The 275372-nt window shown below is 41.0% G+C and overlaps 2 protein-coding genes across 8 annotated transcripts; both read left to right on the top strand.

Moving 5' to 3' along the window:
• The first annotated feature begins 43362 nt into the window (after nt 1-43362).
• On the top strand, nt 43363-178546 carry inpp5b (inositol polyphosphate-5-phosphatase B). 5 transcript variants are annotated; one of them, XM_052036676.1, is made up of 24 exons: nt 43365-44236; nt 47709-47778; nt 49707-49804; nt 54988-55011; nt 59282-59392; nt 79855-80025; nt 115241-115331; nt 116264-116332; nt 127630-127788; nt 129756-129857; nt 133035-133149; nt 134636-134752; nt 143878-144065; nt 146717-146828; nt 147943-148052; nt 152186-152321; nt 154317-154427; nt 158412-158577; nt 160229-160464; nt 167352-167468; nt 167613-167697; nt 169924-170051; nt 172144-172255; nt 173139-178546. In XM_052036676.1, exons 3-24 carry the CDS (start codon nt 49714-49716, stop codon nt 173258-173260), a joined length of 2673 nt encoding a protein of 890 aa, XP_051892636.1. In that variant the 5' UTR covers nt 43365-44236; nt 47709-47778; nt 49707-49713; the 3' UTR covers nt 173261-178546. The 5 variants fall into 5 exon arrangements, with proteins under 5 accessions (XP_051892635.1, XP_051892636.1, XP_051892633.1 ...); XM_052036673.1 differs by having other exon boundaries at nt 43365-44237; nt 47700-47778; XM_052036674.1 differs by having other exon boundaries at nt 43366-44237; nt 47700-47778; nt 127633-127788.
• A 22713-nt stretch (nt 178547-201259) lies between these two features.
• Nucleotides 201260-253125, top strand: mtf1 (metal-regulatory transcription factor 1). 3 transcript variants are annotated; one of them, XM_052036681.1, is made up of 12 exons: nt 201403-201460; nt 205629-206114; nt 219281-219519; nt 237553-237684; nt 238790-238863; nt 241243-241376; nt 242280-242357; nt 243840-243942; nt 246438-246991; nt 249997-250060; nt 251129-251496; nt 252302-253125. In XM_052036681.1, exons 2-12 carry the CDS (start codon nt 205665-205667, stop codon nt 252314-252316), a joined length of 2211 nt encoding a protein of 736 aa, XP_051892641.1. In that variant the 5' UTR covers nt 201403-201460; nt 205629-205664; the 3' UTR covers nt 252317-253125. The 3 variants fall into 3 exon arrangements, with proteins under 3 accessions (XP_051892639.1, XP_051892641.1, XP_051892640.1); XM_052036679.1 differs by lacking the exon at nt 252302-253125 and having other exon boundaries at nt 201260-201460; nt 251129-252240; XM_052036680.1 differs by lacking the exon at nt 252302-253125 and having other exon boundaries at nt 250003-250060; nt 251129-252240.
• The last annotated feature ends 22247 nt before the right edge of the window (nt 253126-275372 follow it).

Here is a 275372-nt window from a genome sequence, read left to right as displayed (position 1 = left end):
ATGGATTAGAACACAGCACAGGAACAGGCCCTTTGGCTCATGATGTCTGCGCCAAACACGATGCTGGAGTAAACTAAATCTCTTCTACCTGTACATAATCCATATGCCCCCATTCCCTACATATTCATGTGGCTATCTAAAAGCCTCTTAAACGCTACTATCGTACCTTCTTCCACCACTAACCCCGGCAGCCCATTCCAGACACCCACCACTCACTCTGTGTTTCAAAAACTTGCCCCACGTCCTTCTTTTTACCTTGCTAGTTTTTTATGGATTGATTTCCATTGAATACTGTTTTGAATCAATACGTGTTTGGCGTCTCTGGACATGTTTTTCAGAGTTGTTAAGTCTACAGTGAGTGATGTGGCATAAATTGATAGTTTATCTTGAATTCAAGGCTTTGTTGCTCCCAGCCCATTTGCAGGTCTAAACTTGGTACACCCCCATTGGTCAAAATGCCTCTATTCTGCTTTCACAGCCCTCTCTGCCATTTATATTTGAGACTTCACAACATCTGGGCAACCAGCGATCCTGCAAGCCACATGGGTCCTGATTCTGATGCCCAGTTCACGATGGGTACATCGCCATCAACCCACCATACGTGCATAGAACAAATGCCACGCTGATTCATCCTGGCCCCACCACCATCATCTGATAAAACGGAGCAATGGTTTGCTCAAGCAATGATTCCCCCTATCTGTACTGCTCTGGGGAAGCCCTGCAGTACTCAGCAGAGTTAGTTCATTATATGCTGCTTTTAGTCACACAGCCACTTAATCATGTCGGCTCAGCCATTGCCACCAATGGTACAAGACCAACTGAAGAGAAGAAAGCAGAGGAGGAGGAATAGAAAGCAGAGGAGGAGGAAGAGAGGGATGAAGGGACTATCTAATGCAGTCACATCAGGACTGATTGTGCATGATTAACACACCAGACCATGCTACCAATTAACACTACCTCAACTGCCCTGATAACAATTCCAATTTACCATCTCTCATTCTCTGTGAATTACACTGACAGCTTGGCCGCAACACCACATGTAAAAATCAAACCGAAATCCGTACTTTTAACCAAATTCGTGCATCGACTAGCACTTAAATATCCTCGAATAACACTTGGGCAGTGTCCGTGCCTGTCTTAGAGAAACAGAGTACAAAAGCAAGGAAGTAATGGTGAACCACTATTTCACACCCCTCCGGCCATAATTGGAACATAGCGTCTAGTTCTAGAAATAATTTCAGGACTTCCATTATGTGGATAGACTGAAGAATCTGGGACACAAGAGACCGCAGATGCTGGAATCTGAAGCAAAGGACTCAGCACCCTCCCCTCACCTGGTTCTATCTGCCCATCACTCACATACCTATCTATCTGGGTTTCTTCCCCCTTGGTTCACCTTTCCTATCCCCTCCCCCACCTGGTTCTATCTGCCCATCATCCCCCCCCATCTGATTCCACCTATCGCCTTCCAGCCTCTGTCTCACCCCTCTCTCTCATCTCTTTATCTTCCCTCTTCCTCCCCTTCCCTCTACACTCTCCTGATGCAGACTCTCATAGAACATAGAACACTACAGCACAGTACAGGTCCTTCGGCCAACAAAGTTGTGCCAACATTTTATCCTGCTTTAATATCTATCTAACCCTTCCCTCCCATATAGCCCTCCATTTCTCTATCATTCATGTGTCTATCTAAGAGTCTCTTAAATGTCCCTAATGTATCTGCCCCCACAACCTCTGCCAGCAGTGCGTTCCATGCACCCACCACTCTCTGTGTAAAAAACTTACCCCTGACATCCCCCTTCTACCTTCGTTCAATCACCTTAAAATTATGTCCCCTCATGTTAGCCATTGTCGTCCTGGGAAAAAGTCTCTGGCTGTCCACTCGATCTATGCCTCTTATCATCTTGTACACCTCTATCAACCCAAATTTTTCCGTGGATTGTCACCCTGTTGTGGTGGAGAAGCTTGTGTGGTCCTGAGATCCCAAAAGCAATGCCGTCTGGAGCTATGCTCCTGGTAGGGTCACCCATGGTGGTAAAGTCGATGGTGAGGTCCCTGACAAAGAACAATCCAACCAAGACCTCAGCGGTGGAACAGGCGGACGAAGTTATTTCCAACTCAATGGCTGTGAAGGCGGATGAAGGCTGCAAACAAATCCATCAGCTCCAATCATCGTGGTTTCCATGCCATTGGAATCAGTTGGTTGATTTGTGAAGCATCGTGTGCTTTTTGTAGTGCAACATCAAGTACACGTTAAACAAATACACGCGCGGGCGTCTTCGCTCTGTGGGCTTAATTTTCAGAGCCAAGATTGGACTCATAAACCACTTGAGAGCCCATAAATAGATCAACAGAATGAAGACCATCATCCTCGACCTCAAGGGATAGCCACGACAATGACAACCCAAAGCGTCGACCATCCCTTTGCCTCCAGATGCTGCTTGACCCGCTGAGTTCTTCCAGCAGTTTATCATTTACTGAAGAAGCTGGGATTGTTCTCCTTGGAAGAGAAGAGTTGGGAGATATTTAAATTCATGAATATACCTCAAATGAGGTGCCAGTCTGGTGAAGCTGCAACACCAGATAATGTGTTTGCTAAACAGCAAAGCCATTATGCAATAGACAAAGCTAAGAGATCTCACCACCAACAGACCAGGTTAAAGCCCTGCAGTCCTGCCATATCTAATTATGAATGCTGGAGGGCAACTAAAACTAAAACTTTTATAGGGGATTCCAAGAACATTCCCATCCCTAATAATGGTGGGACACAACATGTGAGTGCTGAAGAGAGACTGGTGCATTTGCAGCCATCTTCAGCCAGAAGTGTGGAGTGGATGATCCATCTCAGCTTCCTTCTGAGATCCCCACTATCAGTCTCCAGCCAAGTCGATTTACTCCACATGATGTCAAGAGATGGCTGAGATCACTGGATACAGCAAGCCCTTGGGACCAGACAACATCTCGGCTGTAGAAGTAAGACCTGTGTTCCAGAAGTAGCTGTACTGCAGCCTCAAGCTGTTCTAGTACTGTTACACCACTGGCATCTCCTCAGTGACGTGGAAAATTACCCAGGTATGTCCTGTGGAGGACATGAAGCAGGACAAATCCAATCTGGATGATTACTGCCCCATTAGAGTACTCCCAATTTTTAACAAAGTGATGTCCACTGTCATTGACATGCCATCGATGGTACTCAATCAACAACGCCCAGTTTGGGTTTTGCCGGAACCACTCAGCTCCAGACCTTATCCTAGTCCAAATAGAGGTGAATTGAGAGTGCAGCATTTGACTAGGTGTGGTATAAAGGAATCCTGTAAAACTGAAGGGGAAAACACTCCACTGGCTTGGGGTCACAGTTCTTAGAAGGGATGATACTTCTGGCCGTCAGCCCCGGGACATCACTGCAGAATTCCTCAGGGTTCTCAGGGTTCCTCAGGGCAGTTCTGGGCCCATCCTTCTTCAGTTGCTTCATCAATGACCTCCTTCCATTGTAAGAAGTGGGATGTGCATTGATGATTGCACTACGTCCAATTCCCAATGCAACTGTTCAGCAAATAAAACAGTCCATGCCTTCATGCAACAAGACTTATGGACTGATAAGTGGCAAGAAATATTCATGCCACAGAAGTGCAAGTCAACGTCCTTCTCCATTAAGAGAGAATCCAGCATGATATTTCATGGCATTACTGTCACTGAGTTCCTCACCATCCATATCCTGGGGGTCATTACTGACCAAAACACAGCTGGAGCAGCCGGATGAATATTGCGGCTTCAAGAGCAGGTCAGAGGCTGGGAATCCTGCAGTGAGTGACTCACCTCCTGACAACGCAATGCCTTTCCATCACCCACAAGGCACAAGTCAGAGCATAGTGAAATACTCTCCACCTGCCTGGAGAAGTGCACTCCAACAATGCAACACCATCCAGGACAAAGCAGCCCATTTGACTGGCAACTCAACCCCCAGCCAGCACCCTAAAAGTTCCTTCTCAACACCAGCTGGCATACAGTAGCTGCAGTGCGTAACACTTACAAAATGCACTTCAGTTACAGATTTAGGCTGCATCGCCAGCACCTCCAAAACCTTTGATTTCCACTATCACAAAGGACAAGGGGTGCAAGTGCAGAGGAATGCAATCACTGCAAAGTATGCACCATTCCTGCAGGCACTAGTGAAGCGGTTAGCATAACGCTTTACAGCGCCAGCGACCCGGGTTCAATTCCGGCTGCTGTCTGTAAGGAGTTTGTACATTCTCCCCGTGTCTGCATGGGTTTCCTCCAGGTGCTCCGGTTTCCTCCCACATTCCAAAGACGTGCAGGTTAGGAAGTTGTGGGCATGCTATGTTGGCGCCGGAAGCATGGCGACACTTGCGGGCTGCCCCCAGAACACTCTACGCAAAAGATGCATTTCACTGTGTGTTTCAATGTGCATGTGACTAATAAAGTTAAATATTAAAAAAAATTTCTGAAATGGAAACGTATCAGCGGCCCTTCATCATCGCTGGGTCTAAATCCTGGAACTCCCTATCCACTCTGGGACCGCACAGTGACGCAGTTACTAGAGCTGCTGCCTCATAGCTCCAGGAAACCAAGTTCAATCCCCACCTCTGGTGACGTCCGTGTGGAGTTTGCAGGTTCTCTCTGTGACTGCGTAGGTTCCCTCCGGGTGCTTCACTTTCCTCCAACGTCCCAAAGTCGTGTAGGTTGGTATGTTGATTGGCCCACTATAATTCTCCTTAGTGAGGATGTGAACAGTTAGAACCTGATCAGGATTTGTGCAGAGAATGAAAAATGGCACTGGCGTAGGTGGGTGCTTGATGGTCGGCACAGACTCAGTGGGCCGAAAGGCCTGTTTCTTTGCTATATGACCCTTTAACATTGTGGGAGTGTCTCGGCCAGAATGGCTGCAGCAGTTCAAAAAGGCAGGCCACCACCATCTGCTCAAGGAAACCGGGGATGCACAATAACTGCTGGCTTTGGCCAGATCCTGAAGATGAATAAATAAGGAAAAAATTCAGTGGCATATTGTTGTTTGTCAAAGGGCAATGCAGATTGTTTGCAAAGCTCTGGAATGGGATGATCAGGTCAGTGTTGCTGGCGTTCACATGACTGTGCTGAATGCCCTGGCATGTTTTCCCGATGTACTGTTTAGCTGACATGTTCTGGCTGCTGTAATCAGGAGGTGACTCATTTCTCCAGGAACCTTCCCTCATTTTCCTGGCTCCCTCAGCAGTCAGATTTAGCCTTTCGCTGCAAACATAAATTGTATTTTCCACACATTTTCAGGCCTCAGCCAATGTCTTTTTTGATATTAGTATAAACACAGCACTTAAGATGAAGGTTGGCTTCCAGGAAACCATCGAGTGAGCTGAGTCCGCATTTTTATGTTGTTTGCCTTTCTCCTTTCGCAATTACCGTGGCACACATTTCACCAACTGCTAGAAACCCTCCCATGGAGAATGGCTTGCATTTATTCTGCCGTTTCCACGGTCTGTGGTCATTACAGTCAATTAAGTACATTCAAAGGCAGTCACAATTGTAACGTAGGGCACACCGTAGCCAATTTGTACACAGCAAACTCCCACAAACAGTAAAGTGATAATAACTTCAGTTGACGTTGGTTTAGTACTGACAGCAGACCTGGGTGAACAACCCTGCTGTTTTCTGAAATAACCTCCTGGGGTCTAGAACATCTACAGAGGTGGTGCTCTGATATAATTCTTTGCACAATGATATCTCCAGCAGTTGTTCCACACCAGGAAGCATGACAAAGAGGAATAATCCTTAAGAAACTCATGGCCCCTCATTTTAGTCACCTCTCCCCCGGGGTCATATTTCCCACCCTCTTGCCTCTGACCGACACGATTAAGATTGAAAAGTGGTTTTTTTGGGACAACGCAGTGCAGTTCCTGTAACCAGTAACAAGAAGGGACTACTGGCTAGTCCTTCCCTCGCAGCAGATGCACATCAATCAATTTTAAAATGACAACTGTGCTATTAATACACAGGGGAGAAAGAACATGTTCACAAACAGTTTGTGTGTTGGGAGGCTGCTAACTCAGGGAAACACACATCTGCACTGTGTCATGGTTAGGTTGCAGCTTTCCACTGAGGAGTCATTACAACTTTGGGATAGGTGACAAGTAGTGTGAAAATACTGGGACCATTATATTCCTCTCCAAGTGCCTTATGTGTGAAGAGTTAAATACACAGGATGATTAAACTGTATCTAGGGGCGGGTGTGTGGTTAATCATACAGGGTGACTGTATTGTCCTCAGGTTTGGATACACTTGGGGAGCATATCGTGATGGAGTGTGAGGTTAAACACACAGGACGGATATATCATACACAGGATGGAGTGTGGGATTAGATACACAGGGTAAGTGTACAGTTTCCCAATGAATCTGCTGAAACTTCAAGAGGACATGGACAAGTGGTGGACTCGGCAAACATGTTCGGTGAAACCTAACACCGATGTGTGGGTAAATGTAAAGGCATTTGGATCTCACTGCCTGAAAGGATGGAGGAGACGAAACCTGAGCATGTTTAAATAGAACCTGAATGAACAGCTTCGGGACAAGGACTGAGTTCTAGCCTGTGGGAACAGCTAAATTTGCTCTTCTCTTTGTCCCCAACGGACATGAGACGAATGCCCCCCTTTGTTCTTGTCTTAACTCAGGATTCAGTGGGTTGCATTGGGTGTCCAAAGTTGTGAGATTTGAAACCTGCTGTGCAATTCGCATCCCGGCTTCACATCCGGAGCAGGGGCAGGGTTATCTTTCCCATTCTGCTTGTGGGCACCGATGCCATGCTGGAGGTTCAGCTTAATAATGGAGACACAAGCGACTGCAGATGCTGGAACCTGGAGCAACAGACAATCCGCTGGAGGAAATCAGTCCCGATGCAGGGTTTCGATCTGTAACATCGACCATTCCTTCCCCTCCACCTCTCCCCACAGATGCTGCTCAACCCACCGAGTTCCTCCAGCAGATTGTTTGTTGCTTCAGCTTAATAATAACTGAATGAGATGCCAGCAGCAATAGTTGACCAGGAAGTCAGGACTTAAAGAGATGGGAATCTCCAAGATTTCTTGTTCTTGCATTGGCCTCAGGGCTTTCTTTTTGATCTCTTAGGGTTTTTTTTCTGTATCCTCAGACATGTTTTCTGTAAGTCAGAGTGTTTACTGAACGAGTTCTTGGCTGCAACACAAATGTTTGAGAAAATAGGCTTGAGGGAGCAGTTAGTTTTATCTTGTCTGTTATTTTATATGAATGAGGCTCACCCTTTGCCAAGTCGAGTGGATCATAGGTGTCTTCCAACCTCTACTTAGGAAACCCACTGAAGGAAGATGGTGCCCAATGGAATGGCTTGGCTTAGTTTGTCACCGCAGTGCAAATATACAAGTTGCATCATCTTATCAGGTCGACAGATTTTCTCCATTAAGCTAGTGATTCATATTTTGAGTTCCATCCACCCTCCTCCCAAAGGTGCTGCCTTTCTTAGTGAGCATCATGGTTACGAATCTCAGCATTGTCCACCTTCGGTATACTTGAATTTACCCAATGCTCTGCAGCCGTTCTCACTACCAGCACCATCCTGATACCCATCACCACTTGTGCTCACTGACCTACATTACAGTGTGGCCATCCTTGAATTAAAGGTCTAAGCACAGTCTCCTAATGCATCCATGGCCAAGGATTTCACTGTTTCTCCTAATCATCTTTTCATACAATTTGGTGCCAAACTTTATCTGATAAAAACTGCAAAGAAAATGTCCCACATCTTACCATGCTAAAGGCATCATAATAATGTGATTTGTTGACGGGGGCAGTCGCATCAGGTCCTCACATACTAGCACAGCCATCACTGGACAACCATCTTCATGGTCTGTGCTTCAAGAAGTATCACCAAGGATGCCTGCCACCGTGGCCATTCCCTTTTCTGTCTTCTGCCTTTTGAGAGAAGATACAGGAGCTTGAAAGCCCAGGTGTCCAGACTCAAAAACAACTTCTTCCCCACTGCTGTCAGACTTCTGAACCAATCACCTCTTTCACATCCCCTCCCGGTGGTGCTGCCATGTTCTCAAACTCTTAACTCCACCTCTCTTGATCATTCTGTTATTGTCACTCGAGCACTTATTTTTCCACTACCTCAGACGCCACTACAACCTTTGCACCATCCTGCTGTCTTGCACTTGTCGTTGTGTTTATTGCTGTATTTATTATTACCGTGTATACTGTTACTCTGTGAGCTTCAAGCGAGCAAGGAATCTTATTGCCCTTTGGTGTATATGACAATAAACTAATCCATCTAATCTATCTTTCAGGAGCAGGATCCAAGACTGAGCTCCCTGAAGGGTTTCAGTCATCCTACTGCAGACACAATCTCCTGCAGCAGCAACTGAACATTCAGTCACAGTGCTGCAGACGAATTTTCAACGACAAGTAAACATTTAACAGGAAAGGGAGATCCCACAGTACCCTGCCCCCACCCACACACAGAGGGAAAACATTAGAAATATGTCATCACCGCCTCTGTTAAAGCACTCGTTTCACACCAGCCACACTCCCCAGTGTAGGTGTTCTCTTTAGACAGTGACTCACCCTGCAAATTAGCTCCGAAAGCTATGTACAACCACTGAAAAAGAAAGGAGACCCAACAATATGCAAGAGGGGAGGGAGGGGGAATAGAGGAGATGCTGGAGGTTCCTGTTGATGCCTGTCTCCTGGCTGCCTTTACCTGCTCAGGGCTGTTGGATGGTTGCTCCGGAGGAGGAGGAGGAGGAGGTTGTAGATGGCCCTGAAGGCTGAGGGCAAGTAGCTGTGCTGAGGAGGCACGGTTTCAGATTGCACCATACACCGACGGCCCCCGGACTAGTTGGTTGACACCAGCTAAGAAGATGCTGTCACTGTGTCAATGGTGGGAGCAGAAGTCCTGTCACCCTGACAGAGGGCAACTGAGTCTCGCTCTGAGGATCCACTGACCATCCCCTCCTCCCTCATCACTCAACCAGAGGATGGCCTCGAAATCCCGATTGCTGTGATATCCTTGAAACTCTTTGCAACAGTTCAGTCCTGCACCAGGCATACAGCTTGGGTGGCAGAGTCAGTGCTCCCACTCCGATACCCCCACCTTGGGCAGCTTCTTCCAGGAATCATTTATGGGTCCATGGCTGTTGACACAGAACTAGTCATATTCCCATGCCCTAGAGGATGGGCTCCCAGTTCTCCACTGAATCCAACTGGACCTTCCCTATGCACTTGATTATTTTATGCAGGCATTCAGGCAACTGGGCAAAAGCTCAGTATCTCCAGCTCTGCAAGATAATCGGTAATTGGTTTATTATTGTCACATGTACTGAGATACAGTGAAAAGCTTTTGTTTACGTGCCATCCATACAGATCATTCCAAACGCAAGTCCACTGAGGTAGTACGGAAGGAAAGCCAATAATAGAATGCAGAATATAGTGTTCCAGTTACAGAGAAAGTGCAGTGCAGGCAGACAATAAGGTGCAAGGGCCACAATGAGGTAGATTGAGAGATCAAGAGTCCGTCTTTATCGTACAAGAGGTCCGTTCAAGAGCCTTATAACAGTGGGATAGAAGCTGTCCTTGAGACTGGTCATATGTGCTTTCAAGCTCTTGTATCTTCTGCCCAATGGGAGAGGAGGGAAGCGAGAATGCCTGGAGTGGGTGGGGTCTTTGATTATGCTGGCTGCTTTCCCAAGGCAGTGGGAAGTCTAGACAGAGTCAATGGAGGGCAGGCTAGCTTTTGTGATAGACTGCCCCACGTTTACAACTCCCTGCAACTTCTTGCAGTCTTGGGCAGAGCAGTTGCCATACCAAACTGTGATGCATCCAGATAGGATGCTTTCCGTGGTATATCTGTAAAAATTGGTGAGGGTCATCAGGGACACACTGAATTTCCTTCGCCTTCTGAGGAATTAGAGGAGCTGGTGTGCTTTCTTGGCCATAGTACCAAGACAAGTTATTGGTGATATTTGCACCTAGGAACTTGAAGCTCTCAAACCTCTCCACCTCATTACAGTTTTGATTTGAGTCCTTCAGAACATAACTGATGTTGACCACTCACTTTGAGCCACTGGTGCATAAGAAGACCTTTCCCTGACCTGGCTGCATTCTACGCACCTGGAGTTACAGATCCCACCTCCAACTTGCCCTCCAAAGTCTGTTAAGTGGCTGGATCTGAGCTGGTAAAGTGCCATCAGCTGCAGACACACTGTTTAATGCGAATTGAATTGGCAGTGACTGCTGGCATTCCAGTATGCCTTTGCTGTCTGTGCCTGGCCAGGTGGAATGTCTTGGGTTGGTAAATGAGAAGGGCAGATGACTCTTTGATCAGACATAGAGTCATAGAGAAATTAAAGCACAGAAACAGGCCCTTCAGCCCACTGAATCCGTGCCAACCATCCAATTACCCATTTATAGTAACCCTACATTAATTCCATATTATGGCCCCCAATCCTCAACGATTCCTACCACTCATCGACACATTAGGGACAATTTACAGGCCAATTAATCTCCCAATCTGCATGTCTTTAGGATGTGGGAGTAAACCAGAGCAGCAGAGGAAATCCATGCCGTCACAGGGAGAACTCCGAACCCGGGTCTCTGGTGCTGTGAGGCAGTGGGTCTACCAGCTGTGCCCCGATGCCACCCACATGTGAGAGCATTGAACCTCTTGCAGAACTGGGACCTGGTCCTTGGGGCTAATATTCTGAGCGTTGATTCCTCTGGCCACTTCACCCCAATGGGGCATCAGTTTCCTGACATCCGCAGTTTGCAGTACCTCCCCCTGTGTATCCACCTCTTCCAGGATCTTCCCCAGTGTCTGTGTAATGAGTTCCCTCTCCTGTGCCGCTGCTGTCAAAGGTGTTGTCACAGAATCATACAGCACAGAAACAGGCTCCTTGGCCCACTGAGTCCAATGTGGCCATCGAGCACCCATTTCTACACTAATCCTGCACTAATCCCATTTTATTGTCCCTACATTGCTTTCAACTCTCCCTTTCACCACCCACCAACACACTAGGGGAAAGATACAGCAGCCAATTAACCCACCAATCCCGCACGTCTTTGGGATGTGGGAGGAAACCGGAACACTGAGAGAGCATGCAAACTCCACACAGACAGCACCGGAGGTCAGGATTGAACCCAGGTCACTGGAGCTGGGAGGCAGCGGCTGTACAAGCTGTGTCACAAGCTCCTCAAGCTGCAATGTAATTTCCTGCAACGGCCAGGTTTAGTAGTCAGCTCTCCTTTTGAAAATAAAGACAATCTCCAGGTTACGTAAGGGTTCCGTTCCTGAGAACGGTTTGTAAACTGATTTGTCCATCAGTTGGGAACGAACAATTTCTCAGCAGGGGCAAACAAGTGAGTGACAGATGTAACAAAGAAAGCTCACTCGTTTATAGCCAGTCGCCACAGATTCATTCATGTCAAGAGGACTTGAATCTAAAGGCTTTATAGGGCATTTATAAAGGTGTTGTGGCTTTATAAGGCATTGGTCAGACCACATTTGGAGTATTGTGAGCAGTTTTGGGCCCCATATCTAAGGAAGGATGTGCTGGCATTGGAGAGGGTCCAGAGGAGGTTTACGAGAATGATCCCAGGAAGGATAGGGTTAACATATGAGGAACGTTTGATGGCTCTGGGCTAGTACTCACTGGAGTTTAGAAGGATGAGGGGGGATCTCATTGAAAACTACCGAATATTGCAAGGCCTGGATAGAGTGGATGTGGAGATGATGTTTCCAGTAGTGGGAGAGTCCAGGGTCAGAGGGCACAGCCTCAGAATAGAAGGACGGCCCTTTAGAACTGAGATGAGGAGGAATTTCTTTAGCCAGAGGGTAGTGAATCTGTGGAATTCACTGCCACAGACAGCTGTGGAGGCCAAATCATTGGGTACATTTAAAGTGGAGGTTGATAGGTTCTTGATTAGTTAGGGGGTCAAAGGTTACAGGGAGAAGGCAGGAGAATGGGGTTGAGAGGGAAAAATAAATCAGCCATGATCGAATGGTGGAGCAGACTTGATGGGCCGAATGGCCTAATTCTGCTCCTGTGTCTTCTGGTCTTATATGGTCATAAAAGAGCCAGAATGCCAGCAGAGGCAATGAATTTCCAGTAAGACATTTCTTTTTAACCAAGCCATTGTTTAAACACTTGGATGCTTGTCCATGCAGAGATCTTCAGCATAATTTATTCAATGTTATTTTAAACTTTGAAGACTCTATGACAAACATCCACGATCAAGTACAATTGACAGGTTTATGTGCACAAAGATGTTGCTTGTTTGTACCTATTTATAGCTCAATGGGAGAATCTGCGTAAAGTCGGATTTCAGGAAGTCAGATCTTCTGTAAGCTGGGGACCACCTGTACCGGAAGAAGATTAACTAGTACTGGTCATCTTTGGTTGGTGCGGGAGGCCCCTAATGTGTCCAATGCTTATCAACATCACTTTATAAAGCAACAGGATTTTTCCCCAAGTGCACAAGCCCTTGTATGAGGTGTGGGTGACAGAATCATGCATATGTGACACGAGTCCCACACATAGCACCCTTTTTGCACATGTCTTTGTGGGTTGCTGACTTTCTATCTGAATGTGTAATGCAGGCATACTGGTGAAGAATTTGCTGTATTAGCAATAAAGCAAATTAAATCTCATGCTTCAATGGAACTGCTTAATTTACACAGTGCCTCACATTCGTGTTGGACCCTTGTTAAAAACTATTTTTTGGATTTACATCAACATTGTTCCCAATGTCACTGATAATCTTGAGTTGTCTCCTTACTGGTGCGGTGAACTTTTTGCAAATCCATTCTTATCTGTAAAGTGCCTTAGGTTGCCCTTGTCTGCAGGCTTCATAATTTGCTTTATGCATTGGGACAGCTAATGAACCCACACAAGGATATTTCTGTACTGGCTCTGTACGAGAGGAGCCAGGGGCTGCACAAACAAACGTTCCTTGCTGAGGTGTCTGAGCCCAGAGTGCCTGGCACACTGCCCTGTGTACTCCCATATTATCCTAGTGACATGGGAGCACTCTGATCTCTTGGTCAATATTTATTGCTTAGGTCATGCTTACAAGAAACAACATTAAATGGATATTTAGGTCATTATGTGTGGGCGCTTGTTGCATGCAAATTGGATGTCACATTTCCTATTTACAATACCAGCAACTCTTCAACATGACTTTGTGAGGGGGAAATCCTGTCCCACAAATTTGATTACAATTTTTAAGGAGGGAAAAAAGATCGATGAAGGCAGGGCAGCAGACATCTTCTATATGGACTTCAGTAAGGCATTTGACAAGGTCCCGCATGGTAGGCTGGTCCAGAAGATTAAAGCACATGGGATCCAAGACAAGCTGGCTAATTGGATCCAACATTGGCTTGGTGATAGGAGGCAGAGGGTAGAGGTGGGAAGACGCTTTTCTCAGTGGAAGTCTGTGACCAGTGGGGTACTGCAGAGATCGCCCCTTGTTGTTTGTAATAGATATTAATGACATAGATGTGAGTGCAGAAGATATGATTGGCAAGTTTGTGGATGATACAAAAGTTGGTGGGATTGTGAATAGTCAGGAAGTTTGTCTAAGTCTACAGCAGGGTGCAGAGCAGATGAAAAGTTGGGCAGAGTGTTGGCAGAAGGAATTTAATCTTGACAAGTGCAAGGCAATGCATTTTGGGAAGTTCAACAGGGGTAGGACTTAAACAGTAAATCCTAGGATGCTAAGGAATGCTGATGAACAGACAAACCTTAGGGTTCAAGTCAATAAAATGACTTATGTATGGCATGATCTGTCTGGACAGCATGCAAATCAAAAGCGCTTCACTTGGTACGTGTGACAACAATCAACCAATTCCAGTGTCTTCCACAAAGTTACTAATCAGCCCACCTACATTCTGATCCAAATCATTAATATACAAGACAAACAACAGTGGTCTCAGCACTGATCCCTGCGGCACACCACTGATCACAGGCTTCTAATCTGAAAGGCAACCCTCCCCAACCACCCTCTGTCTCCTTCCACCAAGCCAATTTTGTATCCAGTTGGGTAGCTGACCCTGGATCCCATGTGATCTAAACTTCTGGACCAGTCTCCCATGCATGACCTTGCCAAAGGCCTTGCTTACATCTATGTAGACAACATCTATCGCCCTGCCCTCATCAATCCTCTTGGTCACCTCTTCAAAAAGCTCAATCAAATTCATGAGACACAATTTCCCACATACAAAGCTGTGCTGACTATCCCTAATCAGCCCTTGCCTTTCCAAATGTTGGTAAATCCTGTCTCCCCTCCAGTAACTTTCCCACCTCATCGACCCCAGCTTGTCCTTGCAGCCCTTCTTAAAATAAAGGCACAACGTTAGCCACCCTCCAGTTTTCCGGTAACTCACTAGTGGCTAAGGAACATAAAATCTCTCTGCCACAGCCCCTGCAGTTTCTTTCCTTGGATCCCACAGCATCCTAGATACAATCTGTAGGCCTCGCCCCTGCAGAGTGAGCGTCTGGCTGTCGTCCAGCAGCTCCCACTGCAGCTGATGGTGTCCCAGCCGATCGTTCTGGCCGGTGACTTCGACTGCATCATCGACGTGGCTCGACGATCCGACAGTGCCGACAGCAGACTGGACAGCACCTCCAGACTGCTGATGGAGATGGTAGAAGATGCCAAGTTGTGCAATGCCTTCAGCATCCCTGCACATGGGGCACAGCAGCAAGTCCCCTGGTCGAGACCAGACAGCTCAGCCCAGTCCCGGGTAGACTTCCTCTTCGTGTCCAAGGCAGTCACGGTCAGACCCACCGACATCACGCCGGTGTTCCTGTCTGACCACTGCCTCCTTCGGGCTGAGTGTCACCTACAGGAAGACCAGGCAGGGGGACGTGGGAGTCGAAAGTCATGCTGCTGACCCCGGAGAGCATTGAGGAACTAAAGAGGGATTACACAGGTTGCAGAACCGTGAAGCCCACTTTTGACTCACTGAAGCACTGGTGGGAAGCAAATAAAGAGAACATCAAGAGGTTTTTCATCCTCAAAGGTGTTTAGAAAGTGAGACGAAGTCAGAGGGAATTGCGCCAACTTCAGATGAACTTGCAGAACCTGCTCCTTCTGCTGTCGAGGGCGGTGGATGTGAGGGAGGAAGTCTGTGAGGTGAAGAGCCAACAAGCTTCGCTCTTTGCCTCAGAATCTTCCGAGATCATCTTCCGATCCAGAGTCTGCTTTGTGGAGCAGGATGAGAGGTGCTTGTGTTAATTCTTCCAAAAGGTTCACAAGGGAGCTCTGTGATCCACAGTCTTAAGGAAGAGGACGGCTCTGTAACATCCGCAGAGCTGAACATACTGAGGGCCTGCAGATCCTTCTAGGTCAGTCTGTGTGACAGAAGGGTTACAGACGGCACAGCCTTCCAGAACTTCCTGTCCTCTATCACAGAGGTTTTAGACAACACCAAGTGGGAGAGTCGGGATCAGCCACTGTCCCTGGAGGACCTGACTGGGACTGTCCATTCCCTTGGCTCAAATAAAACTCCCAGAAGCGATGGCTTACCAGCACAGTTGTACTCAGCTCTGTGGGACTGGATGGGCCCGGACCTGCTCGAAGTGTACAGCATTGTGCTTCTGGCTGGCAGCACGTCAGGCTTCACGAGGAAGGGCATCATCACCCTCATCTACAAGCAGAAGAGGAGAGGGAGGACATCAGGAAGTAGAGACCCATCTCACTGTTGAATGTGGATGACAAGATCCTATCCAAGGTCATCTCCAACTGGGTCAAGTCTGCTCTGAGACAAGTGATCCACCCAGACCAGACCTGTGCTGGACCCCAGTTATGAATATTGTTGTAACCAAGGTACTGTATCCTATATGGCCCATCGGACCTGCAGCTCCTGGTAGGAAAGTCTCTGGCAGCTTTGCACTGCTCAGGAATATCATGGCCTACGAGTGAATAGCAGGAGAAGGCCTTGGACCAGGAGAAGGCCTTTGGCAGGATATCGCACACATACATGATAGAGGTGCTCTCCAAAATGGGCTTTGGGAAGGGAATTGGGAATTGGATCCAACTGCTGTACATGGACATCCATAGCACAGTCCAAATCAATGGGTGGGAAATAGCTTCCCCATCAAGTCTGAAGTCAGGCAGGGTTGACCACTCTCCCCTTTGCTGAATCAATCAGGAAAAATGTGGGCATAAGAGGGGAGACGATGCCATGAGGATACCTGTTTCGGAGGGGCCAAGGTGTATAACAGCAATCGGCTGGAGCGGACAGACAAGATTAAACAAAAACTGAGGCTGATGGAGCCGCAATCTTCCTCGAGGGCGGGCAAGAACCTGGTCATCGAGTGCGAGATGTTCTTGATGCTAATCCCAGATCATTCACACTCCGTGTGGCCCAGGTGCAGTGGTTCTACCTGTCCTTGGTGTTGTGAAGGATGGGTCTGGTCTCATTGCCACGTAAGGTTCCATTCAACTGGACTTCGCTGCATTACCTGTCCTTCATAGAAAAGCACCTTTGACCACAAGTCCACCAGGCAGTGGTCAGCAGGTTACGTCCTGCAGGACCTACGGGAGAAGGACACGATGGATCCTGTGGGGTGTGACTGGTGGTAGGATCGTGGGACCATCTTGGGGACTCCGAGTTCCTGCTAACTTCACTGCCGAGCGCAAGTGACCCAAGTTTGAGATTTGGCGCCATCAAGTGGTTAGACCAGATTTATTAATCAGAAGGACAAATAAGAAATGAAGAGTCTAAATATATACAAAGTGCTGGAGGAAGTCAGCAGGTCGGGCAATATCTATGGAGGGAAATGAACAGTTGATGTTTTGGGTCAAGAACCTTCATCTCGACCATCATTTTCATCTTCATGAAGATCATCTTCAGTCAAGATGAAAGCATCATGAGCAGTGGTGGGTCAGTGAAATTGGGTTTTCTTCCTGCTATGTGTAGAATATGTGGATTATGTGACCAAGAGGAAAGAGCTGGAGGTGGACCCTGAGCAGAGTCCAGATACAACAGTGAAGGGATGTGGAGAGGATTGGTTAGATGGTGATCTAGCTCAGCATGATGTGCAGACATTATCAGGAAAAAATGTAAGAACTCAACAAATCAAAGAACCATTAGGGACAGAAGAAGGATATTAGGGATATTTAGATATTGAAGAGATAAGATAAAGAATGTGCAATTGAAAAATCCCAGGTTATTTGTAAATAAAGAGCAGTGCTCCCTTCGTGTGGTCTCATCGATCATCCATGGTCAGCTTCAGTACCGAGTTTGCAGAACATTGGTCCCACTGTCGTGTCCCAGCGAGGACATAGGGACGGCATGTGTTCAAGACAACCTCCATTTCTCTTTAAAGCTGCTTGGTTGTAAATCCTTCTGAAAACTGACCCTTCTAACACTTAGTCAAATGGAATGCAGTTTGGATTCTTAAAACACCTGCATTATGAAATATGTGTGGGGCAGGAGTACCAAGCAAAGCTCCAATTGCAGTGTCCCAATGCACTCATTAGATTCCATTTGTTCATCAACCGTATTAGAGTAAAGTATTTACAAGGTGAATGCACTCAGTCTTTTTCGCAGGGCTGGAGGAATCAAGAACTAGACGGGATAGGTTTAAGGTGAAAGGGGAAAGATTTATTAGGATCTTCAGGGCCAACTTCTTTTACACAGAGAGTGGTACGTATATGGAATGTACTGGCAGAGGAAGCAGTTGAGGCAAGTACAATAACAACTTTAAAAAAAAAGTTAGACAGGTACAAGGATAGGAAAGTTTTAGAAGGTTAGGGGACAAACACGGGCAAATGGGACTAGCTTGGATGGGCATCTTGGTTTGCATGGAAAAGTTGGGCCGAAGGGCCTGTTTCTGTGCTGTATGACTTTATGCCTCTATACACAGTGTCAAGATCACTCTACGTTGTTGCATAAAGGACTCAAATGTGAGTGAATGCATGAGTTAGATGCAGAGGATAACTTGCTTGGTTCTACTTTTGATAGAAACTTAATGCAGAACTCCCTCTCTCTGTATCAAGCAAGTGCTCCTAGGTAAGGTACGGCAGAAATTAGGTTCACTCCAAAGCTGCCGGCACACTGCTCCATCAATAACATCAGGCCAACAAAGACAATAAAATGGAAACCAACTTTATAGTTTGGAAATGGCTGAAATTTCCACATGGATTGACCACTATTCATCTTTAAGCACAAGTACAGGCAGTCCCCAGGTTATGCGAGTGTTCCATTCATGGACTGTCTGTAAGCTGATTTCTCTGCAAGTCAGAATATTGGATCACTCGACATACACTTGCTGTTCATTTCATTAAATAATCACCCTAACACCACACATAATTAAACAAATGGAATATATAGGATATCCAGTCATTAATGAATAACATGAAACATTTTATTATTATTATCACTAGTTTGAAAAATGCTTTAAAAATGTGGGGGGGAATTTGCATAAAATCGGATTTCAGTAAGTCAGGTCATTCGTAACCCGGGGAGCCCCTGTATTTCCACTACATTCTAATGCCTGCAACTCATTCCCTACTCAACTTCCTGAGCTGAAGATCCAGACACTAATTGCAGATGTGGTTCATGGGACCTCTCTGGTTTCTACCGGCTCCCACAGGTTGCAGATACACCTACCTTGCTATCATGATCAACTCAGGTTTGATATGTTCATATGTTTATTTATTTCATACAAAAATTACATTTTAATTTATTAGTTTTATCTATTAAAGGTTCATCCATTTCTATTACTTTTATCTACCTTTCGGCTTTTTATAAGCTCTAAATAAAACACAGTCGTTCACACTAAGTACTAACAAGATTAAATTTAAATAGTTACTGCCTGAAACAAGCCCAATGCACCACAAGCACTGAAGAAATTGTGCTGTTCCTCCTCCTCTGCACTGAAGTCCCACATTGCCCAAGTTTCTGATTTTGCACTTTGTTCACACTGCACACCATTTAGACTGCAATCTGCAATCACTCTAGTTAAACAATTTAATCCTCTTGATGAGACAGAGTTTATCTCAGTAATGTTGCCATTCACTTTCTGCAGTATACAGTTTGCTCTTACGTGGGAAAAAGCTTGTCACTGTGACATGTGCTGGAAACTCTTGTACACCATTTGCACATCATGTGCATGACGGACTTGCTCCAATTGTCTTGTGTTTTCTGTGTGTGGCAGACCAAAATCCCAGCTAGCTTCACTGTTGTGCCAGAAATTAGATGTTTGTTTTGAATGATGGTTTTAACCTCCACTTTCCTCTATGTCATTTCAACTTTGTATCCCTCAAGGGTCCATAAAAGTTTCCAGAAGGGTATGCAATGTGATGGAAGAATCATTAAGCCTCTTTGGCCAGGGAAGTATGGATTATCTTTTATGAGAGTGACCTTTCTTTTTGTCACTGTGTCATAATGAACATCTTGGGAAGTAACACTGGTGACTAGTAACAGTTAAATAGGTGCAAATGTTAGAGCGACGATCTGCTGGAGGAATTCAGCTGGTCCTGATGCAGGGTCTCGACCCGAAACATCGACAGTTCCTTTCTCACCCCACAGCTGCTGCTCGACCCACTGAGTTCCTCCAACAGATTGTTTGTTGCTCCAGGTTCCAGCATCTGCAGTCTCTTATGTCGCAAATGATCGAGTTCCAGTGATTGCATATGTTGTGGAAATCAGCTGTGTTTCCTGCTTTTCGGAAAGAATGCATGCAACCTGGACAGGTGATTGATGCTCTGCCATTGTATACAGCCAAGGTACGAATCAGTCCCCGAACCCTGGGGAAAACTGCTCAATACCTTCATGCTGTTCCTTAAACAGCCATTCAACACAGTTCATTTCTGTCCCTCAGCCAATTTTATATTCATGTTGCTGCTGCCACTTTTATCCTATGACAGTGCCTGGAGACCATGCATGTTTCATTTGCAGAATAATGTTCCCACCAATGAGCTTCTATCATCAGTGAATTTCTGTAAGCTAGCCTTAAGTATCGATCCTCCATATTATTTATTCCTGGCATATTCGGTAGCATAGTGGTTAGCACAATGTTTTACAGCACCAGCAACCCGGGCTCAAATCCAGCCGCTGTCCATGGGGGTTTCCTCCGGGTGCTTCGGTTTCCTCCCACATTCCAAACACGTACGGGTTGGGAAGTTGCGGGCGTGCTATGTTGGCGCCGGAAGTGTGGCGACACTTGCGGGCTGCCCCCAAAATCACTACGCAAAAGATGTATTTCACTGTGTGTTTCAATGTACATGTGACTAATAAAGATCTTTTATCTTATCAATAACTCTAGCTATTGATAACACCAAATGATAGAGACCCTTGCATTTATGCAGCGAATGTCACAAATTCAAAATCTCCCAAAATACAGTGAAGTATTTTAAAATGTCATCATTGTTGTGGTGGAGAGAATGTAGCAGCCAATTCTACACAGCAAAGTCCACCTCAGCTGTTTCGATAGTGTAGATTATATGCACATCTAACTGATTGGAGATTCAGACCCATAATCTTTTCACTGCTGCCACTGAGACAAGGTTGACGCAGACTGAAAAGATAGTTTATTTTTAAACCATAACCCACAGTTCTACATCCTTCCACAAGAGGAATCATCCTCTCTTTGCCAAGACCCATCAGGATTTTATGTTTCAATCATCCCCTCTCTCTCTCTGCTAAATTCCAGCGATTACAAGCAACCTGTCCAACATTTCCTTATAAGACAGCACACCCATTCCACGTATCGGTCTAGTAAACTTTCCCTGAACTGTTTCCAATATATGTTCATCTTTCTTTAAATAAGGAGGCCAGTACTGTACATAGTACTACAGATGTGATCTCAGCAATGCCCTAACTGAAGCATACCTCCCTATCTGCAGTCAATTCTCCCACAATAAATGATAACGTTGTTGGCTTTCCTAATGATTTACTGTATCTGCAAACTAACCTTGTGTGAATGATGTCACTGCAGTTTCTCACTATTCAAATAATATCCTTCTCTTTATATCTCATGCCAAAATGAACTATTTCACATTTTCCCATAGTATACTCCATTTCCCAGATTTGTATGCAATTTTATTGCCACTAAAGAAAAAAATAAAAATTAAATAGTTCATTCCCATCATTTACCGGGTGTAAAACGACCTTTGTTTTCTGCAAAGGTGCAGACCACTCTGGTTCTAATGTGTTGACGCATCAAATGATAGTCTTGAGACAGCAAATGCTACCACGAATCCAAGCTGTAGGAGTCTTGTCCACAACAAACTGACAAAGATCCTGATCTTCTCTTCACAATTTTCCCAGGAAGATCAAGCAGAAGAAGTGATGAAGGTTTTGACGGACTCTAAAGAAAAATTGATGTTAATGATGTTTGTTTATCTGTTTTAGCCACACAGTTCAGGGAACTAAAAGTGGTGTCATAGAGTGGCGTCATGGTGTATTATTAGAGTCATAGAGCCATACAACAAGAAAATAGGCCATTCAGCCCACTGAGTCTGTGCCGACCATCATTTACACTAAATCTACACTAATTGAATTTTATTCTCGTCACATTGTCAGCACCTCCCTCCAGATTCCACCACATACCTACACAAGCGGCAATTTACAGTGGCAAATTAACCTACCAAACAACATGCCTTTGGGATGTGGGAGGAAACCGGAGCACCCAGAGAAAACCCGTACAGTCTCAGGGAAAATGTGCAAACTCCACAGACAGCACCAGAGGTCAGGATTGAACCCAGGTCAATGGAGCTGTGAGGCAGCAGCTTTACTGTGCTGCCCCTCTTAATTTGGCCAAACACAAGAGGTGGTTTATCTGTAACTTTAATTGGTGTCAAGTCCAAATTCTCTGACAATATCGTTGATGGAGTCAATGTTGAAGATTTGAAAAAACTTGCAAATCTTGTTGGGTTAGGATCAGAATATTCAAAGACCCCTCCCACCCCAAACATTCTCTCTCCTCCCCCCTTCCACTGGGCAGAAGATACAAAAGCTTGAAAATGTGCACCACCAGTCACAAAGACAGCTTCTGCCCTGCTGTGATAAGACTCTTGAACGGACCTCTTGTACGTAAAGATGAACTCTTGATCTCACAATCTACCTCGTCGTGGCCCTTGCACCTTATTGTTTCTTTATAACTGTAACATTATATTCTGCATTTTTTTTATCGCATTTCCCCTTGTACTATGTTTTGAAACGATCTATATGGATGGCATGTAAAACAGTTTTCCACTATGTCTTTGTACATGCGACAATAATAAACCAATTACCAATTACTAGAATGAGAGTTTGTCGAAAACACCAGCTGATGATTTGGACTCATTTCTCATGCTTTTGAAAGATAAAGCAGGATATATCTGAAAATATTTTGACAAAAATGAAAGTTAGCATTATGAAGCAAAGGTTATCTCCATGATATATAGATCTGATTGCTGGAACATGAAACAGAGGTGATCAATGATACTGACAGTAGAGACATGTCAGTTGAGAGGAACATTGGGAAGAAACAGGATGCAAAGAAGTAAAGAATGTGGCACAGGCAAGAAATGAACAATTCTATGGAAGATCCAAGGAAGAAAACTCCAATGATCTGGGCAGTTGCAAGAATGGAACTAGTTAGGATTATTTTCTTGCCTCTCTGCAGAAAGATACATGGAATAAGAAGCTAAATTTAACTGAGGAAGTTCTGCATAGGTGGAGAAATTGTGAGAATGGAATAGAGTCCTTCAGGAAGTGATGTGGGAGAATGTATAACGAAGGTACCCATGTGAGTTGGAAGGCATGTAACAGAGTGCCTGGCCCAAAAATTGCAGATAGAAAAAGCAGAAGGGAAGAGGGAAAGATGGTGCAAATGACGAGATGGAAAGTAAAACATAAGCAGATGAAATGGAGGAGCAGGAAATGGCCATTTAACCTTTCAGGACGATTTTGTCATTCATTGATTGTGGCTCCTATGCTTCCTCAGTTCCATCTACCGCAATCACCTCACAACCCTTGATTCCCTTAGGTCTGATAAAACTTTTGATCTCATTTTGAATATACCCAAAGACTCATCAGAAACATCCTCCCAGCTCTTACCATGTCAAGTCCCTTAATAATTTTATATATTCCAAAAGATTACTGGTCATTGTTAAGCAGAGCTTTGATAAGAGAGGAAAGTCGAATCAACACCACCAAGATTACAGCATTGGCAATGGTTTCCATTCAAATTATTTCAATTGCTGCTCTGTGGTGCCAGTTAGCAGAGTAGGATGTCAGCAATGCGGTGTCACTGGTAACTGTGATCCCACGTAACAAAAACAAGAGATTGGAGACCCAGCAACACTCGGAGAACCATTCTAAGGAAATTCCCAAAGCTGCAAAAAACACAAGGACCATTCCCACACTTGGAAAGATGAGAAGTAGCCACCACAGGTTCCAAGAATCCAATAATCTAAGTCTGCTTGCACATCACAACTACTTCATCCTGCATTAGGTAACAGAATAGTTTACCATCAAGACACCACGAGGTACTGCAAGTGGTCTTCAGAAATTCCTTCACGTCTGTCATTCCTTGTTTGTGCTCCACTAAAGCTCAGCCTGTACTTGGCTCATGCAACTGTCTTTACGTTGATATAGGAGCACAACTTCTCATGTCAATGTCAGTTCACTCACATTTTTCTTGCAAACATTTCAAAGAAGTCAGCTTAAAATACCACAACCCAATGTGGTCACAATGTCATCCTCATCCAGTTAGTGAAGTAATGCGGCATTACTCGGGAGAAAATCTTCCCTCTGAAGTGTGTTGGTTGCAATGTAAAGTACAGTTATAATTGGCAAGACTCTGGGAAGACTGAAAACTGAGGGGAGTCAGCATAAAAAGACAGAAATGTGGAAGGAAATACAAGTTTGCAAGATGCTCGATGTAGAAATAAGGAAGTGCTCCCAGCCACAAAGGGAAGTCTGAAGTTCAACAGTAACTGGTTGAGGTTCACCTTAGGGTTTGCTCACTATAAAATTCAGAACCAATGTGAATAAACATACAACATAAATGAGCTATGTGCTTGCCAGAAACACAGCCTCATTGCTGCATTTGAAGCTGTACATTGCATTGAGCACAAGAACACAAGAAAATAGGAGCAGGGGTACGTCATCAGCCCCTTCAAGTCTACCCCTTCATTTAGTAGCTGAGCTATGTTGGCTTCAACTCCTCTTCTGTGCCATTTCTCCATTCCTCAACCCAGCAAATATTTATCTACCTCCACTTCAAATACGTCTAACAATCCAGCTTCCACCTCCTGTTGGGGCAGAGAATTCCAGAGATTCAAGCTCTGCAGGAAGAAATTTCTATGTACAGTACTTCAGGTTTAAATGACCAACCCCTCATCTTGTAGTTATGTTCCCTTGTTTGATACTATCTTACTAGTGAAAATATCCCAACATCTTCCCTATCAAGCCCCTTCAGGATTTTATATGTTTGAATAAGGTCACCCCTCATTATCTTAAGCTCCAATGAATACAGGCCCAAACTATTTACTCTCTCTTGGTAGGACCACCCTTTTATTCCAGGAATTCACCAGGTGAATGTCCTTTGTCTCCAATTTTACTATATCTTTCTTCAGGTAAGGAGACCAAGACTGTACACAGTATTCCAGGTGTGGTCTCACCAACACCCTGAACAATTGCAACAAAAGCTCACTTGTTTAAACTCCAAACCCTTTGCAAAGAAGGTTAAAATGCCATTTGCCTTCTTAACTGCTCGTTGGACCAGCCTGCTAACTTTTTGTGAATCATGCACTAGAATATCTAGATCCCTTTGAACTTCACTTATTTGCAGTCTCTCTCCATTTAACAATCTGCCTTTTGAGTTCTCTTACTGGAGTCTATGCCCTCACATTTGCCCACATTAAACTCCATTTGCCAATCTATTGCCCACTTACTCAATCTATCATAAAATCCCATTGCAGAATCACAGTATCCTACACAACATGCCCTTCTACCTATCTTTGTATCATCGGCAAATTTGGAAATCTTACATACTATTCCTTTCTCCAGGTCATTAGTGTAAATAGTAATCAATTGGTCGTCAACAACTGATCCCTGTGCTCCTCCGCTAGTTACCTCCTCCCAATCTGAAAAGGACTCATTTATTCCAACTCTGTTTTCTACGTGACAGCCAGTTTTCACTCCATTCTAACATACTTCCTCTGATACCATGGGCTCTTAATTTATGCACCAACCTCCCATGTGGCATCTTGTCAAATGCATTTTGGAAACCTAAATACGCTACATCTACAGGTTCCCCTCTATCTACTCTCCCTGTTACATCCTCAAAGAAATTGAGCAGATTTCTCAAACACGATTTACCTTTCATAAAACCATGTTGACTAGGTTTAATAAATTCAGCTTTCCAAATGATCAGCTATTTTCTCTTTGCTCATTGGCTCTAGCACCTTGCCAACAGCTGTTAAACTAACAGGCCTGTAGTTCCCTACCTTCTGCCTTTCTCCTTTTCTTTTTTTTAAACAAAGGAGTCGCACTGGCTGTTTTCCAATCTCCTGGTACCAGCCCTTCCCCCCCCCCCCCCCCCCCCGGGAGTTTAGCAAGTTGTGGAAAATTTCATCCAATGGGTCCACTACCTTTGCAGCCATTTCCTTTAAAACCCTAAAGTGCAGACCATTGGGTCCTGGCAATGTGTCTGCTTTTATCCCCCAGAGTTTCTCCACTACTTACTACTTTATCCTCTGTAATAGGGATTTTTGTAAGTTCTACCATGTGATTTGAAATTAGCCCATCTAATATCTCAGGGATATTAGCAATGTCTTCCACAGTGAAGAATGATGCAAAAAATTGATTCAACGTATCTGCTATTTCTTTGCATCTGTTATTAATTCACTAGCCTCATTCCTTAAAGGCCTCGTATTTACCTTAGCTGCCCTCTTCCTGTTTATATATCCATGGAAATATTTACCGTTTGTTTTTATACTACATGAAACTTTTCAGTCAAAATTAATTCTCTCCCTTCTTATGAGCTTTTTGGTCTTCAGCTTCCCTGCCCTCTGGTCTACCCCTACTCCTGCCACTTTGTATGCTCTAATTTTCAATTTAACATTATCTTTTACCTCCTTTCTTAAGGATTGTGGCTCTTTCCCATGGAATCCCTCTTTTCAATTGGGATAAACTCTTGCTGAGCCTTGTAGACCAGCTGTTTGTATATCTGCCTCTCTTCATTGACTGACCTATCTCTTAGCATGTTTACCCAGTCCACCTGAGACAACTCCCCCCTCATACCATTATAACTTCCCCTATTTAAATTGAAGCCACTAACTTCGGACCTGTGCTGTTCATCCTCAAACTCCATCTGGAATTCTATCATGTTGTGGTCACTACCCCCTGAGGGAATCTTTAGCCACAAGATCCCTTATTAATCCTTCCTCATTACATACAACTAAATTTTAAAAAGCCCGTTCCCGGAGAGGTTCCACAATGTACTGCTCTAAAAAGCAATCCCTGACGCATTCCACAAATTTTCCTTCTACACTGTCCCTACCAGTTTGGTTCATCCAAACCAGAAGTTTTCAACCTGTGGTCCGCGGACCCCTGGGGGTCCGTGGCGGGTTGCCAGGGGGTCCATGAGCAAGCCAAGAAAAAAATGGAAAAGCAACCTGTTACAAAGACGTAGCTTACTTGCTTGCTCCAGTTTTGCATTATTCAGAAAATCAGCCATATCTATTCTATCTGTTATAGGCGACAATCTTAGAGACTTAGACGGTGTTCCCTTCTGGTAAGCTGCCGCTTAATATTCGATTTGTGCAGTCAGAGTGATCAATAGTGTTCACTACTCACTACTATTCTGTTGTGCACTGTCGTGTTAGCGAGACTGAGTGACGTTGTTGGTGTGCCTTAATAATATTGCTTACTTACTGTGCATTTACGCCACAGTGACGTCACTGTTAAACGAAAAGTGCGCAAGCGTGTAAATTTTAGATTAGTTTTGATAATTTTGTTTATCAGTAATAGTAATTAAACTGTCCAGCGTGTATTGCTGAGTGTGGAGAAATTTCTGAAGAGAAAAGCTGACCAGAAACCAGAAGATTCTGATGATGAAGGGGCTAAGGGTGACCAAAAGAGAAAACAACGCAAGTACGATCCAGAATACATTTCACGTGGCTTCATCGCAGTGGGGACAAATGTGGACCAAATGCAGACTGTGTTGTGTGTTTGCAAACACTGTCCAACGATGCAATGAAACCAACGAAACTGAAATGCTATTTAACAACAGTGCATCCAGATATTGCCAGGAAGCCGAAGGAATACTTTGAGTGGCAAAAAGAGCTGTACCTCAAGCAGAAAGGCAAAATAACAGCCTGTGCCACTGTAAATGAGAAGGCTCTTCGTGCATCATGTTTGGTAGCATTACGAATAGCACGTTCCAGAAAGCCTCACACAATTGGAGAAGAGTTTATACTGCCTGCAGCAGTAGATATGTGCGAAGTTGTACTGGGAAAAGAATCCAGTCAAAAACTGAAAGCCATTCCACTGTCTGATAACACAGTAAGCAGAAGAATTGGCGATATGGCGGGAGATATACAGAGCCAGCTGATAGCACGTCTTCAGCAAGTCAGATTTGCGATTCAGCTCGATGAAAGTACTGATGTTGCCAGTGCTGCGCAGTTGTTGGTTTATGTTCGATATTGCTGGAAAGGAGAGGCTTTGGAAGACTTTTTGTTTTGCAAGGCGCTCCCAGGGCATACAACTGGTGAAGAACTTTCCATATGCTTGACACTTTTTTTGTACAATCGGCATCGGCGTGGACACAATGTATTGGAGTATGCACGGATGGTGCTGCCGCAGTGACGGGACAGAAGTCGGGTCTAGTCGCACAAGTGAAAGAAGTAGCTCCACATGTAGCAGCGACCCACTGCATGATTCACCATGAGGCTTTGGCTGCAAAGGAAATGGATGAAAATCTTGTGAATGTGTTTTCCATGTGTATTAACATCGTTAACTTTATCAAAGCCAGGCCGCTCAATCATCATTAGTTTGAAAACATATGCCGTGAAATGGAAGCCAAGCATAAACATTTGTTGCTACATACAGAAGTCAGATGGCTGTCATGAGGACGCGTTGTGTAGCGTGTATATGAATTACGAGACGAACTGCTCATTTTTCTAAATGAGCATAACGGATCATTGGCACAGTTCTTGACGGATGAGACGTGGGTTGCCAGATTAGCTTATCTTGCAGATATTTTCAACATTTTGAACAGCTTAAATCTATCATTGCAAAGACCTGGCTCAAATGTTCTGAAAACGCATGACAAAATCAATGCCTTCCAGAAAAAACTCCGTATCTGGAAAGGAAGATGCGAGCAAGGCCTCTACGATATGTTTCTGTTGCTGGCTGACTTTCTGACAGTGAATGAAACTAAGACAGATTCCATTGCACCATTTTGAACCATATTCAACAGCTGTCACATTATTTCCATGAGTATCTTGGCGACGATGACACGAGCATGTTTGATTGGATTCGAAATCCGTTTGAATGCATGCTTACTGATTTAACTGGAGGTGAACAAGAAGAATTGGCTGAACTGTCATCTGACAGGACTTTGCGCTTGCAGTTCAACCGAATGTCACTGTTGTTGTTCTGGATAGAATGTTCCCAGGAGTATCCACTGCTGTCCGGCAAAGCCATCAATGTTCTGTTACCATTTGCAACCACTTACTTGTGCAAAATAGCATTTTCTGCAGTCACTGCCATGAAAACCAAATACAGATCAAGACTGAATATTGAGGATGACATACGCGCATGTTTGCCGCACATACCACCACATTTGGACAAACTCTGCAGTGCAAAACAGGTACAACCTTCACATTGAACTGAACACTGAAAGCCAAATGCAGTGCACTAATTTGGAAGAAGTGCAGGTGAATGGTTGCCTTACCTGGAAAGACTGTTTGGGTCTCAGGATAACAGAAAGGGAAGTGGTGAAAGGACAGGTGTTGCATCTCTTGCAGTTGCATGGGTTCCATATGACAGGGAGTAGGTGGGGGGAGGGGGGGAGTGGGGGAGATCCAGAAATGGAAGAGAAGAGCAAGAGATGGACCATGTGAAGGTAAGACCATCTTCTAAAAGACAGCTAAAGATAAGTAATAAATACTGGCCTTGCCAGTTATGACAACATTCTGTAAATAAAACATTCTTGTGAAAATTTGGTGCAATTGGCTTTATTCAAGGCATTGTAAAGGCAAATTGTTGTAATGAGAGATTGCTAAAGCACAGAAGGGGGCCCTCCAGTCATCATGTTTGTGCTGGTTCTCTGCAAGATTGGCCAATTAACCCAGCTCTTTCCTCTTAATCAGTGATCCAGACCTTGAAGTTCCACTGTGCATGAAACCACACCAGTTGTACCAAAGCCGTGAAAGATTCTCCTGCATATAATGTATTCATGAAGTGTGCAGCAGATTCATGAATCACAGGTTAGCAACAAATTCTTAATGCAACTACATCTGGAAGAGAGGCTGTTGCAAAATGATGGTTTAATTACAATACAATTCTGATCCAATCAATATGTTTGAGAAAATTGTTTTATTAGGCAATTAGTAAAAAGGAGAAAACAGTTTGCCCAATTAATGTAAACACAGCTCTCACATCCATACTGCTAGCAGAGACCCCTGGTGACAGCAAATGTAAAAGTCGTCAATAGCTCTTGATACCGCTCAATACCACAGTTCAAAGGGGAAATCTACTCAATTGATCCAAGAAACAAACAGTTCTCAAACAAAACAGTGTTCTCACATTCCTTCTACTGTTCTTGACTCCTGGCAACAGCGAATGTAAAAGTACTTTCTCTGTTTATGGCCCTTACCACCACTCAAAATCCCAATCCAAAGGTCCGCTCCATCAATGAAAAATCTTCTTTTATGCATGATCAAACAACTTCCTGTCATGTGACAGGCCAATGGTGTCACATAACTAATCTCTATAGCAAACCATTTAATTTGGTTAACAATTTAACCATTACCTCACCAGTGTTTTATAACAATGTTAGTTGCACAAAGTGTTAATAAACTAAGTAAGGTGTATAATATCACTGTTTTAAAATGATCACAAAGTTATTGCCATTTTCATCATCATACCACAGAGGTGTAGTCTAGGATTTTGCTTTGTTACTGAGCATGGTCCCTGAACCTTTCTTGAACTTGCTGAGCCCATGTAATTAAAATTACTTTTTCTCATATGCTTTTCTCATGGAAGAGCATGAAGAGTCTACATCAGAGTCAGGAGTTCCCCTCATTACTCCCAGAACATGTCAACATTGTTAGTAGAAATCAGAGGCACGTGTATCAGCAAGTCATAATTCTGAGATAGAGAAGCCCACACTGGGTAGGATGCAAGAGTTAGACACAGGAAAGAGGAGACAGTGCCCTTTGTGAGCATAATGTCAAACTGGGTGGAAGTTAGGTGCAGTTATTGCCCATGCACTATTGCCTCAGGATGCAGGGTCTGGTTACAAAAGGAGGTAATCTTAAATGCATAAGAATCATTGCGAGCTTCTTGAACCACCAGGAATTAGGGTGCAGGGTCTGAATTTGAGTGCACTATTTTGACTTGCCAAGCTGTTAACAGATAGCTGTCCTCAGTATATCTGATATCTGCAGCTGAAAAGTTAGGAACACAGCAGTGTAGATAAAATAAAGAATCTTTTCAGGAATATTCAAACTGCTACTGTAGAGTCAAAGTCCAGAGCCATCTGTTAGTGTATTGTAAAGTGATTAGTGGTCATTATGACGTAAAGATTTTGAAACATCACGCAATGTCAACTGTTTGCGGCTTTATGGATCAGTGAATCCTTGAGAATTTGGCCTCAGATGGTGCCATACATCTAGCAAGTGATGGGATGCCTAGATTATAACATTCCTTGTGAATAACTGGCAGTGAATAATTCTAAAAAAACATCTTAGACCAAATATCCTGCCACAGGTACAGCAACTTCCAGGACAGTGTTGTAGGTTCTAGACCACCTGAATCTTCCACAGATAGGAACTTTCCACTTAACCAATAAGCATATTTACTTCATTCATTTGGGCTGCCCACATGTTTTATTCATACAGAAGGCATAAATTGAAAGGAACACAATATACCATGCGACATAATTTTATTCCAATAAAAGAGTTGAACTTCCATGGTTCTTTAATGTAACTATTATTCTACAACTTAGGCACCTACACCAACAGCGTTAAGAGACAAGGGCAAAAGGTAGGTGCAAAGGCTTGTGGAACAACACCTCATCTTCTGCCTGGGCACATTACAGCCTTCTAGACTCAATATTGAATCCTCCAACTTTCTGTCTGTATCAGAAATGGCCTTTTCCGCCTGTCGTAACTTTAGCCCTGTTTTTCTCTTTCTGTTTGTGTGGACTAGCCTGCTGGCCAGTTCTCACAGCCTTGGTATTAGCGACACATAACTCAGGCAAAGAATCAGAATGGGCTTCCAAGTGCCACATTACCTCATCTGATCACATCCTATCAGAGACATTCCCTATGTTCTCCCTCCCTGACTTTCTCTGCTACTGAAAACCAGCTTGTTTTCTCTCTATTCCAGTTCTGACCAAAGGTGTACGATACAAATTGTCAAGTGTTTCTCCTTCCATAGATGCTACTTGACCTGACGCTAAACATTTCCAGTATTTTCTGATTTTAAAACATATGTGCCAGTTTGCTGCACTACAAGTTGTTTTCCTGGATTACTCTGTCTCATTGATTGTTCACAGAAAATAAGCTTTCATTTCTGTTATGCAAAATGCAAATGTGGAAAAATGGACCAATTACTACATGGGGATACTCTGTGTTGCTCTTCATCACTGAAGCTGATTTAATGGCCCAGAACACCCTATCAGTAAAAAAAATTGTCAACGTTAACTGCTGATCTATAGAATCAGCCTCTTTTGCATACTCTGGCGTCTTCTGGAGTCCGCAATGTCATGGTTCATAACATCGGGCATAATATACATGCCATATGGATGTATATATAGAGGACTAGCTGGCTAACTAATAGGAAACAGAGTTGGGACAAATGAGTCATTTTCAAACTGGCAAGCTGTATCCAGAATCAGTGCTGATGCCTCATCTATTTAAAGTCTAACCATACAATCTATGTTAATGACATAGGTAAAGCCACAAAATGTATTTTAGTCAAATTTGCTGATGATATGCAGATTGGTTCAAAAGCAAGTTGTGACGAGGACACAAAGAAGCTGTAAACGGATATATATCGATAAGTGAAGTGACTGGGCGTAACTTTGTCAGCTGGAGTATAATAAGGGGAAGTGTGAGGTTATCCACTTTGGAAGGAAGAATATATATTTTAAAAAAAGATATTGTTTAGATGGTAAAAGATGAAAAAATGTTGTTGTGCTGGGATATGGGTGCCCTCATGCATTATATACAGAAAGTTAGTCTGCAGATACAGCAAGAAGGAAGGGAAATGGAACGTTAGCCATTATTGCAATGAGGATGGAGGATAAGGGTTAGTAAGTTTATGGATGATACTAAAATAGGTGGTGTTGTAGATAGTATAAAAGGTTACGAAAAATTACAGGGGATCTTGATCATCTAGGTATGTGGGCTGAGGATTGGCAAATGGCTTTCAATCCAGATAGATGTGAGGGATTGCATTTTGGGAGACCAAATCAGGGTAGGACTTATACAGTGAATTGTAGGGCCCTGGGGAGTGTTATGGAACAGAGGGACCTAGGAATGCAAGTGCACAGTTCGGTGAAAGCGGCATCACAGGTAGATAGGGTAGTGAAGAAGGCATTTGGCACGCTGGCCTTCATCAGTCAGGGCATTGAGTATAGGAGCTGGGAAGTTATGTTGTGGTTATATAAGATGTTGGTGAGGCCTCACTTGGAGTATTGTGTACAGTTCTGGTCACCCTGTTATAGGAAAGATGCTATTAAACTAGAAGGAGTGCGGAAAAGATTTACTAGGATGTTGCCTGGACTTGGGGGCCTGAATTACAAGGAGAGGTTGTGTAGTCTAGGACTTTATTCCCTGGAATGTAGAAGATTGAGGGGTGACTGATAGGTTGGGCATAGACAGGGTGAAAGCACATAAGTCTTTTTCCCCAGGGAGGGTGTGCTAAAAACAAGAGGGCATAGGTTTAAGATCAGAGGTGAAAGATTTAAAAGGGACATCAGGGGCAGCTTTTTCATGCAAAAGGTGGTGTGTATTTGGAACGAGCTGCCAGAAATAGTGGTTGAAACACGCACATTAGCAACATTTAAAAGCCATCTAGATAAGTCCATGGATAGGAGATGTTTAGAGGGCTATGGGCCAAGCGTGGGCAGATGGGACTAGCTCACTGGGCAACACAGTCAGCATGGACGAGTTGGGCCGAAGGGCCTGTTTCCATGCTGTAGGACTCTATGACTCTAAATCTTGTTACAAATGTTCAGGTGATGGTGAGACTATACTTGGAGTACTGTGTATAGTTTTGTTCCCTTTACTTAAAGAGGCATTTACTTACATTGGACACAGCTCAGAGAAGGTTCACCAAGTTAATTCCAAAGGGGCTGTCTTATGAGTAGGGTTGATATTCATTGGAGTTTAGGAGAATCAGAGTGATTTTCTTGAAACATTCAAGGTTCTGAGGGGGCTTGTTAGGGTAAATACTGAGAGGATGTTTCCCCTTGCCAGGGAATCTAGAACCAGGGTGCATTGTTTTAGACGTGAGAGTGTCTCATTAAAAATGGAGGTGAAAAGGAATTGCTTCTCTCAGATGGTAGTAAATGTTTGAAATTTTCTGTACCAGTCAACAGTGGAGGGTAAACCATTGGATATGGTCAAGACTGAGAGAGACAGACTTTTGGATATATTCACCACGATGAATGGTACTTGCATCTCACAAAGGAAAAGTTTTCATCCAACATTTATAACCAACAGTTTCTCATCTGACCCCTAAACCACCTACCTTTATTCTGCTTATTGGAAATGCTAGAAAAGAAACATAAGCCCCTTCAAAGCGCTTCCAAAGCCATACTTCATCTATTTCTTAGAAATACAATAGAAAGCAATAAGTACCGGATGTCAACTGTACTTAAGGTATTATATGAGATTATGGGGACATCTGAACTGTCTACGTTAAGAATCGGGGAGGCATTTGATGAATGCATTTGGAACTTCAGCTACCTCAGTTTCTTTGGTAATGGTGCATAATCCATAGGACACAGAAGGTATTGGTATTGGTTTATTATTGTCACTTGTACCAAGGTACTGTGAAAAACTTGTCTTGCATACCGATCGTACAGGTCAATTCATTACACAGTGCATTGAGGTAGTACAGGTTAAAGACAATAACAGAATACAGAGTAAAGTGTCCCAGCTACAGGGAAGTGCATTGCAGGTTGACAATAAGGTGCAACGTCATAACAAGGTAGATTGTGAGGTCAAGAGTCCATCCCATCATATAAGGGAACTGTTCAATAGTCTTATCACAGTGGGATAGAAGCTGTCCTTGAGCCTGGTGGTATGTGCCCTCAGGCTCCTATGTCTCCTATATGGGAGTGGGGAGAAGAGAGAATGACCTGGGAGGGTGGGGTCTTTGATTATGCTGGCTGCTTCAGCGAGGCAGTGAGATGTATAGACAGAGTCCATGGAGGGGAGGCTGGTTTCCGTGATGTGCTGGGCAGAAAAACAGTTCCAGAAGCAGAATAACTGTTCCCTGGCATTGACTGCAAATTCCTTCTTGATTGGTGACTTCAATTGGATTACTGGTTCTATGTTACTCAAAAGATTTGTTGCAAGAGATACTGAGAAAGAATTAGGAGAAAATATAGGGGGAGTTTACTGATAAAGTAATAGATCAGGATTTTGAGGAAGTCTTTTAAATGTGTAAAGTGATTTAGCAATGGGGAAATTCTCAAGAGGGAACTCCAGTGTGGGGATGGCCAGAGGCTCCGTTACAAAGGGTGGAGCAAAAGAATAGGCAAATATACTGGAGTTTAGGCTCAGATTATGAGCCGAGCCATAAACTAAACGTTGGTAGTGACAATAGCGGGGATACAATGCTAAATGTCGAGGATTTTGCGTTCACTGTCAGGGGATGAGTCAGCAAAGACTGGGTAACAGTATTATGGAACAAAATGATGTAGTAGAATTCTAGATGCAGGGGACTTTGAGTAAAGCAGAACTTGGCAAGCTAGATTGCCCCTGTAAAAAGTGATGAGGTATGGAAAAGGGAGGCCTGCCTTTCTAAGTCTCCGGAGGGGGTAAAGCCGCAGCTGGGCTTTCTTAACGATGGCTGCAGTGTTAATAGTGGAGGTCAGATCATCCGCTAAGTGAACCCCCAGGAACTTAATATTGCTGACCCTCTCCACAGCAGCACCATCAATAGTCAGCAGTGTACGATCATGCTTGCCAGCCCTCCTGATATCAATCACCATCTCCTTTGTTTTGTCCACATTGAGGGTGAGATTGTGGAATCTGCACCATGCTGTTAGCTGCTCCACCTCCATCCTATATGCAGACTCATCATTGTCACTGATGAGACCCACCACTGTTGTGTCATCAGCAAACTTAACGATGTAGTTGGTGCTGAATCTAGCAATGCAGTCATGTGTGAGCAGGCTGAACAATAAAGGGCTCAGGTCACAGCCTTGAGGTGAGCCTGTGCTCACTGAGATGGTGCCTGATGTATGACTGCCAACTCTAACTATCTGCTGCTGCTGCATCAGGAAATTGAGGACCCAATTGCAAATGCCAGTATCCACCTCTAACAGCCTCAGCTTTTCCACCAGCTGTTGTGGAATGATCGTGTTAAATGCTGAGCTGAAGTCGATGAAGAGGATCCTGGCGTATGTAATCTTCTTGCCAAGTTCTAAGTGGAGATTACATCCTCTGTGGATCGATTGACTCGATATGCAAACTGTAGGGGATCTAAGTTTGCAGGAAAACAGGTCTTAATATGCTGCATGACCAGTCACTCAATCTGACCTCCACTATTAACACTGCAGCCATCGTTAAAAAAGCCCAGCAGTGGCTTTACCCCCTCCGGAGACTCAGAAAGGCAGGCCTCCCTATTCCACACCTCATCACTTTTTACAGGGGCACCATTGAAAGCATCCTTACCTACTGCCTCCCCTCCTGGTTTGGTAGCTGCAAGACCTACAAACAACAGCAGCTCAATAGGATGGTGAAGACAGCTGGCAGGATCACTGGTGCCCGTCTCCCCTTTTTGATGGAGATCTATCAGCAATGCTGCATTCGCAGAGCTACGGCCATCGCTAAGGACTTTCATCACCCTTCTCACGACCTGTTTTCCCTCCTGCCGTTGGGGAAGAGACATAGGAGCATCGGCTCTAGATCTAGTAGGATGATGAACAGCTTTTTCCCACAAGCAGTCAGGATCATAAATGGACTGTGTCCCCTCCACTTCCACTTACAAGCTCTCCCTCCACACACATGTACACACTCACATCAATACAGGAACAGTTTGATAGTTAGTTACCTGATACGTTGAACTTCATCTCGAGCTGAATAAGCACTTATTAATACATAAACTCACTTTAACAGATATGAATATGTGGTGTTGATATGTTTTTAGTTTTGTTTTAGAGATGTCTTTATAGACTATTTTAGATATTTATCACTGTTCTTTTTGTTGCACTGATATGAGCTGGTGAGAAACAGTACTTCATTTTTTTTGTGTATGTAAATACTCAGAGAAATGATAATAAAGCAAATCTTGAATCTTGAATCTTGAGCTTGGGCGGGCTTTGAAACACAATGCAGAGTAACACAATGCAGAGTAACACAGTGGGAATCAATTTGAACAGCTGAAAAAGGAGATGGGACAATGTGGATTTTTTTTGTCCAAAGTAGAACAGGGTGATTTAATTCTCACCTATGTTTTACTGGAGAGAGTTTTGATTCATCCACAATGTATTAGGTAGTTAGATACTGCATCTTCATAAAACCAGTGTATATATGGGTATTTACTGTAGATCATCAAGAAGGAAGTTGAGAACAGGGAATGTACAATGATGGGAGTTGAACATTTTCTCTGAGAGAGATACAGGGTTATGGCACTGTGGAGGTGGAGCAGACAGGGAAAGGGTTAGACAAGGATGGAGTGGTTGACAAAAGTCTGAATCTTTGAAATCCTACTCCAAGCACACATGTGTACTCTACCCTATTTCTCATTCACTAGTAAGATCCAGATTGGCCAGCAAGCTTGTTGGCACACAAGCCTCATCAGCAGTGCTAGAACGATGTGACCCATCATCACACATATTGATAACACAAGTTTTCAAGACAAGCCCTTAATCTTTTTTATTTACTTATTAGTTATTGATAAACATCTCCACTTCTAACCTCACGATGGAAGAAGCTATTAATGAAAGAGATAAAAAAAGGTTGCGCTTGGTATTCTGCCATTAGGAACTCCTGAAAAGATGATGCGGGACTACGGTGAGGTATGACTCCAGCTACTGGACTAGATTTTTCCTTCAATGTCCATTGACTACAGTTCTTACTGGGGCTGCTTGGGATCCAGTCGGTAAAACACTGCTTTGTGGTTAAGGGTAGTCACTCTTGTCTCACTTTCAGAGTTCAACTGGATGGATCAGGACCTGTTTGCATCAAGGCTGTGCTGAGGTCTGGAGCCAAATAGTCTTGGCAAATCTCAAACTGGCCATCAGTGTTAAGATTACTGAAGAATAAGCTCCTTTTGACAACATTATTGATGACATTTTACCGTTGATTGAGAGTAGATTTGCTCAATTGCTTTTGTCTTGCTTATTATGAACAGGCCAATCCTGGGCAATTTTCTGTATTTTCAGGCAAATGCCAGTAAGGTAGCTGGACTGGAACAGCTTGGCTGAATGCTTGACTTGTTCTGGAGTGCATGCCTTTAGCACTGATACCAAAATCTTGGCTGTATCTAGTGCTTTCAGCTGTTTCTTGATATCACATGCTTCAAATTAAATTAACTGAAGACTGATGGTGGGAGTCTTGAGAGGAAACTGAGGTGGATCAGCTAATTGATAGCTCTGGCTGAATGTGGTAGAGAATATTTTCAGCCTTGCCTTTGGCATTCACGTGGTGGGCTCTTCCAATGTGTCCTTCACTTAGCCCTTGGTGTGAAGACTGCACATTGTCTCCGCATGAACTGTACAGCGATCACTTCCCCTGCTGCCTATCTGCTACAGATTCAATAAAGATGACAAAGTCAAGTAGTCCAGCTTTGGGACATGGTAAGGGCACTGAACATATCTACAGACAAATGAAGTGTTGATGAGAGTCATGTGGTTGTTTTGCCTATGTGGATTTTCAAAAGGCATTTGACAACATAATATAGACACAGAAATGTTGCAGCATAGAAGGAGGTTGTTCGTCCCATTGTACCTGTACCGACTCAGTGAAAGAGCAATCCAGCTAGTTCAACTCACTCCCCAACTCAGTTCAATACGTAGACCTCATGCAGCTCCCTTTTGACCACCAACATTGAACCTGCCTCCATTGTGCCCCCGCAAACATTTCTACACCCCAAGCGTGTGTGGCATTAAAAAGTTTTTTTCTCATGTGTCCTTTGGCTTTTTTTGCCAATCACCTTCATTCTATGTGTTCTAGTTCAGACCCTTTCACCCTTCTATGTACTCCATCTATACCATTCATGAACTTAACTACATCAGATCTACTTGCGACCTCCTGTGTTCCAAGGAAAACAACCTCAGTTCTTCCAGTAAAGTCCCTCATCATTGAAATCATTCTAGCAAGTCTCTTCTGCACACTCTCCCACATCTCTCCCAATGTGTGGTGCATACAATTGGACATAATACACTAAATGTGACCAAACCAGCAGCTGTTTGGTCAAACCAAACCAATGAAGCTTCGTCATGAATTCCTTGCTCTTTTATCCCATGCTTCTATTTATAAAGCTGAGGGTCCCACATATATTTTTGATCACTTTCTCAAACTGCCCTGCTGCTTCAACAAACTATGCACAAATACCTCAGGATCTGACTGTTCTTGTAACCCTTCTCCTGCCCTCTCATTTACATTATCTCTCCATTCTTCCCACTAAAATGTTATGCAGCCAAACGATCAAATTCGCTTAAATGGAAGGATCCAATACCCCCTACAACTTTTCAATAGGTCTCTCAAACTATATCATGTTTAAACTTGGAAAAAATAAGGAGCGGTACTGTTGATCCTTCACTTAAATTTGAAGATATTTGGAGTCCATTTATTCAATATTTTCACAATATAGATCCCCTTTCGATAACTTTCCAATTTAGAGGAACAGAGTTGATGACATAATATTGTTCTGTTTCTACTGAGAAATTTCAGTCCAGTCTTTTTTTTTGTTTTTTATTTGAAATTTTTGTTTAGTTTGATATATTGTTTATAATTTTTCTTATTGATTTGGGGATTTTTTTTCTTTCTTTTATATATATAATAAATCTTTTTCTTTCCTTTCCTTTATATTATATTCATTTACTAAGAGATCGTGGGATCTACAGGTTTTTTTTATATTTTATTGTTCTTTATGATTATCGATGCCATGATTGTTCTCCTGATCTCTTTGTATTACATGTACAAACACTGATGTTATATATTAATCTGTATTAATTTGAAAACTAATAAAAAGATTGAAAAAGAAAATGTTATGCCTCATTTTTCTTGTTAAATGTCATCTGTCACGTTTGCCCATTCTATCAGCCTGTCCATATTTTCTTCAAATCTATTATACTCCTCACAGTTGACTGACTTTGTGTTATCTGCAAATTGTGCCCTGTACCCCAGAGTACAAGCCATTGGTAGACATCGGTGGCAAGGTCGCGGGTTTGGGAGATAATATTGGAGTTTCCAAGGTGAGTTACTGCAGTGGATGGTACACACTGCAGCCAAGGTGTGCTGGTGGTGGAGGAAGAAACGTTGGGGGTGGTTGATGGGGTGCTTTGGTTGGCCATCTGCTTTATCCTGGATGGTGTTGTGATGCTTGAGATTTTGTTGGAACTGCACTCACCCAGCCAAGTGGAGAGTATTCCATTGCGCTCCTGACTTGTGCTTTGTAGATGGCAGGAAAGCTTTCAAGTGTCAAAAAGTGAGTAGTTCGCTACAGTCAGAATACCCAGCCTCTGACCTGTCCTTGTAACTGCTGTATTTATGTGGCTATCCACTTGAGTTTCTGGCCAATAATGACTCACAGGATGGTGATGGTTGGAAACTCAGCAATTAAATGCTAAGAGTAGATGGCTGGATTCACGATGGAGAAATTGTTGCCTGGCATTTTTATGGTACAAATGCTGCTTGCCATTTATCAGTCACATGCCAGAACGTTGTCTATGTCTTGCTACATGCAGGCATGAAATGATTTATTTGCCACATAATTGGTAAATAATGCCTGTCCTCCAAACATTTCACTTCAGTTACAAGCAAAGCAACATTTTAGGCATCTTACTTATATGACTTCTAAGGTGATGAGAAATCCCAATGACAATTTATGGAAGAGCTGAATTGCTCTCCACCTTGTACTGTCCTTCATTAAAAAAATGAATGATTCTTCATTTTTTCTTCACATTGCAGTCTGTGGGAGCTCTCTATCTGCAGACTGACTGCTGCGTACCTACATTACAACTGTAAATGAAAATGTATGCTGGAAATTCGAAATTACTCAGAAAATGCTGGAAACACTCAGCAGGTCAGGCAGCATCTGCAGAAAGAGAAACAGGGTTAACATTTCATGTTGAAGACCTTATGTCAGAACTGGGAAAGAGAGATAAAAAGGTAGATTTAAGTTGCAAAGAAGGTGGTGGGGGGGGGGGGGAGGATAGGACAAAGGGAATATCTGTGATAGGGTGAGGATAGGTCAAATGGGTCAATGAGGAGGCAGTTAGGTGATGATTACGTTTCTTTATCTGTGTTATGTGTCATGCATAGCAAGGCTGTTTTTTGGGTTTTACTAAAGGATAGATGACTTACAACAGAGGCCAGTTCTGATACAAACAGAGAAAGCAAGTTACCTGGTTTTGGAGAATTTGATATCGAGTCCTGAAGGCTGCAATGTGCACAGACAGAAGATGAGGTGATGTTCCTCAAGCTTGCATTGGGCTTTGTTGTAACAGTGCAGGAGGCTACAGACAGGGAGATTATAGTGGGAGAGGGATGAGGCTGCAGAGGGCTGTAGGCTCAGCCAGCTCCATAACAGTCACAACCCTCCCCACCATCAAGGACACCTTCAAGAGGCAGTGCCTCAAAAAGGCAGCATCCGTCATTAAAGACCCTCCATCATCTGGGACATGCCCTCTTCATGTTATTAACATCGGGGAGGAGGTACAGGAGCCTGAAGGCCCACACTCAATATTTCAGGAACAGCTTCTTCCCCTCCGCCATCAGATTTTGGAATACTGCCTCGTCACTACCACGAACACTACCTCGTTATTCCTCTTTCGCATTATTTATTTATTAATGTAACTTATAGTAATTTTATGTCTTGCACTGTACTGCTGCCACAAAACACATTTCATGAAATATGTCGGTGATAATAAACCTGATTCTGTCAGGATTAAAGCGACAATTTAAAACTACCTTTTTATCGATCTCCCTTTCCTGATGAAGGGCCTCTAGCCTGAAATGCTAACTCTGTTTCACTCTTCACAGGTGTCGCTTGACCTTCTAAATATTTCCACTGTTTTCTATTTTTATTTGCATTCCAACTGTGACTGCATCGTTGGGAGGTCAGGATGCCTTCGGTCCCTGGATATCACTACAGGATTTCCTCAGGCAAATGCCTTGGCCCAACCATCTTCAACTGCTTCATCAGAGACCTTCCTTCCATCATAAGATCAGAAGTGGGAGTGTTCAGTTATAATTGCATAATGCTCAATTCCTGTTGTAACTCCTCAGCAACTGAAGCAGTCTATGCCTTCATTCAGCAAGATTTATGCAGTGTTCAGGCATGTGCTTATGAGTAACACATGTCCCAAAACTGCCAGTCAATGACCATCTCCAGCAAGACAGAATCTAACTACCTATGCTTAACATTCAAGGTGGCTCCCTATCATCTTGGAGGTCGCAATTGATGAGAAACTCAACTGGGACCAGCCACACAGATACTGTGGCTGCAAGGGGAAGTCAGACAGTGGGTACCCTGTGGTGAATTACTAATTTCATCATGCTCCAAAGTCTTTCCATCATCTACAAAGCACAGGTCAGGAGTGTGAGAGATGAATGCAGGGCCATCAACTCTCAAGGAGCACACCACCATTCAGGATGAAGCAGCCCACTTGATTGGCACCTTAATCACCATCCTAAACATTCATTTCCTCCACCATGCCATACAGCGGCTGCAGTATATACCACATATAAAATGCACTGTGGTTACTCACCTAAGCAACAGCTCCCAAACCCAAGAGAACAAGAGCAGCAAACCCATGGGAACACCACCCATTGCAGGTTCCCCTCCATACTGATTGGGAAATATATTGCCAGTCCTTCATTGTTTCTGCGTCTAAATCTTGAAATGCCCTACCCTACAGCGCCATGGGAGTAGCTTCACCAGAAGCACTGTGCCAGTTCGAAGTAGTGGCTCGGCTCACCATCACTTTCTCAAGGGCAAATAGGGATCAACAGAAAATAGTGACCTTGTGACAACAGTGCTCAGATCCCGAAAAGTGAATAAATGATGAAAAATAACGCAACAGCACAGTGGCTCTTAAACAAATTCCTTCGAAGTCTTGTGTTTCTAAAATGCCACAGGCTTTATTGCTGCTTTGTTTATGAATGGGGTGGAAATACTTGGAGGAACTTGCATTATTTACTAATGACTCATCACTCCCTTCATTTTGGTATTAAATCTAGAGATTGGCATGACCAGCAATCAGTGTGAGCTTCCGTGGCTTTAATGGTCAAACCTTAAGATGCCATCATTAGAGCTGTTTATTATTTGAAACCAAACAATATTTCCAACAAAAGCAGGAAATGTTATAAGAATTCAGTCAGGCAGCATCTGTGGACAGAGAAACCAGTTAATGTTTGGGGTCAGGGACCCTCTCTCAGAAATGCGGGCAATGAAATTTCCATGCATAATAAATGCGCAATTTCCATGCACTTTGAAAGTTTTTCATTGGCATTGAGGCACTTTGTAACATCCCGGTACTGGAGCTGAAGCTATATATATTTTCCATTATTTTAAGTTACCTACAGTAATATTTCAAGGGTTACTTTATAACAGTGGATAGACTACAGACTGTCCAAGCCTTTTGCCTCCCACATGGCAAAATGACATCAGGAATAAATTCACCACTGCTTGCCTTTTTCCGTTGCAAACTGAAACCAAACGGGAGGCACTGAATAGTAACAGGGAACGGCAGCTTTGATCGCTCGATTTAGCTTCGCTAATCGTTCAGGCGTACTGAGATGAACGGTGGTTCCTTTTTCCAGTTGAGACTAACTAACTCATTGTAAACCAGCCTGGATGAAAACATAAAGGGACACATTTTCCACACTAATAGCAGGGAACGTAAAATACTCAGAGCAGAGAGAGAACACATCAGTTCTCTGCCCCCTTTAATGTTACCAACGTCCCAACATTTTCATTGCACGGTGTTCCCTGACAGAAATGGAACATAAACACGATGATTACAACAGTAACAACATTGCGGGGCAAGGTTACAAACTTTAGTCCGATTTCCGGCTGTCCCAACGAGGTTTGGCATCCAGAGTCAAACGTGGCAGCCGAACTCCTATACCAGCACTGCTCCTGGGCGTACATGGACTAATCAGCAATAATTAGTTTCTAATGCAAGACTGGCAGAGGAAAATACAAAGTTTTTTTTTAAAGAAGGAAGCTGACAGAGGTGCTCGCAAACAAGACCACAGAAACTCAGCCGAAGCAATGCAAGTGTGAGCAGAGACAGGAGAAAACTGCAAAGAACCAGCGGAGCAGAATTAAACAACGGGACGGGGTTTAGAAGAAGGCGATTGCAACCAGAGGGTGGGGTAATCCCCCACCCCCCTCCCGAGAGATCACAAGAAGAAACTACAGGAGGCGGGAACGAGAGCTTGTAGCGGAGCTTCGCTCGGTGCAGAGCCTGGGGATGATGCACCGGTGCTGCGGCGCGCCGCGGGACGGCCGCCGTTGCCAGGCAGCCTGAGCCGGGCCCGAGCCCGGGTCCGGGCCGCCATGGACCAGTCGGGAGTCGTGCAGGCCGCGCTGGCGCCGGGCCATGAGTGTCGGGCAGTATCCTTGGGGAGGAGGGGAGGGGGGGGAGGAGGGGGGGAGGAGGGGAGGGGAGGGGGAGAAGGGGAGAGGAGCGGGAGGAGGGGAGGGGAGGGGGAGGAGGGGAGAGGAGCGGGAGGAGGGGAGGGGGAGGAGGGGAGGAGGGGAGGGGGAGGAGGGGAGGGGAGGGGAGGGGGAGGGAGAGGAGGGGGGGGAGGAGGGAGAGGAGGGGGGGAGGGGGAGAGGAGGGGGGGAGGGGGAGAGGAGGGGGGGGAGGGGGAGAGGGGGAGGGAGAGGAGGGGGGGAGGGGGAGGAGAGGGAGGAGAGGGGGAGGGAGGGGGAGGAGAGGGGGAGGGAGGGGGAGGGAGGGGGAGGAGGGGGAGGGAGGGAGGGGGAGGAGGGGGAGGGAGGGAGGGGGAGGAGGGGGAGGGAGGAGAGGGAGGGAGGGGGAGGAGAGGGAGGGAGGGGGAGGAGAGGGAGGGAGGGAGGGGAGGAGAGGGAGGAGGGGGAGGGAGGGGGAGGAGGGGGAGGGAGGGGGAGGAGAGGGAGGGGGAGGAGGAGAGGGAGGGAGGGAGAGGGAGGGAGGGAGGGGGAGGAGAGGGAGGGAGGGGGAGGAGAGGGAGGGAGGGGGAGGAGAGGGAGGAGAGGGAGGGAGGGGGAGGAGAGGGAGGAGAGGGAGGGAGGGGGAGGAGAGGGAGGAGGGGGAGGAGAGGGAGGGAGGGAGGGGGGGGAGAGGGAGGGAGGAGGGGGAGGAGAGGGAGGGAGGGGGAGGAGGGGGAGGAGAGGGAGGGAGGGGGAGGAGGGGGAGGGAGGGGGAGGAGGGGGAGGGAGGGGGAGGAGGGGGAGGGAGGAGAGGGAGGGAGGGGGAGGAGGGGGAGGGAGGAGAGGGAGGGAGGGGGAGGAGGGGGAGGGAGGGGAGGAGAGGGAGGGGGAGGAGAGGGGGGGAGGAGAGGGAGGGAGGGGGAGGGGGGGAGGAGAGGGAGGGAGGGGGAGGCGGGGGAGGGGGAGGAGAGGGGGGGAGGGGGAGGGGGGAGGGGGAGGAGAGGGGGGGAGGGGGGGAGGAGAGGGGGGGGAGGGGAGGGGGGGGAGGGGAGGGGGGGGAGGGGAGGGGGAGGGGGGGGAGGGGAGGGGGGGGAGGAGAGGGGGGGGGGAGGGGAGGGGGGGAGGGGGGGGGAGGGAGGGGGAGGGGAGGGAGGGGGGAGGGAGGGGGAGGGGAGGGAGGGGGGAGGGGGGGAGGGGGAGGGGAGGGAGGGGGGAGGGAGGGGGAGGGGGGAGGGGAGGGAGGGGGGAGGGAGGGGGGAGGGAGGGGGAGGGGGGAGGGAGGGGGGAGGAGGAGAGGGAGGGAGGGGGGAGGGAGGGGGAGGGGAGGGAGGGGGAGGGGAGGGAGGGGGAGGGGATGGAGGAGGAGAGGGAGGGAGGGGGGAGGGAGGGGGAGGGGAGGGAGGGGGGAGGGAGGGGGAGGAGAGGGGGGGAGGAGGAGAGGGAGGGAGGGGGGAGGGAGGGGGAGGGGAGGGAGGGGGGAGGAGAGGGAGGGGGGAGGAGGAGAGGGAGGGAGGGAGGGGGAGGAGAGAGGGGGAGAGGGAGAGGGGAGGGAGGGGAGGGGGGAGGGAGGGGGGAGGAGGAGAGGGAGGGGGGAGCGGGAGGAGGAGGAGAGGGAGGGGGGAGGGAGGGGGGAGGAGGGGGGGAGGAGGAGAGGGGGGAGGACAGGGGGGAGGAGGAGAGGGAGGGGGAGAGGAGAGGGAGGGGGGGAGGAGAGGGGGGAGGGGAGGGGGAGGAGAGGGAGGAGGGAGAGGGGGGAGGGGGGGAGGGGGAGGGAGGAAGGTGGGGGTTGGGAGAGTGGGGAGGGGGTGAAGGAGTAGGGGAGGAGGGTAGGGGAGAGGGAGGAGGGAGTGGGAGGAAGAGGAAGGAAGGGGGGAGGAAGGAAGGGGGGGAGGAAGGAAGGGGAGGGGGAGGAAGTGGGTGTGGGAGGAGGGTGGCGGGAGGGGGATATGCATTCACCCTAAGGTTGGGTGAGATTAGAACGAGAGGACATAGGTTTAGGGTGAAAGGTAATATATTTAAGGGGAATCCGAGGGGAAACTTCTTCACTCAGAGGGCAGTGACAGTGTGGAACAAGCTGTCAGCGGAAGTGGTAGATGCGGATTCAATTGTAACATTTAAGAGAAGTTTGGAGAGGTACATGGATGGGAGGGGTTTGGAGGGACATGGTCCAGGTGCAGGTAGATGGGACTCGGCAGATGATCAGGTCAGCATAGAATACATGGGCCAAATGGCCTGTTTCTGTGCTGTAGTACTATATGACTCTATGATCAAGAAGCAGAAAAGGGTACAGGAAGTCCCTGACTTACAAACGCCCGACTTACGAACCAACCTTTGTTGTCGGTTCGTAAGCGGGTCCGGCCCCCGATCCTACCACGGCGGCGGTACACTTTCTTTGGCCCAACCCCCGCCCAAGTGCGCGTGCGCAGCCGCGATCCCCCGCCCAAGTGCACGGCCGCGATTCCACGCCCAAATGCGCATGTTCGGACACTGTTCCGAGTTACATACAAAATCGGGTTACGAACAGTCTCAAAAACGGAACTCGTTTGTAACCTGGGGACTTCCTGTACTCTGAAATTTTGTAACAAAGTTTAAATATAGTCGCTACCTGCCAAAATGGGATCCTTTAATGTATATCTTATCAAAAGCTGTCAAGACATGTTACATACTAATTGGTATCAACACTGCCACCTGAAATAGTCAGTATTTGGATTCCGCATAATAATGTAGATAAGGCATGGTTTGCGTTACCTGAGAAGGCTTTGCTGGCTCTAGTATTAGTTAAGTCACAGTAAAGTAACTGGTCATTCTGGCTTTAAGCAAGTTTAGCCCACCTGTATGGAGGAACATGATTTTGACATTGCTGTCTCACTATGTCTTTCTTGCATCTTCCCCCAGCCTTCCTTAACAGAAACACAAGGAGATACAGCATGGAAAGAGGCCCTTTGGCCCATCATCCATGCTGATTATCAACCACTCATTTACATTTATGCTACGTTAATCCCATTTTTTTTCATTTTCCTTGCATTTCTGTCATTTCTTTCTAAATCCTATCACTCGCCTACATGCTAGGGACAATTTACAGGGGCCTATTAACCTATCAACCTGCCCTCCCTTGAGATGTGGGAGGAAACCGGAGCACCGGGAGGAAACCCACAGAATCACAGAGAGAACGTGCAAACTCCACACAGCACCAGGAGTCGGGGTCTCTGGCGCTGTGAGGCAGTGGCTGTACTAACTCTGCCACTTAATGTCAAGGGGGGATTCAGCTAAATCAGAAGGTCATGAATGTGACCTATTTCTAGTGATCGATTGTAAATATTTTGAAGGCTGCTGACAGGACTTTAGATTTAGATGTCTTTATTAGTCAAGTTTGAAAATGTACCATATTGCATTAATGCAGATTGCAATGAGATCCTTTTTTTCCCTTAACATTTTTTGTATGCGATACAAGGCGTTGTGCTAGTTGGAGAATCGAATGAAAGCCGCATTATAGGACTTGTGAAATGCAGCAGTGAATTTGCGTAAGTCTTTTATTTTTGAAGTTCATACCTATTGCCACTCCATTAAAATATCACCTTCATAGCAGTCACCCTACAGTGTAATATTTCAGAATTAACAATAAGCAGCAAATTTAGACTTTCAGAATTATACTAGAGCAGAGCAATCCAATTTTAACATTACAAGTAATATAAAGTAGCACTGGATTAAACCTCTGATGTTCTAGAGATAATTCTCAACCTTTTAACCATGGATGATGAGTCTTACTTCATCAGGGATTTAATGATCTCCACAAAGTCATTCAGTTGACTGTTGCTAAAATCTGGAGGATTCTGTTAATCAGAGATTGATGGCACAATTACTGTGTTGCTCAGTGTAATATAATATCCTCAGATTGAATTATGGTGCTTTAATTTTGGTTTAATGCCTCTTTTGGGGGCCTATGTTATTTTTACTGGGTTAGCTATTCCAATAGCTATAAGTGATTCAGTTGTTATTTACCTGTGATTAAAATCAACCATATATTTTAAATAAAAATGAATCAAGTTGTACTAATTTAGAAGAGCCCTGTTATAATATAGCAGGAATTCACTTGCAAAAGTGATCATTACAAATTTCTGTCACACAGAAATAGCTTCACTAATTCTGTTTTCAATTTAACGACAAAAAGTAAGCTTTTACTGAAGAAATTAAGGTTAAAATATATTTGGGCGGGGTGATGAAAAGTAACAATTACTTCAAGTGGAACTGTTGTTTTTCATCTTAAGCAGATGACAATTGCTTCTCTCCGGGAAGAAAATATCATTAGTGCTTTTTGGATCCATCAGTTCCACTTCCAGCACTTACTGTCGTAAATCATACTCGCATCAAGGATGCACTTCCATGTTGGATGAGCTCCGCGCATTAGTGCTTATTTAAGGTGTTGCTGGGAGAAATTAATCCACAAGATTCCAAACTATGCCTAACATTGGTACCTTATAGATTTTAATTATGATGCTTTCTCTGCAGTGGTGCAATTTTATGGGGGTTTCTCTGAGTAGGTTGGTTCCTTTTAATTTGTTCTTGTCATCCCTTCCATCCCATGATACCTCTGTCTCCTCGTTGACAATCCTTGACTGACACAACTCTTGTTTTTCCCTCTACTCATGACCTTGCAATCATCACAGGTCCCAATCATTCCCTCTTTGAAGTCTTCTTCAGTCATTGCAGTTTGCATCAAGCCCCTCTTTATGATATCTGGAAATTTAAATATTATTCCCCAAATTTCTAAGCACATATCCGGTGACCGTCATCAATCATTGGCTGCTCTCACCCCAATATGACACTAAACTCGACTTTGACTTTTGACTTTGCTTCTGATCCCTTTCACCCTTTTAGGACGGTTCCACTCACGAGGAACTTCCACCAAAATAAAACTGCCATTATGTTTCAAGAAGCTGTGACAGGCTTTTGGAATATGAAAATAAAACTTGATTTTATGAAGTATTTTTGGATTTATTACTGCAGCAGTTACATCACTAAAGTGATATTTAAACAGCCTCAGCATACCATCCAGATGAAACTTAAATTCAGATCTTACTGCAGTAAAATGTGAATTTACGTTTGAAGTTTTGGTATTGGTGAAAGTGGCCAAAAAACTGTTGCTTTGTTATTTGAAAACCTAACTCATTCATCATGTTCTTTGGGGGAAGAATCTACCATCATTACCAGGCTGAGTTGACACCCTGACATTGATGACTTCTCACTGGCCTATGACAAAGCATGGGAAGCAACTCTTCTTTCAAGTAAAGAGAAATATTCTCTGCTCAAGTAGAGATAGACACAAAATACCGGCCTTAATGGTGAAAAACACAGTTTGGGAATTATTTTAAAAGAAAGACAAGACATTTATTGTTTCAGCATTGTTCAAATAAATCGTTTCAGGTTCTAAACTTGAACTTTTATTTTTTAGAATTTTTATGTACTCTCACAGAAGAATGGCAATCATTGCCGATGATGTTTTGTTGGAAGAAATAGTGCCAATATCAGAAGACTTTGTTATTGAGGAAGGTACTGTCCTTTTGCTGTTATCATTCTTTAAAAAAGGAGCATAAAAGTGGGCAATTTTTTTGCTGGTCTTGGAATAGCCTTTCTCTTCCATTCCGTGCCAAATCTGCGAATTCACCTCCTGGGGAATTGCACAGTGCTGCAGCTGCCAGCATCTGCAGAATCTCTTGTGACACAGCGCTACCCACCCTGCTTATATTTTAACTATTGGAGAAAAGCTGTTACTTTGCCATTGCAGGCAGTGAGAATGTTGAAACAACATGACACATCAGTAATGTAATACCTAGGTTGCACCAGTTTCATTCATTTGATGAGTGTTCTCTAAAGTTAACAATTCTGAAGCAACCTTTTGAAACGTTCAGTTTAAAATAGTTTTTTTTATATAGGAAAACAAAAAACTGCATATGCTGGAAACTGAAACAAACAAAAGCCAGAAATGCTGGAAGGCCTCATTCAGCATCTGTGGAAAGAGAAACCAGTTGATGTTTCAAGTCAAAGAGCCTTCAGCAGAACTGGGGGCATTAAAATTTCCAGAACTGATGAAGAATCTTTCACCTGAAATGTTTATCGGTTTCTCTTTCCACAGATCCTGCTTGACTGGCTAAGTTCTTCCAATATTTTTGTCAAATTTTCAATATATGGTTTTTCTCTGGTCTTGCCTTTCCATTACTCATTTAATGTTCTTCAGTTCGAAGTTTAATATTCAAAGCATTATCAATGTGAACTTCCTGGTTCTCTAATGCTTGCTCTAATGTGGTTGTCATGAAAAGGGAAAATATAGTTTGCTCTTTTTAACTAGTCGTGTCCTTCCAACCACTTAGAAACATTGAAAAATTGGAGCAGGAATAGGCAGTTGGTCCCTTCATGCCTACTCCACCATTCAGTATGATCGTGGTTGATCAGCCAATTCAGTTCGCAGTTCGTGTCTTCTTCCTGTACCCCTGATTACTTTTGCATTGAGAAATACATGCACTTCCTTCTTGAATATATTGACTTGGACCTTCAGTGGCAGACAATTTGACATGTTCAGCACCCTCTAGGTAAAGGAATTTTTCTTAACTTCAGTTCTAAATGGCTTATCTTGTCCCGAGGCCCTGGCTCCAGGTTCTGGACTCCCCAGCCACCAAGAACATTCTTTCTGTATCCTATTAGACTTCTATAAGTTTCTGTGAGGTTCTCTCTCATTCATCTACATTCCAGTGAATGTAGACCTAATTAGCTCAATCTCACTTTGTATGTCAATTTTACCATCCCAGGGATTAGTTTAATAAACCTTTGTTGCACTTCTTCCTTTGCAGGAAGATCCTTCCTCAGATAAGACCAACACTGCACACACAACTCCATATAGGGTCTCACCAAGCAAGATATGCAGCGAGATATCCTTCATCTTGCAACTAAGGATAATGTACCACATGTCTTCCTAACTGCTTGTTGCCACTGACTAATGTGCAAGGCACTGAGGTCTCTTTGCGCCTTCCCTTTTTCCTAAATTTTCTCCATTCAGATAATGTCTTTCTGTTTTTGAAACCAAAGTGGATAACCTAGGATTTATCTACTTTATAATGCACCTGTAGCATATTTACCCTACTGGCCCAACTTGACTAAATTCCGCTGGTGTCTCTCTGCATTCTTATTTCAAGAACTCTAATGATCTAAATCTTTCCATTTCATCCTTCAATGTGAGCCAGTTTTGAATAGCGTTATTCCAGATTACCCCATTCTGTGCCGATGGATTAGAGAAACAAGGATTACATTTGAAGCTCAAGGATACTGGAAATCTGAAATAAAAACAAAATGCTAGAACAACTCAGTAGGTCAGGCATTATCTGTGGAAAAAGATATAGTCAATATTTTGGATCTGCAACCCTTAGTCTGAAGATTACATTTGCCTTTTAATATGTATCTTTTTATATATTGGTCACCTTTTTTATTGATGTATGAATACCCACATCCAAGTTATTTTACTCCTCTTCCTGGTGTTTAAAATTTTCACCATTTGTGGTTAATTTTGTTCCCTTGTTATAATTTTCAAAATGTACTCCTTAATTTCTCAATTCATTAAACTGCATTGTTATCGACTTGATTAATTTACAAATCCAACTTGAGCTTTCTGTGATGTGAAGTACAGCTTGTATCAAGCACAATTCATGATGTCCGGAAATTTAAATTTTGTTCCCAGAATTTCTCAGCACATAATGTATACTTCAATGGACAAAAGTGGCCCTGGAGCATGATGCAATTTCCTTTGTATTTGTTCTGTGGTCACATTCTGCTCAATTCAATGCACAATTATTTTTGTCACAAGCCTCTTAAATAGTACTTTTAAGATCAATGCACCCACTTCCACTACACTTCTGTGATTCACCCTCTCTTAACACTTAAGAAAATCTTTAAGGATGATAAAGCATACCCGGGACTAGAAATATTACCATGTAGCAGCATATTTTTCTCTACCATAAAGCTTAACCAAAGAAAAATAAAAAGATGCTGAAAATCAGGACTTTCTGTGAGTTGTAGAAAGTCTGCTGTTCACTTCTAAGATAGGAGACACACATCTTGGATAGTTACTATTAAATAAAAAAAGTAACCTGAAGACATTCTCCGCTCATTGAGAAAAGGAACTTGCTGTCACATGGACAACATGAAACAATAGGTACATTTAATCAGAAGCTAGAAAATTGTGAGGAAAGAAGGACTAGGAAGTGGTGGAAACATAGAACTACAGAAGCAGGATTAGGCCATTCAGCATTTGGGGGTTACTCTGCCAGTACGATCATGGCTGATCATCTATCTCAAAATCATATTTCTGCTTTCTTCACATACCCTTCAATGCCTTTTGCATCTAGAAATTTATCTACTTAAACATATTCATTGACCTGGCCTCTAGCCTTCAGTGGTTGTGAATTTCACAGGTTCACCATTTTGAGTGAAAAATAACTCTGCATCTCAGTCCCAAATCTCTTGAGCTGTATCCTGAGGCTGGTCATTCCTCGTTCTAAACACCTCAGCCAGGGGAAACATTCAGTCTGCTGAGTCCTGTCAGAATTTTGTAAGTTTCAATTAAGTCCTCTTTTATTTTTCTAAACTTTAGGTCAACTAGATTTGTATTCATTAATCTTTCCTAATTCAGCAGTCCTGCTGTCCCAGGAGTTAGTATGGTGAACCTATGCTGCAGTCCCTCTGTGGTAAATGTATCCTTTTTTTAAGGTATGGAGCACAAATCTGCACTCAAACATCCAGGTGTGTTCTCACCAAGGCCCTGTCAAATTTTATCAAGATATACTTGGCCCAGTATTCATATTCTCTTGTAATGAAGCTGTTGTGAGACAAGTTCAAGGTCTCGAAAGTAGTGGACTCTAAACACAGTCTGGCGAGGAAGGATTTTATTTACAAGGCAAACGCAGGAAAAGGTGATGAGGGCAACACACGCACCAGTAATAGCATGTGTGGGGAAATCGCAACAGGTGTAAAATACACACACAACGATCTGAGTACAAACAATCAAGGAAAAAGCACTACGCTACCAGCCACCCCGTAACTCAGTGCAGGCACGGCTCTACGCCCAGGGAATCCTAACTTAAGATGCTTCTAAACCTGTGGAAATTCCTCCGGGGCAACAAAGAGACAGAACCAACCCATGGAGCACTCTTTATAGTGCTGGAGGGCTGGGGGCGGCCCAGCCCAGGTAGTTTGAATAGGCCAATGACCTGAGCCCAGGTACCAAAGTGTGCCCTAATGGGTGGGAGTAGAGCCAGGCCTTGATTGACAGTGGTGTGGCTTTCGACCAAGTGCCAGGCCGTGTTGTCACGTGACAGCCTTGGCCCTCCACGGTACAGAAGCCCAACATACTGTTTGCCTTTTTTGCTTTCATTGAAGGTGTACAAGAATACTCATCTCGTTGTACCTTGTTATCTGCCTTTGTTTTCCCCTACCAAAGTTGAAAACTTCATATCTATCCCTGTTATACTGCATTTGCCATGTTTTTACCCACACGCTTAATATGTCAAAGCCACCTTGAAGCTTCTTTGCATCCTTTTGCAATTCATATGCCCACCCAGTTTAGTGTCATCAGCAAACTTCGGAAAAATTGCATTTGACTCTCTCATCCAAATCATTGATATATAATGAATAGCTAAGGCTAAAGCATTGATTCCTGTGGTACCCACAAATTACCATCTGCCACCCCCAAAAGATCCATTTATTCCGACTCTCTGTTCCCTGTCTGTTGATCAGTTTTTTCATCCTTGCCAATGCATTACCCCAAAAGCCACGTGCTTTACTTCATATAATAACCCTTTTATGTGGGACTTTAAGAAAGGCTCTTTGAAAATCCAAGCACACCACATCTACTGGGTTTTCCCTTATCTATTCTACTAATTACAGACTTAAAACAATCCATTAGGTCTGTCAAACATGATTTTCCTTCCAGAAATGCATAGTGACTTTGTTTAACCCCTTTGATATTTTCCAAGTATCCTGTTCTCTCATCTTTTACAAGAGCTTCTCACATTTCGCCCACTGCAGAGTCTTTTCCCCACTACACAGTCTGTAGTTTCCTGTGTTCCCTCTCCCTCTGTTTTTAAATGGTGTGATTATGTTTGTCATCCTCCATTCTGTGGAAATTATCTGTATATGAAAATCTATGGAATTCTGGAAAATAATAACCAATGCATTCACTTTTTCCACAACAATCTCCTAAGTGCTCTGCAATGCAAGTTATCAGGCCCTGGGGATTTATTGGCTTTTGGTTTCATTAATTTCTCCAGCACTATTTTCTTACTGCTACTACTTTCCTTCAGTTCCTCACCTTCATCAGCTTCTTGGTTCCTTAATATTTCTGGGAAGTTACTTGTGTTCCTCTTCCCAATTATGAATTCTCCTGTTTATGATGTAAGGGGACCTACCGTTGAATTTATTTCTCAAGGTCATGGAGAAGGCTGCATGGATCATTAAAAAGTGATTTAGATCTGATGGGATCATGTGGTCTATTTCTGTGTGGTAAATTCAGTGCAATTCAGCAACTAAATTAAGACAAGCTGAATGGTCATGGTGCATGTGGGAAATTGCACTGACCTAATCAGAGTTGTCCAGCCTTGATTATCACAAGAGTTGCATTTAAAGGAATAAATATACTAATTAGATTTAACAGTGCATTGTCTGATGTTACTTTTGCTTTTATTTTTCAGTGATTCAGAATATGCATGTCCTTGGTAAGTCTTATTCATTTCAGCTGCATTACATATATTTCTAAACTGCTACAGTTACTTTTTAATGCATGCCCTCTAACATGGGAAAATATTCCAAAATGCTTCATAGCAACAAAACAAACAAAATTAATGCTGAATTGAAAAAGGAGATGTTGGGAAGGTGTCCAAAAGTTTGGTCAAAGGTGTTTTAATGTGCAAGAGGAGGAGAAGGAGATTGAGAGGCTTAAGAGGGAATTTCAGAACATGGTTCTTGCTCAAGCCATAAACATCTGTAGTGGCTGAGAGGAGAAGGAAATGCACAAAATCCCAAACTCAGAAGCAGAGAGTTTCAAATATCTTGCAAGCTGGAAGATGTTACACAGATGTGGTGGGACAAGGCTAAGAGGAAGTTTCAAAGCAAGAGTAAGAACTTTAAATTGGAATCCAAGGTGTAGTGCAGATGATGACAGACAGCAGTGATAGTTGAGCGGTTCAGCACAGGTTAGAATATAGAGGGAAGTTTGGTTGTGCTGAAATCCTTAACATTTGTATGTCTGTTACTTATTGGGAGCTGTACAGTTCTGGGACTTGTCAGTGTTGTTGTACGGCTACCAATAGGTTGAATTTGAATACAGTGTGGTTTCCTTTAATTTCCAATAGGAAATTGCCTTGGTCACAAATGTTAACTTTTATGAAACTTTAGGGAACAAAACAGAGAAACCAGCCTTGCCACTTGCACCACTTTGCTCACTAGTGGAAAGCAACTGAGCTACTTAGTCAAAGGAGAGGTGTGGGGAGGGTGGCAGGAGAGGTGGAGGGTGTGGTTGTTCAAGTTCTATTTCTGAATTTCAAATCGCTGCAGGTTTGCTCTCTCAAGCTGTTGTAGAAATTGACCAATCCCTTCTCAAGGCACAATATTTTCCAAGTATTTTAAGCTGTTTTGGAGCCAGAAAAAGGAGTGTACACAAGTACCATCGGGAGGATTGTGTTTTGGCTGCATAATTCAAGTGCTTTGAAAAGTTGATTCACATTTTATGTGCTCAGGAATTGTGACTAGCTGGTAAATTGGTTTGAGAAAGAAAAATATTAAAAAATAAGTGGTTCTGAAGCTTCACTATGTTCCTTGACAATATTGAATTTAAACAGTTTGCATCAGCCTAACACTGATGGGTAAATGGATTGTTAGCTCACCAGTGACTGATGGGATCAGCTGATTTTAAGGGATCCACAAACAATTGGAAGATGCATATCATAGAGAAGTATTTGATGTGCTTGCTTTACGTAACTCATTTCCTGCTACAGGGCTTCCCATTTTCATATTAGAAATTTCGCACAACCCCAGGAGCCAACCAAACAAAACAGCAATCAATCAATATAATTAACAGTAAATGTATTGCTAGTGAGGTTTTAATTATTGTAAAATGGCATATAAAACCACAAATCCCTACAAGATGACAAGAGTAGGCCATTACCTATTGTTGCCTCACACTAGCAGATTCAGGCCGAATTAGTAAGGTTTTCTCTCCTATGCCCCGATTACTATCGGCTATTGACGCAGCAGAAGTGGGATGCAGCATTCTCGATTGGGGGGGGGGGGGAATCCAATTGTCTGAAAGTGCACCCTCATTCAATGATTTAGGGTCACAACTCACCATTTGGGGACCACTAGTGTATAACCTGGACTTCGCTTGCGTCCTCCTGAAAGCTGGACTGGTGAGAGTGACTGCTCTTGACATCGAGGCAACATTTGATCGTCCAATGGCATATAGGAGTTCCAGTAAATTTGAAGACAGTGGGAATGGAGGAAAATACCCCACTGGTTGGAGTCATACCAAGGCAAGGAAGATGGGTGATTGTGAAGGTTATTCATCTTAGTCCCAGGACTTTGCTGCTGGAGTTCCTCAAGGCATGTCCTGGACACAGCCATTCCATTTGCTTCATCCATTGATTTGTCTCTATCATAAATCCCAAGGGAGATGTTTACTAATTGCAGAGTTCAGTTCCATTGAGAATTTCTCAAGTTCTAAGGCAGTCCAAACCAACCATCAGGAAATCTGAACACCATTCAAACTTGGGTGGATACTGGCAACAAACATTCATACCACAGAAATCCAGGCAATGATTATCTCCAGCAAGATGGTGTCAAACTCTGACAGATGACATTAAACAGCATTATCACTGCCTGAATTGCAACCTCCACCCTCTGTCTTACCTAATCAGTTTCCTGCATGCCACTATTGACCAAAAACATAACTGGAAAAGAGAGATAAATGGTGCAGCAACAAAGTATGTCAGAGATGAGGATTTCTGTGGCAAGTGACTCACCTCACAACTTCCCAAAGCCTTTCCATCTTCTTCAAACTCAAAAGCAACCAGGTCAAAGTAACCCACTCTTCCGCCTGGCACCTTGTCTTCTACGACTTTAAAGTTCATTCCACCACTTCTGCCACAGTGCGTAATATTTACAATGTGCACCAGAAAATTGCCAGGGATTTTCAACAGCAGAATGCAAGCCCAGAACTTGAACCACGTGAATGTCAGGCATCAGGCAGGTAGCAACACCACCCCTTCATATTTCCCTTCCAGTCACATGCCATCCTGAAACACTTTCTTTTCCTCATGCTTGGTCAGATTGTTGGAACTCCCTGTCAACAGTATACTCAGATTGAGATGTTCAAGAAAATAAATTATCACCACCTTCCCAAAGAAACTAGACATCAATGAATGTTTAAAAGGATGGGAACTTAATCCACATTATACTCTTCCTCTAGTGCATGTGTGGGGAAAATAATAAGGAATTACAAAGTATTTTGCAATAATCATCTCTTGTGATGCTTCTAAGTTTACTTTTAATTTTTTGTTGTTAAAGTGTAGTGAAAAGATTAATAGTATCTAACAATTTGGTACAATGGTATCATAATCAAACTGCTATAATTAAGGTTGATTCTCTGGGTATGATTTAAGATAGGATATCTTTATTAGTCACATATACATCGAAACACACAGTGAAATGCATCTTTTGCGTAGAGTGTTCTAGCGGCAGCCTGCAAGTGTCGCCATACTTCCAGCGCCAACATAGCATGCCCACAACTTCCTAACCTGTACGTCTGGCATATAGGAGGAAACCGGAGCACCCAGAGGAAACACGCAGACACAGGGAGAACGTACAAACTCCTGACAGACAGCGGCCAGAATTGAACCCGGGTTGCTGGTGCTGTAATAGCGTTACACTAGCCGCTACACTACTGTGTTTTTAGTGGTTAAAAACATATTTCAATTGCCTGGCCTGGTTAACTTGGGAATATGGTGGTCATTTTTAAAATGTTGAATCTGCCTAATTGATTTGCTGAATTTGCTAATTTGCAAAAAGTTTTTTGTTAGCTTTAAATTTATCATTATGCACACTTGAACCTTTTTATTTGTGGATTTTTAAAATTGCTTGCCATGCAATTAATCTTAAAGTTCTAAGTATGTTCAGAATTCCTTCAGATGTTTGTTGTAGAATAAAAGCTCACTGGTTTACTTTAATGATTGCACCACTGAATTATGATTAGGCAGTTGCCAAGTTGGATTTAAAATTGAAACAACTCCAGCATGTAAGTTGTAATATATTTGTAACATTTTGTGCTTTGGGTCAATGCTAATAGTATTGGTATAATTGGCTCTCATTTTTTGTGGGTTTCTTCAGTGCTTGTGCCACTGGGTGTCAGTATATCCATGGCATTAATAGCATAACTGAATCTTTGCATTTTAATGGCTAAAGCTATAGAGATGCAAAGTAAGTGCATTTTAATTACATTCATAATTCATGTTTTTAGTTACGTGCTTATATGATATTCTGAATAAGTTTGGAAAAAGTTAAAAGGATTTGCTTTTAATATCCATTTTATACAGTACCTCTTAAGCACAAAACCTGTTTAACTTTAGTTCCTTACTTGCGAGAAAGGTAGTCTAACAAATGGAATTTTTATCCAGATATTCATGCATAACTGTGGTTAAATTTCTCCCATTTATATACCACATGAGACATACTAGAACATTTAGACACTTCTGTTGTGACCTTTTTGCTGTGGAAGTGGTTCATTTGAAATGTAGACTAACCTAAATGCAAAAGTAAAGCAGTTTCTGTGTTGCAATATGATGCAAGCTCCTGTGCTTATGCTGTGCTGTTGGTATGACATTAGCTATAGTTTTTTGGTTTTGTGGTTTGGATGTACAAATGCAAAATTCTACATATGCTGAAAGGACCAAATAAAACAGTGTTGTTCCAAAATGCATGTTGACAACTCCACAGGTTCTGACACAACTGTCAAAATAATATCAAGAGATGTCGATCAAGTCCTTCAGCTACCATTTGGTTCACAGACTAGGATTTTCCTACATGAAATCCACAAGGCACATGGAGGTAAGAAAAGTTTCTTGCTTCGAGGTGTTAATATTTTTGTAAAAGCCTCAAATATCCCAAAATATGACATTAGATTTGGGGCCAGCAGGGATGATCAATGCTAGAAATAGCATCAGCATCAGGACTAAATTATGTCAAGTCGATAACCTGTCCCAGTTAGTGCTGGAAATCTGGAGGTGTGTGAGCAAATAGCTTTTGCCACATGGTAATACCACCACTTTTCCCTTTCCAGCATCCAGGGACCCAAACACACCTTCTTGGTAAAGCAGCAATTCACTACAGGTTCCAATTTGGTGGACTGAACTTGGTGCTCACAAGGAACTGCATCATATCTTCTGTTACAACTCTCAAGCCTTAACACTGAATTCAACAATTTCAGATAACCAACCTTTCCAGTTTGTATCGGAACGTGTCGGTTCTGATAAAAAGTCATGAATCAGTAAACAATTTTGTCTCTCCACAAATGCTGTCTGACCTGGGTAGTTCCAGCATTCTCTTTTAGTTTAGATTTGTCAGTTCCAGTATATATTTTTATCTCCTGTTTCTCTCTCTTCTCATCCCCCTCCTACTTACAGTTCCTCCAGATAGATCATCTGCCGTCACCTCTCCCATTTACATTATTCAGTCTCACTTGGTCCATGTCCTCTCACCAGAAGTTTCCCCTTTGTTTCCCTCTACCATCTACCTTCTCTACAACTTAAAATATGCTCATTTTCTAGTTCTGGTGAAAGATCATCAATCTGAACCATTAATTTCAGATATTCCTTCCACTGATGCTGCATGATCAGATGTGTATTTCCAGCACTTACTGTTTTTTATTGCAACCACCAATGATTTAAATTTCAAGGAACTACTTTTAAGCATGAAGTAATTTTCTTGTCTCTAGTTCCTACCTAGGCTGGATTTAAGTACTTGTGATTACAATGGGAAATGACAAATACAATGGGAAATTATTGCGAAAAGTAGTTAAGCCCAGTAACCCATGGGCCATTTCAAATTCCATCATGAATTGTTGTAATGTTGAATTCAATACAGGTCATCCCTGGGTTCCGAAAGCCTGACTTAATGGAAGTTTGGCAATACCCAAAGTGGTAACTCAGCATCCCACTTTCCATTATTAAGAAATATACCGATTTTCAAAAAGCAGAAGATAAATTGTATAAGTGGACATGCTCCGATAAATATTAAATTCAAATGAGAACCAGTCTTGGAAAAATAACTATTTATATATAACCTCCCCGCAGTAATCAGACATCATTGTCTCTTAAGAACACAGGCTGCCAGTTTCATCGTGGGAGGCCACTTAAGAGAGTTGCTTTGGAAATTGACAAGTAATTGCTTCTATTTATACTTGTTCAATAATATAGTATTAAACAATGTCACATCCACTGATACTTCAAGCCCATGAAAACCAGCCATTAAATTGGACATCGCTATTCTGTTACAATGTAACTTGGCAGGGGAAGACAAATGAATGTTCATGTTACTTGGCCCTCATTGGCGCTATTCATTACTGTACTGTGGAGGTATGGTCACTGGTATTGAGTGATTTTTTATGTTCTGACTTATGGATGTAATCAACTTATGGTCTTGTATAAAAACAGGACCTGTTCCTAACACAGGGCTGGCCTGTAAATGGAATTGTTTTGTGACCTATTTTCAGAAAATCACCGTTCAAAAATTTTGTGTTACAGTTCGCATTCATATAACATTTATTTATTTCATAAAATACCCCAAGTTTCTTGAGAGGGGACTAGTCAAGCAAAATTTGATACAGATCTACAAAATGGGAATATAATAAATAGAAACAGGAGTCGGCAGTACTCAAGCCTATTCTGTCATATCAGAAAGCAAATAAATTAGACAATTGCTGTGAGTCTGAAGTTACGTGAAGGGTGGAAATGGCAAGGATGGCAGATTGACTTTTCGCCAGGATATTGGTGAAAACCATATGAATTTTACCACAATCAGTAGCCTAGACGTTTCCATTATTACCACCGGCTTTTTAAAAACAAGTTTCAGACAAATGATTATGAATTGCTTGGCAGCTGTGGTGGGACTTGAACTCCTCTCTCTGAATCTGTTTGTTATTTACATTAATGACTTGTATGTGAGTGTAGGAGATTATGATTGGTAAATTTGCAGATGATGTGAAAATTGGTGGTGGTGTTGACAGTGAGGAGGGTAGTCATAGACTAGAATGAGATTGATCAGCTGGTAAATTGGGCATAGGAGATGTATCTTAGGGGGTTCTATTAAGGGTAGGACATATATAATGAACAGTAGGTCCCTGAGAAGTATTGAGGAAAAAAGTGCCTTCGTGTCAAGTCCAAAGATTCCTGAAGGTGGCAGTAAATGGGGTGGTAAAAAAGGCAGATGGGATGCTTTTCATTAGTTGGGGCATAGAGTATAAGAGCAGGGAGATCTTGGTACAACTTTGTAAATCATTAGTTAGTCCACAGCTAGAATATTGTGTGCAGTTCTAGTCTCCACTAGGACGTGATTGCAGTGGAGGGAGTATGGGGCAGATTCACCAGGATGGAATATTTAAGTTATGAGAAAGACTGGAAAGAATGGGTTTGTTTTCTTTAGAGCAGAAGAGGCTGAGGAGGGTATCTAGTACAGGTATACAATATTTTGAGAGAGAAAGGGTAGATAGTAAGAATTTTTTCTCCATGGCAGAGGTGCCTGGAGTAGGAGCTTTAGAGGGGATCTGAGGAAGAATTTTTTTTTCATCAGAGGGTAGTCGATACCTGGAACATGCTGCCTGAGAAGATGGTGGAGGCAGGTATTCTCAACATTTAAGAAGTATCTGGATGAAGGTGTGAATCACCAAGGCATAGTAGGCTGTGGACCAAGTGCTGGTAAATGGGATGAGTGTAGATATGTACCTGTTGGTCAGAGCAGTCATGGTGGACCAAGGGCCTCTATGCTGTATGGCACTATGATAGTGTGTCTATTAGACCAGAAATGACTACACAAGACCACTTCACATGGCTCAGTATAGCTCAGGATTTTCCTCCAGGAGTCAGTTGAATACATTCAATTTGGTGTTGCCCATGATAAACATGTCAAAATCCAGTTTGAAACAGTGTCGGCACAGTCATTGCCCAAGACGAGTACTTAAAGATGACCGGTGTGATTCCAGTGGGACCTTGCCCAAATTTGCCCATCTCTTGGAACTCTGTTGTCATGAAGGAAACGGGAGAGGGGCCAGTTCCCACATTCACTGAAGGAGACGTATTCAGGAGGAAGGATCTGTTGCTGGTGTCAGGAGAACCGCCAGGTCCCCCATGTGAAATGTTAGAAGGAGTTAGCTATAATAGTCTCCTCAGTAGTAACAATTCCTGCATAATGGAGCAGTGTTGAGATTTTTATTCCAGGTCTTCCATGGGTCTGATGTACAGTCATTGGGGAAACTCAGATGTATGCATTGCATGCTTGGATACAACTTCTGTAACTTTCATTGACACGTATTTGACCTATGCAGTAGAAGGCCTCCATGTTGTCCGTGAGGCAGTGCTTCAGGTCGGTGACCTTAAGGGTTTGATGAGAGATCATTAACCAGAAGTGTTAGCTCTTTTTCTCTGCACCAATGCTGCCTGACCTGCTAAGTATCTCCAGTGTGTTTTGTTTTTATTTCAGTGTCTGTGAGGTCTGATCCAGTGTGACTTAAAGAATACCTTCCTGAACCAGTCCCAATTCAACACTGGGAAACCATCTTGGGTAGGTTCCCGGGTGAGCCCCCTCCTCAAAAAAAACTCCCCCCAAATTTGTGACCATTGCCTAAACCCTACCACCCAATCACCAATCTGCCACCCAATCTCTCAACTCTTTCCTGACTTCCAGTTTTTATTTTGTCCCCTCCCAGCTGACATGTTCCTCCCTTTCCTTCCGACTACAATTTCCCCTTCAGCCTCAACTACAGATTCATGGCTGTGTTCCTGATCCTTGATTCCTCTCCCACTGTTCCTAGAATGGCCTGGTTGTCATTAGTTAAATATTTCCCAGACATACTCCCTGTGTTTCATTCGCTTGTTACATATGAAGTCATTTTTTTTGCCACTTTGCTAGGTTTACGTTGTTGGATTGTTGGATAAAGTTTGTCATCACTTTCACAGTGTACTGCAATCAAATGCATAATTCCCACAATAAATCTCTTTGTATGCCTACATGAGCCGAAGTCCTTTCTTAGGAACTTGTTAGACTGGCTCTCATTTGCACCTGAGGCTGGGCATCCATTTTTGAGAAATGTTGACATTATAATGTCACAGCACATCTTGACACTCGTAATAGTTTGTGGACCAGAAGGCCCCCAGATTTAATTTCCATTTGTATTCAGTCTTAATTAAATTGGATACCACAGTTTGCTGTATCGATTTTGTCACCCTTGACCAGTGATATTAGAATGTGTATATGTGGCCAACTGGGTGAATGTGATTGGTTGCGGCTTTGATAAATTACTGGTTAAACTTGCACATGTAAGATACCTTTGTCCAGAATACTAAGAGGTGTCACCCAGAGTGGAGCCGGTCACTAATAAAGTAGATGAAGTATTCAAAATGAGAGGTGAAAGATTACCAAAACCAATGTATTTTTTAGCTACTAGCTATTTTTTAATCCTGGAGCATTCACAGTAGTAAACTGGTTTAAAGATGCATAGTATAGTTCAGTACATTGGGATGGACTGAATCCGTTCATACTGAAATTTGGTATATTTTGATTTTCTAATTTTTTTAAGAGCTCAAAACATGGTTGTAATTTATACATAGGTACATCTAATGCATGTGTAAATATAATACATCAGCATGTTGTATATCTTCCATAACTTTGTGTCACAACATCAGCTGAGCCTACAGTTGGCCTGTCATGTTGCTTCAGACTTAAGACCACCCAAGTCATGTCGAGTTTATTGTCACATGCACAACTTACTTGCAACAGCATCACAGGCACATAGCATTAGAGACACAATATTCACAAGAAAAACATAAATTAAACATAAATTACACAACATTTTACAAGAAAACACAATTAGAACAAAAAAAACAAAGTAATGCAAAATAGTCAAATGTTGCTATACTGAGGTAGTGATTGGTGTTGTGCAGGTTGTTTCAAGAACTGAATGGTTGAAGGGAAGTAGCTGTTCTTGAACCTGACAGGGTGGGACTTCAGGTTTTTGTAACCTTCTGACGGTAGCTACAAGAAGATGGCACGGCCTGGATGGTGGGGATCTTTAATGATAAATGCTACCTTCTTGAAGCAGTGCCTGGTAGATACTTTCAATGGTGGGGAGGGCTGTGCCTGTGATGTAATGGGCTGAGTCTACTACTCTCTGCAGCTTTTAGCGTTCCTGCGTATTTGAATTGCTGGACCAGACCGTGTTGCAACCAGTCAGGATACTTTCAACAACAGATCTTTAGAAGTTTGTTGGAATGTTCAGTGACATGCTGAACCTCAACCTTCTGAGGAAGTGGAGACACTGGTGCGCCTTCCTTGTGATTGCATCTACGTGCTGGTCCTAGGACAGATCATCCGATATGTTAACGCCCAGGAATTTAAAGCTGCTCAGCCTCTCTGTGAATATAGACTGGCGCATGTTCACCCTCCTACCCCTTCCTGAAGTCAATGATTTCACATTGGGGTTCCTTACTCCTGTTGCCACTTGATTCAAGGAACGGCAGGAGAACCTGTATATAAAAAAAAGAAAAAGTTGTGATGGGGGGAGGGTGAGTGGTGTTCATGGGGAGTGAGTAAGGCAGTGGAGAGGGGAAAGAGGAAGAGAGTTTTGAGAAGGGGGTGAGAGGCTGTGGCATCTTTCTCCCCAGGCACCACATACATATCAGTGCACACCCTCTCTCTCGCTCGCTCTCTCTCTCTCCACTGTTTCCTCCCCCAAACAGGACCCAACCTATATCTGCTTCGCTGCCTCCTCGAAATTTTTCTGTGCACAATTCCACAATTCTCAGCTACCACCATCTCGACAGTGAGGGCATTCTGATACTTATCCACTATGCCACAGACTGTGAGACTGTAGGCTTCAATCTTTGTTTTTCCAGCCTTGCAATCTGGGCAACTTTTCCCAAAAATTCTGCACTCTGTGCTGTTTGCAAAGTAAGCAGCTCTCAGCCACTAAGACAGAGAACAGTTTGTGAAGTGATGCAGGGGATTTTTCAGAAAGGTATTTTCTTTAAATGTCATCCCCACATTTCGAGAGGAACTTGCACAAGGTTCTGATGTATGCACTAGGTTTTGCAGCACAACTTACAAGCTTTTTAATCTTACCTATTTGCTCACACTCATTGACATCATTCCTAAAGGAGTCAGTTCTGAGAATTTGGTTCACTCATGGTGCTTTTTTATTGTAAGAAAATAACCTGTGTAATGTTGAAATATCATTGTTAAAATCTGATGCTTTAAAGCATTTCTGTTCATTTGTCATGTCAGATATTTAACTATGTACTCTTTGCAAACATTTAATTATCTAATATAGTCCTGCCTTCCTCGTGTCTACTGAAAATATATTTTACTTCAACATCCAATTTTAAGAGAATCTGCAAATTTGTATTTATCCTGAGTTAGATGAGGACAAGATTAGTGTGTAAAGCCCAATTCATTTGTTCTGAGGTTTTGCAAGAGATGATGCTATTTTTAACCAAAATTTAGTTCACAGGCGACAAACATATGCAGTGAAATGGAAAGATTCTACAGGGAGTGCAATAATAAGGTAAACTGAAATAGGTGTGCTGAGGATTTTCAAACCTTTTAGCCTAGAAATTCTTTCATGTATGTCAATATTTTTGTGTACTAGGTGAAGGATTTAATCTAAAATGGATCAGGTTCTTTGAGGTTTTGCAGTTGTATGTTTGTTCCAGATTCTTTTTGCATTGTTGCACATGGCAGTTGCTATACACACATAATGTTGATGCACAGTGACATGAGATGGTACACAGTGCATGATGTTTATTCGTTCAAAATTAACTTGTCCATTTTTTGCCTGTGAGTGATGATTGACACACACAGAAGCAAGTCTTTAGCTGGATAGCTGATTAGTTAAAACGAATCAGGCTTACTTGGTTTGTGTCCATTGAGTCCATCCATCAGGTAAGTCTTGCTTCAAATTTTTTTTATATAGCTTTTGCCTCTCTGATCTTCCCTAACTCTACATGAAAGTTTATAAGTTGAAGCACTGCCCTTTTTTTTAGTCAATCCCTTGGTTCTGAGGTGGCCAGCTCTTCCACAGATGGGTCAGGCAGGTAGAAAGTTAGTGAGGTGAAGTGCTCCTTCCACCACTTGAGCAGGGCCTGATGTGTGGACTCAAGGTTCTCTGTACCATCCTGAATGCTCCTTCTCCTCTTTGAGCTGTCATCTGCCAATGACTCCCAGGTCAGTGGGGATATTGCATTTCTTTAAGAAAGCTATGAGTACATCCTTGAATCATTTCCTGTCCACAGGGTGATCTGTTAGCACGATGGAAGGTGTCTTTTTCAGGAATCTGATGTTGGGCACGTGAGCGACATGATCTGAGAGAGGACACTGACGATGGTTCACTTATCCTTCTGGTGAATTGGAGGATTTTGCAGAGACAATGTTGGTGGTGTCTTTCCTGTGCCTTGAGGTGCCTGCTATTGGCAGACAGATTTGAGAAGATTTGAGGGGGGCAGGGATCACTGCTGCCTCACCAGAGTCCTTGATCTTCAAATGCTCTTTACCTCAGTAGACCAAAGGCTGTGCTGTTGCTTTGAAGGCAATATCATCAATATCTACCTTCACCAAGAATGGCTCTTGAGATGTGGGAAGTGGTCTACGTTTTCCAGGTCATACCATGGATCTTTATTGCCAGAGGGTAGTGTGGCACAGTGTGGACAAGTTGGAAGAGTACCTTTGCCTTGTGGGTGTTGAGTGTAAAACCCAGTAAACTTGTTGATGATGGCTTGGTGCTCAACCTTTGAGCAAGCATAGACACAAGCATCATTTGCATGCTGCAGCTTGACTCCTGAAGTTCAAGTGACTAATTCTGCAGTATAATGCTGTAGAATGAACAGTTTTCCATGAATTTTAAAAATTAGCTCCACTCCCAACGGAGGTTTATTGGAGGTGATGGGCAATAATGTGGTGAGAGAGACTGAGAAAATTGTTGCGGCAAAAATGTAGCCTTATTTGACACCAGCCTAAACGGAGATTGTAGGCCCATTAGTTGGTATCATTCTGCATGTCATGGAGGAAACGTAGAATGGAGATGACTTTCTGTGGGCAGCGGAATTTGTGGCGGGTGTTCCATAGGGTGCCCTCTTCACGTTACTGCCATCTGGGAGGAGGTGCAGGAGTCTGAAGGCCCACACTCAATGTTTCAGGAACAGCTTTAGATTTCTGAATGGCCCATGAACGCTACCTCGTTATTCCTCTTTTGTACTATATTTATTTTTGTAACATATAGTAATTTTTATGTCTTTATGTCTTCTACTGTACTGCTGCCACAAAACAACAAATTTCACGACATACAGTATGTCAGTGATAATAAACCTGATCCTGATTGTTCCTCCCGACTGATGGAGCCAAAGGCTTTAGTGAGGTTGGGGGAAGAAAAGCTGCATAGTTGTTGGTGCTGCTCGTTACTCGTTTTGTGGAGTTGTTCAATTCTACTGTGCAGGGAAACCCCACTACCTGCTTTTTAACTCTTCCCTTGCAATTTCAAGAGAACAGTTGTATAAGAATGCAAGAACTTGATGGAGGAAAGGTCAGGAGGGCCTACTTGCCATCAGATTAGATCATGGCTTCAGGTGCATTTTTCTACCTGATCCCAATAACTTTTTATTCTCCTACTTTCCAAAAATATATCTATGTCAGCCCCGACTCTGCATCCACACCTCTCTGGATTAGAGAATTCCAAAGATTCACAATCTTCTGAGTGAAGAAATTCCTCCTCGTCTTAGTTTTAAATAAGTGACCCTTTATCTTGAGACTGTGCTCTTTAGTTTTAGATTCCTCCATTGGGTAAACATCTTCACAACACCTGCCCTGTCAAGCCCCCCTCAGAATCTTGCATGTCTTATTCTGCTGAACTTTGCAGAGCATAGGTCCAATGCATTCAATCTTCCCTCATAGGACAATCCCTTTATCCTGCACTGCTTCCAATCCTTTCTTAAATAAGGGGGACTAAAACTCCCTGTTGGGGTACTCCAGGTGTATCTTCAGCAAATATTTGTGTAGTTGCAGCAAAACTTCCCAAATTTTGTACTCCATTCACCCCTTCCTCGTTACCCCCTCCTCACTGCCCCTCCCCATTTGCTAAAGGGCAACGTTCTTTTTCCTTCCCCACTACTTGCTGTACATGCATGCAAACTTACTATGTTTCTTTGCAAAGATACCCTGAGCTCTCTGAACACCAGTTTTCATTCATTCAAGATGAAACAAAAGTACTTGTGATTTTTCTTTTCAGTTTAATATCCTGTATTTGCTGCTTTTCATATGATCTCTTCCTTGAGTAGACCAAATGTATGTTGGGAAATAATTTTGCTAAGAACTTTAATTCAATTTGCCAAGTATGACCCTGAACTTCAGTCATTTGCCATTAATCCCCCTCTATTCTTCGTCACCAGCACAGTTCTAATGGTACCAAGATTGCAAGTAGTCTGGTTCGGCTTTAGCAGGTATAGGGTGGCGTTGGAACACAACATCTTTCAGATACACATTTTTCAAACTCTCAATTAGGAATTGCATTAACTGTTTCAGATCATAACTTTTTTTTCAACAGCATACAGTGATAATAGTTCTATTGTTCCACACTTCTGGACTCATTTTTACCGTATTTATTCTAATACCATCATTTTTTTTATGCTTTTGTCCCTCCTGTCACTCCTTCTTTCCATCCTACCACAGATCTTGCTCTCCGTCTTTCTTTCCCTATCCTTTGCTCACACCTTTTAACTTTTTCTTGTTCTAACAAAAGGTCACCAAGTTGAAATGTTAACACTGTTTCTTATTCCACCAGTGCAGTCAGCTTACTGAGTAATTGCAGCATTTTCTGTTTTCTTTTGCAACTTTCTCCCAGATCTCATCCTGATTTTCAATTGTAAGGCCCACCCCTGGTGACATCATCTGAAAACACAACTTGCACTTTCACAGGTTTATTAACTACATCCACTTCTATCTTATGATCATCTTTCAGTTGCTCCACTGTCTAATTTGTCTTGTTACACATCTGATGCAAATACTGAATGAGTAGAAAACATTAGAAAGACCAAACCTATTGTTTTAATTCCCTTCCCAAGCCCCCAAAATCATTCTTCTTCCTGCCATTTGACTGAAGCGGAACCAGATTCTTCTCAGTCCTGGTGTCATGTTTGATCTAGAGCTTCTGACAACATACCATAATTGCCAATTTACGGTTCTTCTCAGTCCTGGTGTCATGTTTGATCTAGAGCTTCTGACAACATACCATAATTGCCAATTTACGGTTCTTCTCAGTCCTGGTGTCATGTTTGATCTAGAGCTTCTGACAACATACCATAATTGCCAATTTACGGTTCTGTGGTATCACCTGGCTTTGTCATGCAATCCTTTATATATCAGAATCAGGTTTATTATCACTGACTTGCATGTCATGAAATTTGTTGTTTTGTGGCAGCAATACAGTGTGAAGCATTAAATTACTACAAATTACAAAATAAATAATGCAAAAAGAAAGGAATAACTAAGCAATATTATCCTAGCTGGACTCATTTCTTCCATCTATCACGAACCCAAGCACATCCAGTATTCTGCTGCTGTATCCTGACTTGCACTGCCTCATTCACTCATCATTTCCGTGCTGCCTGACTTGTATTAACTCTGGTCCAAAAATGATTTTATGTTAAATTCACACCCTTCATTTTCAATTCCCTGTATGACTTTGTTCCACACAACCTCTGTAACTTTGCACAACCCCGCCAAGGTCTCTGTCCCTTTTATAATTCTTGCCCTGTCCTAGTTATTTTCTCCATTGCTACATTGAAATCAAGAGGGACGGAGGCCCAGTCAGAATCATATCCACCTGGGGCTTGGTATTGACTTCCAGGTGGCCATCTCCTCGGATACAGGGAGCCAACGAAATAAGAGTTCATGAAATTGTTTATACATAATTGTCCAGTGCATTTTATTAGTGATGGGTATAAGCTGATGAATGCGATGTGTAGGGGTACTGATAGTGGATCTTTTTGCAAAAAATATAGTTTAATGATCTCAAGGTAGAAAGTGCTGAAAACTCAGCAGATCAGGGAGATATCTTGCAAGGCGAAATAGCTAATGTTTCAGGCTGAAGACATTTGGTCAAAAACGGGGAAAGAGAGAAAACAAAGTTAGTTTTAAATTGCAGAAATGGTGAGCGAGGAATGGATAGGAGCAAGGGAATATCTCTGATGAATACAGGGTTTGCCATTAGTGATAAGCTGTAGACAAGATTATCCAGTTGATGAGGTAGAGATAATGAAAACAAATGGATCAGGCAGTCTTTACTGGGATAAAAACTAAATGAATACCACAGATGGAAAACCTGCACACAAATTGGCCAGTTCTGACGCAAGTAGTGAAAGTGAGTTACTTAAATTTGATAGTAATTCTGCAAGGCTCCAATGTGCCTCAGGTAGAAGCTGAGTGTTGTTCATCAAGCTTGCGATAGGCATATATAACAATTGAAGGAGACAACAGAACCATGTTGGAGTGGGAGGGAGAATTTCAAGTGGCAAGCAACCAGTTTACTGATGCCAAATTTCAGTCTCTCATTCAAAGTAAATGTGTGTGAACTGAATATGTTTGATATTATCATTGTAAACTGGCCTGCAACTTTCCTCCTTGCCTCGATAAAAGGATTGAGGTTTCTGCAATGAGGCTGTGCATTGCACTCTACAGCCAGTTTTTCACAACTCTTCAGATAGCAGGGTCAGTTTTTGATGGTGACAGTGTTCTCTTGAGGTGCTTAGTTAGTCAACTGATGTCATGCTTAGAAAACATAAGTTAATTGCGTACTTCATTTCTGAGCCTCTAAGTAACCAAACAGGATTATCACCGTGTCTTAAGTACTGTTTAATTGTGGATCCTTTGACTGTAGAAAGACGCCACTCCCTAATGTTATAAGCAACCCAAGAATGACAATGGTAAGTACTGATGTTTACTGACTGAAAGTAGAACAAATTTGTTGCAGAAGCAACATCATGCAACACTCAGATGTATGTTAAACATGTACAGAGTATAATCATTGTGCACCAAACCAACAGTTAGTGCTGTGCTCTTCATAATTGCTATAATGTGGTCATAACATGTCCTGTCTGAGCTATTTCTGTGGTTGGGCCCAATGGTGAAGGAACTGGGCCCAAAACACTGACATTAATGATAATTTTGGGAACTTAGAAATTCCTGTGTTCTTGTTAATACAATCAGTCTTGTGCAAGCAAAGGTTTCTTGCAAATGTCGTGGTTTTCATAACTAAACGGAAGGAGAACAGTGCAGGTTGACTCTTTGCTCAGGTACTTCTGTGTTTTTGGCTGGAAGCTTTTGGCTTCATCATAATTTGAAAGTTTATCTTGATTGCTGCTAACAGTGCATGTGTGGGTGTTGCTGACAAACTTTAATGACTTATTCTCCTTCCTGATAGTTCTAATTTGTTCAGACTTGCTTTTATAACATTAAGTCTGCTGCAAAAACTTGTGGTATAGCTGGCTTTGCATACAGGGTGTTTATGAGTATGCAAAATGATGGGTGTAACTATTTGCAGTATTTTGTTTAGTGGGTTTAAAGTTAATTCTGACATGGCATTCTGTTGCTCTTACTTTGCTGTTGTAAGATATTTCCCCTGCAAAATTAATGATGAAACCAATATAGTTACAATAGCTTCATCGTTAAAGTATGAATCAGTAACTCAGATTTTCAACTGCAATCATTTCAGCAGCAGTTTACATCTTCAACGTATGTGACCATTCAATTGTTGGACAGAGGCTGGATAGTATTCCTCAGAAGATGATGAGATTAATTGGAGAAATGGAGTACTTCTGAGACAGACAGACAGCAGTTCTGCTTCTGTCTTTATGCACAAATAAAACACACTTTTTATATCCTTTTTTAGAAACTAGTGAATCCTTATTTCAGTCTTGAAATTAATTATATATATCCAGTCAGCTATAGAATAACAGATAATCACCCTATTCTCAGCAGCCCCTTCTGGTTCATGCTGAGGGCCTAGGAATTTCTTCCTTCATGTACCTCCATATATTCTATTAGTTTGCCAAGAAAATGAGGATCCTCAGCCCCTTCCCAGCTGCATATGTTGCCATACCTAGGTCTGTTTCTGATAAGACTGTCTCCTTGACAATTCATGGTCCACTGTCTGTATTGTTGTATTCTCCTTTGTTTCTATGCTTTGAATTTCACCAATTTTGGTTACTGGGATAAGTATCAGACATATAATGCAGCAAGTCTGCCTGTGCCATTCTTATGAAAATCAAAAAAAAAATCCACAGATGCTGGAAATTTGAAATAAAAACTGAAAATACTGGGAATACTAAGCGGGTCAGACAGCATCTGTTGAAGGAGAAGTAAGGGTTAACATTCAGGCTGAAGACACTTTTTCAGAACTGGCAGAGAGAGACAAGTTAGTTTTAAGTTGCAGAAATGAAGGGGGAAGGATGGTTAGGTCAGAGGGAATATCTCTGATAGTTGAAGCCAAGGTGGTCATGGTGGTAGGGCTATCTGGGTGATAGGTTAATGAGTGAAGTTAGGAGGAAGAAAGCAAAGAAAACAAATAGTCATATGGTAATACAGTACAGAAACGGGCTTTCAGCCCACTGTGTCCACGCTGGTCATCAAGTACCCATGCGTACTAACCCATTTTCCATCACGACCCATAGCCTTCGGGTGCTTTTCATGGCATTTCAGGTGCTCATCTAAGCACTTTAGAATCTGCCTTCACCAAATATCTCAGCCACAGGACATCTCTGCAGGAGTTCCTCAGGGTAGTGTCCTAGGCTCGACTATCTTCAGCTGTTTCATCAATGACCTTACTCCATTCGTGAGGTCAGAAGAAGGGATGTTCGCTGATGATTACTCAATGTTCAGCACGATTTGCGACTCCTTGGGTATTGAAGCAGTCCACGTGCAAATGCAGCAAGACCTGGACGATATCTAGGCCTAGGCTAGGTGGTGGCAAGTAACATTCATACAGCACAAGTGCTAGGCAATTACGATAATCCAACAAGAGAAAATCCAGCTATCGCCCGCTGACATTCAGTGGCACTACCTCCGCTGAACCCCCTCCGCTATCAGTATCGTGGGGGGTTACCCATTGACCGGAAACTGAACAAGAGTAGCTGTAGACATAATGTGGCTACAAGAGCAGGTCAGAGGCTAGCAAGTGACTTGTCTCCTAACTCCTCAAAGTCTGTCCACTGTCTACAAGTATTAAGTCAGGAGTGTGATGGAACACTTTTCATTTGCCTGAATGAGTGCAGGTTCAATAACACTCAAGAAGCTCAACACTGTACAGGACATAGCAGCCTGCATGATAGGCACCACATCCATCACTATTCACTCACTCCACCACTGATTCTCAGTGGCAGCAGTTTGTACCATCTACAGGATACACTGCAGCAACTCGCCAAGACTCCTTAGCACCTTCCTAACCCACAACCTCTATGAGGTAGGAGGACAAGGGCAGCAAAAGCAAGGAGACACCACCACCTGGAAGTTGCCCTCAAAACCACGCACCATATATTTCTGTAGCTTCACTGTCTCTGGGTCACAATCCTGGAATACCCTCTCTGACAGCATCGTATTGGTTTATTATTGTCACTTGTACTGAGGTACAGTGAAAAGCTTGTCTTACAAACCGATCGTACAGGTCAATTCATTACACGGTGCAGTTACGTTGAGTTAGTACAGAGTGCATTGATGTAGTACAGGTAAAAACAATAACAGTACAGAGTAAAGTGTCACAGCTACAGAGAAAGTGCAGTGCAATAAGGTGTAAGGTCACAACAAGATAGATCGTGAGGTCATAGTCCATCTCATTGTATAAGGGAACCGATCAATAGTCTTATCACAGTGGGAATCATTGTGGGTATGCTCACACCTCGAGGACTGGCTGCTTCAAGAAGGCAGCTCACTACTACTTTCTCGAGGGCAATTAGGGATGGGAAATTTAAATGCAGGCTCATACCCACATCCCTTGAATGAACAAAAAAACACTCGGGCAGTGGTTCCAGATTTCAACCACCCTTGGGGTGAAACTGAAATTTTTTCCAAATCTCCTACCCCCTACCTTTAACCTGTGTACTCTGATTATAGATACCTCTGCTAAGGGAAAAACGTTCTCATCATCTACACCTAAATGAGGGCTTGCATATCTATGCCCCTGATAATATTGAATACCTCAATCAGGTACCCTTTCAGCCTTGTCAGACCCAGCCCATTCTTCCACAGAGAAACTGGGCTACCAACACTTGTTGATTTTGATATTAGATCCAGTTGACCTGAACATACCCAGATGGAAGATGAGGTGCTATTTGGCCTCATTATTTATTAACAGTGCAGAAATCGGACATGTCAGAATGGGATGGGAGATTAAAGTGGCAGGCAACTGGGACCTAGGGGTCAACACAAGTATACAATTAAGCATATATTTCCCACCCTTTCACCATTTCGTAGGAACGATTCCCTTCTTGACTCACTGGTTGTTCTTCCACCTCCACCACTCACTCCTCATCTCCTTGCACTTTCCTTATCAATTGTAGGAGATTCAACAACTGTCTTTTTACCTCTTCCCTTCATAGCATCCAGGGACACAAACAGTCCTCTCTGGTGAAGCTGACTGTCACTTGCACTTCTTCCAGTCTAGTGTCCTATATTTCATTGAATCGTCTGGTACAGAAACAGGCCCTTTGGCCTACCATGTCCATGTCAACTGTTGCACCCAATGGATACAAATCCCGTTTACCTGCGTTAGGTCCATAACTTTCTATGCCTTGGCAATTCAAGAGCTCACAGTGTGATTTCCTCTGTGTTGGAGAAACCAAACACAGATTGGTTGACCACTTTGCGGAGTGTCTTCAATCTGCAGGAGTGACCATGAGTTTTCAGAGGCTGTCACTTTAACTCCCAAATCTCATTTTGACTCCTCTGTCTTTGCTTTCTGTAACAAGGCCCAATGTAAGCTTGAGGCAGAGCACACAATCTTCTGTTTGGGCATATTGCACCCAACCAGATATAATATTCAATAATTTCTGATTAGTCACTTTCTCCATGTCACAACTGGTAGGTTACCTATCAGTAGTATTCACTCAACTTATCTCTCTCCATTAGTAAAGCCTAATCTGCTGGGCATTTCCTATATGCTTTTACAAGTTCTTTTGTTTGCTTTCTCTAACATCCTTCATTAACCTATCAATCAGATGGTTTCATAAACAGTTTAGCACCATGGCAACACTAGCATTACCCTACCAAAGATATACTCTTTGTCCTATTCATCCTACACTCCCTGCAATTTAAGATCAACTTATTTTCTCTTTTTCCCAGTTCTGATGGAGAATTTTCGACCTGAAATGTTAAGTCTGTTTCTCCTTCCACAAGTATTGCTTCACCTGCAGAATATTTACAGCCTTCTGTTTTTATATATGCCTTATTTTTTACTTGGTCAAAGGTGGCCTGGCTCTATCTTCCATTTTTCTTACTTGCCTCTATTATTTCAGAATGTCTTGCCATATATAAAACTTATACAACATTCAACTATATTTGCCTTTCTACATTTATTACAAGGAAGCAAACACTGAGCAAACAAGTCCTGGGGGTTTATAACTCTCCTAATGTTGAGAATTCATGTTCTCAGTACCAAGGATAGAAAAGATAGATGTGATTAGAGAGATTACATTTTCCTGATTGGGGCCTGCCATCTGCTTTCAGAGAAATAAAGGACTGCAGATGCTGGAATCTGGATGAAAAACACGATGATGCTGGAGGAACTCAGTAGGCCAGGTAGCATCCATGGAGAAAAGCAGGCGGTCAATGCTTCGGGTCAGGACCCTTCTTTAGGGCTGAAGATGGGAAAAGGGGGAAACCCAATATATAGGAAGGAAAAGCAGAGCAGTGATAGGTGGACAAAAGAGGAGAGTCAGGGTGGGCACAGGGTGATAATAGGTAGATGGCAGGTAAGGAATAGTGATAGGCAGGTGTGAGGGAAGTGGGGAGAGCAGATCCACTGGGGGATGGGTCAAAGGTAGGGAGAGGAAAATAAAAGGAGGGGGTAGAAAAAAGAGAGAGGCTAGGATCTGCTTTGCTGAAAATCACCACAGATCAGAAACTCATTTGGACAGCCACATATTAGTTATTTATTTATTAGTCACATATACATAGAAACACACAGTGATATGCATCTTTTGCGTGGAGTGTTCTGGGGGCAGCCCGCAAGTGTTGCCATGCTTCCGGCGCCAACATAGCATGCCTACAACTTCCTAACCCGTACGTCTTTGGAATGTGGGAGGAAACCAGAGCACCCGGAGGGAACCCACGCAGACACGGGGAGAACGTACAAACTCCTTATAGACAATGCCCGGTAACTATAAATAGCATAGCTACAAGGAGGTCAGAGGCTGGATATCCCGGAGTGTGTGGCTCGCATCTCAACACCCACCCCCCCCCCCCCCCCCCCAAAAGCCTTTTTTTTTACCTTTGACAAAACACAAGGGAGGAGTGTGATGGAATACTCTCCACTTGCCTGGAGAGTACTCTCAACTTGTCAATAATTTTTCAAGAATCTCAACACCATCCAGAACAAAGCAGCCTGCTTGATATGCAACGCATTGCTCTAACCATCGATTCTGTCCTTGGGTGCACAGCAGCTGCAGTATGTACCAACTAGAACATGCACTGCAGTTATTCACCAAGGCTACTCCAACAGCACCTCCCTCATCAATTTTTAAAGTCATTTTCCTCTTATACCCATCTAAGGTCACTTGTTTTTCTGTTGACATATATATTGCACAGCTTGCAAGCTAACCTTGATAAGATCCCAACCAGACATGGGCTATCCTCAAGCCAAAAACTTGTGCATGGTCTGCCTCTTGCTCCAGTGGGAGGTCTGGGGTGTTTGCTTGTTGTTTATTGGTCAGCCAACTTGGGTACAGATGTTGGGTTCTGGTGAAGGATCTTTGACCTAAGTGGTAATTTTGTTTTATCTTCTATGGATCTTGACCAACCTCCTGAGTGTTTCCAGCATGTTCTGTTTTTATTCCAGATTTCCAACATCTGCAGTCTTTTGATTTTCAGCTTGGATAGAGAGTACTGCCAGATAGTCCATTTCTCCTGTGCTCTGAAGGAAGCTATTTAGTCGCTGTAATGTGCACACTGATCCCACTGTCACGGTCTGGAAGTTGCATCTGCCAGAACCCCTTGTGGGAGGTCGCAATTTGTATAACCTTCATCTGCTTTTCTACAGTGGTATGACCACATAAAGCATGTTTAGCATGTCTAGCATCCTCTTTTCTCATCTGACCAAAGCCCTCCAGCTGTCTGAGGGTGAGCGTGCAAAAGTCAGCCAAAGTCAGTCAAGTTTATTGTCATATGCACAAGTGCACATATGCACAGTTGCAATGAAAAACTTACTTGCAGCAGCATCACTGGCACAGAGCATCGCATAAGCAGCATTCACAAGAAAACCATAAATTAATCATAAATTATACACAAGTTTTACAAGAAAGAACACCATCAGAACAAAAAAAAGTCCATTTTAGTGCAAAGTGATCAAAGTGGTCATAGTGTTGCTAAACTGTAGCCAGTTAATTCTGCAGCAGTCATTCAGTACTGGGTTGTTCGTTTTTTTGCATGGACTAGTGTTCCCACACCGGGCAAGCATACTTCACTCCAGAGTACTGTAGGAGTGGGGAAGTTCCAATCACGAGGATTGTTCCTTCTGTTTTGTAAGAAGGTGTACACTTGAGCTTTTCTCAGAGCTTAACTGGGTTTGTGCAACGAGTGAGGTGGTTGTGCTTCCAGTTGATCTTCGCACTCTGATTTGTTGGGTTTGGTTTAAATTATAGTTGATAGTCTGGTTGGTGCAGCTCTTCGATCTAACTGAAACCCTTGCTTCTGCCGCTATCGTCAGGTTTCAGTATGAATAAAATTAATTATGTGTAAATGTGTTAATTGGTCATTTGTTTAAAGAGCAGGGGTAGTAATACATTTCCTTGGGGTAAGCTGTTGAGTTGCAAACATCATCATCAGCAGCATTTTCCTCCAAATTTGACGTAAACATGGTGGTTTTCCATAATTATATGGGTAATATGGACTTTAACTTTATGTTATGAGTTTGGAGGCAAGTATGGCTTGTGATGTGTCCTCAACTACTAAACTAGATCATTGGTCAAACAGTCGAATTTGACATTGGTGGGAACGCTACTGTTAGCCTTATTGTTCATTGATTGAGGAGGGAAAATATTCCTGATGGTTCCTGGTCTGTTTCCATCTGGAACTCTTTCTGCTTGTAAGTGGATCTATATGAAGGTCCTGCTATGGAGCATTAATTGTAAAATAACTCACTTTATTAATGCATTGCAGTGAGGAAGCAGAAGGCTCTCGCCCATGAAACTGAACTTTCATTAGGAATGATAGACTTTGAGAAGGGAGAGGACAACATCATATTTTAATCTCCATTAATGAATGTGCAGACATTTTTCTGTGATAAATTTATGTGAGTCATCAGAATCTTGAAGAATGATATGGGACCATAATGACTGTGAATGTCTTAAACTTCAGTAGATCAATGAGCAAAGACAAAAGTAGTTTTTGGTGGGATGCCAGTATTAACATAAATGAATTGCCTTTGAGGAGAGAAAAATATTGTCTGTTATTGTTCATCCAGAATGCAGAACTTCATGTTGTCTTGCATCATCAACGCTGAACAAACAACTAATGATCACATTCATCCATGGCATGATTAGATGGGAAGATATTAGAAAGTTAAAATTTTTCCCATTGTGTAAAATTATATTTGAAGGATTGTCAAATGCCAAGCAATCAAATTAGATGCTAGAGTATTTGTACAGTTTTGATATTTGACAGAATGACAAGAGGTTTATATGTAGTACGTTGTTTTAAATTTTGAATTGGTTCAAACTATGTATACAGCAGCATGAAGTCCCAGAAGTTTCTCTCTTCTCTTGATTTAATGCATCATTGCTGTCACTTTCAGGATTTAAAATACAATAAAATTATTTGGCATCTTCTCAGGACAAAGCATTGCAAGTTATCTTGTCAACTGAGTGTCTGATCTGAACTCATTCTTCTTAACAGTAACAGAATATTATTAAATGATGGTAAGGGTGGATGTGTTCAAAGAAATTTTAAAATATGTAATTTTTTTCACTTTTACGAAACAAAATGTTTAACAATGGCGATGGAAAAACAATGAAAGGTGTACACTACTTAACATGTGATTTTACTATTTGTAGAAGTACTCAAACAAGCTGTCACTGGAGGATTCCCGCTCCAATTTCAATGGCTGTCAAAGTACCAACAAAAGAAAAATTCCCAGCTTCACAGATCCCGAGGAAAAGAATATGCAAATAATACTGCATCCTCATTCACTTGTGCAGGAGAGAAAATAGCCAGCAAAATAGGCGGTAAATTCTTTTTATTCATTCTTACAAACTTTATCTCTTGAACTCCTGAAGAAATGTCTGGTTTCTGGTGAGCTGTCGCTGGGACTGAGAATGTTGACCTCATTTATGAGTGTACATAGTAGCAAAAGATTATTTAGCTGTAACATCGGAGTATGATCATCATTCTATTTTTCTTCTAAACATTATCTGGATAATATTTAAGAATGTAAATACAAAAAATTGACCACGTATTCCTGTGTGCCTGAGACTGATTGAACTTGTCTCAATATTAACCCTAGCTGAGTTCCTCTAAACCAGTAGGTAAAAATAATCTGACCCAAAATTTTGCTTAACTGTGTTCTCAGTGATGGTTTGCTGTGTGCTATAGTGATGACATTCTGTGGTACAAATGATATTTTGCTGCCCTGTCTTGTCTGAGTACACCTCTTACACATTTTCCTGGAAAATATAATGGATCTTATACATTTGCAATAAATTGGGACTTTGTGATTGTCAGTGTCTTACTAGCTAAGTAGCCACTTTGTTTCTTCAACTCACAGTGGAAGATTTGTCACATCTAGGGGTGTGGGGCAGGGTGGTGTGAGTTGCAGTTCAAATGTTACTGCATTAGAATTGCATACTCAGCTCAGTATATCTGCAATGTGTCTTTCAGCATGAACTGTCTAAATTTATTCTACGAGGAAGCTGGATTAGAGTAGTTTGATCGTCGAACCTGCTGTGCCATTCATATGATCATAGTGTCTTGGCCTGAACACCACTTTCCTGCTCTCTTACCCACACCCCTTGACTCACGTGGTTTAAATGCCTGTCAGTCTCTGCCTTGAATATATTCAATGACTGTGCCTCCATAGCTCTCTGAAGTAGAGAATTTCAAAGTTCAATGCTGTGAGAATTAAAATTCCTCCTCATCTCCACCTCAAGTGGGCAATCCCTTACTCTGAAGCTATACCCCTACTTCTCGGCACCCTCGCCTAGAGGAAATATCTGCTCAATCTCCTTCAGAATCTTGTGTTTCAGAGGTTACCTCTTATTGTTCTGTACTCCAATGAATCTAGGCTCAGTCTGCTGAACCTTTCTACATACAACTCTTCATACCTCTTGCAATAACAATCAACATTCCATTACCCTCCTAGTTACTTGGTGTATCTGCATGCTAACTTTGTGTTTCATTTAATAGGAATCCTAAGTTCCTTTTTTCCACAGCATTTTGATAGTTTGCCTTTTTATTCTTTCTCCCAAAGCGGATAACCTCACACTTTTCCACATTATCATCCACCTGCCAACTCTTTGCCTACTCATTTAACATATGTCTATATACTTTTACAGGCTCTTTATATCTTTTTCACAACTTGCTAAATCATCTGTCTTTATATTGTCAGCAAACACGGCTAGAGCATGCTTGGTCCCTTCATCCACTTTCTCAGTAGAGATTATAAGTAGCTGAGGCCTAGTGCCAATTACTGATTACAAATCCAAAATGGACCTGTTTATCCTGACTTTTTTTCCTTTTAATTAGCAGCTCCCCTAACCACATCAATGTATAATCACCAACAAATCATCTGTCTGATCTAAAGCAATAACCTTTCATGTGGGACATCATGGAGTTCCTTCTGGAAATCCAAGTATACCACATGCCATTCGTGATAGCCATACCTTTTTCAATATTCATATTTTTACCAATTCTTCATGGACTATATCAACAGTAGTTTATAGCTCAAAATTCCATATTCTGTTCTTCTCTGAGCTTTATGGCATTAGAATTTGAAACAATGTTACGGTGTTGCTAAGTCCAAGATTCATTCACTGTTCATGTACAAGGATCAAAATATAAAGATTCTGTTTAAGCACCTTGAAATTTTGTGTGTGTGGGACGAGATGGTTCCTGTTGTTTGCTGGCAATGTGATGGAGACCATTATGATATCACACAGGCCATTATCACTTCACTGCTGCGATAATCCTCTTCCAAGTCACCAGTTCTCAAACGAAAGTTGATGATGCTCCTCAGCTATTCACTCAGGTAAAAATGAAGTAAAGAGCTGAGCCAAGTTACTTTGCTGATGGAATTCTTAGAAATATAAAGCTGCCAGGCAATTACAAATCTAGATGTTAGCGATAATATGTCTGATATTAAATGTTGCTACTTTTCTATTGTAGTTTGCAGTTCATTAACAGTTCTTCTTTCATGCCCGTTGCTAACTTAACTTCTATTAAATAGTTACTCATTTGCCTGTTAGAAACTAACTTACTGAGAAATTCAAATATGGAACTTATTTTATCAATATAAATGTTATATGCAGTTCAAATTTACCTTGTGACCTTTTCCCTTTGGAAATGACAAATAAAGCACATTGTTAACTTGGAATCAACCATTTAGCATAATTGCACAAAGTCACAAAGATACCCTGAATACCTAATATTATATACAGAGGGTCTTGGACAACGTGCAGATGTTATTTTCCCAATAAGCAAAGGAGGACTGGCCTTGGTAATTGGCAGTATGGTCTGCCTCTGTGAAGCAGACTATAAGTGAAGGTTATTGCACGCACAATAGTCTTTGTCATTTCATTCAGGTGTAGTCACAGGCACTTGATCCAGACCCATCTGTTGTTTCTACAGATAATGTATACTTACAATGGCAAGATAAATCCAATACCTGACGGATCCTATTCTTTCTCTTTTCCATTCATAAAATGCATGACCTTTGTGGTATTTGAGTAACTAATTTCAAAACTGGACAAACTCAAAGCTAACTTTCAAGGTTGCTGAATCCACCCCTGCTCAGTGTTAAATATTTGTTCCAGAAATGCATGGAGGTTAAAGCTTTGTAAAATTGACCAGTGTGAAGTCTTGTGTATGTTTTGGTCTCCCCTAAAATGGATATTTTTGTCACTGAGAGAATGCAGTGAAGATTCACTAGGCTAATTAAAGCTATGGCAGGTTTGCCATATGAGGAGAGGTTGAGTAGGATAGGCCTGTACTTGCTGGGAAGAATGAGAGGAGATTGAGAAGAGAGACAAAGGACTGCAGATGCTGGAATATCTCGATGAAAAACACTATGATGTTGGAGGACTCCGCAGGCCAGGCAGCATCCGTGGAGAAAAGCAGGCAGCTGTTTTTCTCCACGGATGCTGCCTGGCCTGTTGAGTTCCTCCAGCATCATAGCGCTTTTCATGAGAGGAGATTGTCTTGAAAGTTACAAAATTCTTAGAAAGCTTGACAGGTTGAATACAGCATGGATGTTTCCCATGACTGAGTAGTCTAGAACCAAAGGTCACAGTTCCACAACAGTGGGTAGTTATTTAGGAGTGAAATGATGGCTCATTCATTGAAGTCATTTGAAATGCAGATTGACGATTTTTCTCAGTGTTAAGGGAATCAAGGGATAGGGGGATAATGTAGGAAGATATTGAGGGAGAAGATCAGCCACCATCTTGGTGAAGGGCCAGAAAGGGTCTTTTCTTGTGCTTTTTCATGTGCTTAAGTTGTTGATGATGATTTGATAAGACAAAATAAAGAGAGACTTGGAAAGGAGCAAGAGCCTGGTTGGCAAAAATATAATAAAAACAGGATGAATGGTAGAGAATTAAATGCAGATAAAGGAATGCATAAACTATGAAGTTGTCCCATTAAAGGAAAACCATTAATTTTGGTAATACAATAAAATGAAACAAGGGCAAAAATATACTTGATAATGATAGTGTAAATAATCTTTTCCATAGTTCTGTTTAGTTTACTTTAATCTGATGTTTTCCCCTTCTGTTATTTGGTTCTTTAGTTTACAAGTTTTACTTAGAATTGTAATTGCATATGATAGATACTAACAACATTAAACTTACTTGTATTGGAAGTCCTTATCTATACTTAAATCCGTGAACTTTCTTGAACCATTCAAGTGGCAAATTGAAGCTGACACTAAGGTTTTGTGGAAAGATGACCTAGATTGGCCATATGGACCTCTTCAGAGACTAATCTTTCATCTTGTTCTGGGATCATTTTCATTTTTTTGTTGAGTCCAATTTGCCAAAAAAGGTTAATGAACAGGCCCCATATTTACAACATAGATTCACAGGATGCCTAATTGCTCTAATGCACGGGAGTTGATTGTTGGCTATACCATGGTCCCGTTTAAAGCAGACAGTTGCGAATTGTACCTTCAACATCCACATTTGTAAATGAGCATAACCCCACCTGCATGTGACATCATGCATTCATAGTTTCTGATAGAGTTCACAATGTTATGATTGGGAATCAGAATCTTGCAAGTTTTGTTTTCTCCCTGGGACATGAGGTTCCCTTAACGTTGCTTCAACTGAGATCAGTAACTTGACATGTTCTAGGGACTATATTACATAATTTGCTTGGAACGTCTTTGCTTTGGATTTCTTGTTCTTGCAGAAAATATACTACTTTATCTGAATGATTTATTCTGTTTGCTCCTGAAATTGTTTATTTTTGAGAAGTTGTTTCTTCTTAACATGTCTGTCAGCAGTATGAAAAGGAAATTATTCATACAACCTTAACTACTTGTAGTTTGCAGATGATGAATTATTGAACAGATACTCAAGTGATTGACAGGTTGGGATTTACAGTAGTGTCATTTATGTTCCCAAAATGCCACTGTGTTAGTTAGAAAGCTATGCTTGAAGAATTTTTCTCTGCACCCAATTCATAATGCATCTGTTTTGTCCAGACAAACTAGACTATCAATTTGAGTCAACATTTCACTGTTTGTGGCCAGATTGTCCTCAGTCTTGAAGCAATTACCTGCAAACATTGATTAGTCTGCTAATGTTAGTGGCCTTTGCAGATACCAGTGATAGAAAGGTAACGTTATAGAGGAGTGGCTGGGTAGATGAACACTGAATTCCAAATGTTTAAAAATTTTGTGTGGGAAATTCCAAAATGTAACAATTATATAAAGATTATCTGGAAAATCTTTACTCCTGAATCCCACAAAATGCATTAGAAGATTTGCTTTTTAGATCTACCAGAAACAACTAAGATTTATAAGATGCTTTAAATAATTCTCCTTCAAACTGTCCCACATACATTGTATTATTGATGGATAACTTGTCCAGCTCAATCACAACAGAATCTCATTGAGTGATTTATGTCGTTAATTATGCTTGCCAATTATACAAGATAAAACTATATACTGATATATCGACTGCTTTATTTAATAGCATCTCTATTCAGATTATCTTTAGCTATAAACATGGACTATTAGATAAACACTGGAGCTCAAACCATCATTGGGATAATAATAATAGTAATAGTAATGTACGACCAAGACTTGAAGTGCAAGCCACAATTTCCAAATTGCCGATGATACAGGACTTGGCAGTATTGTGAACTCTGAAGTGGAATATGGTGGATTGCATCACGGCAAATGCATGGCAGATTAAGTTTAATGCAGGTGATACGTTTTGGTAGGAGAAATGAGGAGAGACCACATGTAATAAAGGGGTCAGGAGCAGTGAGACCTGGGCACAAATCATTGAAAGTTAAAGAACTGGTTGAGAAAGCAGTTAATTAGACTTGTGTAATTTTGGGCTTTACCAATAAAGGCAAGAGTCTTTTAAAAAAAAAAGTGAGTTGTTCTGAATCTTCATAAATCACCGGTTCAGCCTCAACTGGAGTATTCTGTTCAACTGTGGCCATCACGTTATAGGAAAAATGTAAAGAAATCAGAGAGGATCAAGAAAAGATTTACAAGAATGGTTCTTGGGATGAAGAGTTACAGTTACAATGTTCGATTGGCTAGGCTGGGACTGTTTTCTTCAAAGAGGCTAGCAGAAGTCTACAAAATAATGAGAGGACCACAGATATAAAATAAAGGGCAAGAGAATTAATAGTGATGGGAAGAAAAACTATTTTATGCAGTACGTGGTTGGAATCTGGAATACATTACCTGCAGATGTGGAGGCATTGGCTTTCAAGAGTGAATTGGTGAAGAAGAGTACATGGTGCAGAAAGTACCAGATGGTGGAACTCATGATTTGGTCTGGTAGATTGTCAGTATGGGCATGATGGGCCAAATAACCCCTATTTCTGCTACAATCATTCTATGATTCTATATTACAAAGCTTTATTATTTTTGAATATGTAATTCAACTGGTTTGACAGTGTTCAAATATAATTGCCAGATTGTAAACAACAAGACTTAATTTAGGTCAAGAATTTTTCATATCTGATCTTTCATTCATAATAAGAAAAATACTTTTCCAAAATCATGATAGTAAAAGACTCCAGAAGCCTTTTCTGTGGAAAGAAACATCCTGACACTTTTGCATGATTTTGTAAGCATCAGTCTGAACTATAAGCCATCAAAAATAAAAAGTTGTAGGAGTCCTTCTTCTGTCTCTACAAAGTCCTAGCAGGAGAAGGGTAATTGTTTCAATGTTTCAAGAATGATAATATTTCCTAAACGTGCATTAGTATTGATTGTTCTGTCCCATAACATTCATCTGAAAGCAAATCTTTCATGAGCACGAATCTGCAAAGAAAGTTTATACTGAAAACAACAGATACTTTCTAGTCTATCCTAGCTTGTGTCGACCCAGAAGTAAATCATTGGTAGTGGGCATGATCTGTACTATGAATAAAATTTTTAAAATTATTTTTGTTAGTTATGATTTTTCTTATCATTGATTACCTAAGAATTGATCAATGAAGAGAAAAACCATTGTTTAAGTAACAGATAATGATTGTAGCTTGTACCAGAGATAATCGCGGGTACAGTGATTACACTAGTTAACAATTTGTTATATTGGCTTTGATCCTTGAAGGGTGTTTACCCCATATTGTTGTCGGAGGTGACCTATACCAGTGTCGACATTTGCAAATAACAATACTGGCACTAAGTATTGGCTTAATTACCATATCTAAAATCAAACAGCAGGGAGGAAAAGAGTACGCTGAGGCTCTGAGTTCACTCCAGATTCCAGCATCTGGAGTCTCTTGTCTTCTGAGTTCACTTTACTCATTACAAAAATTAATTAAACCTCTATAAAGTTTAAATCCACAAAACATGAAAGCAAATAGAAAAAAAATGCTGTCCTGTTTTCATTTTAGAACTTTCTGGATACAACACTCAAAGTCAGAAGATTCAAAACTGAACAGGTGGCAACCTTAATGGTCAGGCAAGTAGGAATAAAAGAAATTCCTGACACTGACACTGAGCATTTGATGTGCAGTTAAAGGGGCTTAAGACATCATGTCAGGCAATGAATGGTCAAAACAAAATGCCGTAATCAGGCAGCTCACTATTGGAGTCTGAAGACATAAAAATTATTTTGCCAGGCTCAGTAGATTAATCATCAATCACCCTATTTTACACAGGCTCAATGTTGTAATTGGCTCGAGCCATGAGTTGAGAAACATCTGTTCATTGATTAATCTAGTAATTGGCTAAGTTTGCCAGAGTAATATATGACAGTTAAGTTGGTGCCAACATTTGAAAGAGGTGGTTCAGCAAGTTTCAAACAGCACTGTCAGGGCAAAGTTTACCTGCATGTAAAATAAAACAGAAAATGCTTGAAATACTCAGCAGGTCAGGCTCCATCTAAATATAGCCTGGCCTGCTGAGTATTTCCAGCATTTTCTTTTTTTATTTTAGATTTCCAGCATTTTTATTTACCTGCATGAATATTGAATAGGTAAGCTGATTTTGTTTTCTTAATTAATCTAAATTTTCAAGATATGGGCTTCCCTGGTGAGACAAACATTTGTTGCCTATCTTTAATTGCCCCTGAGAAGGTGGTTAACAGCCAATTCTTGGACCACTGCAGATGTGATGAAGGTATTCCCACACTGCTGTTGGGTAGGGAGTTGCAGGATTTAGATCCAGCTAAAATGAAGAAATGGCATTATATTTCCCTGTAGTGTGCAACTTGGAGGAGAACCTTTAGTTGGGTGCCTTCTTGTTCTTGTCCTTGGTAGTTACTGACCTTGGTAAGTAACTGCAGTGCTTTTTGTAGATGGTATACACTGCAGCCATGTTGTACCAAGAGTGGAGAGAATGGGTCCCAATCCAGCAGACTGCTTTGAGCACCTTGAGAGTTCTTGGAGCTGTACTCATCCAGGTAAGTGGAGGGTATTCCATTGTGCTGCTGCTTTGAGTGGTGAACATGTTTTGGGATGTCAGGTGGTGAGTCACTCAGCACGGGATATCCAGCCTCTGATCTGCTCTTGTAACCACTGCATTTATTTAGCTGATCTAGTTGAATTTCTGGTGATCACCCTAGTTTGTTGATGGTAAGTGAATTGGTGATGGTAATGACAATGACTATAAGGGCCAGTAGTTAGACTGTTTCTGGAGGTGGTCACTGCCTGGGGCTTTTGTGGCTCAATTATTATTTGCTACTTATCAGCATCTACCTTTTAGCTCTGACTGCATATAGGCAACAACAGAGTCATTTGCTGAGAAGTTGCTAATGGAATTGATAATTGTGAAGTTGTCACAATTATCCCGACTTCTGACTATGATGGAAGAATGATCATTGATGAAACAGCTGAACGTGGTAAGGATGAGGGCATTGCCCTGAGAAACTCCTGCTGTGAATAGGATGATTGACCTCTTGACATTTACAGCTACACAAGATGGGACTCCAGCTATCTCTTATAATTTTCATATTCCTGTACAACAAGGAAGGAGGCTTTTGGGCCCATTGAGACTTTGCTGTCTGCCATTTCCCCCCACGTTTCTCTGTAATGTTCTCTGTCTCGCATGCCCATCAACTCCCTCCCCCACCCCCAACCCCGCCCTGATTCTCCTGCCTCCAACCACATTTTACAGTTACTTACCGAGGTCAGTAACCACCAAGCACCTTCTATATTTTACAGAAACCAGTTAACCTACCGGCCCATCTTTGAGATGTGGAAGGAAACCTGAGCACAAAGAAAACCACATGGTCACAAGGTCAATATGAAAGCTCCACACTGACAGCATCTGAGGTCAGAATTAAACCCGGCATGCTGGAGCTGTGTGGCAGCAGCACTAATGGAATATTTTTCCTTTGAAGCCATTGACTATGCTTTTACCACGGGTTCTTAAGGCCAATACAGTCAAGTGCTACCTTGAGGTGAGATTGACTGCTCTCGACATCACCTTTGCAATTCATCTCTCTGGTCCATGTTTGGACCAAAGTTGTGTTGAGGTCTGCACCTGAGTAGCCCTGCCAAAAATCCAAATTGTGCATTGGTTAGCAGGTTATTAGAAAGCAAGCGCTGCTTGATAGCAGTTTTAAATGATCCTTGAGTGATAATTAGTGTATACTGATTGAACGGTAATTAGCCAAATTGATTAGCCCTGCCTTTTTGTAAACCGGACAGACCTGGGCATTTTCCTGCATTGTTGGGTAGAAAATCTAGGCAAAAAAACAAACTGCTGAAGGAACTCAGCTTGTCGAGCAGCATCTGTGAGGGGGAAAGGAATTGTTGAAGTTTCAGTTGAGACCCTGCATGAGTCCTAATGCAGGTTCTCGACCTGAGACGAAGGCAATTCCTTTCCCCCCACAAATGCTGATCGACCCACTGAATTCCGCCAGAAGTTTGTTTTTTTCCACTCTGGATTCCATACCTGCGGTCTCTTGTACCTCCAGAATCTGGCAACTTGATGTATTGGACCCGCTGACATCCATGGGTAAAACTCACTGCTGTTGGCAGAGAATCACATAGATGTTGAAGGGAGAACCGTTAACGTGTCAAGTAATGCAAATTTCACCAGAGCCTGCATGGAAAAGTTCAGATGTCATTAATATGTTGTCCAGAGCTTTCAGGAATACCCAGCGTAAAGTCCCCACCTACTGGAAGCATCACATGTATTGTCGGGCAAAAACAGCCAATGAAGTGTATTAATTACCCCTTTAGTGCTAACATTTTCCTGTGTATTTGACTGGAGGTAGTGGCAGGATGATGGCTCCATAATGTTCTCCTCCATTGATGGCCCTGACTCTATCAGATCTGGATTAAGCTAGAGAAGCCCTGAATATGATTGTTTTTGGCCCAGTACACATTATGATATGGAATGAGCACAGAAACGGATAATTGCAGCAGTAGCCTCCAAAAGGGAATTGAAAATTTACTGTTTCTGTATTATATGATTCTGGTTGTTTACTAATCGGTGAATGCAAGGTGATCAATGGTGCACACAAATGCACATTGTGATCGGTCCTGAATCTCACTCAAAGATGATCACTCTTGCAAATTGATAAAAAGGGATGCATGACATTTAAAAAGAAAAATGGGTGCATGATCTTGGCAGTTTTATGAGTGTGACTTCCTTCTAGTCTTGTCTACTTGATGGTTTTATGCAACAGAAAACCTTGAACAAATACAGTCTTTCCACAATGGATCAAGCAGGCTCTGGGCAATGCCCTACTTAGCTATATTTATTTTTACAAATATGTATTTTCTCAAACTCAAGAAGCAACGGTGTCTAAATTTGATGGAGTGCCTTATATTCTTGAGCTCTATGTTAAATGGATAAGCCAAAAATTGTGTGTTCAAGTCCCATTTGGAATGCATAAGGTTCATAGGACCATGATATCATTTCTGACTTCAGGGTGGCACAGTGACACATCTAGTAGAGCTGCTGCCTCACAGCTCCAATGACCAGGGATCAGTCCAGATCTCTGGTGCTAGCTGAATGAAGTTTGCACATTCTCCCTGTAACTGCATGGGTTTTCTCTAGGTGCTTCAGTTCCTTCCCATGTGACTTGTGACTTGGTAGGTTAATTGACCACTGTAAATTACCCCTGGTGTAGGTGGGTGGTAGGATCTGGGGAAAATAGATAACAGGGAAAATTAGTGGTGGGATTGTGATCCTTTATGAGCCAGCAAAGCCTCAATGGGCTAAGGGCCTCCTCCCATGTTGTAAAGAAATATGAAAATATGAACAGGTAAGAATGAAGAGCAGGAATAGAGCATTTGGGCCTCACACCTGCACTGCCATTCATAGAATGTGGCTACTCATTTACCTCAGATGCTTTTCATAATCAGTAAAGGGAAATCACTGCTACTGCAGATTTTCTTCGATAGTGAAGGTAGATTTATCACTAAATAATTTTACCACAAGAGATTGTAGAATCTTTTAATGCACTATACCACAACCTGTGTGACACTGTTCACACCTCATTAGATTCTTAGTGCTTCTAAGTACCCATAAGTGTGTGGGTTCTTGTCAACTCAGACCTTGCATTGTAGAGGTTTAAGTTTCATATTAAGCTGTGGTTTAAGTTCCTCTCAGGTAAACAAAGAAAAAACTTAATAATGACACTAGATTATCAGTGAAGCTCAGCACCAGTGTCTGTGTTCTCAAACTCCTTGGAAACACTTTCCATCCATTCTTGCTGCATCACTTAAATGGCGAGTGATTGGAAGTGGAGAGGAATCTGGGTGTCCTTGTCCATAGATCACTAATGTGTAGGTTCAGTAAATAGTTGGGAAGATGTAGGCCTTTTTTGCAGGAGGATTTGGATAGAACAATAGAGACATCCTACTCCCATGTGTAAAACCTGGTGAGACTGCATCTGGAATAATGTGTATGGGTCTGCTCTCCCTACCTCAGGAAGGATATAGTTGTAAATAGGTTCACCAGATTTAATTCCTGAGATGTTATATGAAGAAAGATTATGCAGACTGGGCCCTATACTCCCTAGAGTTTAGGAAAATGAGAGATAGTGTTATTGAAATGTACAGAATTTATTGAGGCTTGATAGATATGGAGTTGATGTTTCTTTTGGCTGGGGTGTTTAGAACCAGGGGTCATGGTCTCAGTTTAAGGAACTGGCCATACAAAACAAAGTTAAGAAGAAATTACTTCACCCAGGAGGTGATAAATCTTTGGAATTCTGGACCCAAAAGGACATTGGAGACTCGGCTCACCAAGATCAATAGGTTTTTAAATATTAAGGAATATTAGTGCAGGAAATGGTGCTGAGTAAAAGGCTGGCCATAATTTTGAATGCATAGTGGAGCAGGCGTTAGTGGAGTTGAATGATATACTCTACTTCTAGTGCTAATCAGGAGGGTTTAAAACTAGTGCGACAGAAGGGTGGGAAACCAGAGCAACATGTCAGCAGATGGGGAGATTGAGGGTAAGGTAGGGGTTAGGCCAAGTAAGCCTGACAGGAGAGATGAGCAGGGCCAGGTAAGTGAACACAATGGGGCTGAAGTGTGTTTATTTCAATGCAAGAAGTATTGTGAGCAAGGCAGGTGAAACTTACAGCCCGGATCAGTGCATGGAGGTATGATGTTGTGGCCAGTACAGATGCTTGGTTGAGAGGAGGACAGGATTGGCAGCTCAATGTTCCAGGTTTCAATGTTTTAGATGTGAGGGATGTAAAAGAGGTGGAGGAGTTGCATTACCAATCAGGCAGAATGTCACAGTTGCACTCAGAGAGGACATCCTGGAGGGCTCATCCACTGAAGCAATGTGGATAAAGCTCAAAAATAAGAAAGGTGCAAGAAATCACTCTGATGGGTTATACTATAGTCCTCTGAACAGCCACTGGGAGATGGGGGAACAGATGTGTAGGCAGATTTTGAAAAGATGTAAAAGCAACGGGGTTGCTGTAGAGGGGAGATTTTAATTTTCCTGATATTGACTGGGACTTCCTTAGTGCAAGAGGCTTAGACAGGGCAGAAATTGTTAGGTTGCATCCAAGAGGATTTCTTGAAACAGTATGTATTTAGTCCAACTAGAGGAGAGGCCATACTAGACCTTATATTGGGAAATGAGCCTGGCCAGGTGATTGGGGTTTCAGTGGGAGTGCATTTCGGGAACAGTGATCACAACTTCTTGGGTTTTAAGATAGTTATGACTAAGGATAAGCTTTAGAACCTTTGGGGGAGAGAGGGAGACGTGCTAAATTTGGGCAAGGCAGATTACAACATTATTAAGCAGGAGATGGCTTCAGAGAGTAGATTAGGAGCAGTTGTGATTGGGCAAGTCCACATCTGTCATGTGGGAGTTGTTTAAAGACCAGCTCATCAGAATTCAGGACCAGCACCTTCCAGGAAGGAGGAAAGATGAGACTGGCAAGGTTCGGGACCCTTGGATGATGAGCTATGTCATAAATTTAGTCAAAAAAAAGCATATGTAAGGTTTAGGATGCAGAAAATCACACAGGGCCCTTAAGGAATATAAAGAATAAGGAAAAAAAAATTAAAGCATGAATTAAGGGGGGCCAAAAGGGCCATGAATTGTCTTTGTTGAGCAGGATTAGGGGAATGCCCAAAGGCACTTTATACCAGATATTGAAAACAAGAAGGTAACTAAGGAAGAGAAGGACTGCTCAAGAATAAAGGAGGGAATTTAATGCCTCGAGCCAGAGGATGTGGGTGAGGTACTAATCGATTACCTTGCATTGGTATTCACGAGGGAAAAGGCATGGAGGATAATGAGATTAGTGTGAGGTATGCTAATATCTAGGGCATGTTGAGATCAAGGAGGTGGTGTTGGTCTATTGAAGAAAATTAAGCTGCATGTTCCCAGGGCTAGATGTGATCTCTCCCAGGTTATTGAGAGAGGCAAGAGAGGAGATTGCTGGGCCTTGACAAATATCTTTTAAAAAGGCTAATGTTTTTCCTTTGTTTAAGAAGGGCAATAGGAATAACCCAGGAAATTATACATCCAGTGAGCCTCACAATAGGGTTTACTCTCATTTGGAAAAGCATGGGCTTATTAGGTATAATGAGTTTGGCTTTGTGTGGGGCAGGTAATGCCTTACAAACCTGATAGAATTTTTTGAGGAAGTGACGGAGATGTTAATGAGGGTGGGATAGTGGATGTTGTATACATTGACATTAATAATGCATTTGACAAGGTTCCTCATTGTAGGCTGATCCAGAAGATTAAGATGCATGGGATCCATGGTGATTTAGTAGATTGGATTTAAAATTGGCTTGGCCATTCAAGGAAGAGGGTAATGGTTTTAAGAGTGTTATTCTAGTTGGAGGTCAGTGACCAGTGGTGTTCTGCAGGGATTGGTGCTGGGACCTCTGTTGTTTATGATATGTATAACTGACTTGGAACGAAATGTAGATGGACTGAATTTGTGGATGACACAGAAATTGGTGGAGTTGTGGATAGTGAAAAAGGTTGTCAGAAGGTGTGCAGGATATAGCTCAGTTGCAGATATGGGCGGAAAAATGGCAAATGGAACTTAATCCGGGCAAGTGGTTTATTTTCCAGAACGTACAGTTCATTTTAAATGAATTTCCAGTGTTATATCCTGTGAATCAGGCCCTCTGTCAGTATTTCAGAAGTTTGCCTTTTGACACTTGTCTGTCAGACTCAGAGCTGCCACACTTGAAAGGGTCAAATCTTGTTGAACAAGCATTTTGTACCATACTTCTGCCTAAGTTGATTGATTCAAATACAATATTTTAAAGATGGCAATAGAGCAGAATCTTAAAGAAGAGGTAGAGAGCAACTGTATTGCATTGGCCTATTGCTTTCATTTATTATCACATTGCCAACAGAAATTTGCAGGGAAGTAACAAGGGAAGGGCAGGGACGGTAGTGTAGCGGTTAGTGTAACGCTATTACAGCGCCAGCGACCCAGGTTCAATTCCTGCTGCTGTCTGTAAGGAGTTTGCATGTTCTCTTAGGAAGTTGTGGGCATGCTATGTTGGCGCCGGAAGCGTGACGACACTTGCGGGCTGCCCCCAGGAACACCCTACGCAAAAGATGCATTTCACTGTGTGTTTTCAATGTACATGTGACTAATAAAGATATCTCATCTCATCTCAATGACAAGATGAGACCTGCTTCTATATTCTTGTCTTGCATTATAACTTATTTGTAGCCATGTAGGCTGGGCAGCAGGGAACGTTCTCCTAGCCTAGGCTTCGATCCCATGGGATCTAACCCTTTGGATCAGCCTTCCACATGGGTTTTTGTCAAAAGCCTTACCAAAGTACATGTAGACTACATCAATTGCACTGCCCCAATATATTTTGTTACTTCTTTATAAAATTCAATCAAATTTGCCCCCTCACTACCCCTCCCCAATGAAGTCTCCAGCTCTTTGGTGTCCTTCCCTGCACCGTCTACTGCAATATGTGAGCCTGGTTTAAGCACCAGATCCTAAGTTCTGCATCCCGCTACCTTTTGCTCCATCTCCAGAGTTCTGATTCCAGTTACCTCAAGCTTCCTGTTCCAGCTTCGAGTTACCTTGGTCCAGTCTCCAGATCCTGCTGCCGCCAATGTGCCTCCTAATTTTAACTTTCCTGGCAGGGGACTGAAGGGATGGTGCTTCCTCTTTGTCCAGTCAAAGTTTGCCTTGCTGCCAATGATGTTGCTGGTAAGGTTTGAACAGGTGTGAGGGAGAGTCAGCTGCATAAACTTGAGATGCGAGTCTGATCAAAGCATAATGCTTGTTGCCTGAGTAAGTGTGAACATGGATGGGCTAGAAAGTGGCCAGGGATCATTTGGAGGAGATCCAGAACAGGATCAATGTAGGTTAAGACTCTCCTGATGATATAAGAAGAGATGGTCTCCCTACCGCAGTCCTTTTGGTCCCACCATTAATGTCCAAGCTTTCATCTATGTTGCCCAAACAACTAGAATTTCCTCTCTGAGCCTCTTTCCATCTCTACCTCTCAAGGATAGTCAGCATGGCTTTATTGGTGGGAGATCCTGCCTGAATTTGATTGATTTTGTTTTTAAAGAAGTACCAAAACATATTGAGGCAATGCAGTTGATGTAGTCTACCTGGACTTCATTAAGGCTATTGACAAGGTCCCATATGGAAGACTGATCCTAAAGGTTAGAACTTATGGGATCCAAAGTTTGCTTGGTAAGAGTAGACAGAGGGTGATGGTGGAGGATTGCTTTTGTGTTTGGCAGCCTGTGACAGTGTATAACAGAGGAATTGGTGCTGGGACCCTTTGTACACATACATTAACAATTTGGATATGAATGTAGGAGGTATGATCAGAAGTTTGCAGAAGACAAAAATTGATGGTGGTGTTGATAGTGAGGAAAATAGTCTTACAGAACAATATGGCCAATGAAACTTAATCCCAATTAATGTGGGCTGAAACATTTTGGGAGGGCCTAACAAGGGTAGAACATATACTGGAATGGTCGGGCCCTTGACAAACATAGGGACCTTAATGTACATCCATTGATCCCTAAAGGTGACAGCACAGGTAGACAAGGTGGTGAGGCAGGGCTACGTTATAAGAGCATAGAAGTCATGGTACAACTTATAAAACTTTGGTTAGCCATGGCGGGAGTATTGTGTGTATTTCTGGTTCTTGCACAATAGGAAGGATGAGATTGCTCTGGAGAGGGTGCACAGAAAGCTTACCAGGATGCTGCTGGATGGAAAGTTTGTTATGAGGAGAGACTGGGTTTGTCTTCCTTGCAGTGGAGGAGGCTGAGATGGGACCTGATAGAGATACAAAATTATTCAGGGCATAGATAGGGTGGATAGTAGCAAACTTTTCCTTATAATGGAGGTTTAAAACTCCAGGGCATAGGTTGAAGAATAAAGGGGTTAGGGGTTGTGAAGAAAAATATTCTTACCAGATGGTGGTTGCAGTCTGGATGCACTGCCTGAGGGGGTGGTAGGCGCAGGTATTCTTACAACATTTAGAAGCTGTCTGGATGAAGCACTTGAATTGCCAAGACATAAAAAGGCTACGGACCAAGGACTGGTACAATGGGATGAGCAATGGATGGGTATTTGATGATCAGCATAGACATGGGTGGACCGAAGGGCCTGTTTCAGTGCTCTGTGGACTCTCCTACAGGATCTTTCTTTTAGTCATTCCTCTTAAAGACTTAATTTTGGGTTCTGTTATGCACCTGTAATAGGTCAGAAAGATCAATTTCCATGTTAAAAATGTTATATATCTGTAGATTACTTTTATTGTTGTAAATTGGATCTGTTGTTGCATATCCAATTTAGCAAAGGATTAAACAATCATTTCAAGCTGCTTTGCATCGTGATCAGAAGGAATTGTTGATGCATCTTAATACTCATTTCAGGATTGCATAGAAGCAGTACAAAGTCAAAACAAGGCTGCATTTGCTGAGGATGCCTTGCCTGCTCGTAGGATTGAAGCTAAAGTTACAGTAATTGTGACCTGCTCCCCTCACTTCTGCAGTGGGGACCCTGCAGCAGTTGCTGAAAGTCTGCTCTGCTATTTCTGTTCCTCTGAGGAGCCACAGAAAATGTGTGCCCACCAGAGCTCGAGGGAATGGTGGGGCAAACAGGGATCTGTGGTCACCCAATCTCATGCAGGAAAGGGGCAGATTTCCTTTGTCGTCTTTTCAGAACTCTGAACTACAGAGGTTAAAATTGCTTCTGCCGGAGTGATACTGTTGTTTCTTCTGCAAGCAGCTGCTGCCGTGTAGGTGTTGATTATTATGCACAAGATATTTATTAGTGAGCTTAAAATCCACACACCGTTTGCCTGAAAATGAGCACTGTGATTTAAATTACCTTTGCTACAGGTTTTGACTTTTCACAAATGAATGAATTAATAAATATGGCAGTGTTGGAAAGTGACCAGGCCTTCCAACAACGTGCTGCATTTGGTTTACCAAATGCTTTTGTGTACTTAGGTATGCACACTACTTTTGAATCAGGACAGGCTCAGTGATTGATTAGTTGAGCCTGAAAACTAAGTTTCAGTGATGTCATTACAGTCTTTGAATAATGAGGAACTTGTTAAGGACCTGATGGCAGAATGCACCATTGAACTGTGAAATGTCCACAAAAGACGCTGCAAATTCAGGTTGAAATACTTCCCCTTTTTACATTCAGAGCTGGTGTTGTAACTTGTACTTCCTGGGAATTTTTCATTATTTACAGGTGTCGAGTGAATGAGTGTGCAATATCAGATTTTGGTTTTGACGTAGACGATGGCTATTTGTGCACACAGTTTTTGTGACTGAGTAGAAAGTTGATGAGGATAAAAATTGGTTTAGGCTTGTTTTCAGGCACAGAATTTTCAGGTGGTGAACATTAGTCATTGTTGGTGGCTCATGGCTCATTTGTTTTAGGTGGTTATCAGGTATGCCTAAAAAATACCTTGGTGGATGTATCAACACAGTCAGCAGGTCTGGGCACTGTGTCTGATACTATGGCTTAATATTCCTTGTTTCCTTCAACCCCTGAACAAAAGCAACTTTCTAGCTTATGGAGATTGAATATAAATGGTGGCCTAAAATCTTGTGATCTGTAATTTCATTGAAACTATTGTAACTTGGAGATCAAATGTAATTTTTTTCCTCATTAATTTGAGGCAAAAAGGCGTACAGAAGCTTGTGGTGGTTCTTGCAATCTAAAATAAAAATGTTGTGCCAAATTTCACATTCGGTTCCCCATGCATTTTTGATGCTAGTCTTTTTAAAGAGAATCCATTAAGTAATTTGTTTACATTAGTCTTAAGGAACTGTGAAGCAGAACTGTGATTCACCCTAATCTATTTTTTCCATAGCTGTTCCTTCCCAGTGGTTGTTTTATCAGTGAAACAATGATAATTTTGATCAGTGTTGGGGCTGTGTTTGTTAACATATGATTATTTGGGATGAAAATTGTTTTATAGATATGAGAAGAATGGACAGCAGCTTTTGGAGTTTAGACATTCAAGTTGTTCTATAGTAACCCCCAAGTATTGGTATGATGGCTCATTTATCATTTCTTCTATCTGTTATGATTCGGGGAAAACAGGGATTTTTGAGTGGTAAATATTTGTTCTGTTTCAAAAGTGTATGGTATTGTTCCCAAAATATCTACCAAAGTTACTGTCTATTTTAAACACTTTGGTTGGCTGATACTAGTTGAGAGGAGATATTGTTCAGGTTTTTCCAGTATCTTTGCCCCTGTACAAACTCAAGGTTAGCAGCAGAGATATTGAAACATCAACTACATAATAAAACTGTTCAGAAATGTTTGCAATGCTACACAATATGTTTCTTAAATTTTGGATGTTACAAATAAAAATTGATACATCAGGGGCTCATACACTGCTCCATAATATCAGTATGCTCTTTTTAGTATGTTGCATTATGAGCTGTGTTTAGAGATTTTAATGCAATTTTTTTATTTAACACAAAGCAAATTGAAAGTGACATAAGATGTTTCCAATGTAGATATTAGAATCTGAAACAAAATTGTTTTGATCACATCAACTGCTTTGTTGAAATAATATTATAAAATGCTGGAGAAGATATTTAGCACGTCCAACAGAAAAGTCATCCGCCTGAAATGTGTAACCTGTTTCTCTCTCTATAGTTGTTACTTGATCTGCTGAGAATGTCCAGCATTTTCTATTTTTATTTAAGATTTATGGCATCTTCAGTTTTTTTTTGTTTGCTTTCAGTTGTTTTATTGATGTCAATCTATGCGTGTGGTTATGCACAGTGTCAGCCTAATGTTCCAAAATACGATTACAGCAAAAGGCACAACAATCAGGAGCATTTAAATTATCAGTGGGCTTGATAGGAAGACAGGAGTTGACAATTCTGCCTGGACGACGAAGCCGAAGCAGCCCTCATGCCTCAAAATTGCATATTCATGTTTTATATTTTCTTACGATATAGAAGGAGGACATTCAGTCCATCAGGCCTGTGCAGGATCTTGGAGCATTTTCATTCACCCTATTTCCCCCACCTATTTCCCTGTAATCTATTCTCTATCAATTCTCTTCAGTTCTCCTAGCACCCAACTACAGTAGCCTATTAACTTACTAGCACGTATTTGGAGTGTGGGAGGAAACTGGAGCATCTGGAGAAAACCCACAAGGTCACAGGGAGAACATGCAAGCTGCATACAGACAGCACCTCAGTCAGGATTGAACCTTGGTCCTTGGAGCTGTGCAAAAGCAGCACTAACTCCTGCGGCACTGGGCTTGCCCATCTGCTAAACGTTGCTGCAAGCACTGATGAAGTAAGACAGAAGATTGGACTGCTGGTGGCAGTGTAGTGCCTTTTGGTTAAGCAATGGAGAGAGAGTGGTTGGAAGATGTGATCTTACAGCCTCTAGTTGCACCTTCCAGACTCCTGTTGACTTAACCTTTGGTTTCCTTGCCATGTCACTTTTCTTTAGACAAATCACTTCAGTACATCTTGTAACATGGAAAAAAAATTATGTTGTCGGAACACAAGTCAGTCAGACTTGCTTGCCTCCATTTTCGTAATCCGAGTCCTGGAGTGAAGGGCTTTGGGGGAAAAGTATTTACCCATTGACTATTGATCCTTTATGGAACTGAACATTGTCCTCCTTACAGCTGTTTTCTCCTTTTGCATACAGGTCCAGCTAACTATGTTTTCATCTCACTATGAATCAAAGAAAATCCCTATGATTCATGCCTTAGAAACACGTGACTTGCAGTAAGTCTTTGATATGATTGACAAGTGGAAAAAAGACCTGGAAATCCATTCAATGTGCTTTTTCAGTGCTTTGAGAATGAGTACTATCATTTCTGAAGTGGAAAACAATTTTGACTACTTATGGGTAAAATAACATTGCTCTGGAAATTCAACCAGACACTTAGAAATGAGTTACGCTTGCACAAAAGAGGTGATTTTTGCATCGGATAGGTGGAGAATGATGACATTTCATTTACCACTTCCTTACTGTATTGCCGAGGAATTAGGTCTGAAGGTTCTGAGGTGTACTTGCCATTGGGACAGAAACCCAGATACCAGTTTTTTTAAATAGTGCTGCTGCCTCTGCAATGGCATGGTTGAAAGTTGGAGTCTCCCTGAGTAGGTCCCAAGTTATCACTGAGAACCCGACTCAAGTAAATTACCTTTAGTTACTTTACTGACTCTCCTCAGTTTGAGGCATTTTCCTTTGCACCACTATATCAAACCTTACTCCCAGGATGACAGCCTTTGAAAATAGGATGAACTTTACTAGCAGAGCTCCACGTGATGTATCTTGTTTTACAGCAGGTTTAGCACTACTGATGGAAGATAAATTCCAGGGCAATAGAAATTTGGCCTCGATTGATGATGCTGCACTTGCTGAATAGTCAGCACAAAATCTCATTTTGCAAGTAAATGAGTGGAGCACAATCCACCTTTTGCCAAATCAGCAAGCAGGACATCTGCCTTGAACTTCATACCAATCAATTGTACTAATCATTGTTTATAGTAGCAACTATGAATTCCACTCCTGAAATTCTGTTCCTGTATAATCTCTGTATTAGAATTTCAGAAGCATAGTAGAATGCGCACCCAGTTCTATTTAGTGCTAGACTGGTGATTAATTTTTTTGGACATTCTAAAAATAGAGCATCAGTCTTCAAAAGGATTTGCTTTACCTGCTTATGATATCTCTTAGAGAAATGTTGTTCCCAGGAACAAGTTCATTTTGATTTGCTAAACCAGGGGAATTTGGGCATGCCTTCGTCCCTTGATCCTTTGGGGTAAAATTGTGACGATCTGCTCTCAATATGGAGCATAACAGCAAGTGTAGTCCTCGTTTTTGTCTGTCTTGAGGCTGTACTGTTGATAAGAGTTCCCTGAACCTGGAGCAGGACACCTAAAATGGCTCCTTCCATGGTTTCTACGTTCTTGGCTATCCTGAGATAGTGAAGTGCGACATCTTGTTACACCTCCGTCTGCATGAAATACAACAGCATCTTTACCCAGCGAAGATTTTTCAAATTTTAGGACTTAGTTGATAATCTGTTGATAACGGCTTCTGAAATCAGCTGTAGGTTCGTATATTGATGTAAGAACATAAGAAAAAAGGAGCAGGAGTCGGCTAGTCAGCCCTCAAGCCTGCCGTGCCATCTAGTATGATTTTGCTGATCTGCCCCAGTCCTTATCTCTACTATTCCAGTTCCCTGTAGCCCTCAATTCCCTGATGTCCAATTATTTTAAAATAGAATGATAGATTTAGTAACAACTGAAAGGAGCAAATTTTAAAAATAACTTTTCCTTTCCCCTGATACCCATGGCCAAATTCATTTTTAGCTGTGGTGAGAGTTGAATAAACGCAAATAATATGACACAAAAAAAAGGCTCGTAGTGTTTGAAATTGATGACAACAAAAACCCCAAAGTAGATCAACAATTTCTGTAGTAGCATTTTGAGTAAGTTTGAGGTTGACATTTATCTGTGCTTAAACATTATTTCATGCTGCTTTTGGCATTAAAACAGCAGGATCACCAGAACACTGTGAAAGTTCCATAAAATGCACGACCTTCAATTGCGAGTTTCACAGAATAGTGTCGGCTTTCTCTGTGCAACAGACAAGGCCATTTCAATATTGCCTTACCACATGTGCATTGCAAATTCTTGCAGTGGCTTGTACGTGGCGCAGTAGCTTGTATGTAGCTCGGTAGCCCAGCTTTGCAAACAGCTGCTCAAGGGGCATGTTCTTTGGTAGTCCTCAAGAGCAAGGATGATTTGATTCACTGTAGTTCTGTGGGTTCTAAAGAGAAAGATTGAAAAAGTGTTGGAGTCACCAGGAGGGTCAATTTGTCTACTCCTGGGGTGTATGCCAAAGATTTTATGTTGGAGTGAAAGTTCTCCTTGGCCTCAGCCACAGCATCCTGGGTTGGCTTCTATGCACTGATGAGTATAATGTGTTGACTTCGTATGAGAATGAGTGGCAGGTTCATGAGCCATTTCCTGCTTCTGCAGGAAGGAGTTGATGAGCTGCCAGACTAACTCCATAGAGAAGATGTTGCTCTTCCAGTTTGGCCCTCCCACTTTTTTAAAACTTGCTATCTTCATCCTGTTGTGTCTCACTCCATCTGGTAATGTCCGAGTTCCTAGACGAAGGTTGCAGAGCAATGCTCAGTTCTGTCATTGTTAGGACTATCCATGAGGACGTTCCAAGTTCCAAACTTCATATGGTGGAGCAGAAGCTACCTATGTGCGGTTTCTTTTAACCTGAGGTAGCTGTTGCACACCAGTTACCACATAGACTCGACAGAGTAAGATCTTGAGCCAACAGCAAGAGCAACTTGATCAAGACCAGTCTCTGCTGCATGAAATTTAATGTTTACACTTTGGTGGGCACGTACATAAGTGTCATCCAGCATGTATCCACTTGCTGTCTTGTGCACACCCACCTACATATGGATCCTTTGCTCACTGCCTACCTTCTCATTTCTCACTCCACTCACCCTGACTCTCAGCTACGCCTTGGTCTCCAGCTCCCAATCTTGGCTCTTGCTCCACCCACATGCTTGGAATATTTTCCTGACCCCTGGTTCCAGCTGTGCACCTAGCCCATGTTCCTAACCTGGCTAAAGCCATGCCCAACCCACTGTCCCTGGCTTTGGTCCGCACACCTATACACCTTCCTAACCTTGGCTCTAGCTGCACACCTGCCTGCGGTCCCGACCCCTGGCTCTGGTTGTGGACCTGGCTGGTGTTCCTGCCCCCCAGTTCCTGCCATACATCTCCTCTTCCCGATCCCAGCTCTGTGTATGTATAAGGGACCTGGGAATACAGATCCATAGTTCCTTGAAAGTGGCGACACAGGTAGATAGGGTCGTAAGAGAGCTTTTGGCACTTTGGCCTTCATAAATCCGGGCACTGAGTACAGGGGTTGGGATGTTATGTTTTGAAGTTGTACAAGACATTGGTGAGGCCGAATTTGGAGTATTGTGTGCAGTTCTGATCACCTACCTCCAGGAAAGATGTCAATAAGCTTGAAAGACTGCAGAGAAAATTTACAAGGATGTTGGCAGGATATGAGGACCTGAGTTATAGGGAAAGACTAAATAGGTTAGGACTTTATTCCCTGGACCACAGGAGAATGAAGGGAGACCTTATAGAGGTATACAATGTTATGAGGGGTATAGATAGGGTGAATGCATACAGGCTTTTTCCACTACGGCTGGGTGAGACTAGAACTAGAGGACGTAGATCTAGGATGAAAGGTGAAATATATAAGGGGAATCGGAGGGGGAGCTTCTTCACTCAGAGGGTGGTGTGAGTGTGGAACAAGCTGCCAGCAGAAGTGGTAGATGCGGGTTCAATTGTAACACTTAGGAGAGGTTTGGATAGGTACATGGATGGGTTTGGAGGGATATGGTCCAGGTGCAGGTAGATGGGACTAGGCAGAAGATAAGGTTGGCATGGACTAGCTGGCACGAAGGGCCTGTTTCTCTGCTGCAGTACTCTGACTCTATAAGGAGACAGGCAGTAATAAAAGCCATATTCTTCCAGCTATGTGTTGCTACTGAATGAATGGATACTGGAGTGATGCAAGTTGAGGGAGGAGAATATTTCCAGGGGTTCAGAAGGGACTGGACAATCTGGTGAAGAAAAATGCCCATAGAAGGTATGTTCTGTATGTCGGGCCTCAATAGAGACTCTCCAGGGTTACAGCCAGGTGTTCTTGGCAAAGTTGCTAAGGAGGTCCCTTAAAAAAAAACCTGCACTGTGCTTTCCTGATTTGTAGATGTGGGTGAATTGTGTTCAAGGTCAAATGGATGAAGTGAAATTGTTGTTGTGAGTCAGCATCAGATGAAGTCCGGAGAAGTTGGACAATATATTCGTGCTCAAAGTTGCTTGAAGAAGTCTTTTACTATGTTACATGGAAATGCTGGCATTAAATGTGCACACATCAAAATGAATTCATTTGTGATAACAAAGCGTACATACAATCTAAAAGCAGATACTCAAATACTCCACATACAGTAGAGGAACATACAGAACTGTCTTCTGGTGGACAGTTGTTTCTGTAATAATTTGTGTTTTTTAGTACAGATTTATGATTGCAATGATCATCAACTTGGCTTCCTTGCAATAAATCACAGTTTTAACTGCTTACATAGATGTGTGAGGATTGCTGCACTCTTGTAGATGTATGTCTTTGGAGGAGATGGTGCAAAAACAAGTCATTCTGTAAAATGTTCTGAGGAACAGAGTTGTCAGCCTGCTGAGCACCTCACCAAGAAGAGGTTAATGTGTAAAGTTGTGTAGCAGCTCTTGGTAAAATCTTATATACTGTCTGCTTGTTGTAACCACCTGAAAATAGCCAATTCATTCTATAAATAACTGGATGTGGAGTATGTTAACTCTGACACACAAGAAATCACATTAATGCGATTTACATGCTTTTTATTCAGCTATTTTTGCTTTTGTGGTGTCATGAAGTGCTGTTGTGTACCTCAAGACACCACAAAAGTAAGCTGAATTAGACATCTGTTGACAAACTCCCTTTTCCTTTAATGATAATCACAAGCTTCTAAAAAAAATAATTCCCTTGCATTTGATTTGAGATTGTGCAGCATGGTAGCTTTGGTTCATACATTTCTAGAACATGGCGTGAGCTTGCTTGCAATGTACTCTTAATGGGTGATCCTAGGCAGACTGCCAGAGAAGAGGCTTGGAGGTTGGCCAACTCCATATTTGTAAGTATATTAAAAAAAAAGTTTGTTGTTATTGTGGCAGTTGATGTAAGGAACTGCTGTTAGGGTGCATGTTTACTGGACAAAGTTCAGGGCAACCAGACACTTCAGAAGGTATTTATGGTCCTTAACTTCAGTACATAGAGGGACTAATACTTCTTTCAACATTGGATCCTGGAGGCCTCCTTTTCTCTTAAAACAATACATTTCCATTGAGCATAATGGTTTAGGATGTCATTTAGCTCCAGAAAATTGAGTGCTTCGGGCTGAATTTCTGCAGTAGTGACTTTATATTTATATGGTGTCTTTAAGCAAACAAAATTTGAAATCTATCCACATTAGGAGTTATTAGGGGATTGACTAATATAACCTGGTCAAAGAAAGGCTTTGAGGAGTATCTTACAAGGGGAGAGATCGAAAAGTAGAGACATTTACAGAGGGAATTCAAGAACTTAAGACCTGGCAACTGAAGGCAGGCCACTAATGTTGAAGGCACTGAAATCACAAATGGTCAGGAATGGAAGAATGCAGTGTTGGAAGAGATCGTAGAGATGGGGATGAGCAAGGCTATGGATTGAAAATAAATTTATGATGATTTTTTTTATCTGGAGTCTGTAGGTCAATGAGCATAAGGTTAGTAGGTGAACAGGATTTGCTTTGAAGCAAAAGACAAACTACTGAAGGAACTCAGTGGGTCAAGCAACTTCTGCAGAAGCTTTTGTTGTTTGGTCCCGATCCCAGCACCTGCAGTCCCCAGGATTTGCTTGGAGGTCATTAACATGGTTGTGAATGCCCCCAGTTTGTGAGGGATAGACCAACAAAGGCAGACTAGGCATTTGTTTGTAGTCAAGTCTAGAGGTAATAAAGGCATGGGTGGGGATTTGACAGCAGACAAGCTGAGGCGAGAGCGGAGACGGCCAGTGTAACAGGGTGGAAGTGTGTGGTGTAAGTGATGGTGCAGATTTGTGGCCGGGGTCAAATGTGAGATGAAGATTCTAAACAGTCAGGTTTTGTCTTCGGCAGTTGAAAGGAGAGGGATAGAATCAGTAGCTGGGGAATAATATTGTGACAGAACCAAAGACTTGTTTTGATCTTTTCAATATTATGCTGACGGAAATTACTACTCATTCATTGCTGGATTTTATACATTGTTTCTGACGTTTAGAGATGGTGGAGTGGTCAAAGGGGGTGATGTTGAAATAGGGCTCAGTTCCTCAGCAAACCTATGGAAAATGGCACTCAGCCAATGTATCACTTCATAGCCTATCTACACAGGGAGGGAAAGAACAGGAAAGTTTTAATACGAATGAGGAAGGTCTATAATCTGAATACCTATAGAGGTAACATAATGTCAATTCATTTACAAATATAAAAAAGCTTATAATTTATGAATTTCTTTATGGTTTGTAAAGGCAATCCCTTATTCTTTGTTCAAATGTAGGATTATACCCGATACCACATGCAGATGTACCTTTATACTCCTGAATATGTTTTGTTTTCATATGTTCATTCACAAGATAGTGTAGTGCCAGTTCTAGAGAAGAGTCCCTCAGTATTTTCTTGCCTGTCCTAACTCCTGTTTCCTTAATTTGTAATTTTCTTTAAAATTAACTTCTGCTGATGGCCTTGTGAGGATTGTTCCCACTGGTAGTACTGAATATTGTGGGATTATTTTGCATAAGAGATTAAGCTTCATTATAGACCATTATTTCTTCATTATATCTTGAGACTCTTGACTGCTATTTTTAATCTGAAGTTGTACAATGGCTTTTGATCAAATAATATACTGAATTGTATCAGTTTTACGAGTTAAACTCGGATTAAATATTTGTTGATAACTCTTTTAAAACTTGTATTCAGCTCACTGGTCCCTGTTCTGCCCACCACTTCTCCCTACCCCTGATAGTATCTGAACAACCTTGAGAACATAGTTTATTACAGGGCATTAATCATGTATACTGGCTTTATTACAGACAACAGATAATATGAACATTACTTCTAGTTTGTTGGCTTTATGGATTCAAAGGACCAAAACTTGAATTTGTAATCAAAATTTAGTTATAACTATTCCCCTGTGCATTTTGCCTGGGTAATACCTTCTCCCTTGCTGCAGATCAGTGAAAGAGGGCCAGGAGTTGCATTGCCCATACACTTTATATAAATAAAATTCATAGGTCTTCCGCAGTTGGGAGGGTTGACAACCTACAGCAAGTGCTTGGTGAGCCAAAAGCAAAATCTGAAATAAATATAGAAAATGCCTGAAATATTCCAGAGGTTTGGCAGCATCACTGGAGGGGGAAACAGAGCTACATTACAGATTGATGATCTTTCATCAGAACTAATGAAAGTGCTGATATGGTTCTTCTTGGCAAAGGGGTGAAAGTTAGTGTTTACAGTTCTTCTACCCTACTTTCTTACTTCCAGCTAAATGGGAGACTATTTTACTATAACAACTGAGGAAGTGAGATTTTGTCTTTTTTTTGATTGGCAGATTGCTGAAGGCATAGAGCCAAAAAAAACATAACCGTTGACGAGGTTCAGTACAGGATTCCTATCCCATATGTGAACATAGAACATAGGACATTACAGCACTGTACAGGCCCTTCAGCCCACGATGTTGTGCCATCATTTTATCCTGCTCTAAATTCTATCTAACCCTTCCCTCCTACATAGCTCTCCATTTTTCTGTCCATTTCTATCTATTTAAAGGTATTATGTCTTTGGGTGGTGGATGAGTTTGCACTGGGGGTGTCTCTCTTAAATGTAAGTGAACTGATGTGGAAATACAAGTGTATTCAAATCATAGGATGGATAAATACACTGCACTTTCCCAGAGCCCACATCTGGAGAAAATCATTTTTAGCTGATTGCAGTGAAAGAACCAAAGAAAAATATTTGCTGTATCGTAGTGTGATTGTCAATGGATCATGGAGGTCTTGATTGAATCCAGAATCACTCTAAGGACATGTCTTACTTGACTGATCATAGTGTGAAGTCCTGCGAGATTGTTTTCTCAAGCCATTTCTGTAGGTCTCTTAATTCAGTGTAACTTTGGTTTCATAATAGCATCAAGTAATGCAAACAACCCATTCTCCTAAATATCTTTATTCATTCAATTATCATATCACTGTCATCAGTGTGATGTGATGCCAAGTGGTTGATTTTTGATTTAAACCAATTTTTTTTTATCTGCCCCTGAAGCATTGCAGTGCAAAATCATTTGAGAGATTGTCTTGTTCATGTTGTGCTTGGAATTTGACCTCACAGTGAATGCTGGTCTTGGTGGAAACTTCTTTATCACAAGTTTTTTTTTAAGTGCAGTGTATGGCAGCTCATGTATATTCTGGGTTTCAGGACATCTTGGGTTCTGATGCAGGGTTTTGACCTGAAACATCGACAATTCCTTTCCTCCCACAAATGCATCTTGACCAGCTGAGTTCCTCCAGCAGATTGTTTGTTGCTCCAGACTCCAGCATCTATGGTCTCTTTGTCTCCACTTACTTTTCTCAGTCATCTAATTTATTGCCAGATTATAAACTCTTCCATGCTAAGACTAGCTGTGGTTTAATTGATGGCTGCCCCAAAGTTATTTGGATTATCTCCTTCAAGTTGATCATGACTCTTTGCTTTATAAAGGAATAACTTGCATTTAGTTTAATTTTGCAACAGTGTGACTCATTTCCTAGCTTTCCATCAGCATTCATAAAAAAAAACTCCAGCTTTGTTCAAAAAAACTGTAATTCAGACTTAAAGTTGAAATCCTATTAGATTGCAGAATTTCACAAAAGAAGAAATTCATCGGTATCCAAACAAGTATAAGTTTGTTGGATTAGTCCATACATAAAAAAATGAATTGCTAATATCAGAAACCTTTGAATTTAAACACCTTTGTATTTAAAGCCCCTAGCTGCTTAATCCCAAGAAATCCATTTGGCAAAATAAGTGGACATTATGACCTTGGGGAAACTAGGAATGACAAGTAACTACAGGAAGTTTTTGGGAGTAGAGAGATTGCATGGGCTGCTGAGTGTTTCCAGCGTTCTATTTTATTTCAGATTTCTAGCTACTGGAGTTTTCTATTCCACAGTTCCAGCATTTTTTGTGTCTCTATTCTCATTTATCACTTTGATTTAAACCACCTCCTCTTTACATATCCTTCAGACAGATTGGCTGTGACTAATGAATCTTCACCAGACTCTCTCAGCTGCCACCACTACTACTACTAGTTGTATCATTCAGTCACTTTTGGTCTTTACCCTATCAAACATTCCCTTTGTTCTCTCCATCCCTCACCTTCCTGCAGCTTAACCTTGTTTGATTTATAACTTTTCTTAGTTCCAGTGAAAGGCCATCGACCTGAAACATTAATGTTTTTCTCTCTCCATAGATGCTGCCTGACCTGCTGAGTATTTCCAACATTTTCTCTTTCTATTTTAGCACAATTCACTTCTGTCCCTTTAATAAACCCAATGATCCTATTTGCTTTTTTAAAGAGCCTTCAACTTCTGCCACTTTCAGAGATGTGTATGTATACCCCTCTCTCTGTCCTCTTTAAAATTGTACCATGTTACTGTCATTTCTCATTCTCCTGAAACACATCACAGCGCACTTCTCTGCATTAAATTGATCTGCCATGTGAATTGGTACACACCCTAATTTTCCTTGGTGCTTGCTGCATTTTTGAGTTTTGTTACGTCTGCAGACTGGAATTATGCTTTTTATGTCAGATCATTAACGTATAACAGTCTGGGGAGAATAACCATCTTGCGGAAAAGGAGCGGTCCCTATTTTTCTCTGCATTCTCTGCCTTAGTAAATTTTCAATCAAAGCTGGCATTTTGCTTTTAATTGTGTCAACATTAATTTTGCAAATAATATGATAGTGTATTAAAAACCTTTCAAGCTCCACATGCACATAATCATTCATACTATCTCCATCAAGCCTCTATCAAAGAACTCAATTAAAGTCGTCAAGCCTTTAACAAATTTATGTTGGCTTTCAGTATTAAACCTTATTTTTCGATGTGCCATGTAGATTTGCTACATCTGAGGAAGATTTCCCAGATTTCTGTCTCGATAAATTGCTCTGCAGTGATGTTAGGCTGCAGTTGCTGAAGTTATCCTTTTTTTTTGAAAAGAGGTGGAATATTTGCAACTATACCATCCTCTAGCACCACCCTATATTTAAGGAAGATGAGGTCAGAGCTCCTTTAATTGTCACCCACATTTCCCTCAGTAACCTAGGATCCACCTCAGATTATTTTCTTTCATAACCCTTTAGAGCCATTTATTTTCAAGAGACAGGTTGTGTAAAGGTTTCCTTCATTCTTTCTATCATTTAAAAGATATATCAGGATATCTTTTGGTTTGGTTTATTATTGTCACTTGTACCAAGGTACAGTGAAAAACTTATTTTGCATACCATTCATACAGATCAATTCATTACACAGTGCAGTTACATTGAGTTAGTACAGAGTGCATTGAGGTAGTACAGGTAAAAACAATAACAGTACAGAGTAAAGTGTCACAGCTACAGAAAAAGTGCAGTGCAATGAGGTGCAAGGTCACAACAAGGTAGATCGTGAGGTCAGAGTCCATATTATCGTATAAGGGAACCGTTCAATAGTCTTATCATAGTGGGGTAGAAGCTATCCTTAAGTCTGGAGGTATGTGCCTTCAGGCTCCTATACCTTTACAATTTCTGTTACTTTGTTGAACCTTCCATGGTACCTTTGTGCCGGATGCCACATTTGATCATCTGCGACTGCAGGGATAAATTTTACTATTACAGTCCAGTCAGCCTAGCATCACGGCAGAGTAATTTATAGAGACAAAAATCTGGGAGATTTGCCTAAGATGTAGCAAAACTACATGGTTCATGCAAAAAATAAGGTTTAATACCAAATTTATCGTAATCTTCAAGCTTTTCCCAACCAGTATCATGCATTTCAGTTTTTAAACAACATAAAGTAAACAACATAACATTAACTATTTTGGTCGGGAGGCTGTTCCACATTCTGAGGTGGAGTTTTGAGGAGATTGAAACCGGTAATCAAATAAAACCTGTTTTGATGCAAAACATTGCAAAGGACAGTTGCATTTATGTAGTTACCTCAGTATATACTTAAAGAGATACCTGGAATGAGTCTGAACCCGGAGATTATTGTCCTCTGGTGCAGTTGAGCTCAGGGAATGAAATAATGGTAACCATAAACATAGTTTTTATCTCATCCTGAATTTGAAGGAATTTTGTTTTTAACTTTGGTGCATACTTTCTCCTGGTGTAATGGGAGGGTGCTGTTGTTTCCAGTCAACATACCTCTGAGGTGATTCTCATTATTAAGCAAGTACAAGTGGTTTCATAGAAAACATCATCTCAAGTAGAATGCTGGTATAATTATTCTTAATGATGAGTGGTATAATTCTTGTGCTTTTTTATGTGTGCTTAACCGACTATAATCTGGTTTGATGATATTCTCCTAAATTCAGTTGTGCAAGTGCAGTGATACATGTAAGTAGAGAGATTTTTGAGACTGATGTGTATGATTAAAAAAAACAATGAATGGAAAGATCTGAAATGGTCATTGATTAGAAAGAAGTGCGGAGGGAGAAATTGTAGTCCATGATGCTTCTGATGTGGGGAGTGGACATACAAAAATTGAAGAAATTTTCTAAGAAGTTTCATTTTTATTTCTGACATCTGAAAAAAGTGCAGAGGAAGTTTATGAGGATTTTGTCAGACTTCAAGGGACTAAAGTATTGAGAGAGGTTGAGCAGTTTGAGACTTTATTCATTGGAGCGTAGGAGTATGAGGCCTCTTGTAGATCTTATAAAATCATATTGTATAAAATCATGAGGGGCATAGATAGAGTGGATGACCACAGTCGTTTTCCCAGAGTTGGGGAATTAGGAACTGGAGGACATGGGTTTAGCTGAGAGGGGAGAGATTTAACAGGAACCTGCAGAGGAACTTTTTCACCCAGAGGGTGGTCTGTATATGGAACGAGCTGCCAGAGGGTAGTTGAGGCAGGTACATTAACAACATTTAAAATGCACTTTGACAGTTGGATAGGAAAGGTTTAGAAGGATATGGGCCAAACACAGGCAAATAGGACTAACTTAGGTGGGAATCTTGGTCACATGGACCAGTTGGGCTGAAGAGCCTGTTTCTGTGCTGTATGACTCTAGCTAATTCCTTATACAGTTGTAAGCATATAGAGGATTCATTAATGTGCACTTGTGGAATGAAGAGGGTTGTGGACTTAGTTACTGTAGCATAAACTATTTAATCCATCTTTTAACCCATAACCTAGCAACAAACTTTGATTTTCCTTTTGCATAACACAATCTAATACCTTCTACAGAGCAGTAAACTCTCTCATTTGAATTTTAAAGAAGTTGTGTTTTGGATTCTGTAGCACTTTTATGTAGATATAATTGCTGATTGTTGTTGCATCTTAGTAACAGGAATTGGCCACCTATAACCAACTGATGCTTTTCCTGAATGCATGGTACAAATTTACCAATTACATTAAAAGAGAGTGAGTTTGCATCTCTGTAGAAAGAAATAGATATGTGAAAGAGATGACACACAAAATACGACCAATCCATTGATGATTCCTGTTTTAAGGATTTTTAGCAGCAGTGCATTCTGAAAACTTGGGCATGTACGTTACATTTGAGTTTCTGCTTTTCTCTCTCACCCACATTTTGCATAGGCATATCATTGCACCTGTATAACAAACTATTGCTGGGTAGTTACTAATAGTGCTTTCCTGCTGCTGTCTAGCCCTGCCTGTGTACCATCTATTCACTCAACAATACTTTGCACGTATTTTTCTGCTGGTGTTGCTGCCACAGCTGCTGCTGCCGCCGTCACTGCCATTGCTGCCATTGCTGCTCCCAGTAAGTACTCAATTGCTTAAGAACCTCTTTTTATTTATTCCCAGATGATATTGTTGGTTTAATTTTGTACTTTTCGTTGTGGTTGTGGTTCAGTCAATGCTGTATATTTCAGAGGAATGAGAGGTGATCTCATTGAAATGTGGAAGATTCTTACAGAGCTCGACATGGTGATTCCAGGAACAATGGTTCTTCTGGATTTATGTGTCTCAAACCAGAGATCACAGTTTCAAAATAAGGAATCTCTATTCAGGCCTGAGATGAGCAGAAGTTTCTGCATCCAGAGAGCAGCGAATCTCTGGAGTTCTTTCCCCAAGATTGCAGTAGAGAACTCATCACTGAGTTATATGCAAAACAGAGATGGATAGATTTTTTGGATATTTAAGGAATTGTGGGATATTGGGTTAGTACAGGAAAATGGCATTGAGGTAAAATATCATTCATGGTATCAGTAAATGTTAGAACAGGCACAATGGGTCGATTTGCCTACTACGGGTTTCTATTTCTTGTGTTCTTATTTTGTATGTAGCACACTATATCAGTGCAAAAAACATCAATGACAAATGCACTAATTCCCATTTTCTTTCCTTGTAAGGAAGGATTTTAGAGCAGTTGAGTTTTACAGATGATGCGCAGCTTTGATGATTATCTTTCCTGGATCCAGTTCACTATTTTCACAGCTCCCCTTGGTGGCACTTGTATTCTTAATCTCAGTGCCCTAGGCAGGGGAATGTTTCAGTTTTCTCTCCCGAAGGCAACCCAGTGATCTCAGTATGGTGTTCATTCCTGAAATTCATTTGGCATTTCTTGGGATGAGTTGAGCTTGAGCAGCCAAATGGATTTTTGTGTCAGATGCAAATCAAGTGGGTCATTCTGTGGACTACTCTCTGGAACATTGCAGGTGAAATTAGACCCAATCTTTCTGAGAAGCAACCATTCTTGGTCTTTCTAGAACAACTGAGTTTTAATAGCACCATGCTTGACTGGGACTCCTCAAATTTGAGTTCCATTAATTATCTTTGAGCCTCTTGTGCAGCTGTGGGATTATTTTCACCCTCCAGTAGCCCCACCCCCTCAATTATTTTTGGCCATGACCTTCCAAGTATCGCTAGTCCTGATCCTCCTATTGCCACTAGCCCTGATACCTATTGAACCTTTGATCCCCAGCGACCTAACATTATGTGGCCAGTTACACTCCCCAACCATTCTGATCTGCTGAAGAAAGAAACCCCTACTCCACCCACAGACCTTAATCCATGATTGGTGGAACCCTGCACATCCTCCTGGTCCCAATCCTAAAATGTCCTCAGGGCAAACACCAACTCCGCCTTTGGCTGTGATTCCCAAATCAGCAAACCACAACCCATCCCATCTCACAATCCCCATTCCTTTGGTAGAACCAGACCCCCAACCCCTCCACCACCACGATTCTTCACCTGGGCTTCTAGCCATCATCTCTCCCTGCTACTGACTCCCCAGGAACAGAGCATCCTTGAGAATTGAAAGGAAAGGCTGTGATGCAAATTCAGTGCTGGGCTTATAACTGTAATGTATTCAGCACACCCACCACATTATGCAAATTTAACAGCATACTGTGGTTTCTAGACCCACATTTGTGAAAGCAGGATGAAGCTTGCTTATGATGCCTTTTATTGTCATGTTGGACTGCTGCAACACCCTGTACTGCAGTGGATAGGAGGAAAATGTGCCAGGCATCATTTGACTTCTGTAAAATTGTCCTTTAGCAAATGGTGGTCCTGTCATCACTTGGCATTCATGAATTGTTAATGTGAAACATCGTTAATTTTTGACTGTTTAATTCATAAAGACTCAGGTCAATTAATGCAAACATCTTTCCCATCCCATCCCCTGCCAGCCCACCCACTAAACCAATTAACTTAATGTTATTTGTTGTTATTTATGCTTTCTCTCAAATCAACATACATTTTTGGTCAAATTGCAGGCGATTCTGATCTGCTGGCTTTAGAACTTGATGGTGAAGAGAAGGTCACACAAAAAGATAAGGATGACTTTGTTGATCCTATCCCAGAAAGGTAAGAGTTAGCGATACAATAAGTTTGTAGAATATTTGCATTCGTCGTGTTGCGGGTTTTGCCTCCTTCTTATGACTTGTAAAGCCTGTCATGTCCAGTTGATGCCTTCCTGAGGGGGTCAAATGGAACATTGAAGTGCCTCCTGCCCCAGAACATAATGGACAGATTGATGTGATGTGTTCCATGGTTTTTGACTTGTGGCCACAAATGCACTTTGGATCATGTAGCATCTTCCATTTGTGAGTTGGTGGCTATGTTGTCCATGGACTGTGGGAGATTGTCCATTGACTTTGAGAAGGAAAAAGCCAGGGGCCTCTACTACGTGGTCAGTAAGGAGGTTCTTTTTACCTGCGTTGTATTCATTCCATTGTTCCTTCAATCCATTCCACTGTTTGTGTCCACAGCAAGGACATTGACTGAAGTTTCCCAATATCACCAGATGTTCTTAAATGCTCTTGTGGTTTTTCCAGGACTTTTAAATTGAGAGGTTGGTGCTACCCATGACTTTTTCAATCTCGTGGAGGATGTTGCAAATATGGCCAATAGCAGTTGGGTCACTGTGGGCCAGCACCAGTAGCCACTCAGTGGACTTAAGGGTACCTGTGACCATTAGTATGGCCATGTTTAGCTGCACATTGATGATCATTGTGTAGTGGCTGTAGGGCCATGATGGTTTTACCAGTGTAAATTTAACAGTTAAATAATATTGCCCAGTTTAATGTTTTTTTAAGATCTAAACCTAGAAAATAGTTTGGGTATTAGCATATGAATGTTTTCCTGATGTCTGAATTGATTACTGCCTCCATTGACTAATGAGCAAAGTAATAAACGTAATGCAGTTTCATGAAACAATGTGTGCTAACATTATACAGTGTCATTCTTATGCTTTAGTATCTCGAACTTGTTTAGCAAAACATTTCTGTTGTTTATAGACATCCCTCTGACATAGAAGCAGCTTCTGAGGCCTCTAGCAGTACCATTACATATCTTCCTATCTCAAGGTATGTGAAAACAAATCAGTAGTGATTCAAATATTGGCAGTGACAATAGTTGGGTTGAATTGTTGTTGAGGTTTAGTTTGAAGACATTTTGTTCTGACATATTTAATTGCTTTACTGCTCATGTACATGGGTATTTACTAATTGTTGAATGTTTTTTCTTATTATTATTTTATTTATAAGGTTTAAATAATGGAAGGTGAACGCAGAGTGTGCCTAGTCACCTGAAGCACCATCTAAACCTAATCATTTAAAAGTGGTATTGCAATTTACTGAAGGTCATATCCTCTTTGTCGGCATGGTGATCGTTCACGATAACCTGTTTTTGCAACGGTGCTTACAGCTATTCTTCAGATAGTTGAGCCTTCCTATCATGGAATTCAGCTAAGCTGTACGTAGGAAGAATAATTTTAGCTCAGCTGTTGATTTTTAAAAAAGCCAAATACTTTGTAAAATTGTATAATGAATGATTTACATTATGTGGAACTTACTGTGGATGGGAATCATCAATAGCTCCTTCTGATGAATATACTGAACTCACTTCGTATGACTGTCGTCAGATTTCACTGTGAGCATGAGAGGCGTTCATCAAATATTAACTGAATTCACTATCTGCAACAGTTATCTGGCAACACTCCCAGTGTGACTGATTGTCACACTCAGAATTTAACCTACAGATTGCAGGAAAGTGGTTTGTAATCTCTTTCTTACTTTTCATAATGAGGACAGCAGCATTATATTCCTTCTAGCTTTGCCATGTCCTAATTTTTTGATTTTTTTTGTTATCTCAAAAGCAGAGGTTGATATAGATCAGTTATGAATATTGTAATTTTTGTTTACGTGTTTGGAGCAAATTAAATATATCTATAGATCCTTGCATGATAAATGTTTTGGAGATCAGATTGTATGCAGAGCTTTCACCCACACTGCCCCTTCATCCCCAAAAAAGTAGTCTGTGATGGTGTAGAATATTCAAATGTTGTTGAAAGAATAACTGTAGGCAACAAAAAAATACTCTTCAGAGTCTGTCTTTATAGTTCAAACAAAACCTTGTAAAATAGATAATCAGATAATGATCCTGTCACTGTTTGTGCAACTTTGTTGTGCAAAATTTAGTGTATAGTTTTCTCTACATTACAACAGTAGCTGCATTTCAGAATCTATTTAATTAATTATAAAATGTAAAACATTGTGGCACTTACCAGGTTTGTGAAAGATGCTGTGTAAATGCAAGGTGAACAACTTCTTCCTTCCGTCAAAATAATCTAAATTGGAACCTTTTGAATAACCCAGAATTATAGTAACTTTAGGAGAATGAAATGAATGAAGAATGCCTATGCAAATTTCCTGTAGGCATTTTTATTTATCAATCCTCTGATGCATTACTTTTAAGTTATGAATATGTTTCAATTGCAACTATTCTGTCCTTTTTGCAAGCCTGATCATGGAGGATGTTAGCAAGTTAGTATTGTAACCAGATACATTTGCAATCATTTCTGCAAGTGTTACCAGAATTGTGACTCAAGTGTACAGTTTTAGCATTCAACATTAGTGATAACACAAGCCACCAACCTCAAAGAAAGTTGGATTTCCCCTTTTTTATCAAAGTTTCTACCACTTGTCTGATCTCCAGCAACGTTAATATCATCAGGTAGGTTTAGCAGTCAATGACTGATAAATTTTCACAGATCCAAACTAGGAAGAAATAAAAACCAATGTTGGCAACATTTTACAGAAAGCAAAATAAAGATTGGAACATGCATCTGTTTACAGTAGAAGCTAAATACCACAAGAAAATTTTAAAATATAAAATGTTACTTTGCATTATTTTGAAATCCTTGGTGTTTTGGAATATTTGAGAGATTGACAGTCTAGACATATAAAATTAGTTTTTTGAGGTAATACAGGTAAATGTGGTATGGCATTTAAAATAAAATCACTTGGACATCTATGCAATAAAAAATCTAAAATTTTCAGAGTTTTGATACAGTTTGAAATGTATAAATTTGTTATTAGTATGTTTCCAATCCAACAAAGGAAAAAGCATGAAAATAAAAAATAACTGCGGATACTGGAAATCTGAAATAGAACTAGAAAATGCTGGAAGTATTTAGCAGGTTAAGTTGAATCTGTGAAAAGAGAATCAGAGCTAACTTTTGGGTCGACCATCTCCACTTCCACATTCAACAGATCATTCTCAGCAATTTCTGCCACCACCTGACACATCTTCCCCTTTTAGCATTTAGCAGGGACCACTCCCTTTCTGACTCCCTGGTGCTCTTTTCAATTGCCACCAACCACCACACTTTTCCTTGCAACCACAGGCGATGCAGCACTTATCCTTCTACCTCTTCCCTATCCATCATCCAGGCTCTCAATCAGTCTTTCCAGGTGAAGCAGCAATTCACACACTCTTTTTCCAATCTATTGTACTGCATTCAGCATTCACAATGTGGTCTCCTCTACATCACAGAAATCAAATGCAGATTGGGTGATCACTTCCTGCCTACCACTTTAATTCTCCATCCCACTCCTATGCTGACCTTTCAGTCTGTGGCCTCCTACATTGTTGCAATGAAGCCTAACACAAGCTTGAGGAACGGTACCTCATCTTCTGTCTGGGCATATTGCATTCTTCTGGACTAAATATTGAATTCAGTAGCTTCAGGTAACTTGATTTCTGTCTGTTTTAGATGTCCATGTGTGATATTAACTCAGCTTGTTTGTTTTTTCCCCCCACCTTTTTTGTCTCTTTTTCCACTGGGAATGGAGCATGTCTTCTTGCTGTACATTTTGCAACTCCTACAGTCTTTTGTCTATGTTCTTCTATGTTCTTACTCTCTAACTGCTCCCATTAACTCATTGACCGGACAACCTTGTTTACAGTTTATTCCCATGGTCACTCCAGTTTTACCCCATCAGAGACTTCCCTCTCCCACATCTTCCCTACAGCTTAATGAGCTTGTTTTGTCTCCTCCATTCTGACAAAGGGTCTTCAACCTGAAACGTTACCTCTTCGCACAGAAAGGAAAAGGCATTTCTGGTTTTGGGAAAGTGAACAAATTGTCAATGGTAGAAAACTTGGTGAGCACTGATCATCATCAGATCATCGGGTTTATGAAGAAATCTAAACTTCAAAATGGAAGGTGGGCTAAGAAGGGATCTGGAGAGAGAAAGTGAAACTGTAACAGAGCAATAGGTGATGTTTCAGCTACAGTTGGTTCCCACAAAAGGAAAAGATAAAGGAACCAAAGCCAAGTGAAATAGGAGATGTTGGCTGTCTTGAAGCACAAAAAGGTGGATAAATCCCTGGGGCTTGTCCAGGTGTATCCCAGGATACTGTGGGAGGTTGGGGAAGAAGTTCACAAGATCACAAGATAAGGGAGCAGAAGCAGGCCATTCGGCCCATCGAGTCTGCTCCAAGGAAAAGGGAAAAAGAAATGGGGTGGGAAAAAAAGAGAGAGAAAAAAAAAACTATTCTAATCCCATTTGCCAGCCTTATCCCCATATCCCTTGATACCCTGACTATTTAGATATCTGTCTATCTCCTCCTTGAACACCCCCACTGATCTGGCCTCCACTGCTGTGCGTGGCAAGGAGTTCCACAATTTCACCACCCTCTGGGTAAAGAAACTTCTCCTCATCTCTGTCTTGAAACTGTACCCTCTAATTCTAAGATTGTGCCCTCTGGTCCTGGACACGCCCACCAAGGGAAACAGCCTAGCCACATCTACTCTATCCTTACCTGTCAACATTTTAAATGTCGCTACGAGGTCCCCTCTCATCCTTCTGTACTCCAGCGAGTACAGTCCAAGAGCCGACAAACGCTCATCGTACTTAAGCCCTTTCATTCCTGGAATCATTCTCGTAAATCTCCTCTGAACCCTCTCCAACGTCAGCACATCCTTCCTAAGATGCGGGGCCCAAAACTGCGCACAGTATTCCAAATGAGGCCTCACTAGCGCCCCGTAGAGCCTCATCAACACTTCCTTACTTTTATACACTATACCTCTCGAGATGAATGCCAACATAGCATTCGCTTTCTTAACCACCGATCCAACCTGGTGGTTAACTTTTAAGGTATCTTGTATAAGTACCCCCAAGTCCCTTTGTACTACCGCACTATCAATCTTCTCTCCTTCTAGATAATAATCTACCCGCTTATTTCTACTTCCAAAGTGTACAACTGCACATTTCTCAACATTGAATCTCATCTGCCATTTTCTTGCCCATTCTCCTAAACTGTCTAGGTCCCTCTGCATTCTTTCTATTTCCTCTATGCTCCCTACTCCTCCACTTATCTTGGTGTCATCCGCAAACTTAGCCACACAACCATTTATTCCATCATCCAAATCATTGATGTACAAGGTAAAAAGGAGAGGCCCCAACACCGACCCTTGCGGCACACCACTAGTAACCGGTAACCAACCAGAACGAGATCCTTTTATTTCCACCCTTTGCTTCCTGCCAACCAGCCAATTCTCCACCCATTTTGCTACCCTGCCCATAATTCCATGACCTCTCATCTTATTAATCAGTCTCTTGTGAGGCACCTTATCAAAGGCCTTTTGAAAGTCTAAATACACAACATCTACCGCCTCTCCCTTATCCACCCTACCTGTGATTTCTTCAAAAAACTCCAATAGGTTGGTCAGACAGGACCTCCCCTTCACAAAACCATGTTGACTAGGTCCTATCTTGCCTTGCGCCTCTAGGTATTCGGTAACCTCCTCCTTGAGGATAGACTCCAATAATTTTCCCACCACTGACGTCAGACTAATAGGTCTGTAATTGCCTTTGTGCTGCCTCCCACCTTTCTTATATAACGGAACTACATTCGCTACCCTCCAGTCCTCCGGAACCATGCCAGAATCTATCGATTCCTGAAAAATAATCGCCAACGCCTCCGCTATCTCCACAGCCACCTCCTTCAGAACCCGGGGATGCACCTCATCCGGTCCGGGAGACTTATCAGCCTTAAGCCCCTTTAGTTTTCCAAGCACCTTCTCCCTATTAATCTCAATTGAACTCAGCTCCAATTCGTGAGACTCCTGACTAATGGGCACATTGCTTATGTCCTCCACGGTGAAGACCGATGCAAAATATTCATTCAATTCCCTTGCCATCTCACTATCATCCATTATAATACCTCCTGCACCGTTATCAATTGGTCCTATGTCAACCCGTGTCTCTCTTTTATTCCTTATGTATTTAAAAAAACTCTTAGAATCCTTCCGAATGTTGTCCGCCAGCTTCCTTTCGTAACTCATCTTTGCTTTCCTAATGACCTTCTTAGTTTCTCTCTGCAGATTTTTAAAATCGTTCCAATCTTCTGTTTTCCCACTAATTTTTGCTACTTTGTACGCCGCCCCTTTTGCTTTTATTTTACCCTCCAATCAATTTGGGCCAACTCATCTCTCATACCTTTGTAATTTCCCTTATTCCACTGAAATATCGATACACCAGTTATCAGCTTCTCCTTCTCAAACTTGAAACTAAACTCTATCATATTGTGATCACTTGTTCCCAGTGGTTCCTTTACCTTTAGTTCCCTAATCACCTCGGGTTCACTACACAGCACCCAATCCAAAACAGCCGATCCCCTGGTGGGCTCCTCAATAAGTTGCTCCAGAAAAACATCCCTTAGACATTCCACAAACTCACTCTCCTGAGTACTACCGCCTTGCTGCATTTCCCAGTCCACCTTCATGTTAAAATCCCCCATAATTATCTTCACATTGTCACTCTGACATGCTTTTTCTATCTCAATCTGCAACTTATGGTCCACTTCCTGACTGCTGTTCGGGGGCCTATATATGACTGCTATTATTGTTCTTTTACCCTTGCTATTTCTCAGCTCCACCCATAAGGATTCCACCTCCTCTGACCCAATGTCCTTCCTTTCTATTGATTTTATATCGCTACTAACCATCATGGCCACACCTCCCCCTCTGCCTACCCTCCTATCCTTCCTATATACTGTATACCCCTTGACATTCAGTTCCCAATCACATCCATCATGAAGCCACGACTCAGTGATTGCAACGATGTCATATTTATTAACCTGTAGTTGTGCCACTAGGTCATCTACTTTATTCCTGATGCTACGTGCATTTAAATATAGTATGTTTAGACTGGTATCTGCTATTGATTTTATTGTACCTCTATTGATCAGCAGATTATCCTGACTTTCTACCTGTCCATCCTTCTTACTATCTTCGCTACCTACTATCTTAGACATGTTCGTGTAGACCTCATCCCCTATCCTAACATTCGGTATCCGAACATCCTCATCCCCGATCCTAACATTCTGTATCCTAACATCCGGATTTGTTGTACTTCTATTATTCAGTAAATTATCCTGACTTATCACCTGCCTGTCATTCTTGCCATCCTCAATGGATTCGTTTCTATACACTTTCTCCCTCACCTTAGCATCTTGTAACCTAGCATCCTGGTTACCATCCCCCTGCCAGATCAGTTTAAACCCTCCCCTACAACTAAATTAAACATTCCCGCCAGGATATTGGACCCTTTGGAGTTTAGATGCAACCCATCCTTAGCAAATAGGTCTTGCCTCCCCCAAAAAAGGTCCCAGGTATCCAAGAATCTGAAGCCCTGCCCCTTGCACCAGTCACTCAGCCACGCATTTAACTGCCAGAGCTTTCTATTCTTCCTGTCATTGATACGCGACACGGGTAGTAGTCCTGAGATTACTACCCTTGAGGTCCTACTTTTCAACCTTCTCCCTAATGCCTTGTATTCCTCCTTCAGGACCTCTTCTCTTTTCCTACCTACATCATTGGTACCTACATGTACCAAGATTTCTGGCTGCTCACCCTCCCCCCTCAGAATATTCTCGACACGGTCTGTGATATCCCGTACCCTGGCACCAGGGAGGCAACACACCATCCGAGACTCATTATCGCTATCGCAGAATCTGCTATCCGTACCCCTTACTATCGAATCCCCAATAACCACTGCATGTCTCTTCCTCTGCTGGACCACTGCATGTCTCTTCCTCTGCTGGACCACAGTATCAGACACGGTGCCAAGGTCCTGGCTGCTGAGGTCTTCCTCTATGAAGTCATCCTCTCCAACCGAATCTAAAATGAGATATCGGTTTTTGAGGGGGACTGCCACTGAGGTGCTGTCTACATAATCTTTATAACTCCTGTCTATCTCCTGCTCGCTCTCCCTAACCAACCGAAGGTCATCCAGCTGCTGCTCCAGACTCTCAATCCGTTCCTTGAGGAGCCGCATCTCGGTGCACTTTGCGCAGATGTAGTTATCAGGGAGTCTGGTCGTCTCCCAGGGGCCCCACATCTGACACTCCAAACACAACACTAATCCCAGATGCATACTGCTGAATATCACTGAGCTCAACACTAAACTAAACTAATAACTCACCCCTCTCTATAATCTCGCCTCTTTCCCGCTCTCGCCGAAGCCCGTTGAGCCAAAGCCCAACCCACTCTGCTCCCTCTCACTCCACTGCCCGCTCCGACGCTGCCCGCTAGATATGCTCGTCTGCTTTTTAAATCGCCCGCGCGCTTCCGGGTGACGTCACGCGCCTGCGCAGTCACTCGCCGCTGTCCCGAACGCTAGAAAGAGAAAAAAAAACAACCTCGTTATTTTCCGGCAATCTCCGCTCTCTCGTCGCTGGAAAGAAAACTTGAAGGCGAACCTTCGACTTTTAAATCGCCCGCGCGCTTCCGGGTGACGTCACGCGCCTGCGCAGTCACTCGCCGCTGTCCCGAACGCTAGAAAGAGAAAAAAAAAACAACCTCGTTATTTTCCGGCAATCTCCGCTCTCTCGTCGCTGGAACCCTGGCAGAGATTTTTGTATCTTCGTTAGCCATGGCTAAGGTACTGGAAGACTGGAAGTTGGCTAATGTTGTGCCTTTATTTAATAATGGCTGCAAGGACAAGTCAGGGAACTATAGACCAGTGAGCCTAACATCAATGGTAGGAAAGTTTCTGGAAGGGATTCTGAGAGATGGAAACTATTTGCATTTGGAAAGGCAAAAATTAACTAGGGATTATCAGCATGGCTTTGTGCATAGGAAATTGTCTCATGAATTTAACTGAGTTTTTTTGAAAAGGTGACCCAGAAGCTTGATGGCGGCAGGGTGGTAGATGTCAATGTTTAGCATGGCCTTTAATGAGATCCCACATCGTAGGATGGTCTGGAAGATTAGATCATATGGAATCCAGGGTGAGCTTGCCAATTGAATACAAAATTGGATTGGTGGTAGGAGGCAGAGGGTGGTAGTGGAGGGTCGTTATTCAAATTGGAGGCCTGTGACCAGTGGGTGCCACAGGGATTAGTGCTGCTCTTTGCCATCTATATTAATGATTTGGATGAGAATGTAAGTGGCATGCTTAATAAGTTTACAAAGCAGTGGAAAAGGTTGTCTAAGGTTATAACAGGATCTAGCTAAACTTGGAAAGTTGTTAAGGGAATGGTAGATGGAATTCAACTCAGACAAGTGTGAAGTGATGCATTTGTGAAACCAGACAGGACATGGCACTGTGAATGGCAGTGCCCTAAGGAGTGTTGTTGAACAGAAATAGCTAGGGGTACGAGTACATAGTTCCCCGAAAGTGACGACAGGGTGGTGAAGAAGGCACATGGCATGTTTGCCTTCATTGGGCAGGGCGTTGAGTACAGGAGTTGGGACATCATATTACAGCTGCACGCAAGAAGTTAGTGAGACTGCATTTGGAGTATTGTGTGCAGTTCTGGTTGCCACGCTGTAATTAAGTTAGAAATGGTGCAGAAAAGATTCACAAGGATGTTGCCAGGACTGGCGAGCTCAAGTTACAAGGAGAGGTTGGATACACTGGGACATTTTTCGCTGTAGAGAAGGCGGCTGAGGGGTGACCTTGTAGAAATTTATAAAATCATGAGGGGCATAGATAAGATAGATAGTCACAGTCCTATTTTCCAGGGTAGGGGAGGTCTAAAACTCAAGTACGTAGGTTTAAGGTGAGCGGGGAAAGATTTAAAGGGGATAAGACGGGCAAGGTCTTCACTCAGAGGGTGGTGGGTAAATGGAATGAGCTGCCAGAGGAGGTGGTGAAGGCAGGCATAATGACAACATTTGAGAGACAGTTGGACAAGTACATGGATGGGAAAAGTTCAGAGGGAGCAACAAACAAGCTTCTGGATGAACTCAGCGGGTTGAGCAACATCTGTGGGAGGAAAGGAATTGTTGACGTATCGGGTTGAAACCCTGTTTCAGGACCCACCATCGGCATGGATGAGTTCAGTCAAAGGGCCTGTTTTCTTGCTGTATAACTGTATGACTATGACATCCTGGATGAAAAAAGATAGAGAATATAATAAAATGAGTAAAGAAAGGGGCCTAAAGATTGCTCCACTCTTTTTTATATGTTAAAACAGCATTAAGTGGCATCCTAATGGTTTTTATGAAAGTGTTACTTACCAGCAACAATAGAAACACGCCAAGTAATGTATAAGTGTTAGAAACTATTTTATTAATAACTACTTATGATAATAAGAAAAGTAAAAATGTTAGATATTAAACAATAACCCCCAAAACTAAACTCGAAGTATGTGTATGGCAAATTCCCAAACTCCAAGTCCAGGAATAGTTCTTAAAGTTCAGTTCAGCAACTCATAAGGTGAAATGTGAGTAAAGGCTTTTGCAAAACCACCATTGACTGAAGAGAAAATGTAGAGAGAGAATAGAGAGAAATTACGAAATCCAAATGTTCCACGATGGAACCCATACGGCACCTCAATCTCTGATGATCTCCACTGCTTTGTTCCGAAGTATCTGCCACCCTGAAAGGCATTTGAGACGTGGCCGCCCACAGGAATACCTGTTTCCCACTACAGGTTAACGACAAAGTGGACTGCACTGGATTGCTCCAATAATCCATACATGGATTGTAGTGACAGACACAGTTATTGATCTTCATCTATCGATACAGAGACTCTCTCTCTCCCTCTCTCTCTCTCAGCAAAAAACATCCACACATTATTATCTTGTTGTCGTGTTGACACCACACACACACAACTACTCTACTGTACTATATTTTAAAGGGACATTCACCAAATAGCAACCTGATCTGTAACAAAAGTCACTTAGAGCTGGAATGTGCACAGTTCACAGAACAGTGTTTTCAGGATCCTCTCTGGAACAGAAAGTGGTCAATGTTAGTGCAGTGCTCCCTACTGATATGTTGCAAATTTGCTCATTTAACAGCATGTAATCTGGCCAGGTGTGATTTGCAGACAGCTATTCAAGAGACATGCCACATTTTAAGCAAAACCCTTCAGCTGGAGGGAGATAGTGGTACTAAATGAGAGGATGCTACAAGGATGGAAGCTGGGCAGGAGAGTATCCCAAAGAAGTAAAGGGGATCCCGGACAGTGAACCATGTCCACTGGAAGCATGTTCTTCATACAAGGGACCATGCAGACCCTCCTGGGCTACAGCTTAGTCCCCCTGGGAGGAGGGTGCCAGGAAGATCTCTGTAAGAGCATGAGTGCAGTATATAGTGGCCTGCAATTTGGGCAAGTTTGCAGTGCTGGTAAATCCCTGTGCCTGCTCTTGTGGGGTGAAGGAAAAGTAGATGAAATTTGGAGTTTTGTGAGATGTGGCAGCAATCAGCAGTAGCAGTGAGGGGTGATCCTGAGCCTATGAACCTGAGAGTGACTGTGACCCAGACTTCATGGGCAAAGTAGTCTCTGTTGTATTTAAGGTCTCAGATCTGAGTGGGTATAGAAAAGATTTACAAGAATAGCTTTGCAGATGGTGGACATTAACTGGCAGACTGGGGAAGCTGGGTTGCTGTCCTTTGAACATAAAAAGTCGAGAGTAGACTTTATAGAGCATGTTTTAGATAGGGTGAATGGAGGAAAACTGTTCCCAATACCAGATGGTTCAAGGAGCAAGGGCACAGATTTAAAATTGTGGGCAAGAGATGCAAGGAGGACATGAGGGAAAACCTGCTTTTATGTGGAGGGTTGGTGTGATCTAAAACTCTGAGTGTAAGGGTGATGGAGACAATCAGGAATTGGGTAGGCACTTGAGGGAAAGTAACTTCCAGAGCTAGCAGGAGAAAGGAGCAGAACAGTACTGGCTGGATTTTCTCAGTAGACCATCTGTGTGGCATAACAATTCTATGATTCCAAATCTTGCAGAGTGGAGCCTGAATGGCACAAAATACTCTAAATGAATTTTTATATACATTTACTGCTAATTGCATTTATATTACATTCCGCGAGACATTGCAATTATTAAGTACTGTGTTTCTGCTCCAAGCAGTCCTGAAATAACTGATGACTCGGTCCGCAACAGCAACGTGATGGTTACGAACAAAGGACATATCCTCAGTATGCCACAATTTGGTCTGAGGGACAATCTAATCAAGTCTGAGTTGCTGAAGCAAGAAGAAAAGTACACTTACATACGAGATTACAGGTTAGTTTAAATCTCATCAGAGCTTTATCATTGTTGTTACTTTCCTGAACCACAGACTGCACCTATCTTACGCATGCAAATCATTGGTGCAATTCTTCTAGTGTCCCAAGATTGTTAGACATAGAATCACAAACTGATTGCAGCATAGAAGGGAGCCAGTTAACCCATTGAATCTGTACCAGTTCTCTATGAGCCATCAAGCTAACCTCTTCCCACAGCCCTGGAGATTCTTTCCTTTTAGTGACTTATCCAGCTACTTTTTGAACACTACAATTGAATCTGTCCCTATTACTATTACATTCTAAACCCTAAGCACTTGCTGTGCAAGAGTTTTCCTAGTATCATTTTTGGTTCTTTTGCCAGTCCATTCTCTGTTTCTTTGTTCTTGCCCTTCACTAAAGGGAATAGTTTCTTTTTATCTCCTCTAAAGGTGGATTTCACTGTGTGATTCGACGTACATGTGACTAATAAAGATATCTTGTCTTATCTTCATGATTTACATAACTAAAGTCCCTCAGGCCTGGAATCAATTTACTAAATATTCTCTAGTTTACGTTGCATCTTCACAATCTTTCAAGCAAAATATAACATTTCAAACATCTCATTAAATTTCATCGTTCACCTGTTCACCAACTCCACCAACCTGTCTATATCATCTTGAAATCTATTACTATTTCCTTTGCAATTCATTATGCCTCCATGTTTTGTGTCATCTGCAAATTTGAACATTGTGCTCTGTGCACCCAAATTCAAGTCACTAATCTGTATTAAGAAAAAGTGTGAGCCTAATAACGACCCCTGGGGAACTCCACTGTACACATTCCTGCAGTGGAAAAGTAGCCTTTCACTACTCTGTTTCCTGTTACTCAGCCAATTCTCTATCCATGCAGCCTCTTTCATTCTGTGGGCATTAATCTTGATGACAAGCTTATTTTGTGGCACTATACCACATTTTAGAACTCCACATATACCACATTTTTCTTTTTCACCTCTCTGTTACTGAATCAAAAAAAATTAACAAGTTATTTAGACACAATTTGTCTATAACAAATCCTTGCTGCTTTACCTCATGAATCCAAACTTGGCCAAATAACTGCTTATTCTTTCTCCACAACCCATGCCAATTTACAATCCAAGTAGCAGATTAAAAGGGTTTTTTTTCTTTTCTGGGGAGCAGTAGGATCTGGAGGGAATTAAGGGCATGTGGAGAGGTCATTGCAGACTCGGTGGGCTAAAGGGCCTGTTTCTTTGCTGAATGGCTCTGACTCTATTTTGGGATATTATTATTTCCCAGAACATTTTAGAAGGATGACTGGAAAGTTGTTATCTAATTGTGTGTAAGGTATTATGCAGTGTGCACTATTTGTGCAGACACTGCAATGTGTTGACCTGTTCTGTTCCTAGCCAGAAGGCACAAATGGACCTCTTGTCATTCTGATGGTCTGGGTGCATTGATGTGGGTTGGTCATGTTTTAATTGTCAGTGTGGAGGCTACCTTCCAATGTAGGGGCCAGATGATTCCACTGAGTTTTGCGACCTCTACAGAAAACTTGCAGGATATGGCAGAGGCCCTGTTGGATGCGTGGAGGCCAAATGTAAGATGGACAAACTGACACCTCCACTCAATTGCCTATCCTCTGATAAGAAGAGCTTGTAAATTATGGGGGTAATTGCTAGCAGGCCTTCACAAAAGGTTCCCCATTAGGAAAATTAAGATAGCATACTTTACAAATTCCAGGGTTTTTCATAAGTCATATACATAATGCACCTAATGCATTAGATGCATACCTACAAACACACATCACATTCTGTAAGTGTAACTCATTTGCTAATGCTTTATTTCTCTGTGAATTACCCAGCTATTCACTGTGCTTGCAATAAAGAGAAGATACTGGAGTAATTGTGTTCATACATTTTTACATTGCCGTCATTCTGCTTTTTGCATTCAAGATTTTTGTTTTGTTCAGAATTTTTGCAGGGACGTACAATGTGAATGGCAAGTCTCCAAAACAGGATTTGAGGACTTGGCTGAGCTTTGATAATGAACCACCTGATATTTACTGTGTTGGGTATGTCTGTGACCACATTAATTCATTCTACTTTTAGTCGGAAATTCCAGTACTTTGGCTTCCTTTAATGATTATGAAATCATTTGTTATGATGATGAAAATAGCATTATCAGAGGGCAAGTTACAGATTGCATCCCAAAATGGTTGATACAATGTGATTTCCCCCATCTTAGAAAGGAGGGAATAGAAGGAATTTCTGAACTGCTGTACATATTATTACACATTCTAAAAGAAGCACTAAACAAATGTTACACACATAACATGTTTCAAATTGAACTCCATAACAGAAGCATTGTGGCTGAGAAATTCCTGTCATCCAAATAGACATTCCAGTATACCACTTGGCCACAGAGCCATCAATTCTGTCATTCAGATCATTAACATATAATGTGAAAAGTAGCAGACCCAACACCAACCCCTGTGGAACACCACTAGTCACCGACGGCCAACCAGAAAAGGACCCCTTTATTCCCACTCTTTGCCTTCTGCCAGTCAGCCAATCTTCTATCCATGCTCATGCCTTCCGTGTAATACCATGGGCTCCTATTTTGTTCAACAGCCTCATGCGAGGCACCTTGTCAAATGCCTTCTGAAAAACCAAGTAAACAACATCCACTGACTCTTTGTCTATCCTGACTGTACTTCCTCAAAGAATTCCAACAGATTTGTCAAGTAAGATCTCCCCTTAAGGAAACCATGCAGACTTTGGCCTATTTTATCAGGAGCTTCCAAGTACCCAGAAACCTCATCCTTGATAATGGACTCAAACATCTTAGCAACCACTGAAGTCAGGCAAACTGGCCTATAATTTCCTGTCTTTTGCCTCCCTTGCTTCTTAAAGAGTGGAGTGACATTTGCGATTTTCTAGTCCTCTGGAACCATTCCTGACTCCAGTGATTCTTGAAAGATCATTATTAATGCCTCCACAATCTCTTCAGCTACCTCTTTCAGAACCCTGGGGTGTAGTCCATCCGATCCAGGTGACTTATTTGCCTTCAGACCTCTCAGCTTCCCAAGCACCTTCTCCTTTGTAATAGTGACTCCACTCACTTCTGCCCCCAACTCGAATTTCTGGCACATTGCTGGTGTCTTCCACAGTGAAGACTGACGCAAAATACTTATTCAGTTCGTCCGCCATTTCTTTGTTCCCCATTACTACTTCTCCAGCGTCATTTTCCAGTGGCCTGATGTCCACTATTGCCTCTCTTTTACTCTTTATATATGTGAAAAAACTTTTGGTATCTTTCATACTATTAGCTAGCTTACCTTTCTCTTGTTTCTTTTTTAGTTGCCTTCTGTTGGTTTTTAAAAGCTTCCCAATCCTTGAGCTTCCTGCTAATTTTTGCAATATTTTATGCCCTCTCTTTTGCTTTTATGCTGTCTTTGACTTCCCTTGTCAGCCACGGTTGCCTCATCCTCCCTTTAGAATGCTGCTTCTTCTTTGGGATGAACTGATCCTGCATCTTCCGAATTAGTCCCAGAAACTTCTGCCATTGCTGCTGTACTGAAGTCCCTGTTAGGGTCCCCTTCCAATCAACTTTGGCCAGCTTCTCTCTCATTTCTTTGTAGTTACCCTTACTCAACTGTAATACTGATACCTCTGATTTTAGCTTCTCTCTCTCAAACTGCAGGGTGAATTCTATTATATTACAATCACTGCCTCCTAAGGGTTCCTTTACCTTAAGCTCCCTAATCAAATCTGGTTCATTGCACAACACAAAATCCAGAATTGCCTTTTCCCTAGTGGGCTCGACCACAAGCTGCTCTAAAAAGCCACCTCGTAGGCATTCTACAAATTCCTTCTCTTGGGATCCAGTGCCAACCTGATTTACCCAATCTATCTCATATTGAAATCCCCCATGACCACCGTAACATTGCCCTTTTTACATGCCTTTTCTATCTCCTATTGTAATTTGTAGCCTACATTCTGGCTATATAACTCCCATCAGGGTCTTTTTACCCTTGTAGTTCCTTATCTCTACCCACAAGGATTCTATATCTTCTGATCCTATGTCACTTCTTGCTAAGGGTTTGATCTCATTTTTTTTTACCACCAGAGCCACCCCGCCCACCTGCCTGTCTTTTCGATAGGATGTGTATCCTTGGATGTTTGGCTCCCTGCTGTGATTTTCTTTCAACCATGACTCTGTGATGCCCACAACATCGTACCTGCCAATTTCTAACTGCACTATAAGCTCATCTATTTTGTTTTGTATACTGCATGCATTCAAATATAACACCTTCAGTCTTGTATTCACCACCCCTTTTCTCAAATTTGTTTCCATGTTGCCCAAAGTTAAATTCTCAACCTTGTCTTATTTTTTTAATAGAACATAGAACATTACAGCACAGTACAGGCTCTTCGGCCTATGATGTTGTGCCAACATTTTATCCTGCTCTAAGATCTATCTAACCCTTCCCTCCCACATAACCTCCCGTTTCTCTATCATTCACGTGTCTATCTAAGAGTCTCTTAAATGTCCCTATGCCCCCACAACCTCTGCTGGCAGTGTGTTCCACGCACCCACCACTCTCTGTGTTTAAAACAAAACAAACTTACCCCTGACGTCCCCTTTATATCTTCCTCCAATCACCTTAAACTTGTGTCCCCTCATGTTAGCCATTGTTGCCCTGGGAAAAAGTCTCTGGCTGTCCACTCGATCTATGTCTTTTATCATCTTGTACACTTCTATCAAGTCACCTCTCATCCTCCTTCTCTCCAAAGAGAAAAGCCCTAGTTCACTCCACCTATTTTCATAAGACATGCTCTCCAATCCAGGCAACATCCTGGTAAATCTCCTCTGCATCCTCTCTAAAGCTTCCACATCCTTCCTGTAATGAGACGACCAGAACTGAATACAATACTCCAAGTGTGGTCTAACCAGAGTTCTATAGAGCAGCAACATTACCTGGTGGCTCTTGAACTCAATACCCCGACTAATGAAGGCCAACAAATCATATGCCTTCTTAACAACCCTATCGACCTGCGCGGCAGCCTTGAGGGATCTATGGACGTGGACTCCAAGATCCCTCTGTTCCTCCACTCTGCTAAGAGTCCTGCCATTAACCTTGGAGACTTCAGTAATCTCTCCTGCTTAGAGGAATGATATTGACTACTTACTGATGTTCTGATTGGTAATACAGTGAGCAGAGCCTTTTGTTACTTGTTTTTACAAGTTTTCAAGAAATAGACTTGAGCAAAGAAGCATTCCTTTTTAATGATACCCCAAAGGAAGAGGAGTGGTTCCTAGCTGTGACTGAAAGTCTTCATCCATCAGCCTCGTATGCAAAGGTACAGTTATTGTATTATTTTTTAATGCAGGTCTGTTGGGATAGTGCATTATAATTATTGCATTAACGTGGCAAAAATGTAGAATTGTCTCGAAACTTAGGCATGCAGCCCAACCTTTCTTGGTTCTGTATGGGAGAAAATTGATGTTTTTTCAGTGTCCGGAATGGTTTCTGGGTCAAATCAAGTCACTCTACAAATTCTTTCTTTTGTAGCTTTCACTTTCACAGTTAATTGTTTTCTGTGAAAACAGAATTAAAGACAAAATTAGGGTACTTAGATCCAAAGTTGCCTGAGATTTATTACACTATGTGCTTTTCAGTCTTATGGCTCATCCAATTTCTTTTCTGTATGTGGTCATTCACCAGATTCATTCAAAAACATGCTGTCGTTTTCCAGGGAAGCACGTGATCTCCAGTTCTGGTTCACCAGCACCTTTCTTTACCCTCTCACTTTCTCTCCATTGTCAAACTGACTGTCCAGTTTCCAGTACTTCAGACAAAGTTTCCTCCTGAAAAGACCAAAGCTGTCTACAATCACCTCAAGACTCTGCTTCCTAATAATGACCTCAAATGAATGTTAAGTTTTTTATTTGCACCATCTCTATGATTGAGAATTCCCAAATATTCCCTCGGCCTCCCCTCTTTCTATCTGTAATGTCCTGTTTCCCCACAACCCTTAGATTACTGAGCTCCTCCAATTCTGGCTTTTTAATCATTCCCAAATATAATTCAATCTTGTCTTTATGTGGCAAGACTTTAGATTCTGGAGTTTCATCCATTAGGATCTCTGCCTCATTATCTCTGTGAAAAAAAAAACACCTTCTTCAATGAAGCTTCTGGTCATCTGCCCTAATATTCCCTTTCGTGGTTTGTGTTTAATTTTGTTTGTTAAGTCTCTTGTGAAATATTTTGGAATGTTTTTCTGTGTTAAGGTGCTATCTAAATACAAGTTGTTTTTGTTGGTCTTATCATTAATCACTATCCAACAATTTCGTAGTCACTTTTGATTGAATTCTGTGTAATTTAAAACACATTCAATTTAAGAAACATCTGGGGCAGGACTTGAACTGGAGTTTTTGAGTTTGAGTTCAGTAAACTAGTGCTATGGTAGGAGTTGAATTAACTTGGGGAAAGTAGAGACATTGGAGCTAAGCCTCACCTTGCACTCTACTATACAAATAACCACTTTCTGTTAGAAATGACTAAATGATTTGAAATGCAATATTTGATGGAATTTTTCTCCACTTGAGTCCTTGACATAAATTGCGATATATATCACTACCATTTCTGAGATCAGCTGAAACAAATGATTTAATATTACTTCTTATATTGGTGCAGATCCAATATAAGGTCCCAATATGAGGCAGATTAATATTTGCTAAATACCTTAGCTGTTCCCCATCACTGAACCACATTTATATCCTTGGTATATTCAAAGATGAAGCGTCTTTATTTGATACTTGAATGAAATGCCTCTTGTATTTCAGATCAAGCTCGTCCGTCTGGTTGGAATGATGCTTATATTGTATGTGAGGAAAGAACTTGCAGCATTTGTCACAGAAGTGGAAGTTGAAACAGTAGGAACTGGCATCATGGGAAGAATGGTAAGGCAGATTGGTGGGGAAAAATTCAAAGACTGCTACTTGTTTGTTTAGTAAATGGTACATTTATGGAGAGACGGTTACAGTGCTTGAGGACATGGGAAACAGTTCTCCATGCAAAGCACAAAGTTGTAAAGTAGTCTTATCTCAAAATGTTTCATGAATACTGCACAGACCCTTTGGTCAGAACCCAACTGGAGTTCTGGATACAATTTTGGTCTCCAGATTCTTAATGGAAAGGGTATAATGAAGATCTTTTGGAACAATATTAGGGTTTAAAGAGGTATATTGTACTGTATATGCTGTTTGAGAGGGAGAATAATGAATCCATAACCAGCATTTTAAACATAAATCGGGACAAATATGAGGGCATGAAAGCAGATGTAGTTAAAGTGAAAGGGCAGATTAGATTAAGGTTTCAGTCAGTGAAGAAGCAGAGGCAGACATTTAAGAATTAGAATTAGAATTTCTTTATTTGTCATTGTACTGTTGCAACAACAACACAACGAGATTACGATGGCACTCCCTTGCCTAATAAAAACCAAAACAGTAAATTGATAAGAGCAATTATAACTATAAAATAAAACAAACATACTTACACAAATATAAAGTATAAAACAGATAAAAAGGCAGTGTCCAAATGAACCGTGATACTAATAATAATGATAATCAGCAGCATATCAATATCAATATATTAAATAACACCATGATGAGTCCAGCCGGTAAAGGGGGGAAGACATAGTATGTGTATGTATGTATGTATAGGAGGTGTCAGTCCATGTTCAACAATTTAACAGCTTTGGGAAAAAGGCTGTGTTTCAGTCTTGTAGTGTGTGCATGTATTGTCCTGTATCGCCTACCAGAGGGGAGTAGTTTAAAAAGGTAGTGAGCAGGGTGAGCTGGGTAAATTGATCCTAATATTCCTTAGATATAACCTGAGGTATCAACATTATTCTTCAATATTGATTTCCCAGTCTTAAGTTAGATCATTCACGAGAAACTCAAGGACATGGACAAAATTTCATGAGGGCGTCTAAACAACACAAAACTACCAATTAATATTTTCTCTGGCAGCTTTGAAATTGCACAATCTTTCATTTTTGTATTTTGTATAGCACATGACTAAGATGTTTCCTTGGTGACTCCAATCTCCTCAGTGCCACAATTCCTTTGTATAAATGAATCTGGCTTGTCCATTGCTCGTGTATTTGTAGTATTATATCATGTACATATACTATTTAGACACAGTACATTAAAAAGAAAAATTAGCAATGCAGTTTTTCAGAAAGTCAGACTACTTGGTAATTTTCCATAAGCCAACAGGTGGCAAAAATACAAAATTTTCATTTTGGGGATCTTTCAGAATACACAAGATAGATGCACTCTAATGTGAAAGAAAATTCCAAGGGGAAGACCCACCATTTGTGGTGACAAAGTTAAAGATAGTATCAGACTTAAAGAAAAAACACAAAATCATGCATAAATGGATGGCAGGTCAGAAAATTGGACAGATATTTAAAAAGAACAGAATAAACAAAATGAGCAATGGTCTTATGGAAAGCAAGTCTGGGGAACTCATAACGAAAAATCAGGAGATGCTGAATAAATTAAAAAGTAATTTTTTACTATTATAGCTACAAGTAACATCCTACAAAATAGTCGTAAACCAGAAATGGAAGGGAAAAGGGGAACTCTGGGGAAAATTACAATCACCAGTGCAGAGTAAATTGTTAGAGCTATTGTTTGACAAACCACCAGGGGCCACAATGATTTTCATCTTCAGGCCTTAAATGAAGTGATAATGAAATGGTTGATGCATTGGTTTTAATCTTGTAAGATTCCCAAGATTCAAAGTTTCTGTCAGATTGGAAAATACCAAAAGTAACTCCTTTATTTAAAAAAGAGATTAAAAGCAAAAAAACTACAAAACAATTAGCTTAATATCTGTCATATGGAAAAAGTTAGAATCCATTGTTAAAGATGTTATAGCAGTGCACTGAAAAATTCAAGGTAATCAAATACAGTCAGCATGGTTTTGTGATAAAGAAATTATGTTTGTCCAACTTATGGAGTTCTTTGAAGTACCATGTATTGCAAATGTAGAGTAGATGCCCTATATTTAGATTTCCAGAAGATATTTGATAAGGTGCTGCATTGAAGATGATTGTGCAAAATAAAAGTTAATGATGTAGGAGGTGACATATTGCTGTGGATAGAAGACTGGCTATCAGGAAATTGCTCCTTTTCTGCTTGGCAAGATGTAGTGAGTGGTGTGCTACAGAGATCAGTGCTGGGTCCTCAGCTTTTTACACTTTTATATAAATGACTTGGATGAAGATACTGAGGTGTGGTTGCTAAATTTACTGATGACACAAAGGTTGATGGGAAAGTAAGTCGTGAAGAAGATGCAAAGAGGCTACATAGATAAGTTAAGTGAATGGGCAAAGATCTGGCAAATGTAGGATAATGTGGGAAAATGCGAAGCTGTCCATTTCCACAGGAAAAATAAAGGAACATTATCTAAGTGGTGAGAGATTGCAGAGCTCTGAGATGTAGCAATACCTGGGTGTGATACAAATACTGACCAGAATATTGTTCAAGACCCTTAGACTTTGCTGACGATCTCAGCCACAGGACATCATTGCAGTAATTCCTCTAGGCTCAGCTGCCTGTATCATAAGATCACAAGTGGGAACGTTCAGCTTTGATTGCAGTGGTCTGTTTCATTCACGATTCCTCACACAATGAAGCAGTTTTTGCCCACAAGACCTGGACAACATTCAGGTTTCACTGGATAAGTGACAAATAACATTTACAGATCCAAGTAACCATCTCTAACAGGAGATATTCCAGCCACCTCTCTTTGACATTTTAAAGTAACATCATCAACATCTTGGAGTCTACAATTGGACAAAAACAGCACAAAAATGCTGTGACAACAAGAAAATTTTATCATAAAAACAGAAAATGCTGAAAATACTCAGCCGGTCAGGCTGCATCTGTGGGAAGAGAAACAGTTAATATTTTGGGTTGAAGACCCTTTGTCAGAACTCAGCATAGCTTTGCTACATTTCTTGTGTAGCACTTGTTTGAGAGCCTTTCAGGGAACCTTGAGCCACATTATCCCAGGAGTACAATTAGACCTTCTCCGCCCTCTCCATCGCCATCGAAACTCTCGGTCTTCTATCAAGCATCCAAACTTCCCCAATTTTTGTCCAAACTGGCACTTTTTATCCCATTCCCAAAACATCATACTCTACTGCTACAACTCTTCCCCACTTCATCATTTGCAGCTTAGATACAAATGGCCAGTGCATCAGCCTTCTGAAGCACTGCCTTAGAAGGAGAACCAAGCAGCACAATTTTCCACAACAACCAGATAGTTCCATCCAAGGACTTTGTTTTCGGCAGAGGACAAACTTAGAAAAACGATAATTGGTCCCTTCTGCTGTGTCCATCTAGCACACCTGTTAGATTGCACTGGAATTCCAAGGTAACACGCTTTATCATTGACCTGAATATAGTTGTAAATGCCCATAGTAACTTGCAGTGGTTCAATACATACTTTGCTGTCTAATTATAGAGACGATATAATATTGATATTTGTTAACAGAAATAATTATAGCACATGACTAAGATGTTTCCTTGGTGACTCCAATCTCCTCAGTGCCACAATTCCTTTGTATAAATGAATCTGGCTTGTCCATTGCTTATGTATTTGTAGCATTATATCATGTACATATACTATTTAGACACAGTACATTAAAAAGAAAAAAGCTAACAAGTGGCAATGAGAAACAAGTGACTTCTCTAACATGTATGTGCTAGTGGTACATGCCTGGCATAAGGCACTGCAGTGACAGCTTCACAGCTTCTCACAATCCACTTCAATAGTGTCTAATAATCTGGCCATCAGTGTGTCATTTGTTGTTCACAACAGAAGGACTAATAAACTAATACAAAAATGAAAGATTGTGTAATTTCAAAGCTGCCGGAGAAAATATTAATATAGTAATATTTATAAATTAAATACACAATAATTTCCACTTTATGTTCTCCAGATCATTCTCAATTTTGGGTTAAAAATAACATGTGATTTAAATAACTTTTAAAGTTCCTTTCTCATTAGAATCAAACAGCACAGAAACTGACCCTTAGGGCCAACTTGTTCATGTACCCATCTATACTAATCCCATTTACCAGCAGTTGGTCCATTGCCTTTTATGCCTTGGAAATTCAAGTGCTCATCCAGATACTTAATAAAAAGTTGTGAAAGTACCTGCCTCCACCATCTTAGGCAGTGTGTTCCAGATTGTAACCACCCTCCAGGTGAAAAAAAAATTCTCGGATCCTCTCTAACCCTCTTATTGCTTACCTTAAACCTATGCCCTCTGGTTTCAGACATCTCCATGATGTCGAAAAGTTTCTTTTCTCGTTGTTCATCCTACTCACCTCTCATAATTTTGCATACCTCTATCAGGTCCTCCTTGAACCTCCTCCGCTGCAAGGAAAACAAAGCCAGCCTCTTCAGTCTCTCCTTGTAACTAAAACTTTTCATCCCAGGCAAAATCCTGGTAAATCTCCTTTGCTCCCTCTCGTGTAATTATGTCCTTCCTATAGTGTGGCAACCAGAACTTCACACAATGTTCCAGATGTGGCCAAACCAAAGTTGTACCATGATCTCCATGCTCTTGTATTCTATGCCCTGGCTAATGAAGACCAGCTTCACACACGTCTTCTTCACTACCTTGTCTACCTGTGCTGCCATCTTTAGGGATCTATGAACTACACCAAGGTTCCACTGTTGTCCTGCCTTTATTAGACCTCCCAAATGCCTCACCTCACTCTTAACCAGGAGTAAGTTCCACCTAAGATAAGATATCCTTATTAGTCACATGTACATTGAAACACACAGTGAAATGCATCTTTTGCGGAGAGTGTTTTGGGGGCAGCCCGCAAGTGTCACCACGCTTCCGGTGCCAACATAGCATGCCCACAACTTCCTAACCCATTCGTCTTTGGAATGTGGGAGGGAGCCGGAGCACCCGGAGGAAACCCACGCAGACATGGGGAGAACGTACAAACTCCTCACATACAGCGGCGGGAATTGAACCCAGGTGGCTGGCGCTGTAATAGCGTTACGCTGACCGCTACACCACCGTGTCTACCAATGCTCTACCCATTTTACCAACTGATCGCTGTCATCCTGTAGCCAACAACAATCCTATCAAATACACTACTAATTTTCATGTCATCTGCAAATTTACTAGTCATACCTCCTATGTTCATGTTCAAATTGTTACTGTGTATGACAAACTGTAAGGGTCCCAGCACTGATTCCTGTAGTATCAGATTGGTCACAAGTTTCCAATCACAAAAGTAATTTGCTGCCATTATCCACTGTCTTCTATCACATAGCCAACTTTGGATCCAATGTGCCAAGCTGCTTTGGATTCCATGGACTTTAGCCTTTTGGACCAGCTTTCCATGTGGGACCTTGTCAAAGGCCTTACTGAAGTCCATGTAGACTACATCAACTACACTGCCTTCATCAATATATTCTGTTACTTCTTCAAAATGAAATTAGTCAGACAGGATCTCCCACCAGCAAAACCATGCTGACTATCCCTGATCAATCCCCGCTTTTCCAAGTGTAGATTAATCCTGATCCTCAGAATTTTTTTTGCAATAACTTCTCTACCAGTGACATTAGATTCACTGGCCTATAGTTACCTGGTTTATTCCTGCTGCCCTTCCTGGATGAAGATGCCACATTTGCTTTCCTCCAGACATCTAGCACCTCATTTGTGGCCAGCAAAGATTTGAAAATCTCTGTCAGGACCCCAGCAATTTCCTCCCCTTCCTTCCATAGCAGCCTGGGATAATCAGACCACCATAATCTCTTTCCATAACTACTTGGAAACTGGGTGTGATCACTATCCTCAAAATGCTCACCCACGATACTTCAACTTCTTGCCTGGCTTCATTCCTTAAGATTAGATCCAGCACTGCCCCTTCTCTCATAGGACTATCTATGTATTGGCTCAAAAAGCTCTCCTGAAGGCACTTAAAAAATTCCACCCCATCTAAGCCTTTTGTACTTTCCTCTTACACCCTTTTGCAATTTGCCTACATATCTGCTGCTCTATCTCCTGCTGACTGTTGGGAGGCCTGTAATATAATCCTACCAAAGTGATCGTCTCTTTTTTATTTCTAAGTTCTACCTGTACAGCCTTATTTAAGAAGCGTTCTCAGACTTCCTTGCTCATTCTCCTTAAACAATATTTCAATGCCCCTCTTGTACTTCCTTCCTTATCATACATAAAGTTTCTGTATCTTGGAACATTGAGTTGCCAGTTCTGCCCTTATCAACCATGTCTCTATGATTGCAACAATATCATATTCCCATGTACTGATTAATAGTGTAGATTCAGTTTCCTTGCATTAAAATAAATGCAACTAAGCCTTCTAATCTTCCCATGCCCTTGTCTGCTCTATATTTGACTTTCTATTTCTTCATGCAGCACGTATAACAATTATGGAATTCCACTCATTTCGCTTGTATTCTTAGTTCTAGTTTAACGTAATCAGGTTAAGAATAAATGAAACACTAGAAATTAGCCGCTTTCAGTTCGTGACATTGCTCATTCTGCTTTGTGGTTGATAACATCAATTTTGCTGATGGTTGTACTTCATGCTGCCTTTGGATTTATGAACTGAATTACAATAACAATAGTACAGAAGAAGGAATTAATTTACTGTGTGACATTAGGAGATTTAACAGGAATCCCCAAGGAAGCGTATTGGTCATGTGATTCTTTCCCAGTGTCACCGCTCAGAATATTCTCCCTTTCCTGCATCAGCTTTTCATCTCTAGTATTGCAATACAGCAGTTTTCTTACGTGATACTGAGCATATATTCTGTAATTGAGTGGTATATAAACATTCAACAAAATACCTTTCTACTTCTTGGACCACAGTAATTTTAAACAGTAATAGAATTGAATAGATCTGCAAAAGGTATATGAATGGTTGTCATCATTTTATAAGGCAGTAATGGTTTATAAACCAGACCAATAGTCAGTATGTTGTTCAACCTCTACAGTAGAACCCTGATAATCCATCCTCAGTCAGACTTTTGGTGGTGCCAGACTGGTAGTTTTTCCAGCCCATTGGTTGTTATTTCTATTCATACCCCAACACATTTTTAATCCATTTTTTAAACATTACACAGTATTATAATAAACTTTCCAGTGAACCAGGTAGCTTCAAGAAAGTGTGCAAACCAGAACCCCGGTGGGTGGGAAGGGAGCAGAACAATCATAACATGGTGAGCCAGATACCGAACCATCAGAATTTCCAGTGTCAGATAGCAGATTATTGCAATTCTGCTATATTCTTATCAAATGCTACTCCTCCACTTGCTCACCCCTCAATCCTCTCACCAGCCCCCAAAACACTCCCTCCGCAAGTAGAAACTGACCTATAGGACTGATTGGCTTGCTTCTGTATTGCGAGTCCTTTGTGATCAAGCTTCCATACACTTTCAATCAGAAACCCTGACCTGACTACTTGTCCCTTCACCTTTGTCAAAAACGTTATAAGAGAGATGTTCTGTGTCCAGGATTTTAAAATAATTTAGGCTTGCATGATGATTTTAGAGCTCCAGTTTAATGGTTTTTTTTGGTATGAATCTAACATAAACTCTTCCTCAGAATGTGGATTGCAGTAAATCTTGAGATTCTAGTGGCTGCTGCACTGGATTTTGAATGCATTGTTTTTATTTCCCTTGCACCTCACTCTCTCAGCAGTAATTGTTTCAATTCCTCTCTGGCAATAATGTCAAGCGCAAATCTTGTGCGTCAGCTCACCTATTAGCCCAAAGGTGCCATATGCACCTGACTTTGGGTACTGACCCAACAGGCCAATTGATTACAATCTGATTTGTGCTGTTCTTCTGTAATTCTTACTATGAAATCATAAAAGGATAGCACACATTGTAATTATCACTTTGTAATTGTGCCTTCCTTTTGTTGTCCTCCTGTGCATAATGGAAATGGGTAGTTTTGCCCATTTTCCTTTTGTTGGTGAGCAGTGTGTATTGCTTCATAGCACAAGTATGGTGTGGAATTGTTGATTGCGTAAGATCCTGCAAGTTGGCCTTAATAGCAAGAGAATTTAATAATAGGAACAAGGGTAAGACCACAGTTAGAGTGTTGTGTGCAGTTTTATTCTGAATTGGTAAACTGGTTTATTATTGCCACATGTACCGAGGTACGGTGAAAAATTTGTCTTGCATACCGTCCAAACAGATCAATTCATTACGATAGTGCATTGAGGTCGTACAAGGTAAAACAATAACAGAGTGCAGAATAAAGTGTTACAGTACAGATAAATACAGTGCAGGTAGTAAGCTCACAGTGAGGTAGGTTGTGAGTTCAAGATTCCATCTTATACTAGGAAATCATTCAATAGTCACAACAGCAGGATAGAAGCTGTCATTTAGCATGGTGGTACATGCTTTCAGGCTTTTGTACCTTCTGCCCGGTTGGGAACGGGAAAAAGAGAGATTGTCTGGGGTGGGTGGGATCTTTGATTATGCTGGCTGCTTTACTGAGGCAGAGAGAAGTATAGATAGAGTCCATGGAGGGGAGGCTGGTTTCTGTGATGTGCTGGGCTGTTTCCACAACTTGCGATCACAGGCAGAACAGTTGCCATACCAAGCTGTGATACATCCAGATAGAATGCTTTCTATGGTGCATTGATCAAAAATTGGTGAGTGTCAAAGGGGACATGCCAAATTTCTTTAGCCTCCTGATGAAGCTGGTGAGCTTTCTTGCCTGTGGCATCTACGTGGTTGGACCAGGACATCGGTGATGTTCACTCCTAGGAACTTGAAACTCTCAACCCGCTCGATCTCAGCACCATTGATGTAGACAGGAGCAAGGTTGAACTATCTGGCCCATCAAAAAATGCACAATTTCTGCAATTCATAATTTGAGAAGGATTAGTGTATATTTTTCCAACAAAGTATTACTTCTCCAAAGAATTTTCCATCAAGAATTCGGAGATCATTTTACTATTTTGTCTTTCTAAATCTCAAACTTTTCAAATGTTTTTCCTCCTAGGGTAACAAGGGTGGAGTGAGTATAAGGTTTCAGTTTCATAACACCTCCTTGTGTATCGTGAACTCTCATCTTGCCGCACACACCGAGGAATGTGACAGACGGAACCAGGACTACAAAGAAATCTGCTCCAGAATGCGTTTTATTCAGTCTAACCTGCCGTTGGCATCTCTCACAATCATGAAGCATGAGTAAGTGGCTAGACTAAAGAGATTGCTTGTGTACAAAATTGATCTTTTTCAATGTTCCATCTATAGTTCAGAGGAATATCTTGTATTCAAATTGGTTCTAGTAAAAATCAATTTTCTACAAGGACAATTTGATGTCATGGAACAGGCAACAGCTGGATCTCTCCAAAGGCTTCATCCATATTTTGTTTGAGCTTCTTGTGGCATGAGCTGTGCAAAGCAAAACGATCCCAAATTTAGTAGCGTCCATGTTGAATTGGCTGATCTAAAAAAGGGGAGCAACACTTTGAACAATCACCATCCTCCTGGACTGGTTGGGCAATGAAATCCAGGGTGAGGCGTTAACCTGTGTGAAGTATGTAGTGAGATCATACAAGCATCTAACGTGGGAATGTGAGAAATATCCTCTCCCATGTTATCTCCACCGCTTTAGTATCCATTGCCCAGGCTCATGTGCGAGGAACTGCAAGGTTGTTGGGTTAGATCTTGGACTAGAAGCCAGAAGTCCCATCATCACAAGTAAAACAGGACTTCTAGTATTGCCATCGACTCCAGGAAGTGAGGAGATGAAATCAAAAATGAAAATAGAGATAATATTTCAAAGCTCATGAAAGAATGTGACCTGAAACATTAAATGTTTCTCCTTTCTTGGATGTTGCCTGATATACAGTTTCCAGCATTTTCTGGATTTTTTTTTCATTTCCAGTATATTTTTCTAATTTGGAATAAAATAGAGATGGGGATATTTTTTAACTGTAGTTGTTAATTTCCTCATTCCCACCAACCTTAGTTCTTCCTGAGTTGGCAGGACAAAGCCACGTCCTGATGTTCTCTCCTAGTGCATCATTAGGAAGACCACTATGTCAGCCACTTATTCTAAACTAACAAGGGTGAGTGAAAGAGTCAATGTCTTATGGCTGAAAAAGTAATGGAATTCTTACTCAAGGACACCATAGAAAAGCCATTTAGTATGAGTATAGAGCACTGATTTCAAAGGGGAAGATCATTTTTGACTAATACAATTCAATTCTTTGGAGAAGTAACAGCAAGGATGGATATGAGTAATATAGCTGGTGTAATATATTGAGATTTTGAAAAAGCTAAAGCTCATGTACAGTAATTATTAACCAGCAGGCAAAGAAATTTTAGAACTGTCAAGTGAATTCATTGGTAGTATGACTGTGAGCTTTATGTTCCTTTCTTAAGTTTTTGTCTTTTATAAATAGTAGATTTGGAATCATTAAGAAGCAGAAAATGTTATCATTTTATTATTGACGTTCTCTGTATTTACTTGAGAGTGTTTCTCAAATATTTGAAGTGAAGCTGAATGGAGGGACCTTTACCTAACCTGACAATAGTTCATAGGATGAAGTATGGAGACCTTAACTATTGTTGGATATATTTTTAGTTTTCAGTGACTCTTGCTGGATAGTATATACAGCAGTATTAGATGATAGTATCAACAGTGTTTTCCACTGTCAAGTTGTTATAACATGTACGGCTCACACTCGAAGAATGATTCCTGATGAATGAGGGTTGTTAAACACTGGTATTGGTATTGGTTTATTATTGTCACTTGTACCGAGGTAGTGTGAAAAACTTGTCTTACAAACCGATCTTACAGGTCAATTCATTACACAGTGCAGTTACATTAAGTTAGTACAAAGTGCATTGATGTAGTACAGGTAAAAAAATAACAGTACAGAGTAAAGTGTCACAGCTACAGAGAAAGTGCAGTGCAATAAGGTGCAAGGTCACAACAAGCTAGATCATGAGGTCATAGGTCATAGTCCATCTCATTGTATAAGGGAACTGTTCAATAGTCTTATCACAGTGGGGTAGAAGCTGTCCTTAAGTCTGGTGGTACGTGCCCTCAGGCTCCTGTATCTTCTACCCGATGGAAGAGGAGAGAAGAGAGAATGTTCCGGGTGGGTGGGGTCTTTGATTATGCTGGCTGCTACACCAAGACAATGAGAGGTAAAGACAGAGTCCAAGGAGGGGAGACTGGTGTCCGTAATGCGCTGGGCTGTGTCCACAACTCTCTGCAGCTTGTTGCGATCTTGGGCAGAGCAGTTGCCGTACCAAACCGTGATACATCCTGATAGAATGCTTTCTATGGTGCTTTGGTAAAAGCTGGTGAGAGTCAAAGGGGACAAACCAAATTTCTTTAGCCTCCTGAGGAAGTAGAGGCGCTAGTGAGCTTTCTTGGCCATGGCATCCACATGGTTTGTCCAGGACGGGTTGTTGCTGATGTTCACTCCCAGAAACTTGAAGCTCTCAACCCTCTCGACCTCAGCACCATTGATGTAGACAGGTGCATGTACACCGCCCCCTTTCCTGAAGTCAATGACCAGCACTTTAGTTTTGTTGACATTGAGGGAAAGGTTGTTGTCATGACACCATTCCACTAAGCTCTCTATCTCCTTCCTGTACTCCAACCCATCACTGTTTGAGATATGGCCTACAACGGTGGTATCATCTGCAAACTTGTAGATGGAGTTAGAGTAGAATCTGGCCACACAGTCATGAGTGTATACTGATGTCATATATGTACACAATACAATTATTTTTTGGGGGGGGGTGGGGTGAGTATCTGGGGAAACATTTATGTTTGCATAATTGTTTGCAACTTTGTATTTTTTTTCATTATAAAGCATTATAATATGGCTTGGAGATTTGAACTACAGGATATGTCACCCCGAGGTAGAAACAATTAAAAAACTAATAGCAGCAAAGGATTATAAGAAACTTGTCAAGTTTGATCAGGTAAGATTTATGTTACAGTAACCATTAATTTTTCCAGGCCTTCAGAGACAACAGGGGGAAGTTGATCTCCACGGATCACTGCAATTGATAATTGACTCACCCAAAAGAGGAGAAATTATCACTAAAGGAAGTTTTTGACAATATTTTGCTAATTATAAACAATGGTTAAAAATAAAGTTAAGCAGCTAGGATAATTACAGGCTTGGGCTCTGAGGTGAGGAGCAGCTCGCAAAGCTAAATTTATCTCCTTGAATAAAAAAGATAGGTTGGTTTGGAGCAGAGTTTTAAAATGCTGAAAGGTTTGGGTGTGAGTCTGCTAGTTGTCATGCACTAAAAAGTATCACAAGGGTTTAAATTTAACCTTGAGGAAACAAGAAATTGGAAGAAGTGCTTTCCCCCAAAAATTAGTGAATGCCATCTGTTGAAGTTTAAATTTATTTGTTCATAAAAGAACTCGTTAAAATTGACAACGGGATTGGTGTTTTTTTTAGAACCTGATATAGCCTAAGAAGGTGCTATTTGGTAATAAAGTTATTTATGGAATGGATAGATGTTCTTGTGTTTACTTGATTGCCCTTGAGTATAGAGAAAAATTAATGCAGAATATTTCATTGGGGAAGAGAAAAATGATCTTCAAAAGATGCTAATATTTACAGTTACTAAAACATAATAGTACGTGATTCACAATTTTAAGTAGTGGCCTTAAGTTATTCCAAAACGTTACAAGAGACATGACAAAGATTATTGAATCAGGAAGTTTGAACCTCAACTTTTGGGGGAGAATTATAAAATCTAGGCTCATAGTATTTATACATTTCATACTTGTTCCACACATCTTTTCCTCATGTCATGATTTATTTAAAGTTACACGATGAAAATGTGGAAGATTTCAAGCATAGTTATTTTAGCTCATTTTCCCGACATCACATTCCAATCATCTTATTTGAGTACTGCTTTTTTTTAACCGGTTCATTTAAGAAGATGACTAAAAATAATTCTAGTCCTCAAATGGAAAAAAAGTACTGACAAATATTTTATAATTTAACACATGATTGCATTTGCTTTCCTGCATGTTAAGACTGAAACTGTAAGAACTTCTATTGTTGTTGCACAGCTGACAAAACACATGGAGAACTTGCAAGTATTCCAAGGATTCAAAGAGGGAGCACTCAACTTCCAGCCAACCTACAAGTATGATATTGGCACGGATAACTGGGACACGAGGTAATGGATGACTTGAATTGCTCATTGGAGAATTCAAAGTTGAATTTGCCATCTTTAACTTGAAATCTGTTCTAACCAGGATCTAACAAAAAATAGCAAAACAAAACAAGGAGCATCATTTTCCTTTCAGTATATGTCACAGTATCTCTCCAGTTCATTTCTCTGAGATAGTAGAAGTGGTTGATAATTGAAACTGAAAACAAATTACTTTATTAATGAAAGAGCCTACAGTACCAGGCAATGTTCTTGCTCTGGCTTTCTTCCAAATACACTGACTCTTAAAATGCTTTTGCAAAACAGAAGATATTTAGTCACATGATACAATACTTAAGGGGTAACAGCCTTAAAGCAACAATTGTTGCTCAGAACCATTACATGTGCCACATATGGTAAGTTACATCCTTCAAAAATTAAAAGACAAGAAGTAAATCAAATCCAAAGTACCTCTCCAGTCTCCAATTTCTTTACTTTGACACAGTTCTCCAGATATTTGACAGACGATCCTTTCAAGTCTGGTCTTAGCTCTCCTGGGATCTACCTTTGAGCTGTGGCATTCTTCTGTGCAGGACTAGTGGTATACCCTCCAGTATCTTTACATCTGTTTCTGTCAAGCTAGTCCTTGCAATAATATTCCTGAGATGGTGCCTGTTCCTCTGATGTGGGACACCTTCTCCATCGCAGCTCCTTGTGATCTGGGGTGTGGTGTGTGTTGAATTATCACTGCCTTCTGTCTTGTCTGGTGTTGGATGAATGTGGGCTTCATCCTTGCTATATCTCCCACTCTTAGTATTGGTAGGTTATTGGTACCACTGTTGTAGTTGTGTGCCTATTTTCTTTTGGTTGATCCAGTTGTCCCCTATATTTTTCTGCACTCCCAGCCCATCAGTTGCTAAGATTAGAGCTCTTGTTTGCTTGTTAAGTATCTGCACTGGATTGCTCATTGTCCCTTGGGGTGGGGCTTTGTAGGAAGCTGGGATGCTGAAATAGAAGTCTGCCTTGGATGGTTTAGCCACCTTCAACAGTTGCTTTGCGAATTTCAAAGTGTCCTCTGCCTTTTCATTATTCTGCTGAAAGTGAGATGATGATGTCCAGATTAAACTACCGATTCTTTGAGAACCTCTCAAAGTTGTCTGCTGTGAACTGTGGCCATGATCTGTGATCAGTACCTCAGGAATACCATATCTGGCGGACTGCCCTTTGAACTTGTGAATAATTGTCAATTAATGAATGTTCTCCAAGAAGTCTACCTCCCACAAAAATAATCCACTGTCAGAGGGTACATTTTCCCCTTTAGAAGAAACGGACTGTCACAACTGTGGTCTGTCTAGAACTTGATGAGAGTGAAGTCTTTCCTTTGGTTGGTTCCTTAAAGATCTGCAGGTCTTGCATTTTGCACATGTTCTCTGATCTCCCCATTCGGCCCTGAGTAGTAGATAGTTTAATTTGTTCTGCAGAGGCAGTCATTCACTCCCAAATATGAGGAATGAATGTATCCTTGAGGAATATAAAGGAAGCAGGAAAGAAACAAGGAATTAGGAAGCCTAAAAGGGACATGAAATGTCCTTGGCAAGTAGGATTAAGGAGAATCCCAAGGAATTTTAAATGTACATTAGGAGCAAGAGGGTAGCGAAGGAAAGATTAGGTCCACTCAAGGACAACGGAGGGAACTTAGGCATGGAGCTAGAGGAACTTTGCATTAATATTCACCAAGGTCTGGGACGTGAATGATGGTGAGATTAGGGAGGGGTGTATTTTAGGGCATTTTGATATTAAGGAGCTGGTGGTGTGTGTACTGCGAAATATTGTGGATAAGTCCCCAGGGCCTGATGGAATCTATCCCAGGATAATGAGGGAGGAAAGTGGGGAGATTGATGGGGCCTAGACAGAGATCTTTGTATCCTCTTTAGCCACAGGTGAGGACCCAGGAGACTGGAGAACATCCAAGGATTATTCCTTTGTTTAGCAAGGGCAACAGGGACAAACCAGGAACTTGTAGACTGGTGAGCCTTATATTAGTTCAAGGGAAATTATTGGAGAAGATTCTTAAGGATGGGATTTACTTGTATTTGGAAAAGTATGGACATGAGGGAAAGTCAGCATCGCTTTGTGCAGGGGTGTCCTGTGTCACAAATTTGAGTATCTTGAGGAAGTGATGATGATGATTAATGAGGGTAGGGCAGTAGCTGTTGACTACATGTGTCTATATTTAGTAAAGCATTTGACAAGGTCCCTCATGGTAGGTTGATCCAGAAGAATAAGCAACATGGGATTCATGGTGAGTTTATTAGTTGGACAGAAATTGGCTTGGTCTTAGAAAGGTGGTGATGGAGGTGTTTATTTGACTGGAGGACTGTGAGCAGTCATGTTCCACAAGGGTCGGTGCTGGGACTTGTCCTGTTTGTGGTAGATAAATGACTTGGATGAAAATCTAGGTGGTCTGATTAGTAAGTTTGCAGATGACATGAAAACCGTTGGAGTTGAGGACAGTGAGGAAGGTTGTCGATGATACAGCAGGATATAGATGAGTTGGAAATTTGGGCAGAGAAATGGCAGGTGGAGTTTGATCAGGATGAGTGTAATGTCATGCATTTTGAGAGGTCAAATGTAAGAGGGAACTCTACAGTAAATGGCAGGACCCTTAGGAACATTGGATAGGGTGGTAAAGGTGGCGTACAGCATGCTTGCCATCATTGATCAGGGCGCAGAGTATAAAAGTTAGGAAGTCATGTTGCAGCTGTATAAAACTTCAGTTAGGCCATATTTGCAGTATTGTGTGAAGTTCTGGTTGCCACACTATAGGAAGGATGTGGAGCTTTGGCGAGGCTCAGAAGAGGTTCACTACGATGTTACCTGGATCGGAGTATTGGAGGCTGAGGGAGAACCTAATAGAGGTATATAAAATTACGAGAGGCATTGATTGGGCATATAGTCAGTGTCTTTTTGCCAGGGTGGAAATGTCAAATACTGGAGGGCATAGTTTTAAGGTGAGAGGGAAAATGACTTTCATGCATTTTCCACAATCTCACTTGAAGACTTTATGGTTTGGTATAATTATTTTTGACCAATGATATGCAATTACATCTTCATTTTCTTCTGCCATAAACGCTTCCTTCTACTGTCTCCATTCTTTAGATGAGTGACTCCCTTGGAAATCCAATGCATTAGGCAGCTTTGTTTCTTATCTTGTGCATGTTTTATTTGAAATGTGAAATAACACAATTGAGTCACACAACTCACTGTTTCTGCACGTGTTGTCTCAGTTGGGAGGGATCACACTCCGCATTCTGTATTCTAGTTCTAGCACTGCTTCTAAATTGCATAGATTCATTGACCAACATTTCTGACACCATGTCTTATTATCTCCTTCATTTGTTTCTCTATGATACTGCAAAAAGTTGATAAGATTAGTAAATTATCTCTGTATTTAAGTAATGAGAAAACTTAGATGACCAGGAAATATTATTAACGTTGCTGTCTTACAAACACTTCTTCTGGAACTTTCTACACTAAAGAAAGCACTTAATCACATGAGATAATCCCTAAAAGGGTCTCAACCTGGAAGCAGCTATTGTTGTTCATTAATACTTTAAATGTTAAAGTTTTTCCCCAAAAGGGAAAGGTACCCTTTTCCATAGGGTACCTTTTCCCCAAAGGTACCCTTTCAATAGGGTACAGTTCCTCAAGAGACTTCCCCATTGATTGCATCCTCCAGAAACAATTAAACTGTGCATTTAAAGAGCGCCTTTAACATGAAAGCATGCCTTAGGGCAATCTACAGAGGAAGCTTAATAACAGATACCATCCAGAGGAGGGAGTTTAAGGGAGATGACAAAAGGCAAAATTTAAGAGACTGATATAAACAGGTGGCTGTAGATGAGCCTAGATAATGACTACAACATCTGCATCACTACTTTATGCCAAAGTTCACTTTGTAGTAATTAGGACAGGAAAATCTTTCTTAATTTTCTTCTTTCCTATAGCAAATTCAGCTGATACTGAGATACAAAGGAATATCATTTTTATTTCTCATGCACTTTTATTTGACTTGAATGGTGTAATGAATGTGGCTTTATGTATAAAAATCTATTAAGTGTTTCTGAATTTTTTTTAAAAAGTAATGTTTTTGTTCTTAGTGAGAAATGCCGAGTCCCTGCATGGTGTGATCGAATCCTTTGGAAAGGCAGCAGCATCAAGCAATTGGACTATCGCAGTCACATGGCTTTGAGAATCAGTGACCATAAACCTGTTAGCTCATTGTTTCAAGTTGGGGTACGAAATCACCTTTTCACATCCACCAGAGTTTCACCCTTTGTCTTGGCCATTTGTAATAAAAAGGAATTGTTTGATACAACTCCATGTTTACATAAGTAATTGCATAGAAGTATTAATTATCTGATCACTTAGTAAATATTTTATCTTGATCAAGCAAATACTCAAAGTATCTGGAATTGAAAAAGAATGAAGTGAACGTTGGTGGACTACTTCTGCAGGAATGAAAGGAAAAGATTTTGTATGTGGAAAAAGATGTGTGGCTTATTTAAATGTTACCATTGATGCTGATTAGGTTTCACTGCATCAAATGTGAAGATCAGTAGCAGCCTGAATAAATTTCTTCTTCAAGCCAATGCATATTGCCAATATACTTTTCAATGCAAGGGTAGAATGGTGAAACCTGATTCCATGAGGCAGAGTTAGACTTTAATCAAAGAAAGCATACGTAATTGCATTTGATACTGCATTGTGCATACTGCATTGTTTATGCATTGTGTGCTATGTTAAAACAGAAAATGCAGCCTGACCTGCAGTTCATGGTTTTTTTTTAACAGATTTACAGTATCTACAATATTTTGTTTTTAGAGTGCTGTGTCAAACATAGTTAACAACCCTTTTGGGAAGTTACTTACACCTTGACCATAGTTTTAAATTTATCTAACTTTAATTGCATTTCTAGCAATCTAGATATTTGAATTTTTATCATCACAAAGCAAGATCTGACCAGATGAAATACTGTCTTCTTGACATGGTTTATGCAGCAAAGGACAACCTAGACTGTATATAGTGGCCTCGAACTAATAAATATTCCATTGGTAATTGTTACACTATTGTGTCCTGACGTGAGGAATCAGAGAGAGAGGAGAATCATTTGCTCAAACATAATGTAGTCATGAGTGAAAGGAAGCATTTCTTTACCATGTGAGTCTGTGATCCCATTAAGATGTACTTATTTAACAGGTACATTTTATTGAGTAAATTTAAACCCTTTTACTGACATACATATGACCATAAGAATTAGGAACAGAAAAGTCCACTTGGCCCCTCCTGTATGGTGAGTCTTATCAAAACTGCTTCCAATGCATTTACATTGTTTTTTATATGGACACCAGTATTCTACACGATACTCCAGCTGAAGTCTCATCACTGTCCTATATAATGTAGCCTAAACACCCTATTACTTCATTTCACATAGCAATAAATTATAACTTCCTGTTAGCTTTCCTAATTACTTGTTCTACCTCCCCACAAGTGCAAACCATGCACTAAGATGCCCAGATCCTTCTGCATCTCAGAGCTCTTATATTAACCCTTTCTGTAAAGTGTAATTTCTTCTTTAGGTGCTGTAGTTTTGGATTATTCCTTTGTAATGATTAAATAGGAATAATCCGTAAGAAGCTACAGGTCAGATGTTGATCAGGGGAAGTTTGCATTTGCATTATAGAGGAGACTAGTAATTGGGAGATGTAACCTTTGTGGTTGGGATTGCTACTACTCTTCCTCTTGACCTACGAAGGGTACTTGCCAGCATTTTGTTACTCAGCTCCAGAAAAAATTGCAAGCTGCTAAGGTAACATCAGTGTTGCAGTTGCACTATAGATGGATTGAAATATATTTAAATATATATTAAATACATTATCGAAATGAGCTGACTCTTTAAGGCAAGACATTTGTAAAGGTCGATCCCTGTCACAGAAGTAGCAGAGGATTTGGCCTGACTTTGTTTATAACCTAACCCTGAGCCTACCCTGTCCTTCAAGAGAGTGATTCATGTTGAAACCACCACTTCAGGTTGACTGCCTTTTGCAATGATCATTAATTTTGTCTTTCTGTCCACAGATCCTTCTGGACTGGAGCATCTTCAGAATTTTCTTCTGCTTTTATATTGCCAGCATTTGTCATTTTCTCCTTTAGTTTTAAGGAATATTTTTACGCTGTTTAATACATAACTTTGTACTGATCAGTTCTTAAGTACCATCCATATTTTTACAGATAAAGGTGGTCAATCAAGACTTGTGCAGGAAGACCTATGAAAATATTGTTCGTACACTGGATAGAATGGAGAATGATTCTATTCCTTCAGTGTCGCTGTCGAAGACAGAGGTAAGGTATTCTGTTGCTATTTAGGTCTGCAGCTTTCTTACTGGCCAATTTTCTGTGATTTTTCAGCTCTGTTCAGTTTGTGTGGTATGCTGCCACACCCACATAACTAATGGTTTTCTAGTTAAGTGAAATTTCTGATTTCATGGAGAAATTAGCAGACATAGAATTCTTTCTAGCGATGTACTGACGTTTAATTATTTCAAAAAAGTATTCTTCCATCTTGCTGTAACACTATAAAGTCAATTTAAAGTCGAAAGTAAAACCTAAGTTGATGGTCATCTACTTAGATCTAATGTATACAATTGTACGGGTACTTCTCAGTTGCATACTGCAGCAAAAATTGACCATGACTTATTACTGTCAATAAAATGAAAATAAAGACTGGTGTGTGTTAATTTGACATTTTTGTGCTCAGTTAATGAAGCATATCACCAGAGATCAGAATATCCATATTGAATGCTTTCTTAGTTTTTATTCCAAATTGTATTTTGAGATACCAAAGCTTTAAGTCCCACTGGGTTAAGTCACCCACCCACCCACCAATCCCATCTCAATCAGTTCTGGCCTTAATCCCTAACTCCTTGATCTCCTAACCCAATGATCAATGCAATGATCTCCATTTCTCTATTCCTCTAAACCCCAATCTGGTCCTTGTCCTTGTTACCTGAATTTCTCTCCCATGCCAGGCCCTGATCAGAACTCTTACAGCCAGCTCTCTTTTCGGTTATGCTCTTTACAATCCCTTGGACTAAGCCCAAATGTCGTATTTTCCATCACACACTTTGTGAGCAGATTGGACAGTTGGTGACCTCCATCCTTGTGCAATACTGATTTATTGTCAACCCCATCAAATTGGGGCATGATGGCCCTTCTAATGCCATGTGCGACATATGTATGGCATTTAGTTGCGGGAATAACTTTGTGTGCATATAAAGAGATCCTAAGTAATCTTCAAGTTTACTGATTGAGCCATTTGGGTCTCTGGAGAGAATTGTCAGTGTATTGGAGTAAATTCTGTTATCTCAATGCTAAGTGTGATGACTGTTGCTGATCTAAAATCTTCAGTTAATCCCTTGGTTAGTACAAATTGATGAGTTTGTCGCCATTTCTGTGGTATCTTTCAGTATTTTAGGGAATAGAACAGGGCTCAAGGAAGAGCAGTCAGAGGAGGCAGGTGGAGAAGTGGGAAAAGCTCTGCTGAGTATGACCTATTGAGCTTGAGTCTTCAGGGAGCACATGATTTACACTACTCCTCAGAAAAATGTGTTTATCAGGGATTCACATTAGCCTAGGACTCTGGTTCACCAAGAAGGTGGGGTGAGAACTACATGCTGCAAGATGTTCTTGGTGATGAATTCATCACCTTCTTTGGTAGAGAAACACAGGGAACAAATATACAGTGACCCACCAATACAGAGGGATTTCCAGAGGTCTGTGGTGATTCCTGACGGTTCAGGTGGCTATTAATTGCAAAGAGCTCCTGTTGTTATTCTGCTTGTAGTCCATGAAACAGAATAACAGAATAATAACACAACTGCATAAGTGTTTCACTCCCCAAAAGTCCAAGGTGTCTACAACATAACCAGAAGATTCAGATGATGTATGCCAGTCATCCAGGAGCTTTCGTAGCTCATTCAGCTTGTAGAAGTCAGCTTTGCCTTTATATTTCCAGTTGCAATGGAAGAACAAGTAATGGCTGTTTAAGGGACAAAGACAGTTTCCTATTGACCTGAATCCAGTTAAGGCTGCACAAACAAAAACAGAGAACTCTTATGAGACCCATATTGCCATCCCAGTATTGTGGCTGCTATCACTGGTTTGTTGAAAGTATGACTCTGCTACCTCAGCTCCTACCTATGACTCCTCTGAAAATGCATTCCAGTATGGTCCAGGGAGGGTCTCCCGCATTATGATGTCTTGCTGTATTATCCACAGTCTTGTCATCATGCAGACATAGCTCTTGCCTGCAGGTGCAGGAAGAGAAAGAGGATGAAGATCAAATAAGATAGCAATGAGAGGACCTTACTTGCCGTTCTGCAAGGAACAAACCAACTGGCTTGCAGTCCATGAAACAGAATAACAAGCAAGACCAAGGCAACATTGAGGCTTGGGCATGTGACATTTGCACTGCACAATGGCAAGGCAATGGCCATCATAATGAGAGTATGTAGTGAGTGTGTAGCAGGAGTGTGTAGGTAAGATTACTGATTGATAGAAATTGAATTGGGGGTGTAGAGAATTTGGTCATTAAACTTGTCGTGAGACTTCACTTCCAGTATTGACCTCGTGCAGCCTTCCATCACTACTGTTTCAATGTTGACCTGGAAAGCTTCCTGGGCCAGTGGAATTGGAGAACCCCTCTCTTCATCTTGTGGATAAGACATCCAGGAAGTCAGGATGCTGCTTTACACCCATGTGCTGTCATGGCATCTGCCATCTTTCTCGTGCCTGTAGACCGACTTCCATTGTCAGTTACAGGCAATGAATATCTGAATTTTATTAGATGCTGTTAAAAGTTAAGTTTGTACTATTAATTATCAACAAGTGTTAACTGCTCTAGAAACTGGATCCTATAGATATGTGAAAAAGCAATATTCAGATTCTTTCTCATTATCATGACTATAGTATACGTGCTACAGGCAGGATAATGAGGTAGGAATATGAATTTAGAGTGTGCCCTATTTTGAGTCAAACAAAGTCAACCTTGTCTCACAACCCAGTGATAATTTGCAACCTATCTAATTGAATCCTTGCTATATTTGCTTATTGAAAGCTGAGACAGAGTTTGATCATATTTTAATATCAGTTTTCCTGTAGTGACTCATTCTTTGAAAATCAATCACTCGCTTCAGTGGAAGTGAATCTCTGGAGCAGAGAACGACATGCAGCGCGATGGACCAGTAGTAAATACCTCCCCCAAGTTGTTTTTGTAACCTGGTTTAGAATGACTACTTCATTAAACCAACTTTTTCTTTAAAAATCTGTATTTCTTAATATTCTTCAGTTTTTATTGCAAAGTAGACGTAGTGCAAGGTGTAATGCTATATGTCATCAACAAACCATACCTCAAGTATTGGGTAGAGTGTTGGTCTCACTTAAGGAGGAGTATGCTTGCACAGGAAATAGTTCAGCAATGGTTCACTGGATTGATTCCTGGGATGAAGGAGTTGACTTTTGAGGAAAGCTTGAGTAGGTTGGCCCTATAATTACTTCAGCTTTAAAAAATGACAGATGATCGTATCAAATTATTTACCTTTTTAAGAGGCCTTGACGAGATTAGTGCTGAGAGGATGTTTCCATTTGTAGGCAAATCTTGGCAGCAGAGTTTCAGAATGGCAGTTGCCTGTTTAAGAACAAGGGGCTATTTCTTCTCCGAGGTTTGTGAATCTTTGAAATTCTCTATCCCAGAAAGCTGGTGGAGAATGAATCAATAAATACAGTCAGAGTTGAGATGGATAGATCTTTTGTCTATAGGAGATTGAGGAATTATGGGGAACAAGCAGGAGAGATCAAGATCTGATCAGATCTCGATCTTATTGAATGGCAGAGCAGGTTGCTTTTAATATTCTTGTGTCTTTTCAGATTCTAAAAGCAAAAGGTAAATTAATTATTTGCTTTGTATTTTTGTTAAAATTATAATGCTGTTATAATCCTGTTTTCTGTTGCTGATTGTTGAGAAAGATGAATGTAGCCATGTAGCTTCTCTCAGTAAATTTGCCTGCTCCCACGTGTTATGAGCACTCCAACTTGCTTTCATTTAACACATTTATACATTACAGAAGGATATACAAATAAAACAGAGGCCAAACTGATACTCCCTTGCCTTTTATAGTTCAGTGGCTTGCCTGTTTTCACCCATCAATTCTGGACTGTTAATATGTTAATTTAAACCTTGTGGACAATTGCATTTCTTTCCAAAATGATATTGCAAGCCTCCTTTTTTCTGGCATTCATTTATTAAATAAGATGTTTTCTTTTTTTCAGTTTCATTTTGAGAATGTAAAGTTCATGCAACTCCAGGTTCAAACACTTGTCATTGCCAACACTGGACTTGTGCCCTGTCAGTTTGAATTCATCACCAAACTGAATGAACCTTCTTATTGCAAACCGTGGTTTAGTGCTACACCTAACAAGGGGATTTTAACCAAAGGTATGTTGTATTTTGTACAAAAGTACCTCTTTTTAACATTGCGTTCTGATACAGGCTTGATTTTATGTCATTCCCTAATCAAATGATCAAAATTAAGAAGATTGACATCCAGGGTGTAAGTTACCACCCAGAATAAATCTGATGTCCTTTCACCTGTTTGTTTAGTTGCAAATTGTGCTGGAAGTACTCATGTTTAGGGACTGCACACAAAGTGAATGAGAGAACCAAACTTCTCAGTTCCTAACAGCTGCTTGCTGTCTTAGGGTAAATTGGACATCAAAGTGCCATTCTCGTTTAGAAAGCAGTGCACTAGGTGGAGATGGAAATGTCATTTCTTCTGAGTTCACACATTAACCTCTGCTAGAATAACTTGATGATGACCTTGGGTTTCTAAAGTATAAAAATATGCTTTATTTCCATTACCAATATTCAGTATTCCTCTTTTATCTGATGGCATTTCATTAATTTTTCCTGAATCTTCAAGAAAACAATCATTTGACCCTAGCTTTTAAAATGATGACAGCTTGTGTCATGTTAGCTGGACTTGGATACTTATCTTCACTCCCCACATTATTTGGGGGTGATGGTTAAAGTAAAACACACGAGACTGCAGACGCTGGAATCTGGAGCAACAAACAATTTGCTGGATGAACTCAGTGGGTCGAGCAACATCTGTGGGAGAAAAGGAATTGTTGATGTTTCGGGTCAAAACGCTGCATCAGTCTAAGTGTCGACAGTTCCTTTCCTCTCACCCCACAGATGCTGCTCAACCCGCTGAGTTCCACCAACATATTGGTGGTTAAAGTGAGGCTATCTTGTAAACATACATGATTGACTAACATCTGCATCTAGCCACTGGCATTACCAAGGTTGCGATGTGATTGAGCCATACAATCCCAGGGTCCCATCCTTCCCTCTCTTCAGTTGTTCAAAAATCTGGAGAGCATGGGTTCAGTAATTTAGCTGCCTCTAGGCAGAATGTGACCCAGATCCACATGATGTAAACCTGTGGTCCTTAGATTAAGCTTATTTGTGAAAAGGAATCTAAGTAGCTGGATGTGTGGTGCCAGAAGCATAGCTTCCTGCCAAATGAAATTGGAAGTCAAACAGTATAAACACAGAACATTGTCATGAATTGGAAACGGGCAAATTTGTTTAATGTTGGCCAGACACCAGATCTGCTTCAGGGTTAATATATTAAATTAATTTCTTTTCAAAAGGAATTGGTCTTTTCAAACTCCACATTAAATACATGAGGAAACCACGTGCTTGGTTCTGTGAAATCCAGGGAGTGCTATTAATCAAATCATACAGCACAGAAGGGGGCCTACAGGGTTGTTAGACTCTACTTGAACTCTGAGAGTAAATATAGTTTATATTTTTATGACATATTTGTCCTTATTATCTGCTGTAGATTAGCACTTGGTTATTCATTGTTTTAACAAATATAGACATTGTGGTTTTTATTCACTGAAACTGAATCACAGGAAAACGTTGAGTTTGGTAAAAATTTGCACCTTCAAAACCTTCCGAGATAAACAGGAAAGTGTGCACCTGTTCTAAGATTCTGGAGATGTTCTTTGCAATGATCAGATTGCTTATTTGGTGAAGTGAATGAAGCAGCTTAATAAAGAATTTGTTTACTTTTTAGGGGAGAGAATAGAAATTGAGTTGGAAGTATATGTGAATAAAATGACTGCCCTCTCATTAAATATGGGAGCGGACCGTATTGAGGATATTTTAATCTTGCATCTACGACGAGGAAAAGATTATTTTCTGGCCATTTCGGGGAATTATCTTCCGAGCTGCTTTGGATCTTCATTGCATGCACTTTGCTGCATGAAGGAACCAATCCACGATGTCTTACCTGAAAGAATACAAGAACTGGTGAGTAGATGAACTTATTATCTAAAATTGCTACAACTCTAAAACAACTGAAAGGGCTTGGCTTTCAAAAGTTGTACGTAAAGTGTTATAAATTTGTCCTTCCATTCTATTTTTGACATTAATCTTGACCACCTTGTCCCTGTCCCAGAAAGTTATGATTTCAGGACTGACTCCCGGATATGATTACTGATCTTGGCTGCCACTTTGTAGTACTGAGGGAACTTACAATGTCAGAGGTCCCATCTTTTAGGTGAAACCTTCAGCCTTGCTGTTGAGATGCGTGTAAAATATTGAAAGATGAGCAGGGAAAGTCTGCTGGTGTCCTGGCAAAAGATGATGCCTTCAAAACAGAAAACCTGTTGATTTATCACACCATGAATTGCAAATGTTTCCATTTCAAAAACTGACTGCCACTTTGGTCTGCATTTATTAGCATTTACTGCTGTAAAATGCTTTGCTGAATTTTGGATGTAACTGATGCAGGGTTTTGACCTGAATCGTGGACAGTTCCTTTCCTCCCACAGATGCTGCTCAAATTGCTGAGTTCCTCCAGCAGATTGTTTGTGACTCCAGGTTCCAGCACCTGCAGTCTCTTATGTCTCCATGGAGCAAAAAAATCCTGAGCAAAAACAAACTGCTGGAGGAGCTCAGGCGGCATCTGTGGAGGCAAAGGGATGGTCAACTTTTCAGGTTGAGTCCCTCTGTCAGAACTGAGAGTGTAGAGGGGAGATGGCCAGTATAAAGAGGTGAGGGGTGGGGTGAGACAGGAGCTGGTAGACAATAGGTAGAACCAAGTGAGGAGTGGAATGATGGGCAGACGCAGCCAGGTAGGGGAAGGGGAGGATGGAGGTTGAGACAAAGGCTGGAAGGTTACACGTGGAAACAGCAAAGGGCTGCAGATTCTGGAATCTGATAAGGATGGTGATAAATGGAACCAGATAAGGGAGAGATCATGTGCAGATGGAACCAGTGTGGAATGGTTAATAAATCCCCCGGTGTCAGTAACACAATTGAAGAGAGAAGTAATTAGGAAATAAAAAAGGTTTGCAGCAAAGGTAGTAAAATAATCATGGAGGACTTTAATCTTTATATAGTCTGACAAATAAAATTAAGAAAAGTAATTTGGAGGAAAGGTTCATATACTGCATTCAGGACAATATCATGGAACCAATGAGGACACAGGCATCCTTGGACCTTGCTTAGAAATTATTTGGCACAAGTGATGTGTGTTTAAAGGGTTGCTAGGTGACGGCACCAGCCACTGGTTTGGTTGTAAGCCCACCATAGCAAAATTCGGCAGCACCTGAGGCCCAAGGAGTCAGAATAACTATCGAATAAACAGCACTATGTTTATGGCTCCTGTGTAATGTAATGAGGTTAACTTCACTGTAAAATATTGTCTAGGGAGAAGTGATTAAAGCCACTTCAGTTCTTAATGAGGAAGCCCTGCATGATATAGTTCCAATCCATGGGTGAACCAAAATGTTCTGTCCATAAAGTGGCCCAAAGGTCTGAAGTGACCATCTGAGCTACAGGCTATGTCAGCTGTCAAGGATTTGGAATGCTTTTGAATGCTCTTCATGTTTAGAATCATAGAAAGGTTATAAATAGAAGGAGGCCATTCAGCCCAGGGTTAGAGCCTCCAGATGTATGTAAAATCAATTTAACTACTCCCACTTCCCCAACCCTCTCCCCATAGCCCTGCAATTTATTCCCTTCAAGTACTTATCCAGTTCATCTTTTGAAAACTAAATTTTTTTAACTATTAAAAAATTATTGGTCCAGATCTTGCCTGGCTCTCAAAACTGCCAACATTCAGCCATTTAAACCTTCTGGACTTCCATGCATGTGGAGTCAAAGAGTAAACTCCTGGACTTGAGGACAAATTTGGGAAGCTGAGCCTGTCTGTCTGACCTGCCAATGAACTCCTCAAAGAGTAGTATCTCCCCGGTATATGTTCTGGTATTTGTGAGATCCGTTGGTGTTAACGAGAGTTTAGGGGAAAAGGATTAGGAGACAAAGAGAATAATAAGTTCTTTTTTTTGTTAAATTGTTTTCCTTCAATGTTGCTGATTATTTACATTTTTGGTTAACTGTTTTTTCATATTTCTCACAATTGAAAAAAAATTCTTCAATTTCATAGATGTTTAAAACACTTAAATCAGGTACCACTTTTACAACCGGCAAAGTCCCACACCCAGCTTTGCCAGCTGTTAAGGACAGTGAGGTGTATGTGGTGGCTGCAGCTGTAGCCGCTCAGACCACATCGCTGAACTCCGGGATGTGGAGGACCAGCAAGATTGGCCTTCCACATCCAGACCAGAACATAGGAAGATGACAAGCAGCTATTTGAAATGGGGAGTCTGGACCCTTCTCTCTCACAGCATTCTGCTCCGTTGAACTCATTGGACTCCTGTCATACAAGTTTAGTATGCAGTTTCCCCAGTGTAATGACAGAGGAGTTGCAGCTAGTTTATCCTTTGCTTCATGACTGTATTAGGAGAGCAATATTGGACTTTCAGATAAAATCCAATATGAGTGACTGGCAGGATGTTCATAAAGACCAGGATAAATCTAACCCAGCTAATTACAGCAGTCTGCTCTCATCCATCAGCACAATGTAATGGAATGTGTGTCGATGGTGCTATGAAATGGCACCAACCAATAACCTGCTCATGGATGCTCATTTTGGGTTTCACCAGGACTATTCAGCTGCAGACCTCAAGTTACAGCCTTGGTCCAAATATGGATCAAAGAGGTGCATTTCAGAGATGAGGAGCAGCTGGCAGCCCATGACATCAAAGCACCATTGAACTGAGTTGTGCGAACAAGGAACCCTGATGCAATTAAAATCATTGGGCATAGGGGCAGGAATACGCCATTGATACCTGACACAAAGATTGTGATGGTTAGAGGTTAATCATCCAAACCATAAGATAAGGCTGTAGAAGGTTAATGGTTCTGAGCTGCAAATTGCAAACATCTTCAGCTGCTTCATCAGTGGCCTCCTCTTCATCATAAGATCAAAAATGGAAATGTTTGCTGATGTTTGCACAATGTTCAATTTCACTTGTAATTCTTCAGCAAATAAAGCAATCCATTCCTGTAAGCAGTATGACCTAGACAACATCCAAGCATGTAAATAGCAAGTAACGTTCATGCCATATAAGTGCCAGGTAATGACCTTCTCCAACAAGAGAGAGTCTGATCATTTTATAGAAAGTATTCTTGCCTTGAAGTCACTAGTCAGGTTATGCAGATGAGTCCTAAAAAGATGTATGAATGTATACACATCCATGATGTATACAAAGATGTATACACACTGGATTTCAGAAAAATGAGAAGTTATCTAATTAAGAAATAAAAGGTTCTGAATGGAATTGTCGGGGTAGATGCACAGAGGATCTCAGACCCAGGGGCATAATTTCAGGTTAACAGATTGACCATTTCAGATGAGAAATTTTTTTTTATGCAGAGAGCTTTAAATCTTTAGAATTGTCTTCCTCGGGTGTTATAGGTACTCATTTATCAAGGGTAAGGTCAAATACCTATAGAATCAAATGACATATAGATAGGTTGGGAAAGTGGACAAGGTACAGGGCCAACAATGATCTTGTTAATGGAAATGCAGATGCTGGAATCTGGTGCAGAAAACAAAATGGTGGAGGAACTCAGCAGGTTGGGCATCATCTGTGGAGGGAAACGGACAGTCGACATTTTCAGGTCGAGACCTTTCATATGTCCAGATGAAGGGTCTCCATCCAAATCGTTGACTGTCCATTTCCTTCTACAGATGCTGCCTGACCCACTGAGTTCTTCCAGCAGTTTGTTTCAATGATCTTGTTAAAGCAGGTTGAGGAGCTGTATAGCCTACTGCTACTTCTGTTCTTATATTCTTGAATGCTGTTTATTTTTAATAAATGTTCTGGGCAACAGCTAAATATTTAGATAACTGCTACTAACTATCTTTTGCAGCATATCTAATAAAGCGACTTTAAGTGGCAGTCACATATGATCTTCGTGTCTCAGTAATGAAAATACTCAGATCTTTATCTGCTCTGTTTATAATTTGAATCTAATTTGCTTAAAAACTGGTCCCTGGAACTGGTTGACAACAATATGACTTTAACATTAAAAATTGACTTAGAAATTCAAGAAACATGTAAATTCAATGAAAATGATCCACAAGATCATAAGAAAGATAAATTGATGTTCTTTACATTTAAAACTTAATAATTTCAAACAGAAGAACAGAGATTTAAAACAGAAGAGCAATTTATTTTTAGATGTTTATTTTGATAGTAGATTAATTTTGCTGCAGCTTGAAACTGTCAAGTCCAGCGCCCTTGGGACCTGACTGATGCCAGACCACAGAAAATGCCCTGAGAACCCCTAGCCTTCAGGCTTGCCAATTCACTCTGCACCTCCTTTAAGTGGCTTCCGACTGTGAACTGACAGCCTGCAGAACATTGTACTTGTTAAACTTGTTCAGTTCTCAATACACTGTGTGGGTTTTTTTTCATATAAATTCTGTAAGAGCAAAATGTTATTTTTTATCTCAAACTTTACTAATACAGAAAGCATTTGTTAATACAAAATGCTAATCCAGCTGTCCTGGTGGCTGCTCTGCAAACTAATGTTGCCAGATTCAAAACATGCCGGACCACGGAATGCCAGAGCAGAGAGTTTCAACCTGCAGTTGATTCTGGAAGCAAGTGGTCTTATTGCTGTACTTTTGACACGATTCTCAGCATCACGTTGAAGGATTTGGAAGTAAAAGCTAATTAATGCTGGAAGATTGGTGCTAAATATGCAGCTTCTGAACTGACTGCAATTCTGTGAAGGGGCCTGTCTTCTGGAAATGTGTTAGTGATCTGACCCTTTGCTTTGTATATGTGAGAACTTTGCAAACTACATCCCCCCGCCGCCGCCTTCATTTAGCTCTGTGTTGCTGGAAACCAAGTTAAAGGTGGCATTGGACATTGAAGGAAATAAGACTTTGATTTATATAGCTCCTTTCATGACTTCAGGATATCCCAAAGCACTTCACATCCAATAAAGTACTTTATGAAGTATATTTACTTCTGATATGTCTTAAATATAGCTGCCAATTTGTGCAATTTAGGATCAGAATCTATCAAAAGATTCTGTGGCATTTTGAGCATATTTGGTCAATCCATGCGACCTTTCTAAAGGCATTGGGTATCTATTTGCAAGAAAGGATATTAAAGGATATAGTTTGAGATAAGAGTAGATGGCTCCAGTTGAACAGCACAGATATAATCAGAAGTTTGTGCAGTCACTTTCATGTTGCAAGTAATTTCATGTGCGAAGGCAAATGCTCATCACAGTGGTTGCTTGAGTTTTGTGGGAAACTTGCTTCAAAGTCAGCAATAACTGCCGTTGCAGCACTGCCAACTGCAAAGTCCAGATCATTGTTACATTTCTTACTGCAGTCAAGCATATCTGCCTTTAATATATTCTTTCTGTTAGAGTTGCTTTCTCCTAAGTTGCCTCCCTCTGAAAGTCCCACTGTACTCTCCCACCTCCAAAACAAAATTATGTAGAATTTGTAACCTGTCTCCATAGATGACGACATTTGTAAGAAGTAAGTCAATAGGAACATAATTAGAGTATTAGAAGTAATGAAAGAAAAAGTGAAATACAATGTATGACAGATTGTGTGATGGAAATTCGCTCTTATGGAATTCACAAATTACCAAAAAAATATGAAATAAAAGTTCCCTCTTAGTGAATTTACATGAAAAAAATAAACACAAAATATATTATACAGAGAACTGAACTATGACAATGATCACAGGCTGCCAGTTCACAGCAGAAGGCCACTTAAGGGATTTGCTTTAGAAACTGACAAGGCAATCTCTACTATTGATACAGCCGACCCCTGCATTACACAGGGGTTGCATTCCTAGAAAACTGTCCATATCACAATTTTCTGTAATGTGAAACCCTATTTCCAACTGAATCTCATGTTATAAGTGGAGATACATTCCTACGAGATATTTTTCTCTCAATGCTGCTGGTTCACAGTGGGGGTCACTTAAGAGATTGCCTTGTCAGTTTCTAATGAAAATCTCTTAAGTGGCCAGCAATGGCATTTGGAGACACAAGCACATGCAGATGGTGCAGTCTGGAGCAAAAAGACCAACTGAAGGCTGGTTGGTGAGACAGATAAGGAGAGGGGATAAAAGGGCAGGTGGGGAGGGTGGGGAGGGTGGCAGCCTCTTGTGTCTCCACTCATCCTCTTCCAGGCTTCAGTTTGAATGGAGATTTACACTGTTGATATGTATATGGAATAGATATATATACACATATCAAATATAGATAAGATAGGCTAATGATATGGAGTTATATCAGATAACAATAAATAACTCTTAAAAAAGTACTGCGAGACAGCAGAATTAACCTACGCACTAGAAAAACCAGCACGTTATCTGCACATATGTCAAGAAATGCGAGTTGGAAAAAAAGAAAAATGGATGAAATTTGTTGTTGCTTTTGCATTTTGTGTATATTCATTTAATATTGCCCCCCCCCCCCAGTACTTGTACAACAATTTAACATCCATTCATAGTTGGTTAAAACAACAAGTTTCTCTTCTGTCCACAATGCATCAGAATTCCCATGCCTGTAGACTGCACACCCATGAGGGCACTGCAATTGAGAGAAAAACTTCCCCTAGGAATGCATCTCCACTTAAAACATGGGATTCTATGGGGAAAAAGGGAAAAAATTGCAGTACAGATAGTTTTCTAGGATTGCAACTCCTCTTGTATATGGATACACAGTAGCATTTTTTTAACATATAAAAGATGCACATTATTTCAGCATTACTGGATTTACAATGCAGTTTGTTTACCCCGTAGGAAAGAAAGGCAATGGAGAACAAATATACTGACTGCTTTCCAAATGATGTGCAACTTGATATCCCAAAAGAAATCTGGACAATGGTTGACCACCTGCATCGCAATGCTTCACTCCAGGTCTCATTGTGAAAACAAGCTCACTGTAGTAACAATTAATTCCAAATTATGAGTCTTGATTTCTAGTCTTCATTTTTCATCCTGTCTTCTCATGTAATTATAGAGTGCCTTTATTGATGCATTAAATGCTATTATTGTTTGTAGGGGGATCTGTTCCAGCAACCAGGACTGAAGTCGGAATTTGAGGAGATAAGAGATTGTTTAGATACTGGAATACCAGATTTTCTCCGTATCCTTTTCTAATTTGTAATGAATGTTTAATGACTTGCAGATATTACTGTATTTTGAGTACTGAAGAGTAGCCAATGTTTTACGCACCGTCAGAGCAAGATGTAAAACTGGAGCAGCAGAAGACAGAGCAGTTATAGAAATTATTCTCTTTCATTATACACATTATCAAAATCCTAACTGCACTCTTTGGGCTCCTATGAAAGAAAACTCACTGTAAGATGTTTTCCAACAGTTGGGGCTTCATCAATCTGTGATTTTTTTAAATAGCTACCCATATACCATAGGTAATTTCTTATGTCAGTTGAATTGCTTGAGCCTGGAGACTTGGATCAAATGGCTTCCTTTTGTTCTTTGAACTTCTATGGTTCTGTGAAAAGATCGCAGCTCCTTTGTTTCCAAGTCCTCTGTACCCGCCTTTGTCTGTGTATCTTCAGGAGTGTACTTGTACTAGCATATGCACGTGCATTAAGTTTTCTTCTGTCTACATTATTAACCATACATTTCAGAAGTAAATAATAGGTTGAGAAGGACACTGGAATGTTTGAGGAGGCAATAAATGCAAGCTCTTTATTTAGAATTACCTTCCATTCTAAGTGTTTGCCCTGCAGTATATACTTTGTTGACAAGTATTGTCCAACACACATTCCTCCTGAGGCTAACCCCTTTGATTTAGATTGGCTTCTTTTGAAAAAGCCCCAGAGCAATTAAGCACAAAAGCTTTTATTTATTCATTTGTGGGATATGGACATCAATGCTGGCATTTTTTTTCACATAGTTACTACTTATGTCACTGAAGGAGGCCATTCAGCCTTGGGTTCCTGCTAGCTCCCGGCAGTTCCATTCCCAATCTTCTTCTTTCCCTGTCGGACTGCCGCTTATGCTGTTTCCACCAGTTAACTTTTGATTCTTTTCACCACTTACCTACATTAACCAGCAACTGTAAATTAATCTACCAGTGTGTCTTCGGGATGTGGCAGGAAATCAAAACACCCAGCAGAAACCCACACAATCGTGGGCAGAATGTACAAGAGAACCCACCCCCAGTCAACATTGAACTCTGGTCTCTGGTGCCTTATGGCAGCAGCACTAAAAGCTGTACCACCATTTTTCCTAAATTTCCCATCTCATAATTGTCCTGAAATGAGGAGGGAATTAAGGGTCAACCTCATTACTCCGTCTGGAATTACATATGGATCAGACGGGGTAAGGAAAACAGGTTTCTTACCCTGAAAGACATGAGCACACCTGACAGATTTTTCTGATGACCCAGTAGTTTGTGGTCATCATTAGAGATACTATTTATTTAATTTCTTGAGTTTAAATTCTCCAGCTGTCATAGTGGGATTTGAAATCCTATCTCTGGATCAATGGTGCAAGCTTACGAATGCTAGTCCAGAGTTTAAGATTTCACACTGGAACAATGTCTGCTGCGTTACATAAGCCATAATTCGGAGCAAGATTGGAGCTGTATCTTGTGGATGGGTACTGTTATCATGTTCGTTTCCATGAGGAAATGGGGATGGAGGGCTGTAGTTAGGATTATTTATCCATGATATCGCTAGAGTAGAAGTTAAGGTTGACAGATTGCAGACATGGTTTGCACAAAAGAACAACAAAGCATACCTACGTGCCTCTTCCCACCAAAGGCTATAGAAATGAAACCATGATAATTGATGTATTTCCTTACGACTTAGGAGGAGGCCATTTCAGTTCATAGAGTCTATGGCAGCTCACAGGACGGTTCCATTCCCCCCACCCCTAATTTTTCCAGTGATCTATCCGCATCCCATCCCATCAACTTCTCCCATATTCCACCACTTACCTGTGCAGTAGGGGGCAGTTTATAGCAGCCAATTAACCCACCAACTCTGACATCTTCGGGAGGTGGGAGGAAACTGGAGCATCTGGAGGAAGCCCAGAGTGTCACAGAGAGAATGTGCAAACTCCCTAGGATATCACTGGATGTTGGGATTGAACCTACGTTGATAGACCTGTGAGGAGGCAGCAGCACCACCAGCTGTGCCACTCTGCAGTCCTTGATACGGCAACCTCACTTCTGCTCTGTGTGTTAGTGAGTACGTGTATAAATCCGGAATTATTCCAGTGTGAACCCTTAATACATTGTGCTATGTTGTTCTGTAGGGATTTTTAAAATGGACAAATTTACTTTCCAAGTGTAAGTCATGTGAAACTTCCTATCTTTTTCCTTAATGTGTATTTGCAGCTGGCAGTAACCATTCTATATGTGAAGCATTGTTGCTCCTCCTGGATGCTCTTCCTGAGCCCGTCATCACTTACAACCTGTACGACAAGTGTTTAGAAAGTTCCAGCAGCCTCACCCAGATTGACCAGGTAAAGAGCACTATTTGGAGCCAAAACTGGACTACATGCATTCTCATTTTCAGTATATGAGCTAATTGTAGGCAACTCAGAGCAGATCTAAACAGAAGATATTGAGAATACTCAGTAAACCTTTTCTGCACTCTTTCCATGTTAGAGATTGAAAGGTATTGGTGTTTAGAAAGACCTGGGCGGTGTTACATACAATCACTGAAAGTTAACATGCAGGTTCAGCAGGTAATTAGGAAGGGAAACTATGCCGGCTTTAATTGAAAGTGAGTTTGAGTTCAAGAGTAGAGATGCCCTGTTCCAATTACATAGAGCCCTGGTGAGACACTATCTGGAATATTAGGTATTAATATTGTCTCCCTTCCTTCTGGATATGTACAGTGAAGGCATGCCAGATTGATTCCTAGGATGATATATTTGTTGTATGAGTAGAGATTGAGCAGATTGGCCCTGTACTTCTTGGAAGTTAGAAAAGTGAGAGGTGATTCCATTGAAATGTAGAAAATTCTTACAGGGTTTGACGTGGTAGAAGTAGAGATGATGTTTTATGTGGCTGGGGTATCTAGAAACAGGAATCACATTCTCAAATTAAGAAGTTAGCTAGTCTAGACAGATGAGAAGAAATTTCTTCATTGAGGATGGGGGTGAACCTTTGGAATTTTCAAGCCAAGAGTGCTGTGGAGGTTTAGTCACAGTGTATATTCTAGACCCAGAATTAATAAATTGTTAGAAGTTAAGAGAATTAAAAGATGTAGGGTTAGTGCAGGAATGTGGTGCTGGAGTAGTAGATCAGCAATAATCTTGTTAAATGGTGAAGCAGGCATGAGAGCTGTAATGGATTACTCCTCCTATTTCTTATGTCATCACTGGTGGGATGAGCATCACCTGACCTGGGCTGGTTCAGAGCCTAAACTGAGAAAATAACCCAATAGAGATGGAAGAAGATCAATGATAAATAAAAGTAGAGTCAAATTGTTTGGGTCATTAGTTATGTTAATGGATATGTTAATAATTAGGTTCACCAAAAAGAAAGAAACAACAAGATAACTGGAAAAAAAAGGAAATGAAAACCAACGAGTCATATTAAACATATCAAGTCTAAGAGCAGGACAATTCAAAATTCAGTGCACTAATGGATGCAGTATAAGAAAGAACAGCTTAAAAGGTGTGACGTAGTAGCTTGTGATGAGCTGGGAGGTATAATTACAGGTTACATGGTTTTCACTAAGAACAGAGACAATGGGAAAAAGGGGAACGGTGATAGTGAGAAGGATCCTTAGTACAGCATTAGCATACATGAAAACTTCCTGGATTTGACCTGAAGTCACTGGTAATTTATGAAAATTATTGGATCTTTGGGGACTTCAGAGTGATCTTGGTCACTGCAGGCATGAAGGCCCACCTATCCAACCAACCCAGACAACCAGTGCTGTAGCATTAGAGTATTAAGAGAATCAAAGGATATGGGGTTAGTGCAGGAGCATAGTGGTGGAGTAGAAGATCAGCCATGATCATGTTGAATGGTGAAGCAGGTAAGGAATGTTGATGAAGATAATCAGCCGTGGCCTAGTAGAATGGTGAACAGGAAAGTGGAGCTGAATAACCACCATTAACAGTACTCCTTTTCAATTCCATGATATTATCCTTGTCCACCCACTCCTCATCCCCACTGCCACTGAACATCTTGTATTCCCCCCAGTGCACTCTTTGATGGAGCCAATCCTTTCAAATTATGATTGTACTCTTTCACTCATCTTTGTCCATGCAGCCTTCAATGGCTTTGGTCCTTCAGGAATTCTCCCCTAATTCTTCCAATTCCTTAGTTTCTCTCCTATTTTAAATGCCCTCTAAAAATCCACCTTTTTGACCAAATTTTCTTCAACTGCCTTTCAAAAAATTGATACCCACATCGTTTCTCTACTGGGAAGTACTTTGAGATGTTTTTCTGTTAGATATGTTGTATAAATGAGATTTTGTTGATGAATTCCTCTTTCATTGGTGAACTCAAGAAGAAGAATAGTTTGGATAAACATTTCAGTAAATTCTATCCATCCTAGTGTATCCTGCATTTTTGCACTTTTTTCTCTCTAATTAGGTTATCTATATGCTACCTCAATGCCATAGGAAAGTATTCTATTATTTGATAGCTTTCCTTCGAGAACTTCTGAAGAATGCAAGTTTCAACAACCTTGATGTCTCTACACTTGGTAAGTTAAAAGGTTTCTTTCTCAGGCTATTGGAGGTAACTGTGTTGGGAACAATAAAATCAAAGACTAACTGGAGAATTGCATGTTGAGAGTTAGATGGATTTGATGGGCTAGAGCTTCATATTCTTGGGAAGATCGCTGCAACTGAATGGTAAGGACTGAGAAGCTCCGAATTTGCCTTCAAGTCTCATTTTCATGAGGCAGTGCAGGGTTTCAAGGGAATTATAATTAAACATGGAGCTTCTGCTGGTTAAAAAAAAGTGGAACTTGGGTAGTTGAGGAAGTGAGCCAGTTGTATCCTGGGGCATTTGACAAGCTGGGAAGGTAAAACAATCAGGTCATTGAGCCAGGAGGGATGAGAGAAGCTCCATGCAGACAGTATCGGAGATCAGGATTGAAGCTGTGAGGCAGCAGCTCCACTAGCTGTTGCCGCTGTGCCGTTCTTTTTAAAGAACTTTGTTTCACAGCTTTAGCTTTTGCTTGAATTTAAGGAACAGAGCCTCAGTATGTTCAGGTTTACTTTAGATCCTGTTAGTTGATGAATCAAGCTTACAATTTTTCTGATGCAACTTTATTTTGTAGCTGTCATATTTCTTTCATTGTACAGAGACCAGAACTGTGCTCAAAATAGTTTCATATTAGAGGAAGCAGTCTGGGAGTAGACCAGGTATGGGATGTTCCAGAACACAGGATTGTTGAGAGATGCTAGAAATAAAACATCTTTAAATAAGTGCTATAATGCATCAGATCCAAACAATTATCATTTTGTAAGCAAATAGACTTATAATTTTAAAGAATGCAAATTAAAGCATCCACTTGGTATTAGCAATCAGAATTACAGCCAACAATTTAAAACTTACAAATCACTCTCTTCTCTCTACAGCAAGCATCTTTGGATCATTATTGCTGAGACCACCTCCCAATGCAGTGAATAAGTATGACACAGTTGTTTGTAAGAAGGCAGCACAGCTATTCATTTCACGTTTCCTTACACAGGACGGTTAACTAAACTAAATTAACCCAGCCAACATAGTTTATTTTATAGAGTTCAATAAAATTGTACAATTTTCAGACAAGACTATTTTTTTATGAAGTTCAAGATAAATGTAGAGCAATGCAAATATTTTGATATTTAGAAGCATAAATTCGGATTTTCATATTGTAACTTTCTATTAGTGTTCGAAGCCAGAGAGATTCTCCCCACCTCCATTTTGTCAAAGTACAGTGAATCGTTGTTGATGTCACATCTTGTTATGCATTAAGTGTAGAGCACTGATGGTTTTGTATGCAAATACTGTTGACAAGTAAAATCCCCACTCCATGCTCACCTTAACTGGGCAAAAAGAGTTAACCACTTTCCATCACAGTCAGCTATGAAGTCGCCCTTTTAACTGTATTTTGCACAGTAGCTCTTTGAATTTGTTAATCTCTGACCATGTAGACAGGATAGACCAAATAGTGGCCTCCTGCCACAGAAATTTTCTATAATTCTATGAAATGGAAAGACTCCCTGATCACTATTTCTGGGCATCACCCCTGTTAGAAAAAGGTGAGAACAATGATAAATTTAAATTCATAGCTATCAAAATTCTGCTTGCAATTGATCTAACCCAAAACGTTGCAAAGAATCGGGAGCAAATTGCAATCACACAATTACACCTGAAATAAATTGCGGGAGTGTGGAGACTAAAATACAGACGTATTAAGTTTGTTTAGCCATTAGATATAGTTGCTATCTTTTGAAGCTAATGATGAGACTATACCTGAAAAATATTAGAGAATCCTTATGGCAACAAAAACCAAGACTAATCTGTGTAAAAAAAAAACTTTTCCTCTTTCAAACAAAGTATATGACCAGAACATTAAATATAGTCTCCACAAGAATTTTGGATCGGTGGGTATGATTACCAGATCTCATTTAAATGTTTTTTTTCCCTTGAACTATTTTGAACCAATATAACAGATTTGTGAGGCATATGAAACATTTACTTACCATAGTTTGATCTGATAATATGTTTACTAAGGAATGTTTGGCCAGAGCAGGATTTTGGCATAAGTTTTTAAATCTTTGACCTGTAGACCCTTCATTCTGGATAAACAAGCAATGAATATCATTAAATTATTTTAAATGATTTAAACAATATTGCTGTTTTCAGGTAAAATTTTGAACCCAACATTATATCTTCTTGAGAGAATGTAATGGCTTTGACTGAGGTTCTTTTTGCTATGGATATTGTAGTTTGACAATTGATGGTAACTGGAATGGGTTGCAATGAATTATTTCCATTGAAATTATACTTGGATTACAGACTTTTCAATCTCAGGTCTACCATAATGAAGCTTGTGAAGAGTCTCTTGTACCATATTGTAAATTATTTCTAGCACTGCATTTACACAAATCTCAGTTCATTTATCCCACGTAACAGAGGCAAACTTTGAGGCTGCTCTTTTTATTTTGCTGATACATTCCATTTGCTTTACACAAAGTTAAATTATTATTTCAAATTGTTCTAAAATATGTACTTACAAAGCTTTAGTTTACTGATTATCTTGTAGTGAGTGGTCATGGATATTAGATAAAACTTGGGGAATTCACCAAGATTGTGCTCGCCTTTCCTCTTCTTCCTACATTTGCATTGAGTGTATTACAATAAGCCAATTCCCAGGCTGCTGGTTACAATGCTTTTCTTGACAAGTTGTGACGTGCCAGTTAACAGTAGCTAAATGATGACTCTCTAATATATAATTTTTCTTATTTCCTTTTCTCCCCTCATGCATTTCATGAAATTGTTAAGCAAGTCCCCACTACAACACCAATGAGAGGAAAAATTGCTAGAATTGAAGGTGTTTAAGATTGAATCCAGGATTCCTGACACCTCTAGCTAATTGAAATTGCAAAAGGCAGTTTGGCCCATCTTTGTTCATCCATCTGCATTGATTTATAATCCTTCCATTCCTGACCTAAATCCCTCTATAGCTTTCTTTTGTTTTCTCTTTCTACCTTATTAAAACCTGCCTCTTTAACCAAGCATTTTGTCACTTCTTTTACCATCTTCTTTATTAACTCACTGACCAATTATTTTTGATAAGGCTTTGATCAAATGTCCCAAAACATTTTTTCTATGTTTAAGACACTGTATAAACTGTAATTTAATCAATGTTTAAGCAAGTGTTATTGTACAGTTATTCTTTAGCTTTACACTTAATATTTAATTTCATTATTTTACAAAGGTTGGAACTGAGATTAGTAGTTGCCTGCATGTGTTTCTTCAGTGTGGACCTTAACCAGTTTCTGACTTACTAGAAGCCCGCAATGTCCTCATTATAATTATGAGTTTCTCTTAAGTTTTTTCTTTACTGTTATGGGATAAATTCCATCCGTCTCTGTGAGTTATGGTGTGTGTCCTTTTTGCCTGTTGGGAATTTGCATCTCAGTAATAGCAAAGTCATTTATTTTACTGGGATGACTCCCTGTTCATATGCTTTCCCTTGGAAATGCTGACCAGAAGTAGACAATGGTTCTATTGTCTGCCTGTCCTATTTTAAACATGTTTCTATATCTTACAATTGTAATCCTCTGGCAGCTCCCTTATTATTGAAATGCTGGAAGAATTTTTTACTGTTACAATCCATGTCTGCAGAAATGCTTCTAAGCTTTCTTTGTCCCTCTTCTGTCCCTGCTTCTAAGCTTTCTTTGATTAATTGCAGGATAATCTACCTCACTCCCACACCCAGCATCCCCCCAACCCCCACCACCCTCCAGCACTCCACCTCACCTTCTCACAGCAGGGCTTGTTTCCCCTTATTTTACTTTAGATTTATTTATTTGTTCATTTAGAGTCGGATAAGTATTCATTCTCAAATCTTAACATTATGCCTTTACAAGTGCTTCTTTTATCCTCTTGTTAAACACAGTTCCCAATAAATTTGAGAAGAGATTTCCTTTCTTTGAAATTATGAAGTTAAACTTAATCAACCCCATTATTCATTTGTGAGGCCTCACAAGCTTTAATATCACAAGAAATGCATTGCATCTTTGGGAAACTGGAATTTGAACTACATCTCTGAAATACTGCTATCATTAGCTTAAAAATGGTCGTGGAAAATTCTCATGTCAGTAACACCTTGTGTCTATATGGCCCATTACAACATTTCACAGGTCAATCAATGAACAATATTTGACACAATAAAAAACAAGAGGGAGATATTGGGACAGACGAACAAATGTTTGGCTACAGAGCACCCTGAAGGCAGAGGGGTGGAGAGTCTTAGGAAAGGTGATCCAGAGCTTTAGGCCCATTGCACCCAAAGGCATGGCTGCTATTGGTTAAGCAATTAAAATCTAGGACACTCAAGCAGCCAGAATTGGAGGAGCACAGATATTTGAGAGGGTTGTGGGACTGGGGGAGATTACAGTGTGATTTGAAAACAAGGGTGAGAATCATAAAATTGGAGCATTTTCCACTCACTGCAACATGACCTGCCCAAGTTAATAACGCAATGTTTCATTGTCAAAGTTGTCACCAGCATCCTGGGTAAATCAGAAAAAAAACAATGTGTATATAGTGGCTTTCAAATTAGCTAGAGGCAGCAATACTGTATAAAATCTGCCAGCGTGATGAGCTAGCATAGCAGAAACAAAACTTTTGAAAAGTGCAAAAAGTGAGGTAAAATATTATGGGAATATTTTTTTAAAGTGGAAAAAAATCTTTCATATTAGAAATAACATTCCTGTCACACACAACTGTGCTGTGTCTCTGCACTCCATTAATGTAACATACAAGTTAACTCCCATAGCTCCTGACATAATTGGTCCCAATTTTAGGCATACAGTCTTGCAGCAGATAGGGTATGTTAATATGTACCTCAGTGACTAACTGTCACGTTTCAGGCAGTATGAGAGCAGACAGCCTTCAGCCTTGTCAATCCCAGGGCAGTTTTTTAAAGTGACCCATCTATTCAAACTAAATCTGCAGTTTGAAGATGCTGACTCAGGATCTATTGAGTATTCCAACATTGCTTTGTTGGATTTCCAGTTGTGGCAAAGTGTCTGCGTCATGAGTTCCCAGGGCAGATTGACAGAACACACTGTGGTAGCTCAGTGCTTCGTCTTCAAAGCAAAGCAGTGTAACCTCTGCTTTTTTGTAGCAGAAATCATATCAGCCACTTTTCAAGTTTCTGGGAGAGAAGTTGGTGATGAAAGCATGCCATTAAAGACTGAGCAGGAAAGATATTCTTGAAAGAAGCTTCAGCAACAAAATTGTTAGAGAGGAACTGTACCTTTGCTAATATTATTTATAGCGGTTTTCATTTAGCCACACTGTCTGCTGAAAATTGTGATGGTTTATAGCACATGTGCTGTTACACGCAAAACTTTTAGCAAGTGAACTGACAGGCAGCTGTCTGTCTCTGCCCCAGAGACTGGGATGGTGCTCTGTAACATTGGTGGACCAACCAAAACAGTGTTTCATACTCTGTGATATGGTGTAAACTGTTGCTTTTATACATATGAGATTGAATTAAAAATTATTTATACATTGGTGGAGGTCTTTGTTACTGTTCATATCATCGTTTTTGTCCGTGCACAACACAAATAATCATGATTTAATGTACCGATGTATTGCACTCTGTATTGTAAACAAATCACTTTTGTGACCTTGACCCAAAGTTGAACACTTTGCCAGTTTTTACTGCAAACAATTTCTGTCTTTTATTCTCATGTTGCCTCCTCACCTCCCTTCCTTCACCTGGCATTACATTGCACCAGATCTGTTATTTTCACAGCAACAATTCTGCTCCATGGTAAACCTGTGTTGTCTCCAATGGACGACAGCTGTTTCCAGTAAGGCCACAACATGCAGCTAAGTCAGAGTTGCAGACATTATGCCAGCCCTACTTGGGTTTCGGGAGGAATGGCCAAACCTGTCAGTTTGATCTGCCACTGAGCCGGAGGACTTGCTCAAAGATTCCCAGGATTCTGCTGCAAAATCGTCTCTCAGATCCTGCAAATGTGGTACAAAATCCAAGATATATTTTATGTTTGCCCTGTATACTGCTGCCGCAGAACAACAAATTTCACATCATCTAAGTCAGTGATGATAGTTGGCTCTGAAGATCTCACTGATTTCAGTGGGAACTGGGCTATGAAAGGTGAAGGTAATTTTTTTTGTGACTATTTTCCTGTTTAATGTTCTTAATTCATGTTTTAGTTGATTATTTCTTTTACGTTTTTGTAATCTTTAATTAACTTAGATATTTTAAAAATATAATAAATTTGAGAGTAAACATTGAGATTGCAGATGTTCTTTTTCTTGTGTTCATCCACCAAGGTCATGAATTGTCCCAAATGGCAGGCACATGAATGGTCATAGCAGAACTGGCCAACAGAGAGACTTCCAAGTATGTAACATAGATGGTCTTGCTATGCCTGTTGTACCAATTGTGTTGATACAAAACTACACTGCATATGCCCTGTTGTTTCTGATCTACTGTAGAACAAAAATGAATGTTGCACAATTTTAAATAGTGTTTAAGTGTTCGTAGATCTTTATGTGACTACTGGAACTCCTTATGCTGTGCATAGAAACTTGTATGTGGGGGCTTTGAAGTCATGAAACAATATAGGAGTGTTATCAGACAGAATATTGAAACTGAAGCAAAAGTGACATTGGAGTGGAAGGTAAAAGCTTGCTTTTAAAGAGGCAGCTTAAAAATAGAGGGAGGTAAAGATGTTTAGGAAAGGAATTGCAGAGTTCAGGATACAGACTGCCTGAGTTAAAGTTGCCAGTCATGAAGTGAAGGAAATCAGGGGTGTGCAAGAGGCCAGGGTTGGAGGATAAAACAATGTTCTCAGGAAATTTAGCAAGTGTCACTCTTTCTCAGCTCAGCAAGGAGCATGAGTAACACTGCACTTACAGTTAATCCACTTTTTATTCCTGGAAGATCAAGGAGGACTGCTAGCTTAAGTTGGACATATTAGAGATGCAACATGATTTGTCATTAGTTCCAACTTCTCTGCCACCTTGCTCATCCCTCCTGTCCATTCTGAAAGCATCATCCAATCCGAGTCAGTAAACGAATTTCAATGATCATCTTTCCATCAACCTTTTTCCCCAGCATCCACTGTTTCTATTACCAGTGAACAATGTTGTTGCCGAGGAAAGCATTCCTCAAAACTATTTGCTGTTGGGAAGATGGTGAGCCACCTCCACAAGCCACTGCAGTCATTCTGCTGAGGGTAATCTCACAATACTTGGGTCCAGCAACAAAGAAATGACAATTTTTTTCCAGATATGATGAGAACCTGCAAGTGCTGGTGTTCCCATTGCTCTTGCTAACCTTAACCTTCCAATAAGTAATGATTAAGGAGTGGGAGTTCCTTTTAAGACAACCTTGACAAGTAACTGCAGTGCATATTGTAGGTAGTACACATTGCAGCTATGGTATGCAAGTGGTAGAGGGAATGAATGCTGAGGTTAGCAGACCAGTTGCCATTCATGTGAGTTACTTTATTAAAGATAGCTTCAGACTTTGTGCACGTTGTTGGAGCTGTACTCATCCAAAAATGTGTATTAGGGAACAAAGGGATTCACAACATGTTGCAGATGTTAACAAAGATAAAACCACCATGACTTAACAAGCTGGGTAGGTTGTTACAAATGTGGAGGAGAATTTTGTGATTTCAATAAATTGAATTACGTAGATCAGTTCAGGAATTTAGAAGGTAAATACAACAACAAAGAAGAGATCAAAGAAATAATTATAAAAAAGACATCTCCACTGTAAGTATCTGCTGGAATATCCACACCAAATCGGCTTACCCCGGCTGAACTATTTTCATTTCAAACCCCTGCCACCTAACCTGCATGATTCGGGATAGAAATGTATGATCAAGACCCCGGATCAGTTTTCAATCATCCAACCTCTGCAACGCCCCCACCCTCTCTTATACAAAACTCAAGAAACCGAGTAAGGCATAACAATGGAGAAGGAAATGCCAGGCGTCCTGACATGTAGGAATAAGCAACTTGCAGCTATATTTTGTTAGCAAGTGGTATCTCAGAGGATTAAAATCATGTTAGCAGCATGGATGGAAATTTGTTAAGGGATGGAAACAGTTGTGATGGTGACATGTCTTTGCACTTGAGACAAGTATATAGTCTGTTCCCCAGTGTATCAGGACCACGATTTGACATGCATTACTGATCTGACCTAGGGTTAACAGGCCATCATTTGGAATTGTAACAGACTTCCTGAGAATGAGAATAAATTGAAGAATTTACCAAATACCTGGCAGTTGAAACCTAACACACAGAAATGTGAAGTGATACAGTTTTGAGTGAAGAATTTGGATAGACAATAATCTGTATGTATAATAGGAGCTTTAGCAAAGAAAACAACAAATGGTTCATATGAACATTTCCAAACAAAGTTCAACATGGAACCACACATGGAGATATTACATCAGTAACAGAAGCTTGGTCAAAAAAGTGAGTGTTATGCAGCATTTTAAAATGAAAAAGAGGTGAAAAGAAAATGTGTTTGGGAAGGAATTCCAGAGATTAGGACAGTGACAGCTGGAGGTGCACATTTATCTCTGATTGTTGTTGGACTGGAGGAGATTATGGTTGCAGGGCCAGGGGAAGACACAAAATGAGTTAGGTAATCAAATTTTTACTGAGGTATACACAAAAAACTTTCAAGGTAACATGACAATTAGAGAAAACAAAATAAAAATCGGACTGCTGCTTTCTTAATAGAGGGTGTGACGTACAAACACAAGGATGTTGTGTTGACTCTTTATAAAAGAACACCAGTTTAGACCCAGTTATTTGTGAAAATGACACTTCAGGAAAGATGTCAATTCCTGAAGAGAGGACACATAAGAGATCAAGCAGAATAACATCTGATCTCCAGGACTTTATTTCCAGAGATACTGGAAAACTGAAGGTTAAAAAGAAATTTGTTGATGGTGCTCAAAATCAAGAAGGATCTCTATGGGGCAAAGAAGAAACTGATTCCAGGGACAGAAACTTAAAGTAACAGAAGTACCACAGGAGATATGAGGAGACTTGTTCGATAATGAATTCTAATCTGGAATACTCTGCCTGGGAGGTGGTGGGAGGAGGTTCAACAGCAACTTCCAAAAGGGAACTGGACAAATACTTGAAGAGAAATAATGATAGGGTTATGGGGAAAGAGCAGATAATTAAGACAAATTGTTGAGCTCCACCAAGGTATGCCATCCTTTGGTGCTGTATCATTCTTTGAGCTACTGATCCTCCTACTAAGCATTCCCACTTTTCCACAATGTGAGCACAATTACAAACAGATTTCTGAATTAATGAAAATGAATGCAATTACCATCACTCATGATGCAGCCTGCATACTTCAAGCACCCAGTTTTCCTTCTCTGGTGACCCTTGTATATTTGCAGTTCCTTTTTGTTTTTAACTGATCTACATTAGCATTAATCCTGGCACGAATAATAGAACTGCACTTTTTTTCTTATTGCTGTCCAGTAGGTAGCAATGTGGTACAGGCATTCAGAGGCAGGATTGACCCAGCATCCTTGGAACACAGGAAATTGCCTTTCTGGATGCACCTCCAACAATGTAGTTGATAGCAAGTAAACTGCAAACACAAATCTTCTTCCTACGCACTAGAAAAACACTCTTTAAAGTCCCACATGTGAACTTCCAAACAACCTGACAGAGTTAGGAACAGTGCATCCACCTGGATATTCCAAGCAGTGTTCAGGAAACTGATCTCTCATCAACTGCCTTTGAATGTTAGCTGAGCATCTCTGGCTTTGTTGAATGGGGGAGAAACAAAGAATTCTCCACTTCAGATAATCCCCACCCCCCCACCATGCTTCTCTTCTTCCCTTTCCTAGCCTCTTCTTTCTACATTTTTTTTCCTTTTGCTCCTTTGCCCCATCCCCTGGTGGATCTGCTCTCCCCTCCCCCCCCCCCCGCACCTGCCTATCGCTATCTCTTACCTGCATCTACCTATCACCACCTTGTGCCCACCCCACCCCCCCCCTCTTTTGTCCACCTATCACTGCTCTGCTTTTCCCTCCTACATATTGGGCTTCCCCTTTTCCTATCTTCAGACCTGAAGAAGGGTCCTGACCCAAAACGTTGACCGCCTGCTTTTCTCCATGGATGCTGCCTGGCCTGCTGAGTTCCTCCAGCATCGTCGTGTTTTTCACTTTGTTGACTGGGCTCCAGAAAGTGTTAAAGGGCTTTTAAGAATGTCCAAAATGTACATGTACGTAGATACTGGATCATGTAGAGCTTTTTTTTCCTCAGAGCCATATAATTGGAAATCCATTTCACCTGTAGCAAATTGCTCTTACAACCATTGTCAGGCCAAATTATGCCAATTAGGAAATTTGACTGGGCACTTCTTGTTCTGAGTTACCCTTGTGACCCTGATGTGATTTTTGTGCAAGAGATGTGATGATGCAATCCTCTGTTTGGATCATTGCAATGTCACATGGACCACACTGTCCTATAGGTGCTTGTAATTAGGAAACGGCAGGTAAGTGAAAAATGTACCTCAATCCTTGGGCCTCTCCAGCCACAACTCCCAGCCTCCCTCCCCCCAGACGACTGCACACCTAAATCCCCTCTTCTCGCAGCCTCCCTTAACAGCCCTCTCTCAATCTGTGACCTACCCTAACTCTGAGATTCTCCTCTTTTGCAGGTGCTGCTCATTTCTGCCACTCTCCTCCTCCTCCTCCTCCCCCCATCCATCTTGATGTCATCCTCTCTGTGATTGCTTCCCCACTTAATCATGCCAGTCTTCCCAAATTCACCACTACATCTGTGAGTGCAAAATCATGCAGTGCTCAGTAACTTGAACCTAAGTTCCAAATGAATTTTGATGCAATGGAACAACACAGAAGTTGTCCATCTGCATCAACATCATTCCAGTGAACCCTGTCAGATGCCCTAGGAGTTTTCGACAATAGATTTTACAGAATACAGTCCCTTTGGGCCAACTTCTGTTTCTGATTATCTTCCAAGGAAGCCACCTCCTACCTTTCTTTATGTAACCCAACGGAATATCTTTTTAATCCTTTCCCCCTCATGAATTCACCTCGTCTTCCCTACTCTGAGCAATTTTTTCCAGCTGCTCCTTGTGGTACCAAGTTCTACAGTCTAAACACACTTATGTAAACCTGTTTTCCTTGAACTCTTCATTGGTTTTATTACTGATATATTTATTCTCCCCACAAATGAAAATATCTTCACAGAAATGTCAGTCAAAAGTCTGGTGTAAATTCAGATTTCCAGGCTGTGAAAAATCACCTTATACAGTAGTTACGTAATGAAATTTAAATAATTAAAATTCCATTGATCGGGTTGAATGGAATTACTTATTTAAAACTTTAGAGAAATTTAACTTTGGGCCCGATTTCATTCAATGGATTAAATTATTTATCTCCCTCTGCTCGTGTTCTTACTAACTTTCAAAATTCTAAACCTTTTAAACTTCAACGCGGAACCAGACAGGGATGCCCTTTGAGCCCTTTGCTATTTGATCTGGCTTTAGAACCTTTAGCTATTGCATTTCGAGAATCTACAGATATCGCCAGATATCGCTGGTATCTTTAGAAGAGGTATTACCCTCAAAGTTTTGTTCTATGCTGATGATTTACTGCTTTTTATCTCTAATGTTGAGACCTCGTTACCTCCTATGCTTTCTCTACTTTCCCGTTTCAGCCTGTTTTCAGGATATAAACTGAATTTACACAAAAGTGAACTTTTCCCTTTGAATAGTCTGATGTCATTTGATACTAACCTTCCTTTGAAAATTGTAAGAAATCATTTTACCTATTTGGGTGTAACAATTACTAAAAATTATAAACACTTATTTAAAGAAAACTTTCTTACTTTATTGAACTATGTGAAAAGGGTCTTATCAAATTGGTCACCTCTCTCTATATCATTAATTGGCTGAATTAATTCTATTGAAATGAATATTTTACCTGAATTTATATACCTATTTCAGGCCTTACCTGTTTTTATTCCTAAATCCTTTTTTGATTCTCTTGATTCAATTATATCTTCGTACATATGGAAAAACATCCTAGATTAAATAAAGTTCACTTTCAGAAAGTTAAAAAGAATGGAGGTTTTGCCTCACCCAATTTTAGGTTTTATTACTGGGCAGTCAATATACAAAATCTTACATTTTGGTTACACTACATTAATCACGAGGCTTGTATGGGTTTCTTTGGAAGCTAATTCTGTTAAAAAAATTTCTATTATTTCTTTGCTTGGCTCTTTACTTCCTTTATCATTAAATAAACGAACAGATAATTTGGTAGTTAAACATGCTTTGAGGATTTGGCTACCATTTAGAAAATATTATGGAAATATCGAGATTTTCTTTGTCTAGTCCCATTTTTGCTAATTGTTTTTTTAAACCTTCTGTGGCAGATGTAGTTTTTAAAGAGTGGGATAGATTGGGTATTACTTGTTTTCAGGATCTGTTTGTTAGAGGAAATTTCTCTTCGTTTGAACAATTGTCAACTAAATATAGTTTACCAAAAACCCACTTTTTTCGATACTTACAGAGACTTTCTCCAATCTCAATTACATACATTCCCTAAGTCCTGACAAGAATTTACTAGATGTAATTTTTTAATTTGAAGCCTTTTTACGATGGCTCAATATCTAATATTTATGGTAGGTTATTAGGAACAAGTAAAGGTTCCCTTAGATAAAATTAAAAATGCTTGGGAACAAGATTTGCAGATTTCAATTTCTGAGGAAACTTGGAATGAAATTTTTAAATTGGTCAATACTTCATCATTATGTGCGTGTCACTCCCTCCTTCAATTTAAACTGGTCCATAGAGCTCACCTGTCCAAAGACAAGCTATCACGTTTTTATTTGGATATATCTCCTTATTGTGATAAATGCGATAATGGAGAGGCTTCTTTAATTCACATGTTTTGGACATGTCCGAGTCTTAAAAAATACTGGATAGAGGTATTTCAAACTTTTTCTGTGCTTTTTAAAATAAATTTTAAGCCTAATTCTTTGACTGCATTATTTGGGATTGTTGGAGAAAAAGATATAATTTTGGAGACTTCTGATTTACACGTATTGGCCTTTATTTCTCTTATAGGCAGGAGGGCTGTGTTGCTTAAATGGAAGGAAGTTACTCTGCCTACTCACGTTCAATGGTTACAGGATGTTATGTTAGACTGAAATTTAGAGAAGATCCGTTGTTCAATTTCTGTATCTAATTTAGACTTTCAAACATTGTGGGGACCTTTTTTGAACTATTTTCAAAACCTTTGATTTGGTGGTTAAAGTACAGATATTGGCTGATATTATTATGTGTTTTGGGTTTTTCTTTGTCCTTTTTTTTACCAAACAGCTTTGGTCTTGGTAGTGGGTTTAGAGTTTTTCTATAATAAAATTATTCCAATTTAATTGTTAGTAATTAACTATCATTCTTGTTTATCAATATAAGGATTGTGATTTCAAGTATGATTTAACGCAATGTATTTTGTAGCATTTTGTCTTTTTTCTGATTCATGTACTCTGTATTTTCTACGTGGAATCAATAAAAATATTGTAAAAGAAAGAATTAAAATTCTCCATTCTTATCATCTTGATTGTGGAATTTTGCAGATGATATTAAGTCAATATTTTTTTCTTCCAAAGTGGATGGTGTTACGTTTTTCTGCATTGTATTTCAACTGCATGTCCTTGCCCATTCACTTAGGTTGTGTACATCCCCCTTCTGCATTCTCCTCCCAACCCACACTAGCACCAGCTTTGTATTGTCAACAAACATGGATATATTACACTTAGCTTTTTATTCAAATCATCGATATAGATTGTGAACAGCTTGGAAAGCAGCATCAATTCCTGCAACACTCACCATCAGACTCCCCTGCTGAAACTGACCCATCTTGTGTGGCATTTTATCAAAGACCTTCGGAAAGCCCAAGTACACTATATCTACTGATCCCCTGATCTGTTACTAATATTATTTCCTGTTAATAAATCCATATTGGCATTGCCCAAAGTATTCAGCAGTTTAGTTTGTATGCCCTTATCAGGAAATCCACCCATTAATTTGTCCTCACTGCAGACGTTTTCAAAATTATAACGTATCACTAGATGTTTCAAATTCACAATGCAATTGTCTCCTCCGATTATGACTATCAAATTTGTAGCTTTGAAACATTTCAGTTGGTGCTACGTTGAAGTGTGACTAATTTTTCTACCATTGCATCAAATGGGCTATCAGCTACACTGTGCCACACATTTAATCCCTCTTCCACTAGTAATGGCTTTCCTTCACTCAAGGAACTGTGTTCTTTCAGAAGATTTGCCTGTAACTTCTAGCTTTTTAATGATTTTAAAGAACAAATCCTATGTTCAAGGTATTCCCAGAGTTTCCCAGAGCCATTTGTGCTGTTTCTGCCACCTCACCTGAGGCCCATTTACATGTTAATTACTCCAGTAATGTTGAGGGGCTCATACTTGCTTTGCCGCACCTTAACCTATGGATTGAACAACTCTCAGATATTAGGTGAAAGTGACTTCTTTTGGCATTGCAGTGTATTGGCTACCCCTGTACTCGTACTGTGGAGTTTTCCATAACTTGCATAGACTAGGATACGAAGGGTAATATCCTGGGTTCATTTAAACAGCCACATAAACACAGTGCTACAAGAGCAGGTTAGACACTGGATATGCTGTAGTGAGTGACTAGCATTCTAACACCCTATCTTTTCACCATGTACAAGGCATGTCAGGACCATGAAGGAATACTCCCATATATACCAAATCAAAATTGTGGAATCTGGAAGATACCTTCTGTATACTTTTGCTGCACTTTGGTTTCAAATCACTCACACTGATTATAATCCTACATTGTCACGGAGAAATCCTACATTATCCAGAGAAAGCCACCACATAAATGCAATGTTTTTTAAACTATTCAACACCTGGTCAGATTATCTCTTCCCATCTCGTTCAAGGGCACAAAGGCCATTTGTAACAACCTGACTACCTAAGAGGTCAGTTAACCAATGGATGTAGAGAAAATTTGGGACTTCCGATTTATAAGGATCACAACAAGGGAGGCACCTACTTACCATATTCAAGAGACTTCTCACAAGCTTTCAAACAGCTGTGACTGAGTTACATTGAGGAAGGCATGTGTGCTCCCTCACTCCCACAACATGGATGGTCCAGGGTGGATAAAATGAAAACAATCATCCAAAGCAAATCTCTCTGAAACTCTTTGAAAAGTTGTAAGCAGTCCGATCTCATATTCCTTTATTCCCCTTCCCTGTACATTATGCCAGTTACAATGAAACCATTCCAAAGCACCTGTTGGGAACAGATCTTTATTTTGGGGTGTTGTTCTATTGCAATATTAATATTTCTTTGACATTCAAATATCACTTTTCTATCCACATTATGTCCAAACTCTAACTTAACTTATCAAAGCTGTGATGGAGTCCATGTTATGATTAATAAGAGGCAAAACAGACAAGAACTCAAGACTTAATGTTGTTTATTATGGGCTGGAACATGTCATCTGCTGCTCACAGGCAATAATGGCCACAATGCGCACAACTGCTCAGTAATTTTGATCCTGCTGAACCCTCAATGGCATTGGACAGTCTCCCCTCTGGTAAATGGCTATTGCAATGATCTCAACAGTGTGTGCAGGAGGTCACGTGCCTGCCCATTAAATGTGCGAATGACACCAGTGATAAAAGGCACCCTCCCAAAAGCTTTTTTTAACCTGATTGGCAACACCAACAGCTGAATTTCCTTTATTATTAAAGAATGTTAAAGAATCCAAGAGTAAAGTTCTTTCAGTGGAAGTTCTACCATTACACATTTTATGAAATGACAAAAATATGACCAAATTTTAATTCACAGAATGTTACTCTGCAATATTAAACGCAATAACTTACTTTGGTCGTACCCCAATGTCTCAAACGTAATCAAATCCTTTTCTATGAAGTGTGAATTCTGTATTGTTTCGTCAAAATTTCTCAATTGCTGCTCCTGTTTTGTTGATAACTTTAATATGTTCATTCTTTCACAGGAGTTGGTTGTCCTGTTTTTGTCTAGAGTGAGCTCAATATATATTTCTGCTGATGTCACTGCTAAATCTGTAGATTTAAAAATCCCTAAAGGGTATCTATGCACTATTACAAACAATTACAACTCTCTGGTGACACCAGGCAGAGAACAAACACATCGTTTCTCCAAACCACATTTTATTGTCTTCAGATGCTAGGCAGTGGTGGACTTTACTGTACTGTGTCATTAAATGTGAGTGTTGGGTGTTGCCAAAGGCTATGGGAAAGTCCTGGGGCAAAGACTGATACCCACCCTGCCACCACTTCATTCAGTCACCGGCACATTAGCGGCATCTATACCAAATCAGTATTCAGACTGAAAGTAAGTCTCTGGAGCCCCTTCTTGGTTGAACAAGTCAAGAAACTCTTCCACATCCATCACCCTTGCAAATAAATAACAAGTTTCTGAAGCTGTAGCTGCTTCTGCACACCCTCACCAATGTCCAGCGATTCCGAGATGGAGCCAGACACCCATCACTCTTACATTCCACTCAGCGAGAAGCCTCTTGATTCCCACCCACCATCATATCCCCAATGACCTGGCTGGTTCCCACACCTCTCCCTGATCATTTAACTTAGTACCTTTCTAGAAGCCTCTCTACTAGCCTCTCTAGAATCTTCTTCCCACCCTCTCATTGTAAATATAAAAAATCTCCCCTCATGAGATAAGTGGCTACTGGATAACACACACACTCGGTGGAGACTATGCAACACATTTCCTTATTTCTATGGTTGCCACAGTAAATTGCCTGAACGGGCATTCTTAACCATCCCATCCAGTTGGGGATTCTCTCCGTCTGATTTTTCTTGAATTTCTGCAACTGAAGAGATAGCAAAAATACAATTACCAAAACTAAGTGTCCAGATGACTAAGTACAATAGAATGTAATGTTGTTTTGTTTGTACATCTTCTCCATTTGGCAGGGTAGACATACTCAGGGCTTTTCGAGGCTAAGTTCAATCTGTTTAGTAAAAAAAAACTCCAATTGAAAGTCAACATGCAGATAACCTTCTTTTCCTTGGTAAGTGAAGTTTGAAGAAAGTAGTAAGAAGCACTTGGGTCTTTTCCTTTTATTTTTTTAAGATGTGACAATTGAGGTTGGATTTCCTACCACACTACTATCTGTGGTAGAGTTCCTGATCACATATCCCTCAGCTCCAACCTCCAACCAATCCCCATCCACCCTTACCAGTACACATTCACTTCTCCATTAATCAATCCTGACAAAATTCCACAAAAGACAAGAACCATTCTGTCTAAAAATGTATCTATCCACTTCAGTTAATAAATGTCCCTCCAATGTTATTCCTAAATGGGTTATTTTTCTCACTCATTTTTGATCAACCAGAATTAGGGGCACAGGGAGCAGTTGTAGAGTTGCTATCTTACAGCTCCAGCAACCTGGGTTCAACCCTAACCTCCAGTGCTATCTGTGTGCTGTTTGCTCATTCTCCCAGTGACCACGTGGGTTTCCTCTGGGTGCTATGGTTTCCTCCCACATCCTAAAGACATGTAGATTGGTTAATTGGTCATTATAAATTGCCCCTCTGTGTATGTTAGTGGTAGAATCCACAGGGAAAATCCGGGGAATGGAAATAAAACAGAATTAGGGTAGGATTAGTGTAATCAGTGCTCGATGGATGGCATGGACTCAAAGGGCCTGTTTCCATGCTGTATCTATGAGAATTATGACCTAAACAGTTTAAAAAGACAACACAAAATTATATTAAAACAAAAATTACAAAGCCTGTAGGGACAACATTAAGAAGGAAATAACTTGCATTTACACAGGATTTGTACTGGACCTGGAATATGGTAAAATACCTCACTGCTATCATGTAGACACCCAGTTTCCCCATGGTATAATCTCGTAACAAATGAGGTAAATTACCAACTAATTTGGTTCAGTGGGGATGCACAAATATTGGTCATGACCCTGACAGAACTGCCCTGCCCTTCTTCAAATAACATCATGACATTTCTGCATTCATCTAAGGTGGCAGTCAAGGCCTCAGTTGAAAGACAGCACATTAACTCAGTACTGCAAGCTGCATCTCCTGACTTGGAGGTCAGATGTTGACTACTGAGCTAAGCTCTCAGTGAAGGCCCTTTGACCTGAAATGTTAATACTGTTTCTCTTTCCACAGTGCTGCCTGACCTGCTGGGTGTTTACAGCATTTAATATTTTTATTTGAGCTAAGCCAATCTTTGAAGCCACTGGAAGAACACAGGAACCTCCAAACAATTTAGATGATGGCTGTAGAAATGAAAGGTGGCAGAAGTCAAATGCAATCATGAGAAATTGTGGCAGTAATATCTCCAGTCCCTGGGGAGTGTGAATGACTTACTTTCATTGTGATTTTATGGGTACTGAGGTGGCTAATGAGGCCGATCTTGGAACGGCACTCTCATCAACAGATGGAACAGGTAGTGGCTAATGGGGTTGACTGACTGTAACTGGAACCTTAGTAGCGGGGATGTTGGCCTGGGAGAGGAAATGGAAGTTGATTCACTCATCCTTCCAATGTTATATAACAACGAAGGAGCTGTCGAAGACCTGAAATTCCTCAAAGAGATTAAAACTAAAAATGAACATAATCTAACTAGCACACCAAATACTTGCTTCTGAAGCATTTGCCAGAGAAGGCATGAACTTGCCGGGCATCACAGAAGTTCTATAGTAAACTCCAAGAGATTTCAGAGCCCTTGATGGCCCCAACGGGTTTAAAGCCAGTAAATCTGCAAGGATATATCGTATATAGCTGGAGGTGCAAAATAAAAGATGAGGTCTGTTGACTTTACTGGGGGCTGATATACATGTACAAACAAGGACTCTATCAACTTTGATTGGGATTCTTGATGCATGTTCAGAACAGCAGGTTGATATTTGGAACAGTGGGTGGCTTTCTTGAGAAAGTAACCCAGCAACTTTTAACTCTATGTTTGTTTAATACTTGTATGTTCCCATAACAGACGGTTAAAATTATCTTCAAGATCTATTAGCAGACATTTACTATGGTGAATGAAATTCAATAGGATAATGAATAGTTCCAAACTATGCAGAATTCTTTAACTGAGAATAGACTCACTATTTAAAAGGACCAGTTACACTGCAACAAGCAAGGAGGTAAACAGAATACTGAACTTTAGTGTCATATCAACACAGGAAAACCTGAGCTGTATAATATAATCTCAGTCTGCATTGAAATTACTACATTCAATTCTGATCAGTGAGGTACAAGGAATCAATGTGAAGAAGAAATCAGAAAACCTTTGTAGAAAGAATATCACAAATTATAATAGATTCTCAAAATGCAGGAATGAAGTTCAAAACACATAGATATCATGCACCAGGGGCAGGTGAAATTATTAGGGATTGAGAAAATGACAGAAATATTAAATTAATATTTTGCATCAATTCACAGTGGACGACACAAAGATTGCAGAAATTGCGGGAAACAAAGATGCTAATGGGAGTAAAGAAACTATTGGATCAAAAGCCACTAAATCCTCAGATCTGTTTGCCTACATCCCAGTGTTTCAAAAAAAGGTGGTTAGACAGATAGTGGATGCATAAGTTTTCATCCTCCAGATTTTATAATGATCCCTGCAAATTGGGACATAGCAGATGTAACCCTGCTATTCAAGAAAGGATGAAAAAAGAAAACTGGAAGCAAAATCCCAGTTAGTTTGGCAGGAGTGCAAATGCTAAACTGATTATTGAAGTGTTGTAGGTGTTGTGGTAACAGGTCACTTGGAAAATCATAATGCAATTGTGGAGAATTAACTCAGATGTATGAAAGGGAAATAGTGTTTGACAAATCTGTTAGAATTCTTAGAGGCTGCAAGGTAGATGAAGAAAAAGCAATGTATTTCAATTTTCAGAAAGCATTTGATACAGTGCCATGTAAATGACTATTATTCAGTACAACAGGTTGTGAGAGGGGCAGTATATTAATATGAATTGAGGACTGAGAAAATTCTAACACTGCAAATGAGAATAAGATAAATAATCAGTTTTTAAAAATTTACTCAAACTTCAGGACGTAAGCATTGCAGGCAAGGACAGCATTTATTTCCCCTCCCTAATTGCTCTTGAGAAGATGGTGGTGAGCTTCATTGTTGAATTATTGCAGTCCTGCAACTGAAAGTACTTAGGTTATACTATTGGGTACGGAGGCCCAGAGTTTAGATCCAATGGTGATAAAAGAATGGTGATTTAGCTCCAAGTCAGGATGTTCCGTGACTTACAGGGTAACCTGCAGTGGTGGTGTTTCCTTGTGTCTGCTTTGCGGTAGAGGTACAGACTTGGAGGTGCTGCCATGTACCTGCCATGCATTTTGTAGATGGCACACACTGCAATCACAGACTGTTAGTAGTGGATAGGGTGCAACCAAGCAGGTTGCTTTGTCTTGCTTGCTTTTGAACTACTTGTGTTGTTGAAGCTGCATCCACCCAAGGTGGGTGGGGGAGTATTTCGTTACATTGTAGATGATGGAAAAGCTTTGGGTTGTCAAAGGTTGAGCACTTGCCTCTGCACTGCTCTTGTAGGCAAAATAAATTTGTAGATGCTTCAGTTGAGATGCTGGTCAATGGAATAAGATATCTTTATTCATCACATGTACATCGAAACACACAGTGAAATGCATCTTTGCATAGAGTGTTCTGGGGGCAGCCCGCAAGTGTCGCCACGCTTCCGGCGCCGACATAACATGCCCACAACTTCCTAACCCATACGCCTTTAGAATGTGGGAGGAAACCGGAGCACCCGGAGGAAACCCACGCAGAGACGGGGAGAACGTCCCACTGGATGTTGGAGATGGTCATTGCCGGGCACTTTCGTAGCAAGAACTTCACTTGCCACTTATCAACCCTTGCCCAAACATCATCTGGATCTTGCTGCATGCTGACTGTAGTATTTTATTGTTTGATGAGTTGCAAATGGAAATAAATATTGTGCAATTATCAACAAATGTGTACTTCTGACCTGATGGCGAAAGAAGGCCATTAAGTAACCGAAGATGATTGGGCTTAGGACAGCACCCTGAGGAACTCCTGTAGTGATAACTGACCTCCAACAACAACCATATTCCTTTGCATGAGATATGACCCCAACCTCTGGACTGTTTGCCCACTGACTTCAGTTTTGCCAGCGTGTCTTGATGCCATACTCAGTGAAATGCTTCTTCTAAATAGCTTTCAGTGATGATAGTTGACATAAGAATACTGGAGAACTCCCTGCAGTTCATCTGAGATAGCAGGTGGGACTTCAGTTTAATGTAACTGAAGAACAACTGGTTCATTTCCCTTTGATAGCCTTAGACTACTGAAGCCAAATTACTGCTTCTTGACAAATATTAGCTGACTTAGCTTACTTCATAAACTTCCCTTTTTGTATTTTCCCCAAAGTTAGCCATGCAATCCTCAAATGAATCACGAGTAAATGTTTTTTCATTTAACTTTTTTTTCAAAGCAGCTTTTCCTTGTAACCTTGTAATTCAACCGTACTTTGCATTTGAAATATAAATGACTACAAAAACTGAAATGCATTTCCCCACTGGTCTCTGCTTGTACTTCAGCCCATCTGCAGCTGAAGCTGTCACCCTTTGTTACTTCTAGTCTTCAGTATTCTAAGTATTCCTGGCTGCCCAGATATCAAACGTCCTCTGTAAACTTAAGCTTATTCAAAACATAATTCTTTAATCCTAACTCACCAAGTCCCATTTACCCATCACAGCTGCATTTGCAGCCTCTTCGCCACCTCCAACTTCCTTCACTTTACCACATTTTGGCCCTTGGCTCTGGCATTTCCTCCCTGGAGCTCTCCAGCTCAACGTTTCTGCTTTTTAAGGTTGTTGTCATTGTCTGATCAAGGCACTGGCTCTTTTCATACATGAAATTTTCTTACATGTCACTGTGACTTCCATTTCAATAATAGCTTTAGCAGCATATTCTCATACCTTCAAGTGAATGAGTGCCAAATGTTTGCCTGATCACTCATCCGTTAAAGTGCCTTGGGATGTTTCACCACTTCAATGTAACCAGAAATGCAGGTTAGTGCTGCACTAGTTTGACTGAAAATGATCAGAAACAAATTTTGCTTTGACCCCAGCTTCCTGAGCACCTGATTATAAAGTGATAGAGTAATAAGGACTTGTTTTCATGACCTAAGGACTTCCCGAAGACTGTTAAGAGTCTATTAGGTACCTTTTGAAAAGTTGTTATATTAAGGGAAATGGAAATTAATTTTGTGCAAGGTCTCACAAACAATTTAGTAACGACTGTACAATGTACTCCTTAGCAATGTTGATTAAAGGATAAATATTGGTCGGGACACCAATGATGTGTCCTTTGCTCTACTTCAAAGGAATGTCAACAAGACGATGTAACAATTGCTCACTGCTGCACTGGAGCATGTCACCCTACATATTTGTACTTTGTTTTCTGAAATGAATTCAAACTGACAATCTGGACTGAATTGGATACAAGAGCACTACCTACTGAACCACATAATGCTCAACATACATGTTTATGACACGTGTTGGCCATTATGTTATTAAAGAAACACGCTGGGGGCAATCAAGATGGAAATGCTGGAAGTTCAAAAATTATCTTCCATCTCAATGAGAAATGAGCTGAAATTACCTCTGGATTCTGAAAAACGTGTTCTCAGACTACCTTTTCTGAAGGAATCCCAAAAAGAAATCAAGGATGGTGTCAGAAAAGAAAGCAGTAAAGTGGTGTGGTTACCGCAAAGAATGAACCATTAATATGCCAACAAGGTGACTCAGATAATCAAAGCTGGACTAGGAAATGTGACCTTTATGTGTGGGCTTTTGAATTCCAATATTACTCATTTGCCACAATTAAATTTCTGAGCCTGGTATGGATGTGCTGTTTAGGGTAACAGCTTAAGTGGGAACAGTAATGTGATGACAGCCTTGTAAATTAAATTTGAGGAATGTGAAGGCAATGAGGAAAGTAATTTTGTACATCTGAAGTCTCAGGTTTGGTGGAGTCATGGACAGTGTAGAGGGTGATCAAAGGATACAACAGGATATAGATCAGTTACAGATATGGGAAGAGAAATGGCAGACGGAGTTTAATCCAAGCAAGTGTGAAGTGTTGCACGTAGGGAGGTCAAATACAAGCCGAAAGTATGCGGTTAACAGTAGGACCCTTAAGAGCACTGATCTTGCAGAGGGATCTTAGGGTCCAAGTCCAAAGTTCCCTGAAAGTGGCCACACAAGTAGATACAGAGTGGTAAAGAAGGCAAATGGCATGCTTGCCTTCATTGGCTGGGGCATTGAAGATAAAAGTCAAGAAGTCATGTTACACCTTTACAAAACTTTGGTTAGACTGCACTTGGAGTATTGTGTGAAATTCTGGTTGCCCCATGTAATGAAAATATTTTAAAATTTGGTCCTTGTTCTTTCCTGATTTAGCAGCAAGAGGTATTTGCAAACAAAGGAGACACAACACACGTTAAAGGTTGTATAAAACTACTTTATTAGGATTACATATCGACTACTCACTAACCACTAAAATAAAAAAGGGAAAAACAATACTTATCTACCAATCAATGAATCGATTTTTATAATGCTGGAGGGAACGAAAGCTGTCCAACAGCCTTCTCTCTGTCTCTTAGCGCCAGTCACGATCCAGCCTAAGGGAAGATACAATTTGCACCAAGAAGTTGCTCTTTTTTATACCCTTCAAAAACCTAACATAACTTTTACCCCAGTACATTTCTGTCCCCTTGTGGTACCAGCCTGTATCTTCTTATCTCTTGCAATCTTTGGCCTAGGCACATAACTTAGAAACAGAGACAGCAGGATTACAAGGAAAAAAACCATTCTTCACCAGTATCTAATCTCAAGGATGTACATCCATGCACATCTTCAAGATATTACCAAATTCCAATCTGACACCATTTTGTCTTGCAACCACCACTTTGTGTTACACACTACTGCACATACTAAGGAGTAATCAGAAACGACTTCTGGCTAATTTAAGTCTTTCCTTACACCCCATTACACGATGGATGTGGAAGCTTTGGAGAGGGTGAGGAAAAGGTTTACCAGGATGCTGCCTGGATTAGAGAGTATGAACTATAAGGAGAGGTTGGACAACCTTGGGTTGTTTCCTCTGGAGCGTCGGAGGCTGACAGGAGACCTGATAGAGGTTTATAAGATTATGAGAGGCATCTATAAGGTAGACAGTCAGAATCTTTTTGCCAAGGTAGAAATGTCAAATACTAGAAGTATTTATGGTGAGAGGAGGAACGTTTAAAGGATATGTGCAGGGTACATGGAGTTTAAAGAGGCTGTTAGACACATGAATATGCGGGGAATGGAGGGATATGGATCATGTACAGGCAGAAGAGATTTAGTTTAATTTGGCATCGTGTTCAGCACAGACACTGTGGGCCAAAGGACCTGTTCCTATGCTGTACTGTTCCATGTTCCGGTAGGAAAGAGAGGAAAGCTCTGTGCAATGACTCTTGGTTTCAAGTGACTGGAAGTACAGAAAGGCAACTGCTTGTCTGGTTCAGCAGGAAGTGAAAATGTAGAGAATTGCTAACCACAGTAAAAGCTGATTTGCGCATTGAATTGATCCTTTTATGTTGAATGTTCCTATGAGAAGAAATCATTATGCAAAGAAGAGCAGGAGAAAGAAGGTGGGGGATGAGGAACACGAGTTGAATTTAACTATCAGATGACCAGCTATTACTGAAGTACAGGCCACTGTGCTATGCAAGGAAACTTCAGTTATGGAAACAGCTTTAGTGGGTGATCTTTTTGTGACAACTTGTGAAGATCCTGAAAAAAACTTGGGAAAATTTCAAGGCAGTGACAGATAATTCATAAAAGTTTCAATGGCTAGAATTTACAGATGGGTAACCATCTATGCTAATCAAAAAAACATTCAATTATTGACTCTGACAAAGTCTTCCAAAGGTTGTCAGACCAAAAATAGGCTTAAGAAATCTTTTGAAGTTTATATCATATTGGGATACAGTTCTGGTGAAGGATCTTTGATTTGAAACGTTAACTGTTTCTCTTTCCATAGATGCTGCCTGACCTGCTGAGGATTTCCAGCATTTTTCAGTTTTTATTTGGGATACAGGTATGTCCTAGTTGTTTCAATCTTTATTATATATAAAGTAACATCTTAAAAATAATAAAACATTCAATGGAAAAGAATTAGAAGGGGTTACCAAAAGGCAGATCAAAGAGGTAGGTTTTGATGTGTCCTTTGGAGAAGGAAAAAGATAGCAGAGTGCTTTAATGAGAGCATTTGAGAATAAAGGGGCCAAAATAATAAAGGTTCTGTGGGATTGGTATTGTGTAGACAAACAAGATGCAATGGTGGACAGGCTAAAATTTCGTAACAGGTAACATTTTAGATCAATGACCTTTCTGATGTCAGGCTCCATTTTCAAGGGGATAACTGTCCACATATTGTACAATAACATCAGGAACCACAGCTTTAATTTCCCAATACATTCCACCTCTAACCAGCTGGCTTCACCCACCCCTACACATCACTCTGTGTGGCCCCCTCCAAAAAAAAATTGCCGTTTCCATCCACTCTTCCATTTTCTCATCATCCCCCACCCTATCTACCCCAGCCTCAGTCCTGTGAAGTGGGAATTTCATTCAATATCATCCAAGGCCTTGAGAATATTGAAATTAGCAAGAGGGCCCAAAACCAAAACAGTTGTTAGCACTCTGCTTTGACACCTACTTAGCACATCCTCTATTGTCCCAATGCCTTACTTTATTACTAAAATTATCCTATTTTCCCTAATTTTCTCTTCTGACTCTTTTTGAAATGAATATGCAGTTCCCAGCCTTGTTCACTTTGCAGTGAAGTCATTTTAAGGCCCGTTAGACCAAATTCCTTTGTCGCTACTTATTCATCTATCTTTTGCAAGTACTTTGTACATTCAAGTATATTACTTTTAATTTTGACATTTTCCCTACTTTGAATCTAATTACAGCTGCACACTGTCATTTGCTTTACCAAAAAAGAAATTGCAGACTCGGGAAATTTAAAATAAACACAAGGTATATGAACCTGGCCTGCTGAGCTCTTAAAAACATCTATCACTTACATTATCCCTTACTGTTATATCGAGTTGTTAAAATGTCCAAGTTCCTTTAATGTCTAGATTTTCCTTCACCAGAAACCTCTCCACCCCCACAGTTTAACCCCTGTCTACACAGTGCATACATATCTTGATAGACTGAATGAGCCCAGTGCTGCTCCCCCAGGGAGCTGCTTGAAGGCACCTTTGTTGAGGCTTACTGAGCTGTTGGCTCAGTAAAGTTAAACTCTATTAATCTGTCAGGCTCAGGACTTTGGTACTGCCCAACGATCAGATGTTATTTTGTTATTACTTCAACACACTTTTAATTCACTTTTTTAAAACAAAATGTTACACAGCAACATTTCAATAAACCCAGTAGATTTCGAGGGAGAACGTATAATTTTTGTTAATTATGTATAATTATATTAAAGTTTATGTTAACTTATGTTGTCATGTTTGTAATGTACTGTGCTGCCTCTACAAGAAGTTAATTTTCATGGCATTTATACTGCGTGTATGTCTGCCTACGAACTTGAGAAAGGTAACCAGGTGAGTTTAATGGGAGCATGGAAACTGGTACCCAAGTGAGTGAACCACCACCTCTTGCACTACCACGGACTTAACTCCAATTGTGTTATTTTTTGCACAGTTTAGGGTTCTTCTGCCACTGGAGAGGGAGGGGCAGGGTCAGGCGAGGAAGCCCCTTAAATACTGTAAATATGGGACTGGGGTAGCACCTGCAGGAGCCACACCAGTGGCATCGGTGCTGTGTATTTTATATAAAAAGGTAACACTAATGATTGATCCATACACGAATGTAAAGGTTTGCACTGTTTTATTGTATATAGTTTGGTTTTTTTTATGATGAATAAAGTTTATTTTGGAATAATAAGTGTCTCGTTTTACACATTTTTTCCTGTCTTGTGCAACTTATTTCCAACTGATGTGTGTGTTGTTCTCCGAATGGACATGCCTGCAATGCTGCTGCAAGTAGGTTGTTCACTGTCCCCGTCCCTCACTCTTCTTGTGCACATGGAAATCGTCGTCGTGGCTATCCCCTGAGGTCAAGGATGATGGTCTTCGTTCCGTTCATCTATTTATGGGCTCTCAAGTGGCTTATGCTTTCGAGCCAGTTCTTGACTAGGAGCTTCCAGCCATCACATTGCCTGCTCCCGTCGCCCTCCCCTGATCATCAAAAGACTTGAGAAGTAGCCCACAGAGCGAAGACATCTGTGCGTGTATTTGTTTAACGTGTACTTGGTGTTGCACTACAAAAAGCACATGATGCTTCACAAATCAACCAACTGATGCCAATGGCATGGAAACCATGACGACTGGAGCTGATTGGTATTGGTATTGGTTTATTATTGTCACTTGTACCGAGGTACAGTGAAAAACTTGTCTTACAAACCGATCTTACAGGTCAATTCATTACACAGTGCAGTTACATTGAGGTAGTACAGAGTGCATTGATGTAGTACAGGTAAAAAATTAACAGTAGAGTAAAGTGTCACAGCTACAGAGGAAGTGCAGTGCAATAAGGTGCAAGGTCACAACAAGGTGGATCGTGAGGTCAGAGTCCATCTCATTGTACAAGGGAACTGTTCAATAGTCTTATCACAGTGAGGTAGAAGCTGTCCTTAAGTCTGGTGGTACGTGCCCTCAGGCTCCTGTATCTTCTACCCGATGGAAGAGGAGAGAAGAGAGAATGTCCCGGGTGGGTGGCATCTTTGATTATGCTGGCTGCTACACCAAGACAACGAGAGGTAAAGACAGAGTCCAAGGAGAGGAGACTGGTGTCCATAATGCACTGGGCTGTGTCCACAACTCTCTCCAGCTTGTTGCGGTCTTGGGCAGAGCAGATGCCATACCAAACCGTGATACATCCTGATAGGATGCTTTCTATGGTGCATCTGTAAAAGTTGGTGAGAGTCAAAGGGGACAAACCAAATTTCTTTAGCCTCCTGAGGAAGTAGAGGCGCTGGTGCGCTTTCTTGGCCATGGCATCCACATGGTTTGTCCAGGTACACCAAGACAACGAGAGGTAAAGACAGAGTCCAAGGAGGGGAGACTGGTGTCCGTGACGCGCTGGGCTGCGTCCACGACTCTCTGCAGCTTCTTACGGTCCTGGGCAGAGATTAGTTGCAGCCCTCACAGCCGTGGAGTTGGAAATAACTTCATCCGCCTGTTCCACCACCGAGGTCTTGGTTGGATTGTTCGATGTCAGGGACCTCACCATGGACCTTACCACCATGGGTGACCTTACCCGGAGCAGAGCTCCAGGCGGCATCGCTCTCAGGACCGCACAAACATGGAAATAACCGGAGCGCAAATGGCAAGCATTACCTGAGGAGCCGGAGCGTCGGATTCCCAGAGCGTAGCGGGTCCAGTCCCAGTCCCAGTGCCGTTGACCAGAGGATGGCGACGGGTCAGCAGCCTGCCCCGACCTGCCCGGGTCCCAGCTGGGGCTGCCGTGGGCCGGTCCGGGCGGGCTCCTCACCACCCAACCCGGCCCGGCCAGCGGCAAACATCACCGCAAGGAGGCAGGCGACCCCGGCCGGCCGGCGCTTGTTGAATGAAAACCTCCCGCTCCAACTTTCTCCGTCCGCCGCCGAGAAGGACCGTGAACTTTCTGGAAGGGCTCCTTCCCCACAGCGGGCGCCTGACAACCCCCCCGTCACGTGATACCGGGCTCCGGCTTCAGCTGGTGGGGGATCGTTGCCGGGGAAACCGGGTTAAATCCTGCGGGGGGGAAGCGATCGCTTCAGACTATGCAGTCGATAAATTCGCCGCAGCAGAAGAGACCGGGGGGGCGTTAAAGCGGAAAAATTCTTGGGTTATTATTTTTGAAGATAATTTATGGGGGGGTGGGGCCGGCTGTGTTTACCCGGCATGCCGCGGGGCTGACGTTGCTGGAAACCATGGTGGCGGCTGGCGGAGCGGCGGCGGGTCGGGCTGACAGCGCAGGTAAAGGGCCGCCCGGGGCGGGGTGTCGTGTCGGCGCCGCCTCGGTAACCGGCTCGGCGGTCCGAGCAGCAGCCTGAGGTTTAACGGCTGGCGTGGCAGGCAGTGCGGTTCCCCGTGACAGGTCACCGGCCTCGGGGCGAGGGGTCGCCCCAGACCGCCCCCCCCCCGACCCCTCTCCACCCCTCCCCCACTCCGGCTCCCCCCCAAGCCCCAACTCCGGCTCCCTGCTTCCCCCCCAACCACCCACTCCGGCCCTCCCCCCTCTCCCCCCTCTCTCCCTCCCCACCAACTACCCACTCCGGCTCTCCCCCCCCCCCCACCAACCACCCACTCCGGCCCCCCCCCTCTCTCCCCCCCCCTCTCTCCCCCCCCCACCAACCACCCACTCCGGCCCTCTCCCCCCCCCCCCACCAACCACCCACTCCGGCCCTCTTCCCCCCCCCCCCCCACCAACCACCCACTCCGGCCCTCCACCCCCCCCCCCCCACCAACCACCCACTCCAGCCCTGCCCCCTTCTCTCCCCCCCCCACCAACCACCCACTCCGGCCCTCCCCCCCCAACCCCGACACCCCCTCCCCCCCAACCCCGACTGCCCCCCCAAATCCCCCTCTCCCCCCAAATCCCCCTCTCCCCCCAAATCCCCCCCAAATCCCCCTCCCCCCCAAATCCCCCCAAATCCCCCTCCCCCCCCAAATCCCCCTCCCCCCAAATCCCCCTCCCCCTCCCTCCCCCCCAAATCCCCCTCCCCCTCCCTCCCCCCCAAATCCCCCTCCCCCTCCCTCCCCCCCCCTCCCCCCCAAATCCCCCTCCCCCTCCCTCCCCCCCAAATCCCCCTCCCCCCCTCCCCCCCTCCCCCCCAAATCCCCCTCCCCCCCTCCCCCCCAAATCCCCCTCCCCCCCTCCCCCCCAAATCCCCCTCCCTCCCCCCCAAATCCCCCTCCCCCTCCCCCCCCAAATCCCCCTCCCCCTCCCTCCCCCTCCAAATCCCCCTCCCCCTCCCTCCCCCCCCCTCCCCCCCAAATCCACCTCCCCCCCCTCCCCCCCCCTCCCCCCCAAATCCCCCTCCCCCTCCCTCCCCCCCAAATCCCCCTCCCTCCCCCCCAAATCCCCCTCCCCCTCCCTCCCCCCCAAATCCCCCTCCCCCTCCCTCCCCCCCAAATCCCCCTCCCCCTCCCTCCCCCCCAAATCCCCCTCCCCCTCCCTCCCCCCCAAATCCCCCTCCCCCTCCCTCCCCCCCAAATCCCCCTCCCCCTCCCTCCCCCCAAATCCCCCTCCCCCTCCCTCCCCCCCAAATCCCCCTCCCCCTCCCTCCCCCCCAAATCCCCCTCCCCCTCCCTCCCCCCCAAATCCCCCTCCCTCCCCCCCAAATCCCCCTCCCTCCCCCCCAAATCCCCCTCCCTCCCCCCCCAAATCCCCCTCCCTCCCCCCCCAAATCCCCCTCCCTCCCCCCAAATCCCCCTCCCTCCCCCCAAATCCCCCTCCCTCCCCCCAAATCCCCCTCCCCCTCCCTCCCCCCAAATCCCCCTCCCCCTCCCTCCCCCCAAATCCCCCTCCCCCCCAAATCCCCCTCCCCCCCCCCCAAATCCCCCTCCCCCTCCCTCCCCCTCCCTCCCCCCCAAATCCCCCTCCCCCTCCCTCCCCCCAAATCCCCCTCCCTCCCCCTCCCTCCCCCCCAAATCCCCCTCCCTCCCCCTCCCTCCCCCCCCCAAATCCCCCTCCCTCCCCCCCCCAAATCCCCCCCAAATCCCCCTCCCTCCCCCCCAAATCCCCCTCCCAAACCCGGCTTCCCTCACCCCTGGCTGTCACTGGGCCTCGCCGGCTGAAGCCTGACCGGAGACCCGGCCTGACAGCACCTCGGCGGCGCTTCACAAGGAGGGGGAAAGCGGAAGTTGCTCCTCCTACTTCGGGTGTTGGGGCTGTGATTCGACTGAGTCCTGCGCTATTTTATTTCCATCACACACCACCACCACCACCACCAGCACCCCCACCCCGTCACTAAGGAGCCTTAACTTTATACCTGTGTTCGTTCTGCGTGGGTCAGACTTCATGCCAGAGCTGCTGGGGCGGGAGTTTAAACTTGTTAAATTGTTGAATTTCTGGACTGTGGCGAAGGGACCCTTCTCCTGGTGGTTTCGGGTGTTAAGATATTTCGTCTGGGAATTGCCAGGATTGATGATCTTCAGAGCACTTTGCAGAACTTTTCCTTGTATGTCATCTCTTGTTATCTTTGACGCGGTTAAACGATTTAGGCGTTATCGACGACAAATTGATACCATTTTGTCGTCGATAACGCCAAAATCGACGTTCGGGCAAGAGGTTTTCAGGAGGACCTTGAGGAGAAATGGACATACTTGGGAAAGGAATTGAGATTGAGAAAGTAGATTATTGAGTCTGAGTGGTTGGAGGCACAATTCTCAGTTGTTGGCTGAAGGGATTGGAAAATGCACCCGAATTGAAGGAAGGTGAGGGTGAGAAAAAGTTACTGAGATCCAGTGGTGTAATGCAATGGGAAGTCTGAACATGGGACTTTCTTGTTGTATGCTTAAGCCATTGATTTGCCCTTTCTTTCCCAAGGATACCAAGGCCTATCATTGAACTACACTGACCATTAATTGGTTAATTTTGGATTGATATTTCACTGGTCTTGTAGTTCAGAGAATGTGTTCAAATTTTGCCATTTAAAAAAAATAGGAATATTGTTGAAATCAGTAAATGTAGCAAAATGGATAAAAGATTTTTAAAATCTATGAATTTATTAATGAGATTTTGCAAAGGAATAAATTGTGTTTTCCTGTTTGCACTATGTAATTCCAGTCTTATAGCAAGGTAGTCAATGGTTAACAGCCTTCCAAAGTTGTCCTGCAAGCTATATCTAGTTATTATCAAACTGTTACAATGAAGAAGTGACTGCAGCTGTTCAAGTGGCCCAATATAGCTGCTGGGGCAACTGGGAATATGCATTCAGTACAAGCTTTGCCAGTGGTAACCTTTTCTCAGAATGAATAATGAAAAAAAATTCTGAAACCCCTTTATCTATATCAAGTAGACCACCACTTACTAATTTATCTTAAACTGCAACTGTTAATGGGCAGAGTTTTCTTTTTGTTCTATTTTAAGTTATAGACCATATATACTTTGACTCAGAAGTTTTGGTAATTGTAAATTTGAAATGTTTGTATTTTCTTTGACATTTTTTAAATTTCATTTACCAGGTGAAGATAATTTCTTGCTTTAGATTGCGTCAAGCAAGGTCTGTGCAGTGTATTTAAGTACCAACTGATTTCTTCTAAAATATTAATCTTGGGTCAAAACTTGTTACATGGCAAACCTTTGCATTTGATGCTTTTTAAACTTGGCCAACTTAACTGATCAAATGTGTGTACATTCCGACCTGCTTTGGTGTTATTGGGCAGTTTATTGACTATATAACTATCAATGCTTAGCACAGAGCAATAAATGGAAATAAAACATTTTGTTCTTGGATAAGAAATGAGTAAAGAAAGCTTAATGATGTGTTGGGATTCCTGGATTAGTATTGTACCTTAAACAAGTGTGCATTAATCAGGACCACGTTGTTTGAAGTGATCTAGCTTCTCAGGTCAAGCTTGCAATGGCTTCAAAAATCCAAGTATGCAATGCTTTGCTATCTCAGATTTTTATCTCTTCCTTTCTACCAAAGTGTTGATAATTGAATAGCTAAATCTTTTGGATACCACTGCTCTCTTGTGTAGCACTAGATGTCATTTTTCATTTATGAACCTGTGAAGTAAGATGTCAAACCTATACACTTCTAGCAGGGAACTCGAGTCTCTTTTCTCTCAGCACATGGGTGCTGAAGGTAGCTATGGTGGCCCTACTGTAATTGGTTGTTACAGTTTCAGGTAACAAATCCTGTCATATGTTTGACTTGTATGACACACTGGATTTACAAATAGTCTTAAGGATGTTATAGTTTGAGAGCTTGCTGTGAACAGGACAAATTAATTGTCATATTTTTATCTTACAGTAGTGACTAGGGTATTTCATTTGATGTAAAATGTTGTTTAGGCATTTTGAAGTTGTGAAATCTGCTATGTTAATGTCTTTTATTTTTGCATTTAACTGTTCTTACAGATTGTTTTTATCTCTGCATTAACAACTCTCTCTATTTGTTTCATGACCATTCAGAAAATTTCATTATCCTGGCATAATCTAGAATACAACATGGGTGACAATGACCCAGAAAAAGGCAAACTTGTATCTGAGAATAACAATGTCACATACTATGAAACAGAAGATGATGAAGAGGAAATGACTAGAGAAGAGAAGATGGGATTTTCTGGTAAAAATGGACTGGTGTCGTCTTCCTCTGGTACGGTTTACGATCGGACAACTGTCTTAATAGAGCAAGACCCCGTTGGCTTAGATGATGAGGAAGAAGATGAAGAAGGAGGCAACAATAATAACTTGGTGTCTTTTTTATCAGAGAGTGGAGAGGATAACTTCTATTTGATATCAGATCCCGATGGAATGGCACAGGGTTACGTGCATCATACTATTTCTCCTGATCAAATTCAGTTCACTATCAATCCTGGATCCACCCCAATGCCCAGGAATATAGAGGGAGCCACACTCACCTTGCAGTCGGAGTGTCCTGAGACCAAGGTTAGAGAGGTAAGTGATTCTACTATAAAAAAGACAATGCAGTTCTGTTTTAACATTTAGAAAGAGTTAATATATTTCCACCTGCATGTATTTTCAGGGTTTTCATTGTGTTCGAGCTCAAACTGCTGCTAGCACATTGATATTGGCAACTTCCAAATCATTTTGTTATTTCTGTGCAACTGCTTTAAGACATGCTTAGTAAGCAGTAAATTGTCACCGTTCTACGTCTGCTGGAGCAGTAGGAAGTGAGAGTTATAGGCATAAGGTTTACCATGTGCTTCACACAAATCTGCAACTATTTTAAACTAAAGTTTTTGGATAAAATGTAATAACCAGTTATTTAAAAAAAAATGCACTCAATAATTGGTTGGATGTAGCAAATCATAATGGTGTTTAATATAGCAGGGCAGATGGGGGGAGCACTTCCATTCAAACGCTGCTTTTAAAGACGATCTGATTATTTTCCATTGTTCAAAGGACAGCATTGAGCAAATCTGTTCATTTAAATTGTCCACTGTAATTGGCAGGGTGACTTGTGAGGATTGTTGGCAACAGTGGCACACTTCCTAAACAATGAGAGGGAATAAATTGGAAGAATTCTGTATAAATTATGTAGAAGTACTAAAGCTATGATTAACCATTTGTAACAAATATTGAATAGAAACTTCAAGATTCTACTTTTCTGGTCAATTTCACTTGCTACAGCTTTTATAACTGTGTGGTGACTACTTAATCTATACATAGCTATCCCTTTTAATTTCTACAGTTGTAGATGCTTGACTTGTAAAATAATGCAGGACTTGCCTCTATGACCACACCTAACAGGAGTATTTGCATTTTGGTGAACTATTGTAGGTATTTTTGGCAGACTTCTTAAAAAAAATTCTTTTAATTTCAATATTGTGCAGCCTGAAAGAAGCACAATCTTGCATCTCTTCAATAGCTATACAATGCAAAAAGCCTACCTATATAATGCACAGAGTCTACTCTCTAATATTGACATTCCTGATGTTTCAAGTTGCATTCAAATTTACCTTGTGAATGGAAGAGGATTGAATCTTTCATGCAGTAGTATTACAAACTGAAAATTCTCAATCATAAAATAATGGACATGAAAGAAATTTTGAAAACTAGACTAATTCTATTAAATATGGATGAAAAGATTTGTTTAGTTTGCTGACAGACTGAAAAGCAGGTCTCTGAAGCTATGAAATACAATTATTATGGGAATCAGTGAAACAATAGTATTTATGATGTCTGCGTGAATTGACATCTGTTTATGTGTGAGCTATTTCAGTCTGGTGGAGGGATGTGCTTTTATAACTGTAGCATTGCCAAATCGAAAATTGCCAGGAACGTATTAGGTCAAAAGGTGGTTTAAAAATATTAAGTTTCTGCTAAGATTTGTTTGATTTATTTTTTGGCACTATTGCTAACTGAGCCCATAAAGTGTAATAACGCTGCTATAATGTGCTGATGTATATTAGTGATTCCCTTGAGGTCTCTTTTTGTTTGAGTAGAATGGCAGTTCATTAATATACTGTAATTTTATTATTTAAAGGTTTGGGCTTTGTAGAATACTGGATGAAAAAGGAACAGAAAATCTTGGTTGGACGTTGTGGACAAATAAGCAGTGTGCATCCACTTCAATTCTCTTGAATTTATTGTCATTTCAAGAGAGCCCAAAAACAGTGACACAAAGTCATTAACTAGATGTTCATTTATGTTGGGGATTCCTGCAGTCAGTCGTGTCTAAGCCTCTCAATGAGCTCCCAGAATATTAGATCCAAATTCTCCATCCTGATGCAGGGTTTCGACCCAAAATGTCAACAGTTGCCCTTTGCCCGCCTCCCCACCCTACCACAGATGCAGCTCGACCTACTGAGTTCCTCCAGTAGATTGTTGCTCCAGATTACAGCATCTGAAGTCTCTTGCATCTCCTCTGACCCTTGCCACCTCCTCATGGACTCTGGCACTGTTATAGCCAAAGTTGAGTTATCAGCTAATCACTTCAGCTCTTGCAGAAACCAGACTCTGTGTTTGCATGTGTATGGGTGGGGGGTGATAGTGGTGTCAGGGCACAGGCAGCTGGCATTGCATTGGCTGAGTGGGGAAATCATGTATGTTGGAATAAACTAGGAAGAAAGGTCAATTGTGTAATAGCACAGACTGTGGAGATCAGTGCCCAGGTCAGGCATGGTCTGGAGTGCAAGGTATTGATTTAACAATGTGTATTGCAAGTGTATCTGTACCAAGAACCTTGTATTGAAGTATTTGTTTCTGATTTTGACCAAGTGGGCAACATTACACTTCCAGTACAGTTGAGTGGTTTGTTCTATTGCAATTGACTGATACATAGGCTGTCCCTGGGTAACAAATGGATTCCATTTTTACAGATATCCATAAGTCAATTTTGTCTAAGTCGAAAAATACGTAAAAATCACTTGATCTGGTAACCATACCTCCTCAATGTTGCAATGAATGGCATCAAAAACACATGACTGATAAGAGAAAACAATTATTAAAAGTGGAAAGAGAAGAAACTAGTTCTGCCATTTGTAGGAATTAACATATGTTGGACTTCTGAATTTAGTAATATTATAGGAGCTCATTCATATGTAGTGGGTGTCTACAAGTCAGCCATTTGTAACTCGGGAACAGTTTCTACAGTGCTGATTCTGCAGTTTTTAACCATTCATGGCACTTAAATAATTTGCATTATTTGGGTATTTCATAAGTTGGTTTCCTCTTGGGCTGCTCAATTATGAAGTAAACCTCAATCTTTCTAGATTTATCTTGATGCTTAAAATGCTTCAATTGTAGAAACTGAGAGACAAAGATGGGAGAATGTATATTAAGGAAACGGCAGAGGAGTTAAACAATTATTTTGTTTGCCTTCATACAGGACACAATATGCCTGCCAGAAATACCAGAGAACCAAAGGTCCAGTGAGGACGAGGGATTGAAGGAAATATATTTAAACATTAGTGCTAGAGAAGTTGGTGAGACTAAAAGATAATTTCCAAGGATCAGATGATCTATGCAATTTAAAAAGTGAAGGAGAGAGAAAACTGGGAACTATTGACCCGTAAGACTGCCTTGGCAGTGGGGAAGCTGCTGGAATCCATAATAAATGATGTAATAATAGAACACATCAAAGAATAGTTCAAAATTGAGTGGAGAAGAGGAAATAAAGATACTTCAAGGAGATATAGACAAGCTGAATGAGTGGACAAGGACATGACAATGCAAAGTTATGTGGGGAAAATGTGACATTATCTACATTGACAACAACAGAGAGGAAAACCTTTTATTAAATGGTGAAAGGTTCAGATAGTGTCTATGTTCGAAGGGCCATAGGGTGTCCTTGTACACAAGTCATTGAAAACTAACATGCAGTTACAGCAAGCAGTTGGGAAGGCAAATGGTATGTTGCCTTTATTGTGAGAGAATTTGAGTCTTGCTACAATTATATAGGCTCTTGGTGAGGATATATTTCCTATAGCTTCACAGCAAAGATTCACTAGACTAGTTCCTGGATTCTCCAGAGTTCAGAAGAATAAGTTTCAATAAGTTCTCATCTTGCAGATTTATTACCAGGTCTGACAGGATGGATTTTTCCCTTGGCAATGAAATCTAAAACCAGGGGTTACACTGAGGAATGGCTATTTAGGACAAGATGTGAAAATCCTTGGTGGGAGGGTTGTGAATCTTTTGAATTTTTTTACCACAGTAGCTCAGTTACTGAGTTTGTCAAAACAGAGTTTGATAGATTTTTGAATATTGCAGAAATTTAAAGAGTTGGGTATTGTGTGGCAAAATGTCATTGAGGTAGAAGATCAGCCATGATCTTGATGAATGGCAGAGCAGGCTCAAAGGGCTAACTGGCCTACTCCTTCTCCTTTTATGTCCTTAAAGTGCTCAGAGGTGCTCTGCACTCTCTGGTGCAAAAGCATCCATCCTATTATATGGTGTTCAGAGCTGTACTCTAAATGGTAATTGACAATCATCTGCCTGCTGTTGATGGGAGGGGTACTATCAGCTTGTCAGTGTGCAGAGTCTTTTGCAATGCTGATTGTAGTGAAGTGGTTTCCAATAAATAATACTGGAGGGTCGTTTCCAGAAGCTAGAACGGATAGCGTATCAGTGAGTCATCAGATGTATGCTTTGGTTCTAATTTTACACATTTACACATATGTACATCATTTATTGTTAAAATACATCACAAAATGTAAACAAAAACGATTTTGAGTGGCTGATCTCATGGTCTCTTTTGGAAAGATGTTTGATTCCAAATGTAGAATTCAGTGTTTGCCCATGCTACTATTTTAGCTCCATGAACTGTGGTGAACTGCTTCCTACTCCATTTTATCTAACCCCATCAATATATCCTTGTTTCTTTCCTCCTCATGTACAATTTCACTTCCTAAATACATGTGACCTCTAAAGAATAGGGACAGCACATGTAGGTCTTTGACCTTGGGAGTTCCCTCCATGTCACGCACCATCCTGCCTTGGAACTACAAACCTCATTTATTCTTTGTTGTTTGAAAATCCTTGGCTCCTCTACGTACCATCACTAGGAGTATCTTGACAACATGGACAGCTGTGATTTGAGAAGATAGACAAATAATCACATAAGTGAATTAATAAATGGAAATAAGAATGCATCTGTGTCATTTGTCTCTATATATTACAGATTGTAGCAATTTGCATACTCTAACCACTTTTTGTGAATTTCTTTTTATGCCAAATTACCCACTAAATTTATTGGTGGAAAAGTTGTATTTGTGAACCTTGCTTTTGGACTCTCCCATAAGTGGTAACACCCCCTCTGCACCTGTGTGCCTGTATGTAAGTCCATTTACTTTCGAAATGAGCACTGCATATGACGGACAGGGAACTAAAGAGGGCATGGGACTGATGGGATTGCTCTGCTGGGAGCCAGCATGTAAACAATGCGCCAAATGGGTTCTTTCTGAAACGTAATGTAAGTACGTATATAATTGTTTTCTTGTATGGAGTAAAGATCCAACCTCAATTTATCTTCAACCTTAGCAACTTTTTATCCCCTTTGGTATTTGCCCCCGTTGAGGTCACCAATTGTTGAGAGATGCAAGGCTGCCAAATACTTTAGAAACATTCTGTTCAGCTGTGTGGGGTGGCAGTGTCCCTGTGGGTTTACTGTTAATGGTTGGAATGAGAACTTTATTTTTATTTGGTTTTATTCATCTTTACTTGTTTTTATTGATGTTTATTTTGACCAGGAGCATTCAGGCTAATTCTAGTCTTTCATACTGCAACTCTGAGATTGGGTAACTCAGCACGGATCTCAAGTATCTCATCAGATACCATTTTGATTTATTATCAGTTCTATCTGAATAGTTAATAATGGCTTTTATGGTAACTTTAAGCCAGGGCATTTAGCTTGGCAGAACTTACAGTAGGTTGAGGAGCAGACTGTTTCTTGATGCTGTTGAACTAATTCACAAAATGACTTCAGATCGACACCTGAGGCAGGCACATCAGCAACATTTAAAAGCCATTTAGATAAGTACATGGATAGGACAGGTTTAGAGGGCTATGGGCCAAACGCGGGCAGATGGGACTAGCTCGCTGGGCAACACAGTTAGCATGGACAAGTTGGGCTAAAGGGCCTGTTTCCATGCTGTATGACTCCACACTGGCTGTACATGATTATGTTAAATTTAATCGTTGACTTAATGTTTGAGGACTTCAGGATATATATCTGGTAAAATAGCCAGCAATCTTCAAAGCATCAGTGATGATATCAAGCTTGATCTTTCCACCACTGTGACCCTGCTCTATTCTATGCTGTCAGACTATTTGTATATTGTGCACTATTGAATGAACAGTTATTGTCACCACTTCCCATTTAAAGGTTTTGTCCTGGTCATTCATATCACTGTTCTTCCCAGCTGTCAACCACAGGTCAAACAGGCTGCATTTAGATTTTTCATGTCTTTGGCACTCCTGGAGCTGAGTTTGTGACAGTATTTTCTGCACCAGCTACATTAATTTTCTTCCAGCTTTAATTTCATCATGCATTACTATCAATGTGGCATGGGGACCCTGGTTTATGCCTTTGTCATCTCTCCTGGCTGCCTTCCTTTTTCACCCTTCATCAGCTTCAGCATATCCGTACTCTTCTGTCCATGTTCTGCCTTTCATTGGGTCACCTGTTCCCATCAGGTTCTGGAAGAGAACTTGTATTAGCCTCTGGCTCCTCAACATCACAAACACAGAATTTTTGTATCTCTGACATGACCTCATACCCTCCCTGCCTTCTGCCTTCATCGTTAACGGCTGTGCTTCCATTTGTTTAGATCTTGCTCTGTCATTTCCCCCTTAACCTCTTGATTCTTCTCTTCATTCTTTATTCATTTTTCAAGGCCACTTTTTAAACCCAGATTTTCTTCATTTGTGTTAATTCCCTTGTCTCTTTGAAATGCTGTGAGCTGTCATTTCTGTACCTTTAATGGAACCAGTTTTTTTTGCAAATTTTGGAATAGCTTTACTGGTAGATGTGGAAAGAACTGTAACTTCATAACAGATATTACTTGAAGTGTAAATGAGAATGTGACCAATTTCTGACACCTAGAAGTTCAGATATTGTCTTGAAGCAAACAAAAGCTGGCACTTACTATAACCAATGTTTGCTATTTAAGATTACATTTTATATTATAATTTTGTTCACCTTTATGCCAATTGCATTTGGGAAAGGTGACTGTTTGCATTCTGTACGTGATGCAAAGCATCATTCAGCAGGTGTTTGGAGAAATAATGAGGATTCAGTGTTCAGCATTATTGTAAAGTCCAATAGTTTGTCAGTTTAAACCTGGTCTGGGATTACCTCTTTGGTGATACGAGTCCTAACAAGTAATCAGCAGAGATAATTTTGCAGGTTAACTAATGCACCCTGAGATTTTTGAAGTACCCTGTATCTAGAATGTTTTCATGCATCACTTTTGTTTCACATGCAGCAGGCAAAAACCAAGGAACTGTTTGCAATCTCACAACTTTATTGTATGGCTATCTATGTTGGCATAATTTTAAAACTTAGTACCAAAAAGTGTGTAGGCCATATTAGATAATGACATAGAAGGAGGCTATTTGGTGCATCAGGTCCATGCTGTTACCAGGGGTGCAATTCCATTTGTTCAGTGTGGAAAACAGTATTGGTAGCACTGTGTAAGCCAATGAGTTGGTGGACTAGGGCAACAAAGTATATTGTGCAGGGATGTCAGATTTCTCAAAATTGAATGTATTTCAAGAGTAGGGGAAGAAGACTGTAGAAACTTCTCCCAATAGAGGACGCAGTGGGTGAAGAAAATACATAAAATAGTTTGATTTCAATAAAATAATTTATATTCAAACTGTTGGTTGAAAGGGGAATTATTAATCATCTCCATTCTGCCAGTTAACGTTGCAGTCTTTGGATGAAAATTTTCGTAAGATATTGTTGGCTAAAGCAGATTAGTGAGCTGTTTATGAAACTGGCTGAATAAATGGAGATTGTAGGAATTATGGGCATGTACACAAATCGGCAGGGAATGTCCAGTGGTGTCTCGAGATTCTTTGCTGGGGTGTATTATTTGTAGTCTTTGTGCTATTTTTAAATGAGAGGATGATATAGAAAACTTTGTATCCTTGTTTGATACAAAATTCAGGTGGCAGTGTAGATGGAAGCATTAAATTACATGGGTATTAATAGATCAAGCAATTAGGCTAAACTTTGGAAAGTGGATTTCTTTGTTTGCAAATTTAAGGCCATCCATTTTACACATGAGAAACCGAACAGAGTGCTTTCTAAAAGGTAGAAGCAATGGTGGTCCAAAAATGACTGGTGTTCCTGTAAATAGATCCTCAAGTCATGGACACAATGGAGAAGATTTAAGGAAAAGAGTAATAGCATGTTGGTTGTTAATCCTGGAGGACTCTTGTAGAAAATGACACCAGAATGTCAGTGTATGGCAGTATTAATCTCTGACCAAACCAAGAACAAAGAGTTGTAGAAATACTTTAGGAAGGATCTATTATCCTTGAATGGAGGGTAGCTTAGTTACTCCAGGATATTACCTGGATTTGAAGAATGAAATTTTGAGGAGCTTTTACATAAACTAGGATTATGTTACCTGGAGTATTTTAAAGTTTTCAGCATGTTGAAGGAAGCTAATTTAGTAGGTGGAAGCTGCTTCTGCTAGTTGGGGAATCTGAGATTAAGGGACAAAGTATATAATGTAAAGTTAAGCTTGTTAGAAGTGAAGTTAGCAAACACTTGTATGTGGAGAAGATGCTAAAAATTTGGAGTGCTCTTCATTGGCTATTGATTTCAGGGCAATTATGTTTAAAGCTAAGTGACAAATTTCCATTAATTAAAAATTATTAAGGAATAAGGGTGAAGTTAAATATGTGGAGGTCAGTCACAGATCAGCATTGAATGGTGGAACTAGCTTGAGTGATTGAATAGCCTACACTTTTTCTTTTGTTTCTAATGTGTGTGATAGAGGGAGAAGGGGAGATTACGTTGAGGGAGATGTAAAATGGAAAAGTACTTATAATTAAGGTGATGATGACATCTTTCAAAACTTATCCAGCTGTGTTCCTTGTTTTTGGTTTATTCTGTTTTAATTTTGTGGGACAGGAGGTTTGGAACAGATGGCATTGCCTCACTGGTGGATAAATCCCAATTAGAACAAAAGCATTTCATTGTGTGCCACTTGAGGAACCCAATTTAAGGCATTGTGAGAGGGGAGCGGTCATAGTTTGAAAATGAATAATTCTTATAATTGCAAAGCCAAAAATGTGTGGAATCCTTCCTTTATGAAATGTTTTTTGCCAAAGACTGATTGGGACTTTCTGAAACTGCGTGTATTCTTTGTTCATTGTTACACTTGCAGTAATCAAAGCTATCTAATTGCAGTGTAGAATTTGACCCAATTTTGGGAGAGAGAAAATGAGTCTGCTGGTTGTTAGTCCAGTTCCCCCTTCCTCCTCCCCCACCTCCTAGTTGAAATGTAAAGGAACGTGTCTAGGAAAGTATCTGGTTATATGAGGCATTTTGTTCAGGTAGCAGATGTGGAGAGAGGAAGAGAAACAGAATTAATGTTTTAGTTTGACATCATTCTAAAGGGTCACCTACGAAGATAGCAAGTTCGACATCTGAAAGAAACTAATTTGATTTGGAAAATGTAACTAACTATAATTAATATAAGCAAAGATATGGTGATGTAGAATATTATGGCACTAAAGTGTGATATGCTTCCAAGACCGGAGGTTATTACTGCAGAGTGTTAAATGATCTGAAATGTTGATACCCAACTGTTGTCATCCTAACTGATTTTTTTTGTTAGAATGTAGAAGGGACTATTCTTTTAGAATGGAAACTTGACATATCACATCACTTTGCTATTTAATAAAAGTAAATGAGAAAGGGAATTATGGGCAAGTTAGCCTGACATCTGTCGACATGAAATTGCTGAAGTGAGAAACGTTAGCCCTGCTTCTTTCCACAGTGGCTATATGACCTTTTTTTTTAAGTATTTTCAACTCTTTCTGTCTTTTAGTTTTTCAGCATTTTTTTTGCCTTTTAATGAATAGACAAGTTGTTTTAATTTTGTTTTAGCAATAGTTGATACAGAGAACAGCTTTCCTGCTCCTTTCCAAAATAATCACTTGGAATCTGTTATCTCAGTTGAAAGGCAGATAGGTTTAACATCAAGACACAACATCTCCAGTGGTGCAGAATTCCCTCCATACTGCACTGAAGTATTAGCATAGATGTTTGTGCTTGGATCTCTTTCCTTGCGGACACAGCAATAGTCTTTTGATTCAAGCTGTCATTGGTTTTTGTACTAAATGGTGGGCTTAATCTGCTACTGTTGGTGAGAATTTTAGTCTTTGAGATGGCAAAGAAACCAATGGCTTGCTATCTTGCTCATTCACTATTTTGGCAAACTTCACAATAGGTCACTAAGGAAGCATAGCAGTCTTGTAATTGAGTGTAAAAACAGATTGCATTGGAGCAATAATGAAGAGTTATTTAAAAGAATGTTTAGTACACCTATCTCCATAATGTTATTTTAGTAACTTGTGTAAGTATTAAGTAGTGCTGCAGCAAAACAATTACCCCTCAGATCATATGTTTGGGAAAATATTGCCATCTAAAGTTTACTTTATACAAGTTATAAACTGCAATCTAATGAATGGCTAAAATGGTGTCTTAGCAAGAGCATCTCATTCTTTGATGCCATGCCTAAAGTATTTTTCCTTTGGTTAAGGTCAGGTATTTAAGATGCATTTGACTTCTATGAATGCCTTGGATGCATCATTGATTCTGGGCAAGTTCTTAGTGTATTACTTTAGTAGCTTCCTTTCTTGTTGCTTCCCAAATGATCTTTGTATTTGTTGTATTACATTGCTGATATTTCGGAAGGTTCTCCAGATTTATTCACTGCATATTAAGGTTAAATTTTACTCCAGGTGTACTGTCTTATCTCCCAACCAAACCCAGGGTAAAAGTTCAAATTAAACCATCCACAACATCAATAAACTTTTTTTTTGTGCTTCTGACACACATTAACTGAAAGTGTGGAGATTAACTCGCGTAGTAATTGAGTGTCCCAGAATTTCTTGGGAATGGTGAGTTATGTGTGCTTGTTCCCACCCGCAGGTTGGCACTTAGAGTGAATCTACTAGCTTGACTTCCTCAACAAAGCTGGTTCCAATATGGTCCAAGAGTTATACAGCACAGAAGCAGGCCCTTTGCCCCAATTCGTCCATGCTGACCAAGAGCTAGTCCCATTTGCCCATTGGCCCACTTCCCTCTAAACCTTTTCCATCCATGTACCTGTTTAAAAGTCTTTTAAACATTGTAATTGTACCTGTGTCTACAGCTTCCTCTGGCAGCTTGTTTCATATACCCACCACCATTGGGTCCCTATTAAATCTTTCCCCTCTCTCCTTAAATTTATATCTTCTAGTTTTAGACTCCCCAACCCTGGGGAAAATTACTGCGGTCATCCACCATATCTACACACCTCATTATTTTGTATACCTGTATAAGGTTGTCCTTCACCCTCCGAAGAAAAAAGTCCCAGCCCATCCAGCCTCTCCTTGTAACTTAAGCCCTCCGATTCTGATAACATTCTTGTGAACCTTTTCTACATCCCTCCTTTATGGTAAAAGCCTTCCAATTGTCAATGGCATCATGCAGCAGAACTTACTTAAGTTCTGGCCACTCATGTTTTGGCAGCTGGCTGAATCAGGCTGTCAAATGCTTTGCGAATGTTTATTGATGTCAGAAACATTCAAATATTTTTTTAAAAAGCCATTTCAAATTAATTTCACTACTTAATGATAAAAACAAAATAAAAAAAGTAAAATGCAACAAAGAAACACCATTATATTTAATCATTATAAAATCTGTATATCTGCCTCCTGCCCTGGCAGGTTTTGCTGTCTATGGAAAAGAAGGGGATCCACAGAAGCAGAACCAGCAGCAGCACTGACCTGGTGTACATCCAATAGGCAAATTCCCTTCCAAGGTAGCTGGGGAATTGCAGGAATTTGCTGTTCTATCATTGGACTTCAAACACATAACAGGAACTCGCTGACAATCTCCTCTTAAAGCTTGGACTTCTGTACGTTGCACAGAACTCCTTAGCTTCCTGATGGCTATGGAAGGAAGTTCCATACAGAATCCGTGGCAGAATCTTTTGAAACGTGCATAGCGAGCTGCCAAACTAATGTTCGTCGTTACCTTCCTCAGCTTATGGAATGAACTTGAGCACCTCTTCTAGTTCTTAAGATTGGAAAATAAAGTTGTGATGATCTTCCCACGTTAACAGAATTGCTCAAATTGTTCCACATGCATTGATGTAAATCAGTAATCATTACATTTGCAGAGATTGCTGCTGATATCTGTACAGCAAAGTCCTGTAAACAGTTTGCTGGGTTTGAGGGTGTCTCCTGTGGGAGGCTTATTAGTTTGGACATGTGGTGAACTTACTGCTGTTCTTCAAATGCTGTAATTTGTTCTAGTGTTCAATAATTCAAGCAAACTGTCATTTCAATGACTCATTTGGAAAGTAGCTGCTCATTACAACAATCCCATAACTGCATTGAAATGCCATTTTAGATTATGTTGTGCAATAGAACTTAAAAGTAGAAATGTTGCCACTGAAGTGATTAATTTTGGGAATTTTAACAATGTTTTGAGTTTAAGTCCAGCCCAGATTATGTAGTAGTGATAAGAATCTGAACAGCAATGTGCTTATTTTCAAATGTGGACTCAAAGCTGCAGCACTGAATTCTCTATGCTGATGAACTTAGCACTAAAGAAAACATTTAAAACAAAAACGTTGTAAGCAATAAATGTTTTCACTGGTGGGGGCAACAAGTATTTGCTGGTAGAGCTAAATAGATATTCTAGGATCTCCAAGTGTATATCAGGATAAATTTCATTATTTTAGGTGCATAAATGTCAGCCTACATTTTTGTATTTAAGCTGTTCACTTGAAAATTTGCTGAGGCATCTGTTTCAATTCTGGACTGCTTGATTGGGTTCCATTTTTGATTTACTCAATTTGTGGGGTTAGTTTCATTTGAGACCAGAAGATGGTGTTGAACCATTACCTTTCAAGTACTGCAGTCCTTAAGCAGCAATAATTGCATCTAATGGGCAGCAAGGAGCCAATGTTAACCAGCAAGGGTAGGAATGCCAAGTGCAACGCACTTGGCACAGGATAGAGACAGCAAAGTTTTTGAATACTCTAATTGTTCTACCTTGGTAGTTTGGATTTAATTTTTCATTGTTTTAATATTTCTGCTATTGAATGTTGACTGGACCTGTTCAAATGTCTTTAATGTTGGACGTGAAGATGGTTTGCATTGCCTTTGTCTATGCTGTTACATTTTCTTTGTCCTTATCCAATTGCATGTTTGTGGATTGCAGTCAAGATGTCCTTAATAGCTCATGTTCAATTTGAACATGTTTCAATAATTTCACATTACCTTTACAATAATGTTTTTCTCAAAACGTCTGTAAAGTTGACTGGTAATGGTTTAAAGTTAAAAATATTATGTATTGAATAAGTAAATTCCCAATGGAAAGTAAGTAATTTAACATTTTTAACATTTTTTCATGCCCACAGGTAAAACGATATCAGTGCACGTTTGAAGGCTGTCCACGTACGTATAGCACAGCAGGGAACCTACGGACACATCAGAAGACTCACCGTGGTGAATACACATTCGTTTGCAACCAACAAGGCTGTGGCAAGGCCTTTCTCACCTCCTACAGCCTAAGAATCCACGTCAGAGTCCATACCAAGGAAAAGCCATTTGAATGTGATGTACAGGGTTGTGAAAAAGCATTTAACACACTGTATAGGTAAGTTGTTGTTAACTATGACTTTTGGCACATTCATCCATATCTGAAGGTAGTGGGTTCAAACTATAATCCAGATAGTTACGTAATTTAGATTGATGATATAGTAATGTTGGTGTACTGTTGTATTACACTGAGTAAGTGTCATTTGGATAAGTTCCAAATGGAATCCTGAAAAGTTTTTTTTTGTCTGTAAAATGCTTTGGAATGTCCCGAGGTAATGAAGGGAAATTAGTTTTTTTTCCCCCAAGTAAGTTCAGATTTTATCCCTGGCTAAATAGTACAGTTTAATTTTAAATCCAATGAAATCTAACCTGTTTGAGAGAATTTAATAATGTAAAAATAAGCATAAATGCTGACCCCCAATTATACTTGTGTATTGTTCTTTGTTTATTAAATTTACCTTGCAATATCAGTGGGGTGCTTTCATCATTTGAATTTAATCACCATCTTCTAACAGAACACTTCCATTACTGCAACAGTGGAATATAATTGGCAATTGGCTTTCATCGTTACACAATTCTACTGGGTTTGTCTAGAATTCACTTCAAGCCTTTCCAGTTAAAATACCTTTCATTAGATTAGATAAGATATCTTTATTAGTCACATGTACATCGAAACACACAGTGAAATGCATCTTTTGCTTAGTGTTCTGGGGGCAGCCCACAAGTGTTGCCGTGCTTCCAGTGCCAACATAGCATGCCCACAACTTCCTAACTCATACGTCTTTGGAATTTGGGAGGAAATCGGAGCACCTGGAGGAAACCCACACAGACACAGGGAGAACATACAAACTCTACAGACAGTGGCCGTAATTGAACTCGGGCCGCTGACACTGTAATAGTGTTACGCTCACTGCTACACTTCTGTGCCTGCCCATCATAAGAGTTTACATGTATTTATCACAGCATGTCTTGGTTGTGAAGGGATTTGTAACATTAATTCTGTTTCTTTTTCCATATATTGCTGCTTGACCTGCTGAGTGTTTCCAGCATTTTCTGTCTTTATTTCAGCCTTTCATCATCTGTAGTTTTTTTTTGTTTTCAATGACTTGTGTTTGTTCAAGATTTTCACCCCACCAAGCTCTGCATCCATTATCATCCTCCGCCATTTGCACCAGCTCCAAAGCAATGTTGCCACCAGTCACATCTTCCCCTCTCCCACCACCACCCCTCCTTTCGCTTTCCACAAGGATTGCTTTCTTCTGGACTTCCTGGTCTGCTCACCTCACCCCACGGCACTTTCCTCCACAACCGAAGGAGGTGTAACACCTGTTCCTTCACCCCCGCCCCCCCCCCCCCCCCCCCCCCCACCACCACCACCACCACCATCTGGGCACGTAAACAGCCCTTCCAGGTAAAGCAGCTCTTCCAACCTGTTTACTGCACTCGGTGCTCATGATATAGCATTAGTGAAATCGTGCAGATGAGGCAACAGTTTTGCAGAGCACCTGCGCTCTGTGCACAGTGGCCATCTTGAGCTTCCAACTGCATGTCAATTTAACTCTCCTTCCTGCTCCCACACCAACCTGTCTGCCCTTGGCTTCTCCATTGCAAACACAAATTGGGAGAACAACATCTTGTTCTGCTTGGATAGCCTGCAACCCAGTGGTTTGCATATTGAATTTTCCATTTTCAGGTAACCTACACCACTGCTGCTCTCACACACTCACCTATCCCCCTAGTTTTCTTCCCCCTTTGTTCATCACTCCATCCCCTCCCCCCTCCTGGTTCGCTCTGCCCATCATCCCCCTCCCCATTTGGCTCCACCTATTACCTACCAGCATCTCTCCCACACCTAGCCCCCCACCCCCCCACATACTATATGTACTGTCAATCTTTCCTCTTCCCTCTTAGTCCTGATGTAGGGTCTTGACCCAAAACGTCAATTTACAATTTTTGCTTCTACAGGCGCTGCTTGACCTGCTGAATCCTTTTAGTGTTCTGTTTTTACTCTCAATACCTGCATCTGCACTCAATTACTTTCCAGGATTCAGTTTTTAATTTCAGATCTCCTTTTCCTCAGTATGTGTGTTTGGTTTTTTTCCAAATGTACTTGGCAACACGAGTACAGAAATTTAATACTGCTTTGCCACTCTTGTTTTGTAAAGCTAAATTTAACTTGCTTGTGCAAAATACAATGCTACACCTGCTTACAGTTTCTGAATTAGCTGCTCAGATCCAAGGGGAGCCAAACTGAATAATTAATATATTTATTTCTTGGCTTTTATTTTTAAAAATCCTGCAGGTTGAGTATTAATGAGTGCTCATGTTCCCTTGGCACTTAAATTATGTAGGCAGACACCTGGATTGCTTAAGGCATGTGTCAGTATTTTCATTGCTGCTTTGGGGACCATGCATGAGGGAATGAGTTAAGGTCAAACTTGTTTTTCACTTAGTTATTTGCTTGATGCATTACGTAACAGAGCTTAGCATTAACTATCAGTTTAAGGGGGGGAATAGTTGTTTTTATTCAAGGCCTGTGTTAATCGATGAGGGATGAAGTGATTCACAACCAGTGCATTTCAAAAAATATTCCAGTCACTTAAAAAGTAGAAGCAAACTTCAAACTAATTTCCACACAAAAAAAAACACGCTGTATGACCATTTAAATTGTTCCTTAGTTGGCCAGGGCACCAGGTGAGCACCTTGTTTACAATGTGTTTAAAACATTTGTTTTAACCTGAATCTGCTTCAGTCTTTTGGTGATCATAACATCCCGGAGAATGTACAAGTAAAGATCAGTGTCTGCATTTAGTTCTCCAACAACAATCAACTGTTCCCGTTAAAACAGTGTCACTCTAATTTTACCTTCTCTTGGTATATATTCCAAGCTATTGTGAGCAACTAAATTGTTCTGAACAAGGGAGGCATATATTAAAGTGGATAGTCACAGTCATTTTTCCAGGGTAGGGGAGTCTGAAACTAGCAAGTGTACGTTTAAGGTGAGAGGGGAAAGATTTAAAGGGGACCTGAGGGGCAACTTTCACACAGAGGGTGGTGGGTGTATGGACAGAGCTGCCAAAGCAGTGGTAGAGGTGGGAACAATTACATTTAAAAAAAACATATGGACAGTGATGTGATAGGAAAGGTTTAGAGGGATATGGGCCCAATGCAGGGAGATGCTCAGGAAGGCACCTTGTAAGGCAAGGATGAGTTGGGCCAATGGGCCTGTTTCCCTACTATATAACTGGCCCTGTGACTTTTTTTCAGTAAAAGCCACTGTGAGTTTTGTACATAAGAACGCAAGAAAATAGCAGGAGTTGGCCACTCCGCCCCTCAAGCATGCCTCACTTTTCATTATGTTCATGGCTGATCTATGTTGGCCTCAATTGTGCTAGTTCCCCATCACCCTAAATTCCTTGACTTTTCAAATAATTATCTATCTCTACCTTAAATATATCCAATGATCTGGCCTCCACCACCCTTGAGGTCAGAGAGTTCCAGATATGCACTACCCTCTGAGGGGAGAAGCTTTTACACATCTCAGTTTTAAATGACCAGCCCTTATTTTCTAGCTATGTCCCCTTGTTCATAACTCTTGAACTAGTGGAAACTAAGGCAATGACAAGCTGTTCTTTAAAACAACTTTAATCTGGAGATGGTCCATTTAAACCCGAGATTTAAATGGAGCCCAAAACTTCTAATTCCACTTTGCTTTTTCTTTTTTTGTTTTCTTAACTCCTTGGATCCCTGGTGCCATTTGGATCCACTCCTTGGATCCCTGATCCCTGGACCCTTCTCAAATAAGCTTTCCACTTTAATTCTTGCTCCCAAACTGTGCATATCAAATCTCCTGTTCTGCTGCTGTCCCAATTTGGATTCTCTAGTTAAGATTCCTTCTGGGTCTCTTGGAATTCCCCCAAAAAATCCGCACAACCACTTGTTGCCTGTTTATGAACAACAATCCCATCTGTACAACACTACTATGTTGCTAATGCACCTGCTGGAGTCCTCCCAGGAAGAAAATCTGCTATCATTATCCGGTCTAGTTTTTATGTGACTCCAGACCCAACAATGTGGTTGATTCATAAATGGTGTCTGAAAATGCTTAGTAAGCCATTTATTCAAGGGCATTTAGGGATAGGCAATAAATGCTTCCTTTCCCAGTGACATGGAGAAAGATTTAAAGAGAATTTGAGGAAGACATTTTTTTTTTTACCCAGAGGTTGGTTGAAATCTGGAATACTCTGCCTCAGGAGGTGGTGGAGATGGGTACTCTGAATAGTTACCTAGTTTCTAGATGAGCACTTGAAACACCATCGCATAGAAGGTTATGGATTGAGTGCAGGGAAATGGGTTTGTATAAATAAAGACTTGATGGCCAACATGCTCGTCATGGGACTGTTTCTATTTTGTATGGTTATGTCTCTACCTCCTGAAATAAGGAAACCAAAACTCTGCAGTCCTCCAGATGTACTCTCGCCAGACAGCCCATATAGTTGCAGTGAGACTTTCTTAGTTTTACATTCCATTACCCTTGTAGTAAAGGCCAATATTTAATTTCCTTTGCCACTTGCTTGCTGTAACTGCATGCTAACTTTCTCTTTCAGATAAGAGGATATCCAGATCCTTCTGTAGAGTAGTATTCTGTTATCTTTCTCTAGTTAACATTCTGATTTACTCTTGTGCCAATCAGTGGATAACCTTGCATTTCCCATCTTTTACTACATTTATGGCTGGCTAGAAGGCTAACCAAGTTGCGTTCTTTGAAAGATATTTCCTGGGAAAGCAAATAGAAATGAGGTGGTGCTGCACAGACCACACTAAATGATTATTGACACGAATGGTTTGAAATTATCTTGACTTTAACCAATGTTAATTTCATGTCAATTGTATCCATGGATTAAGTCAACAGAAAGATATTACTAGAATAAAGGCTATGTCCATTGTTTCTTCAGTGTGATGATTGATAGTGTTGTTTTATTCTTCTTTAGGCAAAGGATGGTGATGATTTATTGTGAGGGTAGTCGCGCATGCACACATTTCCACACAATTTCTGAGATGACCATGCAGGCAATTTGCTTCCATGCGCTTTGTAAAATAGGATAAGAAACTCCTTTAGTATGGATAATGAATCCTTCCTTATTGGAACATGTTAGAATGCTGCTTTTCATTTTTATTTCTATGGTAAAATGGTGAAAGTTGGCAACTGATAAATCGTGGATATTAGAACTATTCAAAGCTGCCTCTTCTATGCATGCTTGTACAGAAACAGTTACACAGAAACTTAATTATATCTCTACATCTTGTTATTTATTTAACCAAAATATAAATCTTCAGTTTTCACCTATTAAGTGAATTGTTTATTTCTTCTTGGATTATTTCCTGCAAAATTGAACAAATCCTGTTAATATGCATGATTATTGACCGAGTTGCAGAAACTATTATGTTCGAAAAGCCATCCGAAATAACAAAACTCAAACTTATTGATGTATCCAGCCACAGGTAAGGTCCCAGAGGACTGGCGAGTAGCTAATGTTGTTCAAGAAGGGAAATAGGGATAATCTGGGAAACTTTAGACCGGTGAGTCTCACCTCAGTGGTAGGGAACCTATTGGAAAGGAGTCTTAGATAGTATTTATGAGCATTTGGAAAACCATGACCTAATTAGGGACAGTCGGCATGGCTTTCTGAAAGGTAAGTTATGAGTCTTTCGAGGAGGTGACGGAGGTGATTGATGAAGGTAGAGATGTGGATGTTGTCTACGTGGATTTTTATTAAGACTTTTGGCAAGGTCTCTGATGGTAGGCTCATCCAGAAGATTAAGATGCATGGGATCCGCAGTGACTTGGCCATTTAGATTCAGAATTGGCTTTCCCATAGAAGAGAGAGGGTAGTAGTCGATGGCATTTATTCTGGCTGGGGGTCCATGACTAGTGGTGTCCTGCAGGGATCTGTACTGGGACATCTGCTATTTGTGATGTATATAAATGACTTGAATGAAAACATGAATGGGCGGGTTAACAAGTTTGAAGATGATACAAAGATTGGTGGCGTTATGGACAGTGTAGAGGATTGGCAAAGGATACAGCGGGATATAGATCAGCTGCAGATATGGGCAGAGAAATGGCAGATGGAGTTTAATGTGAGATGCTGCACTTTGGGAGATCAAATGTAAAGGGAAAGTACACAGTTAATGGCAGGACCCTTAAGAGCATTGATGTACAGAGGGATCTTGGGGTCCAAGGACATAGCTCTGGAAGTGGCTACACAGGTTGATAAGGTGGTAAAGAAGGCATATGGCAAGAGGTTATTTTGCAGCTTTATAAAACTCTGGTTAGGCTTCATCTGGAGTATTGCATTCAGTTCTTGGCACCCCATTTTATAGAAAGGATGTGGAGGTTTTGGAGAGGGTGCAGAAGAGGTTTACCAGGATGCTGCTTGGATTAGAGAGTATTAGCTATAAGGAGAGGTTGGACAACCTTGGGTGGTTTCCTCTGGAGTGTCGGAGGCTGAGAGGAGACCTGACAGTTTATAAGATTGAGAGGCACAGATAGGGTAGACGGTCAAATCTTTTTTCCCAGGTAGAAATGTCAACTACTGGAGGACGTGCATTTAGGGTGAGAGGGGGTAAGTTCAAAGGAGATGTGCCGGGCAAGTTTTGTTTTGTTACACAGAGAATGGAAATACACTGCCAGTGGTGATAGTAGAGGCATATGATAGGGGCATTTAAGAGACTCTTAGATAGGCACATGAATGTGCAGAGAATGGAGGAATATGGATCTTGTGTATATAGAAGGGATTTAGTTAGATGTTTAATTACTAGTTTAATTAGTTCAGCACAACATCGTGGGTTAAAGGGCTTTTTCCTGTGCTGTCCTGTTATGTGTCACAAATGGTGTTGCAATTAAATTATTGGATTAATAATCTAGAGGCCTAGACTGAAAATCCAATGATTCAAGTTCAAATCTGACCTTGGCATCTATGGAATTTAAACTTAATTAATAATTTGGATAACCACTGACTGCTGAATTGTTAAACAAAAACCATGTGCTTTAACTCTAACCCACCTACTGCTGTTCCTGGGACAGACCAATCTGTCCTTGAGCTTCTACCATAGTGTAGTTGCTGGCTAGAGTTTCATGCTTGAGACTCTTATGGTATTTAGTTTTGCCACCATATTCTTATATTTTGCATGCAGCCATCTTTTAAAGGCCCACTGAAACTAATTCTTTGAGTTCTCCGATCTTTCAAAAGACTTTCAACCTGAAACAGTAAATCTAGTTCTCTTGACACAGATGCTGCCTGACTTGCTGAGTGTTTCCAACATTCTGTTTCTTTGATTTCCAGCACCTCAAAGATTAACTTTCTATTAAATAAGCCTACAGCTTTGTGGCTTTCTTTGCATCTTCTGAAGACCCCATTTAGGTATTTGCCACTGCTTCCTTAAGCTCAATTGCTCCAAGCTCCCTTTCGAGTACACCTGTACGGAGCCAATCCTGTCGGTTATCTCCGTATCCAACTCGCTCCATCTAGTGCTGACAGTGAACCCAGATATTGAACCTGTATTCACCACCCTTCTTGTCACTGACACCAAATGTACTTTGATATTTTATCCCCTGAGTATCTCCCCGTAATATACTTCACATCCCTCATTTTAAATCATTGTTCTCAATTTCCCACCCACCCAAAATAAAAGAAATTTCTCACTCTTGTCTTTCCTATTTAGTCCTTGCAAGCTATCTCATCACCATCCTCTCTGTACAATATCTCAAATTTGTGCCTGTGTTTCCCAAAATCAATCAATAAGTTATTTATCGGGACTCAACCCCTGTCAGAATACTGCTCATGGCAAAGTCATCAGTGAGATTCTATGTGATTTGTGCTAAGAGTAATCTTTGTGCTTGTCTTTGGCCTCTGACATAGTTAATCGTGCCATTCTTCTCTGTCATTCCTCTGCCATGTTCCAGCATGGGTTCCATTCCAACCATTCAACTGTAGCGAGAGGATCAATCGTTTGGCCTCTTGCCTCACTCCTGCGTATTTATGCCTTGTCCTCCAAAGATCTATCCTTGACCACCTCCTATTTCTCATTTACAAACTGCACCTTGTTACGTTATCTGAAAAAGCAACATCTCTTCACACTTACAAGAGTAGCGTTCAGCTATACGATGCCACCATCTCTCTCGACCCCTCCACAACATCAGATCTGTCACACTGCTTGTTTTCCATTTAATTGAACAGAAATTTCTGCAAACCATATATTGGGAAAACCAAGGTATTGTCATTGGTAATCCATCATGATTCCTTACTCCTTCCCTCTCCCTAGCTACAGTCCGAACCAATCTGTTCTCAACCATGTTGTCATACTCTAAATTTTCTTCAGGGTAGGTGGGTGGCAGGAGAATCAGGAGAGGGGGGAGGAGGAGCAAAGTTGATGGTAATCTGAGAGAGTGGGTTATTGGGAAATAAGTGGGGGAAGGGGACTGATGGGAATGCTGAGTGCTGGCATGGGCTTGTGCTGAATGGCAGCCTTTGATATTGTGAGATGTGCAATGAAAGGGAAATCAGGCTTTTCAAAATAGGATAGACCTTTAAGATAAAATAAAAGGACTTAACTGTTCTACAAGAAGCCAGCATGATCTCTGATCATCTTCTCTTCCTTAAAGACACTGTGAGTTGACCGTTTTTCCAAGCCCAGCTAGTCGGTGTCCCTTTATAGCGCTGGACCAGATCTCCCTGAGGTTTGAGTTGCCACACTTGTGTGCTTTTACTGTCTTCTCTGGTTTCCAGCTCCTGTCTTCTCCTTCCAGTTTTGATGCTTTTCATTTTAAAACTTGTCAGTTTCCATCCTCTTGGTGATTTAGTTTAAATCCTCACCAGTGATATTATTAAACCTCCCCCTGAGGTGTTGAGCCCAGAGTTGCTGAGGTACATTGTACATTGAGTCTGGCTTGTACATTGTCATATCTTCCCACAACTGATCCCATTATCCTTGGAATCAAAAACAGCAGCAAATTTATTTCTATTATCCTTTATCTTCTGTATTCATTGGTGTGTCACACCTGGCATTATGAGGAAAATAATTTCTTTGTGGTCAGCTTTTAAGTTTCTTCCCAGCTAGCAGTAATAGTCTTTCTGTGTATGTCACTTTGTGCTGATAGGGATCAAAGCATCTGGTTGTACACCCTCTTCTACTACATCCCCTTCTCCCTCTGAGATCTTTGACCCTGGCACCAGGAAGTCCACCATCCTTAAATTGTAATGGTGGTCACAAAATGCCTGACTGGCATCGATCTCCATGCCCTAACTCCCCACTAGCTATTGAATCCCTGTCATTGTAAATCTCCTCCTTTACTCTCTCTCTCTCTCTCTCTCTCTCTCTCCCTCTCTCCCTCTCTCCCTCTCTCCCTCTCTCCCTCTCTCCCTCTCTCCCTCTCTCCCTCTCTCCCTCTCTCCCTCTCTCCCTCTCTCCCTCTCTCCCTCTCTCCCTCTCTCCCTCTCTCCCTCTCTCCCCTCTCTCCCTCTCTCCCTCTCTCCCTCTCTCCCTCTCTCCCTCTCTCCCTCTCTCCCTCTCTCCCTCTCTCCCTCTCTCCCTCTCTCCCTCTCTCCCTCTCTCCCTCTCTCCCTCTCTCCCTCTCTCCCTCTCTCCCTCTCTCCCTCTCTCCCTCTCTCCCTCTCTCCCTCTCTCCCTCTCTCCCTCTCTCCCTCTCTCCCTCTCTCCCTCTCTCCCTCTCTCCCTCTCTCCCTCTCTCCCTCTCTCCCTCTCTCCCTCTCTCCCTCTCTCCCTCTCTCCCTCTCTCCCTCTCTCCCTCTCTCCCTCTCTCCCTCTCTCCTCTCTCCCTCTCTCCCTCTCTCCCTCTCTCCCTCTCTCCCTCTCTCCCTCTCTCCCTCTCTCCCTCTCTCCCTCTCTCCCTCTCTCCCTCTCTCCCTCTCTCCCTCTCTCCCTCTCTCCCTCTCTCCCTCTCTCCCTCTCTCCCTCTCTCCCTCTCTCCCTCTCTCCCTCTCTCCCTCTCTCCCTCTCTCCCTCTCTCCCTCTCTCCCTCTCTCCCTCTCTCCCTCTCTCCCTCTCTCCCTCTCTCCCTCTCTCCCTCTCTCCCTCTCTCCCTCTCTCCCTCTCTCCCTCTCTCCCTCTCTCCCTCTCTCCCTCTCTCCCTCTCTCCCTCTCTCCCTCTCTCCCTCTCTCCCTCTCTCCCTCTCTCCCTCTCTCCCTCTCTCCCTCTCTCCCTCTCTCCCTCTCTCCCTCTCTCCCTCTCTCCCTCTCTCCCTCTCTCCCTCTCTCCCTCTCTCCCTCTCTCCCTCTCTCCCTCTCTCCCTCTCTCCCTCTCTCCCTCTCTCCCTCTCTCCCTCTCTCCCTCTCTCCCTCTCTCCCTCTCTCCCTCTCTCCCTCTCTCCCTCTCTCCCTCTCTCCCTCTCTCCCTCTCTCCCTCTCTCCCTCTCTCCCTCTCTCCCTCTCTCCCTCTCTCCTCTCTCCCTCTCTCCCTCTCTCCCTCTCTCCCTCTCTCCCTCTCTCCCTCTCTCCCTCTCTCCCTCTCTCCCTCTCTCCCTCTCTCCCTCTCTCCCTCTCTCCCTCTCTCCCTCTCTCCCTCTCTCCCTCTCTCCCTCTCTCCCTCTCTCCCTCTCTCCCTCTCTCCCTCTCTCCCTCTCTCCCTCTCTCCCTCTCTCCCTCTCTCCCTCTCTCCCTCTCTCCCTCTCTCCCTCTCTCCCTCTCTCCCTCTCTCCCTCTCTCCCTCTCTCCCTCTCTCCCTCTCTCCCTCTCTCCCTCTCTCCCTCTCTCCCTCTCTCCCTCTCTCCCTCTCTCCCTCTCTCCCTCTCTCCCTCTCTCCCTCTCTCCCTCTCTCCCTCTCTCCCTCTCTCCCTCTCTCCCTCTCTCCCTCTCTCCCTCTCTCCCTCTCTCCCTCTCTCCCTCTCTCCCTCTCTCCCTCTCTCCCTCTCTCCCTCTCTCCCTCTCTCCCTCTCTCCCTCTCTCCCTCTCTCCCTCTCTCCCTCTCTCCCTCTCTCCCTCTCTCCCTCTCTCCCTCTCTCCCTCTCTCCCTCTCTCCCTCTCTCCCTCTCTCCCTCTCTCCCTCTCTCCCTCTCTCCCTCTCTCCCTCTCTCCCTCTCTCCCTCTCTCCCTCTCTCCCTCTCTCCCTCTCTCCCTCTCTCCCTCTCTCCCTCTCTCCCTCTCTCCCTCTCTCCCTCTCTCCCTCTCTCCCTCTCTCCCTCTCTCCCTCTCTCCCTCTCTCCCCTCTCTCCCTCTCTCCCTCTCTCCCTCTCTCCCTCTCTCCCTCTCTCCCTCTCTCCCTCTCTCCCTCTCTCCCTCTCTCCCTCTCTCCCTCTCTCCCTCTCTCCCTCTCTCCCTCTCTCCCTCTCTCCCTCTCTCCCTCTCTCCCTCTCTCCCTCTCTCCCTCTCTCCCTCTCTCCCTCTCTCCCTCTCTCCCTCTCTCCCTCTCTCCCTCTCTCCCTCTCTCCCTCTCTCCCTCTCTCCCTCTCTCCCTCTCTCCCTCTCTCCCTCTCTCCCTCTCTCCCTCTCTCCCTCTCTCCCTCTCTCCCTCTCTCCCTCTCTCCCTCTCTCCCTCTCTCCCTCTCTCCCTCTCTCCCTCTCTCCCTCTCTCCCTCTCTCCCTCTCTCCCTCTCTCCCTCTCTCCCTCTCTCCCTCTCTCCCTCTCTCCCTCTCTCCCTCTCCCCCTCTCTCCCTCTCTCCCCTCTCTCCCTCTCTCCCTCTCTCCCTCTCTCCCTCTCTCCCTCTCTCCCTCTCTCCCTCTCTCCCTCTCTCCCTCTCTCCCTCTCTCCCTCTCTCCCTCTCTCCCTCTCTCCCTCTCTCTCTCTCTCTCTCTCTCTCTCTCACACACACACACACAACAGCTGAGTCACCCATGCTGCCATGAACTTGGTGCTGGTTGTATCACCAGAGGAACCATAGTCTTCTCCAGTGCTCAGAGGTGAATATCTGACAGTGTGGTGCATTCAAGACTCCTGTACAATCTGCTTGGTGGTCTTGGTCTGTCTAGCAGTCACCATTCACCATTTGCTCCCTGCCTTTTGATGCATAAGCTATGGGGTGACTTGTATCCACATGACAATGGGCCTTATAAATACACTGTAATGACATCAGCAGCTGCTCAAGATCTGAGAAGTAGATCGTGAGCTGTTTCTGTTGACAACATTTCCACACAGTGGTTGTCCAGGAAGTGAAAAGCATTCAACATTTCTCACGTAATACAACTGAACTGGACATAGTTGTCATATCTGTATTTAGTTGAAACAAACCTAAAAGTTCAATAACCTTTGGGTTGACACTTAGCACCTGGCTGACTGCTTTGCTTAATTATATAACTTTAGTTTAACTATGAACAACTCCTGTTTCTCTCTTTTCACCAATTTTTTATGCTTATCAAATTCTTAGACTTTGAACTCTGTTGCATTCAGTTTCAGTGGCACACTACTTCAGCAAAGTCTATTTTGTTGTATGCACCTTTTAAGCCAGGGCTTTGTTCAGGTTTCCTTGACAGTAAATATACCCTATTCAAATAAACATTCATAGTTTTGTACTTAATTGTTAAATGCCATGGGCAGACAGTTGCTTACTGTTGACTAATACTGTAAAATCTGCAGGCTAAATTTAAAGTTAACTTCCAACTGCAAAAAAAAAATGATTTTAGAACGAGGTGACCCTTTCACCTGTTTCTGTGCTTATCAAATTCCCAACCTTTGCAGCAATTTTATGCTGCATTCTGTGACTGCTTGAAAAGCTGAACCCTTGTTTCAGCAGTATTTGAGATCTATAGATCACTATCAAAGAATCTTACCAGGACTTCAAATACTTGCCTAGATTACTTACAACATTTTGTCCAGTCATTAAATTTTAGTTTGTGGTCCTCTTTGTTCTTTCTAAGTAATAATGTATCATGAGGTGATATATGCTGGATAGACCAGTTTACCCATCTGTTAATTTTTATTCATTTAATGATAACATGAGCCAAATGAATTTTGAAAGGACTTTTGGGTGTGGTTGGTGGGGAAGACTTATTCTATGCACACACTCTGTTCTGTCTGTGGTTTGTCTACCCTTAGTGTGAATTCTTTATCGTTCAGTAGGATTATTTTATCAGAAAATTAGACATTATTGTGATTACATAACTTATTTTTCCTCTCTGAGGAATCATTGTAAAGCCAGGATGTACGGGAAACATATGATTGAAGGTCTCATTCATTGAAGTCAGATGCAAAGTCCTTATTTCAAAAAGTTTACTTAAACACTCAGTTACAGATTCCAACCTGAAAGAACAACACTTTCCTGCTAAAAAGCAGTTTTTAAAAACATTTTTAACACAATAGCAAATTGATAATTAGTTAAGATTCTCACTGAATCAGACTATTTTATTAATTGAACAAGTAATACAAGTGATTTTTGTGATGCATGATTTTCTGGTTTTCACATGGCAAGTCTCTATCCCAGAGATGGGGGGGACTGGGTATAGATGAAATACATCATCTCTTTCAAGGACAGTATTAAGGTGGTGTGATCTGTATTTTATTAATGTCAAAGTTGCTGGCCGGAAGCAATTTATCATTGTAAATTCATTATAATATTTTGCATCAATGGTCAGTAACTCTCCTTGAACTGGAGTAGAAATATTTGTATGGAAACTTTTTGTGGCTTAACAGATAAGCATGGTATCAAGCACTTCCTGAGTTTGTACACAAGAGAATCTTTGAGTCAGTTTAAAGGGGCACCCAATATACTTCTCAAAAATTTAGATTATAGAAGACTTAATGCATTATAATGGTGAAATTCAGACAGGTATTACTAAAAGCAGCTGATATAAATTGAGGCATTCAAATCTTTTCTCACTTTAGTCAAATAAGAAATTAATTTCTGCATCCTGGCTCTTAAAAACCTTGTTAACCTATTATTCATGCTGACAATTAATCTCAAAGGCGTAAAGATGCAGACAGTACACAAAAGTCATGAGTGAAAGGTGTCAATGAAACTTGAAAGCAATCATCTTTTGTTTTGCTTTAAGAAGTAAGAGGAAATTTAGGGTGAGCTCTAAGTTTACATTGGAATACTAATGAATTGGGGGATAAATACTTGCTTTTTGCATAGAATTAAGTAGCTGGTATTGAAGAGGTTCCCTCCATAGATGCTGCCTGACCTGCTGAGTTCCTCCAGCATTTTGTGGGTAAGATTTTAGAACTGTCATCTTGGGGCAGGTCTACCAAAGCCATGCTGTCACACATTAATTCAAATACTCCAAAGCTCAGTACTGCACTTTGGGTGCTCTTGAGCTAGGACGTTGATATTCAGATTCATTGGAAGCCAATGTGAGAGGCTTGCCACTGATACTGAGTTCCCCATAGAGGTCAGTATTTCAGTGCAAACTGCAAACTCCCCTGCCACCTCGGTCAATCTTAGCTGTTCCTACATGTGTCAACGTAGCTGGAAATCATTGGAAGCCAGCAACTGCTGCAAGATGAGAAGGTGTAGAATGAACAAGGGTGCAATTCATGACATGTCTCCTCTGAAGTGTTGCAGAAAATCGGCTTTATAACCTTACTAATAGTCGTATATAAAGGAATGTCTGCCAGAATGATATTGCCAGCAGGGAAGTTGAAGATGCAATGCATTTTTTATTATCCATTGTGCTAATTTAATTAATTAGAAGGTTATAATTGGGTATGGCAAAAACTGAGCATTTTATGTCATGCATTTTAAATAGAAATCTAAATTCAGAATACAGTACAGTAAGTGAGAGAGAGGAGCATGGACTTTTCGCAGTTAACAGAAATGCTGATGCCACTAAGGCCATTATGCCACTTTCCTTTAAACATAGTACACTCCCCAAAATAAACATAAATATGTCACAAAGTTCTAAAAGCATTATTGTGCATTAATAAACACAGTAAAATGTTTAAATATCTTTTAAAGGGAATGATATTAGCTAACAACCTACTTTGACTGAATATAGTGAACCTCACAAGTCGTGATTGGTTTAGAAATCATGAAGTGGAGCTCTGTAAACAAAGATCGCTCTATTCCACAGTGCCTAGCAGGGAGCCATTTGAAACAAATGGTCTCAAAACTGATCAGTGTACTCATGCAGGCAATAGTTGGTTCCTCAACATGCACATATAGATACCTCTACTGGAAAGAATTTGAGATGTGGAACGGGGCTACCCTTGTGAGAAAGTGGATCTGTATATAGCAAATCAGTGGATAACGAGGAGTGCATATAAAGGTAGTTTCCTGGTAATCTTTGATCATTCAGTTCAGTTTCTCTGCACAGAGCTGGAGCTTTTATTGTCTTATTTGCCTGTTATATCCAATTTCACACTTGGAAAATATAATTCTGATGTTTGGTTGAAATTTGTTTCATTTAAGTATCAAAAACACATTTTCTTTGGTGAATACATTTAAATGAAAGTTTCCCTTTCAGAGTACAACTTTAAAGTTTGCCAGGCAGCACAGTCACAGCAGATAGTGCTGCTTCCGCAGCTCCTGTGACCTGGATTCAATTTTGAACTCTGGTGCTGACTTTGCGAAGTTTGCATGTTTACCCTCTGAGTGCGTGGAGAACATGGTCTGGTTTCTTCCCAGATCCAAAGCTGTGCTAGTTGGTAGGTTAATTGGCTACTGTAAATTCACTCTAATTGTAGAGAGCTGGGTAGTAGGAGAAGTAGGGTGAAGTTGATGGGCATGCTAGAGAGAATAGGTAACCAGGAAATAAATGGGGAAATAGAACAATACAGCACAATACAGGCCCTTTGGCCCACCATGTTATGCCGACCATCTAACCACACCTAAGACTATCTAACCCCTTCCTCCCACATATCCCTCTATTTTAAATTCCTCCATATGTTTATCTAACAATCTTTTGAACTTGACCAACGTATCAGCCTCCACCACCACCCCAGGCAGCTCATTCCATGCCCCAACCACTCTCTGGGTGAAAAACCTCCCTCTGACATCTCCCTTGAACTTCCCACCCATTATCTTAAAGCCATGCCCTCTTGTATTGAGCATTGGTGCCCTGGGAAAGAGGTGCTGGCTGTCCACTCTATCTATTCCTGTTAATATCTTGTATACCTCTATCATGTCTCCCTTCATCCTCCTCCTCTCCAATGAGAACAGCCCCAGCTCCTTTAGTCTCTCCGCATAATCCATACTCTCTAATCCAGGCAGCATCCTGGTAAATCTCCTCTGCACCCTCTCCAGTGCCTCCACATCCTTCCTATAATGAGGTGACCAGAATTGAACACAGTATGGTCTAACCAGAGTTTTGTAAAGCTGCATCATCACTTCGCGCCTCTTAAACTCGATCCCACAACTTATGAAAGCTAACATCCCATAAGCTTTCTTAACTACCCTATCCACCTGTGAGGCAACTTTCAGTGATCTGTGGATATGAACCCCCAGATCCCTCTGCTCCTCCACACTGCCCAAAATCCTGCCATTAACCTTGTACTCTGCCTTGGAGTTATTGGATTGCTCTGAAAACTGTCATTGATTTGACAGACCCAGTCCAATTTTATATGTGAGATATTTGAAAATGTGTTGAAGTTTTGTAACTGAGACATGGAATGCAGTTTCTACTGTACAAGTTTACATATTTAAATTTTCACGAAATTGAGAAATTGCAGTAGTTGTCCAATTATAGTAAAATTCCAATTATACTCCATATGATTGCTCAAAATCCTGATGGTCTGGTACATGGCTCACATTCCAAACTAGAGTGCAATCTTCTCTGTTTCAATTAATCATCAAAGCATAAGAAGAACACGTTATGTTAATTGTGTGTATTGTCAAATAACTGGTGGACTATTATAGGATCCACAAACTCATTCTTGTGTTGAAAGAAAACGTTGCTGCTGTGAATTGGGAAACCTATCTTTTATAAGCTTCTGGTTGGTACTAGAGAAGTGGTCCTTGGTATTTATTGTATGTTTTGACCTTCCATGATCAATAAACACAGTGACTAGAAAACATAAGATATCTTTATTAGTCACATGTACATTGAAACACACAACAAAATGCATCTTTTGTGTAGAATACAAGTGCCGCCATGCTTCCAGCACCAACATAGCATGCCTACAACTTCCTGACCCGTACGTCTTTGGAATGTGGGAGGAAACCGGAGCACCCGGAGGTGCTGGAGATTGATAATTAGTTTCATAAACTCTCCTTTGTTGTGTTCCTTAGTTGCCCCTCTCTAAATGCACGTTAGCAGGGAGAACATGCAAACTCCATATAGCTAGCACTAGCGGTCTGGATCGGATCTGGTCATTGGAGCTGTGAGGCAGCACCCTACTAGCTGTTCCACTCTTTGTTCTGGTTCTCAGCATGCACCCTGAGTAGGTATCTTTTCAGGTACAATGGGATAAGTACTTGAGAGTGTTTGGACTGGTGGACCAAGCGGACTATGATAAATCAACAATCGGGGTAGCACTAACCAGATACCATATAATCCCAGTAAATAGCAATTAAAAAGCAGAAAAACCGGAGGCTGCTTGATATTTGAAAGAAAAATAAAATGTTGGAAATACACAGATTGGGCAGCATTAGTGGCGAGAGAGAGAGTTTATGTAGAGGTTGTTGGAAATCCAAAATAAAGGAGAATGCTAGAAAAGAGCATTTTGGCACTATCCTGGGAAAAAAAAACTAGGTCACATCAGAACTGGCTAGGGATCGAAAAGCAAAGAGAAAAAACTGCAGATGCTGGAAGTCTGGAATGAAAACAGAAAATGCTGGAAACACTCAAGATCAGGCTTCAACTATAGAGAGAGAAATAGAGCTAGTGCCTCAGGCCAAAGATTCTCCTTCGCCACAGATGTAACTCGGATGAATTAATAGTTCACAAAAAGGTATTGACAGAATTCAAGTGTTGATAAAGCTTGATGGCTGCACCAGATCTTATTGCTTTGGATGTTAATTTATTTGCATGTCATACAATGTAATTTGCTTTTTAGAAGCTGTTTTAAGTACAGTTCTCCTGAAGAGATTCTTTATGATGACAACCCTCTAATGCAGAGCTGGGTATAACCAGTGACATAATTGATAAGATCGCTCAACTAAACTAGATACTAGTAGTAACTCCCTTCTGTTTCATTTCCAGGCTGAAAGCCCATCAAAGGCTTCACACAGGGAAAACATTTAACTGTGAATCAGAAGGCTGCACTAAGTACTTTACTACCCTCAGTGACCTGAGGAAGCATGTCCGAACACATACAGGAGAGAAGCCATTTAGGTAACGGTTTTCTGTGGTTCCACTGTTGTTTTGCAAAGCTAATTGTGCATGGGTTCAGTTCGAAAGTTACGCTAGAGTGGAAGATATGGAGTCTTGCACCTACTGCCAACTTGATTTATCCATTTTCAAACCAGGAAAGCTATTCTAAAAGGTGACACTGTTGGAGTAACACTTCTTCAAAAAAGTAGACTTCAAACTAGCTATTTGGTTCAGTTTTTTTTAATTTGCACATCTAACTCTTTAGAAGCTCTGAGGGGTGTTACTAATTTTATTGGCTTCCCAGTAAGATTGTTCTATATCATGACTTCTCATTGTTAATCCCTGTTTTGATAATGCAGGTAATGGACTTGTCATTCAGAAATGCATTTGAATAGTTTTCAAATGCAGTCATAATGAGTATACCTGTACAGAGGGCGAGTTAATTCTTATTGATCCAAGACAAATGCCAAATCCTCGTGAAGCGAAGCAGATTTAAATAAAAATTGTGCGTAAATATTCTTTTATCTGAGAATTTGGGGCCCTCACTGCTGCACTCACTCCCAGACACTGTGCCGCGTGATTTATACCCTCCCGTGGCTGTAGGCTTTCACTCCAAAATGGTCTACCTAGGTCTGAAGGTTCTTGGGGTACTACAATCCTATTGTTCTATCAACTGGTGGATACTAATGGAATTGCTCCATTGAATGCCTTGATAATTGCTTTTGAGTCATCACTTTTAGAAGATTTGGCCTGATCTGCAGAAGGTTTGGTGCAGAAGGAAACCTTTGTGTCTGCTTGTCTCTTCTTTTAATTCATATCCTCTGATTCATTTGTAAATGTTTAAACCTCTGCTTCAACAGCAACAAGAACTTAATGTTCAAAAAATGCTTTGAATAAAGGAAACGTTTAAATGCTCCTGCATCCCTACCCCTGCTGGTGATAACTATTCTGCACCCTTTTTCACCAGTCTGATAGTCAGTGTAAACATCCTGTCATTATTCATCTCAACATAGGATGTAGTGCCATTCCATCCTCTGAGTCAATTCCACCATTTGGTGAGATTGTTGAACTGTATCCTAACTCCATCCAGTTGTCTTGGCTCCATATCCATATGTTGCATTTGTAGGTGTGATCATGATGGCTGTGGGAAGGCTTTTGCTGCCAGTCACCATCTCAGAACTCACGTCAGAACACACACAGGTAATCAGTCTTTTTCTTCTAACCCTTTTTTTTTTCCCCACTCCTTACAATAAAGTTTAGTGAATTATGTCCACCCTATTAGTAGAAATGTATTTGCATAATTTATTCACAAATGTTTCCACAGACCCTTCCAATTTCTGCTGGGTTTAGTTTTGTATAAGTGAGTTGTTTTACAATGGAAATTTTCTTATGTAATATAGCAAATCAATGGATTGACTACAGGTCTTCTATCCATTGATATGTTAAATGCTTTCTGACTAAAGTTTGGGGGGTGAACAGAAAGGGCTACAATGACACCAAAAGTCAAATTTAACTCTAATGGCACCTTAAGGTGTTTTGATGAATGTAAAATTGACTTCCCTACTGCAGTGTTCCCTGTAGCACTGGTGTTGATGCTGTCTGTTCTTCATGACATTCCACAGCCATATTCCAGACAAAATGGGAAAATTCTAATATTGCCAAAGTTTTCGGTTAAATTAGATGTTGAGAGAATTTGGTTGCGTAACATTTTTTCACAGCACTATATTGTTGAAAATAGCCACTTGTAATGAAAAGCAATAATAACCATTTCTGTGTGCATCACTCCAGAAATCAAGGTATGTGTCACCCTTGTGCATCTGATGTGATTTCTACCTCAGATGATGTCATTCCTTGCAATAGCATGTAACAAACTAACTTGGGGTTACTATGTCTCAGGAGCTATCACTACTGGGCACATTTGGGACAATCTTTCATCCTTTAGGGGGGTTCCAGGTGATCCCAACTGTAACAAGTAATTTACCAAGAACCTGCATCTCTATCCCTGCCTCCCACTAGCTCACCTGTTCCTCAGCCTGATTCTGTGCTTTTTCCTATTACCCAACCCCCAGCTTTAAGATAGGAGGCCTCCAAAATTCTTGTTTTCCAGTCAGCAATGACCACGGCACAGACCTGTCAACCAGCCCCTTAATACAGCACAGGCAGGTTGATGTCTCCCTTTCCCACTACAGTAATTGCACAGGATCTAATGCCTCCCAGCCTTCATCTCACTCCCAGTCTAGACCAACCGCTTGGCAGCAGAGGCCCACTGAAGTTTGCATCAGAGCAGAACTCTTGTTTAAATGCTTCAAACTCTATCTCTAGGAGCAAGTATAAGCTTCATTCAAAATAAGTACTCAAAAACAAAATAGGTAATGTTTTCTGGATTTTAAGGTATTTTCCATATTCAGAAAGTTTTTGGGAAACAAGGATTACTTTGCAGTGGCATGCTCAAAACCACTGCTCGTAAAATGTATGACCACTTTCTTTTTGATTAATTGCCCAAAGTGACTGCACCACATTCTTTTTTGATAGATGCACATCCAATATTGATGGATCAAAATCTCTTATCAAATGGGTGGCTATTTTAAGGAACCTTTTCAGTGTTCTGTTCACTTAGCATTAGTATGTTGATGGGATGCAAGACTAGAAATTAAGACACATTGCTTTCTATTTGTGCTTAATTAAGATGCGCAGTGCGGTTTATTTCAGTACTCCCTACTTGAAAATTGCTCATTACCTTAATGAAATGTAACTGTACCCATTTTCAAATGACACTACCGGTCTTGTGGCTACAAATCATCCCTGTTCAAGTGATACAAGTTCAGTATCAGATGCATGGGGGATAAAGTCACTCCTAGAGAAGCCATGTTTACATGGTTATTTAAAGTGTGTCCATGAGCAGTGCCTGGCCCAGTACTGGGAAGCTGAAGTGATTTGATTTTTTTTTAATTTCTTTTCTCAGGGACCCCATCCTCCCACTACCACTTAAACCCCACAACATCCAGGTCCTGCTTTTGGGGTGGGGTGGGGCCAACCACTGGTTCCCTCAGGCATGACTGAATTTTGCTGTGGCTTGGCCTTTAAATATACTATTAAAGAAGCAGAATTTTTAAGCCACAGTATTTTTATTTGTATTTGAACAATATTCTCTTGGCAAATGCTCCACAACCTTTTAAACAAAAAATTCACACATGATGGTTTTACATCATGAAGTTGCCAGCACCCCCTGCTTTGTTCTGTTGTATTGCTGTTGGCAATTATTCTGACTACTCAAAGTTATTTATAGCAGCGATCATCACAGAATGCGAGCAGACCCCAGCGGGATATTGCCTGCAGTTTTCTACTTGAGTAATCTCTCCTGGGACCCTATTGAAGAATGTAGAAACATGAAAAGGAGAATTATTCAGAACTGCATGTAATGCAGAGCTAGTTACCATCAATTTAAATGTATTTGTTTTTGCAAAAGCTATTGCAAATGTTTTGGTGTAACAATTTTTGATTTGTCCCTTTTAATGGAATATGAGCGAACCTGCAGATGTGACTACAACTTAAAACCAGATTGCTATTGTGTTGTGATAGGTGAGCGACCCTTCTTATGCCCTAGTGATGGCTGTGAAAAGACTTTCAGCACACAATATAGTCTCAAGAGCCACATGAAGGCCCATGATAAAGAGAACCCATTTAATGTGTCGAACCAGAATTCTGTGAATGAGGTTAGTAGCTGCATACCATTGTTCTTTTGGAACGCTCTGCCAAAAGTGTGCTTTTAGCTGCTGACCGGTGTTTCATCCTGCACGTACTGAACATAACAGGTTCATATCTGACCCACATTTGAGAAGTAGAGGAGAGGTTGTGCTTTAGAGATAATAAAAAGTTGAAATAAAACACCAAGATTTTAGAAATCAACGCGCTGCTGTGCAAGAAAAGTGGATTACTGTTTAGAATGAAGAGCTGTCTTCTGCGATGTATATTCTGAAATCATGGTAATATTTAGCTTTGTAAAAATTTGACATGGCAAAATGTACTTTTAATAGAATGTAAATGAAGAATAGTATATTGTAAGCATGCAAAAAGTTATTGTAACATTAAATTAAATCATGATGAATAAGTTGAAATTAGTTTTTATTACCATATGGACCAAAAAGTAAGGAGTTTGTACGTTCTCCCCGTCTCTGCGTGGGTTTCCTTCAGGTGCTCTGGTTTCCTCCCACATTCCAAAGACGTATGGGTAGGTTAACATAGGCGACGTAGATTTGTTGGGCCAGAAGGGCCTGTTACCGTGCTGTAAATTTTTTGTTTTGAAGAAGTGATCCAACTTTTAACCATATTGGTTTATTAGAGAGCAATGCCATCTTATTTCAATATTTGAACCAGTGCCTCTATCAAACTATGAAAGGGTTCAGGGTTTACTGGTCTTTAGGGCTCTTCTTGTTCCATGGTCAAGTCTGTAGATTGTTGTAACAAACAAACAATTTGCTTCTGTTAAAAGAATCATGGGACATTAAGTACTATTTTTATTGTTGGATTCTCTCCGTTCTATTGAAAATATCTTTGGGTTATAATTTTGATTGTTTTATGTAGATTTGTAAACGTAATATTTTCAACTCTGTCTACAGGAGACAAACCAGTCACTTTGTTTAAGTGACCTGAGCTTGATATCCACGGATTCAGAACTCCGAGAAAATTCACAGTTGGTAAGCTGTTATACGTTGTTGATAGTGAAACAGTATTATCTTCAGATTCTTTAAGGCAATTATCCCTAAGCTAAGGCTTTAAAAGAAACATTTTTGCAACTCCCAGTGGAACATCATTTAACTGTTTGATGGTTGGCTAAATTGAACAGCTAACAGGACAATTCTCTCACCATAGACTAGATGTATAATTATTCCACCTTTCTTCATGCTTATTTTTTTCAATCCTTCCAAAATATAGGAGAGGTACCAGATGGAAAATGAGAAATGTAACACTTTTTAAAATGGGCTGTAAGGATATGCCAAGAAACTACATGCCAGTCAGTTTAACTCCTGTTGTGGGAAAGCTTGTAGAAACAATAAGGGAAAATACTGATGTTTGAAGATCAAATTGAGAAAGGAGAGTCAACATGGGTTTGTAAAAGGAAAATATATTTGACTAAACTGATGGAATGTTTTGATGTGATAATGGAATCTCCTCTTTGGGCTGTCTCTTGGGATTAAGGATGACTTCCACTCCAGTTCTATGGATTCTTAGGTGGCTGGTGAAGCCAATGTGGGAACGGTGGACTCTTCCATAGATGGGGCAGGATGCGCCCGATGACTTGGATGAGTGGTTAGTTTGTGAGGTGGTATGCTCCTTCCACCATTTACACAGGGCTGTAGTGTGCTGGCAGTCTCGATCGCGCCTCTACTAGAAGTGGTCATGAGCAAAGTGTGCCCAAGAGTCAGAAGGGATATTGCATTTTTTTTCCACAGAAACGTTGAGCACATTTTTTAAAATCTTACTCTGTCTGGTAACCTCTTCTTGTGAGGGAGCTTGGAGAAGAATGTTAGTTTTGAGAGTGTTGTAAGGCATGTGAGTAGTGTGGTGTGCCCAATGTAACGAATTGAGTGCAGTTCAGCATCAAGGCTGGGGATACTAGCCAGGGAGAGAACGTTGACATTGTTTTGCATATCCTTCCAGTGGATCTGGAGCTTGAACCCTGAATGTCAGAGACCAGTGTTGTATAGAGGGGGCAGGGTGGTAGAGGATCTGTGTCTTGCAGAGATTGAGTGTAACGCGCATCCTTGTACACCTTGGTGAGCAAGTCGATAATGTCTTGAGCACAGCCTACAAACACAAGCATTGTCATTATACTGCAGCTCAACAAAAGATTTTGTCAGAATGGCAGATAGTATACAGTGGTTGAAAAGCAAAAAAAAAATACTGTAAATCTGATTTTTAAAAGAAAAACAGGTAACCTGGAAATATTCAGCAGGTCAGACAGTATGGTAGAGAGAAACAGAATTAACATTTCAGGTTGATGTGCTAGCTTGGAGTGTTATGTTATTGGTGCAATATAAATCCAAGTTGTTGAAGTACTTTTTAAAGTCAAAAGTTGAACTACTTTTGTACAACTCCCTCATTCTTCTCTTTCTGCCCTGTTTCTCAGCCACACCAATACTCACACATGTTAATTCCTGGTTTTGTTTCTATGTTAGACCCAAGGACGTGACCTGAGCACTATTTCAGCAGAAAGCATCTTTGAATCCATGTTTCACAATACTGATAGCTGCACCAGCCACAATGGCTCCCAGCAGACCGGTAGGAACGAGTGAATCTGTTGTCTGCTGTGTCATAGTTAATTCAAGTTTAATTGCATTTCGTATCTACTCTAGTTAAAATTTTCAAGTATTACCTGTGGTTTTTGTTTTTCATAGTTTACTACTACAAAAACAATAGTAGCTAGCTGATTATAGGAGTTGGTTTGACATTCATACTGGACCAACTTAACACATGATTTTTGCAGGAAAAATTTAAGCAGTTGTATTCACCTGATGATGTAAATTTAAATGTTAAAGTATGTGGATTAATAATTTTGGATGGGTTAAGTTTACATGAGCTTGTTTATTACAATATTTATACCAAGCAGACATTATGTGCCATTATTAAATAGCAAAAAAACTTAATTTTCATTGGCTGCTCTTTAATGCTTCCAAACTAGCTAGAGAGCAATACTGACACACAACTGTTAGTGCCTGGGGGCTCTGCTAAATGAGTGGTAAATGGAAGCTGCAGAGAGTTTAGGGCTAGTGTGAAAGTGAGGGAGTAAAATATTGGCCATAAAGAGTTATAAGGTTACAAAAATGGAGCAATTTATTTCTGATAAGTGGTAAGTTTGACTTTGTTGAAGTTGTGGTTAAACAACAGTCAGCTCCTGCGTTCCTGAACAGGAAGTGGAGGTGGAAATCTTCTGGGCTTTCTGCTAATTATGATTTGGCAATCTTTTCTGGGGTTTGGAAACCAAGCACGAGGCTGACTGAGTTTGGCTGGCTACGTGATCTTGGGCACTTGGACTTTGGTCTAATTGTCACTTCAGCTAAATCGTTCTCTTCTACCCATTGGTCTCTGCACAAGATTTGTTTTGGCATAGAGTAAAAGCCAAAATGACAAATAATCCAATTGCTCCAATTTCTCAGAACAGTAAGAAGGAAAGGCAAATTGCTATTTTCTTAATGAACTGCTTCAGAAAGCCACAACCTTAGACGTAACCTAGTTCCCCTGCAGCTGTACAGTTGGTGACCACATTAAGGATACAATTTAAAGATTTGAAATGTGAGCATTATATTTTAGGCTTTGTGCCATTATTCTCCCAATTTCATAAAGATTGAACAATGAGGATAAATCAATTACAATAAATTTCCACTAACCTATTATAATTCTATAGGTCAATGACATTTTTGACTTTCAAATCTTTTTTCAATTTAATTGGAAAATGGGTTGTTCCAGAAAAGGCCAAATTTTACAATTCTGACTGGTCTGTGAATTTTGAGCTTCAGTGTCCTATTGTGGGTTTGTAGAAGAGCGGTCAATTAATCTCAATGATATGCAAGATTAACTGTATTCATTTCTCTTTTACGTTTAATTGCTTGTATTAATGACAAAGGTGCACTTTTTTTCTTTTTAAAAAAAATATCGCTCCATACATGGATCGCTTCTGTTAGATGGAGTGGTCCCTCAGAGACAGGTGAATCCTGATTGAGTGCTTCTCGGGCTCCCTGTAGCCCTAAAGCCAAGTGTTTGAAACAATTATTCTAACTAAGTGTTATGCTAAAATCTCACCATGCTAATCATCTGATTTATGCAAAAATAATAATTATCCTGCTGAATGTATGTAAAATTCCGTGAAGCACAAAGTAATTACATTTACAGTAAGTATTACATTAAGAAATATTTTAATAATTACATTTTAATAAAGAATTGAAGATGTACCAAACTCTCCTTTATAGATATTAAGCAACAAAACTGCATTTATTACAATTTATCAGTGGATTATATTTTGTGTACTGCAATTAGGACTCCCAGCCCACCCTTTTTGGTTCGAATTCTAGTGGAATGAACCTAGTGTTTCCCAAGCACTGATAGCTGGAGTAGCTGTTAACTGTATTGGCCCTTGGATGAGCAGTCCCTACATGCAAGGTACCATGTCATTGTGGTTTCAGTCAACCAGTATGTTTCAGCCTTGCTGATCACAATGATTTTTGCAATGTATCATTCTATTGACTGCTGTGAGGGTGACATCAGAAAAATTGGCTGGAAACTAATGTGTGCATCCAAACTATTGCACAACAGGCCACACAGCCACCATTTAATGGGGTGAAGAAAATTGTAGTGCAGGAGAGGCTGGAGTTGGAAGAATGTGGAGATCTGAGTGTTGTAGTTCTATGGAGGACATGCCCATGGAGAGTTTAAGATATAAAAATGAGAATTTTAGACTGCAGCATTAGAAGCTATAAAGGTGAATTATTGCCATATGACTATTCAAATTTAAAGGCAATGTATTTTCCATTGGAGTGCTTAAAAATATAGGTATTGATGTTAAATGTGATTAAAACTGAAATTAATGGCAATTTATTTTTTAATCTCTAGGTGGACCTATCTCAGCAGGTTGACTAGAAGGAAATTTGGTTGGGGAGGGGTTCAGAAATAGTATCAAATTTGAAACTTGTTTGAAAGTTCCTTGTAAACTGCTAAATTGTGTTTTTTTTTCTTGAAATAATGTTGGGGAAAAATTGTTCTTTTCTCTCCTTAAACCAAAGATGGAGTATGTGGAATACCTGGAACGTTTGGCAGTGACCCTCAGTCTGCACCCATTGTTAATACGGCTCTAGGAGATTCTGGATCATTGTTGTCATTTCCCATCCCACTTCAAACCATGTCACAGCCAAATATTGAGAGACATTCCCAGCAAGCAGTAGACCCCATCTCCACATCATTGGATGCTTTGGCTACCAACTTGCATCAAACAGCATTTGGGAATCCCACCGGTGTTTTGCAGACACCTCAAGTGCCTGTCTCGCCAGTCACACAATTTTCAACCAGTCAGCAAGAGTTTGTTCAGCCTTGCCCAGCGCCACAACAGCCGACGCAAGGACTTCCTGCTATGTCTAGTAATGGCCTTGCATCCTCTTGCAACTCAGAATCAATGCCCGCTATGGTACAGACTGTGCCTTTAGCTACCAACAGTTCTTCTATAACAATTAATCCATCGCAGAGCACCACTATTCTTCAGCCCGGCATTGTAATGGCAGACCAGAACTTACAATGGATCATAAATGGAGCCAATACTGTTCAACAAAACTCTGAGAAAACAGTGAGTTTTTTAAATTGTATTGATGTGTTGGGCAGATAACTCAAAGCATTGCTATAACCTACTTTCATCAGCCTGGTAGACTTGGAAAAACTCCTTGTTGTAGAAGTTGGAGGATTTAAATTCCATCAGTGGATTTGATCTTGCAATCTAGACTGACTCTCCAGCTAACGAGTGCTGTTAAGTATTTTTTGGATAAGGTTGGTCCCTTCTGCTTGGTGGGATTAGAAGTTGTACACTAACAGGCAGAAGTGAGTCAAGTGACCTTAAGTGAACCAAATGCCTTCCTGCTTGGTTTTGCTGGTAGGGTGGCACGGTAGTGTAGCGGTTAGCGCGACGTTATTACAGCGCCAGCAATCGGGGTTTGATTCCCATCGCTGTCTGTAAGGAGTTTGTACATTCTCCAGTGTCTGCGTGGGTTTCCTCCGGGTGCTCCAGTTTCCTGCCACATTCTAAAGATGTACAGGTAGGTTAATATGGGGGTTTAAAATGGGCGGCGCGGACTCACTGGGCCGAAAGGGCCTGTTACCACACTGCAAATAAAATTTTAAAAAAATTAAGATTCCTTGTACTCCTGAAAGCTCACCATGGATTTGCCCCAATTCCCTGGCAGATCTTAGTCATACAGTGTAGAAACAGGTCCTTCAACCCACCATGTTCAGGCTGACTGTTAAGTACATACTAATTTCATTTAACTGCACTTAGGCTGTAGCCTACAATTCCTTGACAATTCATGCTCATCCAAATGCTGCTTAAGTGCTTTGAGAATATTTGCCTCCACCATCTTTTCAGGCAGTGCATTCCAGATTCCAATCATCCTCTGGGTGGAAAATAATTTTTCCTTGGATCCCCTCTAAATCTCTTGCAACTCTCCCTAAACCTGTGTCGTCTGCTCTTAGATGCCTTTGCTATCCTATCTATACCTCTCATAATGATGTATACTAGGTGCCTCCCCCCGCTTCAGTGTGCTGTACTCCAAGGAAGACAAATCCAGCCTGTCCAGTCTCTTGTCACAACTGAAACATTTCATCCCAGGTGACATCCTGGTGAATCTCTGCACCCTCACCTGTGCAATCACATCCTTCTTACAACATAGCAAACAGAACTAAATGTAATACTCCAGTTGTGGCCTAACCAATGTCTTATAAAGTTGTACCATGACCTCTGGCTAATGAGGGCAAGCATCCTGTATGCCGCCTTCACCCTACTGCAGTACCCTCACAGATTCTGGAGCCAAGATTTTAGGTGCATAATGTTCATAAAGTAACTGCTTGCAAAATGGTATTTTCTGCATTTGATTTTACCCAGTTTTTTTTCCAGTACTGGCTTGCAGTGTTGTTTCTGGTGTTAGATGAAATGTGTTTTCAAAGCTGAATGTAAAAGGCCCTTTGGTATTAATTCACAGAGAATTGTCCCTAGTGTCCTTCTAGTGTTTAACTCTGAATCATCGTCATTTAAAAAAAAAGTCATAATTACATTAGTTTGTGGGGCCTTGCTATGGATAAATTGGCTACTGCATGTCTTGTACTATATCAGTGACTGCACTGTAAAAAAAAGACTTAAAAGCCTGAAAAGCACTAGGCAAGGCTTCAAATGAGTGATGTACTCTTTCAGAATTTGCAAAATCTGTTTTTAGATAGATTCACTGGGGAGCTCTTGAGGAATATTAGCAACTACACAACAACTAGTCTTTGGAACTTGGAGGAAAGTTTGAAAACCACTTCACTGTCCTCTGAGGAGTGGGGGAAGAAATGTTACCTTGTATTTCTGAGGGGATCCCAGAGGTGATGAATACAAAATCTGAGTACTGAGTTACTAAATGTTTAATTATTTTATGAAATCAAAATGTTACAAGTGATTGTCAGTGCTGCTGCCTCAACTCCGGAGAGCAGGGCTCAATCTTGACACCAGGTGCTGTCTGCATGGAGTCTTCACATTATCTTTGGAACTTGGAGAAAACTGGAGCACCCAGAGGAGACCCATTTAGTCACAAAGACAAGTTGCTAGGTTAATTGGCTACTGTAAATAACCCTTGTCACTAAAACAAATTATTTGGCCATTTATGTAATAGTGGATTATTGCTTTATGAAGGTGGCCCACATGTTTTTTCTGCACTTTACCAGATTTCAAAAATATATTTCCTGTGAAGAAAGAAGGGGCAAAAAGACTTGTTTACCAAGTACTTTTTCAGGACCTTAGAACCTCCCAAAGTGCTTTATAAATGTTAGAGGGCATTGGATGCAGAGTCACTGTGTTTTGCAGGAAGCAAGACTGCCAATTTTCTTGCATCCAGGTTGCACAAACAACAATCTGATAAGGACCAAATGATCTGTTTTTGAGATGTTGACTGAAAGAAAAATATTGGTCAGGCACCAGGGAGAGTTCCCTTGCCTGTTTTCAAAATTATGCAATGAGATCTTTGCATTTAGCTGAAGAGAGCAGATGGGGCCTCCAAGAGTGCAGTAGCAACACTTGGTACTACACTGGAGACTCAACCTTGAATTTGTGCTTGGGCCTCTGGACTGGGGCTTCAGTTTACAACCTCATGACTCAGAGGCAAGTTTGTTATCAATAGAGCCACAGCTGATAATGCATGATGCTTTGGTATGTCCTGCATTTATGCAAGTGGATTTTCCTTTTTTCATTCATCTGCATGCTCACTCTTGCCTACCTCTTTTATTGTAATAAATGAAGATACAATTGATGAGATTACTTATCTCCAGGCAGACGTGTGTGTGTCTGTGGGTATATATACTGTCATTCAATGAATGCTTTTATTCATCTGTCTTTCTAAACTTGCCATTAATTAGAAAAGAAATGCTGGAAGATTGTTGAGCTCTGGTTTTGTCATGGAGAAGAAAGTCCTATTTCACTACCAGAGTGGAGAATAAATGTCATATTGACCCTGTGAATAATTCTGTCATTTATTACTGTTAAGAAATTTAATTATTTTGTAAAGCGATTAATATCAATCATTCACTTTTCTAACAGCAATTTTTTTTCTTCAGCAACAGGGTCCTAAAGTAGAAAAGGTGTTTTTTACCACAGCAATACCAGTTACTGGCAATACAGGTAACAGTTTTTTACTATACTGTTTTTGAATTACTATACATGTCAAGTGTTAGGTAAACATTGGGATGAATTTATTCATGATAAGGTGGATTACATTAAGGTATCTAAGCTTCTGTCTTCTATTTGTCCACTTGGGTAAAAGTTATGCTGCTTTGATTATGACATTTTATGTAGGATTTGTCCTTGAGTCAGAGGCTCATTTCCAAAGTTTGTTAGCTATTTATTTATTCTCTGGTGATGCCAGCCATAACTTTTGTTGCCCAAGTGTGTGCTGAAGATCTGTATGATGGTATAGTGGCCTCTTATGATGCTACACTTGTGTAACAAATGCAATTGTAATAAAAACAGAAAATTCTGGAAATACTCAGACCAGGCAGCATTTGTGGGCACCGCAACAGTTAACATTTCCGATTCAATTCCCCTTTACAGAAGCCAGTTCTTGGGGCCTGTGTTCTGTAGTTGCTTAGTCTGTGCAATAATTGATAAAGGTGTATAGGTTACCTTGTATGGTTTACATGCATTTCCTATTTGTAGACATCTGCAAAAAGGTGGTGTGTGTGGAATTGCCATTCACTAACTTTGCATCTTCTGTCTAACTTGGCTAGGTGGTCACATTGGGTGCATAAGCAATCGGAATCTATGTTCAGCAGCAAATAATCTGCTGGAGGAACTCAGTGGGTCGAGCAGCATTTTTGGGAAGAAAGGAATTGTTGAAGTTTCAGGTCGAAAACCTGCATCAGGTGAAAATGTCAAATTCCTTTCCTCCACAGTTTCTGCTCAACCCACTGATTTCCTTCGGCAAATTGTTTGTTGCTCCAGATTCCAGCATCTGGAGTCTGTGTGTCTCTCTGGAATCAATATTACACTAATCACTTTATTTCTCTGGCTGCAAACTCAGCATATCTCCATATTCTGATGTAAATCTTATCTAGAAATTGGTAACTGCAAACTCTCCTCCTCAAAACTTCAGGCTGTAACAGGGCAAACCAAAGCGTAGCTTAAGTGTGATATTAGCAGTCTCCAATTGGTTTAGAAATATGCCTTGTGTTCTATTTCTCATTGTTGTAGGAAATCCAGTGCAGCAGATAGGATTGAGTGTTCCTGTCATAATCATCAAGCAAGAGGAGTCGTGTCAGTGCCAGTGTGCCTGCCGTGATTTAAGTAAAGAAAAACATGCCAGCAGCAAGGAAAATCCATCACGGGAAGCTGAATCTTCCCAGATTACATCTGATCAGGAACAGGCACAGCTGCAGCCTCAGACTTTTCCTTCCAGCTCCAAGGGAAGCAGTCAAGCAACACAGTCACCCTTGCAAACTGAACTCCAGCCAGGCATGAACAATATGGATGTTACTGCATTTCTTTCTCTTGAGAGTCCGAGAACCCCTTCAACTTTGTCTGATATCGAGGCAAGTGACATTCAGGCACTGCTGCAGAAGGTAAAAGAAGAAATAGACTTGAGTAACAATTTCTCCAAATAATTATGATCAATACAGGCTGATTTTCTAATTATTTTTCAAAAAATTCCCAGTTTTTATTTATGCAGGAAGTTTAAAAAATGGGACCCTTTTACACAGAAGTGCCACTAGCTCTGAGCAATTTTGTGTAAAATACTTCCAAAAATGTTTTGTGCAAGCCGAAAAAGTAACTTCTACTCTAGGTTCAATTTAGAGTTTATTTTCAACAGCCTTGGAAAATTTGTCTGGACCTAGATTGTATCTGGAGCTCCAGTTCAAAAAAAGGAGAGATGTGCTAGGAATAAATCCACTGAAAATAAATGGCAAAGATCAGTGCTGATGCAAAGGAAGGTCCCAGGTGTGTTGATTGACTTCTAAGCAGTTTTTGATGTTCACCCGGATTGGCTGCAATATGAGATGGGCAGACCCCTGGCTTAAAACCAGATGGATTTGGATCATACCACTGGTTCATTGTCTGAGAGCTACTATTTCTTCACCAATAGAAAATCCTGGTGAAAATGATGTACCAGTAAACTGAGAGAAAAATATCATAGAGTGTTTGATTTCTGCCACAAGGGGCTTTTTATAGCCTTTACGCAGCTCACTTAGAGCCCCTGGTGACCAAAGGCAGAGCTGCAGTAAGAAAGCACTGAGTAAATCTGCATTGTCTCTGATATACCCATGGTCGGGTGATAGTTGCCTACAGTGAATTATTAATCTTGTGAAGTTTAATTACCCTATAATCCAAAAGTGCAGTTCGCTTTAGTTCTTGTGTTGTGTTTTCCAGGATTACAATGGGTGAGAATCTCAGTGAATTATGCTGCAATGCTAAGTAGCTGGATCTGGATCCTATCCAAAGCCGTTGAATAAGCTGCTAAGTATTCAGATTATTTCCATCTAACTTCGGAAGGACAAAGATGATCGAATGAAACTTGTTACAATTGAGCACTGTTTGCCCTGCACAGGCAAATTTCTATCATAAAGAAGTCTTTGGGAATTGGCAATGTCATGCTGGTACAATAAGAAAAGTTGTTTTGAGCTTAAATCAAACCGCAGGGTTTGAGTAAGCTTACTATGGCTCTAAACTATATATACCACAGTGACATTTCAGGAGAAGTAAATGTTTTCTCTCTACATGCTCAATGCCCTTGTACTTTTGCTTAATTTAATAAGATTTGTTCAAGGAAAATCATTCTCCTGAGGAAAATCAGAAACTCATCGGTTTCCAAAATTAGAACACATACCGGTTACTGTACCAAACTTCTTTAGGATGTCCAAATACATTTAAAGATGTATTTTAATTTGTTCCCAACAATTTTCAATTGAGAATTGGGTGATTGATAGTCTACACACTTACTGCTGTGGCACTGTTCTCCCATAAATGTAAGGTAAATGGGCAATGCATGCATATTAAATACTGCTTCCAAATGATACTGGTCAACTGTGCAAAGTTGCTAGTCATGCAGATTCCATTTGTACTGGCATGTGAATGTACAGTGGAGCTACTAATGGAATGTGGGAGCTGAAAACATAGGAATATGAGAAATATTTCAGTACTGTGTGAAAGAGATCCTGATTTGGTAGGACACACACACACACACACACACACACACACACACACACACACACGCTTACTAGTGCTTTCGGTAGAATTTTAAAATGTGTTTACTTATCAACTCTGGACATTCTTATTGCAATCAGTTTGGGACCACTCTGCTTCTACTTTGCATTTGCCATGTTGCATTCTGAGATTCAAAACTTCTGGACAAACAAAACTGAAAAGGATAAAAGGTTAAATAAATAACTGCTGCTACTATGATCCCAAAATTTAAAGTAACACCACAAAACAACCTTTGAATCAAGTTTCCTCATCTGAATCAGTTAAAGCATTTAACTAATGAAATTGTTCCATGGTAATGGAAGTCTGTACAAAGCAAATATTTTTTTCTTTCAAACCTTTAATTCAAGCTGCCACAAAAGTGTAAATTGAACTCTGGTACAGTCAGTTAGTACGCTTTTATTTTTCAAACTCTGATCACAGGGATCATTAGGGTCAGATTGGTTGTACTGAATATCTCTTTCCTGTAAGTTGTTAAGAGTTCTACTGATGTTTGGGCAGCATCAAACTAGTTTAAGTGTCTGAGTTGGAAAACTCTGCCTAACGTTATGCAAATGGTACAGTTCATCCAAGGCCATAATATCTGATGTTGGATGTACAAAGCTTGTGGTGCAGTTGGGGTGCTTTTCTAATGACTGGTGAACTACTGTGGGACAGAGGTGTCCTAGTCTGAATCTGCCCGTACGACACTCCATCAGTGAATAATTGGTGCTGGCACTTGATACTGGTTCTTAATGTGTTCATTGTGATCTGAGAAGGGAAAAATAAATGTTGTGATGGGGGAGGGGAGTAATGCAGCATATTGGAAGTTAGGAAGCCATGGATGTTGAAAGTTACATAAATGGAGTCAGTTAGCATTTGAAAGTAAATGAGCCCTTGAGTTCAGACCTTCAAACCCAAAAATTAGCATATTCCTTTTTTTGCATTCAAGGTAATGGTCTTAATGGAGATGTCACAATTGAAAACCTTGATAACCTAAAGTATATGAATGTAGCTTATAAATTTTGTAACTTGTTTATTTACTAGTTAAGCTATTTTGGATGCTGTCTTAAATGTTTGGATTATTTTTTATCTCAGCAGTCATTTGTAAGATCAATCAATTTCTCTTTGGAACAGTCATGATTCTAAAAGAAAATCTGATGGTAAACTTCCAGTCTGGTTCAGGGCTTCCCCTTAATGTATGAGTAGAAATCCTTCCATTTCCACATTCAAAAGCTAATGATGGGTGTTAGGCTAATAAATATTTTAATGGTTATTAATAAATAACAGGGAAAAGTTCAAAATTTAAGCTGTTGGGTGCAGGTTCAAAAAAGAACTTTAATCAATTACTATATAACCCCAAACCATCCTATTATTGCACATGTAACTGCGGGGTAAATTTTAAACATTTAGAGGACCAGTTCTGTAACATTGAAGTATTGGTATTAGAGGCATTCCCTTCCCTTTCCCTTCAATAAGAAATTTTAGCTGCATTGTGACTTATAGCTTTTGTACAGCACCATTGATTGGATCAGGCATTTTCTAGCAGCTTTACTGCTTATTTAGTTTCAAGGTACAGGTGGTATCACAGTTGTTTAACTGCGGCTTCTAAATCTTTTCAGTGGCCTAACATTTAAAAAAAATTACAGCCTGCTTCAGACGACTCAACTTGTTTTTGTGCTTTACAAATATTGAGTTGTCTAATGAGTTGAAGTAAGAAATAAGAGCAAAGTGAAATTCAGAATTAAGAGGAGTTCACAAATTTGGAGAAGAGATTTAAACCAGTTGCCTAAAATTATTCCTTGGTAAGCTTGTGCAATAGCAGCAGTTTTCTGTTTGGTGTTACTGAGCTGGAAGGTGCAATTAAAATGCAATTAAATGATTGTTTGTATTCAAGAGTTTATTCTGGTGTCATTTTATAATACAAATCAAAATATATTTTGATGGAGTATTAATTTAGTGTAATTAGCATTGGGAAATGTAAAGCCATACTAATAGATTTGCTTTCCTATTGAATTAGTTGTAGAGAATATTTGCAGTGCATTTGCTGTAATTTATTAAAATTCAGATTTGGTCTAGGCATTTGGAATAAAATAGCTTTCTTGAATTCCTTTCCCACTGCAATTTAGTTTGAACATTATTCATAATAGAACCAGCAGCAATGAGGAAATAACTGTCCTCAGAAGTTTGTATTTATTGCCCAAATGATTGGAGGATAGGAGTCTTGGCAACTTTTCAGGTGGTGGTGCCTTTGTCTTCTAAGTGGTAAAGGTTGAAGAGTACTGAATGTGTAATTTCTAAAACCTATACTTTCGCTTTCCTCCTTCCCTTTCTCTCAATCATTTCCCTCCTCTCCTCTCCCTTCCTGCTTCTCTGCTTTCCCCCCCCCCCCCCCCCCACCAGCAAAATAAAAATTGCAGAAGCTGGTGGTGTGCTTATGGTTTCTTTTCCATACTTTTGGATTCAACTGCAGTACATTGGAGAAACTGTTGTCCATTTGAACCCTGTGCTTGTAAATGGAGGAGACTTGGAGTTTGTGATCGAGCTTCCATTGTTGTTATCTGATTAGCAACTCGCAGGTAGAGGCATTTCATCTGAATCATAATATACAAGGTAAAGGTAAGGTAGCATTTTTGGCTAATATAAGTTCAGTGTCATGGCTGAACAATCATTTGTCTACACAGTAAGATTTCTTTCAATAGTGGCTACTAATGCACCTGGGTGTTCCTCAAAAGTAACTAGTACCAGCTTTGGTCTTAAGTACTATACTGTCATGAAGTCCTTTAACAAAGCTATGTAATTAAGATTGACATCTGATTTGCAGTACAGATTAGTGTTCTGCCCTTGGCAAACCAAGGTTGAATTGTAGTTCATTAAATTTGGGAGATACCATTGGGCGCATTGAATCCATATCATGTCCTTCCAGTTTAGTCTATTCAGCGAATGTTCCACCGCTCTTTTCATGAGGCCCTGCAAATAGTTTCATTCAAGTGCTAATCCCTTTTCTAAAACCTGATTCACTAGTTTTGTCATCCTTGCAAAAGTAGTTCTGATGATCTGCAAAACGTATAACAAAAGTGTGATGTTTAAAGTAGACTTTGTTTTAATCTTTAGACTTTGATTATTTAATCCTAGAAATTAATCCCATCATCCTTCACTCTTTTATTTTTGTAGAATTCAAATTATTTGTAAGGTATTTCCCCATGTTTTAAATGGGTGTGTTTGTTTATTCAGTCTTTTTACCCTGAGAGTCAGGAGTTTAAAAGTACAATTGATAGAATTCACACGAATCTTTTGAGTAAAGTTTCCAAGTGGCAGATGGCAGTTCTACTTCAAAATGATGTTGGGCAGTGCCCAATGTTGACATTACTTTTGGCTGAATTGACTTCAAATACCTTGACAGATATGGCAAGCCTGAAATAAATTCCTTTTTTGGAAATTATTGGGCAATGGAAGATGTTAATAATCAAAAGTTGAAATTATATGGGAAGATGTGGTCCTTGTATAAAACTAATATACTCTGTACTGTACATTGAGCTTTGAATGTGGATCATTAGAATATGCAATAGATTTCTTTAGAAAAGCAAAGTTTTGTGCATAAAACAGTAAAATTGTTAAAATGATTTATTGAAACATTTACAGTATTTTCAAACCTTCCTAATTTTACCACTTTCACTAATAAATCATAAATATTGATCAGGACTGCATAGGCTGATATAATTTTACTTGAGGTTTGCATCTTTATCAGTATAAAGGAAGACCACAGCTGACTGAATTTAGAGTTAAACTGTAGTACAATTTGAATTCAAATGCAATAGTTTATGTATCAATAAGGTTTTCAAAGCATAATGTTTAAGAATTTTTAAAACAATTAATTGAATTGTACACTTAAAATCTACAGTAGTGAGTATAACATGTTATCTTCCAGTCCACAAATAAGGCCATTATCATCACTGTTTCACATGGTTTCTTGCATCCAGTGGTTTCAATTTTTCCTACTTAAAACATCGAAAGGAAAAGGACTAAATGAGTTTATTTCTGCGCTGCATACGCCTGGATGATGGGGAAGGGTTGTCTGTTCCTTATTGTTGATTAAAATTGATTTGCAGCTGTACAATTTTATTGGAAGCGGTATCCAATTGTAAACAAACGCATCTCTCCTTCATTTGTTTATACAAATATTAAACCTATTTAAATTCAAGCTCCCTGTGTATCCCCCTAACTCTAAATTGTAGGGGTATAAGTTTTCAAGTGCTGTGATCTGAAGGGGAAGGAAGGTGAATGTGGGGGGTTGAGGTGTTGGGTTCAAAGATGGGATTCCCTCTTTCCCCTGCTCCTTCACCACCATCCCCTCACCAGAGTCTGTGTAGATATGTGTTGTCTTTCTGTCTGGCTGGAGGAAGGTGATTCCCTAATGTATTACAGAAGTTAGCAGGCCAACATAAGTTTAATGCCCAATTTCCATCAATATATGGACTATGGCCACCATCTTCATCATGCACTTGTTTTTGACAAGCTTTTATCCCTCAAATAGAATGATCTGTGGACCTCCAGGTGCATTTGTAGAATATTTCAAACCCAGTAGGTAGAGTCCAGAAGGTACGTGCAACTTGTTTTCCTGTTGACAGGCATTGGCAACATTACTTGAATTCGTAAGAAGTGTGAAACATTAAAGAGGCATCTTGGTCATTTGGGTTGGAGATAATATGGTTTCATAAATTCTCAGTGAACCTGTTGTCCCAGAATATTTTGGGGAAAATCAGCAACAAGACTTCATCTCAAAACAGACTTAAACAGTAAAGCATCATATTTGGTGAGAAGAGGCAGCTGTGGCTGTAATGAATTTCCCCCGTTCTAGCCATTGCAGCTACCTATACCACAATATTAGAACTAAAGCGGCAGTAGTGCACTACAAGGTAAAAAGTGATGTTTTGCAAATTTAAAATTCAATTTCAGACAAATCCAAAGATTGTCTGCCAGTGTTATACACCAGCTACATAACGTTTAGGCTTGTGGCTTGATATACTTTATGCACCTTAAGTGGAAGACCTCATTCTTGATGCAATGTGCACTGATATTGTGAGTGTTGAGTCTATTGTTACTATGTTTTGAGACTTTCCTGATCCCCTAATGTAATTAGGAACACTATAGTATTATGTTCGGTATCACTGATTCTTTCGCTTTTCAAAACCTCAATTCGAATGTTGCCGGTTGTAGCTAATGTAAGTTCACTGGCCTAACTTGCTGATTTATTATGGGTTCAGTTACCTTTCTCATGCATTTTGATTTGTCAAATTAGGTATAGAAATGAGACATCTTGTGCAGTGACAGTGTTATTGGGTTTATGTCATTCTCACCCAGATACAATCTGTAGCATTAAACTTTATCATAGAGAAGTAAGACACAAAAATTGCGAAGGCTGTCTTTAAAAGTAATAGAACAACTCCCTGTGCCAAAATCTTGCTAAAACAATGACTGTTTTGTTGCATTGTATAAGCGACCTTTAGTATGAATTAGATGCTAGAAAATCATTGCATGCATCTCTGGTGATCATTACTCACAGCATCCTTTATTTTCCCCATCCTTCCTTCCCTTTCTTGGAACATCTTTTACTCACTTTAATTTGAAAGTTCTTAAAAACATTATTAGGGCTCTTGTTTTGAATCGTGTTTGAACATTATTTTGTGGCACTGTTATAATTGCTGATAGCAAATGAATGAAAGTTTCATCCAAATATCTACTATTAAGTTTAATCTGTACACACTAGGAAAATATATTAGTTTCTTGCAACATTTTTTAATTCATTTAAGGTGAAGCACTTTAGGTTAATTAATTTGCAATTGTGTTGTGCTTTTGCACTCTTTGCTGAGAGGACTTTTGTTTTGCAAAATCTTTGTGTAAATATTTTGCTTTAATTTGTACATGTTACTTTTGAAATATTGTGATTGTATGAAGAATAGATTGTCCTTTTATATTGTAGTTCATGTTTTGAAAAATACCCATTAATGCCAGCGTTGGTGGTATAAGTACTAGGGAGAGCACTGTAATGTAATTATATTCTCAAAGTACAGGTTCTTTTCATACCCCTTGTTCATTTACTGTAGCTGTTTTGCCTGCTTTGTTAGTAGCACTGTTGCTTTTTAGGAGGTTCTTTGCAACCTGGGAGTCAAACCACTTTGTTTTATTGAATAATCATTTAACTGGATACCTGTTGCAGAAACTGTTTTCTGAATTTTGGTTTAAAAATATATATTAGCATAAGTTATTGCACAGAATGAGCTAGTTTCAAGTCTGTTTTAATTTTATTGCACACAACAGCTGGTTAAACCAATCAAGATTTTCTTGCCTACACTGGTAAACTAACACAGTGAAATGAGGTGAAACTTCAGTGTAAAGATCTTAAGGTAGACTGAGGCAGATGGGCTTTATTACTGAACAGATTTATAATTTAGAGAGTCACTCTTCCAAGCCCCAGGTACAGTATATAGGCGTGACAGGAGTGGGTTTGTGCACAAGTGAATATACCCTTGGGTTTCCCTTGCCAACTTAGTTCTTTATTTTTTTAAATCTGGGAATACTCTACATCCATTCAAGTTTGTTGGTATTTCTAGTTGGTATGTAAGATAATGGCTATATGTGCACAGCAGAGCCTTTGTTAGCTAGGTTAATGGCATATTGAGGATGAAGAACTACTTGCCTTTTTAAAGAACAACTATTACCACCGATAACCATTTATTTTTAAATTTCCCCATAACAAGGAAACAAGCTTGTTTTCCTTGTGAGTTTTTGCCCTTGTTGGAATATCCTTCCTTATAGCTCCTGCTCCCCAGATTAGGGACAATTCACTTTCTGGCATCCCTTCCTGATTTCTGCCAGAAATGTATTTCATATATCTGTACTTGTAAAAATGTTGGAAAGATGGAAAAAACTGTCCTGGAGCAGTGAGCTGAAACCAGCAGTATGAGCTTAAATGTTGTTCTACAGGCCAGCAATATAATGTCCTCATCCTTTTGCAAAGAGATACTTTCATCCTGTTGAGTTTAAACACTTCTAAAAACACATTTACCAGGCATTGGTAATAAATACTGCTCTGGACATTATGCTTGTATCCTGAAGATGGATTTTTTTTTGGTAACTGGTTAATTTTTTTAAAGTTATAAATGGCCAATATGGTGATAATAAAGTGAGCCCTTTGCTATAGACCTTGCAATATTTATGCCCCACACAATATAGATGTAACTTATTTATCCAGTCACGTGTTGGTACAGCACAATTGGCTCATGTTTGAATTGTTGCATCTTGACTGCATATGCAACTTCAAAAACAAAGCTAAGCACATCACTGATGTAGAGTGGGAATAGAGAAAGCTTCTCTCGTGCTGATTTTTTTTGTAATATTCCACAGGCCTTACATGGTGAAGCCAAGGGTTTGGGGCAGAAAAATTGGAGATCAAATGATGCAGCATGTACTGTATTAATGAACCTATTTAAATGTGTAGATGGGAGTGTCTTCATTCCTGAATTCTGATGTGAAAACAGAAAAAATGTTACAGTTGCTTCCAAAGGAAGAGAATGTCTCCAAAACCCAAAGAGTGAAGAATAACAATGGATTTGTATTTTTGAAGAATGTAAATGTAAAAAAAACTGTTTGCTGAATTGCTTGTTTTTGTACTAAATTAATATTGTACTTTGGTTTGGAATATCTGCTAATATGTGGAAAATTTAACATTTTTGAAATTGAGCAATATGATGCATAAGAGCCTGATTAATAAATACTGACTTATTATGAGCAGGAAGTGTTTTATTGCAAGATAGATCTTTAAATTCTCTTTACTTGTAAAACCCTGTAAATCCCTGAAGAAATCTTCAGCTTGAATTTTATGTTCATTGTTTTACCTCACCTGATCTTAATTTAAACTGTTGGGTGGATCATTAGTTGAGGTGGATAAATTTGAAGAGCTATGAACATCAATTCATATCTCCCCAACATTTAAAGTAAAATTCTCAAGAAATAAAAGAAATCACAGATGGCAGAGAGTATATTTGGAAATGAGGCTGAATCATTTGAGAACATCTCCAATGGTTGATCAATCTCGCATTCAACCTATCATCCTCAGACACTTTAATTCTATTTATTCCATGTGTTGTCAGGCCCAAAGCCAACCTGAGCAGTTTTATCGACCCTCTCTCAATCATCTGTAAAGTGATACAAGTCTTCAACACCACAGGAGAGTTCAACTTGCCAATAACCTACCCACCAATTCCAGAGGATCAGCTCCTCCACAGAAGTGCGGCTCATGAAAGAATTTCCTTTGTAGTGCAGTCAGTGGCAAAACCCCATGTGCTGATCAAATCAGATCATTCTTTCTTACTTTTGAAGGTTATATTGCCAGTGACCTTATCATGCATGCAGTTAAAATGCTTTTAACAGGTCAATTCATCAATATACAATAAATACATCAGTTCTGATTTCACATCCCTTCTTGGTACAGTGTATTGTTGCACTTTGGACATGATCAATACTGATCATTCTAATGTGGGTTGGAAAAGGTGACAGTGGGTTAGTACTGAATGTCTATGATTTGCCATTTAAAAAATTTGAAACTTATGATTTCCCTAGCCACCTAGATCTGGAAATGTTAGCATTAAGGCAACAACTGCCCTGAGTAAACCTGCTTGCTCTTCATAAATCTCACCCCCATTAATTTGCAATCCCAAAGGCAAACATCCACATATTCAGTAATTATATAAAAAAGATACTAAGGCTCCATCTGTGAAGAGAAAAGTAATGTTTCAGCTCAATAACCTATCATCAGATACTGGAAGACAGATGGAGCATGTCTAAGATGCTGAGAGGGGAAGGGTTGGTGAGATAAGAATATATGACGTTTGTTTGTTGGAAGGAATAAGTTCTATGGGACAAGAGTAGCTGAAACAATCCATACGTTTAGGCTGCTGTACAGGCACTAGTAGAGCTGACAAATGGAGTACAGTTTCTCCTTTTCAGTCTGATGAGACAAACAGTTGGAACCAGACTGTCCATTACAGCAAGTTAAATATGTGACACCCATGTTTGCAAAATTATGAAAGAATCATTGACATTGGTTTACAGCTATAAGCACTGTAAGCAAATACTGGAACATATCCATTAGAAAGGAAAGCCATTACAAATTCCCCTTGTCAAGATCACAGTTATTTGTGTGAGTAAGGATCACCTAAGCCACAAAAATGAAAATGCAGGTGAGGCAGCATCTGTGAAAAGCAAAACAGTCAACTTCTCAGGTGTTAATATTACAGATAGATGACTTTTTATCAGAACTAGGAAAATTTAGAAAACAGGCATGTTTTAAATTACAGAAAGGGGAGAGGTTTGGAGTAAATAAAAGAATGTATGTGATAGGGTGGAGACCAAGCGAGACTCGATACAAGTTGTGGTGTTGGTGAGAGGGTGGTGAGGGCATGTTAATTGCAGACTATTTGCTGGAAAGAAATGCAAATGGCAGGAGACTAATAAGGACAGGAGAGGCAAATTCCCTGCTGGAACTACGAGGTACAGACCACTGCAGTTGCTGGAAATCAGAAATAAAAGAGAATTCTAGAAATACCCATTAGGTCAGGCAGCAGCTGTGGAGAGTCAAAAACTGGGCTAACATTACGGTTTGCTAATCATTCACCAAAACTGCCAGTTCTGGAAACTGGAAAGTTACAGAGAAGGGAATTGTTGAATTCAATGACTTTTTTTTCCAGAGCACCAAAACATTCCTAGTCAGATGAGATGCTGTTTCTCAACCGTACATTGGACTTCATTAGAGCAATGTAAGACAATAATGGCATAGAGGTAAGAGCTAGGAATAGGATAAAAAAAAGTTCCAGGCAAGCTCAGTCACCTTCGTGTACTGAATGGAGATTGTCCTGCAAAGTGGTCACCTCATCTGTGTTTGGTTTCTCCTATGTAAGGGAGACCATATTGTGCAGAGTGAATGCAGCAGCTGAATTGGAAAGAGTACAAGCCAATTACTTCATCACCTGGAAGGATAAAGATGTGTCGAATAATGGACTCCAAAACACATGAGAGTGATGTCATCTCAGAAAGAGGTCCCAAAATAGATGACTCGGCATTCCATATTGTAGAAAAATGTTGGTGGTAGTTCTTTTGACAAAGCCTAGAGATAAACTTCTTCCTCACAGATATTGGCTAGAGTGCAAAAGATCTACAATTCACCTTTTATGCAGGGCAACACACCACCTTCATATCACTATTCAACCTATTAATGAAATTAGATGATCTTGCATGCTTGTTTGAGTCACTCCATTATTATTGATAGAGCAATAATTTAATATTGCAGCAAAGTAGTGGGTTTTCACACCAAAGCAAGCTACAGCTGTTGCAATGTGAGCCACATGAACGTCTCTTGCCATTTATGAACTTCATGATCAACCTCAGAAGCATTACCTACTTATATCTACATTGTATCCTTCTTGGGAAATGAAAAACAATCAATATTGCACTTCCCTGTTTATCTGAAGAATAATAACATAATTAATGGTAAATTGTTACTATTGATTAAATGCTTTGTTATTCAAATTTCTATTGCAGATGTTGAAAGATAGGAATAAACCATTCGTCACGGGCAAAGTCAAGGGTAACACTAGGAATTTACCTTAGCAGGTAGGGTAAGATCGACAAGGCAGCAAATGATATGACTACCATTTGCAATGCTCTACCTTTTCAATTGAAACATTGATTAAGGAAATATAGGCATGTGATTTTCACACTCTTTTGATGCCCTGGCTCGTGAACAAACACTTCAGGATCAAGATAGCATATGAAAGTTATATTTATTATATTCAAGTTAAGCAATCTTTTGATTTATCAATCTGATTCAGATATATTTCCAATGGTGATACTATACAGAAAACCACAGCACAAATCTGAAAAACTGCCTGTTGACCCAAGCACAGAGATGAAATTATTCAGTGTTTTGCATTATTTACCCTGGTTTACAGAGCAAGCCAGCCTCCTAAGCCAACTATCCATTTTTAATGCTGGTCACCCCCCAGATGGATAATGGACCCATTTATAAATCTATGTTGTCAGATCTTTATTGCACACACCATCAAGCTGTCTCCACTGACAGGTTCACAACATAAATGAAGGCCTTTAAAGGGAACACAACTGTCACTCCAGGCAAAAGATTACTGAGTGAAGTGATCTGCAGATGTGGAGTATCATGACAAGTAGTTGAATCTCTTTTCACAAGTAACATTTTCACTAAGTTGTAGAAAAAGGAAATAGAATGATAAGGACAATTACAGCTACTCCTGGAAAGAGCAAAAAGGCAAGAGTTTAGAGTATATGAAAAGGATGGAGAGGGTGAGAAACTGTTGGAATTATCTGAGTCTGAAATGGCTAAATCTAAAGCTGGATGTATTTAGCATAGCCTATTAGGATGTAATAAAATTTGGGGATCCTTCGAAGTCCCCACTTAGGAAGTGTGATTCCCCTATGTACAGAGGGGTACTGAAGGGCAAAACCAGTGCCAGGATCTGAATAGCATGAACAGTACTGAGATAAATATAAGAGAGAGGAATGTACACTGCATGAATAGGAATGACAGCTATCCTGAAGTTACATGGCTCCAATGAATAGATTGGTTGCTTTGCTGATGTACCAATCGTCATTCTAATGTGTGATCTGAAATAGAACCAGTTGCAATAGATTTGATATAATGTTGCATTACATAAAGATTTATATGTTAAAAATTCTGAGGCATGATTACAAATAATTGTGGCATTGCAAATAATGCCATGAATAAATAATAAATGAGGAAATTAGCAGATGAAAAAAATACAGGTAATTCAGATGGAAAGCATTTAATCAATGGTTTTAATTAATGAGATTATCAATAACCAAAATATATCTCCTCATGAAGTACTTTTAGTTTATGGGTATTTTATGGGGAAGGAATGGTTGTCGAAGGGTTAAAAGACATGCTGGAAAGGAATTCACATAGTTGGATTGCTGGAGAGTAATTGCAAAGGTGGGGACCTGAAGAAGTTAATGAGCTAGAATTAGTCAGTGCTAGGAAAGGCATGTTTAGCATTGCCTAGGAGAGCATGATGATTTAATGCAAGGCCTTCTGGCACCCATATTTTGTCACAAGAGGCATAAGGCATTGTACAAGATACAACAAGTCTTCTATGCTTAAATGAACACAAAGGTTTCCTTTATTGTGAAGCTGGCAGATCACAGGAGTTGAGGATAGAGCAGTGGAGGAGTGAATGGTGTACAGTGAGGAGGCTTGAGTTAGGGAAGTTGAAAACATCAGATTTTGGGATGGAGGGCATCACCAGAGAGAACTTCAGTGAATAGATCACCATCTAAATATGCAACATTAGGGGAGTGAGCATATGGAGATGGTGACATTGGAGAACAGAGCACCGGGGCTTGGAGTGTTGGCCAAGCACTCAGAGGGTATGCTAGACTCTAGCAGTCCAATGGCAGATCGAGCTAGAGTCCCAGAAAGGGACAGTGGGTTTGGAACCAGGAGAGGTGTGTGTGTGTGTGTGTGTGTGTGTGTGTGTGTGTGTGTGTGTGTGTGTGTGTGTGTGTGTGGAGTGGGGGGAAGGTGGTTAGTCAATTGGAGATGTTATTAGGGCTCTAAAGGCATTGACAATGATAAAATGGGAGTTGAGATAAACCCCTCTTCCCCTCCGCCATCAGATTTCTGAACAGTCCACGAACCCATGAACACTACCTCATTATTCCTCTTTTGCACTATTTATTTATTTTTGTAACTTACAGTAATTTTTTATGTCTTTATGTCTTGCACTGTACTGCTGCTGCAAAACAGTGTCAGTGATAATAAACCTGATTCTGATACTTAAAGGAGGACCTACCTACATCAATAGGTGCTCAGGGCTCTGTGACAGCAGAATCCCATTAATTAAGGTAGGTAACTCCCCAGTTAAGACCTGGGAAGGACTACAGACCTCAAAAGAACTTTGTGCAAGTGATATCAAGACCTGCATTGGCTGCCATTTGATGTCACTGCTCATGTGCTCAGCTTCTGTGTGTGTGTGTGTGTGTGTGTGTCTGCGTGCATGCACACCGTTCACTTGGAGAGCCAGTGCAATATGATAACAAAGGGCTAACTGTTTTACTGATGGGTTTTTAAGTAAAATTCTATCACAAAGTGTACAAAAATGTTACTCTTCACTAAAGAATTTTCAGCTTGACTTCAAACCTGTTTAGTGAAACAGTTCACCTGATCCTTATCATCCAGGTAGCAAGTAGTTGCACATTTAAACCAAATAGTATCAGATTTGGCATTTACCAAAAAGCAAAATTGAATTAATGTCAAGTTGATTGGGCAGGTTGGAAAATGGAATCGTAAAAGAAAATAAGATCTTTCCAGGATACCTAAAGAAGGCAGCTACCTGGAATGCAGTGGATATATATATTAGGGGTTGGGTAACCTTTGTGTAATATAACATCAATTTCTCAGGGGAGAACACAGCCCATAAAGGGTAGCTAAAAAGCAGCTTCCATCATGAGGAAAAGAAGTGTGTGTTTATACAAACTAGTGGAACATCAGCCCAGTCCATGAGCTACAAATAACAGGGCTGGGTGGGTTCTCCAAAGAGGAGCTAGCATTAAGATGATATAAGTACCTCACAAGTTATGAAAGGAAACATTTGAAGCAAGTGTTAAATATGGGCATCTTTCACCATCATTACACTCTATTCTTCAAAAAAAGGTCACATGAAAGACAATAAGATAAAGAATGTATCAGAAGTTCATAAGGAACTGTGCACAATGCTGGAAAATTCCCCATGGTCCAATTAATATTTTACATTTGTTAATACACACCAGATGTGTTTGGTTTGTGGTAAAATCCATCAAAATGTGATTAATTTAGTAAATTGGTTTATTATTGTCATATGTACCAAGATACAGTGAAAAACTTTGTTTTGCATGCCATCCATACAGATCATTGCATTACATCAGTGCATTGAGAAAGCAGGTCATCTGGAGATAGCAGAAGTGCTAGCAGAAAGGATTGAAAGTTGAATTTCCCCACCCTTGTGGGGGGTATTTATGATTTTTTTTAGTAATAATCTTTGCATATTGGTAGGTTTTGTTAACCTTCAGTTTTATCATCTTTTTAGAATTAATGATAAATTTATGTGAAACAAACTCTTACAGCTGAGAACTACTGTTATCTTTGGGATATGGATAATGAGTCATGTGTTGCAGAACAGTTTTAGCTTTTCCAACCTCTGCTCCAAGTGCAAGTCCCTCACCCTTTATTACATACAACAATGTTCCCTCGACCTCGTCTGAGATGTTTACATAATCCCTGAAGTTGGTGCTCAAACCTATTAATAGTATTTTACCTGAGGCCTAAGCAATGACTTATCACATTGTGGTATGTTCTATTTGTTTTCATGTTCAGTTCCTCTATTCATTAACTCAAGGAATACATCACTTTTTAAACCACCTTTTCAACTTGCCTTGCCACCATTAAGGATTTATATTGGAGACAACAAGGCCTCTGCTTCATGTCCATTACTTCTCCATGTTAGTTTTGTTAAAGAGCATCATTTCACACTTTACAGTATTGAATTCATCAGCCATGCACCTGCCTATTTCACTATTCTCATTACCATCTACTTTGTGGCCAAGTTTTGTATCATTTGTAATTTTCATAATGTTGCTCCCAAGACAAAAGCAACTGATCTTGGCTCCAGCTCACCAAATCAGTAAAAGAGGCCTAGACCAGATGCTGTTACACTATTACCTTAAAAGATGAAAGGGACTTATGGATGTACTCAGGTAAGGCGTGTTAAGCATTGCCCTGGAGATCATGATGATTTAATGCCAGGACTCTTCGCACCTATATTTTGTCACGAAGCATAAGGCATCGTACAAGATACATCAAATGATTCATGCTTAAATGAACACAAAGGTTTCCTTTATTGTGAAGTTGTCAAAACCTCTTAAAAACATGACTACGATACCGTCTACTGGAACCCATGAACCACGTCTTCCATCTGCACTTAACTCTGACCCATGATTGATCAAAGGTGAGGAGGAATACGAGACTGAGAACCCTGAGCCCACACATCAGGAGCACAAAGAAAGCCCATGTAAGCAGTGGAAGAATGCACCATCTAACACAGTACCTAGTCAGGAACTTCCTGTCCCTTCTGTGGAAGAGTCTGGGGTTCCCATATTGATCTCACCATTCACCTCAGGACTCTCCGAACTGGACATGAAATGAGTCATCCTCAATCCCAAGGGACTACCTAAGAACAACAATTTAGGCATTCATTAGCTCCCTTGACCAGCAGTGTACTAGCAAATCAAGACCTTAAATTATCAGTACAGCATATTCCTTCCACAAGCTCTCCTATTAATGTTGTTCAATTTATTGAAAGGCACTACTTCATTGTCCAAGTGCAAATTCTCATTGATAAAGTTTGAAAGAACAAAGATATCATGTAAGACCATGCAATCATGACTTGTCTCTGAACAAAGGGGTACCTTCTTTAAAAGGAGGTATTTCCTATCAGCAGTAATTAATTAAAAATTAGCTCACACTGCAAGATGGCACTCCTCTGCAAAAACTATAACTTACTAAACAAAAATTATTGTAATTGTGCATCATTTAACTTGAGTCTTGAAATGTTTTGACAAAGAGTATCAACCTGAAATATTAACTACCTCTTAAATTTTATTTACAGCATGGTAACAGGCCCTTCCTGCCCAATGAGTCCACGCCGCCCATTTTAAACCCAAATTAACCTACCTGTACGTCTTTGCAATGTGGGAGGAAACCGGAGCACCCGGAGGAAACCCACGCAGACACGGGAGAACGTACAAACTCCTTACAGACAGCGGCAGGAATCGAGCCCTGATCGCAGATGTTGCTTGTGCTGAGTGTTTTGTTGAAATGTGGACCCCCACTTACTTTATTGCAATATATTACCTCAAAATGGAGTGGTAGAGCTTAAGAGGTAAAAATAATTTTTAAAATTCCCATACAAATCAAATATTAGAAACATGCTATAAATTCATACATATTTATTGGTTCAGTCATTACATTTGTCTTAACATTTCTAGGTTTCCCATGTACAAGTTTTATTTTACATATTATACCAACAACTACGTATATATGCATCATAGACCAGGCTGAAGGCATTTAAAGGTAACCATATGATTATTTTTCCTTTCAGTTCGACAGGTTCTGTTGTTTCTTTTCTAAATCACAGGGAAGTTGGGTTTGAAGCACATTGGAGGCACTCTGGCAGTCCTCACCAGGATCCTCAGTCTCTTGGATGGTAGGTTGGACACCTTTTTCATGTTGCTCCTCAAATTTGGTTGAGTGTAGCTGTAGGAATTTAAAAAAAAGTTGATTCAGTATTCCTGAAAAGGTGCCTGCAAATAATAGACAATTTCCAACCTTTAACATTTACATGTGTACATTGTGTGCAATTCTGTCACCCCATTTACAGGAAGGATGTAGAGGCTTTAGAAAGTGTACCAGGATGCTGCCTGGATTAGACAATGAGTTACAAGGGGAGGTTGGATAAACTTGAGTTGTTTCCTCTGGGGCTTCAGAGGCTGAGGGGAGGCCTGTGAGAAGCATGGAGAGCAGAGACAGTCAGAATATTTTTCCCAGGGTAGAAATGTCAGATACTAGAGGATGTACATTTAAGGTGAGAGGGGGATAGTTTAAAGGAGATGTGCGGGCAAGTTTTTTTAAAAACAGAGTGGTAGGAATCTCGAACAGACCACCAGGGGTTGTGGTGGAAGCAGATACGATAGAGGCATTTAAGATAAACACATGAATATTGCAGGGAGTGGAGGAATATGGATCATCTACAGGCAGAAGAGGTTTAGTTTAAACTTGGCATTGTGTTTGGCATGGATATTGTGGGCCAAAGGGCCTGTTCCTGTGCTGTATGGTTCTAGGTTCCAGGTTGCAATGCAAGAGTATTGTTTGTAGTGCTTGACGGGCTCACAATTCAAAAACTATATACAAAAGCTTGGCAAGTAACTCTTGAGATGCAGGTTAGAGACAGCGACATTTAGTGATAAATGTTCAATCCTTCAACAGAGACCTAACTGACACTTCACTTTCAGCCAATAAGTAATAGGCCAGAGCTTACAGCAAACTCATTTTTATTCAAGTCTCTTCAAACAGAAACTACAGCAACAATCTGATAAAAAGCAACATTATTTCTCCAACAAAAAGCAATAGTAACAATTCAAACTGATTATACTTCCAGAAAAATTCATTATGATATAAACTATGCCCATAAAATCAATCCCATTTATTGCAGAATGGTCCCATGCCCAATTGGATGGAGAGATCAGATAACCATCTTCACTCTGCCCAGGAACGTGTGTCACTATCAATTGCCTTTGTTCAAATGCCAGAAGTCACACTGATGAAACATTCACAGGACATTGTGCACAGGACACGATAACAGATCCTGACATTACATTTTGAAACAGCATGTCAGAGTACTCATAACGTAGCAATGTGGAGCCAGACTGCAGCTAAGGTGCAGCTAAAGAAAGACAGATTTCAAGATCACAGGCTGCCCCAGGGCACTTCACAGCCAATGGAAGAGTTTTGAAATGTAATCACTGTCAAAATGTCAGAAAAAAAAATCCAATTCCAAATTGATAATGATCAATTAGGCTTGAGATTCCTATTGGTTGCATAGGAACCCCCCCCCCCCCCCCCACTTGCCTCTTCCAATAAATTGAAAGAAACAGACATTGAAAATAATTGACCTGAGAGCTTACTATTTTGGCAAAGAAACCAAGGAAGCACCAAATATGTTGCAATACACAAGTACTTGGAGATATCAGTACTTCGTTACATAATATTCATGTAGGAAATCCAAATGGTTCCTTACATAGTGACTTGGAGGACAATTGGAGAATCAAAACCTATCTGATGTTTTGTGCCTGATGTCCACAAAGGAATCTTTGGGAGAACCTTTGCCGGGAATGGTTTCACAAGGAAAATGCATTTTCCTAGTGGTACGATACATTGCACGTCAGTCTGCAGGGAAATGACTCAGTCATACAGCATGGGAACAGGCCCTTTGGCTTATCAAGTTCATTAAGAACCCATTTGAATGAAGTAATGCAGATGTGATTCCCACAGTCAGATATCCTAATCTCAATTATAATATCTCATGTTGCAGCTTCAAAATTGGTAATTGGTTTATTATTGTCACATGTACCAAGATACAGTGAAAAGCTGTTGTTTGTGTGCCGTCCAGATAGATCACTCCACACACAAGTACATTGAGGCAGTGCAAAAGGAAAGTAAAAACAGAATGCAGAATATAGTATTACAGTTACAGAGAAAGTGCAGTGCAGGTGGACAGATTTGGAAGATTCTGAAGATGTGAAAGGTGCTATGTAAATGCAAGTCCTTTCACTTTTTTTCTGGGGAAGGGAAGGCAAGGGATAACAATCTGCTGGAGAAACTCAGCAGGTCAAGTAGCATTTGTGAGAAGAAAGGAATTGTTGACAGTTCTTTTCCTCCCATAGAAGCTGCTCGACCCGCTGAGTTCCTCCAGCAGATCGTTTGTTGCTCCAGATTCCAGCGTCCTGCCGTCTCTCGTGTCTGCAAGGGATAACCAGCTGGAATGAACTGTGTGTCTCAAACTTCATCACACAAAAAGCAACAGGAATAGTACAGCAGTCGTTGGTCACTCACCTCAGTCACATTGGTGAGCATCTGTTCCAGCAGCTCCAACATGTGATTGCAGCAACTAATATTATACAACAAGACCTGCTGTCGAGCCTCAATGTATTTCAGTAGTGGTTGATGTGTGGGATCAGCAGCCTCAGCCTGCAGCAAAAATATACACTGACCATTTGAGAGATGACATTGGCAGAAGTCAGAGAGCTGGAGTTGTACAGCACAGGAACAGGCCCTTCAGCCCACAGAGTCTGTGCTGACCAAACACTCACTTTTACACTTATCCCATTTAATTCTCCCTACATTACCATCATCTTCTCTTCCCCTCCCCCCCCCCACCCCCCCCCCCCCCCCCCCCCCCCCCCCCCCCCCCCCCCCCCCACCACCCAGAGTCAACCACTCACCTACATTACGGGGAATGTGCAGCAGCCAATCAACCTACCAACCCACACGTCTTTGGGACATGGGAGGAAACCCCTGTGGTCACAGGGAGAATGTGCAAACTCAACACAGACAGTGCTGGAGGTTAGGATTGAACCCATGTCTCTGCCACCATGAGGTAGCAACTCCACTGTGCCACCCACTGAATGCCAGAGGGTTTTTGCAATGTTTTTTTCTACTCTGCAACCAAATTGCAATTTTATTTTGAAGATTCTGATTAGGATGTTTAATAACAGTGAAAGCAAAGCATTTCTTCATAAAAAGCCTGCTGAGAATTTGGAACTCCCTCTCCTCTAGGTGAGCCGCTGCCAAATTGAAAATTTTGGAATCAAAATCAATAGATTTTTGATGGGCTGAGATGTTCAGGGACCAAGTGGGGAAAACAGAGTTGGAACACAGAATGGATGAACTTCAGAGCTGATGTGAAGGGCTGCCTGGCCTACTCCTGGCTGATCTGACCATTGACATGCGTCCCATGTTCAATGATTGCATGGAACAATACAAATTTTTACAGTTCAGAAACCGGCCATTCAGACAACTGAATCATGCCGATGATAATGATCACGAGTCACTTCTCATTTTACACCCAGTGTATCCTACTCCTTCCAAACGCACTCAAATGCATGTACTAATATCGATCACACTCGTTTAGTAATGAGGTTCCTCATTTCCATCACCCTGCATAAACAAGTCTTGAGTTATTTAAAGGCTTTATTGGAGATTATCTATGTTTGTCGTACCCAGTTTTAGGATCATCTACAAATGGAGTCATCTTCGACATTTATATTGTAGAAACATAATGATCCGAAAGATCAATATCAATCTTCTCTTTAGCAAAGAAAGCTTCTTGCCCATTTACTTTATCTGATATCCTTTGATTTTAGCATCATCGTTAATCTTTTTTGCATCGTACTTTGGTGTAGTGTTCAGTTTAGTTGTAAAATTCAAACTCTGCCACAAACTGAACCCAATCAAGGCTGAGCTAAACTCAAATTGAACCCATGGATAATTTTTTTTTGATACCCTGGCATTTATTGTCAGGTGCCACCAGGTCAGTGTGGAGATCAGAATTCTGCACAGTAGAACACAGAACAGTATAGCACACAAGGGGCCCTTCAGCCCACAATGTTGTGCCGACCTATGTAAACACCTGCTCCATGATTAATCTAACCCTTCCCTCCTGCACAGCCCATAACCTTACAATTTTCTTACATTCACGAGCCTACCTAAGTCTTTAAATTCCCTTATTGTACTCCATGGAATCCAACTCAGGTTCTTTATGGATTTAATAAGACCCTTTTTATAATCCTGTTCCTTTAGTAATCTTCTACTCTGCTTTTACTTTTTTTACGTTAGTAACCTGCATTTGCTACTTTTAATAACTTGTGAATCTGTGAACGCTGGAGGTGTCAACATTAACTGTTATACATTGAGCAGTTGATGCTATAGCCAGGAATAGAATGAAAATGCTGATCTTTATAAACCTTTTCCTTGAGCTAGTTCCAACACATACCTCTTGAGTAGTATCAATTGCTGGTTGCGGGATGGAGTCAGGATTCATTCCCTTACTGATTTGAGTGGTCTGATTTAGAGAAGCAGATGGATTGTCCCCTGTTTCTTCGGCCATTGTTAACATGAAGTGGAATTCTCCAACTTCAAGAGAGACACCAAACAGGCAGGTTAATTTTGAAGTACCACTGATGCACTAAAGCAGCTACAAACCTGTGGGGAAGAGCCAAAGTGTCCACTCTTGAGGCATTTATCTCAAAATTCAATTACCTTCATACAACTCAGAACCACCCAGTGAATAAATAGACATACTAAATAACAAAGAATGCCATCAGCAATTTTCCTTGCCATTGTTTCTTTAATGCCAATCAGCATTGAAGAATCTAAACCCATTAAAATTAGACTTTCAATTTAAATGCGCAAAAGGTACAATGTAGATGATTTCTTTGAGGAATTGCAAGGGTGGGAGCAACAGATCCCCACATCCAGTTCTTGAATGTTTTACACTATGATATTTTGTCCTTGGATTCAATTTGACTACCAACCTGTTTATAGGAACTTCAAAAAACATAGATGAGACTACAATTTGCTTAGAGTTGTCCAAATAGTAGCTGCCAAGTTGTATATTTTTTTAAAAATTTTATTTACAGCGTGGTAACAGGCCCTTCCGGCCCAACGAGTCTGCACTGCCCATTTTAAACCCAAATTAACCTACCCGTACGTCTTTGCAGTGTGGGAGGAAACCAGAGCACCTGGAGGAAACCCATGCAGACACGGGAGAATGTACAAACTCCTTACAGACAGCAACGGGAATCAAACACCGATCGCTGGTGCTGTAATAGCATCGTGCTAACTGCTATGCTACCGTGCTGCCCTTATCTCAACTTTGGCCAGAAAAATTCAGCAGATTTCTGGTCCATCTCCATCCGATTTTTCCTCAGTCAACATTCACTGTCTTAAATGTTTGCCTTTGTACTCCAGGCTTGATGAATACTGACATCAATCATTAAATAATTCCATTCACACTCTCAGTTGACCAGATACAAGAGACATGTAATTAAGACAAGCCCCTTCTAGTTGAATCTCCCTCCCTGAAAATTCACCCTTCCCTAATCCCCTGCATATGCAGTCACATTCCATTTCATTACCCCCATCCCCAGGTTTCCCTTTTGTTTGATTGTGTTACTGTAGTTTTCTACCATTCGTCTGTGGCAACAGAACAGTTGGGCCTGCACTTGCTCGAATGTGACAACACGGAGCGAGATGACACACCAGAGAGGATTCTTCCATCGCAATCCCAGGATACATCTTCACCCACTGGTAGGGTAGACTCTCCAGATGAGCAGCATAGTGGTATAACTGGTGGGAGGGAGCAGACCTGGGAGCCTGCAACACAGATTTCAGGTCCCTTGAAGTCTCATACCATCAGGTCAAATGTGGGGAAAGAAACCTCCCCATTTATCACTTACTGTCCTCCCTCAGCTGATGAATCTGTGCTTTGCTATGGGGAACAACACTTGGAAGCAGTACTGAAAGTAGCAAAGGCACAGAATGGTTTGGTAGCCAAGCCCTGAA

The sequence above is a fragment of the Pristis pectinata genome, chromosome 22 (genome assembly GCF_009764475.1).
Source record: "Pristis pectinata isolate sPriPec2 chromosome 22, sPriPec2.1.pri, whole genome shotgun sequence".
NCBI classification, from domain to species: Eukaryota; Metazoa; Chordata; class Chondrichthyes; order Rhinopristiformes; family Pristidae; genus Pristis; species Pristis pectinata.
The sequence above is the reverse complement of the archived record's forward strand: the minus strand, read 5'-3'. Positions and strand labels throughout refer to the sequence as shown.

Coding starts and splice junctions, on each gene's coding strand:
- inpp5b (XM_052036673.1), top strand. CDS start 44,180: ATGGACCAGTCGGGAGTCGTGCAGGCCGCGCTGGCGCCGGGCCATGAG. Junction 80,026..115,240: donor AATAGCCAGCAAAATAGGCG/GTAAATTCTTTT, acceptor GTCAAATTGCAG/GCGATTCTGATCTGCTGGCT. Junction 170,052..172,143: donor GCCTCACCCAGATTGACCAG/GTAAAGAGCACT, acceptor CTCTCTAATTAG/GTTATCTATATGCTACCTCA.
- mtf1 (XM_052036679.1), top strand. CDS start 205,665: ATGGGTGACAATGACCCAGAAAAAGGCAAACTTGTATCTGAGAATAAC. Junction 206,115..219,280: donor CTGAGACCAAGGTTAGAGAG/GTAAGTGATTCT, acceptor TCATGCCCACAG/GTAAAACGATATCAGTGCAC. Junction 250,061..251,128: donor ACCAGTTACTGGCAATACAG/GTAACAGTTTTT, acceptor TCATTGTTGTAG/GAAATCCAGTGCAGCAGATA.